Genomic DNA, 288,358 nt, shown 5'->3' on the forward strand with positions numbered 1-288,358 from the left:
ATTGAGAGGGGAATACAGATTCCATCAAAGGCTGATAGATACTCAGCCTTTTCTGTGGAGTAGCCACACGTATGCAACACTTCCATGTTGGTAACCTGAGGTCACAGTAGACCAGGGATCCTTCTCATCTTTAGCCACATGTTAGAATCACACGGGAGCATTTTAAAACTACAGATGCTCAGACCACACCCCAGGCCATGTAGGTGAGAATCTCGGAGTGTGAGTTCAAGGCATTCAGATTAATTGAAATCTCACCGGGTGCTTATTACATGGCAGCAGGATTTAGAGATACTAAATGGAACAGCCCAATTTCCCATGATTTTCTTTCCTTTCCCCATTTCTCCCATGATTGACTTTGTTCCCAGTGGTTCCATGGATTGTAGCCTTCTCCCTGACAATTTCAGTTCAGTCTCTCTCTTATCAATTGGGCTGGGCCAAAGCAAACATTGTCCTGTAGAAAGATTCTTGTTTGTCATCTTGTGTATGCATAAAGCTGGTCCTGGAGTCACTTTTCTCAATGTTAATTCATAAAATGCTCTCTCATATACACTGGCCTCAAGATGCATCTGACTTGCATTTTAGACCCTTCACTGGACTTGTAGAAGTGGAAATGGGAATAAAAAGGAGAGAGGTTGGAATGATGAACCTCGTGATGTATGCAGTTTCGAAGTCCTGCCCTCTGCATGTACTTTTGGAGTGATGTCCCTTTAGAATGTCATAAATGTTCTCCAGTTAACATCAGCTTAAGTAAGTCCATGAGATGAGAACACTGAGACCCTGGCAACTCCGTCCACGTTGCCACTAGGCTGCACATCTGGGGCTGAAGAAAAACCTGACTCCGGGCCATTGGGAACTCCCATCTGTGACCCCGGTTCTAATTTAGTTTCCTAAGTGGGGCTCTTTGTCCTTAGTTTTAACACTTCTCATTCAGAGGAACAAGTGATGATTAAGAGTTGACTTAGTTGGATTGCTCAAAAGAAGACTCAAGAGGAAAATCGATGTGTAAATGATGTATTAAAGCAATGATTTCTGCAGAAAGAGGAAATGGAGTTGGGGATGCAGGGAGGGAAGGTAAATTTCCCAAGAGAGTGTGTGATTCCAGGCAAATATTCCTGTGTTCAGCAGCTTAAACTGTGCACTTGGATGAGGACAAGGAGGCCTGGCTCTCCTGTGGCCATGAGAGGGACTGTCAAGACACTAGAAGAAGGAACAGAGCAGAGTTCAGAGAGCAAAGAGGACATGGGGTGAGAAAGGGCCTGTCAGGGTGGGAGCCCATGGGACACAGAGGTAAGACCAGACAGAGGTTATAGCTGCTGTTGGAGAGAACAAATGGAACAGAAAAAGCAGTGGGAAAATAAGCTGTCACCATAGACAGAGAAATAAGAAGTGAGTGCAGCTATCAGCCATAGATGTGATTACCTCTGCACCCTAAGCTTGCAGGCAAGGGAATCTGAATGCCAGTCTCCACTTGCTGAACGGGAGTTTTCTTTTGATGATCTTCGGTTTCAGGACACTGGAGGCATGAATCTGGCCAATGACTTGACAGCCTTGTGTGTTGTCTGCTGAGCCTTCAAGTGCATCATCTTCCAGCTGGGGAGGGTTCTTCATCCCCAGGGAGGGCTTACAAACAATCTCTGAAAATAAAACCACAGCCGATGGGATCCACTGGCACCCATGATCTTACTGTGACTTTCTCTTCCACCCAGAGGACATCAAATCAGAAAAGGGGCCTTGGACAAGAAAGTCCAAAGGGTGTGGGAAAGCTGATAGAGTCACTCTAATATTTTCTTTTTTGTTGATCTTTCTTATGTTACTCAGTAATGACAAGATTGCCAGGAGCCAAAGGTACTGCCAATTCACAAAAATATTCAAGAAACACAGGATTAAGAAACACAAATAGCTTCCAGGTAGCTAAGGCAAAGGCAAGGAAATAACACTGTATGTAGGCTATGCTTTTGGGAGAGAAGAGATTATGAAAATCAAAGTTAAATCAGAGCTGGGTTCAAACAGGAGATGGGAATGGACGGGCCCGGTAGGGTGGCAGCCCACGTGGCACAGAGGTGAAACTAGACACAGGTGACAGCATCTGATGAGAGAAAAGAACCAGGAAGACTAAACCCAGAGAATTTACAAAGGTTGCATCATTATATGATCTACTGCATATATATACACCCTATGTAGCATACACCCCAGATATACATAGTCACACATAATAGGACAATTGATATAAATGCATATATCTGTACACTTTAATTTAAAGAAAATATATAGGGATTTGGGAGAGATTGGATATCACAGTATCTTCACTATTCAGGTCCACTGAAATGGGAAAGAAATTAGAGACATGAGAAGAATGAGAAAGAAAAGGTATTGGAGAAACAAATGACCTTGTAGATAGCAGGGAGAAATCACCAGGTGAAGGAAAATACTAATGAAACAAAATGCATTCACTCTGTCCTCTTACCTGGTGCCTGGTTCAGGCTCTGGACTCCAGGGAAAGTGAGCAAGAGGGAGTGTGTCTGAGCCAGTGGGGTGAGTCTTGGCTGGGGGTATGAGAATCCACAGAGATGCAAAGGAGAGTCCAGTGGGAAGAAATCAGTTTAAATAAGTCATCCCGGCCCATGTCAGGGACTGCATATCCCCCAACACTCCCTGAGCACCTTCCATGTGTCCTTTCCTTGGACCCAGATGGTGCTCGTTATCTCACGCAACCCTCCCTCCTCCTGAGGACAGGGGTCCCCTCATTCCTCAGCTGAGGGCATCGCCTGACAGATGAGCACCAGGCAGCCCCAGGGGCTCCAGGAGGAGATACTGAGTGGGACGGAGAGTGAGAATGAACACGACCCAGGTTTTAAGGAAATCTGAGCGGAAGTGGATCCCTGGGAGACGGAAACTGAGGACATGGCCGTGGACATGAGTGGAGAATTTGAACTAAATGGAATTTCATAAAAGACACTGATGTGGACACTTTCCATGTGAAAGTTGCCCTTTTATTTCAACAAAAGCAGGAAAAAAAGCAGAGGAAGCTGGACATGTCAGGAGACTGAGTGTGGGCCCAGGATTTACACTGTTACTCCATGTGCCTCATAGGTTGTTACTGAAAGTGCTGATAGGGGAAAATTGGCTTCATGAGGGATGGGGAAGGACAGGAAGAAAACTGGCAGAGGAGTCTGTGTGAGAAAGAAAAGGAAGAGGGGCCCTAGAAAGCAGAGATCTTCATAACTGCTCTACCTCACAGGAGACATCATCCGTGAAGTCACTTTCTAAGTGTAAATTGAGCAGAAAGATAAAAAGATTAGATAACACCTATTCATAGGTTTATGGGGCAATTCTTCTGGAATCAAGCCCTTTGGAAATTATCATAATTAATATTCCCAACAAAGATTGCAGGTAGATATTATTTTTCAGCTATCTCAGATGAGGGAACAGAGATGTAAAAAGACAAAAAGCAAAAAGACAAAAACCTCGGCCAAAGTCAACAAGCAGAAAGTGGCAAACCCAGGACCCGAGAGCAGATTTGGTCCTAAGCCCCAGGCCTTTGCTCATCTCACTAGGTTGGAGAATCATGAATTTCAACTTGACCCTGAGGAAGCACAGAGTGGTCCCATTCTCTCCTCCACCCACAGCACTGTGACCACCAACACCTGGATTAGAGCTTCATGACACCGTTTCCTTCCCTACCTTGGAAGGGCTGTTGGTTCCCAGAATCAGCATTGGCTGCGAAGCTGCAGGTGGTGGAGGAAAGGCCCCGCCTGGCCAAGCCATTCCCACAGTAGAACCCTTGATCCAGCTGTAGTCGCAGACAACTGGGCACCAGGGTGCTTGGCTCCAGCTGTGCCTGTGAAGCCTGCACCTCTGAGAGGTGGTGGCTCAAGTCTCCACTCCAAGTCCCTTGGGGACAGGCCGTCTTGGTGGGAGCTGAAAGGAGAAGGGGCTTCAGTAGGAACAATCTGACTTTCCCTTTGTTAAGATGCCCAGAACACCCATCCCCGATGTCCCTGCTCTCAGTAAAGCCACCCAGTGACCCACGCCACACAGACAGACATCACGTGAATGCAGGCGACGTCACCTTTCCTGTCTGTGCCTGGGGACGCTGACAGGGGCCCAGGCTGGGATATCCCTGAAGTGAAAAACCTCTGCTGCAGCCCAGAGGGCTTTGGATCGCCTAACAAGACCATCCTGATTATTCTGTTATTATTCATCTCTTTCCTGTGCCTAGAGGGAAAGTTCTAGAGAGGCCTCAGAGCACAGGAGAAGAGGCGCTGTTTTTCTTCCCACACAGGGTTGTAAGAACAGGCCAAAAGTTAGAGCTGAGAGGCTTTGAGAAAGAACCATGAGAAACGGGGCTGGGAGGCTACAGACCAAACACTAAGTGAGGCAAAATTTCTGGGTTCTGGGACATTTTGAATTTCCCATTGCCCATAATGGTTGGACCCTCTGCCCACACATATCCATCCTATTGCCATATGGTGGGTGTCAGCAGACAGAGGCAATGTAGGAGAGGGACCAGTCCCTTCCTGGAAATTCAGGGGCCGCAAGAGCCACAGATCAGCACATGCGGTTCCTTAGGAAGGTAACAGAGGACACGATCCTCACATTATCCACTGCTCCAGTGGGGTTCAGGTGGCACCCCTTAAACAAATTCTTTCCATTTCCCCAGGGAGAGGAATAGCATTCTGAGTGGACTAAGAAAAGACTTCCAATGATCTTACGTCAGTCCAGGTTGGGCTTAGGATGGGGACGGGGCCTGCAGGGCCGGATCCACGTTGCTGTGGGGCTCCTCTCTCTCCTCCCCTCTCCGCATCCTCGTTCTCTGCAAGGTTTCCTAAGTTTTCTCAAAAATCCCTCAGTGACCTCAGCTCTAACATGGAGATGCCACTGCCCACTTGGCAGTGTCCCTTGAGCCCTGAATGGGTTATAGCAGGACACAGCTTGCTTGCAAAGGGGCAGGGCATACAGCAGGTGCAAGGTCAGTGTGTATTTTAATTGTTTCATGAATCACTGTGATCCTAGAAAAGTATTTGCTTTTTTGAAACTCAGGGAGAAATGCAAAATGGGAAAGGGGATGGTCCCAGTATGAAAGGTACTTACTGACCACAGTAGAATAGAGGCCAACATTTTTGTTGTTAGTTTCTTTCTTTGTGTATGTGTGTGTGTGTGTGTGTGTGTCAGTGAGTGTGACACAGGGTCTCACTTTGTTACTCAGTCCGGACTGCAGTGGTGCAGTCGTGGCTCACTGCAGCCTCAACTAACCAGGCTCAGGTGATCCTTCCCCCTCAGCCTCCCAAGAAGCTGGGACTACAGGTGTGTACCACCACACCCTGATAATTTTTTAGAAAGACAGGTTTTCACCACGTAACCCATACTGGTCTCAAACTCCTGAGCTCAGGCGATCCACCTCCTTGACCTCCCAAAGTGCTGGAATTACAGGTGTGAATCACCACACCTGGCATTTTTGCTAACTTCAGTACAACATAATCCAATATACTGGGGGACATCACAGAGTTACTTGCTCTTACTAGAAGATAATGTAATGGGTAAAAGCCCCAAAAATCAACATGGAATTCCCAGAATTGAAGTTTAGAAAAAAAAGAGAATGAGCAAGAAGAAATGAAAATTGGATTTTGTTTTTACACATCCTATGGAGCTGCTATCTCAAGGGGCGCTTGCTCAGAGGAAGGGTTTTCTGGACATCATGGGGACAGGAACCACTCTGCTTTGCTCATCGGTTACGCCAGAACCTCATGAGGCACACTAGCTGTCAATGGTTTTCATGAGAATATAGCACTGAGACCAAAACTTGATTGAAACTAAAAACCCACACATGGAGAAAACCACTGGAGCTCTGCAGAGGATACAAGCCTGGCCACGCATAAAGGAAGGGACGCTGGACTGAGTCAGTGGAGGGAAGACCCCTCAGAGGAAGTAGAGCCACAGTCCCCAACCTTTTTAGCACCAGGGTCTGGTTTCATGGAAGGCAATTTTTCAGGGACCAGTGTAGGGGGATGGTCTGGGGATGATTCAGGCACATTACATTTACTGGGTACTTTATTTCTATAAATATTACACTGTAATATATAATGAAACAATTATTCCACTCACCATAAGGTAGAATCAGCATGTGCGATTCGAGCCCTAAGCTCATTTTCCTGCAACTAGATGGTCTCATCTGGGGGTGACAGTCATTGGGAGACAGTGACAGATCATCAGGCATTAGATTCTCATAAGGAAAGCACGATCCAGATTCCTGGCACGCGCAATTCACAATAGGGTTCGAGCTCCTGTGAGAATCTAATGCCACTGCTGATCTGACAGGAGGTGGCATCCAGGCTGAAATGCTCTCCCACCGCTCACCTCCTGCTCTGCGGCCCAGTTCCTAACAGGTCATGGACCCATAATGGCCCATGGCCCCAGGGCTGGGGATCCCTGAAGAAGAGAATCTAGCCTGGGACACAGGAATCATAAAACAGGCCTCCAAATAATTGGGCAAAACTCCCAGCATAGGTGGATGGCCAGAGAAGAGATTTGGACATGTAGTTAGCAACATAATTTTAGAAAAGAGAGATTCTCTATCTTACAGAAGGAGGTCTGTTATATAAATTTCTCCAGCTGAGCTACTGTGGCCAAGAATTTGCAATAAGGCCTCACCACACCCCTCTCTGGCCTGTTTTGATAGCCACAGCTTGTTCTTGTGAGAAGGAGCCAGGTGACAGAGGAGGCACTTGGAGCAGGTGAAGAGGAAGCTCTACCTAGTGCTTAAAACTAGATCCAAGAGCCTGACTCAAAACAGGCTCAGTGGATACGGCCTGCCTACAGAGGTGATCTGTCTCAGCTGCACAATTTGTAGGAAATAAAACACATAGAGGCTGCCTGGGAGGATAGCGGAGCTTTGTGACCTCCAGGTTGGGGTACTCACAGGCTATATCCAGAGCAGAACAGGCAAGTTGATTCTCCAATGAGGACAAGGTGCTGCTATAAGGCTGGTGGCAGTCAGACAGGTCACAGTGAACTAAAGGAGTCAAGTAAACTTCATCCACAGAGTCCTCTGGGATTTTCTGCTCCTCCACCTCTGGCAGCTCCTGGATCAACCTGGGGTAAAGAAGACAGAAGATAAACACCAGAGAGAACCAACACCACCTGCGCCCAGCTGGTTCTATAGGGAGGCCCACAGGAAGACCCAGAGGAAGCAAAGTACTGTCCCCTCAGGGAGATACAACCATCCTTCCCTGTCTTGAGCAGGAGACAGAGAGTGACGGGTTCTCAGGGCACTGGGCAGGCAATGAGCTGTGGAGGAAGGAAATGGAGTGATCCCTGTGGGAAACTGCCAGTACACAGTACATTCGGCACTTTTGCATACATTTTGTTGAAATTAGCATCAGTAGCCAAATGAATACAGACTCTTGAGTCTTCCTAGACAGAGTTCCTGTATCCTCAGCATCTCTTGTTCTCAACATTGTAGCATGACAGAGTTATTTTCATTCACTTTCCTGCTGTCAAATACTTGTAAACATGGTAATGCCAAAGAGGCCGACATCAGGTGTTCAGCTCAACTTCACTTTAAGCAAAAAGGACAGAAAAGGGGACTGCAGAAAATGTCTGTGACTGATCAGTTCAACAGAGTCAACTGAATGCAGATTAGTAGAATTGAAAGGAATTTATAAGGAAGAAATACAGATACAGGTGTACAATGAAAAGAGTCAACCTTATGAATATGGCTATTTCGTGGTTGGCTGAACAGATGGAACAGGTATATTCTGCACACTCTGATTTTTCCCTGCATCTGAGACTCCAGATATCAACACTGAATTACTGTCCATGATTCCTCAGAGTTACCTGGGGCGCGGTGGGTCTTGGTCTTCTACCTCCTCTTGATCCTTTTCAATTTCTGTAAATAAATTGACAAAGGGACAGACACATGAAGCAGGTTCCCCTACACACACAAACCATCCACTGTGCAGTCCTAACATAGGAACATCAGTTTCCTCAGTGGGAGAACAGCACACTGTGAGAGAAATATTCCAGGAGGCCTGAGGTCCTGTCACGAGAGAGATGCCTTAGTTTTCTTCCCTGAGCCTAGGATTGAAATGTCCCTGTTCTGGTAGATCATTATTCCAACATCAACCGTCCTGATTTTGTGCAAATACTTATGCAAGTTTTTCACACCAATTCAAGGCAAACACCTCAACAGCTTTCTAGAAGGAAAACTGCAATATTCAGCCTTCAGTCATCAAATACCCACATTGTTCATGGTGGCAAGGAGTTTAGACACTGAAATTAGAATGAAGGAGAGAACATACAGACTCTCGAATCAAAATGAATCTTTGGTACTACAAAGAGATATTGGCTATTTGTTACAACTAGGAGTGACAAGTCCCAGTCTTGTTTCTGGACACATAACAAAAGCTAATGTACTGCTCACCTAAAACTGGCCAACATCAAAGACACAGAAAATGAGACTAGGTCTTTGAAACCTAGGTAATACCTTTAACGAAAAGTAGACAAAGATGCCACTGGACTTGGGCTGGCATAGAATCTCAAAGGACATGGTTGGGAAAGAAACTTGTAAGGAATACAATAGCTGGCAAGACAAATCTTATTCAGATTAAGAGGCCTGACAGACACCTATTGGGCATGTGCTGCGTAGGTTGGTGTGAATTTGTCAATATCGTGACAGTGTGCCCAGGGTGACACAGGCATGGTCTGAGATGAGGAAGAGAGCAAAGCTCACTGACCCACCCACCCCATGTCTGTGCCTCCAACTGGTTTTTCGATTCTGTTGAAAATCATCCTGTGTCTGTGAGTCCTGCTCACACTAATGACACGCCTCTGTGCAGCCAGGGATGCAAGGATTACGGAGTCTACCTGGGACACCAATTGGAGATTTATCATGGTCACAATGGAGTACTCACCGTCTACAAGAGTCAAGCTGCCTTGCTTGTCTTCAAAACAGTACGAAGTGCTCCAATAAGGGCGGTAGGAGTGAGGTAGTTCAGGAAGAATGGAAGGAGTCAAGTAACATCCATCCAGTGACTCCTGGGTGACTTCACGCTTGTCCCCCCTCAGCGGTCCCCTGCTGAGCCTATAAGGTAGGAAGGAGTAAGGATTAATCCAAGGAGTTTCAGAGCCCTGCTGGATGCATGTGAGGCAGGAGGGAGTGATGGCAGAAACAAATGGGGCAGCCCATTAAAGAGTTCAATATTCTCCTCTTCTTGGTGGGTCACAGTGTGGTTGCCCTGGGGTAGGTTGCAATACAGAGAGAGGGAAAGAGAGATGAGAGAGAGAGAGAAGCACCAGGAGCTCAGCGAAGTGGCCAGATCACGACTTTTGGAGGAAGGAGACTGAGTCTCTCTGTATGGTGCAGTCGTGACTTACTGAATATCCTGTTCCATAATGGAGGCTTCATTCCTTTCTTTTAAATGGTGTTAAATTTTATGTGTAGCAACCAAGTAAACATAGCTTTTGAGGCAAAATAATATCCCCAAAATCTCATGCCATCAAGTCCTATTTCTCTCATTACTATGTGTGGTATAACAGTAATTTTTTCTACCTAATTTCCTTGCCTTGAAATGCTTAGCACTGTGTTAATGCAAAACCAGCAGAAAGCAGATATGAATCTCAGGCTGGTTGAAAACATAAGAAGAGATAGCTGCTTTATGGAAATCTCTGGGACTGATTAGTTGTTCACAAGATCAACTGGTTTTATGTACTGAACCTGAGAAGTTAATACGAAATGGCCAACGGTGCAAGTATCACAATGAAAATGTAAAACATGGTTAGAAAGGATCATTTCTGGTTGGCTGAAGGGGTGAATTAGGTATATTCAGGACTTTCAAGTTTTCTGCGGATATGAGTTCCACAGGTATCACCCATGAATTGAGAGCCCCTGATTTTTTTTAGTTACCTGGGATCAACGGTTTCATTTCCTTTCACCTCTTCGAGATTATTTTGCTTTTCTGCAAGTAAATTAAGAGAAGACCAGTCACATGAACTTGATCCCATTCAAACATGCACAACCTTGTGTCCAAACCTACCTAGGGGTATAAATATACTCGGTGTGATAACAGGCTATTATGAGAGAAACTTTCCAGGAGGCCTCAGGGTGAGCCTTGTGAGAAGTCACTAGGTTTGCTTTCCTGAGCCATGGAGCAAATCTCCCTGATATGACAGGTCATCATCACAGTCCCTTCAGTCCTGAGTCACAGCAAAATGTTAACCATATCCTATTTACTAACAGATCCTGGGGATCTACTTAAATGCTGCCTAGCAGGTTGCTGCAGTATTCAGCATGTTTCCTTCAGATAAGCTGTTGTCGGTGTTTGTGTAGAATTTACATTTAGAGGGACAGATTAAATCAAAAGAATCTCTAATGCAACATGGATACATTGGCCTTTCATGTGGCAGGGAGTTCCAGGGCCCTGCGTCCTTTCAGAAACATACAAAATCTAATAGTGGTGTTATGTTCTGGTACTCAGAGCCTTCTTAGCTAAGACAAGCCTGCTAAAAGGGGAGGGAGTCTAGCCTGAGAGAAGTGAATGAGGGTAATGACAGCTCCAAGAATATAGATAAGACTGCCAGCGGCCTTGGACAGGCAGAGAAGCTCAGGTTGTTTGGGAGGGAAAATTAGAAGATTTCATGTGAGATGACAGATGAAATCTAAACCAGGAGGACTGCTGGATACATCCTGCACCCAGGCTGCAGAGGTGGGTATGAATTTGTCAGGTCAACCTTGGGTACAGTGATTTGCCAATGGGGCAAAGATAAAAGACAATGTGTGGTTTTGGAGGAGGATGGAGCACAACTCTGACTCCTAGGATGCCTTCCTCAAACTCAATCCTAGAGCCCGGTTCTAACCAGTATATAAGCATAGTGTCTTCCTGAAGGTATGACATCTCTCATTATGGACAGATTGTGTGGTGGAAAGAATAGGGAGCCTACCTAGGAAGCCAAGTGGAGTTTCATCCCATTTGGAATTGGAGTAATCCCTGGCAACACCCTGAGCGGAGCCAACTTTCTCTTCATCCAGTGCCAAGAAAGTGACTTCATGATGCAGGTAAGAGTTGGATATATCGTGGTGTCTAGAATGAGAAAAAACACATTCCTCTAGTAAGTCCTTCAGGACTCCCTTCTCTTCAGACTCCCGCAGCTTCCTGATGAGCCAGGTAGGATAGGAATGACAGCAGGTTAGATCATGACAGACTCAACACCACAGCATCTCATGTGATTTAATGAACACAAAGGGAGTGGTCACAAAAAGCAAAGGGGGAGTCTCTCCAAGAAAGAAAACCCATCCTTCTAAATGTGGGATGGATGTGACTGTCCTGGGAACAGAGCAACGCGAGCAGCTGGTGCTCAGCGCACTTGCCACAAACGAGCTGCTGCAGGAGACCCAGACTCACCCTGTAAATTAGCAGCATGACTTGCAGCAGAGAGATCTAACACGGGGCTTCACTTCCTTCACACAAATTGTGTTGACATTTACATGCAGTATCCAAGTGACCAGAGCTCTTGAGGAGTTCCAGACACACAGATGCTGTTTTTGTTTTTTTTGTTTTTGAGACGGAGTCTCGCTCTGTCGCCCAGGCTGGAGTGCAGTGGCGCGATCTCCGCTCACTGCAAGCTCCGCCTCCCGGGGTTTACGCCATTCTCCTGCCTCAGCCTCCCGAGTAGCTGGGACTACAGACGCCCGCCACCTCGCCTGGCTAGTTTTTTTGTATTTTTTAGTAGAGACGGGGTTTCACTGTGGTAGCCAGGATGGTCTCGATCTCCTGACCTCGTGATCCGCCCATCTCGGCCTACAGATGCTGTTTTTAAGGTCCCCCTTTTTCAATATTTTGACATCATATGAAATTTTTATTTTTAATTTTCTCTCTTGCAACTAAGTAGTTGCCAACATGCTAACACAAAACACACAGAAAGCATATATGCATCTCACTCTGGATTAACCAAATGGGAGACCACGGGTGAGATCAGGAAATCCCTGAGTTTGGTCAGTTCACCTGGCTCAACTGATTGTCGGTTCCCATGCTTGAAAGGGATTAAGAAATTGAAACCTATTTAAGTACCACAATAAAGAAGACAACATTGTTAAAGGGGTAATTTGCATTTGGATGAATGGATGAGACAATTCTATGCATCACTTCCTATTTTCCCTGGATCCGTGGTGTCCAGGTGTCACTACTGAACTAACAGTCCACAAATCCACAGTTACCTGGGGAGCACTGGCACTTTCCCCTCCTCTTCCTCATGATCATTCTGATTTTCTGTAAACAAATTCAGAAAAGCAGGTCACAGTAAGGAAATCACACTTCACACAAGCCGAAATCAGTGTCCAGTCATGGCACAAGACATAAATATCCTCTGTGTAAGAATGTGACATTTTGACAGGAAGGTTCTAAGGCACCGTAAATTAAGTCTTGTCAGAAGTAGATGAGCCTTCTTTCCAGATCCATGGAACAAAATCTCCCTTGTCTGGTAGATCATAATCACCTCTCCTCTGACCTAAGTCTGTGCCAACAGTTAAACAAACTTTTCTCACTAGAATTCAAAAATGGCCCTTACTACTCTCCAGAAGTGTTGTTGCAATACTGATTTATCTCATCATACATCATGGTCAATGAATGGTTAGAGAAATTTATATAGGAGACTGAACTGATGGATAAATTCTAACAACTCTTGCATAAAAAAGGATCTGCGGTGCTACACAGAAACATTGCCCACTCATGGGGTGAAGAACTCAGGGCCCAGCTTTGTTTAGGGAAACTTCTAAGCAAGATAAAGGTAGAAGTGTTTATGTCCTGCTTTCAAGGTGACTGCTTAGCTGGGGCAAGCCGACCTAAAGGAGACCAAGCCAGGGGCTGAGAACAGTGAATCCAGAGAAACAACATCTCCGACACATAGGCAAGACTGTCATTGGCCTGTGACAGGCATAGAAACTCCATGGACATTGTTCAGGGACACAAATCATTATTGCATGTGACAAGAGGCATAGGAACCGAGCCAGGAGGCCTGACAGCTACCTCCTGTACACAGATGGCTATGACTTTGTCACACCTGCCTGTGGTCCAATATGCTGACATTGGGGCCAGGAAGACAAAGTGATGCCGTGGGACAAGGAGGAGAGGAAATTTCTCTGACTCTTGGATTACTGTGTGCAATATTCCATCATAGTTTCTTTCCTTTCTGTGTGCAATATTCCATTATAGTTTCTTTCTTTCCTTTTCTTTCTTTCTTTCTCTTTCTTTCTTTCTTTCTTTCTTTCTTTCTTTCTTTCTTTCTTTCTTTCTTTCTTTCTTTCTTTCTTTCTTTCTTTCTTCCTCTCTCTCTCTCTCTCTCTCTCTCTCTCTCTCTGTCCCTTTCGTTCTCTCTCCCTCTTTCTTTCTTTTACTTTTTATTGAGACAGGGTCTCTGTCTGTCACTCAGGCTGGAGTGCAGTGGTACAATTATGGCTCACTGCAGCCTCTACCTCCTGGGTTCACGTGACTCCCCCATCAGTCACCCGGGTAGTTGAGATGACAGGAACGCACCACCATGCCTGGCTAATTTTTCATATTCTGTGTAAAGATTGGTTTCACCACATTTCCCAAGCTGGTCTTGAACTCCTGAACTTGAGTGACCCACCCACCTAGGCCTCCCAAAGTGCTGGGATTACAGGTATGAACCACTGCACCCAGCTCTGTCTTACTTTGTAAATCAAACCAATATGCATGTATGCAGCCTGTCCTCAGCCTAGACAGAGGCAGGAGGGACAAAGAATAGAGAGGCTACCTGGGAGAATGTTTAGAGCTTCTTCCCCTTCATCATGAGAGGGTTCATTCTCTACAACCAGAGCAGAGTCGACTTTGTCTTCCTCAGATGTGATTTTGGTGCTCCTGTGAGGCTGGCTGGAGTCAGATGGGTCGTGACTATTTGAATAAGTGACAGCACATTCCTCCAGTGAGTCCTGAGGGACTTCCTTTTCTTCAGCCATCTGCACGTCCCTGATGAGCCTGGTGGGATAGAAATGACAGAAGATTAAGCCAAAAGGCATTGGACCCCAGGAAGTCCTGCTGGTTTTGACAGGAGGCATAAGAGAGTGGTCTCAGAAAGCAAAGGGGAGTTTCCCATTAAGAAGGAACAGACAATCCTCTCCTCTCTGCAACAGAGCAGATAAAACCAGAGAGGAAACAGTGGCTGGTGATCATTGCACTGGGTAGATAGGAACTGAGGACAGAGACTCAGCTGTCTCTGTATGGTAGAGTCTTGAGAGCAGACACAGAGACTAAAAACAGCTGCCACACGGTGTGTCTAAACTGGGTTGTAGTTAACATACGGTGGCCATGGGAATACAGGCCTTTGAGCCATTGTAGACTCCAGAGACGGTGTGCCTTCTAAAATTTTTTTTTAAATTTTAATATTGTGCCGTGAAGTGTAAACTCTTTGTCTAGGTACTTTTCTTTGTGTTCAACTTTGCTAGGTACTTCCTAATTCCTCTGCTTGTTGCCTCTCTGCTATTTATCTTTCCTTAAAAGAACATTAAGACAACTGTGTAGAAAGCAGCTTTGCATCTCCTTCTGGCTTTCACTACAGGGGAGAACAGGTCTCTGTGTGTGCAGGAAGTCCCTTTGGCTGGTGACTTCATCTAGGGTCATGAAGACAATGGAAAAGCATGTTAACAGGGTTATTTCCTTGGTAGGTGAGTGCATGGAATCAGTGAACTCTGCAGCTTTCTTTATCCTGCATCTGGAATCTGTGACTACCTTCACTCCCTTGTGTTCTTTCTGAGACCCTTTGCATATTTTACCACCTATTACCTGCTCCTGATTATTCAGTGTTACCTGGGGGCAGATGATTCTTCTACTTTCTCAACCTCCTCATCTTTCTCATCTTCATCCTCACCTTCATCAGTTTCTGCAAATACAGAAGTGTCCATTCAGATATTTCCCACTTCACCTACGCAAGCACAGTGAGCCCTGTGTGCATGGAGACATGAACATCTGTACGTATGAGTCTGCATTGTACTGAAAGCTCTCATGTTTTATCTTTAAGAAAATGCCCTGGAATGGTTTCCTGATGCATGAGGCAATGCATTTCTGATCAGCAGGGTCACCATCAAGATGTGGCCAAATATTGAAAAGACCTTTCCTCTTCATATCACTGGAGGCTTGTCCAGCCTCTCTCTGAACTTCAGCAGCTGTCTCCCCAATCCTGCCACAGATCTGTTTCCACACACAGGCTCTGTGTCCTGTCACAGCTCGCATTTAGAACCTGTATCTTTCTCTTAGAACAGGACAAAGAGCCTTTTTTGTATTGTCCCACAATACTCCATACATCAGGGACTTCATGGGCCCTCCAGGTGGCTTACACTGTGTTATCCAGGGACACGGTCTCCATGGGGAGTGCTCCAGCCTCAACCACTTCCTACCACCAAATGCCAACACTTCAAGCGCCTTCTCCAACAGCACACAGCGAGGGGCTTTATCTCATGTGAAATATAGTCATAAGTGTTCCCACATTTGAATGCCAGAGACAATCTGTTTGCCTTTAAAGATTTAGAGACAGAAACCCAGGAAGGATAAATTAATCAGTTTCCCACAGTTGCTAAAGACATTGCTGAAGATACAGCCGGGGAACCTTCACTCTTAGGCCCAGGCTCTTTTCACTCTAACAAGCTGTCTCCTATCACAGCCTCTTTCCTGTCCTTTAAAACTGGACGAATGCTGCCTCTTGCTCCAAAGACCATGTTCCATCAAGAAAGGAGGAGACCTTTGCAATACTGTGACCTCCAGCCCCATGGGTTTCCTATCTCTGTTTTTACCCAGGAAGTTCTGGTCATGTCATGCCCACAGATGTTTACTGGAAAGATACACTACCCATAAAATTGTCATTGTGGAGGTGTGGAGGTCTGGGGACTTTCATAAGCCTAGAGCTGTGTGTCATCAGGGGCCGTGGCCACCTCACCTGGGCTGAGCTTCTGGAGAAGGCGCTCTGCCAGCCTGTACCCCTCAGCCAGCTGCTCTCGGAAGTCCTGACCCTGGGACTTATCAAGGTCATCAGGAGCGAGGAGGGCCTTGAAATGCTGATTCAGTGAACGGGAGGCATCTCTCCCTTCCTGTAACTTCTCCCGTAACTGGGTCAGCTCTCGTGCCTGAGAGTGAACCAGGGCTTTATATTCCCTACGGTGAGATAGTAAAGAACATTTAATAATGGAAAGGGATGAGTGATCAGTTCTAATACTGCAACAGAGGTTTCTGTGAAAATGTCCTCAAGGAGCCTTCCAAGCAGAAGGTCAGCACATATTTGGGGAAATGTCTTTGGCCAAGAGAATAATATAATAAAAAATATATATTTTTAAGTTATGCATATGTATATATTTTTAAAGGCTTCCTCTATATAAGAGAGTGCTCCCGTAAGATCCTCGAAGATGTTCCATTCATCTTTCTTTTCTGTAAACAAAAGCCGGTGTCTTCCTAGATCAGTTCCAAATGGATGTCCTTTCAGTTCCTCACTTTGGCCATGGACATTTCTGTGTGGAAATTCACACAGTGCATCTTGCAGTGACTCGAACTAAAGCTATGCACAGAAATGTGACCAGGTGCACATGGGGTAGAGATGAAAGATGCAGCAAGAAAAAAATGACAGGGTCAAGAAGGCAACATTGATTGAACGAATGGCATGCGGCAGTCAGTCAGGAGGTGATTCTAACTAAGAGTAAATGGGGTGGTGATCACACACCATTTTGAGTGTGCTAAATGCTGCTGGGTGGTTCATTTTCTTTTAATTAACTTTGGTTATGCAAATTTCACCTCAACAATTCCTTGTTTTAAAAAGAGAAAACAAGGTTCAAGAAACAACTGCAACCCATAATTTACTAAGATGACTGTTCTCTGTTTTATAAATATTTGTGTGACATGTGCCTGCCATGTAAATGCCTGCCCTTGTCCTGGCCCAGCTTAGCTCTTAGTTCTCCCAGCTGAGTTGCTGCACTTCAGAGATTCACACCCCTGCCCCTCTGCCTGCCCCCAACGGGGCCTTCTCACCCGAGCTCCTCAGCTTGTCTGAGCTTCTCTGCCAGCTTCTCCACAAACTGCAGTTCATCCTTCAGCACAGAGTCTATGATGTCTTTGTACTCTTCACACTCTGAGAAAATACAGACACACCTGCCTCAGTGCAAGGCTGGACATGCTGCTGGGATCACTGCCGACAGGGCAGGCAGCAGCATCCATCCCAAGGACGAAAGCAGCCTCAGTACCAGGCTCTAGGCAGGCATTTCCACATCTTTATTTATCAACCTCCCAACTTTCTGACATCTGATACTCTCCAACTTAGAAATGGGGATAAAAAACTCTAGGGCACAGCAAGTATCTTGACAAGATGACTCACCTGGAACAAGGCAGAGCCAGAATTCACAGCCCCTGAGGTCTGACTCTGAATCTTGGGACACTTTCCCAAGCCTTGCAGCCTCTCCTGTAAAACACTGCGCTGGGGCATGAAGTAATGATATCCTGCACAGTTGGAAAGACCCTTAGCACTATAGGACTCACAGTTTCCCTGGTACTGGAAATTTTAAGCACAAGGATGTCAAATATATAAAATATCATATCTGAATATAACTGCATAAAATATGAGCCATAACACCCTGAGGCTTTAGTAAAAATATGCCCAAATACTAATAAACTTTGAATTAAGTTAGACACAGTAGAATGAAGAACTAATGTATAGTGCTTTCTCTGTGCCAAGAGCTGTTCTAGGAGATTGAGAAGAAATGGATCACCTAAGTCATTGCAGCACTTTTCTGAGGTATGTATTATTATAGTACCCAATGAACAGATGAGGAAACCTAGGCACTGAGAAGATAGGCAACTTGGATGGAGCCCAGGAGACTGGCCCAGGGTCCCTGCTCTGCACACTACTCTACTACCTCCACAATGTCTTATGTGCCAGCTTTCTTCCCTTTTAGGAATAAGATCCTGTGCCCCAGGAAGCAGCACTTCCCTCGCACCATGGTACTCCCTGCTCTTGATGTTGTCATTTAATGGCTGCCACAGTTACTATTAGGAGCAATCTCCTCTTTAAACTCCTTAGTGTGTGTGCTGTGTACTGTCACTATGTTTCCCCCAGGGTGCCCAGAATAGAGCTTTGCCTACTGGGCCCCGAAGAAGTTTGAAGTGAATGGAAGTTCATTAGTCCCAGACATTTAGACCAACAGACTAGATGTTACCTGTCAGCAGCATCTTACATGGTACAGAGAGGATTCTCATACACATGATTTAGCCTCTTGCTGAGAAAAACAGGTGGTTCTGTGCCTGTGTCAGCAGTCAATATGATGGATTTTAACTCTACTCTCAGCTCATACCAGACTGCAAATGTGAAAAAGTTGCTAAATACTTTGTGCCTCTGTTTTCCATCCCTAACTTCATGAAGTTAAAAAACCCATTTCTATTTTCCTAGAAGTATGGGAAGGATGACATTAATTTTGATGAAGAGACCCTTCAGTTTCTCAGAGAGAAGACAGGTGATCGGTCATCACTTTCGTGATGGTGAATCTATAGAACTTACTGTATTTCTTCAGCTGGTTGGCCAGGGAGTAGGCAGTAGCTTGAGTTATAAGGAATTTCTCTTTGAGGTCTCGGAACTGCTGATTGCTCTCTGCCAGCTGGGAGCGCAATTCCTGGTTGATTTCTAGGATGTTCATCTCTGCCCTCTTGCCGGACAAAGGGTCGGCAGATACCACCATGCTGACGTTTGTGGCAGAAGAGGTAGAGCCAGGGACTGGGGAGAAGAAACCCAACACATGATGGGTCAAAAACTAGTGAAATCAGTTAGGTTTCATCAGGACTGAGAGATGACAATAACTGGAATTGTTAACTTACGGTTGAGAAAAACTTGATCAACACCCCACAACACTTTAGAGTCCTTAACCGCAAAAACAGGGTCCAGGATGCCTGAGCTCAGAGTTGAAGGCACTGCCTATAGCTCCGACTCCGACAAGAGTGAGGGAGGTCGCAGCCAGCGTGCCAGGTAACGGTCTGCAGTTGCAATAACAGAATTAGAAGGTTGGGGTGTCATGGAATCTTAGGAGCCCTGTATTCCAATCGCCCAGCCTGTGCTGAAACACTAGGCTCCCTGGTCTCACCTGAGGGTCACTGATGGGGACCATTTCTTCACCAGTCAGTCTCAGTATTAGTGCACCCTTGTGACAATGCTACAGGCCCACCTCTTTCCCAATACATCTAAGCATGTTCCTCATTGCTCATCTCTTGTGTGTATAAAATCATCAAGGTAGAGGTAGTTTCCCAAAAGCTTATATTTTCTTAGTGGTAGTCACAAAATCACTTCACCTTCTCTAAGTTAAATCAGATCCTAAGGCTTTTCCACAAGTGAAAAATATCAGACTTTTAGACTGCCGTGATATCCCCTGGGTCTTCTGCATTTTTTTCTGTAGCTACTGAAAAGTGAATGAATAATTCGTTTTTAAAAGTATTTTCTCTCTTGGATCATTATTCCTCTTGCTGCATCCCATTGTTATGTTCATTTATTTTCTCTTACTGGGGCAGCATCTTGGCTTTTCATTACACTTAAGACCAGTTTCACATCCCTGTGTCCATAGCTCTTCTTCTATGTATAGGTTGATTTGTTTTTTTAATGTCACTGAACACTCATTTCATACTTGTCACTTATGAATATCATTCTGGTCCCAAAAGAGCTCTTTTCAAGGTATCAGGTGATCAAAATCATTTGTATATATCCTCTGAAAACATGTATGACCATGTATCTCATGTATCTTGGGAAGTCTTGCAAACCTGATGCTATTTTGTTGTTTTTAGTTTTCCCATATATTGAAAAGAATAGGGCCTAGAACGCTTCTCAGAGAATATTGTTGAATATATCTCTATCTCTATCTCTATCTCTATCTCTATCTTTATCGATAGTTGCTCTAACACCGTTGATGTCTGGTTGCATTCCACTAGCAGAACCTGGCAAGATCAAGCTCACGGTCAGGTGTGGTTGGTGATCCTCAGTGTTCCTGTGCAGCAGAAAGTGAGTTTGAGATGAGAGGGTTGAGTAGGGGAGCGTGCTCCCCCGAACCACCTCCTCACTTTCTCAGCTTCCATCCTCAACTAGGTTTTGTGAGGCTAGGACTTGGGAGTTTGTCCTGTAGCCCAGGTCTCCTAAGTGTGGCTGCTGGACTTGCCTGAGTTCAGGGTATGATGAGTGTGACCACGGGCTACCCAACATTCATGTGGAAGTGAAGGGAGGAGGACTGGATCAATCCCATTGGAAAGCGCTCCTCTCAGTAGCCCGCACTATCCTCCAACTACACTGTGTAATGACAGTGCTTTGAGATGTATTAAAGGCTGTAAATTTATCTACTCTCTGATGTCTCAGAGACCTGACATTCTGTGCCAGAATGAAAATCTGTGTAGTTTCTTCATTTTAAAAATTATGAAACTGCAGATTCACAAAGTGATGTGGTTTACTTGAGGTCACACAGGGATGAGTTTTGAGCACTGCCAATAAAAGGAATCACAATAATTATTCAGTAATTATTTATAGAATCCATGTAATTCAGTAAATAGTCACAAAATTATTTATTGACCAATTCATACTAGGCATTTTGTTCAAAACTGTACACATGCTGGGATGTTATATTTTCATCATAATCCTTAAGGCAATGTTATTATCCATAAGAAACAGGTAAGAAACCTGAAGAAGAGGGATAGCAAATCATGTATTTGGCCATATTCCTATTTTTTGGTTTCTGTGATGTTGGAAGAATGACCAGAATGAGTCAGGAACGCTCAGGAAGAGCATTCATCCCTGTGTCATTTTCCAGGACAGAAGTGTGCCCTCCTTCAGCACTGGGACCAAAATTCAGAAGTGTCTGCAACCTCACTTTAACAGTGCAGGAAATAACCTCTATTACCTGGAATTTCACTGGAACTTTGGAATATACAAGAGAAGTATGACACCTGGGTCTTCCCTTGGCTGTATTTAATTCACTCTTCTATTGAGTACCAATGATTCTCTTTAAGACTTTACCTTTTCATAACCACAATAAATATTTTATGGAGAAGATTTTACTGTTAGCTCTATGTGGATGAAGAAATATAAGCTATGGTTTAGGTTTTATGCCCTGGAATTAATATTTTTTCTGATTTCTGTTTTGAGATTAAATTCTCATGTAAATAGAAAAATGCTTCTTACTACTTATAAGAGCAAATTAATTATTGGTTTGAGTTTCTGAAGTCAAAGCACAAACTTTTGTTCTTAATCTTTGCCCCCATCAGTGCCACTCATTGTCTCTCAGTATGACCTGGCCGTGCTTCTCCACTTACCCTCATCCTGCTGAACCATTTCCATCCACTGTCCAATTCCATCAGTGATACAAGCTCTTCCCAAAGCTCCCTGAGATGGGTCCAGGTCCCAGAATGTCAGACACCTTCCAGACACAAAAGCAACCCATTCTGTAGAGTGGGCAGCTGGGTTCCCACCTCCCTGAAGTTGGCAGGGATGTCCTAGGGCAGGAAGGAATGTTTTCCCTTTTTAGGCGGTCTTTTCTTCATGTCTCAGTGCCCCTGATCTAGTGAACACAACTGTCCTGAATGTGAAAGAATTGCTAAATTTCTGGTGTCTTTTTAGGTGGCTAGAACAGGTTTATAAGACTTCCTTACTTACCCATGTCTGCTGAAGTTTGAATTCTTAGTAGTATGATTTTTGTTGTTTTCCTTGTAAGGTGAGTGGCTTGCAGAAGACTGGTCTTGTTGCTGTACAAAAAGACGTAAACTTAACTTCTACTCAAAGCAAGCTTGAGTTTGAAACTAGGGCTTCCACTGTTCCAAAGTTGAACTGTCACTGCCTCAGGCATGTGTCCTGAAGGGCTCGTGTCTCTGCCGTACTCAGGATAAAGTTAAGATGGAGCCCAGCAAACCAGGTCTCCTTCAATTCTAGGTTCCCTCAAGAATTTTCTCCACTTTAAGAGACTGCATTGAATATATGTTGTTCTGCCTTCATGTTCTGGCTTTGGAATGATGTGATGCAGCTCAATGGTTCCCACCCCCAAGTTGGTCAGAGTAAGAAACACTTGGGAAGGTCGGTGCAAATACAAGTCCAGTGTCCTCCCAGGGATTCTGATTCAGTGCACTCAGGTGGGGCCTGGAATGTGTTTGTTAACATGACTCAGATGTGCAGTCTGTTTGGGGACCCCCTGATACCACGGACCTTACTGTTGATGGGATGATTCTGTTTTGCTGATGAAGAAACCAAGGCACAGAGAGTCTGTAACTCACCCACGTTCCCTTTGCTGTAAGTACTGGAGCCAGATCTCAGGTAGAGTCTCCCTCCCACAAGCCCCATTCCATGTTTTCCAATTCAGTTGTGTGGGTTCTTTCCAAGTAGGTGTTTCTCTCCCCTGTACTGCATTTCTGCTCCCTGCCTCAAAAAAATGTTTTGGATTTAATTTGTTTCATCTAATACATTTCCTCTCAACATGCTGTCAGCAACCTATCTGGCCACTTACTATGTGACATGCCTCTTTTTGAGACAGGGTCTCATTCTGTTACTCAGGCTGAAGTGCAATGGTCAGTATTGCTCACTGCTACCTCAGACTCTTGGGCTCAAGTGATCCTCCTGTCCGAACTTCCCAAGTAGCTGGAACTCTAGGCACACATCACCATTCTGGCTAATTTGTTTTTATTTTTTGTAGTGATGAGGTCTTGCTATGTTGCTCAGGCTGCTCTTGAACTTCTGGCCTCAAACAATCCTCTCACCTAGGCCTCCAAAAGTGCTGGGATTACAGGAGTGAACCATTGATCCTGGCCCTAAAAAGCTTTTTTTTTCAAAAAAAAAATGCAGGGCATGGAGATGTGGAAAGATACCTCTCTGTATTACTGTTGTTATTATTATTACTTCTAAAGTAAAATTCATATATCACAAAATTCACCATTTTTATGCATACCACTCAGCATCTTTTACTATATACCCAAGGTTTTGCAGCCATCACCACTACCTAATTTCAGAATACTTTCGTAATGCCGGAAAGCATGCCTGTACTTACTGACAGTCACTCTCCAATTCCCCCTTTTTGCAGTCCCTGTCAAACACTAATCTACCTTCTCTCTCTATATATATACTTGTTCTGGGCATTTCCTGTATATAGAGTAATGCAACATCACCTTTTGCATCTGCATCTCTTATTTATCACAATGTTCTCAAGGTTCATCCTTGCTGTAGCATGCATCAGTACTTCAATCCTTTTTGTGGCCAAATGATATTCCTTTTTATAGTTATACCACATTTTGTTTACCTGTTAATCAACTGATGGTGGTTTGGAACGTTTCCACTTTTTCACTATTATGAATAATGCTGCTATGAACATTTTTGTACATGTTTTTGAGTGAACATCTGATTTTAATTTTCTTGGTTATATACCTAGGAGTGCAACTGCTGTATCATATATGACTTTATGTTTAAGTTTTTGAGGAACTGACAGACTGTTTTCCAATCTCAGTGGCTACAGCATTTTACATTCCCACTAATAATATATGAGAATTCCATTTCCACTGTAACTTTCCAAACATATGTTGTGTTTTTTTAAAGTCACCCTTGTGGGTCTGATGTGGTATCTCATTTCGATTTAAGTTCACATTTTCCTAATGAGGAAAAACATTGAACATCTCTGCATGTGCTTGTTGGCCATTTGTATGTATCCTTTACAGAAATGTCTTTTGAAACATTTTTCCCATTTTTAAATTGGGTCATTTGTCTTTTTGCTCACTTATGTGAATTCTTTATATACTCTAGATACCAGACCCTTGTTAGGTATATGATTTGCAAATAGCTCTCCCATTATATGGATTATATTTTCACTTAGAAATGTGTAATCTAGAGTCACAAAGATTTGTACCTATGTTTTCTTCAAGACACCGCTTTTGGAATGAGAACTCTCCTGGGTTTTAGTGGAGGACGGACATTGTTTATTTATGCCTCTTGTCTGTTACAGATATTTCTCTTGATTGGTATTCATACGACCACCGCCCCTCCATGGAGCATCCAATGGCTTGGAATAGAGCTCTGGGGACTGGCATCCTTCCACTGACTTTGACGCTGATGAGAGCCCTGAACATGTGATTCTGCTGGCCTTAACCTGACCCACATGCATGTATTCCTCAGACATCTAGAGCTGAAGTCGAGAGCCTCTGTGGGAACGCTTGGCAGCCCATGCTGTTCTAAGGCTGGAGCAGACTTTCTTAGTCTATTCCAGGCAGACAGGACTGCAGGGGGTCCAGCCCCTATAAGACCCTGTGTCTGCAATAGACTGCGTTCATCTCTGGTGTTAGGAGGCAGACCTGTTTCACAGTTTGGGGAAGGTTGTTTGATATGAAGTGGGTCCTCTCTTAATTATTTTTACTTATGTGTGACTTCTTCCTAGAAAGAATGAAAGAATATTTATGTTAGAACATTTTATCTATTCTTTGTCAATTGTTGTTTGTCTGCAATTTTAGAGTAGATAAAGGACAGGTCAATGTAAATATACTCTTAATACTTAATTATGGTTGATGTCCACTGCCTGAGATCATATTTACTTCTATATACCATCTATTACTTAGGAATTGTCCTGCTCCTGATGAGAAAACAGACTCAGAAAGATCACAAAATTACTAGGCCACAAATGTTGTGAGGAGAAGAGTAAGAATTAGAAACTAGTTTCTTTTGGCCTTTGAAGCTAACCTTATACCGTTAGATCGAACTGAATGACAGTACTTTTGCTAAAGCAACTCCCAGAGTTTGTGGTTCTGCATTGTTTTTCCAAGGAAACAGTGTGTCGCTTTAACATTATTTCAAACTTTTAAATGTCAAATTCTGTTTTTTAATAAAACCTTTTTTGTGTTTGTTCTCTTTCATTGTTTTTGTTTGGTTTTGTTTTTTCTCAAGGGATCCCTATCATTTATCTGCTGAATATTTCTTACCTATCTTCTGTCAATTTTTACTTTTTTGAGTGTTTGTTATCTGTCACTTTGTTTTATGCTACCAGCTATTTGTTAAGGTGTAATTTGCATGGAGTAAACTATAAAAACCTAAGGGTACAGATTAATGACTTTAATATAATTGTACATTGTATAATAACATCCAGATCAAGAGAGGCAACACTTTTATTCTATGCCAGAGAGTTCTGACGTGCTCCTTGCCAGTCAATACTCATCCCCAAATGAAGAATATATTCTAAATCTTGTTACTATCTTAGTCCCTTTGTCCCTTTGTGTTGTTATAAAGGAATACCAGAGGCTGGGTCATTTATAAAGAAAAAAGAGGTATTTCGCTCGTAGTTCTGTAGGCTGCACAAGAAGAATGGCACCAACAACTGTTCTTCATGAGGGCCTGAGACTGCTTTCCCCCACAGCAGAAGATGAAAAGGAACCAGTGTGTGCAAGGATCATATGGTGAGAGAGGAAGCAAAGAGAGAGGAAAAGCACAAGGCTCTTTTTAATAACCAGCTCTTGCGGGAACTAACAGAGTGAGAATTCACTCACTACCTTCTCCCAGGGAGGGGGTTAATCTATTTATGGGGGATCCACTCCCACGACCCAAACACCTCCCATGAAGCCCCACCTCCAACATTGGGGATCAAATTTCAACATGAGATTGGGAGGGGACAAATATCGAAACTATAGCAGCCACAGCAGATTAATTTTGCTTCTTTTTTTGCTTCATAACAATGAAATCATTCAGTATCTGCCCTTGTTTTGACTTCTCTTAATCAGTTGGATATATATGCTACTAATTTGTTTGTGTTTTTCTTTCATTTCATTTTGTTTTGGCCTAGAAATATCCTATTTATCGTATAATTATCACACAGTTTGATATCCATTTTTGTGATGGTAGACAGGTTTACTTGTTGGCTACTATGCATAAGTAACTGAAAATATTCTTGTACACTTCTTTCTGTGAAGATACATACTCATTTTTCCTGGGTATTGATTGCTAGGGATGGAATTGCTTAGTGAAAGGCTGAAAATGGACACAGAGTTTTGCAAAAAGGTTATATTATTTTACATTTCTATGAAAAATATAGGCTATTTCCAGTTGCTTTACATTCCCACACACTTAATATTTTCAGCCTTTTAAATTTTAGCCATTCTACCAGGTGTGTATTGATATCATCTATTTTGGTTTTCACATGCCTATTGATCATTAAGACATCTTCTTATGTAAAGCACATTTTCAAATTTTTCCACTCATTGATATACTGGGCTGTTTGTCGTTTTCTTTGTGATCTATTGGAGTTATTTACACATTTTGAATGAGTCCATTGTTTCATATATGTACATGTGAAGCATTGAAGTTGAGAGCCTCTCTGAGAATGCTTGGCAGCCCATGCTGTTCTAAGGCCAGAATGGACTTCCTCAGCCCATGCCAGAGAGGGGACCATAGGGGTTGGACCTAGTCAAGACTAATTATATATATATATATATATATATATATATATATGAAATATATATTTATTTGCAACATGCATATAAGTTGCAAATCATTATTCTTGGCCGCCCGATAGCTTTTGTCTTATTAATCACTAACCTATAATAAGCAGAAGCTTTTCAAAAATGAAGTACATTTAATTGATTTATTATTGTGGTCAGTGCTACAGTTTAAGAAATATTTTCTTGTCTAAGAAATATTTTCCTATGTCAAGTTCATGAAAATATTTTGTATTTTTTCCTTTAGAAAGTTTCTAATTCTAACTTTCCCATCTTAGATTAATTTCAATGTATGGTAGAACGTGGTGGTTACTATTAACTTTTTAAAACAACAACTATTATTTCACTCAGAAACTTTCTATTGAAAAGTCTCTCATTTCCCCAGTGAAGGGCATTGGTGTCTTTGTTTCTAAAAAGTTTAAATAACTGTACATAGGGAGCATATTGTTTGAATCTGTACTCTTCTACTTTGATATATTTATGAACAGTTACACATTTCCCATAGCTTTTAAATTATTGTAGCTCTAAAATGAGTTCTGAAATCTAGCAGAGTAATTCTTCCAACTTTTTCAAGACCAACTTGCCTATTCCAGATTATTTCATTTTGAAATACATTTTAAAATTAGCATTTACATTTCTCTAAAACTTCTACTAGAATTCTCAATCAGAATTATGTTGATGTGATATATTCACAAAATTGAGTCTTCCAATCCATGAACATGATATATATTTCTCTATTTAGTCTTCTTTAATTTCTATCACTAATAGCTTTTAGGGGCTTTGTATCTGCTTCATTATATGTATTCTTAAGCATGTAATTATTTTCGATATTAATCTTTATTATGTTTTATTGAATTTCATTTTCTATCTGGTAATTGCTAGTATGGAGAAATTAAGATGATTACATCAATGTTATAAAGGTATAAATTAAGTACAATAGACTACAACACTTTAAAACATATAATTAAATGCATATTTACAAATGTATACACAAATGGGACAACTGCTATAATCATGATATGGGAATTTCCGTAAGTCCAAAGTTCCTTGTAACCCTTTGCAGTTCATCACTCTTTCAACCCTCAGCCCCAAGGAGCCAGTGTCACTTTAGGTCAGTTTGCGTTTTTAACCATTTTCTGTAAATGAAATTATACTTGTGTTGTTTTGTGTCTGCCTTCTTTCATGCCTCGCATTAATTTTAAAATCCATCCATATGAGTATTTTCATCAACAGTTAATACACTGTAATTGCTGAGTAGTATTCCTTTGTGTGGTTACACCATGTTTGTTTATACATTCACTTGTTATTTGACATTTGTGTCATTCCAGGTTTGGGCTATTATGAATAAAGTATCATAAGCATCCACATACAAATCATTGTGCAGACATAGTATGTAAATTCCTAGGAATGGAACTGAGAGACAGGACTAGCTGGATTTCCTAGGCCAACTAAGAACCCCGAAGCCTAGTTGGGAAGGTAACCACATCCACCTTTAAACAGGGGGCTTGCAACTTAGCTCACGCCCTGCCAATCAGGTAGTAGAGAGAGCTCACTAAAGTGCTAATTAGGCAAAAACAGGAGGTAAAGAAATAGCCAATCATCTATTGCCTGAGAGCACAGTGGGAGGGACAATGATCGGGATATAAACCCAGGCATTTGAGCCAGCAACAGCTACCCACTTTGGATCCCCTCTCTTTGTAGGGAGCTCTGTTTTCACTCTATTAAATCTTGCAACTGCACAATCTTCTGGGCCGTGTTTGTTACAGCTCGAGCTGAGCTTTCGCTTGCCATCCACCACTGATGTTTGCCACCATCACAGACCCACCGCCAACTTCCATCCCTCTGGATCTGGCAGGGTGTCCACTTTGCTCCTGATCCAGGGAGGAGCCCATTGCCGGTCCCTATCAGGCTAAAGGCTTGCCATTGTTCCTGCATGGCTAAGCGCCAGGGTTCATTCATCTTAATTGAGCTGAACACTAGTCACTGGGTTCCATAGTTCTCTTCCATGACCTACACTTCTAGTAGAGCTATAACACTCACCGCATCCATTCCTTGGAATCCATGAGGCCAAGAACCCCAGGTCAGAGAACACAAGGTTTGCCAGCATCTTAGAAGCAGCCCGCCACCATCTTGGGAGTTCTGGGAGCAAGGACCCCCCCAAACGCGCCACGTGCCATAACAGAAAGACTGTCCATCTGATTTGTATGTGTTTAAACTTAGAAGAAACTGTTAGCCACATTTTCAAAGGAGTCAGACCATTTTTCATTCCCACAAGTATAAGACTTCCAAGTGCTTTAGATCCTCACCAACATGTTGTATTTTCAGCCTTTTTATCGTTCTTGTGGATATGTAATGGTATCTCAGCACTGTATTGATTGATCTCCCAGATGACTAAAGAGTTCAGCATCTTTTCCTGTGCTAATTGACCATTCATGTATCTTCTTTTCTGAAGTATCTATTCAAGCCTTTTGCCAAATCGTTCCTTTGTGCTGTTTATCTTATCAGACTGCATTATATATATACCATTAAATAAATCCTTTGTGGCAGATAAATATAGTATCTCCTATATTGTGGCTTCTTTTTAAGTTCTCTTAATGTTCCCTATTTTGGAGGTAAAGATAATCATCAAAAAGGTGATTATATATACACATATAACTATATTTATGTCTAAGAATCATTAGTCTAACATATATGAAAGGATCTATTTCTGAATTCTCTCTTCTCTTCCATTGATATATGTTCTGTTTTTTTCAGTAATACACATGATCTTTATTTCCATAGCTGTATAGTAAATCTGGAAATAGGTAGTGAATTCATCCACCATTGTTCTTTAATAATGTTCCCTTTTTATTATACCTGATCATTGACATTTCCATATAAACAGTAGCATCAGATTGTAAATTTCTACCAAAATGCCTGTGGAATTTTTACTAGAATTGCATTGGATCCCAAAGATCAAATTTGGGAAAAATTGACTTTTTAACTACAACTCTTCTGATCCTTGACAACATTTACATCCCAACTAATTTAGTTCTTTTATAATTTCTTAAAGCAATGTTTTGTAGTTTTCAGCATACTGGCCTTACATCAATTTTGTTGCATTTATTTCTAAGTACATCCTGTATGTAGATGTTACTTTAAATGAAATTGTATTTTTATTTCACTTTCCAAATGCTCATTGGTAATATACAAAAATACAACAGACTATTTATATTGAACTTATATTCTGCAACACTGCAAACTCCCTTATTAATTTTTATAGATTTTTGTAGATTTCTAGGATTGTGTACATACACAATCATTATCTGTTAATACAGACAGATTCAGTTCTTCCTTTTCAATCTTTTCAATGTTTTATTTACTTTTTCTTACTTCATTGCATTGGTTAAGATCACTAATCTAATGCTGAAAAAGGAATGCCTGTAATCTCAGAACTTTGGCAGGTCAAGGGAGGCAGATTGCTTGAACTCAGGACTTCAAGACCAGCATGGGAAACATGGTGAAACCCCATCTCTAAAAACACAAAAAAATTAGCCATGCATGGCAACATGTGCCTGTAGTCTGTTACTTGGGAGGCTGAGTTACAAGGATGGTTTGAGCCCAGGAGACAGAGGTTGAAGTTAGCCGAGATTTTCCCTCTGCACTCCAGTCTGGGTGACAGGACTGGACCCTGTCTCAAAAAAAAAAAAAAAAAAAGATAGTGAATATATCTACCTACTTCCAAAGTGTCCTTGTGTACCTAGTAATTCCTCCCTCACCTTTCTCCCCCACCTCAGACAACCATTGGTTGACTTTCTGTTATAATAGATCAATTTAAATTTTCTCAAGTCTTCTCTAAATAGAATCATATACTATGTATACATATTTGGTTTATACATTATATATTTTGGTATTTTTGTATATCTTTTTCACTCAGAATGATTATTTTGATTTGTAGCCATGTTTTCATGTGTATTAATAGATCACTCCACTATACTGCTGAGTAATGTAATATTCCATGCGATGGATATATCACGATTTATTTTATTCATTCATCTGTTAACGGGTTTGGATGGCTTCTGGTTTTAAAACTAAAGCTTCTATCAACAAAGTTGTATGGAGATAGCTTTTCTTTTCATTTGGGTGAAACAGCAGTATCATATGGTAGGTACAGGTTGACTGTTTTAAGATGCTGCCACACTGCTTTATAATGTGCTTGTAACATTTCACAATCTCATCAGCAGTGCATGAGTGTTTTAGTTCCCGTACATCTTTGCCAACACTTGGAATGGTGATTCTTTCAACTTTAGCCATTTTACTTGGTTTACATTTGCATTTCCTAATGACTAATGATGATGAATACCTTGTCATGTTGTTATGTGCCTTCCATATATCTTCTTTACTGAAGTACCTTTACAAATCTTTTATTCATTGGAAAATCTGATTGTTTGTCTCTTTATTAATAAACTTTGAGAGTTCCCTTAGTGTTGTACACAGAGGTCCTTTATCAGATATGCGATTTCCAAATATGTTCTCCCTAAGTGTGGCTTGTCTTTTCATTCTCTTACCAACATCTTTGAAGAGCAAATTTTAAAAGTGTTGAAGTGTAATTTATTGTTTGTTCTTTTAGCAGTTCTCATCTAGTCGCCATCTCTTGCCTCATCCTTGAGTAATGGGGAGGTCCTATGCTTTTATAATTGCAGATTTACTGTTCTTATGCCTTCTGTTGGGATTACCTGAAGTGTGGTTCTTTGTCTTAGGTTTTCTCTGCATACATTGAAGAGCAGTTGTTGTTTTTTGAATTGTGTTTTTTTATAAAGTGATAATTATATATTGTTTTTATTCATAATATATATATTTTTTTTTTTTTTTTTTTTTTTTTTTTTTTTTTTTTTGAGACGGAGTCTTGCTCTGTCGCCCGGGCTGGAGTGCAGTGGCCAGATCTCAGCTCACTGCAAGCTCCGCCTCCCGGGTTCACGCCATTCTCCTGCCTCAGCCTCCCGAGTAGCTGGGACTACAGGCACCCGCCAGGTCGCCCGGCTAGTTTTTTGTATTTTTAGTAGAGACGGGGTTTCACCATGTTAGCCAGGATGGTCTTGATCTTCTGACCTCGTGATCCGCCCGTCTCGGCCTCCCAAAGTGCTGGGATTACAGGCTTGAGCCACCGCGCCCGGCCTAGTTCTCTTTATATAATGAATCACATAACATACGCTTTACCTTTTGCATCTAGTAACTCTCCATGTCTGCCCACTTTGTGGGAGGGGCCCTTTGGAGCAACAAACGAGGAGGATTCAATGTTAGAGACACGGAGACTCATGGACTGAAAGCCCTGGACCCCGAGAGTGAGCAGTGCCCTGGTGTAGACCAAGAACTCTCAGCACCAAGGCTCCAGATACTCATGAGGATGTAAGAGTCAATCTCTTGGTGAGCAGCTAGGTCCCTGGAACTTTCACCTAGGTCTCAATGGGCATATGGGAAGCTTTTCTTTGGACAGGCCCTAGCCAGGTGACCCAGGTGCTGGCTGCATCCTAGGTAATCCACTGAGGACCATAGGATTGCACCAATACTAATGCTGGTCTCTTTGATCATTTTAAGTGTTGCTTTTACTTCCCAATAGGCTGGCTTCAGTGGCAGAACCCTCATAGGAAGCAAAGACCAATGGAAAAGATGAAAAGGCCACAACGGAGTAGGTGAGTCTGGGGCCGCATTAACCTTCTACTCTGAACATTCAGCTAGGTCTAAATGGAGAAGCTGGGTAGTTTGCTTAGAACCTGCCCTGGCCTGAGCCCCCTACTACCCTCAGCTCCTAGGACGACGGGGATCCTTGTCCACTTGCCCCCTCCCCACCCCAAGGGGACACAAGAAAGTAGCATGGTCCTTCCCCTTGGAACTCCCTTGCAGAGGAGCAGGGCAACTGGAATATTCAAGTTCCTGGGAGACTGGGGGCCAGTTGTTAGCCAGAGACCAAAAGTACTGGTGGTTCCTTACTATTGGTCGCATCATATCTGAGCTTGGCCTAACGCTTGTGCTGCCCTGGCCTCAGGGTTTGTCTGTGGAGGCTCCACCCTACAGCTGGAACCATCTTGCTTGGTCTCCTCAAATCAGGTCGTGACAACACAGAAATGTAATTGTGATTCTCCTGCTGGCATAAAACATTCCTTCAGCTTCTGTGTGTGTGAAAGGAAGAGGAGGTGACAGGGCATGGAGGAGGGGGAGCAGAAAGAGGAGGGGTAGTGGTGACAAACAGCCTGAAGGACAGAATGAGGAGGAGGGGAGGAGTGGGGAGGCAGGATGAGGAAGACCAGGAGAGGAAGAGGACCAGAGCCTGAATACCAAGGAATCCATATTCTCAGCCCCAGAAAGGCAACCCTGTCTCTCTGGAACTCCACTAACCTCATCCTGGGCGCGCGCGCACACACACACATACACACATACACACACACATACACACAGAGTTCTCTGATCCTCCAGCCTCCTTTCTTCCTATAAGATCAGCCTCTCACCCTTCCTTCCCATTCCTCATCCTGGGGATTCTTCTTTTTGCCACTGGGTCTTCCAGGGCTCTTTCAGGTTCTTCACCTGCAGCCAAACCCTTGCCTTGTGGCTCTGGAGAGTCCAGAGCAGTGAAAGCTCTCAGGAAAAGAAAGGGCAGGGCATGTGAGGTCACAGGGTCACCCTGCAGAATCTGAGTGCCATTGTCCAAGGTCAGATGTCAAAATTTCCCAAAGAAAATCAAAGATCCTTGGGTCAGGTCATTTTTTCTTGTGGACAGTTAAGCTATGAAACCATTATGACCAATTCTCTTTCTAAAGCCAAAGGTCAGCCTTAACCAGGGTAGAGTAGGTGTGGATGAAGATTACAGAAACTGAGCACTGAGCAAACTTGGGCAGCTCCCACAAATGCCCAGGGAGGAGTTGCCTAGGCCACTGTCTAAGAAACCTTCTGTATTAGTGAGCTCAGGCCGTCATCACAAAATACCAAAAAGCAGAAATGCACTGTTTCACAGTTCTGTATTCAACGTTCAAGATCAAGATTGGATTCCAGTGAGAGCTCTCTTCCCAGCTTGCACACAGACTCTCTGTGTCCCCACATGGCCTTCTCTCGCTGTGTGTGATTTGTGGGAGGAGGAGTGGGGTGAACAAGCTCCCTGAATTTCCTCCTAGAAGGACACTAATCCTATCAGATCAATGCCCCATGTTTACGACCTCACTAATCTTAATCACTTCCTTAAAGGCCTTTTCACTATATAAGTCCCACTGAGGTTAGGGCTTCAACATGTACATTTTGGAAGGCTGTAAACCTTCAGTTCTGGCTCCTCCTCAATCTGCTCCCCACATTTAGATGTCAGCAGCTCCCAGCTCTGAGGGAGCCTCACAGGCACTGGATACTCAGGTCTTCTCCCTCAGAGTTTCTCCTCCTCTCTCTGATTCAGATCCCTCTGCAGTGGCACTTGCATGGTCTTTCTTTATGTTTTCCCTCTTCCTTGCATTCTCTTCTTTCTGTTTTCTTTCTAGGTAGTTCTATACATGTAACATTAGGCATTTGTCAAATGAAGAGACCACCTCATAATTTCTGCATTAATAAACACAAGTCTGAATTTATTGCTACTTAAAGGGAGAGAGCTATGCTGATCATTCAGTCTCTCTGAGCAGAGTAGACTTAGAATTTGTGGAAAGTGTGGGGTTCAGAGACTGGTTGAAGGCACAGACCTCAGTGAGCTGGTGTTGACTGGTTGGCACTCAGAGCTGCTCATTGGACAGAGTTGCTTTCAACTGGCTTACTTTCAGAAGTGAGGGGCAAGCACTGACTGAGGGGCTTACAGAAATATGTTCACTGAGGTGAGTGGCTGTGGTAGGCGGAATAAACTCCCCTAAATGGTTGCTGCAACCTCTATAATTAAGAGGAATTGGATTTCACTCTCCTACCTGGTAAAATAAAGAAAAAAATAAAACAGACAAAATACATGAAAAGAACATTTTCAAAATTGTGGACATCAGGCAAAACAGGACAGGACTGTAATCCCTAAAGAAGGGCCACAAACAAGTGAGCCCTATAATTGCTCTAACTTACTACCTTTAGAGGGTTTCCAAGTTAGGCACAGGAAGGGCAAAGTGAAGAGGAGCTCAGTGAGCCTTTTGAGTCGAGGACACTGAGCTGAGAGTCCAGGGAAGCCAAGATAGCATAAAGTCCATAGAGAGAGTAGCAGGGTGCAGCGAACCATGGAAAGTAAATCAGAAAGAACTGCAGAACGTGACCCAGCACGCAGCACAGTGCTGATCCATATGAGGATGCCACTCAGGTTCAGAGGAAAAATCATTTCAAAAGATTAGAGAGAACAGTGCCTGGAACTCATACAAAGCTAGAATCATGCCTATTTCCCAAAGATGACTGAAAAAAAAGGCCTCATAATTCACAAGGCATAGAGTAGAGATCTCAGGAAGGTTTTGTCTCAGTAGTAAGAACTAATTACCCCTAGACTGAGCACTGCTGTGGACCTCTTGAAACAAATCATAAAAGCAAGACCTGAAATGATCAAACTGTTTGACAGCAACTTGACTGCCTCCCTGAACAAAACTCAAAGTTATAGGGACACAAAAATATGCACCAACCAACAAAGTAAAATTCGCAGTGTTTGGTTTTCTCTCAAACTTCTGAGCCACACTAAAACAGGGAGATGACCACAATGAAGCGACAAATCAATCATATTAAACTGACTCGGAGCTGACACAGGTATTAGAATGATCAGAAAAGATCATTAAATCAGTTTTTATAACTGTATTCCATACATCCTCCAAATTAAATAGATGAAAAAAGGTATAAAAAGATTCAAGCTAACATTAAGAAATAAAAACTGGGGCTTGGTGCTGTGGCTCACTGCTTGCAATTCCATCACTTTGGGAGGCCTATGCAGGAGGATCACTTGAGCCCAGGAGTTCAAGAGCAGCCTGGGAAACAAAGTAAGACCCCATCTCTACAAAAACTAAAAAGAAATAAAGAAATAAAAACTGTGATATCTGAGAGGAAGTGTCCTGCCAGGGATTACCAGGAAATTAGAAAATGAAGAAAAAATATTGTAAATGTTAAGGCATAGCAAAGAAAAGTAACCAAAAAGAAATACTGAGAAAAAAAAAATTAAGGGAAAAGCATCAATGAATTGTGGAGCAATTCAGCTGACCTCATACACAGGTGACTAGAGTTCATCAAAGGCAAACACAGTGATGGCAGAAAAACTCTTGAAAGAAATAATAATCCAAAACTCACCAAGTGAGGTGAGGTGTGGTGGCACGGGCCTGTGGTCCCAGCTATTCAAAAGGTTGAGGCAGGAGGATCAGGTAAGCCCACGAGTTTGAGAACAGCCTGGGCAATGTAGCAAGATCCTGTCCCAAAGCGGGAGACAACCCCCCAAAAAACAAAAATCTAATCTTACCAAATGTAATAAGAACTATAAATCTACAGATCCAGAAAGTCAACATACTCAAGCACTAGAAATATGAAGAAATGACACCAAGGCATATCATAAATTGTTCAATGATGATTAAAAAAATCTTAAAAGAAGCCAGAGGAAAAACACACCTTATCTACACTGGAACAAAGATATTATAAGGATGACATCAGATCTGTCACCAGCAACAATGCACATAAGAACACAGAGGAGTCACAGCTTTAAACACTCAAAGACTAAAATTGCCCACATAGAATTCTATACACTGCAAAATTAGCTTTCAAAAAACAAAGGTGAAATAAAGGTACATTCAAAAATATAAAATGTGAAAGAATTCATCACCAGCAGACTTGTGCTCCAAAAATGTTAAAGGACATCTTTTCTACAGAAGGAAAAAGGTATGAGATGGAAACCTGGGTGTCCACAAAACAATGTCAAGCACTAAAAATGGTAACACGTGAACAAATATACACATTTCATTTTCTTATTAGTTGAAACTCTTTAAAAGAAAATTGAGGCCCTGTGCAGTGACTCATGCTGATAATCCCAGCACTTTGGGAGGCTGAAGCAGGTGGCTTGCTTGAGGACAGGAATTTGAGACCAGCCTGGGCAACATGGCAAAACCCTGTCTCTACTAAAAATGCAAACATTACACTGACATGGTGGTGTGCACCTGTAGTTCCAGATACTTCTTGGATGAGGTACAAGAATCATTTAAACCCAGGAGCCAGAGGTTGCAGTGAGTTGAGATTGCACCACTGCACTCTATTCTGGGAAACAGAGCAAGACTCATTAAAAAAAAAAAAAAAAAAAAAAAAAAAAGGAAAAGAAAAAGAAAATCAATAAACAATAATAGCAATAGATTGTGCAATTTTTTAATTTTTAAAAATTTTTTATTTTTTTATTTCAACAGGTTTTTGGGGAACAGATGACGTTTGGTTAAATGGACAAGTTCTTTAATAATTACTTCCAAGCTTGTGGTGCACCCATAAACTGAGCAGTGTACACTGTACCCAGTGTGCAATCTTTTATCCCTCACCACTTCTCATCCTTTCCTCCGAGTACCCAAAGTCCATTATATCATTATTTTGCCTTTCTGTCCTCATAGCGTAGCTCCCACTTATAAGTGGGAACATACTATATTTGGTTTTCCATTCCTGAGTTACTTCACTCAGAAAAAATGCCTCCAACCCCAAAAAATGCCTTTATTTCATTCCTTTTGTGGCTGAGTAGTATTCCATGGTATGTGTGTGTGTGTATCACATTTTCTTTATCCACTCATTGATTGATGGACATTTGGGCTGGTTCCATATCTTTGCAATAAGCAAATTGTGCCACTATAAACGTGCATGTGCAAGTGTCTTTTTCATATAATGACTTCTTTTCCTCTGGGCAGATACTCAGTAGTGGGATTCCTGGATCAAATGATAGATCTACTTTTAATTCATTAAGGAATCTCCATACTGTTTTCCATACTGGCTGAACTAGTTTACATTCCCACTAACAGTGTAAAAATGTTCCCTTTTCACCACATCCAGGCCAACATCCATTACTTTTTGACTTTTTATTTGTGGCCATGCTTGCAGGAGTAAAGTGGTATTGCATTGTGGTTTTTATTTGCATTTCCCTGATATTTAGTGATGTTGAGCAATTTTCACATTTGTTAGCTATTTGTACACATATTTTGAGAATTGTCTATTCATGTCCTTAGCCCACTTTTTGATGGGATTATTTATTTTTTCTTGCTGATTTGAGTTCCTTGTAGATTCCTAAAATTCATATGGAGCCATAAAGAGCCCACCTAGCCAAAGCAAGATGAAGCAAAACAAAAACAAATCAGGCATCACATTATCTGACTTCAAACTACACTAAAAGGTCTTAGTCACCAAAACAGCATGGTACTGGTATAAATATAGGCACATAGACCAATGAAACAGAATAAAGAACTCAGAAACAAAGCCAAATACTTACAGCAACTGACCTTTGACAAAACAAACAAAAACATAAAATGGGGAAAAGACACCGTATTCAACAAGTGGTGCTGACAAAATTGGCAAGCCACATGTAGAAGAATAAAACTGGATCCTCATCTCTCACCTTACACAAAAATCAGCTCAAGATGGATACAAGACTTAAATCTAAGACCTAAAACCATAAAAGTTCTATAAGATAATATCAGAAAAACCCTTCTAGACAATGGCTTAGGCAAAGACTTCATGACCAAGGACCCAAAAGCAAATGCAACAGAACCAAAGATAAATAGGTGGGATTTAATTAAACTAAAAAGCTTCTGCACAGCAAAATGAACAGCAGAGTAAAGAGACAACTCACAAAGTGGGAGAAAATCTTCACAAACTATGCATCTGACAAAGGACTGACAACCAGAATCTACAAGGAACTCAAACAAATCAGCAAGAAAAAACAAATAATTCCATCAGAAAGTGGGCTAAGCAACATCCAAATTCAGGAAATACAGATAACATCACTAAGATACTCCTCAAGAAGTGCAACCCCAAGACACATAATCATCAGATTCTCCAAGGTTGAAATGAAGGAAAAAATATCAAGTGGCCGGGCGCGGTGGCTCAAGCCTGTAATCCCAGCACTTTGGGAGGCCGAGAAGGGCGGATCACGAGGTCAGGAGATTGAGACCATCCTGGCGAACACGGTGAAACCCGTCTCTACTAAAAAATACAAAAAAAACTAGCCGGGCGAGATGGCGGGCACCTGTAGTCCCAGCTACTTGGGAGGCTGAGGCAGGAGAATGGCGTAAACCCGGGAGGCGGAGCTTGCAGTGAGCTGAGATCCGGCCACTGTACTCCAGCCCGGGCGACAGAGTGAGACTCCATCTCAAACAAAAAATAAAAATAAAAATAAAAATATCAAGTGCAGCCAGAGAGAAAGGTCGGGTTACCCACAAAGGAAAGCCCACCAGACTAACAGTGGATCTCTTTGCAGAAACCCTACAAGCCAGAAGAGAGTGGGGGCCAATACTCAACATTCTTAGAGAAAAGGATTTCAACCCAGAAGTTCATATCCACCCAAGCTAAGCTTCATAAGTGAAGAAATAAAATCCTTTCCCAACAAGCAAACGCTGAGGGATTTTGTCACCATCAGGCCTGCCTTACAAGAGCTCCTGAAGGAAGCACTAAATATGGAAAGGAGAAACCATTACCAGCCACTGTGAAAACACACCGAAATATAAAGACCAATGACACTATGAAGAAACTGCATCAACTAGTGTGCAAAATAACCAGCTAGCATCATGATGACAGAATCAAATTCACACATAACAATATTAACCTTAAATGTAAATGGGCTAAATGCCCCAATTAAAAGATGCAGATTGGCAAATCAGATAAAGAGTCAAGACCCATCGGTGTGCTGTATTCAGGAGACCCATTTCATATGCAAAGACACCCATAGGCTCAAAACAAAAAAAAAGGCGGTGGGGGGATGGAAGAATATTTACAAAGCAAATGAAAAGCAAAAGAAAGCAGGGGTTGCAATTCTAGTCTCTGATAAAACAGACTTTAAAGCGAACAAAGATCAAAAAAGACAAAGAAGGGCATTACATAATGGTAAAGGGATCAATGCAACAGGAAGAGCTAACTATCCTAAATATATATGCATCCAATACAGGAGCACCCAGATTCATAAAGCAAGTCCTTAGAGACCTACAAAGAGACTTAGGCTCCTACACAATAATAGTGAGAGAATTTAACATCCCACTGTCAATATTAGACAGATCAATGAGACAGAAAATGAATAAGGATATTCAGCACTTGAACTCAGCTCTGGACTAAGTGGACCCAATAGACATCTACAGAACTCTCCACCCCAAAACCACAGAATGTACATTCTTCTCAGCAGCACGTAGCACTTATTCTAAAATTGACCACATAATTGGAAGTAAAACACTCCTCAGCAAATGCAAAAGAACAGTAATCATAAAAGTCTCTGAGACCACAGTGCAATCAAATTAGAACTCAAGATTAAGAAGCCCACTCAAAACAGCAAAACCACATGGAAACTGAACAACCTGCTCCTGAACGACTACCAGGTAAATAACAAAATTTAAGACAAAAATAGTGTTCTTTGAAACCAATGAGAACAAAGAGACAATGTACCAGAATCTCTGAAACACAGTTAAAGCAGTGTTTAATGGGAAATTTATAGCACTAAATGCCCACACAAGACAGCAGAAAAGATCTAAAATCGATGCCCTAACATCACAATTAAAAGAACTTGAGAAGAGCAAACAAATTTAAAAGCTAGCAGAAGACAAGAAATAATTAAGACCAGAGCAGAACTGAAGAAGATAGAGACACGAAAAGCCCTCCAAAAAATCAGTGAATCCGGGAGCTGTTTTTCTGAGATGAACAAAATAGACTGCTAGCCAGATTAATAAAGAAAATAGAAAAGATTCAAATAGACACAATAAAAAATGATAAAGGGGATATCACCACCGATCCCACAGAAATACAAACTAGTATCAGAGAATACTATAAACACCTCTATGCAAATAAACCAGAAAGTCTAGAAGAAATGAATAAATTCCTGGATACATACACACCCCCCTCAAGACTAAACCAGGAAGAAGTCAAATCCCTGAATAGACCAATGACAAGTTCGCAAATTGAGGCATAATAGCCTACCAACAAAAAAAAGTCCAGGACCAGACAGACTCATGCCAAATACTACCAGAGGTACAAAGAGGAGCTGGTACCATTCCTTCTGAAACTATTCCATAAAATAGAAAAAGAGGGACTCCTCCCTAATGCATTTTATGAGACCAGCATCATCCTGATAGCAAAACCTGGCAGAGACACAACAAAAAAAGAAAATTTCAGACCAATATCCCTGATGAACATCCATGCAAAAATCCTCAATAAAATACTGGCAAACCAAATCCAGCAGCACATAAATAAGCTTATCCACCACGATCAAATCAGCTTCATCCTGGGGTGCAAGGCTGGTTCAACATAGGCAAATCAATAAATGTAATCCTTCACATAAACAGAACCAATGACAAAAGCTGCATTGCTACATTATTATCTCAATAGATGCAGAAAAGGCCTTCAATAAAATTCAACACCCCTTCATGCTAAAAACTCTCAATAAACTAGGTATTGATGGAACCTATCTCAAAATAATATCATACTGAGTGGGCAAAAGCTGGAAGCATTCCATTTGAAAACCAGCACAAGACAAGGGTACCTTCTCTCATCACTCCTATTCAACATAGTATTGGAAGTTCTGGCTAGGGCAATCAGGCAAGAGAAAGAAATAAAGAGTATTCAGATAGGAAGACAGGAAGTCAAGTTGTCTGTCTGCAGATGACATGATTGTATATTTAGAAAACTGCATCATCTCAGCCCCAAAACTCCTTAAGCTGATAAGCAACTTCAACAAAGTCTTGGGATAAAAAAATCAATGTGCAAAAATCACAAGCATTCCTATACATCAATAATAGACAAGCAGAGAGCCAAATCATGCATGAACTCTCATTCACAATTGCTACAAAGAAAATAAAATGTCTAGGAATACAACTTATAAGGGACTTGAAGGACTTCTTCAAGGAGAACTACAAACCACTGCTCAAGGAAATAAGAGAGGACACAAACAAATGGAAAAACATTCCAGGTTCATGGATAGGAAGAATCAATGTTATGAACATGGTCACACTGCCCAAAGTAATTTATAGATTCAATGCTATTCCCATCAAGCTACCATTGACTTTCTTCACATAATTAGAAAAAACAACTTTAAATTTTATATGGAACCAAAAAAAGAACCCATATAGCCAACACAATCCTAAACAAAAAGAACAAAGCTGGAGGTATCACGCTACGTGACTTCACACAAGGCTACAATAAGCAAAACAGCATGGTACTAGTACCAAAGCAGATATATAGACCAATGGAACAGCATAGAGGCCTCAGAAATAACACCACACATATACAACCATCTGATCTTCGACAAACCTGACAAAACAAGCAATGAGGAAAGGATTCACTATTTAACAAATGGTACTGGGAAAACTGGCTAGCCATATGCAGAAAACAGAAACTGGATCCTTTCCTTATATCTCATACAAAAATTAACTCAAGATTGATTAAATACTTCAACCTGAAACCTAAAACCATAAAGACCCTAAAAGAAAACCTATACAACACCATTTAGGACACTGGCATGGGCAAAGTCCTAATGACTAAAACACCAAAAGCAATGGCAACAAAAGCCAAAATTGACAAATGGGATATAATTAAAAGCTTCTGTTCAGCAAACAAACAAACAAACAAAAAAACTATCATCAGAGTGAATAGGCAACCTACAGAATGTGAGAAAATTTTTGCAATCTATCCATCTGACAAAGGTCTAATATCCAGAATCTACAAGGAACTTAAACAAATTTACAAGAAAAGAAACAAACAACCCCATCAAAAAGTGGCCGAAGGATATGAACAGACGCATGTCAAAAGAAGACATTTATATGGCCAACAAACATATGAAAAAAAGCTCATCATCACTGGTCATTAAAGAAATGCAAATCAGGCTGGAGGTGGTGGCTCATGCCTGTAATCCGAGCACTTTGGGAGGCCAAGGCGGGCAGATCACGAGGTCAAGAGATCGAGAGCATTCTGGCCAACATGGTGAAACCCCATCTCTACTAAAAAAAAATACAAAAAATTAGCCGGGCATGGTGGCGGGTGCCTGTAGTCCCAGCTACTCGGGAGGCTGAGGCATGAGAATGGTGTGAACCTGGGAGGCAGACCTTGCAGTGAGCTGAGATCACGCCACTGCACTCCAGCCTGGGTGACAGAGCGAGACTCCATCAAAAACAAAGAAAAGAAAAGAAAAAGAAATGCAAATCAAAGCTACAATGAGATACAATTTCATGTTAGTTAGAATGGCGATTATTAAAAAGTCAGGAAATAACAGATGCTGGCAAGGATGTGGAAAAATAGGAATGCTTTTACACTGTTGGTGGGAGTGTAAATTAGTTCAACCATTGTGCAAGACAGTGTGGCGATTCCTCAAGGATCTGGAATCAGAAATATCATTTGACCCAGCAATCCCATTACTGGGTATATACCCAAAAGATTATAAATCATTCTACTATAAAGACACATTGACATGTATGTTTATTGCAGCACTATTTACAATAGCAAAGACTTGGAACCCACCCAAATGTCCATCAATGATAGATTAGATAAAGAAAATGTGGCACATATACACCATGGAATACTATGCAGCCATAAAAAAGAATGAGTGCATGTTCTTTGCAGGGAGATGGATGAAGCTGGAAACCATCATTCTAAGCAAACTAATGCAGGAACAGAAAACCAAACACTGCATGTTCTCACTTGTAAGTAGGAGCTGAACAATGAGAATACATGGACACAGGGAGAGGAACATCACACACCAGGGCCTGACAGGGGGTTGGGGGCAAGTGGAGGGAGAGCATTAGGACAAATACCTAATGCATGCAGGGCTTAAAATCTAGATTATGTGTTGATAAGTGCAGCAAACCACCAGGGCACATGTATACCTATGTAACAAACCTGCTCGTTCAGCACATGCATCCCAGAACTTAAAAGTAAAATTTTTTAAAAAGTGGGCCAAGGACATGAATAGACAATTCTCAAAAGAAAATAAACAAATGACCAGGAAACATATGAAAAAATGCTCTCAACATCACTAATTATCAAGAAAATGCAAACCAAAACCACAATGTGATACAACCTTACTCCTGTAAGAATGGCCATAATTTAAAAAATCAAAAAACTATACACATTGGCTTGAATTTGGTGAAAAGTGATCACTTTTACACTGTTGATGGGAATGTAAACGAGTACAACCATTATGGAAAACAGTGTGGAGATCCCTTAAAGAACGAAAAGTAGATCTACCATTTGATCCAGCAACCCCACTACTGGGTGTTTAGCCAGAGGAAAAGAAGTCATTATATGAAAAAGATACTTTCACACTCATGTTTAGAGTAACACAATTTTCAATTGCAAAAATAGGGAACCAACTCAAATGCCCATCAATCAACAAGTGTATAAAGAAAATGTGGTTTATGTATACCATGGGATACTACTCAGCCATAAAAATGAACAAAATAATGGCATTTACAGCAACCTGGATGGAGTTGGAGACTATTATTCTAAGTGAAGTAACTCAGTAATGGAAAACCAAACATCATTACTTCTCACTCATAAGTTGGAGCTAAGCTATGAGGATGCAAAGGCATGCGAGTAATAAAATGAACTTTGGGGACTCCAGGGAAAGGGAAAGGAAGAGGGAGGGATAAAAGACTATACATTGGGTAAAATGCTCGGGTGATAGGTGCACCACAGTCCTGGAAATCACCACTAAATAACTTCTCCCTGTAACCAAACACCTCCTGTTCCCCAAAAGTTATTGAAATAAAATAATTTTAAAAAGGGGAAATTAGAAATTGTTTTGAACTGAAGGAAGGTGAAAACATATGAAAATGGAGAAGGGGATTTATAGCATTAAAAGTCTATACTTATAAAGCCTGTATTTATAAAAGCCCATAAAAATTTTAAAATGATTTCAAATCAGTGATTTCTGCTTCTACCACAAGAACCGGGAAGAGTAAATTAATCTTAAAGTAAGAAGAAAGTAAATTACAAAGATAAAGATGGAAATCAATGAAATAGTATTGTGGGTAGGGAGTATGTTCTTATTTTGTACTATTAGCATATAGCAAAAGTTCATAGCAGTTTTTCTCTCTGGTGCCTTCTGTTAACCAAAAGGTTGCCGGGTCAGACCATACAAGACACACATCTCCTCAAATCCCACCAAAGATTTTTGAGCAGCTTTTGCTTCAAGCAACCCCCTCATTCTGCAGCTCTCACTTCTTCCCCATGATTTTTTCCTTTTGTCACACAAAATGTCTGCAAAGCTTCTTCCAACAAACTGACTCTCCCCAGACCTTTATATGGTACAACTGGTCTCCTTGCACTACCTGAGAGGCAGAGGCTGTCTTCATTTATCACATCTATTATCTGGATTCTGCGGGAGCTTGCAGGGCCAGAGACTGAAGGCCCAGGAACCCCTTTCTCAAGCATGTGACATCAGAGTCACCATCTGCTCTAAGTAACCATCTGCTGTTGACTCAGATTGTTGCACCTCAACATGCAGTGATCGTCACAGGATCACAGGACACCCAACCCCTTGATTTAGCACTTTCCTGTCCTTAATTTCATATCAGATTTGTATATAATGAAATGGACCCATTGTAAATATGTGACTCAATTTATATAGAGTGTCTCAACCAGTACCATAATACACTTTTAGAACATTACCTTTACCTTCCCAATTTTTTCCAGTGCTGTTGTAGCGAATCCTACTCTCTTCTGCAGCCCCAACAAAACAATCCATTTTCTGCCTACAAATGTCATCTTTTCTGGACATATTACATAAATGGCATCAGACCATAGACAGTCTTTTGTGACTAGCATCTTTCATTTAGCATAGTGTTTTAAGATTCATCCATGCTGTAGCATGTATCAGATTTCTCTGCTTGTTAATTGCTGACTAGAATTCCATTGTGCAGATAATACCACATTTTATTTATTCATATAACAGTGACAGACATTTGTTTCCAGGTTTTGCTATCATGAATAACACTGCAATGAACATTTCAGCACAAGTTTTTGGTAGACCTATGTTCTTGTTTCTCTCAGATTTCTAAGTGTGAAATATCTGGGTTATATGGTAAACTTATGTTTAACTTTTTTTTTTTTTTTTTGAGATGGAATCTCACTCTGTCACCCAGGCAGGAGTGCAGTGGCACAATCTCGGCTCACTGCAAGCTCCGTCTCCCAGGTTCACGCCATTCTCCTGCCTCAGCCTCCCGAGTAGCTGGGACTACAGGTGCCTGCCACCATGCCCGGCTAATTTTTTGTATTTTTAATTTTTTTAGTACAGACAGGGTTTCACCGTGTTGGCCAGGATGGTCTCGATCTCCTGACCTCGTGATCTGCCCGTCTTGGCCTCCCAGAGTGCTGGGATTACAGGCCTGAGCCATGGTGCGCCGCCGATTAACTTCTTAAGAAGCTGCCAAAGTGGATTTCAAAGTAGTTCTATCATTTTACATTTTACCAGCAATATAGGAAGGTTCCAGTTCTCCGCCTTCTCAGCAAATTTGCTGTTCTCTTAATTTTTTTTTTATTATAGCTACACTAGTGAGTGTAAAGTGGTATCTTATGTTGTTTCTACTTGCATTTTCCACTGACTAATGATATTCAGCACCTTTATGGGCTTTTATAAATACAGCACCTTTTCATGTGGCAATTACGCATATATATGCCTTTAGAAAAACACAGCATTAGACTAATGGTTTTATTTTGTGTAGTCACTGCATTATTTCATTCTCTTCTTCATTTTTGTATTTTGTTTTTTATATTTGTTATGTATTACTTCTCAAAAGCTCTAAGGATCTTCCATTGCTGATTATGCTAAAATTTAAGAGTGATTAAGGGGAACTGATTAAAAAATAAAGTAAAATTTTCACATTCCTTTGATCATTCATCACTACATGTTATGGCTTAGTCTTTTTCTTATGTGGACTTATTTTTAATAGGCAACATATCTTCTTTTGAGTAACCTTTACTTTTCCAAATCAACATTATGCAAAATTATATATACATATACACCATATGTACACACATATATACTTTTGTGTGACTGTATTCATTTGAAGCAATGTTCTTTGAGCTCTGAGATTCTTTCCCCAGCTTCGTCTATTCTGTTATCAATGCTTCCAATTGTATTCTGAAATTCCTGTATTGAATTCTTCATTTCCATAAGTTCAGTTTGGTTCTCTTTTAAAATGGCTGTTTCATCTTTCAACTCTTCAACTGTTTTACTGGTTTCCTTGGATTGTGATTCAATCTTCTGTTGTATCTTGATGAGATTCCTTGTCTTCCAAATTCCAATCATATGTCTATCATTTCAGTTATTTCAGTCTGGTTAAGGACCACTGCTGATGAGCTAGTATGGATGCCTGGAGGTAAGAAGAAACTCTGGCTTTTAGAGTCGCCAGAGTTCTTCACTGGTTTTTTTCTCATCTGTGTGAGCAGATCTTCCTTTGATCTTTGAAAAAATTATTCAAGATATATTAAAGAGATATGCTATTTGTCAATAGCATTTTTTGCAGGTCATTCCCAGGATAACCACAGGAAATTCTCACTGACCAATGTTACCTGATGAAAACTGTATGACAGTTGGGTTTTAGAGAACTAATATTATGCAATTTTGGATAACATAGAGCTAAACTTGTTTTCATAGAGCTAAATTATCCAATTTTATTGTGTGTAATTTCTAGATGATATAAAGTCTTGCTCTCTTTAAAAGACAGTTTTCTTTTTTGGGGGGGAGTGGGGGGAAAGAGTCTTGCTCTGTCACCCAGGCTGGAGTGCAATGGCATGATCTTGGCTCAGTGCAACCTCTGCCTCCCGGGTTCAAGCAATTCTTCTGCCTCAGCCTCCCTAGTAGCTGAGACTACAGGCATGCACCACCATGCCTGGCTAACTTTTTTTATTACATGATCCTAGAGGCAGACACATATGTACAGCTTTTCTAAGTGCGTAAATAGACTCCTGTTTCTCTTCAGACCAGTGGAGTCGGCCAACTTTCATAGTTCTCAATATATTATCTCATTTTTTTCTTAGAGAATGGGTGATTTAACTATGTAATTAAAAAAAAAAAAAAAAAAAAAGACAAACAAAACCAGGGGGAAAATGCAGCTTTGAGCTCTATAATATTGAGGCTTATTCTTTGTGGTCAAAAATTCTGAGGTTATGGGGGATCCTATGAAGGTACATGACAGATGAGAGTTATCTTGAGACACTTTATCTCAAAGGTAAGATAGCAAACACAGCATAATTTTAGAACACCTTTGTTTTCAATAAATTTGCTCACTGTTTTTCTTCTTGCTTACTTTTGGGATCCTATACTTCCTTCTGATGGCTGTTTCTCTTCTTCTGCAGGTAGGACTGCTCCCACTCACAGCAATTTCCAGGGCCCATAGAGCTGAGGAAATAGTTGTCTGGTAGTGGGGCTGATTCATTTCATTTACGAGCTTCCCTACTGCTGCCATGTCCCACTGGGACCTCTTTGATCATCTGACCTCTTTAAATCATTATTTCACTTCAGCTCATCTGTGTGGATTGGGAGAAAGCTGGGTCATTGATAAGATGCATAATGCAACTCTTCCTCCTTTCTCCTAAAACAGGAGGCAGTATCTGCAATCTTCAGGAAAACCTTCTTCATCTGAGCTCTGAGAACCTCCAACATGGAAAGAAGAAGAAATAAACTTAGGCTGAACTGCAAGACCTGAAAGAAACAAACCTAGGCTGAACTGCAAGAGCTGAAAGAAACCTACTCTGGGCCCTCCAGGTAGGACCCCTTCCCTGGAAAAAGAAAGCTTCTAGTTAGGGGCCGCTAAGGACAAAGGTTAAAAAGTTTGACTCATTCTCTTGTGTTTGGTTTTTTGAGTATATCTTTACTATCACTACAAATAAGACTTTTGTAGTATCCAATTCACATTATGATGTTCCAAAACACTAGATACTAATACTTTTGCCTTGTTGGGCCCCCCCACCTATCAAAGAGTAAGATATATATCCCATTGTGCTGTTATAAAGAGAATGCATTATGACTGTATGTTAAAAGATTTTCTTTAATCCAAAACAAGATGATTTTTCTTCTGATTTTAGAATAAATGAAAACATTACTGTTTGAGCCTACTATGTGGGGTCCTGTGACCCCCAGTCTTAGCTGATCCAGGCTGAAACCACAAAACACCATGAACTCAGCAATTTATAAACAGTAGAAATTGTTCTCAGTTCTAGCGTCTGGAAAGAACACGATGGAGGCACTGACCAATTTGGTGTCCAGGGAGGGCTCTTTTCCTAAATCACAGATGTCACCTCTCTCTTACGATACAAGGCACAAGGTAGCTCTCTGGGGCCTGTTTTGTGAGGACCCTAATCCCATCTATGAGGACTGTTTTTATAATCTGTAACTCCCAAAACCTCCTACTTCCTAATACCATTACCTTTGGGGTTAAGATTTTGATATAAGTATGTGGGGGAGTGATATGGTTAGGCTTTGTGTCCCCACCCAAATCTCATCTTGAATTGTAATCCCCATAATCCCCAGGTGTCAAGGGAGAGACCAGGTAGAGGCAGTTGAATCATGGGGGCAGTTTCCCTTATGCTGTTCTTATGATAGTGAGTACTCATGAGATCTGATGGTTTTATAAGGGGCTCTTCCCCGTTGGCTTAGCACTTCTCCTTCCTGACACCTTGTGAAGAAGGTACATTGCTTCCCCTTCACCTTCTGCCTTGATGGTAGGTTTCCAGAGGCCTCTCCAGCCATGCTGAACTGTGAGTCAATTAAACCTCTTTCCTTTATAAATTATCCAGTCTTGGGCAGTTCTTTAGAGCAGTATGAAAATGAGCTCATAGAGAAAGACACAAACTTTCAGTCCATAACAGGCCCTGGCTGTCCTCCCAGGATGCAGAAGAAAGGGGAACAGAATGAGCAGACACAATAAGGGAGAAATACGAGGAGAGCTGAGGAGAGGGAGGAGGGAGAGCTGAATAATATGATTCTCTTCCCTGGCCCCAGAATGGCTGCCTCTTCCTCTGGAACACCTCCTGATCCTATTCTGTGCCCACATATCCTGCCCTGTTCTCTCATCCTCCATTGTCCGTACTTCCCCCTAAAATAGCGTCTCACCCCTCCTCCTTGTTCCCTGATACCAGGTCTTTCCAGGCTTAGGCTGTGAAGTTCCACATCAGGAGCAGGACTGTTCCCTCCCACTGCCCACCTCCCCAGGCCTTCATTTATCAACCCCTTATCTTGTGGTTCTGCGGAGTCTACAGTACAAGAATCTCCAAAATGAAATGGAAGTGCAAACCAGGCCTCCTCATGGAGGGGTGGAGTCTCTCTGCTGAATCTGAATCCAGCTGTCCCAGGTCATTCTAGATGACAATTTGGAAAATATCCTGCATAAGTGGAGCAGAGATGATGTACACAGAAAAGATAGTGATTAGGATTTTGGCATTTAACTCCAAATCGTGTATACTGATTTGTTTTACTTTGTTCATGTACATTATATAATCTGCATACTTTGCTTTATAAATGTTTTACCTAAAAAAGGCTTGTATTGTGGTTACTGTGACCCTAGAATTCCACTGCTTGTTTTATAACCCAGAGACAGGTGCGCTCCTGTACCCCAGGACACCTTTCAAGAACAACCATAGCCACATTGTGCCACAGACTGGAAACACCCACAAACTTGAAACAACCCAAAGGCCCATCATTGAGTGTGGGGATGAACAGATTGTGGTATATTTTGTTAGCAATGAAAATGCATAAATCTGTGATGACTGCTAAATCCATAGTTTTAATCATTTAAAAAAAAAAAAAAAAAAAAAAAAACAGGAACAAGAGGTGTGACAGATGTCTTAGGGAAGAATAGACAGCCCAGGAGTGGAAAATCTAAGACTCTATACAAAATATACTGCAGAAGAGGGCCTGACATAGAGAAGAAACTATTGTGAACAAGTTGAAAATTGAATACGACACCAGTGGAGAAAGGCAGAAACAATGCTCAGAAAACGCTGGGGGATGGAGCTCTGAGAGGGCAGATTCACAAAGTGCCCGTAATCTAATAATACTTCTAAAAGTGAATGTATCATCTTGGAAGGTGATTATTGTGTTTCTTAGTCATAGTAACCCATAAAAAAACCCGTGGAAGCCCACAGCTCCTAAGCGAGACTGAGTTCTGAGAACCAGACAAGATATGGCAATACAAAGGCAGCTGTTTTAAGCTGTTAACCTGAGCTATGAAGCTTGGAAAACTACCCTGCCTTCTCCCACTTACTCCACTGAAACTTTTAATTCTGATTCAGAAATTTCCATTTCATTCTTCTATGATTAACAAAAAGGAGTATGCTCAGCATTTAAATGAAGGTATTATGAGAAAAAATCACAATAGCACCAACTTTTTTATAATTGAAAACTTACCTGCACAAAAATACCTGCTACAGGTATATGAAAATTGTAACCTAACATTTCTGCATATATTTTTATTAATAATTTTTTATTTCAGTAGCTTTTGGGGTAAAAGTAATTTCTGATTACATGGATGAACTGTATAGTGGTGAAGTCTGAGGTTTTTGTGCACCCACCACCTGAGAAGTGTACATGGTGCCCAATACGTAGTTTGTTCTCTCTCAACCCCTCCCATCCTTCCCCATCTGAGTCTCCAAAGTCCATTATATCACTCTGTATGCCTTTGTGTACCCATAGCTTAGCTCCCATTTATAAGTGAGAACATACAGTATTTGGTTTTCCACATCAGGAGCACGACTGTTCCCTCCCACTGCCCACTTCCCCAGGCCTTCATTTATCAACCCCTTATCTTGTGGTTCTGCGAGTTCCTGAGTTACTTCACTTAGAATAATAGCCTCCAGCTCCATCCAAGTTCTTGCAAAGGACATTATTTCATTCTTATTTTATGGCTGAGTAGTATTCCATGGTGTATGTATACCATATTTTCTTTATCCATTCATTGGTTGATGGGCACTCAGGTTGGTCCTATACTTTGTGAATTGTGCTGTAATAAACATTCATATGCAGATGTCTTTTTGATAAATGGACTTCTTTTCCTTTGGGTGGATACCCAGTAGTGGGGTTGCTGGATGAAATGATAGATCTCCTTTTAGCTCTTTAAGAAATCTCCATACTGTTTTCCATTGAGGTTGCACTACTTTACATTCCCACCAGCAGTGTCTAAGCGTTCCCTTATTACCATATCCAGGCCAACATCTATTGTCTTTTGACTTTTTATAAAGCCCATTCTTGCAGGAGTAAGGTGGTATCTCATTGAGGTTTTAATTTGCATTTCCCTGATAATTAGTGATCTGGAACATTTTTAATATGTTTGTTAGCCATTTGCATATCTTCTTTTGAGAAATGCCTATTCATATAATTTGCCCATTTTTTGATGGGATTATTTGTTTTTTTCTCAATGATTTGAGTTCCTTGTAGATGCTAGATATTAGTCGTTTGTCAGATGCATAATCTGCAAATATTTTCTCCCATTCTGTAGGTTGTGTGTTTACTCTGCTGATTATTCCCTTTGCTGCACAGAAGTTTTCTAGTTTAATTAGGTTCCATTTATTTATTTAGGTCCCATTTACTTATTTCTGTTTTAATTGCATTTGCTTTTGGGGTCTTAGTCATGAATTTTTTGCCTACAGCAATGTCCAGAAGTTTTTTCCTAGGTTGTCTTCCATAATTTTTATCATTTCATATCTTAAAGTCTTTGTCCATCTTGAGTTGATTTTTATATAAGGTGAGAGATAGGCTCTGCCCTCATAAATGGATTAATGCTATTATCACAGGAGGGGGTCCTTATAAAAGAGGGTGTTTGGCTTGCTTCTTTCCCTCTCTCTCACCCACCAGTGTGATGCCTTTGCCATGTTATAACATAGCAAGATGACCCTCACCAGAGACAGTCCCTCAGCCTTGGACTTCCCAGCCTTCAGAATCATAAGCCAAGTAAATTTCTGTTCTTACAAATTACAAGTCCAGGCATGGGGGCTCATACCTGTAATCCCAACACTTTGTGAGGCCAAGGTGAGCGAATCACAAGGTCTGGAGTTTGAGACAAGCCTGGCCAATATGGTGAAACCTAGTCTCTACGAAAAATACAAAAATTAGCCAGGCGTAGTGGCATGCATCTGTAGTCCCAGCTACTGGGGAGGCTGAGACAGGAGAATCTCTTGAACCTGGGAGGCGGAGGTTACGGTGAGCCAAGATCGTACCACTGCACTCCAGCCTGGGTGGCATAGCAAGACTCCATCTCAAAAATAAATAAATAAATAAATAATAAATAAATAACACAGTCTGTGGTATTCTGCTACAACAGAAAAAAAAAAAGAAATATAAAAAAAAGACTAGGACAAGAACTCATGGTTGCTTTTTGAGTTCTGCAAAGGTTTATAACCCTCCATTAGCATGTTATGACTAATATGGTATGACTTTTTCAGTTGCTTTCTCTAAAATAAATGGGTTAATAAACTAACTTTTAAAATATGCAGTCTGAGCAGAGTGGGGGTATCAAAACATTCAGCAGTGCCTTCAGAAACACAGGCTCTGCCTGAAACTAGGCAAGTGAGGACTCTACTACAGCACTCTAGAGATCTGAGGGCTTACTGTTTTGCTTCTGTGGACTGCAAATAAATTCCTGAAAGGATTCTGTACTTGTCCAGAGAGTTTTTTACCTTTCTGGATGAGATGCAGAGATTCCTTGGAGTCAAAAATTTCAATAGGCATTTAATCCTAACCATCTCCCAGATGACATCTGCTATGGTCTTCTTTATGTTTAATTCCCAGCCAAAAATCTTAATCATATCCTATAACATTCTACTACACTCTTCTGGTGGTTTCTGGGTTAATTTAGCTCAAGTTCCACAATTCTTTCCACTCTCCTACTTTAGGTCTCAGGGCCTCTTCCCTTGTATACAAGGTTCCTAACTCTTCCCACCTTAATTGGGACGGGCCTGAGTGAAACAGAGTAACCCAGGGGCCATGAGACAGAATTTTTCTAATTTGTATCAGAGGCCTGCAAGGTAACCCATGGGGAGGCTGCTCTTTAAACTGTGCTATCTGAGAAACCATGCAGAAATGTGCCTCTGTGTTAAACTCAACTCCTGACACCACAGTCCTTAAAATATTATCCAGTTATTTTCTTCTCTGATGCTTAGAAAGAACTGCTGGTATTTCTTCATGATTCATTCTAGATTCAAATCTCAGTGTTCATGTTACATTGTGATAACCATTTTTATATAAAGGTTATCTCTCAAGCATTCTCAGTATTTAAGAGCAAGAAGAGTATCAGTCAGGCTTGGACTAAAAGAGTACTGAGAGGCTGCACACTAAGGACATGGGCTAAATCATAATTCTTAAAGTTTTTTACAAAATATCCAAGTCGCAGCCAAGATTATGGCTGACAGCAGGCTCTTATACAAAATGAAGGCCCTGAAGGTGAGAAATGAGCACAATCCTTCATAAAGGGGGAAATATTAGGAGATTTGCTTAGGGCACTTACCTCTCTGAACTTAGTTTCTTCATTTGAAAATCAGGATAATAATCTCAACCTTCTAGTAGTGTTGATAGAATTAAACAAGAGAACCTTTAAAAGTGCTTTGAAAGGGTACCTGGTACATATCAGCCACTTAATAAAATAAATTTTAATTTTCTAATTTTAAAAAAGACAGATTAGACTTCGATACAATAATCAAAAAGTCTAGACTTCTACCTACTCTAAACAGAAGTCTTTACTTAGAAGCCAGCATTTTCTAACTAGACCTATGGTAATAATGTCTGAATTGACCTCCTTGGCTCTACTATCTCCATTTTTTTTTTTTTTTTTTCCACTAGATGGATTCTTGCTCTGCTGCCCAGGCTGGAGTGTAGTAACACAATCATAGCTCGCTACAGCCTCTAACTATTGGGCTCAAGTGATTCTCCTGCCTCAGCCTCCCAGGTAGCTGGGACTCCACACATGTGCCACCATGCTAATTTTTTATATTTCTTTTGTAGAGGCAGAGTCTCACTTTGTTGGCCAGGCTGGTCATGAACTCCTAGCCTCATGTGATCCTCCCATCTCAGCCTCTTAAAGCATTTGGTTTACAGGTGTGAGCCACCACACTTGGCCCTATCTCTTCTTTCAATGGTCTCATTCTATTGCCAAAGTTATCTTTTTACACTAGAGAATGTTATTAGCATATATAATAGAAAGCCCCTGTTGCCAACCTACAGCAGTAGCCTTGTAGCTCACTATATCTTCCTATACACTATACATTTTCAAATGACCAGGTTACTTGCCATCTTCCCGATGTTCCATGAACTCCATTTTCATGTTACTGTTCAAGTTGTTTCATCAACTTGCAATGCTTTTTAAAAGTCTATCTGTACAACTACCGCCATTAGTCAAATTTCTTACACACCCATTCCCAGGGTTCACATGAGATTTGCCTTTCTCTCTTCTGTTGATTTGTGGCTTAATTTAGCTCAAGTTTCACAATTCTTTCCACTCTCCTACTTTAGTTCTCAGCTCCTCTCCCTTTGTATGCAAGTTTCCCAACTCTTCCCACCTTAACTGGGATGGGCCTGAGTAAAATATTCCTCAAAAGTATCTTCTTCTCTTTGTTCTAATTCCACATCACTCTTCCTATTAACTATTAGGTTTCCAAGGTAGTTTGACACTAGGAAACAGTGTGCCTTGGAGAAGGGATGAAAGTTCTCTGGTTAATGGAAAGTATTAAGCACTACTATAAATTAATGGGTTTGCTTTGTGATCTGTATCTCAATCCTGTGAGCAATTTTTGTTAATCTAGCACCAAAAAACTGATCATTTTAAGGAAATTAATAAGGTAAAACTTTTGGACCATCAAGGCTAAAAGTCAAAGCCTGGACTTCAGTCAGTTGAGCCAGGCATCCTTCATTTGAGGCCTGTTAGTGTCCAATAAACCCATTATCCACCCTCTCTCCACACAATTATTTAATCCCAGGAAAGAATATAATTTTCTAAAATAAAAGTAAAGAGAAGAGATTTAGGGTATCAAAGGGTTGACTTAATCAACTCTTAAGTTGAAGTAAGAATTGCTTCAACAACTATGAGATAATGGTTTTAATATATAAAATTCTTCCACTTGAATAGTTTTCAACCAGAAGATAAGTAAAATTTGTCCAGTGTTGGATTTGTTATCAATGCCAACTTCCTTATATAAGCTGACAATATCAAGAATCAAAATGAACCAACAGTATTCACATTTACAAATAAAAAGGCCCAGAGATGTAAGAAAGATGTTATCATTATTCCATCTAAAATGTGATAGAAGGAATTAGAGACTAATTTTCCATTTTGCTTAAGTAAAAGACACAGACTCCGAATTATTTGCTATAACATCAATTTTAAATGCACTGATTTTTCTTTTCATGTATAAAGCATTTTCAAACTCAGCTTTTTTAAAATAAGTTTTCAAATATAAAAACGTTTTCAAAGATAAACTCCTATTACTGACCAAATGTTTTATGTTACTCTATGGTGTATTCAAATCAAATCAAGAACAAATTTTAAGTTAGGATTCAAGGGAGAGTAGTAGAAAATGTAAATAGTATCCTTTGGATATTAAAGATTTTAAATTATTAAAGAATGTTATAAAAATTATTTAATTTATATATTTTGTAATAATGAAAAAATATTTTAACAATTATCTGACATTTCTTTCCTCTTAGGACAAGATAACATCTCTTTATAACCCAGGTATTATCTTACAATTAAGTGATTACGGCAATGACAACAATTTGATATATCACTTCTAGGTTAATCCAAAAAGTGACTTCACTTTTTCATAGGCCACACAGCCAATGCCTACTGCAGGAAGCACTTTTATGATGTTTGGGGTGAAACCCCTGTAAAATCCCAATTTTCCTTCTTTGGTATATATTTCTTGAATGAGCCGAATCATAGAAGTTGTTTTTCCTTTTTCCATTAGGGCTATAAATTGGGGGGAAAAAAGCATAATTCAATATTTAATATTTATAAATTAAGAAAATCCAATGATAAATAAGAATTTACAGAGACTGAAATTACTTCAGAATATACCTCTCTCCCTACCTGTAGAATGTCTTGTGCTGTTCAATATGGTACCCACTGGATACATGTGGCTATTTATATTTAAATTAATTAAAATTAAATAAAACTAAGAATTCATTGCCTCAGTTGCACTGGCAACAATCCCAAGTATTCACTTGGGAATAGTGACTATCATACTGAATAGCACAAATATAAAATATTTCCATCATCACAGAAAGTTCTATTAAACAACACTTGAAAGTCTTTCATGAGGGACCTCAAAGGAGTATTTGGAATTGGATTTGACACAAATAGAGAAAGGAAAGGATGGGCAATGGGATGGATGGAGAGATATTCCACCTGGAGAATATAAATCAAAACCAAAAATCTAACTAAAAAGACAAGAAGAAAGAGAATGTTAAAGAATATCACTTAACACATGAACTATAAACAGTTTAGTCAAGAAGATAACAATAGGATTGTGTGGGGTTGTTTTTCTTCTTGAAAAGTGATAAAGATATTTTCTTAAAAACTAAATTCCTAACATTTTACTGAGACAAACAATACAGATATCCTCCCTTTTCTTAATATCTCCTCCTTAAGTAAATTGGAAAAAAAATTGAGTTCAATTCCATAAATGTATTAAGTTCCAGTTGCAGAATATGATGATAATAGTGGAACTAAGGTAAAATTACACGATCATATGGAATAACTGTTTATTTGAAAAAAAGCATAATCTTTTCTATTGTTCTGCATGGTACTTTCTAATTGTAAACTCCTTAAAGAGATCATTAGCAACTGAAGAAAATGTGGAGAGTTCCAAACAATACTTTGAGAGGAAATAAAATCTAAAAAGCACAAAAAGCTAAAGCTGACTAAAGTCAGTAAAATAATAAATTCGGGATTCTTGCTTATCAATTCTACAGTTTTGTTTTTGAAGTCATTAATTTATCCTCATTTAAAACATAATTTTAAACTTATTATTCATTCATTAAAGAAAAGAAACTCACCTGAAGCCTGCATGTGAGTTCTAATAAGGTTCACAGGGAAACTGGCTAACTGACCGCAAGTATTAGACAACGTACTACATCCCACCAAAATCATTATCCCAGGATTCACAGAGTTTCCTGAATAATTTTCTAGCCAATAATTCTTCAAAACCTGGCAGAGAAGAGAGTAGTAAATATATTACTGTGCAACTACTATGCAATAGAAAACAAAACCTCCTACTATGCAACTCTAAGTGGAATCAAGTTTTAGTAAGGTGGGGGCTATCTCTGTAGTCTTTTTTTTTTTTTTTTTTTTTTTTTGAGACGGAGTCTTGCTCTGTCCCCCAGGTTGGAGTGCAGTGGCGCAATCTCACCTCATTGTGAGCTCTGCCTCCCGGGTTCACGCCTTTCTCCTGCCTCAGCCTCCTGAGTAACTGGGACTACAGGCGCCCGCCACCACACCTGGCTAAATTTGTTGTATTTTTAGTAGAGACGGGGTTTCACCATGTTAGCCAGGATGGTCTGTATCTTCTGACCTTGTTATCTGCCTTCCTCGGCCTCCCAAAGTGCTGGGATTACAGGCTTGAGCCACCGTACCTGGCCTCTATCCCTGTAGTCTTATCAGGGACAGGTTGCACTAATGTTTTCAAACCAACATATTCATACTGCCTCAGTTTGAGTTCCCCTGTGTTTTGTTTTGGGTTTTGGTGTTTTTTTTTGTTTGTTTGTTTGCTTTGCTTGTTCTTTGGTTTGTAATTATATTCAAACAAAAATCTGGAGATTCTCACAGGGATCAACAGAATATTGTAGAGAGGAAGACTGCACAATCCACTCTAGGTTAACAAAATCACATTTTCTCAACTTTTAAGAGTCCTCTGTCCCTATTTTCTTTTCCTTGAATAAAACTGACTGGAAGAAATTAAGAAATATTGAGTTTAAAACATCAGTAAGTGCTTCTAGAACTGTTCATTTATTAAAGGACAGCAACTTTACCATTATGCACTGCAGTGATTACTACAAAATGTGTAATTTGATGCTTTTGAAAAAATAAATTTTGAAATGTTTTTACTCAGTATGCACTTAATACAGTCATGTAACAATACAAAGAGAAATGTGTAATGGCATCTGGCAAATGTGTAAAGCAGAAGATACTGAACTATAGAAATCAAAGAATGACGACAGCGCAACACAAACAGCAGCAACAAATTTATTGTAATAGGATCATAGATGCAAGAAAACAAAAAGGAAAATAAATGCATGCTATAATATTCAATACTTTAAACACCTACAAAAATATAAGCGTACTTTTAAAAGTGCTAAAGGAAGTTATCTGTCTTTCACATGATGATGACACCACTTGCCAAAAATACCACTGGGCTTGTATCTAGAGAACTGCCCTTCTTGTGTTGAGAATGAATTTATTCTAATCACACACCTTCACTTGGTTCTTATGACAAAATGGTATATATACTGCTAAGATGCGCTTCCTGAAACAGATGTATGGCCATAGAAATAAAATGATCAGCTGAAAGGGGAGTAAGCTGGCATCTTGCCTATGCATTACACTATCAGCTTTTTTGTCCTATCTCCATCCTGCCTTTCTTCCTCAGGCCGCAATTACTCCTGTCCTCCATTCTCATTTTTACAACTGTGTGATGATATCTCAACTTTCACAATCTTACTTATACAACAGATTTTTCCGGGCAGTTAAAAAACCTGAATCCTAGGCCTCTCTTCAGGATAATTTTTAAAAATTTTTAAATCTATTTATTTATTTTGAGACCAAGTTATGAGACTGGACAATTTTTGTATTTTTGGTCAAGATGGGATTTCACTGTGTTACCAAGGCTGGTCTCAAACTCCTGGACTCAAGGGATCCAACCCCCTCAACCTCCCGAAGTGCTGGAATTATATGCCTGAGCCACCACACTCGGTCTCCTCGGGATAATTAAATGAGAATATCTCAGGATATGGCCCAAGAATCCTATTTTTTTGGCCAGGCACGGTGGCTCACGCCTGTAATCCCAGCACTTCAGGAGGCCAAGGCGGGTGGATCACAACGTCAGGAGATCGAGACCATCCTGGCTAACACAGTGAAACCCCGTCTCTACTAAAAATACAAAAAATTAGCCAGGCGTGGTGGCGGGCGCCTGTAGTCCCAGCTACTCGGGAGGCTGAGGCAGGCGAATGGTGTGAACCCGGGAGGTGGAGCTTGCAGTGAGCCGAGATCATGCCACTGCACTCCAGCCTGGGTGACAGAGCAAGACTCCATCTCAAAAAAAAAAAAAAAAAAAATTCATATTTTTTAAAGATCCATATGTAGGTGATTCTGATATGCACCCAGGATTGAGAACCACTGTTTTATCAGAACTTAAAATTATTACCAAAAACTGATTCACAAAAAAACACCAAATAAAAGTATTACTGGAATACCAGATATGTAACATATAAAATGAAAAATCAGATGAAACCATTCAATTCTCTCTTGGTCAGAAGCTGTTTTAATGAAAAGTCATTTATAACCATATTTCTACAATAAAAATTGTTGTGCCATATTTTCAAATCTAACATATAACGTCATATTATGAGAATAAACTCACCTCATAAACAGCAAGATCTATGCCTGCATAAGGTACAATGCCTAGCAAGTTAGGAGTATAACCTTTGAAAAAGGATCTGACACCTTCTTGTTTTAGAAGCTTCTTGCCACAATCAATAATCCCTGAATACTCTCCAGTTTTACCTATAGCCAGTCTGGTCTTTAGTACCTAAATGTAAAAGAATATAATAAAGATGTATTGATCAGATTCACCCATCTTATCTAGCAATCCAGGGATTTGCATTATCTCATGATGTTTATAAATCAGAGAAATCATAAAAGAAAGCAATCATAAACATGATTGTAACTTCTCAATAACTGGCTCTTACTTATGAACAACTGATACAGTACAGAGATATTTTAAAATTATTCAAGTAGGAAAATAAAATCAATCCCGGTGCCTTTGAGTGATATATCCATGCAAATTCCTTTAATGTGCTGAAAGGCAACATGTTCTGAAATAAATTCATTATTGCTTCAGAATAAAGAAAGTCAAATTTCAAGGGAAAACATATATGGTCACGTTAAACTAAAGAACCAGTGTGAATAAAACATTCTACATATGCTTAAAGTACATACTCTGGTAACTATTGTAACAGTGAGGCCCATAAACTGCAATTTTATATGACTTGGGCTCATTCTATGCTCATAAAGAATTGAAATCCCAGAAGCTATAAGGATAATAGTAGGCCCTGGTAGGCTGTATATGATCAATATTCCTACACACAATTTAATTCTCCTGATAGAGTCTCACTCCTTGTCATCTTAATTCCATTAATTTAAAGGTACTTTATACATGCTTGGAGAAATGGCTGTCTAAAACAGTCAAGACATGTACCCTTTGTATCTAAAATAAAAGTTAAATTTTTTTTAAGTATAAACTTTGTCTTGATTGAGAAAACTGTGTATCTTGATGGGGCTGCCTCTGAGTGGTCAGTAGGAAGCCTTTTGTTTTATGGACTTCTCTGTGGAACTAGACACTTTAGATAGTCCCATTTTTAAAACTCCTCTCCAGGGCAGTGCACTCTCCTCTTACTCAAGTAAATCTTTTCTGTCTGCTTCACTGGCATGGTTTTCTCCTCTCACTCCCTAAATTAAGGCCTTCTCAAAAGTCTTCTTCTCAGCATTTTTAAAATCATCACTTTTTTCAGAGGCAATCTCCTGGCCTCAAATAACACCTCTCTCAGGTGACACACCAACACCTGAAATCTTAAGTCTCAGTATCACATTTGCAATGGCCTACTGAAAATCATAACTTGGTGGTCCCATCAACAGCTCAATTTAAATATGTGTAAATCTGAACTCATCACCTCTCCTGAGTCTGGTTCACTTCCTCCCGTTCTCTACCTGTTTTCAAGATGTAACTCAGATGCAACTCTCCTAAACACTCAGACACAGGACCCAAATAGAACTTCGCCCTCTTCCTTTCACCTGCTTTCCACTTTTCGAGTTGACAGTTCTCAAGACAGCTCTATCATGAGTTAATTTCCCCTAGTCACTATCATAATTTGAACCCTCATTATCAGTTCCCTGAATGATGGCAATATCTTGCATCTGGTCTTCCCATCTTTCTAGTCTCTTTCGCTGTGTTGCCTAGGCTGGAGTGCAATGGTGTAATCATGGTTCACTGCAACATTCACCTCCTGATAGAGGAGTGATCCTCCTACTTCAGCCTCCCGAGTAGCTGATGCTACAAACACACTCCATCACACCTGATACACACAAAATAATTTTTGTATTTTTTGTAGAGATGAGGTTTCACCATGTTGCCCAGGCTGGTCTCGAACTCCTGGGCTCACACAGTCCACTTGCCTCACCCTCACAAAGTGCTGGGATTAGAGGCACGAGCCACCACACCCAGTCTTTATTCATGTCTTTCATGAAATCCCTAGCTTGAAATAATTTCTCCCCTTCTCAATTTCCATAGCACTTTATATTGATCTTTCTATAATTTATAATTTTTATTTTAGATTATTATTATTGATGTGCATATTTTATTTCCCCTTCTAGACTACAAGCTACATGGCCAAAAATCCCTGTATGACTCTTCTCTGGATCCTGCATAGCACCTAGCAAAATACCTTAAACTTAGTAGGTATACAATACAAATTTACCCAATGAATGAATATGTGATTCTATCAATCAATCAATCAACAAAATTGTTTATCTTCTTGGTTCATATACAATAATACCTTTGTCCTAAACAACAACAACAAAATCTATTGAGGCTAACTGACCTTTTTTTTTTTTTTTTTTTTTTTTTTTTTTTTTAACAGACGTGCACTACCATGCCCGGCTAATTTTTGTATTTTTAGTAGAGATGGGGTTTCACCATGTTTCCCAGGCTGGTCTCAAACTCCTGAATCAGGTGATCCTCCCACCTTGGCCTCCCAAAGTGCCGAGATTACAGGCATGAGCTACTGTGCTTGACCACCAACTCACTCTTGATATGAGATTTTAATCCTATACCTATAAAGCTGCTTATTGTACAAAATACTTATCTGAGATTCATTTATAAAAAGTTATAATTTGCATTAAAAGTATGACTTTAGTTAGAATTTTATAATACATACCTCCATGGGGTAAATACAGGTCTGGGCAGTTACACCAGCCAATGAGCCAGATATAAATCTTTCAAGAATTCCTAAATGAACACCATCAAAACTAAGCAATTTCTTATACTGCATAACAAATATTGAAATGTATAATATTAGTGAAACAAGATATATATTGTTTCTATATTTATAACATTAATTAGTAGTATAAAATTATATTTAAAAGTATACTAGATACCCAATATTAGCATCACCTAGAATTCCTTTCATTTTATGCAATTGATTATCTAAGATCATAAGTAAAGCCCTTTCATTTAGTCTCCCTTTTCCTTTTTTGCAGAATAAGTTGACAATATTAAATCACTTTATGCATATTTATGAATGTGCTATTTCATAAGAGGCATATAAATGACACAAAGGAGACAGAAATCATATCTTTTATCTCTTTTCAGCACCACACTTGACATATACAAGGCATTCAATATTGTTTGGTTACTGGATAGTCAGGAATAGTAACTTAATGTGAGAGACTTTTTTTTTTTTTTATTTTTACGAAAAGGATTTTATGCCTTAGCCTGAGTAATAGCTAGTATATCACAAGAACACATGTGGAAAAAAAAAGAAAATGTAAATCTAACCCTATAGATAGGGCTTCACAGGAACTAAAGTCAATTTTCATGGAGATTAAAACTGGAAAACCATTTAGAATCCAAGATAGCTCTAGTAAGCACATTCTTTATAATGAATACTATATCTAGTACTCATTACATATATATTCATTATATAGCTAGATATATATGGCTAAGTGTCTAATTTTGGTCAATGAGCTATGAGGGGAAGTTGCACATATAAATTCTGAGACATCACCTTAAAGACACTCGTCTTACCTCTACCTGGGAAATGGCAAAGACAGGTACAACCTTTGAAGACAATTGTATTGAAGTTGGCAGAGCTGTACTGTTAACCCTGGGCCACTTGCCTCTATCTTATCTAAGTTGCTGTATTTTGGAATCTCTTTGTTACAATAGCTTAGAATAAACCCTAACAAGTATAGAAATCTGTTCCTGGATATAGGGTGCTGCCATAACTAAAACCTAAAATATGTGGCACTTGCTTTATTGTTAGGACAGGACACAGATATTACAGGCTCAGAAGGTGATGGCCTTTTTGATGCTTTACGGAAATGCTTGACTGAACTGCCTCCTGTGATAGCTTTGAAGGTAGACTATGTGCTTTTTGAGCCTGAAGTTCTAGGAAAACTCCTTGCAAAATCTCAGAATGTTGATTAGTGTTGTTTGCTCCTTGCTGCTTTAAGGAAGATCTATGAGACAATGCTTAAGCACTGCTCTAATTTATGCCCCAAGGCCTTCTCCAAAGCCAATTTACAAGCAGAAATTGGGAGGAATAGAGCTCTGCTAAGGGAGCTTTCTTGGCTGGATTGAGAGTCAAGAAACATGGCACTTCATATTTGAAAGTCACCTGCTTCTGTATCCCAACAGAAGAAAATACGATTATACTAAAGAACTTGACTATCTGCAAAAATCAGATGTTGCTATAATAATCTCAAAGATCACTGATCACAGATCACTATAACAGACATAATACTAATAGACTCTTGCAGGACAAGTCCTTTGATGACCTTGACAACCAAGCTCTTTCCTTTCTTGCTTGTAGTTCTCAAGAATAACTGTAGAATGTGCTGGAAATGCAACATCCTGAGATGGGGAAACTGGCCAGATTAGCCTGGGCTCAGTCACCAAGCATCCTAAAACAGGATATCCTACAGCAGTAGCCCACATGCCAAGTTGCCCCTGAGTATGAAACCCAGAGCTGAGTGCCTTTCAGAGTCCCTCATCTGCAGTGTAACATGGGATACATGTAGACTAGACTCCATCCACCCTGGATGGCCTTCCTGAGCTTTGGGGGACTGGCTTGCCATGAATTCTAGGCTACTATCGGCCCTTGCTGCCTATCTATGAGTAGTAAAGTTCCTTCACTTAACTTATTGTGCGAGTGTTCTGTCTCACCAGAACCATGCAAGTGGAAGAGTAACCAATGCACAATGAACCTGCTTCACAACCTTGAGACAAGGCATTGGAGGTGATGCTAGAACATACTGGTAGGGGACTGAGGACGTGAGAAAGGGAATAGTGAAAGCTGATAAAGTATGTGTTATTAAGCAAGCTGCCATGATATGCAACTGGGGCTTAATCTTGTTAAGAACTTCTGGGAAATAATGTAGACCATAGACTTCAGAATTATCCTACCCAAGTGAACAAGGGCATTAGGGTATTTATCTACTAATGTCCACTTATTAGTGAAGGCTGCTCCCAGGGGTCTTAATTCCTTATCATTTCTAGCCTGCCATTTCCAGAAACAGAACAGGCTCCAGAGGCCAGAGGAAGACCCTAGGCAAATAGATCTTAGATGCTGGCAGGTAAAAATCAGGTCACCTTTCATTGATATGGTAAAGCCCAAGGATACACAGGTGAGCACTTATATATATGGTATTTTACTGCATAGTAGTAACAGTGAACAGGGTAATGATAACAAAGAAAAAGAGGAACAAAGCAACTAAAAGTTCAGATTCCTCAGGGATAAAAGCTCATGTTACCCACCAAACAAAAAACTAGCCAAAGTACTGGCCAAATGAGATAACAAATATCAAGTATAGCTTCGAGAACAGTTAACAATAGTATTGGTTGTAATTCCCTCCTGTTGGGTAGAGGAAACAGCATATGAGAAGGACCTGAAATAAAAAGAAGCATGGTGTACTAGAATAAGTGGGAAAAAAAAAGCCAGTTTGGCTGCAAAGAATAATGAAAGTGAAGAAGAGGGCAAGAGGCCAAGTCATTTTGCACCTTGCTAGTCAAAATAAGGATTTTAGATGTTGCAATTAAGAGAAGTGAGTGACCACTGGAGGGTTTTAAGGTAGAGAGATGACATAACCAGATTTATCTTTTTAAGGGACTACTCTGGTAGCAGTCTGAAAAATGGATTGGAGATATGAAGATACTAGTTGGGAATCCATGGCAGTAGTCCAGGCAAAAGATGACTGGCCAGCAATACTGATTAAGAGATAAGAAATAATAGATTTCTGGATGTTTAGCAAGATGGTGGACGAAAAGGTCTCAACATTAGTCCCCCACAAAAACAATGTTTACACAACTACCTACTGATGAAAATAGCTTTGAGAGAGCTCCAGGGTACAATGAAGGAGCAGCAACAACCCAATGGAACACAAAACTGAGACTGATCACAAAGGAAAACACAGGAAGCATTTTACTTGTGTCCCACCCTAGCTCTCAGTCCAGCCCAGCTCTGCACCAAGAGAGATCTCCTAGGTCATAACTGCCCTCTGGTGGGAGGAAACATGAGCAGAAAGACCCCAGCAGCCTTCACCACCAAGGACTATCACAGTCTTTGCCAGTGCTGGCCTCAGCTGACAGCTGCCTGAAGTACACACTTCTGTGCCCCACAACCAGAAAGTGCTGCCACTGTGCCCCGTCCAGGCCAGAGCCATATACTATCCAGCACCTCCACACACATACCTCCAGACCCCAGCTCTGCAACTGTTCCACTCATGCCTGCATTCCAAACATTAGCACCACCACTGCTCCACACATACTTGTGCCTCAGGCTCCGATAACACACAGACAGTTTGTGTGTTCTACACTTCAGATCTAGGCACCACTGCCACTCTATGTGTCCTGGACAATGGCACCACCACCACCACTATGAGTACCCCTGTATCCCAGACCCTAGTACAAAGAGGGATCCTGTCAACCACAACTTCTCCCAGTGAGTGAAAAGGAGAGAAGGGCATGCCAACAGCCTTCACCACAGAGGACCTAATCAGTCCTCACTGTCACTGCAGACTTTTAACTTTGGTCACCAGGGACCACTGCAGTCTTTGCTGATGTGGACCTAAGCTGATAGAGATACCTGCAGTCTATGCTACTCTACTTCCCCTTTAACCAGAGCTGCCACACTGCAGTCATCCACACCCTCACACCTACCTGCAGGTGATGGTTTTCCCCCACCAAAGCCAGTCTGTAAAGCCTAGAAGAGGTGACTCTTCCTTCAAATGTTTAAATGCAAACACAAAGTTATAAAGAACACAGGAAAACATCACAGAAACTTTTCATCACCAAAAGAATATAATAATTTTCTAGTACCTGGAACCAAAGAAATGGAGATATACAAATTGCCTGACAACCCAAAGTAACTGTTTTAAAGAAGTTCAGCAAGCTAGAGAAACATATGTCAACTTGAAGACAGGTCATTTGAAATTATTCAGAAGAGAAAAAAAGAAAAAAGAGTGAAAAAAGAAATCCTATGGAATTTATGGGACACCATCAAGCAAATCAATATATGCATTATGGAAGTTCCAGAAGGAGAAGAGAGATAAAAGAGAAGTAGAGAGTTTATTTAAAGAAACAACGGATGAAAACTTGCCAAACCTTGAAAGGGAAATGGACATCCAGGTTCACAAAACTCAAAGATTCCCCAAACAGGATCAACCCAAAGAGGACTATATTAAGACACTTTATGATCAAATTAAATTTCCAAGGTGAAAAACAAAGAGAATTCTGAAAGCAGCAAAAGAAAAGTGACTCATCATATATACAGTGACCCTTATAAAACTATTAGTTAATTTCTCCGCTAAAAGATGTATAACAGCAGAGTGTGAAATGATACAGTCAAAGCACTAAAGAAGAAAAACTCTGTCAACCAATAATACTATACCTGGAAAAATTACACTTTAAAACGAAAAAGAGATAAAATATTTCCCAGGCAAACAAAAACTGAGGGAGTTTGTCAACACTATACCTGTTGTACAGAAATGCTTAAGAGAATTTCTCAAAATGAAAAGAAAATATGCCAAACAGCAATGCAAAAACACGTATAACAATAAATCTCACTGGAAAAGGTAAACATATAGACAAATATATATGAACATAACATTGTAATGGGGATGCACAAATTAAGTATAATATGATAGTTAAAATATACAAATTTGTTAGCAAAATAAACTATCAACAGAGTAAACAACCTACAGAATGGGAAAAATTTTTGCAAACTACATATCTGACAAAGGTCTCAAAGGTTTCAAAAGAAGATATACATGTGGCCAGCAAGCATATAAAAAAAAAACAAAAACTCAACATTATTAATCATTAGAGAAATGATGAAAACACAATGAGATACCATCTCACACCGGTCAGAATGACTATTATTAAAAAGTCAAAAAACAACAGATGCTGGCAAGATTATGTAGAAAAAGGAACACTTATACACTGTTGGTGGGAGTGTAAATTAGTTCAAGCATTGTGGAGGACATCGTGGTGATTTCTCAAAGACCTAAAGACAGAAATGTCATTTGACCCAGCAATCTCATTACTGGGTATATACCTAAGGGAATATAAATCATTCTATTATGAAGACACATGCACACATATATTCATTGCAGCACTATTCACAATAGTAAAGACATGGAATCAACCTAAATCCCCATCAATGATAGACTGGATAAAGAAAATGGTATACATTTCTTTATAATGGTATATATATACATATACATCATGGAATACTGTGTAGCCATAAAAAATAATGAGATCATGTCCTTTGCAGGAACATGGATGGAGGTGGAGGACATTATCCTTAGGAAACTAATGCAGGAACAGAAAACCAAATACTACATGTTCTCACTTATAAGTTGGAGCTAAATGATGAGAACACATGGAAACATAGAGGGGAACCACACACACTGGGGCCTATTAGAAGGTAGAAGGTAGGAAGAGGGAGACAATCAGAAAAAATAACTAATGGACACTAGGATTAATACCTGGGTGATGAAATAATCTGCACAACAAGCCCCCAGGACACACATTTACCTATGTAACAAACCTGCACATGTGCCCCTGAAGGTAAATGTTCAAAAATAAAAATTAAAAATTAAAACTTTTTAAAAATTAAAAAAGTTGTTAATGAATGCACAATATAAAAACTATCAAACTCTGATTATTACACAAAATGAGAGAGGGAAATAAAGTGTAGAGTTTTTGTATATGACTGAAGTTAAGTTGTATCAACTTAAAATAGATTATTACAATTACAAATATTTTATGCAAGTCTCAAAGTAACCACAAAAGAAAAACTCTGATACACAAAAGATAAAGTGAAAAGAATCAAAGCAAATCATTGCAAAAAAATCATAAAATAACCAAGAAAGACAGGAAGAGAAGAAGAAAACAACTGCAAAACAGACAGAAAACAGTTAACAAGATGGCAATAGTAAGTGTTTACCTATTAAAAATCACTTTAAAGGTAAATGCATTAAACTCACCAATCAAGAAACATACAGTGGCTGAATGCATACAAGAGACTCACTTTATATATATACATATGTTGGGTTTTTTTTTTTTTTTCTTTTTTGAGATAAGGTCATCTTCCTCTGTCATACAGGCTGGAGTGCAATGGTATGATCATAGCTCACTGCAGCCTCGAACTCCTGGGCTCAAGTGATCCTCTTGCCTCAGCTTCCTGAGTAGCTAGGACTATAGGAAGGGCTATATGTTTTTCTTTTTGTAGAGATGGGGGTCTCACTATGTTATCCAAGATGGTCTTGAACTCTTAGCCTCAAGTGACCCTCCTGCCTCAGTCTCCAAAAGCACTGAGATTACAGGTGTGAGCCACCATGTCTGACCTCACTTTATATTTAAAGACACATATAGGGTGAAAGTGAAGGGATAGAAAAAGACAGTTCATGCAAATAGTAACCAAAAGAAAGCATGCACGGCTATACTTAGACAAAACAGACATCTCCAGAGACAAATAATGACATTATATAATGATAAAAGGAGTGATTGAACAGGAAGTTATAACAAGTATAAATATATGTGCACCCAACATCAGAGTTCCTAAATACATAAAGTAAATATTGACAAAACCGAAGGAAAAGATAGCAACACAATAATAGTTGGGAATTTAATACCCCACTTTCAGTCAAGGATAGAACCCCCAGACAGAATATCAATAAAGAAACAGGTGACTTAGCCAACAAATAAACCAAATGGACTAACAACCGTATATAGAACTTACCACCCAACAGCAGCAGCAGAATACTCATTCTTCTCAAGCATACATGAAACATTCTCCAGTACAGACCACGTGTTAGGTCACAAAACAAGTCTTAACATATTTAAGAAAACTAAAGTCATTCCAAGTATCTTTCATGACCACAATGGAACAAAACTGGAAAATAATAAGCAACAAGAAAATGAAAAAATTCACAAAAATAAATGCATATTAATCAACATACTCTTGAACAACTAATACGTTGTTTCAAAACCAATTTAAACTCCAATTTCTTTTTTTTTTCTTGAGATGGAGTTTCACTCTTGTCACCCAGGCTGGAATGCAGTGGCACGATCTTGGTTCACTGCAACCTCCACCTCCAGGGTTCAAGCAATTCTCCTGCCTCAGCCTCCCAAGTAGCTGGGATTATAGGCGCCCACCATCACGCCCGGCTAACTTTTTGTATTATTAGTAGAGACAGGGTTTCGCCATGTTGGGTAGGCTGATCTCGAACTCCTGACCTCAGGTGATCTGCCTGCCTCAGCCTCCCAAACTGCTGGGATTATAGGCAAGAGCCACCGCACCTGGCCAAACCCCAGTTTCTAAAAGGAAACCAAAAGGGAATTTTAAACATATCTTGAAACAAACAAACAAACTACAAGATATCAAACCTTACAGGATGCAGCAAAAGTAGTACTAAGAGGGAATTTTACAGCCTTACATGCCTGGATTAAAAATATATATATATATATATCTCAAGTAAGCAACCTAATATGAAGAAACTAGCAAAAGAAAAACAAACTAATCCCAAAATTAACATAAAGAAGGAACTCATAGAGATTAGAGAGTAGAAATAAATTAAATAGAGAATAGAAAGGCAATAAAAGATATCAATAAAGCTGCATTGCTGTTGTTGTAGTTGTTGGTTTTTTTGTTTGTTTGTTTTTGAAGATAAACAAAACTGACAAAACCATAGCTAGACTAAGGAAAAAAAGAGAGAAGTCTTAAATAACCAAAATTATAAATAGGCCGGGCTTGGTGGCTCACGCCTGTAATCCTAGCACTTTGGGAGGCCAAGGTGGGCGGATCACCTGAGGTCAGGAGTTCCAGACCAGTCTGGCCAACATGGTGAAACCCCATCTCTATTAAAAACACAAAAAATTAGCCAGGCATGGGGGCAGGCACCTGTAATCCCAGCTACTCAGAAGGCTGAGGCAGGAGATTTGCTTGAACTCGGGAGGTGGAGGTTGCAGTGAGCCAACACCGTGCATCACACTCCAGCCTGGGAGACAGAGCGAGACTCCATCTCAAAAAAAATAAAATAGTGGCTGGGCGCGGTGGCTCACGCCTGTAATCCCAGCACTTTGGGAGGCCAAGGCGGGTGAATCACGAGCTCAGGAGATCGAGACCATCCTGGCTAACACAGTGAAACCCTGTCTCTACTAAAAATACAAAAAAAATTAGCTGGGCGTGGTAGCACCAGCCTGTAGTCCCAGCTACTCGGGAGACTGAGGGAGGAGAATCACTTGAACTCAGGGGGCAGAGATAGCGGTGAGCCGAAATGGTGCCATTTGCACTCCGGTCTGGCAGACAGAGCGAGACTCCATCTCAAAAAATAATAATAAAAAGAAAAATAAAATACAAATAGAAATAAAAAGGAGCATTATGTTACAAAAATAAGGATTATAAGAGACTGATAAGGATTATAAGAATTATATGCCAACAGATTGAATAACTTGAGAGAAACTGATATATTCCTAGGAGAATACAATCTACCAAAACTGAATGAAGAAAAAATAGAAAGCCTGAACATACCAATTAAAAAAAGGAGATTGAATCAGTAATCAAAAACTTCGTAACAAAGAAAAGCCAAGGCCAGATGACTTCATGGACAGCTTCTACCAAACATTCAAAGAATTAATACCAATCCTTCTCAAACACTTCCAAATAGTGGAAGAACAGGGAACACTCCCAAATTTATTTCATGAGGACAGCATCAGGCTGATTCCAAACCAAACAAAGATAACACACAAAAAAGAAAACTACAGGCCAATATCCCTAATGAACACAGATATAAAAATCCTTCATAAAGTACTAGCAAACTGAATTCAATAGCACATTAAAAGGATCACACACGATGACCAAGTGGGATTTATCCCTGGGATGCAAAGATGGTTCACTATACTCAAATCAATCAAAGTGATACAACACAATAACAAAATGAAAGGAAAAAAACAAACACATAATCATCTCAATAGATGCAGAAACAGCATTATTTAACATTAATTTATAATTAAAATGCTCAGCAAAATAGGCATAGATGGAACTTACCTCAACACAATAAAGTCCATATATTAAAAGTCCACAGTTAACGTCATAATAAATGGGAAAAAATTGAAAGCTTTCCCTCTAACATCCAGTATAAGGCAAGGATGCCCACTCTTGCTACTTTGACATAGTACTGAAATCCTAGTTGAAGCAATTAGGCAAGAAAAAGTAAAGACATAACTAAAGAAAGAAGTAAAATTATCTCTGTTTTTGATGACATGGTCATACATATGGAAAATTCTAAAGACTCATCTCCCCAAAAATGTTATAATAAACAAATTCAGTAAATTTTTAGGATAGAAAAATCACCATACAAAATTCATTAGTGTTTCTGTACACAATGAACTATATGGAAAGGAAATTAAGAAAATAATAATCTTTAATCATTTTGCCATTCACAATAGCACAAAAGATTAAAATATGTAGGAATAAACTTAACCAAAGAGGTTAAAGACTTGTACACTGAAAATTATAAAACATTGATGAAGGAAATTAAAGACACAGATAAATAGAAAGACATCCACATCCATGCATTGAAGGAATTAACATTGTTCAAATGTCCATACTACCCAAAGCTATGTACAAATTCAATGCAATCCCCCAAAAAATTCAGTGTTATTTCTATAGAAATTTTTTAAAAATCCTAAAATTCATATGAAACCACAAAAGACCCTGAATAGACAAATCAGTCTTGAGCAAGAGGAACAAAGCTGGGAGCATAACCACTTTCCAATTTCAAAACAGATTAATTATAAAGCCATAATAACAAAAGGAGGATGGTAATAAAGACAGACAGCTAGATCAATGGAACAGAAGAGAAAGCCTAGAAACAAACCCATTTATCTACAGTCAACTGACCTTTGATAAGATGCCAAGAACACTCAATGGGGAAAAGATAGTCTCTTCAATAAATAGTGTTGGAAAAACTGGATATTCACAGGTAGAAGAAGACCCTTATGTCACACCATATACAAAAACCAACTAAAAATGGATTAAAAACTTAAACATCAGGCCTAAAGCAGTACAACTACTAGAAGGAAACGTAGGGGAGAAGCTTCTTAACATTCATCTGGGTGATGATTTTTCAAATATGATACCAAAGCACAGGTAGCAAAAGCAAAAATAAACAAGAGCAATTACATCCAACTAAATATCTTCTGCATAGAAAAGGAAATAACTGGCAGAGTGAAAAGGCAACCTACAGAATGGGAGAAAATATTTGCAAATAATATTTCTGGTAAGAGTTTAGTATGCAAAACAGATAAGGAACTCATGCAACTCAATAGCAAAAGAAACTGATTGTAAAATGAACAAAGAACTTGAGTAGACATTTCCTCAAAGAAGACATACAAATGGCCAGCAGGTATATGAAAAGCTGCTCAGCATCACTAATAAACAGGGAAATGCAAGCCAAAACCACAAAGAGAAATCAACTCACACCTTTTAGGAGGACTACTATCAGAAAGACAAGACATAACAAGTGTTATGAATGTGAATTTAAAAAAGAATTCTTATACACTCATGATAGGATATAAATTGCTATATCCACATAGAGAACAATATATAGGTTCCTCAAAAAATTAAAAACAGAACTACCTGATGATCCAGCAATCACACTTCTGGGTATATATCCAAAGGAAATGAAATCAGTATCTCAAAGGGATAATTGCACTCTGATGTTCATTTCACAGCATTATTCACAATAGCCAAGGTATGGAGGTAACCTAAATGTCCACTGATGAATAAATGGTTAAAGAAAATGTGGTATATAATGGAATATTACAACAGAATACGTACAATCCATACGATGGAATATTATTTAGTCTTTAAAAAGAAATAAATCCTGCCACTTACAACAGGGATGAACCTGGAGGACATTACGCTAAGTGAAATGAACCACATGCAGAAAGACAAATACTACACAATCTTACTTATATGTGGAATCGAAAATAGTCAAACTCACAGAAGCAGAAGGTAGAATGGTGATTGCAAGGGCCTGGGAGGAGGCAGAAATGGGGAGATGTTGGTCAAAGGGTACAAAGTTTCAGTTATTCAAAGTGTATCAATTCTGGAGATTTAATGTACAACACTGTGAATATGGTTAACAACAATGTATTGTACACTTGAAATTTGCTAAGAGAATAGATCTTAAAGGTTCTCATCACACATTTCCAAAAAGAAGCAGGTAACGATGTGAAACGATGGGTATGTTAATTGGCTTGATTTTGATTATTACCTCACAATGTACAGGTATATGATTTTGATTATTACCTCACAATGTACAGGTATATCAAATCATCAAGTTGTATACCTTAAATATACAACTTTTTAATTGTCAGTTATACCTCAATAAAGCTGTAGGGGGAAAGAACAGGCAAAAAAAAATATAAGAAATAATAATAAAAATAAATAAATAAAAGAAAGAAATAATAGCATCCCTTGATGCCAAAGAATTAGGTAGTATTTTTTTTTAAGCTAAAAGTTTACCAGGAAATTTTTTACCCTTCATGGTGACATTTCTAAAATGGTTTGTGTGAAGCGAAGAGTTAATATAGCAGGACTAAAACTGCTATCTTTAGAAAAGACTGCCTGCAAAGTTGGCCCTTGGCTGGTGTTTGGTAACTTGGATTTGGGAAGGGTTCCCATCATTCCCTGATAAGAATGGCTCGCTGTGCCTAAACTTTTTATGCAAGCAGTATTATTTGAGCTGAATATCTGCTTTCCTTGTGGGAGTCTGAAATATTGGAACATGCCATGCAGAGAGTACTTATGTGACCAACCCCAGTGAAACCTTGGGCACTAAGTCTCTGATGGGATAGACATTTCATGTGTTATTATAACTCATTGCTGGAGGATTTAAGCATGTGGAATGTGACTCTACGGGACACTTGAAAGCTTACATCTGGTTTCCTCCGGTCTTCACCCTATGCACCTTTTCTCTTTGGCAATTTTGCTTTGTATCCTTTCACTGTAATGAATTATAGCCACACGTGTGACTATACACTGAGTCCTGTGAGTACTCCTAGCAAATCACTGAACCTGGGGGTGGTTTTGCAGACCCTGACAGTCTAAAATATCTGTTAATTTTTTAGACATTTTTCCAGCTGAACACATGACAGTTGACATTCACATTTGCCACACATTTTCATGGGTTATGTTTTATGTACAATTCCACACATGCCAGTATAAGGCCCTCTTTTCTCTCCTAGCTGCAAGTAAGTAAAAGTGCCCATTATGTTAAAGATATAGCCTTGTCTATTACAAAAAAAAAAAAAAATAGAAAATGCATATAAATGCTTGTGTCAGATATTGTTCTAGGCACTTTATATACATGTTAATTCACTTAATTCCCACAACAACCCTAATCATTATTTCTTCTATTTTAAGTTAAGAAACATGTAAGAAAACTGAAGCACACAGGTTAAGAAGCTTGCTGTATTTTGCATAGCTAGCAAGTGGTAGAGCTAGGATTTGAACTTAGAAAGCCTGGTTCCAGTGCCAGACCTTAAGCATTACCCTATAAAATCTCCCTTTTGAGTAAATCACTCATAAACTTTGGTATTCAACTACTATTAATCATAATTTACAACAAATCTCAGTTAACCACCTAAGGCCACACTGATATGTCCTACCAGTCTGATTGAGGACCTGTACTCTAACATAGTATTAGAAACATTGTCCCAAAGTAGGAGAACTGGGACCAAGGACAGGATTCTGACACTGACTGTATTGCCAACTAAATGTGTCACTTCAAGTAATTTATCTTCTCTTGCCTCAATTTTTATATCTATAAAATGATGACACTAGGCTCTTAGTAATACTCAGTGATGTGCTGGCACTATTCTGGGAATGATGCTATGGTCCCTATTCTAAAGAAGCATACTATTTTTCTAGAAAGGACATGCCCTTCTTTGCTTCTTCCCCTAGTTGTTGCATAAAACTTATATGTCATTGCTGGAGTTCCAGCTCAGACTCATGGAGACAAGGATCATACCCTACAGATGGTAAACAGTGAGCTGGATGCAAGTGAGTTTCTTTTCGCCTTCAAAGCACTTCCATACCAGTCCTAAATTCCCTATCCTCAGACTTTGTGAGAAAGAAAGAAATTTCTATCTTATTTAAGTCACTATTGTTTGGAGTTTTCTGTCACATGCATCTAAATCTAATTCTAGTTTACATAAGTGGTACAAGCAATAAATATACTAGGGCAGAAAGAGCAGACACCGAAATAGGTTACTTCTCAGGAAGGGAAAGACTTTAGTTCTTGAAATAATTTAGATATGTTAGAAGGAGAAAAAGGGTAACTCAATTAGAAAGAAAGTGTGAGCAAAATCAAGGAGACAGGAAAAGCACAACTTGTTAAGGAATAACAAAAAAAATTCTTTTACTTGAAAAGCAATACTTGTCAAGCAGCAGTACTGGACATGTTAAGTATGGATAATGCTGGGATAAGAACTTTATATAGGGTCCAAGAAGTAAAATACAACCGATATTACAACTTATTTTACCTCACCCCATGCAACACTCCTCCCATGATAAGGTGCTCTGCTATGGGTTAAGGAAAAAAACTGAGTCCTCAGGAAAAATCTAGGGAAGTGAAAAGTGGGTTAACCAGAGAAGGTAGGGCTTCTAGACAGTGAGGAAACAAATGAGATTATATTAATAAATAAAATTGGGTAGCAGCAACGTCTAGTTTTTGCATCTTCTGTGGCATTCCTTTCATTCTCTTTTTCCCCCATAAGGTGGCGTGCCCTTGGAAAGCTATCAGGAAACAGGATGGGTCCTAAGGGAGCAGAAATATGAAATGGACTCCTTCAGTCTGCCTCTCGTCAAGCCTGGCACTAAATAGAGAAAAGGATGTCCTTTGTTGCAGATTTTGATCCACTCCAGTTCATCAGGGTTGAAGACAAGGAAGAAATTTGAAATCAAAGTCCTGTTAGGAATAAACAGTACATTTATCTGGAGTGTCCTTTATGCCACCTGTGTATCACTGAGGATGACATACTGATGAGTTACGGTCCAGGCCATTTTTTTCCATCTGTGCCTTACCTCACAAATAACAACACACATATTCCTAGTAATAGTCACGAATATAGACACTGGTATGCTTCTTTTATACTTTGCAACATAGTTTTCTTTTTTGTTTTTTAAAGAAACAGGGTCTCACTCTGTCACCCAGGATGAATTGCAGCTGCACAATCACATCTCACTGCAGCCTCAAACTCCTAGTCCCAAGCAATCCTCCCACCTCAGCCTCCCAGGTAGCTGGAATACAGGAGTGTGCCTCCACATCTGGCCAATTTTATTTTTATTTTTTGTAGAGACAGGATCTCACTATGTTGCCTAGGCTGGTCTCGAATTCCTGGGCCCAAGTGATCCTCTCATCTCAGCCTCCCAAAGTGCTGGGACTATAGATGTGAGCCACTGTGCCTGGCCTAAATTGATATTTGCATTTAAATAAACACTTCTTAAATTTTAACATCTAGTTTTGATAGAATGTAAGATCTAGAAGGCCAAAGGCAGTATCTATCTTGCTCTTTCATGTATTCCCAGACACGGGACCTAGCTAGCACATGGTAGGCACACAATAAATATTTAGATATATGAAACTGCCAGAGTTCAAAACCTACTGAAAACAAGATTTTGGAGATCTACATGCTGCCTGATATCACTTTATATTCATGACTACTGACTTCAACTGCACCTTTGCTGCCAGAAATCTTACTATGTTTCCTCAATCCATTTGCTCTTCCACTCTCCTAGAAGTCTATTTCCTACCCTCTGTTTCTTCAAACATCCACCATGTCCTTGCTTCCCATTTCATGGAAGAAACTGAAGCACTAGGAAAAATGCTTCCACAAACCTGCTATGACTGTGTCCACATAGTAGCACTTCTGTAACTATGGATAAAATGCTTCACCAAGGCCAAACCCGTCCATGACCATTAGCTCCCATCTCCTCTCACCCACTCAAAGATTTAAGGACAATCCCCTCCCAACACTCCTCTCCTTTCCTGTATTATCACTTGTACCCCCTCCCATGGATTATTCTCCTAAGCATACAAACGTTGCCTCTTCAATTTCTAGAAAAACATTCTCTTAATCCCATACCTCCTCCAGTTACCATTGCATTTCCCTTCTCTTCACAGCAAAAATCCTTGAAAGAGTTATCAATTTCTATTTCCAATTTCTGTCCTCTGTTCTCCCCATAGCCATTGTCACCACCTGGCATACAGTATATTTCACTTCTTTAGTTATTGTCTCCTCCTACCTATATTCTAATACAATTCTGACAAAGGAAGTCGGGTTTTTGTTGTTTGTTTGTTTGGTTGATTGGTTTCTTGTTTTATTTGCTATGACCCTTCCATCACCTAGAAAAGAAGCTGATCACACTAAGTATTCAAGAAAAATTAGTTAATAAAAGAAATACTTGCTGAATGAGTAAGCCAATCCCCACTTAAGTAAGAGATGTATGTTTTTAAGATTTGCATGCATTACAACTAAGTCCAGAGTCCTACTCATCCATCTACTTGCTTTTCAACTGTTAGGGTTGAAAAAGAATATGATCATTCTTTAATATTTTCTTAAAATGTTGAGGTTCTGGTGACCTTATAAACAAGAGTCTGCAAAATAAGCACTTTAATGCTATATGCTATAAAAATGTTTAAAGAAAGGAGAATGACTACAAGATTTTACAGTGAAGATAGAAAACTTGAGAGGCATCCAGAGCACTCTTAGACTCTTATGTGACACTAATATCTTATAATATTTGAAAATAGACATATCTCATCTCAAAGTGAATAATTTAAATGAGATTAACAAATTTTAAAATTCAATGCATTTTTTTCATCTCTTCATCACTTGGCTAAATTAAGATGTTGATCCTCTATTCATTAACAAATGAACTGAAATTTCTGTAAAATTTTCAAATTGTTCAAAGATAAAATCAATGATGAAATGTTTTGTGAAGACTTCCTACACTGACATTGAAATTAAAAGATCTACTAATAGACATCAGTTTTAATATAGAGTAATTTATGGAACTTCTCTTGTAAACCATAGCGATATGAAAACACGAAAAATTAAATGAGAATACACAGTCATTAATATTTACATTGAAAACTACTGCTTGTACACACTCCAGTTTTCTCTTTCATGAGAGTATGAATTTTTGAAAATTGAATTTAAAATCTGATTTTTGTTTAAAATTCCACAGACAAAAATGTTTTACCTGTTCATAGGCCCCAACCTTGAGTGCCGTCTCTGGTGCAATTTTTAAAACATTTACACCATTTCCTCGCCAAAGGGAAAAAATTCCTCCTTCTTTTACCAACTGCTCAAGGCCACTAATCAATCTCATTTTCCTTGACTTTAAACTATGAACCTATAAATAAATAGCACATTTATTTACTTTTCAATTCATTTTACTGGCTTTATGGTGTTGGTATTGCTATTGCTAATAAAAATAAATATACATATATGCATAAATTCATGATTTTCAACAGTTTTAATTTTCCCTCAGAGACATCTAAAACTGATATATTAATATTTTCTTGTGCCAAAATACATACTTTAATCTAATACATCAAAGAAAAAGGACAACTTAAAAAAAACAGAAATAACTTAATTACCAGAGAATTTTAGCACAAACAAGAAGTGTTGATGGTACAAATATACTACAAGATTATTAAAGAGTGCATTGATATATGCAATGAGAAAAGGATAAATGAAAAAACATCAAACTTTCAACAGTGGATATTCCTGGGTGGCAAGGTGTTATGGGTTAACATGTGTCTCCCAAAATTCGTATGTTCAAGTCCTAACCCTCATTCCCTCAGAATATGACCTAGAGACAGGGTCTTTAACAAGTTAAAGTGACATCATTAGTGTGTGCCCTACTCTGACTGGCATCCTTATGAAAGGAAATTTGGACACAGAGACATGACACACACAGAGAGGAAACAATGTGAAGAGATAGAGAAGACTGCCTTCTGCAAGCCAAGGAAAGAGACCTGGAACAGATTCTCTCTCACACCCCTCTAAAGGAACCAACCCTGCCGACACCTTGATTTTCGACTTCTAGCCTCCAGAACCAAGACAATAAGTTTCTGTTATTCAAGCCAGTCAGTTTACGGAACTTTGTTACAGCATCCCTAACAACCTCATACATGAGGAGTACAGGTCATTTTCATGTCTTCCTTTATCCTTTTCTGTGTTTTCCCATTTTTCTAGTGTGTTATAATAAGAAAAAATGCTATTTTTAAGAAAGTAAAATGTTAATAAAATGCTCTCCTGCCTATAAAGTAAGAGAAAAATCATGGGAGAACAAGGCAAAATGAACATTCTCTTCTGTGGGTAGAACAAATTTAGAAAAAAATTTGGTAAAATATGTATAGCCTTAAAAATGTTCATATTATTACTTAAACTAGGAATTTTTTAAACAAGTAATCTTAAATATGAAAAAGATTAATAAATAGTGGTGTTCATAAAATTATGAATAATTGCTTTAAAAAAGGAGGAGTAAAAACCACCTACATGTCTGTGGATCAGAAAAAGTGATTAAAGTATCAAAAATTCCAACTCATGGCTCTCTGACTGTAAAGTCTCTGTTCATGAACCATATTAAACTGCCTCTGACCACAACACATATGTCTTCCTCTATTTCACAGAATTCTTTTTCAGTTGTGTGAAGCTCACACAATAATACCTCTATCAATAGAGTGCACAAGTTCTAATGAACCCATTTCATTGTCAAATATAAGGATAAATGAAAGCCAAGAGATCCAACCCAGAATAGCATAAAAGGGCAGTGACTCCTTCCTGCTTTCCCTTCCTTCCTTTGCTTCTCATTATAGTACTCTCCTCACCCCACTTCTAACTTGCTTGTATCTATCATCTTCTCTCCTCTTTTTTCCCCTATTTTCCTTTTCTTTTTTATGTTTCTGTCTCCCATCCTCTTCCTACTCTTCTCTATCCACCTCCCTTACTCCTTTCTCTTTTTTCACTCTTTTCAGATCCCCCATTTGCTCCGTCCCTAATCCACTGACTCTTTTCCATGCCCTCAGAGAACTGATTACCCCTACCCTGTGTCCTTACAATAGCCATAAATATAATTTTCTATCTTGCACATGGTAATTATGTGCAATTAATTGACAATTACTGTTTTCAATATTATCATCATCATGTAGATATGTTGTTTGTATCTCTGTAAGGTCCTGGAGTATAAGAAATATGCTTTTTCATCTTTGTATTTTTAGCGCCTAGCATATGACGGGCGCAAGACAAATACATTGTCTTTATTTTTACTCTTGGTCCCCTTTCCATGTTTCTCATCTCCCTACATGTCTCTATCTCTGTGTAGCACTGTATCATGTCTGTATCTTTCTCCTTTAAATTTCATTATTTAATTTTCTGACAGGTAAAGTTATTGAGGAAGCTGTTTTATATTTCCATCTGCAATACAGAATTTTCAAATCCTGCTCTTACCTAAGGACTGACTGAACTGAGTCACCTATCTGAAAAGAACATAGATCACAGATGAAATCAAACATGCGGAAGGATGGTGGGTTGTGTGTCTTATCGTCTAATGCCGTTCAAAGTATGTTCCCTACACTTAGCCCACTGAATTAAAGGTTTATCTCCACGGGATGCATTAAGCAGAATCTCACCCTATATTTATGTAAGAAATATTAGGCATACGGGGAAATAGTATTTACTCCCCTTGGTACTCCCACAGTACTATGTGCATCATCTGTCTGGGTAGATAGCACTTACATCACATTTTATTATTACCTATCTAACTAACTATTGTCCAAGAAAGCTTGTAAATTCTCTAAGGACAAAAACTACATCTAACATTTTCCTATAGTCTCTAATGCCTATTAAAGCAGCTAGTACATAATTGACCCTAAATAAATATATGTGGAATTAATGAATGAAGTGTTTCCCCCGTAAAAGTTATCCTTCTAACAACCTATATTTTCCATAAATGATATATTTATGTAAGTTTAATTCTTAATTAAGATAAATCATTTTTCAGAATGAGGCAAGAGTATAAACTAAATAGTTCTTAAACCTGTGACATTAAACTTATTACACAATTAATTCACTTTATATAATAACTGTTCATAATCCATTACTAAAATATCACCATTACCAAAAAGCAAAAGATAGTAAAACACCCACTTATGTAAATTTAATTTGAAATTTAAGTTCATTAGGTTGTGGATTACTAATTTTTATACCCTTGCAGAGAAAGTATTCAGCAAATATCAAATTTTAATTGTGGATTCTACTTATGGTAATTAACACATTAAGCCATGTACTATTTTATAACTACTGTTGACAATCCATTTTCAATGAAGGAAATGTAATTAAACAAAATATAATAATAGACTGTAAACAACTTATTTTCTGCCTCTTGGAAATATTCTTAGTAATTAAATGGTAGAATAGAACCATGCTATTATGTTGGTGCCAGGGTTAGAGATAACCAATACAAAGTCTAATGATATCTTCTCGTTTCTTTCAAAAATTTAGCTAATTTTTTGAAAACATTCTAATAGAGTGGTTCTATTATTGTTTAAAATAAAAACTGATTTGAATACACAGTAGTTTATTTAAGAAAATTAAGAAATCTTTTAATATTGAAAATTAGCATTTACATTTTCAGGAAAATGTAAAATTTTAATGAGAAGTAGTATGTGCCAAAACACTTTTAAAACCTTTTTTGAAAGCTGCCAAAGACTTTTCAAGTTACTTTAACTCTTAAAGGGTAGGTAAGGTGAGCAAAAAACCTGCATCATGACTTTCAAGCGGTCTAAAGGTGCTGTGAATGTCCGTGCAACCGCGCTAGCTATTCCTGCTGACACCAAACGCTTCCACCAATCTCCAGACTGCTTTTCTTGTTCGGTAAATTCATCTGGAATAGCTATACTCTCTCCTATGTCAATTAACTGATAAATAGGAAGAATAATTAGACAATAAAGAAAAGTGTAAACACTTGATAAATTATAAGGATAGCTTTCTACAAGGACCAAGGATAACTTTTTACAACGACCAAAAATCCAAAGATTTTTTTATGCCACTTCCTGTTACTAAGATCAACAATTTTCTTAGCACCTGTACTATATCAAATGATTTTTAATAAGGCATTGACATATAGATTTAATGTAAAATCCATTAAATTAGAGCAATTGTTAATTTTAAATTTTCAAACTATTTAGTTAATCTGTTCTATGAAAAATGTAAACCATGAGTACAGGGATCACATCCAAGCCACTCACCACAGTGTCTGCCACATACTAGGCAAGGAGTAAATAATAAATATTCCCTCTTTTATTTCAAATTCTCTCAAACTCCTTTAATCACTTAAACCTAAGTCAAAATTCAAGAGTAGCATCTTATATGATTTGATTAAATTTCTTTATCATTTGCATTGACTCTTCAAATGTCAGTTTCCTTTTTAAAAGTCTACACTCCTACCACGTTTGCATTTTAGTTTCTTTTCAATGATCATACTTGCTTTTGCCAAGATGATCGATTTTTTCTCAATGCTGAGGCAATCTGGTTTAGTGCAGAAGTTAGTTTCTGCCCTCTAGGAATTAACAGAGTAATGAAAGAGACAGGAAAGGAAAAAAAACAATTATAATACAGAGAAAATAGGTACAATAAAAACAGCAGCAAATAAAGGTGTCTTCAGAAGACAGTATAGAGGCTCGAGGCAGAGCAAGAAGGCAGAAGACTCTACCCATCATCCGCCTGCAAGGACACCAATTTAACAACCATCTACCCAGATAAAACACCTTCGTAAGAACCAAAAATCAGATGAGCCCTCATAGTACCTGATTTTAGCTTCGTATCACTGAAAGAGGCACTGAAGAGATAGAAAACACAGCCTAAAATCACTGGCAAAATCCCTCCTACAGCCCCCCAACAGTGGTGGCAAGATATGGAGAGTGTCTCTGGGTACTGGGGGAGGGGGAGCACAGCAATTGTGAGGCATTAAACCCAGTGCTGTCCTGTTAAAGCAGAAAGGAAAAGCAGACTGAACTCAGCGGACATCCACTCGTGGAGGGAATAAGATGTGTGTGTGTGTGTGTGTGTGCGCGCATACATGTGTTTTTGAGACAGAGTCTCACTCTGTTGCCCAGGCTGGAGTGCAGTGGTGTGATCATGGCCCACTGCAGCTTCAACCTCCCTGGGCTCAGGTGAGCCTCCCACTTCAGCCTCCCAAGTAGCTAGGACCACAGGCATGCGCCACCATGTCTGGCTAATACTTGTATTTTAGTAGAGATGGAGTTTCACCATGTTGCCCAGACTGGTCTCAAACTCCTGGGCTCAAGCAATCCTCCCATCTTGGCCTCCCAAAGTGCTGGGATTACAGGTGTGAGCAACTATTCCCCTCCAGAGGGAGCATTTAAACCAGGCCTAGCCAGAGGAGAAGTGTTAATAACAGTGGTATACAAGAAATGGGGAAAGGATTCCCTATTTAATAAATGGTGCTGGGAAAATTGGCTAGCCATAAGTAGAAAGCTGAAACTGGATCCTTTCTTTACTCCTTATACGAAAATTAATTCAAGATGGATTAGAGACTTAAATGTTAGACCTAAAACCATAAAAACCCTAGAAGAAAACCTAGGCAATACCATTCAGGACATAGGCATGGGCAAGGACTTCATGTCTAAAACACCAAAAGCCACGGCAACAGAAGCCAAAATTGACAAATGGGATCTAATTAAACTAAAGAGCTTCTGCACAGCAAAAGAAACTACCATCAGAGTGAACAGGCAACCTACAGAACAGGACAAAATTTTTGCAATCTACTCACCTGACAAAGGGCTAATATCCAGAATCTACAAAGAACTCAAACAAATTTACAAGAAAAAACAAGCAACCCCATCAAAAAGTGGGCAAAGGATATGAACAGACACTTCTCAAAAGAAGACATTTATGCAGCCAACAGATACATGAAAAAATTCTCATCATCACTAGCCATCAGAGAAATGCAAATCAAAACCACAGTGAGATACCATCTCACACCAGTTAGAACGGAGATCATTAAAAAGTCAGGAAACAACAGGTGCTGGAGAGGATGTGGAGAAATAGGAACACTTTTACACTGTTGGTGGGACTGTAAACTAGTTCAACCATTGTGGAAAACAGTGTGGCGATTCCTCAAGGATCTAGAACTAGAAATACCATTTGACCCAGCCATCCCATTACTGGTTATATACCCAAAGGATTATAAATCATGCTGCTATAAAGACACATGCACACGTATGTTTATTGTAGCACTATTCACAACAGCAAAGACTTGGAACCAACCCAAATGTCCATCAATGACAGACTGGATTAAGAAAATGTGGCACATATACACCATGGAATACTATGCAGCCATAAAAAGGATGAGTTCATGTCCTTTGTAGGGACATGGATGCAGCTGGAAACCAGCATTCTCAGCAAACTATCTCAAGAACAGAAAACCAAACACCGCATGTTCTCACTCATAGGTGGGAGCTGAACAATGAGAACACTTGGACACAGGAAGGAGAACATCACACACAGGGGCCTGTTGTGGGGTGGGGAGACGGGGGAGGGATAGCATTAGGAGATATACCTAATGTAAATGACACGTTAATGGGTGCAGCACACCAACATAGCACATGTATATATATGTAACAAACCTGCAGGTTGTGCACATGTACCCTAGAACATAAAGTACAATAAAAAAGAGGGAAATTTATAGCATTAAATGCCCACACCAAAAAGTTACAAAGATCTCAAATTAACCACTTAACATCACAACTAGAAGCAATAAGAGAAGCAAGAGCAAACCAACCCCAAAGTTAGCAGAAGACAAGAAACAATCAAAATCAGAGCTGAACTCAAGGAGACTGAGACACAAAAAGCCATATAAAAGATCGACAAATTCAGGGGTTGGTTTTTTGAAAAAATTAATAAGATAAATAGGCCACTAGTCAGTCTAATAAAGCAGAAGAGAGAAGATCCAAATAAACACAATTAGAAATTACCAAGGGGATGTTACCACTGACTCCACAGAAATACAAACAACCATGAGAGACTACTACAAACACTTCTATCCACACAAACTAGAAAACCTAGAAGAGATGGATAAATTCCAGGACGGAGACACATACTCAGGACTGAACCAGGAAGAAATGGATTCCCTGAACAGGCCAATAACAAGCTCTGAAACTGAAACCAAAGCAGTAATAAATAGCTTACTAACCCCCAACCCCCCAAAAAAGCCTAGGACCAGAAGGATTCACAGTCAAATTCTACCAGATGTACAAAGAAGAGCTGGTACCATTCTTACTGAAACTTTTCCAAAAAATTGAGAAAGAGGGATTCCTCCTGAACTCATTCTAGGAAGCCAGCATCTTCCCAATACTAAAACCTGGCAGAGACACAATATAAAAGAAAACATCAGGCCAATATCCTTGATGAAAATTGATGCAAAAATCCTTAACAAAATACTTGCAAATGGCCAGGCACAGTGGTTCATGCCTGTAATTCCAGCATCTGGGGAGGCCAATGTAAGCAGATCACTTGAGCTCAAGGATTTGAAACCAACCTGGACAACATGGTAAAATCGCATCTCTACCCACTGACCCCCCTCCACCAAAAAAAAAAAAAAAAAAAATAGCCAGGTAAAGTGACACACACCTGTGTTCCAAGGTACTGAGGAGGCTGAGGTAGGAAAATTGCTTGAGCCCGGGAGGACGAGGCTGCAGGAAGCCAAGATCACACCACTGCACTCCAGCCTGGGTGACAGAGTGAGATTCTGTCTCTAAAACTATATATATATTTGCAAATTGAATCCAGCAGCACATCAAAAAGTTAATCCGCCATGATCAAGTAGGCTTTATCCCAGGGATGCAAGGTTGGTTCAATATATGCAAATCAATAAATATGATTCATCATATAAACAGAACTAAACACAAAAACCACACGATTATCTCAATAGATACAGCAAAGGCATTTGACAAAATCCAACATCATTTCATATTAAAAACTCTCAATAAACTAGGAATATAAGAAACATACTTTAAAATACAAATTATCGCACTTATACAAAGAAAAGCTGGTACTATTCCTGCTAAAATTATAAGAGCCACCTACGACAAACCTACAGCCAACACCATACTGTTTGGGCAAAATCTGGAACCATACCCCTTGAAAACTGACACAAGACAAAGATACCCTCTCTCACCACTCCTATTCAACATAGTATTGGAAATCCTAGCCAGAGCAATGAGACAAGAGAAAGAAATCAAGGACTTCCAAATAGGAAGAGGGGAAGTCAAACTATCCCTGTTTGCAGATGACATGATTCTATATATAGAAAACCCCAAAGTCTCAGCCTAAAAGCTCCTTGAGCCAATAAACAACTTTGGCAAAGTCTTAGGATATAGAATAAATGTACAAAAATCACTAGCATTCCTATAAACCAACAGCATCCAATGCAAGAGTGGGATCAGTAATACAATAACGTTCTCAATTGCCACAAAAAGAACAAAATACCTAGGAATATAGCTAACCAGGGAGGTGAAAGATCTCTACAATTAGAATTACAAAACACTGCTCAAAGAAATGAGACAACACAAACAATAGAAAAACATTCATGGTCATGGATAGGAAGAATCAATCTTGTTAAAATGGCTATACTGCCCAAAAGAATTTATAGATTCAAAGCTATTAATATCAAACTACCAATGACATTCTTCACAGAACTAGAGAAAAACCATTTTAAAATTCATATGGAACCAAAAAAGAGCCTACATAGTCAAGACAATCCTAAGCAAAAAGAACAAAGATGGAGGCATCACGTTACCCAACTTCAAACTATACTACTGGGCTCTAGTAATCAAACAGCAAGGCACTGCTACATAAACAGACATATAGACCAAGGGAACAGAATAGAGAGCCCAGAAATAAGGATACACACCTACAACCATCCTGATCTTTGAAAAAGTTGACAAAAACAAGCAATGAGGAAAGGACTCCCTATTCAATAAATGGTTCTGGGATAACTGACTAGCCATGTGCAGAAGATTGAAATCCCTTCTTTATACCATACACAAAAATCAACTTGAGATGAATTAAAGATTTTAAATGTAAATCATAAAACTATAAAAATCCTCGAAGATAACCTAAGAAATACCATTCTGGACATAGGAACGGGCAAAGATTTCATGACAAATACACCAAAAGCAATTGCAACAAAAGCAAACATTGACAAATGGGATCTAATTAAACTAAAGAGCTTCGGCACAGCAAAAGAAACTATCAAGTAAACAGACAACCTACAGAATGGGAAAAGTATTTGCAAACTACACATCTGACAAAGGTCTAATATCCAGCATCTATGAGGAACTTAAACAAATTTACAAGAAAAAAAACCTTTTAACCTCATTAAAAAGTGGACAAAGGACAAGAACAGGCACTTTTCAGAAGACATACATGCAGCCAACAAGCATATGAAAAAAATGTTCAATATCAGTGATATGGTTTGGCAGTGTCCCTACCCAAATGTCAACTTGAATTGTATCTCCCGGAATTCCCATGTGTTCTGGGAGGGACCCAAGGGGAGGTAGTTGAATCATGGGGGCTAGTTTTTCCCATGCTATTCTTGTGATATTGAATAAGTCTCACAAGATCTGATGGGTTTATCAGGGGTTTCCACTTTTGCTTCTTCATTTTCTCTTGCCACTGCCATTTAAGAAGTGCCTTTCACGTCCCACAATGATTCTGAGGCCTCTCCAGCCATGCGGAACTGTAAATCCATTAAACCTCTTTTTCTTCCCAGTCTCAGGTATTTCTTTATCAGCAGTGTGAAAAAGCACTAATACAGTAAATTGGTAGCAGTAGAGTGAGGCATTGCTGAAGATACCCAAAAATGTGGAAGCAACTTTGGAACTGGGTAACAGGCAGAGATTGGAACAGTTTGGAGGGCTCAGAAGAAGACAAGAAAATGTGGGAAAGCTGGGAACTTCCTATAGACTTGCTGAATGGCTTTGCCCAAAATGCTGACAGTGATATGGACAATAAAGTCCAGGCTGAGGTGATCTCAGATGGAGATGAAGAACTTGTTGAGAACTGGAGTAAAGATGACTCTTGTTATGTATTAGCAAAGAGACTGGAGGCATTTTGGCCCTGCTCTAGAGATTTCTGGAACTTTGAACTTGAGCAAGATGATTTAGGGTATCTGGTGAAAGAAATTTCTAAGCAGCAAAGCATTCAAGAGGTGACTTGGGTGCTACTAAAGGCATTCAGTTTTATAAGGGAAGCAGCACATAAAAGTTTGAAAAATTTGCAGCCTGACTATGTGACAGAAAAGAAAACCCATTTTCCGGGGAGAAATTCAAGCCAGGTGCAGAAATTTGCATAAGTAGCAAGGAGCCTAATGTTAATCCCTAAGACCATGGGAAAAATGTCTGCAGGCCATGGCAGAGACATTCACGGCAGCCCCTCCCATCACAGGCCTGGAGGCCCAGAAGGAAAAAGTGGCTTCCTGGGCCAGACCCAGGGTCCCCATGCTGTGTGCAGCCTAGTACCCTGTGTCCCAGCTGCTCCAGCTATGATTGAAATGCGCCATTATACAGTTCAGGCTGTGGCTTCAGAAGGTGGAAACCCCAAGCCTATATGAAAACAAGTTCATCCTCACTGATCATTAGAGAAATGCAAATCAAAACCACAATGAGATAGCATCTCACGCCAGTTAGAATGGCGATCATTAAAAAGTTGAAAAACAACATGCTGGAGAGGATGTGGAGAAACAGGAACACTTTTACACTGTGGGTGGGAGTGTAAATTAGTTCAACCATTGCAGAAGACAGTGTGGAGATTCCTCAAGGATCTAGAACCAGAAATACCATTTGACACATCAATCTCATTACTGGGTATATATCCACGCACACATATGTTTATTGCAGCACTATTCACAATAGCAAAGACTTGGAACCAACCCAAATGCCCATCAATTATACACTGGATAAAGTAAATGTGGCACATATACACCATGGAATACTATGCAGCCATAAAAAGTAATGAGTTCATGTCCTTTGCAGGAACATAGATGGAGCTGGAACCCATCATTCTCAGCAAACTAACACAGGAACAGAAAACCAATCGCCACATGTTCTTACTCATAAGTGGAAGTTGAACAATGAGAACACATGGACACAGGGAGGGAAACATCACACACCAGGGCCTGTCAGGGGGTGAGGGGTAAATGGAGGGAGAGCATTAGGGCCAATACCTAATGCATGCAGGGCTTAAAACCCAGGTAATGGGTTGATGGGTGCAGCAAACCACCATGGCACATGTATACCTATGTAACAAACCTGCACATTCTGCACATATATCCCAGAAATTTAAGTATAATAAATAAATAAATAAATAAATAAATAAATAAATAAAAGAAAAAAATAAATAAAATGAATAATTATTTTAAGATAAGAAAAATCAATGAGTGAAGGAAGACAAAGAGGAAGTATTTACCAGGTCAGTATTATACTACACAACCATAGTCATAAAGACAGTTCAATACTGGCATAAAAAACAAAATAATGGAACAGAAAAGAGAGTTCAAGAAAATATCCAAGTATTTATGGAAGCTTGATGTGTGAGAAAATTCCCTCTACATATAAAAACAACAAAATCAGAGCCCTGCTTTTAATCGTATAGAAATGTGAAATAACAGATGCATTAAAGGCCTAAATGTAAAAGCAGAAACCATAGAATTAACAGAAGATATAGAACATCTTTGTAACCAAGAGGTATGAAAGTACTTCTTAAATAAGATACCAAAATTGTAAACCATTACATATTTTGTAGATTTACCGACCAAAAATTAAAGATTTCTGTTCAACCAGGAATATCATGGACAAAACAAAGAAACAACAGACAAATGGCATACTAGAAAAAATATGTGCAAGTCTGAGTACACCAAAGATTACTATCTAGGATAAATATGTAACTCTTATGAAACGTTAGGGACATGATAGAAAATCCATAAAAAACTAGATAAAGCATATAAACAGACAATTCATAGAAAAGAACATGTGAATATCATCTTCCTATGAAGAGATGTTCAGATGTACCAGGAATCAAGGAGATGCATGTTAAAACAATGAAATTCAACTTTATGCCCAACAGAACAGCAAATACTATAAAACTGAATAATACCAAGTAATAAACAACACATAAAGAAATGGGAACCTTCATACATTCTGGCAAGAGTGTGAATTGCTACAGCTAGCCATTCTGGAAAAAAAATATGGCAATATTTCATGAAATTAAAACAAAATTGAAACTGGATACCTTAGCAGTTGTAAAATGTATTCCCTATGACTTACAAAACTGTGTGAAATTCTCTAAAGTACATAAAAGGAAAGCATTTTTTTATGGGTGAAGTTGGAGAAAAAATAGATGTCCATTTCTTGGGGAATAGACAAGAAAGAAGAAATAAGTTCATGCTATGAGTATGTTAGAAGCAATAAATTAGATGAGCATATAACGTCAAGGACAAATGATAAAGTAAGAAATCAGATGTGGCCTCTAACACAACACTAGCTATACAAATCAAAAACACATGCGTGAAACAATACTACATGCGTCCTAAGAATATGTAAATATATAAATATCCAAGAACACAAATGAAACATATTAGATAGAATAAGTGCCTATCATAACAACTAACATGTATTGAACACTTACATGCTCAGCCCTGTTTTAAATATACTAACTAATGTCCTAATTTAATTCTCAAAACGTTTATCATTTTTATCTCTACTATATAACTGAGGAAAATGATGCACAGAGAGGTTGATATAGCAAGTGGGTGGCAGATGTGGAATTCATCTGCCAGAGCCTGTACTCTTTGCTTCCCCTATGTTCTCTGTGGAGAGGAGGCAAAAACTCAGGAGGGTGAATGAGAATAGTAAGCCATGAAAAAATAATTAACTTAACCCCCACACCTGAGATCTGCAAAAGGAAACAAAGTCTTCAATTACAAGATCTCCTTGTTAAAACTCCAAGTCAAGTGCTTATATAACATGAGCAGGTAGATTATTAAATATTTGACCCTTTCTGGTTCTAAAATTTTCAAATCCTAATATTTGACTTTACGTTTTCTAAGACAGAAGACCCAATCAGATACAGCATATCTGTGAAAAAAGAAAAATATATTATTTTTCACTTTTCTAGGACATTCTAAATACTATGTCATGGAAATTAATTCTTAACACAAAGTAGGCACTTTCAACAGGTAGATTATGATGTTAAGTTCTAGATTTTGGCAAACAAAGAAACTGGTTGCTATGTTTATACACGTAATACTAATACCCCTTGTTAAATTAGCAGAACATTATTGGGGGGAAATATTGTAAGTTTAGCCCCTGAGGCTGCAAGGATTGTAGGGATTATATTATCATAGCAGCTATGACATTGAGAACAAAATAAAAACAAAGTAAAATACAAAGTAATCTTACAGTAGAACGCTTCCAGAAATGAATAATTTCAGTGACATTTTTTGCAGGATGCAGTAAAAAGTAGTACTTCCATTCATCCCAGTCTACTGTCATTGACCCATCAGTATCCATGCTGAAATTTTTAAAAAGAGAAAATAGTGCTTGCAACATTTATATCAAAGTTAGCACCACTATAAAAATAAATACTTCTTAAATATTTATTGTTGGAGCCACTCCTTTGGACTTCATCAAATTACTGTATTTTCATATTGTTATTTAAATGGATTTTAATTTTTAAGCAATTTTAGATTTTCAGAAAAATTGAGGTGATAATACAGAGAGTCCCATATATCCCCACACTCAGTTTCCCCTATTGGTAACATTTCACATTATTATGGCACATTTGTTATAATTAATGAACCAATATTGCTACATTATTATTCACTAAAGTCCATGCTTTATTCAGAGTCTCTTAGTTTTTAACTAATGTTCTCTCTTTGTTTCAGGATCCCAGCTGAAATGGCACATTCTATTTAGTCATCACGTCTCCTTAGGCTCTCTTGGCTATGATAGTTTCTCTTTCCTTGTTTTTGATAGCCTTGATAGTTTCAAGGAGTGCTGATCAGGTAATTGGCAGAATGCCCCTCTAGTGGATTTTATTCCACATTGCTTTTTAATTATTTACTTGAATGTATTTCTCCCATATTTTCCTATGATATTTTGAAGGGAAAGACCAAGTCTTCTGTGTATCTTCAATACTTAGCCTTCAATAAATATCTGTTGAATCAATGAATAAATGGATGAAAAGTGAATAAAACTGATTGAAGGGTAATTTTATATCTTTTGGCTCTTCAAGTATTATTTTTACTTCTGATCCTTTTCTCCCTATTTATAGCTTTTTAATCAACTTTAAAACAACCTTTTATTAATTTAAAAACTCACTTTTTACCATGGAAAATTTAGGATTTACTCAATTTTTAAGCATCTCAATTTTTTTAAGTTGTTTCATTGTCTGACTAAAAGGTGGAATTAGTGAAATGCTTTTTAGGTAGCATTATTGTAAATACAAATTCTAAAAAACAAATTCCATTCTGCCAACAAAAAGATTAGTACAATTTCCAGTTCTAGCCAAGACAAAACAGTGGCTATAGAACTTAGATTGCCACTGTAAACCAATCTGAAACTGGACACAATATATGAAACAACTGTTTTCAGGCATTGAACAGGACAGGGTTGTGATACTTGACAGAAGGAAACCGAGAAGTTGAGCTCTCCATTGATTCTCATTTTTGACCTGGGACACTTCAAATAGTAGCATAGATAAGCAGGAGCCTAAATAAAGAACAGGTGGGTAGAATAAACAAAGACTGGAGCTCAGGGCTGCTGAGAGGGCAGGAATTTTCAGGTCAAATTTTGGACGGTGTTCCAGAAACTATACAGGTAACCTTGAAACTTTGGCCGAATACTAAGCTACACTTGACTCCATCGGCCTGACAAAAATAGCTACTGAAGGACTGTGAGTTTGTAGAAATTCAGTAGCTGAGCAATACTGGAGTTCAAAAAAGAAAGCAAAGACGGAAGTGAGGGCAAGAAACATTACATACAGGGGGAACTAAAAAAAGCAACCACTGACATCAGAGTCAGCTCTTGATAGCAGACATCTTTTTTGTTGTTGTTGTTGTTTGATTTTTGAGATGGAGTTTGGCTCTTGTCGCCAAGCACAAGCTGGAGTGCAGTGGCACGATCTAGGCTCACTGTAACCTCCGCCTCACAGGTTCAAGTAATTATCCTGCCTCAGCCTCCTGAGTAGCTGAGATTACAGGCGCCTGCCATCACACCCAGCTAATTTTTGTGTTTTTAGTAGAGACAGGGTTTCACCATGTTGGCCAGGCTGGTTTCGAACTCCTGACCTCAGGTGATCCACCTGCCTCGGCTTCCCAAAGTGCTGGGATTACAGGCATGAGCCACTGCGCCTGGCCAATAGTAGACATCTTTAGTGATAACTTCAAAGTGCTGAAAAAAAAAAAACTGTCAACCTAGAATGCAACTGCAATAAAAATAATCTTCAAAAATGAAGGTTATATAAAGACATTTTCAGGTAAACTAAGCATTCCCTACAAAATTCACCTGTGGGCAATGTGTACCGCTTCAATCTGCTTTGCCTTATGACACTACATTATAATCATCTGGATTTATCTACTAGCCTGAAACCCTCAAGTGGGGACTTTGGCTTGTTCACAACTGCATCTTTTGTAGCTACAGCTATGACTGATATTTATAGAAGTTCTATAAATAAATTTTGAATAAATCATTGCTATCAGTAGTTCATAATTAATTAGAGTACGATTCAGCAGTGTATTTCAAATTTTCCAAAAACAGTATAGCAACATATAATTTTGTGAGTAATGGCTTATAAAACACCATTTGTCATATCAATGAAAAAAATCCATAGATTGACAAAACTCCCAAGTTTCTATCAAACTTGTCCTATCTGTTACTTCTTTTTTAAAAAAATCTTATTTTTTATTTTCAGAAAGCTTATTTCTAGTTTAATTACTTATGAATAGAAAACATATTCTGTATGATTCCAGTTCTTTATTAAAATATTTCACATTTCCTTTATGACCCAATGTATGGCCAATTCTTATCAATGTCCTACGTGTGCTTTAAGAGAAACATATTCTTCAGTTTTCGAGTGCAATATTCTATGAATGTTTTCTAGGTAACGGTTTGTGATGGTATTGCTATATTTAATCTTTAATGGCATTTTCCATCCACTTGTTCTATTAAATGCTGAGAAATCTGAGTTAAATCTCTTACTATAATCATTGACTACTTATCTATTCTTCCTTGTACGTTTATTAATTCTTGATTTATAAATTTGGGCTATATTATTAAACTTATACAAATTTAGAATTCTATCTTCTGGGTAAATAAAATCCCTAATCATTATAAAATGCCCCTGTTTATTTTTGTAATGTTTTGCTTTCTCCATCCTTTTCTTCTAACACTTCCATTTACTTAAAAATATACCTCTTGTAACAGTATGTAATTAGATTTTGTCCACAGCAACAGCCAAAATATTCTGTCAGATATAAGATACAGATTAACAGGATATATTTCATGTTAAGACATAAAAGATAGAATCATAAAACAATCAAGAAATTATAAACTATAAGAAATTATCAAACATATCTGAAAAAGAACCAAATGACAAAAACTTCTATAAAAAATTGTTAATAAACTCAGTAGAACAGTTAAGTGAAGAAAAGAGATAGATGAAGAGGGGAATTGAAGATATATTTGAAGGACTTACCCAGAATGCTGCACAGAAAAAGAAGAAAGTAGAAAAGATGAAAAAAAGACAAAGAAAATGAAGAGGAAACTGTATTTGAAATATAAAGATTGAGAATTGTTTTAAACTGTCATAAGACATAAACACATAGTTTCAAGAAGTACAACATTAACACTGAGGAAGTAAAATTAATAAAAAGAAAGCAAGACAGGCCTATTCACTAGATAAAAAGCTACAGAACCCAAAAGACAAAAAGAAGATCATAAGAGAACACAGAGAGAAGAGACAAATCCCTTACCAAGGATCAATATAAAGACTAGCCCCATCTTCCATCTAATAGTGCAATCTGAAATCAGTAGAATAATATCTCAAAGTTCTGAGTAAAAATAATTGTCAAACTAAAACTGTGTATCTAGCAAAACTCTCTTTCCAGAACAAAAGTGAAATACACATGCTTTCAGATGCTCGACAACTAAGAGTTAAGTACCAATATATTTCTACTAAAAGAATTTCCAAAGGATGCAGTTCATGAAGAAAAATTATCCTGGATGAGTAGTGTGGGATGCAAGGAAGAATCGTGAGTAAATAAGATGCTAAATATAAAAACATCAATCAAATTTTCTCTATAAAATAACAATTACAATACCTATTTGTTCAGTTTAAAAAGAGAATAAAACAGCATATAAATTAGGAGAGGGGTAACTGGAGCTAAAAGTGTTCTAAACTCTATTGTTTGAAGAGGGTATAAAGATTTTGTTTAACTTCAGCCTTTAAATTAAACTTGTATAGTAAAATTTCAAGCCTAACTACTAACAAGAAACAAAGTATATAAATCCAAACCACTAAAAAAAATAAGAAAAAAGATGAGAAAAATTTATAGAAAAGAAAGGAAAAAGAAAACCCTATAAATACTGTAAATCGTATTACAATCAATCCAATTACATTCAATCTCTTACAGAGACTATAAAAAGAGAGACTACTCCACAACTCGCTCCATGAGGTCATTGTAATCTAAGAAACAAAATCAGATTAGGACAGTAGAGAAAGAAAAGAACAAGACAATTTCAGCCATAAACATAAATGTAAAAGCTATGAATGAAATTTTAGCAAATCGAATCCACCACAATATTTTTAAGTTGTGTTTATCCTAAGAATATAAGGATGAATCAACAAAGAGAAAAATCTGTAAGTTAATTCACCACATTAACAGATTAAAGAAAGATATATACGATCACCTCACAAATCTAAACCCATTTATAATTTTTAAAAGTCTCTTGACAAAATAGAAGAGAACTTTCTTAATATGATGAAGATGATAAACCACTTTTAATGGTAAAATATTAGAAGTTTTCCCTTTAAGATCAGGAAAGAGAATGCCCATCACTACCAACAGCATTCCAGCAAGAATAGAAAAACTCATTAATCAAAGGTCTAAGGGTTGGAAAGACAGAAATAAAACCACCAGAATTCACAGTATTATCCTTCGAGTAGAATCTTACATGGCAATTCAGCTTCTGTCTCCTTCACTTCCCACACCACAATTTATCTGGTTCTTCTCAAGGTATAAACACATCTTGCATCCTTGTTAAAAACTAGAATATCACAGCTTGAGGCTGTTTAAAGTCACAGATATCATTAAACATGTCATTCTAACCCAGTCAGAATCTATTCTATGCAGAGGGCATATGAAGCACTGGACACTTGGCAGCATTATGGGCAAATCCAAACTGTTGTAACTTCAGGGATGAGCTAGCTGAAAGAAGGTTTGAAAACCCATATACCACCTCCAGAGGATCCTACAGTTAACCAAAGTGCTCACTTCACAGTTCTTACTCTCAAGCCCAAGGAAGTTTGAGAACCAGTATACTACTTTCAAGCTTTTGTGCTTTGCAGGTACAAGAGACAATGGCAGATTAAGCATGAGTAAAAGCGTCCAGAAAACATAAGGTTTTCTTTTCAACTCCACCTTCCTCTACTTCCCCCTCCCTCATGCTCTTTTAAAATTTCTCCTTAGGATAAATTGTCTCTGTCCCTTTATATAAGAGCTTAATGGTTTCAACCATGGAATCCCTTCTTCAAAAGAAATCTTCCTGAAAGTTTAAGACATAAAACAAATGAAGACAGAACTGTTTGGTTCAAGCAATAGTTGGAAGCCAGAAACTCATTCTGATCTGTCTCTCCTTCCCTCCTCCCACAAATACACAGAAGCCCCTGTTAAGAACAGTTTGAAAAATCATTACACTGGTAGTATGTGTAATTTCATTTGGTTTCTGCGGCTTAAATGGTCAACCTAGGGAATGACATTGCAGGCTGCTCTGAAAGGGATAGATTTCAAGTAAGATAGAATTGAGCAAACACACAAGCGGGTTTGTTTACCAAGTTATAGAAGAAGGGGTGAAATGCCTGCATTTATAGCAATTAGTTCCTAACATCAAGTATAAAACACAAGAAAAAGTTATTAAAAATAAAGACAAGGACTGACCTGCTCAGAATTGTTTTTGCCTGGACTTCAGAAATATGCATACCCAGAGATTTCAAAGCAGCAATTATTTCTGAAGCATCTATTACTCCTTGAAAAAAGAAAAAATGTCAAGTTAAAGTATCTGAAAAGACAATAAGGCAAATATACTTACAATGTCAAGGGCTTTAAAGGCCCATATGTTTTCGACCTATAAGGCCCATATGTTTTGACCTATAATCCCATATCCACAGGTCAAAGTCTAACAAACGTTTTGGAAAATTGGTACCAAAGTTCATTTGGTGGCAAAATCTACCTTAAACGGATATTAGGTTAATTTTAGTCAATTACTTATCTAATGTAGTGTGAATATTCACGTTTCACTGCAGAAGCATTCATACTTATAACTACATGGTGGTGCCCCATAGTCCCCATATCATATATGTACTGCATTACTTTTCTAAAATCCAAATTTTAAATTTCAAACCACATTTGGCCCCAGGCATTTCCAATGGAATTGTAGGTCTATAAGATATTCTTGACTTGGAAAGAACTGAAAAAGTCAATTCTGAAGATTTGATCCATGGGCCTGAAAATAAGGCCAGTCAATGTTTTATAAGGTAAGCTTTCAAAGAAACAATTGACTTAAAATACAACACCAAACTCATGATTTAACACATAATATGATGTATATATTATGATATATGATATGTTATGATATATTATGATAATATATAAATCAAATCTATATGATTTATATATTAAATCATAGTATATGTTTTACCACATCATATACTATGTTAAATAACTCAAATCAATGAATATATTTAATATAAGCTTACTATGCATTTCACTCACAATGTTGGAGGTTGTGAAGGGAAAATTAAGTATTGCATATTCTCCTCAAATTCTAAAACACAGATCTAATCCTATCACTCTCCAAGTCCAAAGAAACTTTGATTCCTCTCTTGCATAAAGCAAGCAGTTGAGGATATCCAATATTTTTAAATATAAGGACAATGTTTTAATGTAAAAATAAATTACCTTTAGTGTCTCCTAGTTGAAAAATACATAATGTCAAAAAGTTACTATAAATTTAGTCACACGTTATTTGTATTTATGAACTACAGCTGCCTATGCATACCTTTATACACACATATATGTGTGAGATGTTACTTATTTGGTCAATAGACAAAGCCCATTAATCATCTGTAGAATCTCAGACTCTTTGCAATGACTCAAGGGCCTCCAGTATTTCAAGCTCCATAGAATGTAGTTTACTGGTCTATTACTCAACCTAGAAATCAAAGTTTCTTCAATAGGGGAGGCAGGATCCTCTGCCTTATATACCATTATAATCTTCAAATACTATACTCTTCAATTCAATTTAATAATTTTTAAAATTTGAAAACCTACTATGCAAATCACTATGCTAAATGTGAAGGAATCCAAAAATTAATAAACACCCCAAAGGAGTTTACCAATTTGTATAGATGCACCAATTACTTTAAAAATAATTACTGCTAAATGTTTGTTAATAGAAGAGCCAGGAATAAAAGGCAATGGAAGGGTAAATTAAGGAGTAAATAAGAGTCACAAATGAGGTCCTATAAAAGATAAACAAGAGACCACCAAAGAAACAAAAAGCATTTTAATAATAGGTACAGTATGAGCAAGGTACACATATTTATTTAACTAAGATGTATTGAAAACTTACATATGGTATCAGAAATCAGGACAGTAGGTACCTGCAGAGGAGGAGTAGTGATTTGGAGTGGGTAAAAAAGGAATGTTTCTGAGATGCTTGTAATAATCTACTTCTTAGTCTAGATGCTATTTTCATGCTGCAAGTTTGCCTTGTGAAAATTCATGGAGCTTACATTTATAATTTATGTATTTTGCAGTATATGTTATATATCAATGAAATGTTCCAAAAAATAGTAAGGCAGGGCCAAACTGGAAATGTCATTTAATCAGCTCTGACCTTCTCTGGTAATTTCCCAACTATGCCTTTGTTCACGCTATTGTCTCCGCTCAAGAAATCGTTTCTTTTCATTTCTGTTTATATATTAACCCAGTACAAATCTTAATTGTGCCTGGACACAATTAAGTTCTTCTTGTATCACTTTTATAGCAATGATCATAGTCTACTTTGTGTATAGCTATATATGTCTTTTATTACTCCACCCAAAACTGTGATTCTGAAGACTTTCGTTAACACAGTTCCTAGTGCACTAGCTCATATATAATGGTTGAATACTGTTTGCTTAATTGACTAAAATATATGAAGTAATCTTTACTTAAAAGAACCTAGAATTCAGGCAAATATGTAGAAAAAAAAAATAGGTAATCCAATCCAGAACATAATCAAGGTCTACGGGCTTAAAGGGACATTCAGTGTTGTCTTTAATTATATGCAGTAAGCTTTCACTGAGAAGGTGGAACTGAAATGAATTGAATGGGATAAGAGTATTTAGAGAGATGGAGGGGAGGACTGCAACCATTCTAACAATGTAATTCCAGGGAGAAATGTAAAATATTCCATTCCCGTACCAGTGATCTCTTGCTAAGTTCAAACCACCCCAAAATTTAGTGGCTTACAAAGACCATACTTAGTTATGAATATGCAATCTGAGTTTGGTTAAACTTGTTGGTTCAGTTGATTGGTTCTTTTTCTGATCTTGTCTTGGTCATTCATGTAAATTTAATCAACTATTGGTTCAACTGCAGCTGGCCAAGATTACTTCAATCACATGTCTGTCACCTCAGATGAGAATATAGAACAGTTAAGGACTAACTGGGTAGCTGTCTCCATGTGATCTCTCCCCCTGGGTACCTATGATAGCAGCAGGAGGCAGACGAATTTCCAGGCAGAAACGAGCAAGTCCCCGCTGAAACCCAACCATCAAACCAAAGACAGCCCAAAGTCTGAAAAGTGAGCTACCAGAGTCCACGACTAATGCCAGAACTTCCTCAATGCCTTGTAGCCAATGAAATGGTGCTTTTTCCAGCCCTGCCCATGGACCAATCAGCATGCACTCCCCCATTCGGAGCTCATTAAAAACCCCAGACTCAGTCACACATTGTACTACCCACTTTCAGGCCCACTCCCACACAGAGGGCCACCCACCCTCAAGTCCCCTCTCTGCTGAGAGCTTTCCTCCTTTCACTCAATAAAATTCTGCCCTGCCTTGCTGACTCTCCAGTGTCCATGTAAACTCATACTTCTTGGTTATAGGACAAGAACCCAGAGCCTGCCAAACAGCAGGAGCAAAAAGGGCTATAACACATTCCTGGCCAGCTCTCTGAGCAACAGGCAGTGACATGCTCCCATTTGCCAGACTATGGGAATGAAGAGCAACAACCCTTCTGGGGGTCCAGACCTCAGAATTCCCCAAGTCAGAGCTATAACACAGTAACCCTTCTCCCCAGCAATGGGCTGCCACCCTATGTGATGGGAAGCTGCAGCAGCAGGGCTGGGCCAGCCCAGGAGCCGTGACTGGAGCAGGGTGGTGGGACCAAACAAGCTGTGACAGGCCCCCATTTGCCAAAGTGGGTGGATGGCAGGAACAAATGAGCTGTAACACAAACAAGCTGTAACGTTTCCTGGGGGCTCAGTGCTCAGGACTCCCCGAGCAAAAGGCTGTAACACATCTTGAGGCTCTGCAATTGCTGTCATCGCTGAGTTGCCAAGTGCTATTGCATCCCCCTTATCTAGACACTGGTGCCCAAGGTGGAAGGCATTCAAGGCAGCATGCCTGGCCTAGTCATGGGCTGACTGTAGAGCCAGCAGGTGAGGGATCCAGGCCAGCAGCACGAGCTGAATGTAGCCTGCCAGCCCAAGTGGGCAGACCAAGCCCAGTGGGCACAAGCAAAACTTGGGCAAAGGCGCCAACAGCCACAAAGGCTTCCAGCTGGTGAAGAAGCACCAAAAGAATCCTATGTCAGCTAGGCTTTTTTTCTGGTGGTTTACAGTGTTCAAGAGACAGCACTCAAGAAGACAAGCCCCAATGTACAAGTACTTGTATCAAGATTTGCTTATGTTCCAAGGGCTAAAGTAAGCTAAATGGCCAAGCTCAGGTCAGTGTGGCACATGGCAACAAAAGGGCATGAATCCTGAGAGGTGTGGTTCATTGGGATACCCAATGTAAGCAAAATTATTGAGCCTTCCTAAGCTTTAGAGTTCTCAACTATAAAACGTAGCTGCTGTGATGATTGTGTGAGATGAAAATAAGATGTAGAAGGTAAAATAGGTAGAACAAATATGGCAAGTAGGAGAGTTCAGTAAATGTTGGTTCCTTTCCCTCCATTTCCTCAATCCCCAAAAAGCTCTATCCAAAAAAAGAATTTTAATGATGAAATTCACATATTTGCAACAGCATTCCATGGACATTTTGGCTGAACAGACAGGAGTTTAGATGCTTTCCTGGTGATTAACATGGTTTGGCTTGTGTCCCCACCCAAATCTCACCTTGAATTGTAATAATCCCCACGTGTCAGGGGCAGGGCCAGGTGGTGATAATTGAATCATGAGGGCAGTTTCCCCGATACTGTTCTCATGGTAGTGAATAAGTCTCATGAGATCTGATGGTTTTATAAATGGGAGTTCCCCGCACAAGCTCTCCTGCCTGCCACCATGTAAGAAGTGACTTGGCCCCTCATTCGCCTTCAGCCATGATTGTGAGGCCTCCTCAGCCATGTGGAACTGTGAGTCCATTAAACCTCTTTCCTTTACAAATTACCCACTCTCAAGTATGTCATTATTAGCAGCATGAGAACGGACTAATACAGTGAGAGAAGTTAACCAGGTCAGTTCACATGGGGCCTTGCATCCTTCTAACTAGTGAATTTGATAGTAGACCAGCCCACATGCATCCACTTGCCTCCATTATTGGCATAAGGCCTGGAAATCCTTCTAGGCAAGTGGGCAGGGGTCATTAAAAATGAATCTTCTCCCATCCTGGCTACCAGGGTGAAACCCCGTCTCTACTAAAAATACAAAAAATTACCCAGGCATGGTGGTGGGCACCTGTAGTCCCAGCTACTCGGGAGGCTGAGGCAGGAGAATGGCACAAACCCAGGAGGCAGAGCTTGCAGTGCGCCAAGATCGCGCCACTGCACTCTAGCCTGAGCAACAGAGCGAGACTCCATCTCAAAAAAAAAAAAAAAAGAAGAAAAAGAATCTTCTCTACTACTAATGTTTAACACATATAAACATAGTGATGAACCGGGAGAGTCCCAAGAGGAAGAATAATGCCTGAAAGGACCAGAGGGAAGAATATTAAATAAAGTGAAAATGCTTACAATATAGCATTAAAAGAAAAAAGGAAGATACCAAACTATACATACAGTTTGACTGCAATTTCATTTAAAGAGAAAGGGAGGCAGAAAGAAACAGAGAAAAAATTCTAGAAGGAAACATTAAAATGTATCAAAATGTTAAAATTGGTCTCTAGATAGCAGGGTTACAAGTAACCTTTACTTTCTTTCCGGACCTTTTTGTGTTTTCTAACTTTCCTGCAACCAACATATTTTTATAATCATCACAAAAATAACAAATGTCATTTTTTAATTATCATAATACTTTTAGCTCATATATTGCAAAAAAATGGAAAACACTACTCACTAAGCAAAGAAATTTTAAATTTAGAAGTCACAGGCTTCTCAAAAATTATTTTATTAAAAAGATGGTAACCACATAGAAATTATACTACTAATAAATATAGTTTATGTATTATTCTTAGTAATTTAACAATTAGTTCCGAACAACTAGTAGAAATAACCAAATCTTTGATAGTAAGAGTAAATTAAAGGCTATTAAAAGTGCCCTTTGGACTGACAGTTATATTCACATTAAGTTAACTGTAGTTTAAAAAACACACATACCATCATTATTTTTGTCCAGACTATTAAATGCCAGCCTCATTTTCTTCTCATGGTCTTGAAGATACTGCATAAATTCTCCAAAGTCCAATCCTAAATCATCGTTGGTATCTCCAGACTTAAAAATTATCTACAAAAAAAGAAGAAACTCATTGCACAGATGTATCATAAGTAAAGTCACTATACCATGTTAACATGTACACATTTCACTCATACTAATTATGATTTCCATCAGCATCCATTATCCTAGCTTTTCAGTCACAGCTACAGGCTATGTATATTAAGTGAATTTTTAATTTGTGCAATAGTAGATTAAGCAGCCACAATGCCATTTCAAATAATTATGAATCTTATTAGTAAGTATTTACCTGAGATAAACTATTAATGCCAAGTACCTGAAAGGGATAAGACACTCAGATACACAGCCTTTGCCATTGGAGACCTAAAAAATCTGTTAACTGAGAAAAAAATTATGTAGAATTCTAGTATGTCTAGTATGTCTCTCACATAATGGTCTGAGACTTAGCCTTATAACGTGAGAGTGTATGTTCAAGTCCCACTGGAGCCTTATGCTTTTTTAAATAAAAAATTAATAATATTTGTAATGCATATCAATTTTCAGTAAACTTCTACCTCTAGACCATGTCTTTTTCATCTTTGGACCATCAATATCCAGCATAAAGTATGGCATATATAAGCCCTTAATACATTTTAATTGAATTTAAAAAATAAATACTGTAAGCAACTGCCACTGTCTGACTAGGTGAGGTGCTAGGAATTAAAAGACAAAAAGATACAGTCTCTGCCATGAAGGAAGTTACAGACCAGTAGAAACCATGCATATAACCAAAGACAAAGTGTTAGCTGACATAAGGGAATGTATTCAAGGTACAGTGAGGTTTGTGGAGATTCAGGAGAGCCTTCACAGAGGAAGAGTGCTTGAGCTGAGACTTATAGAGAAAAATAGCTATACAAATAAATGGGACAGGATGTTCCAGGAATAGGTGACAGTGTTTGCAAAGAGGCAGAATATATGCTAATTAGAAAAACATAATAATAATAGTGATGATAGTAACAGCTAATATTTATTGAGCACTTCTAAGCGTTTTATCTGAATGAACTCATTTAATCATCATAATAATCCTTTATCCAATTTGCTAAGGAGAAAATGCAAGGGAAAAATGTAGAAGATAAGGCAGGCAAGGGAGAGATCATGAAAGGATTTACATGCCACAAAAAGGATTTCAATTTAATTCTGCAGGAATTTTCCAGTGAGTGGAGTATATATGGTGCATATGTGAAAATAGTTAAATAATACTAAATTACAGTGTGAGGAAATTATTCCTGTTCCAATTTTCTTTCAATCCTCTGATTATATCATGGATAACATATCAATTTTGTGCTAAAATGCCTCAATACTGGCAACTTCTTACAGAAAAAAATCAGAATATAAGCCTCAGGCTCACCTTCATCAGACAATATAGACAATCCCCAACTTAAAACAGTTTTACAATTTCTCAACTTTACAATGGGTTTCTTAGAGTATTAAATGCATTTTAACTTACGATATTTTTAACTTATGATGGGTTTATCAGGACATAACCCCACTGTAAATTGAGGAGTATCTGTATAATAATTAGCCAGAATTTAATAATACTCATTTGTTTTCAATTTGCTTATTTTATGCTTACTTGTAATCTACTCATTTTCCATTTATGGCAATTATAAAATATCAAACAATAAAGGGAGATAGCAAGAGAGGGAGAGAAAAACAAAGTATCTACAAAACAAGCAGAAAACAATTAACACAATGGCAGTATTAAATCCTTACCTATCAAAAATTACCTTGAATGTAAATGTATTAAATAACCTAATAGAAAGCTATAGAGTGATAAACGAATTTTAAAAGTCTTGTTTTTTAAAAAACAGTTTCATTGTATGCTGCCTACAAAAGACTCTTCTTATTTTTAAGGACACGCATAATTGAAACTATTTTGGAAAACAAAAGAGAGCAGGGATAGCTAAACTTATTTAAGACAAAATAGACTTTAAGTCACAAACTTCTAAAAAGAGACAAAGACACTATATAATGATAAAGGACTCAATTCATCAAGAGAACAGAAGAGCTATAAATATGTACTCACCTAACACCAGACCATGATTTATAAATTATAGGATCTGGAGGGAGAGAGAGATTGCAATATGGTAATACTCAGGAGCTTCAATACCCCAGTTTCAACAATGGGTATCACATCTAGACAGAAAATTAGTAAGGAAAGATTGGATTTGATCAACATTTTCAACCAAATGAACCTAACAGACAAATATGAAACCTTTCATCTAACAAAAACAGAATACACATTCTTCTCAAGGGCACACAGAACATTTTCCAAGACAGATCATGTTAGGCCACCAAACAAGCCTCAGCAAATGTAAGAAGACTGAAATAGTATCGAATCTCTTTTGACCACAATGCCATGAAACCAGAAATAAATAGCAACAGGAATTTTGGAAAATTCACAGATACACAGAAATTAAAAAACATGCCCTGAACAACAAATGAGTCAATGAAGAAATTAAAAGGGAAATTTAAAAAATATCTTGAAACAAACTAAAATGGAAATACAACATATCAAAACTTGTGGGATACAACAAAAGCAGTTCTAAAGTAAAATTTACAGCAATAAATTCCTAGATAAAAAAAGAAGAAACATCTAAAATAATTAACCTAATGTTACACCTAAAGGAAGTAGAAAAAGAACAAATTAAGTGCAAAGTTAGCAAAAACAAAAAGGAAATATTAAAAATCAAAGCAGAAATAAATGAAAGGCCAGGCATGGTGGCACATGCCTATAATCCTAGCACTTTGGGAGGCTGAAGCAGGCAGATCACTTGAGGTAAGGAGTGCAAGATCAGCCTGGCCAACATTGTGAAGCCCTGTCTCTACTAAAAAGACAAAAGTTACCTGGTGTGGTGGCACACGCCTGTCATCCCAGCTACTCCGGAGGCAGTGCAGGAGAATCCCTTGAATCTGCGAGGTGGAGGTTGCAGTGAGCCGAGGTCACACCACTATCCACCACTTTCCCTCTAATGCATCACTAATTACTCTAAACCTAAGTGGATTAAACTCTCCAATCAAAAGATAGAGATTAGCAGAAAAATGAGAAAACATAATCCAACTATCTGCTGTTTATAAGAAATTCACTTAAGACCCAAAGACACAAATACATTGAAAGTAAAAGGATGAAAAAGATATTCCATGCAAATGGTAACCAAAAGAGACCAGCCATAGCTATATTAATATGAGATAAAACAGACTTTAAACTAAAAAAAAAAAAAATTATGAGATAAAGGACATTATATAATGATAAAAGCTTCAATACATCAAGAAGATACAATAATTACAAATTTTTTTTGCATATAGCAGGTCATCAAAACATATGAAGCAAAAATTGGCAGAATAGAAGGGAGAAATAGTTAGTTCTACAATATTAGTTGAAGAATTCAATACCCCACATTGAATAATGAACAGAATAACCAAACAGAAGATAAGGAAGGAAACAGAGAATTTGAACAACACAATAAACCATCTAGATCTAACAGGCTTATACAGAATATACTATACAACAGGAAAAAAAGTACACACTCTTCTCAGGGACACACAGGACATTCTCCAGAAAAGATCATACTCTGGGTCACAAAACAAGTCTTAATAAATTTTAAAAGACTGAAATCATGCCAAGTATCTTCTCTTACCACAGTGGAATGAAACCGGAAATCAATGACAAAATGAAAACTGGAAAATTCATTAATGGATAGAAATTAAATAACACACTCTTGAAAAACTAATGGCTCAAAGAAAAAAATAACAAGGAAAATTAAAAAATATCTTTAGACAAATGAAATCAAAAGTACAAGACACCAAAACTTATGAGATATGGCAAAAAGTTGTACTGAGAGAAGTTTACAGAGATAAATGCTTACATTAAAAAAAGAAGAAGAAGAAGAAGAACGATCTCAAATAAGCAACCTAACTTTACAACTTAATGAACTAAAAAAAGAGCAAATTAAATCCAAAACTAGCAGGCAGAAAAAAATAAAGATTAGAACAGATATAGAGGAAATGAGAAAAGAAATACCATAGAGAAAAACAACGAAATCACAAGTTAGTTCTTCAAAAAGATCAACAAAACTGGCAAACCTTTAGGTAGATGCACTAAGAGAAAAGAAAGAAACAAGACCCAAATTACTAACGTCAGAAATGAAAGTGGGGACATAACTACTGATTCTATGGATATAAAAAGGATTATAAGAAAGTACTGTATACTACATGCCAACAAATTGGATACCCTAGATGAAATAGAAAATTCCTAGAAACACAAAACCTACCAATACTAAATTATGAAGAAATAGAAAATCTGAATAGGTCTATAACTAATGAGGAGGTTGAATCAGTAATCAAGAATCTCCCAATTAAAAAAAAAAAAAAAAAAAAAAAAGCCCAGGATCTGATAGCTTTGCTGCTAAATTCTACCATTTAAAAACTAACCCCACTACTTCTCAAACATTTCCAAATAAAATTTTAAAATCTGATTCCTCCTATGAGGCCAGCATTACCCCCAATACCAAAGCCACACAAAGACACTACAAGAAAAGAAAATTACAGACCAGTATCTCTCATGAACACTGATACAAGAATCCTCCAAAAAAATCATAACGAACTGAATTTATTACATTAAAAAGGTTATACACCATCCTCAAGTGATATTTATTCCTGGAATACAAGGAGGAATTTTAAAAAATCAATCAGTGTAATACATGACATTAACAGAGTGATGGCAAAAAACACAAACATTGCAATTGATGAAGTAAAAGCACTTGACAAAAGTCAATGTCCTTTCATGATAAAAGCACTCAACAAACTAGGAATACAAGAAAACTATCCTCAATATGATAAAAATCGTATGTGAAAAACCTACAATGAACATCATACACAATAGTGAAAGGCTAAAAGCTTTTCTCTAAGATTACAAATAGGCAAGTATGCCCACTTTCACCACTTCATTCAACGTAGTACTGGAAGTTCTAGTCAGAGCAATTAGGTTAGAAAAAGAAATAAAAGGCATCCAGTTTGGAAAGCAAGAAGTAAAACTATCCCTTTTTCAGATTATATGACTTTATATGTAGAAAATCCTAAAGACTCCACTCCCCACCACCACACACACACACACAAATGTTAGAATAAACAAATTCAGCAAAGTGGCAAGCAAGATGCAAAGTCAACATAAAAAAATCAGTTGCATTTCTATACCTATACTGTAACAACATTTAATCCAAAAAGGAAATTAAGGAAATGACCCCATTAAAGCATCAAAAGAATAAAGCACTTAGCAATTAACATAACCAAGAATGTAGAAGACTTATGCAATGAAAACTATAACACATTTCTGAAACAAATTAAAGAAAACATAAATAAATGGAAAGATGTCCCACGTTCATGGGCTGGAAGACTTAATATTGTTAAGATGTCTATACTACCCCAAACAATTTACAGATTCAGTGCAATCCCTACCGAAATCCCAATGATGAATTTGCAGAAGTAGAAAAACCCGTACTAAAATTCACATGGAATCTCAAGGGACCCCAAATAGCCAAAACAATTCTGAAAAAGAACAAAGCAGGAGGACTCACTTTTTGATTTCAAAACTTACTACAAAACAAGAGTGATTAAAACAGTGTGCTACTGACATAAAGACAGACATATACACCAATGGAATACAATAGAGTAGGATAGAATAGAATACAGAGCCAAGAAATGAACTCTTATGTGGTCAAATAATTTTTGACAACAGTGCAAAGACCATTCAATAGGGAAAAGACAGTTTTTTCAACAAATGGAGCTGGGAAAACTGAATATCCACATGCAAAAGAATGACACTGGACCCTATTAAAAATTAATTCAAAATGGATCTATGGCCTATATGCAATTCTTAAAATTATAAAACTCTTAGAGAAGACAGCATAGGGCAAAAGCTTCTCGACAATGGATTTGGCATTGATTTCTTAGATATGACATCAAAGGTACAGGCAACCAAAACATGACAAATTGGACTTCATGAAAATTTAAAACTTTGTGCATCAAAAGTAAAAAGGAGACTCATAAAATGGAAGTAAATATTTGCAAATCATATATATAATAAGGGGTTCATACACAAACTATATAGAAAACTAAAACTCAACAACAACAAAAAATCACCTAATTTGAAAATGAGCAAAGAACTTGGACATTTCTCCAAAGAAGTTATACAAACTTCTTTTCATGGCTACTAAGCACATGAAAAGATGCCCAGCATCACTAAAGAGGAGTCCAGATGGTTTGGACTTCTAGCAACAACCAAAAAAAAAAAAAAAAAAAAAACACTCAAACATTCACCGATAAAAAAGCTTTACAGTCTTCAGACATAACTCCTAAAATTCAACAGGAGTTACATGTGAAGACTGCTAACCATTGAAGAAGAAATAAAATAATTTTTTTCTTGATATCCTGAAACTTCCATCTAAATAGTTTAAAAATAATCAAGACTGGCCTAGAAAGGAAGGCATTCCTAATTTAGGTGAGGTTCTACAACAATCAGCTGAAGTGTAAACCCACCCATGGATCAAGGTCTGACTTCCCGTAGACCTTGCTGTAGATGTCAGAAAGAGAATAGCTCTGGGGCTCTTATCTGTGCCTGTCCTTTGGAGACGACCCTGAAGCACACTGCCCTGGGCAGAGAAACCCCTAAGAAAAGAGATGGTCCTTTACTTCTGCACAAAGGCTAACAAGGCCCCTGACGTTGTGTGCTGATTCCATAAATGTTGAACGAGTCACCAGAAACCGCATCTCCCCAAAAGCCCCCTGGAGCTCTTTGTCACCAAGGAAAGTGGCTCTTTTTCTTTATCTTCTTTTCTTCTTCTTTTTTTTTTTTTTGAGACGGAATCTCGCAATGGTGCGATCTCGGCTCACTGCAACTTCCGCCTTCCGGGTTCAAGCCATTCCCCTGCCTCAGCCTCCGGAGTAGCTGGGATTACAGGTGCGCGCCACCACGCCCGGCTAATTTTTGTATTTGTTTAGCAAAGACGGGGTTTCAATATGTTGGCCAGGCTGGTCTCGAACTCCTGACCTCAGACGATACACCCGCCTGGGCCTCCCAAAATGCTGGGATTACAGGCCTGAGACACCGCGCCTGGCCGGAAAGTGGCTATTTTAAGAAGACAGAGAACATGTTTCGCCGGGTGGCATTATTCTGCATGACGAAGCTCACAGAGGAGAACCCCACCCTTACTCCAAAGGCCTTTGAAAGCAGCTCTGGAAAGGGCAGGGTTTGCTTCACCCTCTGCCCTCACGTCTCCCCAGGCTGCCGGTGCCACCTTCCGGTCTCACCTCCTCGGAGTTCGGGTCAAACGCAGAGCTCCAGTTTCTCAGCCCCTCCTGGAGCTCAATGATGTCCACCACGCCGTCCCCATTGCGGTCCAGGTCTTCGAAGAGGATCCCATAGCGTAAGTAGTCATCGTCATCCTGGCAGGCCACCGCCTCCAGCGGGAAGCCCTGCATCCAGAGCAGCATGGCTGGGTCCAGAGGCTGCGGGGACCACTAGGCCACCCCGCCCGCACTGCGGCACTCGCCGCCGCCTCCTCGACGCCTGGCTGCGCAAAGCAGGGGGTCCCGGCCGTCAGCCAGCTTCTGCAACTGTCTGGCGGAGCCGCTGCAGTTCGGAGCCCACGCGGGCCAAGCCACCCGCGCCTGCGGGCTCTCGGGCGCCACGGAGAGGCGGCGCCACCTTGTGGGACCTCTGGCCGAGGCGCCACGCGACACCTGAGGCGCCAGGTGTGAGGTGAGGTGCCAGACGTGAGTTGAGTAGCCAGACGTGTCGCGTTGGGTACCCAGAACGCTTGGACAGGTGGTCGACAGGGGAGCCGAGGGACGTTTGGGGAAAAGGAGCACGTTCCCCAGCAGGCTCGAAAGGGCACTCGCGGGTGTGAGATTCTCGCGGTGCAGACTCAGTGCCTGCCGGAAGTCACTGCCGCGGGAGATGTGGCAAGGAGTGAGCTGCTCAGACGCGCTCTTATGCCAGCATCCAGTACTGCGGTGCCACCCTTCCTCCCAGGAGGACCTGCACCTAGAGGTCAGGACCCCGGCGACCCCGCAAAAGAGGTCTAAAGAGGAAAGGCCTCCTGAGGCGCCTCTGCCCTGTCCCTTCTCTCTCTTCCCTCCTTGCCGGCCGAGCCCATGTTGGCAAACCTATTTTGGCCATAGTGGGATTAGACTTTTCATGTTTTCATGTAACCTTTCTCTAGTTAATTGGGTTGTGTGCAGAAGTACTTCTATCTCTATTAATAAATGAAAGATAAAAATAAATAATAAATAAAGGTAAGATACATACGATTAAAATTAGAACATTTCTCCAAATCCAGAAATATGAAACACACATCATAACAGTTCCAATTTGTATGCCACATTTCTATTCATAAATTTTATTCTAAAATATAGAGAAAAAGTAACTAGCAAAATACTTTCAAGTAGATCTGAAGCATTCAAAGTATTTTTGGTATGCATTTCTTTTAAATCAATCTCTGATTTTTATTATCTATAGGGCTATTACGGGATCCAGTTGCCATTTATTTTTCCTCTATATTTTAGAATAGAAGTTCAAATAAATTTAATTTCTAATTGCTTGTTAATTATGAGGCATGCTAACACATACTAATTTATCAAGACGTGCTTTATATTAGTCACATTTATGTAAACTGTATGAGTTGATTATATATGTTTCAAATCTTTCTATTAATCCTATTAAGAAAAAAACGGATAATCTGTCTAAAAATTGACTTTGGTTACTCAAATTTATGTTAATTGTGCGCTTATATTCATTTCAATTTTTAGAAAATTTAACAACTTAATTCCATCATTAATCATTTATTCAGTACCCTATCCCAACCTGAGAAAGTTAAATTTCTCTAATTTCGCAGCAAATTCAAACATGGCATTTAACAAGAGGGAAAAAAATTATATCAAATATTCTTCTGAATTTTAACCCTTTACAGTGAGAGCAGATTTTAACTACATTTTAATAACCTTGAGAAGTATGATACAACCCCAAATATTAAAGTAACTCAAAATCTTTAATTTATAAAATGGCAGAAATATCTGTGTCCTGAAAAACTGGAAAAATTGACTGATCTAATGTATTACTGGTTGTTTGGTATATTATAAATTATATAATTACAGTTAAATTTATTAAATCACAATTTTAGAACGCATCTAATCTTTATAATGTAGCTATATATAGACATCTTAAAATATCTTTGGCCTAGTCTCTTTCAACATAAATTGAAAAGATAGAGGCAAAAAAGGAGGGATAGAGAAGAATACTATTCATATAAGTTTAAGGCTGTAAAGGGAAGTTCCAGTCAGCCTTTCTTTATTCTAGTAGATCAGAGCTTGAAAGTAAAGTATAAAGTACATAGAGAAAAAAAGAAAAACTCAGTCTTTTTAAGCACAAATTTAAGTATAAGAGCTCACACATTTTTCTGAATTACTTTGGTTACATTGCTGACTCTCTTGTAATTATTCCATTCACAACACTGGTAGGAGACTGAGGTATTCTGATGTCATGAAATTGTATTTAGGACTTTCTATTTGGTTTTGTTTATTTTAGAGAAGGAAAAGGAACCCGAACTCGACTGTTTTGCTATGAATTATAGTTTTAAATGCATGAGTTTTCTATTAATACTTTCAAATATTTTAAATATGCACATATGACAAGGAGAGGTGAAAAAATAAAAATAAATTTAAAATGCACATAAAGCACTAAAATATTAGCTTTTAAAATACAAAGTAGAGAATTCAGAAAAGCTTCAAAATATTCTAACTCTTTAATATGAAATTATACTAGGTTAATTATATAATTAGGTTGTATTCTGTATTATAAATTGCATTTTAATCCACTTAAATGCAAATTTCTATGACTGTTCATTAACATTTGGAAGAATATAAATAGATTTTATGAATATTGCAGATTTTAATTCACCAAGAAATTAATAAACTATATTTCTGTTTTACTTAAAATTCAATATTTAAGTCTAATATGTATGTTTACCTTTTGGGAAAATGGATATAGCATCTTTTCATACAGACCTTGTGCAAATTAAGGAAAAAGCCAAGACATTTTCATATTTATAAACAAGTGTCCAGATAATGACTGTTCAAGATTTCATTTCTATTTTTTATTTTTGAGACGCAGTTTCACTCTTGTTGCCCAGACTGGAGTGCAATAGCACAATCTTGGCTCACCACAACCTCTGCCTCCTGGGTTCAAGTGATTCTCCTGCCTCAGCCTCCTGAGTAGCTGAGATTACAGGCGTGCGCCACCACACCGGTTAATTTTGTATTTTTAGTAGAGACAGAGTTTCTCCATGTTGGTCAGGCTGATCTCGAACTCCTGACTTCAGATAATCCGCCCACCTCGGCCTTCCAAAGTGCTGAGATTACAGGTGTGGGCCACCGCGCCCAGCCTCAAGATTTCATTTCTAAAATATTCCCAAGAGCAGTTTTGCTGATTCATAAACCACACAGTTTACAACACACTGACATAAGAAACTTTAAGAAACTTGGAATCACGCCTCTGGAATATCCTGTCAGTCCACTCCTTTTATAAATTTGAGAAAATAAGCTGATCATATTTAGCTGTGGGACTCATATCACGGCTAGAGAATGCAAAGGAAGGGAAAAGGCCAATTAATTTGATATTTTAGCTTTCTTAAATATTAAGTTAAAACATGCTAAAACAGATAATAAAGTAAAATTAATTAAATTACTGCACAGGGATCCCCAAGGGAAAATCTCTAGTTAAATATAGTTTATAGTCAGAGGCTCTCATGGAACTATTTGATGATCATCACTATTTAATTTTCCTTCCTTTTAGGGACAAAGTCTGTCCACTAGTGGTGAAATCTACTTATGATTATTGTGGAGTTACAATTTAAAAAATTCTCTAGACATACACAGGTACCTTCATTCAACCTCTCATGTCTTAAGAACGTCTCAAATTCAGAAACAACAAAATATATATATATATATATATGTTTCTCATTCTGTGTTTCACTTTTCAGGGAATGACTGCACCATTCATATAGCTTCTGAAACTGAAAACCTAGAAGGTATCCATGACATTTCCCTTTTAATCACAGTTTATAACTATATATTTGTATACATTTTTAATTAATTTCTATCTTCCCTACTAGACTGTCAATTCTATAAGAGCAGGGTCTCTTTTTGCTCACCCAAACACCATGTGCTTGGCTTGTTGCACAGTACCTGGCTACCTTAAATTCTCAAATTACAATAGCTAATACTTTTCTCTCTAATCTTTATATTATCCTAGCATTTTTCTCTCTAATCTTTATATTATGTTCCCAAAATTGATGTAGCTAAATAGAGTAAAATCAACAGACAATTGAAAAGTAAGTCTTTCACTGTTTGTTTTAGTCTAAACATTCTCTTTCCCCCTCCCATCCACCCTTACAAGAAATTAAATAACTCCTCTAAAATGTAGAGAAGATCCCTTGAAAATTTAGAAAATATTGACTTGCCATGGAATTTCTTGGAAAATGTTCTGTTGCTATATGCATCTTTTCATTTTCTTAATCAGAAACTAATAACATCCCCTCCAGTTTTTGTAGTTTTGTAATGAAATTGGAAACTTTCTTACTTTTTTCTAATGTTGAACTTACTTTGCCCATTGATTTTCTCCCAACTTATTATGAAAACTGTAAACTCTAGAAAGGATAGCACAATGAACACTTATATATTCACCACCTATAAAATGCAACATTTTGCCATAATTACATTTTGTCTCTCTCCATTCTACTTAAACATGTATATAAATGTGTGTGCGTCTATCTGAGCCATTTGAAAGTAAGTTACAGATATGATGACACTTAACCATAAAATACTAGGAAATATCCTAAAAACAAGGACATTAGCTTACGTAACCACAATGCCATGATTATATTTTAGAAATTTAAAAATAATTCTCTATGACTTGAGATGCTAAGGCAGGAGGATCACTTGAGCTCAGGAGTTTGAAGCCAGCCTGGGCAACATAGCAAGGTCCTGTCTCTTTAAAAATAAATGAATAAGTAAACAAACAAACAAACAAATAACCTCTATACCATCAATACTTATTCTATATTCAAATTTTCCCAATTGTCCCCAAAAATGCCATTTACAGATTTTTTCAAACTAATATCCAAATAAATTTACCCATTGCCCTTATTATGTTTATTCTCTTAATCAAGACTAGTACCAGTCCACCACCAATATTGTTTTTCCCACAACAATGGCTTTTTGAAGAACCCAGCCCAACTGTCTTATAGAATACTCCACAATCATGATTTGTTTGATTGTTTCTTAATGGTATTATTTAAAGTGTTCCTCCATCGCCTGTATTTTCTACAGTTCTAAAGACATGGTCAGATTCTAGTAAAAAAAAAATTGGGCAAAAATACTTCATAGGAGAGGCTGTGCAATTTACTGTCTCCTCAGTTTAATAACATCTTTGTTTTCTTTCTCAAATATTTACCATATGTCCAGTAACTTGGACCCTATTCACCTAAGCTGAAATTTGTTAAACATCTAAGGAAAAAAACAGGGTGAATGAAGTTCTTATGTCAGTGTACTTTTCTTCTCTTTGTTTTGCTTGCATTGTTTGCTGTCCCATTGTTTGCCCTCCCATAACTTGAAGCAGTGACTTTCTTTCTTATTACAAGCAATAAGGAAGGACATCTTATAATAATAAAAGGGTCAATCCTAAATTTGTGTCTACATAATAATACAGCTTCAAAATATATAAAGCTAAAGTGGCAAATGTAGAGGAGTGATAGGGAAATCTGCAATCATGGTTAGAGATACAAACATGGTTAGAGATTTACCTTTTTCAGTAGCCAGTAAGAATAGCAGACAAAAAAATTAATAATAATCCAAAACATTTGAATAACACATTTAACTAATTGATCTTATAGAACACATATATAGAACACAAAATACAATTTCAAAATTCATTTATTTCAAAGAACAGAAATCATACAGAGCACATTCTGATGGCAGTGCAATTAAAACATGAGTTCACCATCAGGAAGATAATTGGAAAAATCCCCAAATGTTTGTAAATTAAGCAAGATATTTCTACATAACTGATGGGTCAAAAAGAAATCACGATGGAAACTGGACATTTTGAAATGAACAATAATGAAAACATTACATATCAAAATTTATTGAGTGTAGGGAAAGCAGTACTTAGAGGGAAATTAAAACTTTAAATTAATATACTAGAAAAGAAAAAAAAAAGTCAATTATTTAAGCCAGGAATTAGCAACATTTTTCTGTAACTGTCCAGAGAGTGAATATTTTAGGCTCCGCAGACCATGTGATCTCTCGCAGTTACTCAATTCTGCCCTTGTAGCCATAGATAATATATAAACAAATGGAAGTGGCTGTGTTAAATTAAATTCAATTTACAGAAATAGGTGGCAGGTCAGATTGGGCCCTCAGGCCAAAGTTTGCCAACCCATGACCTAAACTTCAAACCCAGGAGACTAAACAGGAAAATAAACAGAAAGAAAGGAGCATGAAAATAGTAAAGACAGGAGTAGAAACTAATGAAACAGGCCAGGTACGGTGGCTCACACCTGTAGTCCCAGCAATTTGGGAGGCTGGGCAGGCAGATCACTTGAGGTCAGGAGTTCGAGACCAGCCTGGTCAACAGGGTAAAAAATGAGCCAGGCATGGTAGTGCATGCCTGTAGTCCCAGCTACTTGGGAGGCTGAGGCACATGAATCCCCTGTATCATTTCTGATTGTGTTTATTGGAATTTTCTCTCTTTTCTTCTTTATGAGTCTTGCTAGTGGTCTATTTTATTGACTTTTTTTTTTTTTTTTTTTCAAAATCCAACTCCTGGATTTGTTGATTTTTTTGAGGGATTTTTCATGTCTGTCTCCTTCAGTTTCACATTGAGCTTGGCTATTTCTTGTCTTCTGCTAGCTGTGGGGTTTGTTTCCTCTTGGTTCTCTAGTTCTTTTAGTTGTAATGTTAGGGTGTTGATTTGAGATCTTTCTAGCTTTTTGATGGGGCATTTAGTGCTATAAATTTCTCTCTTTTTTTTTTTTTTTTTTTTTTTTTTTTTTTTTTTTTTTTTTTTTTTTCTCCAAATTCCTGGTTTAATAAGGACTTGTTTATTTTGAGGAAAAAAGGTCCCAAACATCAGGCTGTTCACAAAAATAACCCACAGTATCAACTTTAGAAAACAAATCTTAAGACTATAACACTAATTATTTTTCTAGCGGATGCATTTGACATGCCAACTCTCATTCACAAAAATACATTGTTACATTTGTGTTGAACTGCCCCACACAGCACACTAATGTGGGGGTGTAACACACATACTTTAACTCAAAGCTGCTTTCAGGAGCTACTCAACTAAATGAGATTGCCTTTGCAGTTAGGGAAGCAACTACTGAACTTATGTATGAATGAATAGAACTGTACTCCCTGCATAACAAGAGATTATTTTGGAGACAGTTGATAAAAACCATACATCCTTTTTATTGTTAAGTCATAAAGAGGTATCAAAATTAAAAGCAAAAATTACAGGGTAAGACTTAACAAAACTACTAGGAGCGTCAAAGGAAGTGAAAATGGGACTAGGCGCGGGGCAATATGAATTAATGAACATGGGAAGGACAAGGATGGGGAGAACAGTGAGCATGTGCTGAAGATACTAGGGGAGAGGATCTGGTGAAAAATTTGATCTTAGACAAGCGCCTAGGTAAAGAAATAATGGGATAAGATTTCTAAACCCCACTATGTGCTTAAGAGTCATCCTCGCCATTGGCGCTGTCTCTGTCATCCTCTCCTTCCTCAGCCTCTTTTTCATCATCCTTGATCAACTCCAGCTGGTCATCCCCCCGATCTTCATTATCATCATCATCCAGTAGGTCCCCCTCCTCAGCAGAGTCATCTGCACCCCCCTCAGACTCCATCTTCACATTAGTCTCATCTTTCTTCACGGAGCTGCTGCTCTGCTCCTCTTCTGACTTATCGTTCTTCATCTCTACTGCTTGTTTGCTCTGTTCCTTTTCAATTTTTTCCAGGTTTTCCAGGAGAGAATCCACTTTTTGTTTTATCTGGGTCAACTCCTTCTTAATGGCCTGAAGGTCATCTCCTTTCAACTTTCCAGACTTGGAAGATCCCCGCTGTCCACTCTTAGAATTGAAGCCACTTTTGCCCCTTCGTGAGGTGTTTCCTGATACACGCTGGCGTTTCGAGGGCACTACAGCGCGAGCAATAGGAGGAGGAGGAGGTACACGTGCTGGGTAACTGTACATCCTATCATAATAGTCCCGTTGAAAGTCATAGTCCAAGTCAAAAGAGGAGCCGTACATCTCCGCTGCAGATCGTTTCACACCTGCTTTTCCTCGGTTCACTTTTGGCTCTGCAGCCAGGTTAATATCTAGAACCTGGCCAGCAATCATTCTGCCATCCTCTCCTGCTACAGCAGCCCGGGCATTTCTCTCATTAACATATTGAACGAAGGCAAAGCCCTTATGAACAGAGCAGCCCACAATTTTGCCGTACTTCGAAAAGATTGCCTCCACATCAGATTTCTTGACCACAAGAGTGTTGAGATTCCCAATGAACACACGGGAGTTCATGGAGCGAGGATCTGTCTTGTTGGTAACGTTGCTGGCCATTGTGTTTGATGATAAGGTTTCTCACAAAGCTGAAAACAGGAGGGGGGAGGGAGAAGAGATTCGATTCTGAGTCTCCTACTCCCGGATTCTGCGTGGAGAAACCGACTGCTGGTCGAGGTCGGCAACGCGGACACAACCGCTCAGTCTTCGTCTCTTCACAAAATGGCCATAAATTTCTCTCTTAACACTGGTTTTGCTGCACCCCAGAGATTCTGGTACATTGTCTCTTTGTTCCTATTGGTTTCAAAGAACTTCCTGATTTCTGATTTAATTTCATTATACACACAGGAGTCATTCAGGAGCAGGTTGTTCAATTTCCATGTAGTCGTGTGGTTTTGAGTGGGCTTCTTAATCTTGAGTTCTAATTTGATTGCACTGTGGTCTGAGAGACTGTTATTATTTCAGTTCTTTTTGCATTTGATGAGGAGTGTTTTACTTCCAATTATGTGACCAATTTGAGATTAAGTGCCATGTGACACCAAAAAAAAAAAAAAATGTATATTCTGTTGTTTTGGGGTGGAGAGTTCTGTAGATGTCTATCAGGTCCACTTGGTCTAGAGCTGAGTTCAAGTCTTGAATATGTTTGTAAATTTTCTGTCTTGACAATCTGTCTAATACTGACAGTGGGGTATTAAAGTTTCCCACTATAATTGTGTGGGGGTGTAAGTCTCTTGTAGGTCTTTAAGAACTTGTTTTATGAATCCGGGTGCTCCTGTATTGGGTGCATGTATATTTCGGGTAGTTAGCTCTTCCTGTTGAATAGATCCCTTTACCATTATGTAATGCCCTTCTTTGTCTTTTTTGACCTTCGTTGATTTAAAGTTTATTTTGTCAGAAACTACGATTGCAACCACTGTCTTTTTTTTTCTGCTTTCCATTTGCTTCGTAAATTTTCCTCCATCCCTCAACTTTGAGTCTACGTGCATCTTTGCACATGAGATATATCTCTTGAATACAGCATACCGAATGGCTCTTGGCTTTGTATTCAGCTTGCCATTCTGTGTCTTTTAATTGGGGCATTTAGCTCATTTACATTTAAGGTTAATGTTGTTATGTGTGAATTTGAACCTGTCATCATGATACTGGCTGGTTAATTTTGGAGACTTGTCAATGTAGTTGTTTCATCATGTCACTGGTCTGTGTACTTCAGTGTGTTTTTGCAGGTGATTTTCCGATCCATGTTTAGTGCTTCCTTCAGGAGCTCTTGCAAGGCAGACCGGGTGGTGACGAAATCCCTTAGCATTTTCTTGTCTAAAAAAGATTTTATTTCTCCTTTGCTTATGAAGATTAGTTTGGTCTGATATGAAATTCTGGGTTGGCATTTCTTTTCTTTAAGAATGTTGAATATTGGCCCCCAGTCTTGTCTGGCTTGTAAAGTTTATGCTGAGAGGTCCGCTGTTAGTCTGATGGGCTTCCCTTTGTACGTGACCTGGCCTTTCTCTCTGGCTGCCCTTAACACTTTTTCCTTCATTTCAACCTTGGAGAACCTGATTATTATGTGCCTTGGGGTAGATCTTTTTGTGGAGTATCTTATTGGGGTTCTCTGGATTTCCTGATTTTGAATATTGGCTTGTCTTTCCAGGTTGGGGAAGTTCTCCTGGATGATATCCTGAAGTGTGTTTTCCAACTTGGTTCCATTGTCCCCAACTCTTTCAGGTACTCCAGTCATAGGTTCAGTCTTTTTACATAGGACCATAGTTCTCATAGGTTTTGCTTGTTTCTTTTCATTCCTTATTCTCTAATTTTGTCTGCCTCCCTTATTTCAGCAAGATAGTCTTCAAGGTCTGATATCTTCTCTTCCACTTGGTTGCTTTGGCTACTGATACTTGTGTTTGCATCATGAAGTTCTTGTGCTGTATTTTTCAGCTTCATCAGGTCGTTTATGTTCATTTCTATACTGGTTATTTTAGTTAATACCTCCTGTAATCTTTTATGATGGTTCTTAACTTCTTGTATTGGGTTAGAACATAATCCTTTGGCTCAGTGAAATTAATTATTACCCACTTTCAGGAACCTACTTCTGTCAGTTAATCAGTCTCAGCTTCAGCCCTGTTCTGTGCCCTTACTGGAGAAGGGTTGAGATCATTTGGAACAAAAGAGGCATTCTGGCTTTTTAAATTTTCAGTGTTTTTGCATTGTTTTTTCCTCATCTTCATGGTTTTGTCTACCTGTGATCTTTGAGGCTGTTGACCTTTGGATGTGGTTTTTGTGGGGTCTTTTGTGTTGATGTTGTTGTTGTTGTTACTTTCTGTTTGTTTATCTTCTAACAGTCAGGCCTCTCTTCTGCAGGTCTGCTGCAGTTTGCTGGGGGTCCACTCCAGACCCTGTTTACCTGGGTATCAGCAGTGGAGGCTGCAGAACAGCAAAGATTGCTGTCTGCTCCTTCCTCCAGAAGCTTCTTCCCAGAGTGGCCTTGACCTGATTGCTGTCAGCTAGAACTCTCCTGCATGAGGTGTCTGGAGACCCCTAATGGGAGGTCTAACCCAGTCAAGAAGCACGGGATTGGATCGGGGACCTGCTTAGGGAGGCAGACTGACTGTGTCTTAGCAGAGCTGGTGTGCTGTACTGGAGGAGTAGCCCTCATTGGGATCAGGTGGTCTCTTCAGAACCAGTAGGCAGGAAAGATTAAGTCTGCTGAACCTGAGACCATGGCTGCCCCTCCCACCAGGTGCTCTGTCCCAGGGAGATAAGAGTTCTGTCTGTAAACCCCTGACTGTAGCTGCTGGAATTCCTGCAGGGATGCCCTGCCCGGTGAGGAGGGATGGCTTTGGGTCCCACCTAGGAAGCAGTCTGGCCATGATCTGCAACAGCCACTTTGCTGCGTTGTGGGGGAATTCCACCCAGTCCAAACCTCCTAGTCTCCTTAGCACTGTGAGGGGAAAACCTCCAACTAAAGCCTTAGTAATGATGGTCACCCCTCCCCTGGGAATTGAGTTGTCCCAGGCGGACTCCAGACTGCTCTGACGTCAGCGAGGATTTCAAGCCAGTGGATCTTAGCCTGTGGGGCTCTGTGGGAGTGGGACCCTCTGAGCGAGACCACTTGACTCCCTGGCTACAGCCCCCTTTCCACAAAAGTGGACATTTCTTCTGCCTCACTGGAGTTCTGGGTGCTGCTGGAGTGTGTAAGAACTCCTGGGCTGAGCGCCGTGACTCACGCTTGTAATCAAAGCACTTTGGGAGGCCGAGGCGGGTGGATCACGAGGTCAGGAGATCCAGACCATCCTGGCTAACACGGTGAAACCCCGTCTCTACTAAAAATACAAAAATTAGCCAGGCGTGGTGGCGGGCACTTGTAGTCCCAGCTATTTGGGAGACTGAGGCAGGAGAATGGTGTGAACCTGGGAGGCAGACTTGCAGTGAGCCAAGATTGCACCACTGCACTCCAGCCTGGGCAACAGAGCGAGACTCCATCTCAAAAAAAAACACAAACAAACAAACAAACAAAAAACTCCTGCAGCTCAGCACCTGCCCAAACAGCCACCAACAAAAGCAGCTGTCATTGGTCTGCCCAGTTTTGTGTTTGAGACCCAGTTTTGTGTTTGAGGCCCTGGTGATGTAGGCTCCCGAGGGCATCTCCTGATCTGCGGATTGCAAAAATCTGTGGGAAAAGCTTAGTACCCTTGGTGGGTAGCACTGTCCCTCACTACTTCCCTTGGCTGGAGAGGGAGGTCCCCCTGCCCTGTGCAGTTCCTGGGTGAAGCAATACCCTGCTTCTTCTCACTCTCTGTGGGTCATGCCAACCATCTAGTCAGTCCCAATGAGAAGAACTGGGTATCTCAGTTGGAAATGCAGAAATCACCCACCTTCCTCCTTCCTCTCACCAGCAGCTGCAGACCAGAGCTGCTTCTAGTCGGCCATCTTGGCCCCTCCTCACAGAGGTAAGTTTAATAAGTCTGCTAAATTTTTCCTTGCCATAATGATCAGTGATGATCTTTTTTTTTTTAATTACACTTTAAGTTCTAGGGTACATGTCTACAACGTACAGGTTTGTTACATATATATACATGTGCCATGATGGTGTGCTGCACCCATTAACTCATCATTTACATTAGGTATATCACCTAATGCTATCTCTCCCCTCTACCCTCTCCCCACAATAGGACCCAGTGTGTGATGCTCCCCTTCCTGTGTCCAAGTGATCTCATTGTTCAATTCCCACCTATGAGTGAGAACATGCGGTATTTGGTTTTCTGTTCTTGCGATAGTTTGCTGAGAATGATGGGTTCAAGCTGTATCCATGTCCCTACAAAGGACACAAACTCATCCTTTTTTAGGGCTGCACAGTATTCCATGGTGTATATGTGCCACATTTTCTTAATCCAGTCTGTCACTGATGGACATTTGGGTTGATTCCAAGTCTTTGCTATTGTGAATAGTGCCACAATAAACATACGTGTGCATGTGTCTTTATAGCAACATGACTTATAATCCTTTGGGTGTATCCCCAGTAATGGGATGTCTGGGTCAAATGGTATTTCTAGTTCTAGATCCTTGAGGAATCACCACACTGTTTTCCACAATGGTTGAATTAGTTTACAGTCCTACCAACAGTGTAAAAGTGTTTCTATTTCTCCACATCCTCTCCAGCACCTGTTGTTTCCTGATTTTTTTTAATGATTGCCATTCTAACTGGTGTGACATGGTATCTCATTGTGGTTTTGATTTGCATTTCTCTAATGGCGAGTGATGATGATGATCTGTCTTTTAATAACTTAAATGTTTTCCAGACTTCAAGACTCTCACCCACATCAAAAACAGAATTATATGTCTGCCGTATTACCAGCATTTTAGAATGTTGTACTTTATCCTCTAATTATAGGTCAAATAACTAAGGTAGAAAGGAGTAAAGCAACTTCCATGTATGTAGGGAGGATGTTGGGGGATCTGGAAATAAAATTCTGCCTTGGGATTCCCAAGAGGTTGGTGATTATGATTTTTGTACTCTTAGAAACAAACTAAAATGACATTCTGTTTTGTTCCTCTGCTTACCGTATTCAATTCTCTAAACTGCAAAATCTGTGCTTATCGAGATAACTTGGATTGTCAATTTGTTGAGCTCAGCAAATGCATTTCCTGAGCCCTTGTGAGTAAAGCTCTGTGCTGGTTACACTGGGTATCTGTGCCCAGCTCAGCCTGGGTTGTGAGAAAATCAATAGCCAACACCCACAGGCTTATTCTGGTAAAAGGGAGATGATAATAAATGGTGGGGTGTTTTTCTTTTTCTTTTCTTTTCTTTTTTTTTTTGAGATGGTGTCTTGCCATGTTGCCCAGGCTGGTCTCGAACTCCTGGGCTCAAGCAGTCTTCCCTCCTTGGCCTCCCACAGTGCTGGGATTACAGCGTGAGCCACCACACCTGGCCTTGTGATGGTGGTTCTGATAGGGCTGGGCTTTCAACCTCCCAAGGATTCTGATCAATCAGCCTCAGGAGAATCTTCTGCAGAGAGTGCCCAGCTGCCAACTGTCATAGTTGAGTGTCACAGAGTGGCATGGGTCTCCTCCCTCTGTTTCATTTCACAGATTACATGTTGTTAGTAGGAACATCAGCAGAAGGAGTGTGAGGATGTTCATTCTAAGAACTAGAAAAGATGTAATAATGCTACTGGGTGGGCTGTCGATTTTAAAAAAGTGATCAAGGGCCTTCTCAGAAAGTGATTTTAGGAACTATAATGCATAGATGGGATCAATTGTAGTGTAAGAAGTGAAAAATTATTGCACTGAACAGCATCTAACAGCTTCTGGAGAAAACATATTTCCCAACTGACCCTAATGATGGACTTAAATACCAAAAAAACAGAGAGAACCACTAACTTCTGTTATCTTGCAGAAACAAGAGAACCTTAATACACTTAAAACTGGAAAAATGTCTGTGCCTCTAGGGCCATGCAGTGAAACAGATTGCATGGTAGGTGACATAGGCAGGAGCAGAATGGAGTTTATGACAATGGCCATAAGATGATGAAAAAATGATTTGGGGCCTTTGAAGCAGCAGACGAACTGGCTCAGAGGAACATTGCACAGCTGTAGAAAAACAACTTTTGCAAAATTTTCCTCCACTCAGTGGGCACTACATATTTATTCTAGGATCTGCATTCATTCTTTCTCAGACTGTCTACTTATTGGCTTGGGCCTACAATGACTTTTCTGAGAGAGGTGAGGGATTAGCACAATAGCACACACACACCTGAAAGAAATAGTGAATTTCTAATTTTCAGATTTTAGTCTCTGACCTAACCAAATAATTGACCATTATAGATTTTAACTATTAATAATATTAATGATGCTCACAAATATGAAGATTTAAGCACATCTTATGATAATAAGATATGCTTTCTAAAAAAAGAAATGGTAGAATTGTAGTCCAGGGATGTTAATAAAAGTGGCAAATAACATTACATCATCTTTTTTTTTTTTTTTTTTTTTTTTTTTTTTTTTTTTTTTTTTGAGGCGGAGTCTCGCTCTGTCGCCCGGACTGGAGTGCAGTGGCCAGATCTCAGCTCACTGCAAGCTCCGCCTCCCAGGTTTACGCCATTCTCCTGCCTCAGCCTCCCGAGTAGCTGGGACTACAGGCGCCCGCCACCTCGCCCAGCTAGTTTTTTGTATTTTTAGTAGAGATGGGGTTTCACCGTGTTAGCCAGGATGGTCTCGATCTCCTGACCTCGTGATCCGCCCGTCTTGGCCTCCCAAAGTGCTGGGATTACAGGCTTGAGCCACCGCGCCCGGCCTACATCATCTTTAAAAAAAAAAAAAAAAGATGAGGTCTCACTATGTTGCCCAAGGCTTGTCTCAAACTCCTGAACTCCAGTGATCCTCCCACCTCAGCCTCCCAAAGTACTGGAATCACAAGCTTGAGCCATCACCTTCGGCCCATATCATCTTAACATCCAACAGGAAACAGGTAAAAGAAGGAAGAAGGCTGACAACCCAGTGTACAGATTCATATGTAATATACGTTGATTGGTTATAAATCAGCGGAATTAAATCTAGGTTTGTACTGGCTCTTGGGTTCTGTCATAGAGGCAGAACATTGAGAAATAAAAAACTGGAGTATAAGATAAATTCATTTAAGTAACTAGATTTTAGTAAACCATAGACAATCATTTAAGAAACCACCTTTAAAGCTGTTTGTGAGCCATGTTTTAGCCTATCAAGGTTGAACTTTAGGAGAGATACATAATGACCAATGAATGCTTTTGTTTTTTGTGACACAGTCAACTGACCCACTGGGAATGTGACCTTGTGAGTCACCCAGGCAAGCAAACTTGACATGATTGGATATAAACCTAGGTCAATAACTAAAGAGGTACTCAAATGTGCTACATATGTCAACTGTGACATAACAAACTGAAAGGCCATTCATTCTCCCTTGAGGGAATGAAGCTGATAGAGCAGGGGACTGCAGAATCAGGGTCCTAATGCTCACATACTGAAGTGAGTGGGCTCCTACTTCAGAAGTGTGATAGGATCTACTGTCTCCTAAGTATTTCTTTGAGTATCCCACAAAGAAATCCCCTCAGCCCAACATTATTAGTTATTTAAAAGCTTTTGGTCTCATTTTATAATAGATCACACCAGAAATAAGAATAGTCAGCATCCAGTACAAACTCATGATAACTTGATAGATATATCATTGAAGACCATCGCAAAGTCCCTGATACTACATAATGCTGGGATAAATTATTGAATACTAAATTTAAAAATAAGAGATAACATTGCAGATAAACAGACATGCACATGGGAAACCTCATCAACTGCATGAGCACTCAAGGAAAACCTATTGATGAACATAACAGAATATTACACATGCATTGGTCCACAAGGTACACACTCTGCCCAGCCTCAAAACTTAATATAGATTGGGACGTTCCTCTTCCTTGGGCTGATGATAAAGCTCCAAGTAAAATGAAAAAGATTCTTTTCACCTGGTAAATACGCAGGACCCCCACCCCCACCCACCCCCCCACACACACACAAAGATGTTGTCACTGCCAAATGTGACTTCAATCTGAAAAGCATTTGTTTCTAGCAGGATACAAGATCAATATACATAAATCAATTCTATTTTATGTAATTCCAATGCACAATTGAAATGTAAAAAGCAATACCACTTACAATAGTGTCAAATATATAAAATACATAGGGATAAATCTGACTGAAAATTACAAAATATTTCACAGAGAACATAATGAATACCTAAAAACTAGAGAGAAATTCTTTGTTCGTGGGTCAAGAGACTTAAATATTGTTACGTTAATTTTCCCCAATTTGATCTATAAATTCAATGTAATTCCGCTCAAAATCTCAGTGAGCATCGTTGATAGAAAGTGATCAGCTGACTCGAAAATTAATATGAACTAGCATAATCAAAATGCTAGTAAAATGAAGAACAAACTTGGAGGACTAGCTCTACCTGATTTGAAGAATTATTATAAAGTTATAGTAATCAAAACAGAATGGTACTGGGATATGATCTCACGCCTGTAGTCCTAGCACTTTGGGAGGCTGAGGCAATCCCTCTATGTGGATTGCCTGAACTCAGGAGTTCGAGACCAGCCTGGGCAACGTGGCGAAACCTCATCTCTACTAAAAGTGCAAAAAGCCGGGCAGGGCATGGTGATACACTCCTGTAATCCCAGTTACTGGGGAGGCTGACGCATGAGAATCGCTTGAACCCGGGAGGTGGAGATCACACCACTTCACTCCAGCCTGAGTGACAGAATGAGACTGTGTCTTAAAAAAAGAAAAGAAAAAAAATTGATAAAATAGGAACAAAATACACAGTCCAAAAATAAACCGATGCATATATGGAGAAAAAGATATTTGACAAACATGAAAAAGAAAAATATTTAAAAATGTATAAACTTTCAACAAATGGTAGAGGATTTTCTTTTAAACAAATGGACATGACATCTATGTGCATATAAAAATAAGTAAAAATCAGATTCACGTGTCATGCCATATATAAAAATTAGAGTGTATCAGAGGCTGGGAACAAGAGTGGGGAGAGGGTAGAAGTTGGTTAATGGGTACATTAGGTTAGGTTAGGTTGTGCCATACAGTTAGGTTGAAGAAATAAGTTCTAGTGTTCAATAGTGCAGTAGGGAGACTACTGTTAACAATAATTTATTGTATATTTTTAAAAATAGCTATAAGAAAAGAATTGGAATGTGTGTAACACAAAAGATAAAAGTTTGAGGTGATAGATATCCTAATTACCCTAATTTGGTCATTACACATTATATACATTTATCAAATTACCACACATACCCCCAAAATATGTACAACTACTATACATCAATTAAAACATTAATGAAAAGTAGATCATAAACACATTTATGATGATTGAAATCACATCAAGTATTTTTCTGGACCACAATAGTATGAAACCAAAAATCTACAGAAGGAAAACTGGAAAATTTCACATATAAGTGGAAATTAAATAACATGCTTTTGAACAGCTGATGGGTCAAAGAACAAATCAAAAGGGAATTTAAAAATATCTTGAGACAAACAAAAATGAAAACAAACATAATGGAACCTTTGGAAACAGCAAAAGCAGCTTTAAGAGGCAAGTTTATAATGATAAATGCCTACCTTGGCTGGGCACAATGGCTCATGCATGTAATCCCAGCACTTTGGGGAGGCCAAGGTAGGCAGATCACTTGAGGTCAGGAGTTCGAGACCACCCTGACCAACATGGTGAAACCCCATCTCTACCAAAATGTACAAAAATTAGCCCAGCATGGTGGCATGCACGTGTAATCCCAGCTACTCAGGGAGGCTGAGGCAGGAGAATTTCTTGAACCAAGGAGGTAGAAGTTGCAGTGAGCCAAGATCATGCCACTGCACTCCAGCCTGTGCAATGGAGTGAGATCCTGTGAAGGAAAGAAGGAAGGAAAGAAGGAAGGAAGGAAAGGAGGGAGGGAGGGAGGGAGGGAGGGAGGAAGGAAGGAAGGAAGGAAGGAAGGAAGGAAGGAAGGAAGGAAGAAAGGAAGGGAGAAAGGAAGGGCAGGAAGGACGAAGGCAGGGAGGGAGGGAGGGGAGGGAAGGGGGGAGAGAGAGAGAGAAGAAAGAGAGAAAGAAAAAGAAAAGAAAGAGAAAGAAAGAAAGAAAAAGAAAGAAAGAGAGAGAGAGAGAAAGGAAGAAAGAAAGAGAAAGCCACATTAAGAAAGAGGGTCTCTAATAAGTAACCTAACATTATACCTCAAATAACTAGGAAAATAGTGAAATACAGTTAGCAAAAGGAAGGAAATAATAAAAATCAAAGCAGGAACAAATCAACCAAAGAATAGAAAAACTAGAAAAATTGACAAAACTGAGTTAATTTTTTGAAAAAATAAAATTGACAAACTTTTCACTAGACTAAGAAAAAAAGAGAAGAGCCAAATAAATAGCATCAGAAATGAAGTGGAGGTATTTCAGCAGATGTGTCATAAATAAAAAGTATCATAAGGAACTATTATAAACAATAGCAACAAATTGGATAACCTAGAGAAAATGGATACATTCCTAGACACATACAACCTACACAGATTCAATCAAGAAATAATAGAAAGCCTGAACAGACCAATAACAAATACAAAGATTGAAGTAGTAACTATAAACCACCCAAAAAACAAAAGCCAGGACCAGGACTCAGTACCAAATGGCTTCACAGTTGAACTCTACTAAACATTCAAAAAAGAATTAATGCCATTTATTCTTAAGCTCGTCTCAAAAATAGAGGTAGAGAGAATACTTCCAAAATCATTTTATGAAGCCAGCATCACTCTGATAGCAAAGCCAAAGACACCAGAAGAAAAGAAAACTACAGGTCAATATCTCTGATGAACATAGATGCAAAATTCCTCAATAAAATACTACCAACCCAAATTCAATAACACGTCAAAAAGAATATATGTCTTAACCAAGTGGAATTTATCCCTGGGGTGTAAGTTTGGTGTAGTATATGCAAATCAATGTGGTACAGAATGAAAGATGAAAACCACATGATCACCTCAGTAGATCCAGAGAAAGCAGTTGACAAACCTCAACATCCTTTCATGAGAAAAGCACTCAACAAATAAGGCATAGATGAAAATTTCTTCAACATCGTAAAGGCCACTTATGAGAAGCCCACAGCTAACATGATACTCAATCAAGAAAAACTGAAAGCTTTTCCTCTAAGATCCAGTCCAAGTCAAAAGATGCCCAGACTCACCACTTCTATTAGACATAGTACTAGAAGTACTAACAAAAGCAACCAAGAAAGAAAAAGAAATTAAAAGGCATTCAAATTGGAAAGGAAGAAATGAAGTTATCCCTGTTTGCAGATAATATGATCCTATATGTAGAAACCTCTAAAGACTCTGCAAGAAAGCCCTGTTAGAACTAATAAATGAATTCAGTAAAGTTGTAGGATATAAAATCAACTAATAAAAATCAGTTGCATTTCTGTACACCAATAGTGACCTATTCAATAAAAAATTTTAAATCCTATTTATGATAATATCAAAAAGAGCAAAATCATCAATAAGTTTAACCGGCCGGGCTCGGTGGATCAAGCCTATAATCCCAGCACTTTGGGAGGCTGAGACGGGCGGATCACGAGGTCAGGAGATCCAGACCATCCTGGCTAACACGGTGAAACCCCGTCTCTACTAAAAAAATACAAAAAACTAGCCGGGCGAGGTGGCAGGCGCCTGTAATCCCAGCTCCTCGGGAGACTGAGGCAGGAGAATGGCGTAAACCCGGGAGGAGGAGCTTGCAGTGAGCTGAGATCGGGCCACTGCACTCCAGCCTGGGCGACAGAGCGAGACTCCATCTCAAAAAAATAAAAAATAAGTTTCACCAAGGAGGCAAAGATCTATCCACTGAAAATTATAAAACATTGTTAAAAGAAATTGAAGGTACAAGTAAATGGAAAGATACCCCATGTTTATGGCATGGAAGAATAAATATTGTTAAAATGTTCATACTGCCCTAAAGTGATCTACAAATTCAAGACAATCTGTATCAAAATTCCAATAGCACTTTTCACAGAAATAGAAAAAAACAAACTCTAAATTTGTATGGAACCACCAAAAAACCAGAATAGACACAGCAGTCCTGAGAAAGAAAAGCAGAGTTGAAGGGATCATACCAGCTAGTTTCAAATTATATTACAAAGCTATAGTAATCAAGACTGTATGGGACGGGCATTAAAATAGACACATCGACCAGGAACAGAATAGATAGCCCAGAAATAAACTCAAGTACATAAAGTCAACTACTTTTTGACCGTGCCCCCAATAACACACAATGAGGAAAAGATAGTCTCTTCAATAAACGGTGTTAGGAAAATTGGGTATCCACATGCAAAAGAATGAAATTGGACTCGCATACAAAACACACAAAAATCAACTCAAAATGGATTAAATACTTATGTGTAAGACTTAAAATCATGAAACTCCAAGAAGAAAACAAAGGGGAAAGGCTCCTTGACATTGGTCTTGGTGATGCCTTTGTTTTGCGGGGTGGGGTGGGGGTTGCAGGGGATAGGCCACCAAAAGCAAAAACAAACAAATGGGACCAGCTGGGCGCGGTGGCTCACACCTGTAATCCCAGCACTTTGGGAGACCGAGGCAGGCAGATCACCTGAGGTCAGAAGTATGAGACCAGCCTGGCCAATATGACAAAACCCCATCTCTACTGAAAATACAAAAAATTAGCCAGGCGTGGTGGCGGAAGCCTGTAATCCCAGCTACTCAGGAGGCTGAGGCAGGAGAATCGCTTGAACCCAGAAAGTGGAGGTAGCAGCAAGCCAAGATCGCGCCATTGCACCCCAGCCTGGGCAACAAGAATGAAACTCCACCAAAAAAAAAGGGACCACATCAAACCAAATAGCTTCTGCACAGCAAAGGAAACAATCAACAACATAAAAAGGCAGCCTGTGGATTTGGAGAAAATATTTGCAAGCCATGTATCTGTTAAGGAGGTTAAATCCAAAATATAAGGAATTCGTAGAACTCAATCACCGAATAAATAAAAAATGGGCAAAGGACCTGAATAGATATTTCTCCAAAGAGAGCAAACAGATGGGCATCACGTATATGAAAAGTTGCTCAATATCACTAATCATCAGGGAAATACAAGTCAAAATCATGATATCACCTCACACTTGTTAGGTTGGCAACTGTATAAAAGACAAAGGAGAAATGTTGGCAAGGGTGTGTAGAAAAGGAAACACTTGTACACTGGTGGTAGAAATGTAAACTGGTACAGTCCTTATGGAGAAGAGCATGGAGTTTTCTCAAAAATTTAAAAATATGACCCAGCAATCCCTCTTCTGAGTATATATCCAAAAGAAATGAGATCAGCACCTACTAGAGATATCTGCGCTCCCATATCCATTGCAGCATTATTCACAATAGCCAAGATATGGAAACAACTTAAATGTGCATCACAAGTGATGTTTTTACTTATATGTGAGAACGTGCAGTATTTGGTTTTCTGTTTCTGCATTAATTCGCCTAGGAGCATGGTATGTTTTTCTATATGTTTGTCTTGTCTCTGATTTCCTTCCACAGTGTTTTACAATTCTTGTTGTAGAGATTTTTCACCTCCCTGGTTAGCTGTATTCCTAGGCATTTTATTCTCTTTGTGGCTATTTTGAATGGGATTGCATCCTTGATTTGGCTCCCAGCTTGGCTGTTACTGGTGTATAGAAATGCTACTACTTTTGTACATTGATTTTATATCCTGAAACTTTACTGAAGTTGCTTAGCATTTCTAGGAGCCTTTGAGCAAAGACATTCAGTCAACTACATTTGACCGTGACCCCAGTAACACCCAATGAGGAAAGGATAGTCTTGGGCAAAAAAATGGGGTGTTCTTGGTATAGAATTAAATCATCAACAAAGAGAGATAGTTTGACTTTCTCTGTTTGTATTTCAATGCCTTTTATTTCATTCATTTGCCTGATTGCTCTGGCTAGGACTCCCAGTACCATGTTGAATAGGAATGGTAAAAGTGGGCATTCTTGTAGAAGTTAGAAAGAGCTCAAATGAAAAATCTATGAATCAACAACTCTGTGCTGAAAAAAATCAAAGAAAAAAATTAACAACCTAACATTAGACCAAGGGGAACTAGAAAAAGAAAAGCAAACCAACCCCAAAGCTAGCACAAGAAAGGAAAACCAAAATCAGAGCTGAACTGAATAAAATTGAGATGTGAAAGTACATACAAAAGCTCAACAAATCCAGAAAACAAAACTAGAAGAAATGAGTAAATTCCTGGAAACATACATTCTCCCAAGATTGAACTAGGAGAAAACTGAAATCCTGGAACAGACCATAAGGAGTTTTGAAATTGAATTGGTAATAAAAAGTCAACCAACCAGAAAAAGGCCTGGAACAGGTGGATTCATTGCTAAATTCTTCTATAATGAAGAGCTGGTAATAATTCTACTGAAATTATTGCAAAAACTTGAGGAGGAAGGACTCCACCCTAACTCATATTAGGAGGCCAGCATCATTCTGATTCAAAAACCTGGCAGAGACATACAACATAAAAAGAAAACTTCAGGCCAATATGCCTGATGAACATAGACACAAAACTCCTCAACAAAATACTAGCAAATCCAACCCGGCAGCACATCAAAAAGCCAATGCACCATGAGCATGTAGGCTTCATTCCTGGGATGCAAGATGTTTCAACATACATTACACGATTCATCACACAAATTGAACTAAAACTGATAACATGATTATCTCAATAGTTGCAGAAAAGGCTTTTGATAAAATTCAACATCACTTCATGTTTAAAAAAACTCCCAACAAACTACACACCAAAGGAACATACTTCAAAATAATAAGAGCTATCTATGACAAACCCACAGCCAGCATCATATGGAATGGGCAAAAGCTGGAAGCATTCCCCCTAAGAACTGGTAAAAGAACAAAACAATGAATTACACTTCAATAACACTTTAAAAAATTGCTCCTCAAAGACATTGGTAAGAGAAAGAAAAGACAAGCCATATTTAAGGAGAAAATATTTGGAAAATATAGATCAGATAAAGGACCTCTGTCTGCAACACTAAGGGAACTCTCAAATTTTATTAATAAAGAGACAATCAAGTTTTCAAGTGAATAAAAGATTTGTAGAGATATTCAGCAAAGAAGATATATGGAAGGCACGTAACAATATGACAAGGTATTCAATATCATTAGTCATTAGGCAAGTGCAAATTTAAACCACTATATACCAAGTAAAATGACTAAAGTTGAACGAATCACCATTCCACATATTGACAAAGATGTATGGAAACAAAAACTCTCATACACTGCTGATGGGAATGTGAAATTTTACAAGCACGTTATAAACAGTTTGGCAGCTTCTTAAAATAGTAAATCTGTACCTACCACACGATACTGCTATTTCACCCAAATGAAAGGAAAGGATATGTCCATACAGATTCATTGATAAAAGCTTTAGTTTTATAACCAGAAGCCATCCAAATCCATGAACAGATGAATAAATAAAATAAATTGTGATATATTCATCACATGGAATATTAGTATAGCAGAGTGATCTATTAATACACGTGACAACATGGCTACATCTCAAAATAATTATTCTGAATTAACAAATCAAACCAAAATAATTTACATAGTGTATAATTCTATTTATAGAAAACTTAATCTATTATGATAGAAAGCCAACCAGTAGTTGTCTGAGGTGGGGTAGAAAAGTGAGGGAGGAATTATTAGTGATGCAAGGACACTTTGGAAGTGGTAGATATATATCCACTATCTTTTTTTTTTTTTGAGATAGGGTCTGGTTCTGTCACTCAGACTGGAGTGCAGTGGCACATTCTTGGCTCACTGCAACCTCTGTCTCCTGGGCTCAAGTCTTCATCCAAACTCAGCCTCCCAAGTAGCTGGGACTACAAGCACATACCACCATGCCTGCCCAATTTTTGTATATTTTTTAGAAATGGGGTTTCACCACGTTTCCCATGCTGGTCTTGAACTCCTGAGCTCAATCTATCCACCTGCCTTGGCCTCCCAAAGTGCTGGGATTACAAGCATGAGCCACCATGCCTGTATATATTTACTATCCTGATTGCAGATGTATACTATCTTCAAACTTTTTAAATTATACACTTTAATTATGTGCAGTTTTTTGCATGTAAGTTATATCTCAATATAATTGCTAAAAGTTTAAAATATTATTTTAAAACTGCCATAGCTTGATTTAATAAATCTTTTTATATTTAAAAAACTGATATAATTCTGTATATTATCAGGACAAAAGAGAAAAACCATGTGATTACCTTGACATACACAGAAAAAGAATTTGGCAAATTGAAAACTTTTTTCAGGATTTAAAAAAAACAAACTCTCAGCTTGATAAGAACAGAAGGCAACACTTCCAACCCTGCTAAGGGCAGATTTGAAAAACCCACAGGTAACATTAATAAGATTGAATGCTTTCTATTAAATAGAGAAAAACGTGGAATATCTGCTGTTACTCTTCAATCCAGCATTATACTAGAGATATTATGCAATGCGATAAAGTAAGAACAGTAAATAAATAGAAACATTGCAAAGATTGAAAAGAAAGAATTGAAGCTATCTTTCTTCACAGATCATGATTATGTATGTAAACAATTCCAGAAATCTACAAAAATCTACCAAAACTATTAAGTGAATTTGGCAATGTTGCAGAATGAAAGTTTAATATAAATAGTCTGTTGTATTTCTGTATATTAGCAATGAGTGTTTGGAAAATAAAATAAAAATACAATTTGGGACATGGATGCAGCTGGAAACCATCATTCTTAGCAAACTATCACAAGAAGAGAAAACCAAACACCGCATGTTCTCACTCATAGGTGGGAACTGAACAATGAGATCACTTGGACTCGGGAAGGGGAACATCACACACTGGGGTCTATCATGGGGAGGGGGGAGGGGGGAGGAGGGAGGGATTGCATTGGGGAGTTATACATGATATAAATGATGAATTGATGGGTGCTGACGAGTTGATGGGTGCAGCACACCAACATGGCATAAGTTTACATATGTAACAAACCTGCACGTTATGCACATGTACCCTAGAACTTAAAGTATAATAATAAAAAAAAAAAAAATAAAAAAGATCAATGAAATGAAAATAAAAAAAATAAAAATAAAAAAAAAAAAAAATAAAAATAAAAATAAAAATACAATTTCATTTAAAGTAACATCTGAATACATGATGTGCTTAGAAACAAATTCAACAAAATTTATGTAAGGCCACTACACTGAAAACTACAAAACACTGCTTTGAGAAATTATATATATATATATATAAACTAAATTAGTGGGGAGATAAACCTTGTCATGAATCAGAAGAGCTGTTATAGTTAAAAAGTCAGTTCTACCCAAATTGATCTCCAGATGCAATGCAATTCTAACAAAAATTCCAACAGGCAATTAGGTAGAAATTTATAAGCTGATTTGTATGAAAATGTCAATGATCAATAATAATAAGAGAGCAATATTATAAAAGAACAATGGTGAAGGTATTCACTCCCTATTTCCAGATTTACTATACAGCTATGGAAATCAAGATAATGTGTATTGTTGAAAAAATAGAACATATATCAATATAAGACAAAAGAGAATTCAGAAATAGATCCTTACATATATGTGTAATAAATGATTCTTAGACAAGAACATAGTTATATGTATATATACATAATCACCTTTTGATGATTATCTATCTTTATCTTCAAAACAGGTAACATTCAGAGAACATAAAAAGAAGCCACAGGCTGGGCACGGTGGCTCACGCCTGTAATCCCAGCACTTTGGGAGGCCGAGACTGGCGGATCACAAGGTCAGGAGATTGAGACCATCCTGGCTAACACGGTGAAACCCCGTCTCTACTAAAAAAAATACAAAAAATCTAGCTGGGCGAGGTGTCGGGCGCCTGTAGTCCCAGCTACTGGGGAGGCTGAGGCAGGAGAATGGCTTAAACCTGGGAAGCGGAGCTTGCAGTGAGCTGAGATCAGGCCACTGCACTCCAGCCTGGGCGACAGAGCCAGACTCCGTCTCAAAAAAAAAAAAAAAAAAAAAAGAAGAAGCCACAATATAGGAGAAATTATATTTATCTCCAACAAAGGATTTTTTAGTAGTATGTATATATAATGCAGTCTGATAAGATAAACAGCACAATGAAACCATTTCTGAAAAGACTTGAGTAGATACTTCAGAAAATAAGATACATAAAGGTCAATTTGCAAATGAAAAGATGCTCAACTCTTTAGTTATCAAGGAGATCAATCAATACAACAATGAGATACCATTACTTATCCATGAGAATGGCTAAAATTAAAAAGATGGAAAATACCACATATAAAGCAAGTTTTATACTTGTGAGAATAAAAAATGGTACAACTCCTTTGAAAATCTGGCTAACAGTTTCCTGTAAGACTAAACATGTACAGATCAGATGGACAGTCCTTCCACTCCTAGGAATTTACACACTATATCCACACAATGATCTGTATGTGGATGCTCATGATGCTTTATTCAAAATAGCTCAAACCTAGAATGACACAAATGTCCAGCAACAAGTGAATGTATAAACAGACATGGTATAGCCACACAAAGGAATACTACTCAGCAATTACAAGGCATTAACTGTTGATGAAAATACTCACATGGATGGATTTTAAAATTAATACAACACATGAAAGAAGGCAGACACAAAAGAACACAGGTATAATTTCATTTATAGAAAATGGTTAAAAATGCACTGCCAGAAAGTGACAGTGGCTCCTCAGACCTGAGGGTTGAAAGATTGATTAACTGCAAAGGGTTACAAGAAACTTTGGGCTTATGGAAATTCCTATATCTTGATTGTAGCAGTAGTTCCATTAGTGTATACATTTGTAAACATGCATTGGATTACTCATTTTAAAGTGGTGCAGTCTATTGTACCTAATAAATATCCTTATAACATTGATTTAGTCATCTTAATTTCTCCATACTAGCAATTAGCAGCTAGAAAATGAAATTCAATAAAAATAATAGAAATTAATATCCAAAATCATTACATGCTTAAGAATACATATAATGAAGCAGGTACAAAGCCCCTGAAAACTTTTGGTGAGAGAAATTAAAGAAGACTAAATAGAGAAATATATTACATTCATGGATGGGAAGATTCAATTTTGTTAGGATATTACATCAACATAGTTCTGATTAATGTTTCTAGGAGGAATTTTTAGAGAAATGTAAAACCTAATTTCAAGATATATTTGAAAATCAAAGAACCTAGAATAGGCAAGTCAGTCTTGAAGAAGCAGTAAGTTGTAGGGGTTATTCTCCTGGATTTCAAAACTCATTTTAGAGCTACAATAATTTAAAAACTATGGTACTAGTGTAAGTATATAGAAGTATACCAACATACAAAGAATACAGACTCAAACATTATGCTCACATATATACAGTTTTTTAAAGTTTTTAAAAACAAAGACACCAGTGCTTCTCATTGGGGAAATGAAAGACTTTTCAATAAAAAGTTCTTCAGTGAAAGAAGTTTAAGACCAGCCTGAGCAACATAGCAAACCCCGTCTCTACAAAAAATTTAAAAACAAAAAATTAGCCAGAAATGGTGATGCGTGCCTAGAGTTCCAGATACTTGGAAAGCTGAGGCAGGAGGATCGCTTGTGCCCAAGAGTTGGAGGTTGCAGTGAGCTCTAATAACAACTGCACTCCAGCCTGGATGACAGAATGAGAATCTGTCTCAAAAAAAAACAAAAACAAAAAAACAAGCATCTCACATTAATAGTAAGTGGCCAGAATATAATGCTGACTGCAAGTTGTGAGGAAATATATTAAATGAAACAAATTGAATTCAAGAATTTTTTTGTTTTGTTTTTTGTTTGTTTGTTTTAATGTGTGTTTGCTTGTTTTGCAGAAATGAGGTACAGGGGAGAGAAACACTGACTTGGAAAGCACCTACACAACTGAATTGGAAAATGTGGAAAGGGGATTGGGGAAGGGGGACTCTTCCTGAGATCGGGCTCCAGGAATTACAGCAAAGAGAACTTGGGCAAGTTACAGATTCTCTGTGCCTTGGTTTCTTCATCAGCAAAACAGAATCATCCCATAAACTGTAAGGTCTGTGGTATCAGAAGGTCCCCAAACTGACTGCACATCTGAGTCATGTTAACAAACACATTCCAGGCCCCACCTGAGGGCACTGAATCAGAATCCCTGCAAGGAGGACACTGGGCTTGTATTTGCACTGACCTTCCAGGTGTTTCTTACTCTGGTCAGCTTGGGGGTAGGAATCATTGAGCTCCATCACATCATTCCAAAGCCAAAACACAAAAGCAGAACAAGAATGTATTCAATGCAGCCTCTAAAGAGGATAAAACTATTAGGGGAACCTAGAAGTGAAGGAGACATGCCTTGCTGGGCTCCATCTTAACTTTATCCTGAGTATGGCAGAGACACGAGCCCTTCGGGACACATGCCTGAGGCAGTGACAGTCCAACCTTGGAAGAGTGGAAGCCCTAGTTTCAAATTCAAGCTTGCTTTGAGTAGATGTTAAGTTTACATCTTTTTGCATAGCAACAGGGCCAATTTTTTCCAAGCTGCTCAACTTACAAGAAAAGGAATCATACTGGTAAGAATTCAAACTTCAGCAGACTTGGGTAAGTAAGTCTTATAAATCTGTTCTAGCCACCTAACAAGAAACCAGAAATTTAGCAAGTTCTTTTGCATTCAGGACAATTGTGTTCACTACATCAGAGGCACTGAGACATGAAGAAAAGTCCCTCTAAAAAGGGAAAGCATTCCTTCCTGCTCTAGGACATCACTGCCAACTTCAAGGAGTTTGGAACACAGCTGCCCACTCTACAGTATGGTTTGCTTTTGTATCTGGAAAGTGTCTGACATCCTGAGACCTGGACCCATTTCAGAGACCTTTGAGAAGAGCCCAAATCACTGATGGAATTGGACAGTGCATGGAAATGGTTCAGCAGGATGAGGGTAAGTGCAGGATACGGCCAGGTCATACTGAAAGACAATGAGTGGCGCTGATGGGGACAGACAAAGATTAAAAACAAAAGTTTGTGCTTCGGCTTCAGAAACTCAAACCAATAACTAATTTGCTCTTATAAGCAATAACGAGTATTTTTCTACTTACATGAGAATTTAACCTCAAAACAGAAATCAGAAAAATATTAAGTCCAGGGCATAAAACCTAAGCCATAGCTTATATTTATTCTTTTCAAATAGAGTTAAGAGTAAAATCTTCTCCATAAAAAATATATATCATGGTTACAAAAAGACAAAAATCTTAATGAGAATCATTGGTATTCTATAGAAGAGTGAATTAAATACAGCCAAGGGAAGACCCAAGTGTCATACTTCTCTTGTATATTAGGAAGTTCCATTGAAATTCCAGGTAATAGAGGTTATTTCCCATACTGTTAAAGCGAGGTTGCAGACACTTCTAAACTTTGACCCCAAATACTCTAGTAAGGCACATCTCTGTTCTGGAAAATGATACAGTAGTGAATACTATTCCCTTGACTCAATATGGTCATTCTGCCAGAATCACAGAAACAAAAAAATGGAAATATGACCAAATACATAATTTGCTATCCTCTTCTTCAGGTTTCATACCTGTTTCTTATGGATAATAACATTACCTTAAGGATTATGATGAAAATACAAAGTCTAAATATGTGCAGTTTTGGGGAAAATGCCTGGTACAAATTGGTCGATTAATATTATTCATAATTATATGAATATTCACTGAATTATATGGATTCTGTGAATAATCACTGAATAAATGTGATTGCTTTTATTGACAATGCTCAAGACTCATCCCTGTGTGACCTCAAGTAAACCATATAACTTTCTGATCTTTCTGATCTGCAGTTTCACCATTTTTAAAATGAAGAAATTTTGCAAATTTTTCTTCCTCCCATATAATATCAGGTCTCACACGCACCAGAAAATATATTTATTTACAGCCTTTGCTACATCTCAAAGAACTGTCATTACACAGTGTAGTTGGAGGATGGTGCAGGCTGCTGAAAGGCATGCTTTACAATGGGATTGATCCAGTCCTCCTTCCTTCACTTCCACATGAATGCTGAGTAGCCCGTGGTCACACTTACCACACCTCAACTTAGGCAAGTCCAGCAGCCAAACTTAGGAGACTTGGGCTACAGGACAATCCCCCAAGTTCTAGCTTCACAAAATCTAGGTGGGGATGAAAGCTGAGAAAGTGAGAAGGTGGTTCAGGGGATCACGCTCCCCTACTCATCCCTCTCATCTCAAACTCACCTTCTACTGCACAGGAACACTGAGGATCACCAACAACCCCTGACCATGAGCTTGATCTTGCCAGGTTCTGTTACTGGAATGCAACCACATATCAGTGGTTTAGAGCAACTCAAAATGTATATATATCCAACAGTATTCCATAAGAAGTGTTCATGGCCCTGTTCTTTTCAATATATGGGAAAACTGAATGAAAATAGTTACAGGTTTACAAGACTTCCCAAGATACATGGTCACACATGCTTTCAGGGGATATATACAAATGATTTTCATCACTTGACACCTTGAAAAGAACTCTTGTGGGACCAGAATGACCTTTGTAAGTGATAAGTATGAAACGAGTGTTCAGTGACATTAAAAAAGCAAACCAATCCACGCATAGAGGTGGAGCGATGGACGTAGGGATGTGAAACAGGTCTTAAGTGTAGTGAAAAGACGAGATGCTTCCCCAGTAAGAGAAAAGAAACCAACGTAACAATGGGATGCAACAAGACTACTGAGAAAGGATAGAAAATATTTTTTAAAAATGAATTATTCATTCATTTTCAGTAGACACAGAAAAAAACTACAGAAGACCCAAAGGATATCATAGCAGTCTAAAATTTGATACCTTTGACTTGTGGAAAAGCACTGAGATCATTTTACCTTAAAAAGAAGGTGGGGTGACTTTGTGACTACCACTAAGAAAACAACCTTAGGGGAAACTATCTCTACCTTGATGATTTTATACACACATGAGATGAGCAATGAGGAACATGCTTAGATGTATTAGGAAAGAGGTGGGCCTGTAGCATTGTCACAAGGGTGCACTAATACTGAGAGTGACTGCTGAAGAAATGGTCCCCATCAGTGACCCTCAGGTGAGACCAGGGAGCCTAGTGTTTCAGCACAGGCTGGGCGATTGGAATACAGGGCTCCTAAGATTCCATGACACCCCCACCTTCTAATTCTGTTATTGCAACTGCGGACCGTTACCTGGCACGCTGGCTGCGACCTCCCTCACTCTTGTCAGAGTCGGAGCTATAGGCAGTGCCTTCAACTCTGAGCTCAGGCATCCTGGACCCTGTTTTTGCGGTTAAGGACTCTAAAGTGTTGTGGGGTGTTGATCAAATTTTTCTTAACCGTAAGTTAACAATTCCAGTTATTGTCATCTCTCAGTCCTGATGAAACCTAACTGATTTCACTAGTTTTTGACCCATCATGTGTTTGGGTTTCTTCTCCCCAGTCCCTGGCTCTACCTCTTCTGCCACAAACGTCAGCATGGTGGTATCTGCCGACCCTTTGTCCGGCAAGAGGGCAGAGATGAACATCCTAGAAATCAACCAGGAATTGCGCTCCCAGCTGGCAGAGAGCAATCAGCAGTTCCGAGACCTCAAAGAGAAATTCCTTATAACTCAAGCTACTGCCTACTCCCTGGCCAACCAGCTGAAGAAATACAGTAAGTTCTATAGATTTACCATCACGAAAGTGATGACCGATCACCTGTCTTCTCTCTGAGAAACTGAACGGTCTCTTCATCAAAATTAATGTCATCCTTCCCATACTTCTAGGAAAATAGAAATGGGTTTTTTAACTTCATGGTGTTAGGGATGGAAAGCAGAGGCACAAAGTATTTAGAGTGAAAGTTATGTATTAGTTCTTCATTCTACTGTTTCTAACTTAATTCAAACTTTATTAGTATTTGGGCATATTTCTATTGTTGCCTCACAGTCTTATGCCTCATATTTTATGCAATTATATCCAGATATGATTTTTTAAATGTTTGATATATTTGCACTTGAAATTCCCGGTACAAGGGAAACCATAAGTCCCATAGTGCTAAGGGTCTTTCCAACTGTGCAGGATATCATTACTTCATGCCCCAGTGCAGTGTTTTACAGGAGAGGCTGCAAGGCTTAGGAAAGTGACCCAAGATTCTGAGTCAGACCTCGGGGGCTGTGAATTCTGACTCTGCCTTGTTCCATGTGAATCATCTTGTCAAGCTACTTGATGGGCCCTTGAGTTTCTTTCTTCTCATCTCTAAGTTGGAGAGTATCAGATAACAGAAAGTTGGGAGGTTGATAAATAAAGATGTGGAAAAGCCTGCTTGGAGTCTGGTACTGGGGCTGCTTTCATCCTTGGGATGGATGCTGCCACCTGCCCTGTAGGCAGTGATCCCAGCAGCATGTCCAGCCTTCCACTGAGGCAGGTGTGTCTGTCTTTTCTCAGAGTGTGAAGACTACAAAGACATCATAGAGTCTGTGCTGAGGAATGAACAGCAATTTTCGGAGAAGCTGGCAGAGAAGCTCAGACAAGCTGAGGAGCTCATGTGAGAAGGCCCCGTTGGGGGCAGGCAGAGGGGCAGGGGTGTGAATCTCTGAAGTGCAGCAACTCAGCTGGGAGAACTAAGAGCTAAGCTGGGCCAGGACAAGGGCAGGCATTTACATGGCAGGCACATGTCACACAAATATTTATAAAACAGAGAACAGTCATCTTAGTAAGTTATTGATTGCAGTTGTTTCTTAAGCCTTGTTTTCTCTTCTTAAAACCACTAATTGTTTAGGTAAAATTTGCATAACACAAAATAAACCAAAAACAAGTGAACCACTCAGAAGCATTTAGGATACTCAAAATGGTGTGCGATCACCACCACCTTTACTCTTAGTCAGAATCACCTCGTGACTGACCGCGGCGTTTCATTCATTCAATCAGTGTTGCCTTCTTGACCCTGTCATTCTTTTCTTCTTTAATCTTTTCAATTCACCCCATCTGCACCTGGCCACATTTCTGTGCATGGCTTGTGTCTAGTCACTGCAAGATGCGCTAAGTGAATTTTCACATAAAGATGCCCATGGCCAAAGTGAAGAACTCAAAAGACATCCTTGTGGAACTGATTTAGGAAGACACCGACTTTTGTTTACAGAAGAAAATGATGAATGGAACATTATCGAGGATCTTACAGAAGCACTCTCTGATATATCAGAAGGCTGTGTGTGTGTGTGTGTGTATATATATGTACATGTATGTGCATATATATATGTGTGTGTGTGTATACGTGTGTGTATGTATACACATACACACACAAATATTTTTCTTTCCCTTGGCCACAGACATTTCCCCAAACATGTTCTGACCTTCTGCTTGGAGGTCTCCTTGAGGACACTCTGAAAGAAACCTTTGTTGCAGTATTAGAACTGATCACTCATCCCTTTCCATTATTAAATGTTCTCTACTATCTCACCGTAGGGAATATAAAACCCTGGTTCACTCTCAGGCACGAGAGCTGACCCAGTTACGGGAGAAGTTACAGGAAGGGAGAGATGCCTCCCGCTCACTGAATCAGCATTTCAAGGCCCTCCTCACTCCTCATGACCTTGAAAAGTCCCAGGGTCAGGACCTCCGAGAGCAGCTGGCTGAGGGGCGCCGGCTGGCAGAGTGCCTTGTTCACAAGCTGAGCCCAGGTAAGCTGGCCATGGGCCCTGATGACACACAGCTCCAGGCTTATGGAATTCCCCAGACCTCCACACCTCCACAATGACAACTTTATGGGTATTGCATCTTTCCAGTAAACATTTGTGGCCATGACATGACCAGGACTTCCTGGGTAGGAATAGAGATGGGAAACCCATGGGGTTGGAGGTCACAGTTTTGCAGATGTCTCCTCCTTTCTTGATGGAACATGGTCTTTGGAGCAAGAGGCAGCATTCGTCCAGTTTTAAAGGACAAGAAGGAGGCTGTGACAGGAGCAGCTTGTTAGAGTGAAAGGAGCCTGGGCCTAAGAGTGAAGGTTCCCAGGCTCTATCTTCAGCAATGTCTTTAGCAACTGTGGGCAACAGATTAATTTATACTTCCTGGGTTTCTGTCTCTAAATCTGTAAAGGGAAACAGATTGTCTCTGGCATTCAAATGTAGGAACACTTATGACTATATTTCACAATGAGATAAAGCCCCTCACTGTGTCGTGTTGGAGAAGGCACTTGATGTAGTGGCATTTGGTGGTAGGAAGTGGTTTAGACTGGAGCACTCCCCATGGACAGATTGTCACTGGATAACACAATGGAAGCCCCTTGGAGGCCCATGAAGTCCGTAATGTATGGATTATTGTGGGACAAGGTTGTTTGTCCTGTTCTAAAAGAAAGATACAGGTTCTAAATGCGAGTTGTGACAGGACCCAGAGTCTGTGCGTAGGAATCAGATCTGTGGCAGGATTGGGGAGACAGCTGCTGAAGTTCAGAGAAGCTGGACAAGCCTCCAGTGATATGAAGAGCAGAAGGTCTTTTTAATATTTGCCCACATCTTGGTGGTGACCCTCCAGATCAGAAACGCATTGCCTCATGGATCAGGAAAACATGCCAGGGCATTTTTTTAGAGATAAAACATGAGACCTTTCAGTACGGTGTGGACTCATACACATAGATCTTCATGTCTCTGTACACAACGGCTCACTGTACTTACATAGATGAAGTGGGACATATCTGAATGGACACTTCTGTATTTGCAGAAAATGATGAAGATGAGGATGAAGATGAGATGGATGAGGAGATTGAGAAAGTACAGGAATCACCTGCCCCCAGGTAACACTGAATAATCAGGAGCAGGTAATGGGTGGTAAAATATGAAAAGGGTCTCAGAAAGAACACAAGGCAGGTGAAGGTAGTCACAGATTCCAGATGCAGGATAAGAAAGCTGCAGAGTCCACTGATTTCATGCACTTACCCAGCAAGGAAGTAGCCCTGTTAACATGCTTGTCCATTGTCTTCATGGTACCCGTAGGCATGACCCTAGATGAACTCACAGCCCTAGGAACTTCCTGCAGACACAGAGGAAAACTTTTCTTCTCTGTAGTGAAAGTCAGGAGGAGATGCAAAGCTGCTTTATACTGGTTGTCTTTAGGTTTCTTTTAGTAAAGATAAATAACAGAGAGGCAACAAGCAGAGGAAATAGGAAGCACCTAGCAAAGTTGAACACGAAGAAAAGTATTTAGACAAAAAAAATTTACATTTCATGTCACAATATTAAAATTAAAAAAAAAATCTAGAAGGCACACCATCTCTAGAGTCCACAATGGCTTAAACGCCGGTATTCCTGTGGCCACAGTGAACTACAAGCCAGCTTAGACACACAGTGTGGCAGCTGTTTTTGGATCTCTGTGTGTGCTGTCAAGACTGTACCATACAGAGACAGCTGAGTCTCTGTCCTCCTCAGCTCCTATCTACCCAATGCAATGATCACTAGCTGCTCACCTCCTCTCTGGTTCCCATGGCAGCCATGCTCTGTTGCAGACAGAAAAGGATTGCCTGTTCCCTCTTAAAAGGAACCTCTCCGTTGCATTCTGGGACCATTCCCTTAAGCCTCCTTTCAAAACCAGCTAGGACTTCTTGGGCTCCAATCACTTTTGGATTAATCTTTTGTCATCTCTATCCCACTGGGCTCATCAGGGAGGTGCAGAAGGCTGAAGAAAAGGAAGTCCCTCAGAATTCACTGGAGGAATGTGCTGTCACTTGTTCAAATAGTCACAACCCTTCTAACTCCAACCAGCCTTACAGGAGCACCAAACTCACATTTGAGGAAAACAAAGTTGATTCTGCTCTGGTTGTAGAGAGTGAACGCTTTCATGGTGAAGAGGAGGAAGCTCTAAACATTCTCCCAGGTAGCCTCCCTATTCTTTGTCCCTCCCACCTCTGTCTAGGCTGAGGAAGATCAATTCTGAGGACAGGCTGTACACATATGTATTGGTTTGAGTCACAAACTATAATGGAGCCGGGTGCAGTGGCTCACACTTATAATCCCAGCACTTTGGGAGGCCCAGGTGGGTGGATCACTTGAGTTCAGGATTTCAAGACCAGCTTGGGAAACATGGTTAAACCCACCTTTACAAAGAATATGAAAAAGTAGACAGGCATGGTGGTGCGTGCTTGTCATCCCAATTACCCAGGCAGCTGAAGGGGGAGAATCACCTGAGCCCAGAAAGTAGAGGCTGCAGTGAGGCATAATTATACCACTGCACTCCAGCCTGAGTGACAGAGTGAGGCTCTGTCTCAAAAAAAGAAAAAGAAAGAAAGAGAGAGAGAGAGAGAAGAGAGAAGAGAGAGAGAGACAGAGAGAGAGAAAGAAAGGGAAGGGAAGGGAAGGGAACAGAAAAGAAAAGAAAAAAGAAGAAAAGGAAAGAAAGAAAGAAAGGCACTCTGATGGAATAATAAACACAGTTACTTGAGGGTCAGAGAACTTTAATCTCCTCCTTGGCCCATGGCATGGACTTTGTCTTCCTGGCCCCAATATTAGCATATTGGACCACAGGCAGATGTGACAAAGTCATAGCCACCTGTATACAGGAGGTAGCTGTCAGGCCTCCTGACTCGGTTCGTATGTCTCTTGTCACATGCAATAATAATGTCCATGGAGTGTCTATGCCTGTCACAGGCCGCTGACAGTCTTGCCTATGTATTTGGACATGTTTCTCTGGATTCACTGTTCGCAGCCCCAGGCTTGGTCTCCTTTAGGTCAGCTTGTCCCAGCTAAGCAGTCACCTTGAAAGCAGGACATAAACACTTCTACCTTTATCTTGCTTAGAAGTTTTCCTAAACAAGGCTGGGCCCTGAGTTCCTCACACTGTGAGTGACCAATGTTTCTGTGTAGCACCGCAGATCCTTTTTTATGCAAGGGTTGTTACAATTTATCCATCAGTTCAGTCTCCTGTATAAATTTCTCTAACCATTCATTGACCATGATATAGGATGAGATAAATCAGTACCGCAACAACACTTCTGGAGAGTAGTTAGGGCAATTTTTGAAGATCTTGTGGAAAAAGTTTTGTTTAATTGTTGACACAGACTTAGGTCAGAGGATAGGTGATTATGATCTACCAGATGAGGGAGATTTTATCCCATGGGTCTGGAAAGAAGGCTCATTTACTTCTGAAAATAAGTCAGAATGGTCCTGTCAAAATGTCACATTCTTACACTGAGGATATTTATGTCTTGCGCCATGACTGGACACTGATTTGGTCTTGTGTGAAGTGTGATTTCCTTACTGTGACCTGCTTTTCTGAATTTGTTTACAGAAAACGAAAATGATCATGAGGAAGAGGAGGGGAAAGCGCCAGTGCTCCCCAGGTAACTGGATTTGTGGACTGTTAGTTCAGTAGTGACACCTGGACACCACAGATCCAGGGAAAATAGGAAGTGACGAATAGAATTGTCTCATCCACTCATCCAACTGCAAATTACCCCATTCACAATGTTGTCTTCTTTATTGTGGTACTTGAATAGGTTTCAATTTCTTATTCCCTTTCAAGCATAGGAACTGAAAATCAGTTGAGCCAGGTGAACAGACCAAACTCAGGGATTTCCTGATCTCACCTGTGGTTTCCCGTGTGGTTAATCCAGAGTGAGATGCATATCTGCTTTCTGTATATTTTGTGTCAGCATGTTGGCAAGTACTTGAATGCAATCAAGAAAATTAAAAACAAAAATTTCATATGTCAAAATATTGAAAAAGACAGGACTTTAAAAATGCAGGATCTGTGTGTCTGGAATGCCTAAACATCTCTGTTCAATTGGATGCTGCATGTAAATGTCAACGCAATTTGTGTAAAGGAAATGAAGACCTGTGTTAGTTCTCTCTGCTGCAAGTCATGCAGCTAGTTTACAGGGAGAGTCTGGGTCTCTTGCAGCAGCTCATTTGTGGCAAGTGCACTGAGCACCTGCTGCTCGTGTTTGCTCTGTCTCCAGGGCAGTCATATCCACCCCACATTTAGAAGGATGGGTTTTCTCTCTTGGAGGAGACTCCACCTTCGCTTTCTGTGACCACTCCCTTTGTGTCCCATCAAATCACATGACATGCTGTGGTGTTGAATCACTCTTGGTCTAATCTTCTGTCAATCCTATCCTACCTGGCTCATCAGGAAGCTGCAGGATGTTGAAGAGAAGGGAGTCCTGTAGGACTTAACAGAGGAATGTGTTTTGTCTCATTCTAGACAGCATGACATGTCCAACCATTACCTGCATAGTGAAGTCTCTTTCTTGGCACTGGATGGAGAGGAAGTTTGCTCCGCTCAAGATGTTGCCAGGGATTACTCCAATTCCAAATGGGATGAAACTCCACTTGGCTTCCTAGGTAGGCTCCCTATTCTTTCCACCACACAATCTGTCCATAATGAGAGATGTCATACCTTCAGGAAGACACTATGCGTATATACTGGTTAGAACCGGGCTTTAGGATTTTGAAGGAAGGCATCCTAGGAGTCAGAGTTGTGCTCCATCCTCCTCCAAAACCACACATTGTCTTTCATCTTTGCCCCATTGGCAAATCACTGTACCCAAGGTTGACCTGACAAATTCATACCCACCTCTGCAGCCTGGGTGCAGGATGTATCCAGCAGTCCTCCTGATTTAGATTTCATCTGTCGTCTCACATGAAATCTTCTAATTTTCCCTCCCAAACAACCTGAGCTTCTCTGCCTGTCCAAGGCCGCTGGCAGCCTTATCTATATTCTTGGAGCTGTCATTACCCTCGTTCACTTCTCTCAGGCTAGACTCCCTCCCCTTTTAGCAGGCTTGTCTTAGCTAAGAAGTCTCTGAGTACCAGAACATAACACCACTATTAGATTTTGTATGTTTCTGAAAGGACGCTGGGCCCTGGAACTCCCTGCCACATGAAAGGCCAATGTATCCATGTTGCATTAGAGATGCCTTTGATTTAATCTGTCCCTCTAAATGTACCTTCTACAAAAACACCGAAACCAGCTTATCGGAAGGAAACATACTGAATACTGCAGGAAACTGCTAGGCAGCATTTAAGTAGATTTCCAGGATCTGTCAGTAAATAGAATATGGTTAATATTTTGCTGTGACTCAGGACTGAAGGGACTGTGATGATGACCTGTCATATCAGGGAGATTTGCTCCATGGCTCAGGAAAGCAAACCTAGTGACTTCTCACAAGGCTCACCCTGAGGCCTCCTGGAAAATTTCTCTCACAATAGCCTGTTATCACACCAAATATATTTATGCCCCTAGGTAGGTTTGGACACAAGGTTGTGAATGTATAAATGTGATCAAGTTCATCTGGCTGGTCTTCTCTTAATTTATTTACAGAAAAGCGAAATGATCTTGAAGAGGTGAAAGGACAAGAAACAATTGATCCCAGGTAATTGAGAAAAATCAGGGGCTGTCTATTCAGGGGTGACACCTGTGGAACTCATATCCACAGAAAACCAGAGAGTCCTGAATATACTTACTTCATCCCTTCAGCTAACCAGAAATGATCCTTTCTAACCATGTTTTACATTTTTCACTGTGATACTTGTAATGTTTGCCATTTCTTATTAACTTCTCAAGTTCAGTACATAAAACCAATTGATCTTGTGAACAACTAATCAGTCACACAGATTTCCTTAAAGTAAGTATCTTCTTCTTATGGTGTCAATCAGCCTGAGATGCATATTTGTTTTCTGCTGATTTTGCATTAGCACAGTGGTGAGCATTTCAAGGCAAGGAAATTAGGTAGAAAAAATTATTGTTATACCATGAGGGATATTATAATGCCACAAAACCTATGTTTACTTGGCCACTGCACATAAAATTTAATACAATTTAAAAGAAAGGAATGAAGCCTCCATTATGGAACAGGATATTCAGTAAGTCACGACTGCACCATACAGAGAGACTCAGTCTCCTTCCTCAGAAAATCGTGATCTGGCCACTTGATTGAGCTCCTTATGCTTCTCTCTCTCTCTCTCATCTCTCTTTCCCTCTCTCTGTATTGCAACCTACCCCATGGTAACCACACTGTGACCCACCAAGAAGAGGAGAATATTGAACTCTTTAATGGGCTGCCCCATTTGTTTCTGCCATCACTCCCTCCTGCCTCATGTGCATCCAGCAGGGGCTCTGAAACTCCTTGGATTAATCCTTACTCCTTCCTACCTTACAGGCTCAGCAGGGAACCACTGACGGTGGCCAAGCATGAAGTCCCCCAGGAGTCACTGGATGGATGTTGCTTGACTCCTTCAATCCTTCCTGAACTACCTCACTCCTACCGTCCTTATGGGAGCACTTCGTACTATTTTGAAGAAAAGCAAGTCACCTTGGCTCTTGTAGACAGTGAGTACTCCATTGTGAACACGATAAATCTCCAGTTGGTGTCCCAGGTAGACTCCGTAATCCTTGCACCTCACATCCCTGGCTGGACTGAAACGTGGCATTGGTGTGGGCAGGACTTACAGACAAAGGATAGTTTGCATCAGCATCAAAAATCAAGTTGGAAGCACAGACATGGGGTGGGTCAGTGAGCTCTGCTCTCTTCCTCATCTCAGATCAGGCCTGTGTCACCCTGACCCACTGTCACGACATTGACAAAATCACACCAACCTACGCAGCACGTGCCCAAGAGGTGTCAGTCAGGCCTTTTAATCTGAATCAGATTTGTCTTGCCAGCTATTGTGTTCCTTACAGGTTTCTTTCCCCAACCATGTGCTATGAGATTCTATGCCTGCCCAAGGCCAGCGGCATCTTTGTCTACTTTTTGTTAAAGATATTACCCAGGTTTCAAAGAATCTAGCCTCATTCTCTATGTCTTTAGTGTTACCCTGTTTTAGCTGAGCTGTCCATTACCTTCTGTTATGTTTCTAGAAACAAGATTGGGCCTTGTCACTCCTAGTTGTCACAAATACCCAATGTCTCTGTGTAGTACCAAAGATTCATTTTGATTGGAGGGTGTGTAGATTCCCTCCTGCATTCTAATTTCAGTGTCTAAACTCCTTGCAACCATGAACAACGTGAGTATTTGATGATAGAAGACTGAATATTGCAGTTTTCCTTCTAGAAAGCAGCCTTCAATTGGTGTGAAAAATTTGCATAACTGTTGGCACAAAATCAGAGCAGATGATGTTGGGATAATGATCTACTAGAACATGGAGATTTCAAGACAGGACCTCACGCCTCCTGGAATGTTTCTCTCACAGTGTCCTGTTCTCCCACTGAGGAAACTGATGTTCCTATGTTAGGATTGCACAGTAGATTGTTTGTGTATGTAGGGGAACCTGCTTCATGTGTCTGTCCCTTTGTCAATTTATTTACAGAAATTCAAAAGGATCAAGAGGAGGTAGAAGATCAAGACCCACCGTGCCCCAGGTAACTCTGAGGAATCGTGGACAATTAATTCAGTGTTGATATCCGGAGTCTCAGATGCAGGGAAAATAAGAGTGTGCAGAATATACCTGTTCCATCTGTTCAGCAACCACGAAATAGCCGTATTCATTATGTTGGCTCTTTTCATTGTACACCTGTATTTATATTTCTTCCTTATTAATTCCTTTCAATTCTACTAATCTGCATTCAGTTGACTCTGTTGAACGGATCAGTCACAGACATTTTCTGCAGTCCCCTTTTCTGTCCTTTTTGCTTAAAGTGAAGTTGAGCTGAACACCTGATGTCGGCCTCTTTGGCATTACCATGTTTACAAGTATTCGATACCAGGGAAGTGATTTAAAATAACTCATGTCATGCTCACAAAGTTGAGAACAAGAGATTTTAAGGATACAGGAACTCTGTCTGTGAAGACTGAAGAGCCTGCATTCATTTGACTACTGATGCTAATTTCAACAAAATGTATGCAAAAGTGCCGAATGCACTGTGTCCTGGCAGTTTTCCACAGGGATCACATCATTACCTTCCTCCCCAGATCATTGCCTGCCCAGTGCACCGAGAGCCTGTCATGATGTGTCTCCTGCTTGAGACAGGGAAGGATGGTTGTATCTCTCTGAGGGGACTGTACTTTGCTTCCTCTGGGCCTCCCTGAGGCCCTCCCTATAGAACCAGCTGGGCGCATTGGTATTGATTCTCTCTGGTGTTTATCTTCTGTCTTCTTTACCCCAGGCTCAGCCAGGAGCTGCCAGAGGTGGAGGAGCAGGAAATCCCAGAGGACTCCGTGGATGAAGTTTACTTGACTCCCTCAGTTCACCATGATCTGTCTGACTGCCACCAGCCTTATAGCAACACATTGTACTCATTGGAGGATCAGTTTGCATGCTCTGCTCTGGATATAGCCTGTGAGTACTCCAGCCTGGAGGTCACAAAGATCCACTGTCATCCCAGGCAGCCTCTATATGTTTTGTTTCCTGCAACTTGTGCGGCTGAGACAGACCATCTCTGCAGCAGGCCCTACACACTGAGCTTGTTCTGAATCTGGCTCTTGGATGCAGTTTTAAGCACAGACATCCACTTTGTAGAACTTCCTCTTCTCCTGTCCCAAGTGACTCCTCTGTCACCTGGCTCCTTCTGACAAGAGCAGGCTGTGGCTATCAAAACAGTCCAGAGAGGGAAGTGGTGAGGGCTTATTGCAAATTCTTGGCCACAGTAGCTCAGCTGGAGAAATTTATATAACAGACCTCCTTCTTTAAGATAGGGCATCTGTCTTTTCGGAAATTATGTTGCTAATTACATGTCCAAATCTCTTCTCTGGCCATCCACCTATGCTGGGAGTTTTGCCCAATTAATTGGAGGCCTGTTTCATGATTCCTGTGTTCCAAGCTAGTTTCTCTTCTTCAGGGTTCCCCAGCCCTGGGGCCATGGGCCGTTATGGGTCCATGACCTGTTAGGAACTGGGCCACAGAGCAGGAGGTGAGTGATGGGAGAGCATTTCAGCCTGGATGCCACCTCCTGTCAGATCAGCAGTGGCATTAGATTCTCACAGGAGCTCGAACCCTATTGAGAAGTGCACATGCCAGGAATCTGGATTGTGCTTTCCTTATGAGAATCTAATGCCTGATGATCTGTCACTGGCTTCCAGTGACTGTCACCCCAGATGAGACCATCTAGTTGCAGGAAAACGAGTTTAGGGCTCCCACTGATTCTACATTATGGTGAGTTGTGTAACTGTTTCATTATATATTACAATGTAATATTTATAGAACTAAAGTGCACAGTAAATGTAATGTGCCTGAATCATCCCAAAACCATCCCCTCTACCCTGGTCCCTGAAAAACTGTCTTCCATGAAACCAGACCCTGGTGCCAAAAAGGTTGGGGACTGCGGCTCTACTTCCTCTGAGGGGTCTTCCCTCCACTGACGCAGTCCAGCGTCCCTTCCTTTATGCGTGGCCAGGCTTGCATCCTCTGCAGAGCTCCAGTGGTTTTCTCCATGTGTGGGTTTCTAGTTTCAATCAAGTTTTGGGCTCAGTGCTATATTCTCATGAAAACCATTGACAACTAGTGTCCCTCATGAGGTTCTGGCGTAACTGATGAGCAAAGCAGAGTGGTTCCTGTCCCCATGACGTCCAGAAAACCCTTCCTCTGAGCAAGTGCCCCTTGAGATAGCAGCTCCACAGGATGTGTAAAAACAAAATCCAATTTTCATTTCTTCTTGCTCATTTTCTTTTTTTTTTAACCTCTATTCTGGGAATTTGATGTGCATTGTTGGGGCCTTTACCCATTACTTTTTTTTTTTTTTTTTTTTTTGAGACGGAGTCTCGCTCTGTCGCCCAGGCTGGAGTGCAGCGGCCAGATCTCAGCTCACTGCAAGCTCCGCCTCCTGGGTTTACGGCTTTCTCCTGCCTCAGCCTCCCGAGTAGCTGGGACTACAGGCGCCCGCCATCTCGCCCGGCTAGTTTTTTGTATTTTTTAGTAGAGACGGGGTTTCACGGTGTAGGCCAGGATGGTCTCGAGCTCCTGACCTCGTGATCCACCCGTCTCAGCCTCCCAAAGTGCTGGGATTACAGGCTTGAGCCACCGTGCCCGGCCTTACCCGTTACTTTATCTTCTTGTAAGAGCAAGTAACTCTGTGATGTCCCTCAGTATATTGGATTATGTTGTAATGAAATTAGCAAAAATGCCAGGTGTGGTGATTCACGCCTGTAATTCCAGCACTTTGGGAGGCCAAGGACATGGATCACCTGAGCTCAGGAGTTTGAGACCAGTGTGGGTAACATGGTGAAATCCTGTCTCCACAAAAAAAAAATTAGCAGGGCATGGTGGTACACACCTGTAGTCCCAACTTCTCAGGAGGTTGAGGTTAAAGGATCACCTGAGCCTGGTTAGTTGAGGCTGCAGTGAGCCACGATTGCACCACTGCACTCCAGCCTGAGCAACGAAGTGAGACCCTGTGTCTCACACACACTGACACACACACACACACACACATACACACATACACAAAGAAAAAAACTAGCAACAAAGATGTTGGCCTCTATTCTAGTTTGATCAGTAAGTGCCTTTCATACTGGGACCATCCCCTTTCCCATGTTGCATTTCTTCCTGAGTTTCAAAAAAGCAAATGCTTTTCTAGGATCACAGTGATTCATGAAACAATTAAAATTTGTTTTTTGCACCTTGCACCTTTGCAAGCAAGCTGTATACCTTGCCAGCAAGCTCTGTCCTGCTATAACCCATTCAGGGCCCAAGGGACACTCTCAAGTGGGCAGTGGCATCTTCATGTTAGAGCTGAGGACACTGAGGCATTTTTAAGAAAACGTAGAAAACCTTGCAGAGAATGACGATGTGGAGAGGGGAGGAGAGAGAGGAGCCCCACAGCCACGTGGATCCGGCCCTGCAGGCCTCATCCCTGCGGGCCCCATCCCTGCAGACCCCGTCCCCATCCTGAACCCGACCTGGACTGGCGTGAGGTCATTGGAAGTCTTTTCTTAGTCCACTCAGAATGTGTGTTTCTCTCCCTGTGGAAATGGAAAGAATTTGTTTAAGGGGTGCCACCTGAAACCCACCAGAGCAGTGGGTAATGTGAGGATCGTGTCCTCTGTTACCTTCCTAAGGAACCGCATGTGCTGATCTGTGGCTCTTGCAGCCCCTGAATTTCCAGGAAGGGACTGGTCCCTCTCCTGTGTTGCCTCTGTCTGCTGACACCCACTATATGGCAATAGGATGGATATGTGTGGGCAGGGGGTCCAACCATAATAGGCAATGGGAAATTCAAAATGTCCCAGAACCCAGAAATTTTGCCTCACTTAGTGTTTGGTCTGCAGCATCCCAGCTCCCTTTCTCATGGTTCTTTCTCAACACCTCACAGCTCTAACTCTTGGTCTGTTCTTACAACCCTGAGTGGGGAGAAAAACAGCTCTGCCTCTCCTGTGCTCTGAGGGCTCTCTAGAACTTTCCCTCTAGACACAGGAAAGAGATGAACAATAACCGAATAATCGGGATGTTCTTGTTAGATGATCCAAAGCCCTCTGGGCTGCAGCAGAGGATTTTCATTCAGGACACCCCAGCCTGGGCCCCTGCCCTGTCAGCATCCCCAGGCACAGACAGAAAAGGTGACGTTGCTTACATTCAGGCACAGACAGGAAATGTGACGTCGCCTGCATTCACATGATGTCTGTCTGTGTGGCGTGGGTCACTGGGTGGCTTTACTGAGAGCAGGGACATCGGGGATGGGTGTTCTGGGCATTTTAACAAAGGGAAAGTCAGATTGTTCCTACTGAAGCCCCTTCTCCTTTCAGCTCCCACCAAGACGGCCTGTCCCCAAGGGACTTGGAGTGGAGACTTGAGCCACCACCTGTCAGAGGTGCAGTCTTCACAGGCACAGCTGGAGCCAAGCACCCTGGTGCCCAAATGTCTGCAACTACAGCTAGATCAAGGGAATGGCTTGGCCAGGCAGGGCCTTTCCTCTACCACTTGCAGCTTCTCAGCCAATGCTGATTCTGGGAAACAATGGCCCTTCCAAGGTAGGGAAGGAAATGGTGTCATGAAGCTCTAATCCGGGTGTTGGTGGTCACGGTGCTGAGGGTGGAGGAGAGAATGGGACCACTCTGTGCTTCCTCAGGGTCAAGTTGAAATTCATGATGCTCCAACCCAGTGAGGTAAGCAAAGGCCTGGAGCTTAGAACCAAATCTGCTGTCAGGTCCTGGGTTTGCCACTTTCTGCTTGTTGACTTTAGCCAACTTTTTTGTCTTTTTGCTATTTACATCTCTGTTCCCTCATCTGAGATAGCTGAAAAATAATATCTACCTGCAATGGGAATATTATTATAATTTCCAAATGGTCTGATTCCATAAGAATTGCCCAATAAACCTATGAATAGGTGTTATCTAATCCTTTCATCTTTCTGCTCAATTTACACTTAGAAAGTGACTTCACGGATGATGTCTCCTGTGAGGTAGAGCAGTTATGAAGATCTCTGCTTTCTAGGGCCCCTCTTCCTTTCCTTTCTCACACAGACTCCTCTGCCAGTTTTCTTCCTCTCCTTCCCCATCCCTCATGAAGCCACAATTCCCCTATCAGGCACTTTCAGTAACAACCTATGAGGCACACTGAGTAACAGTGTAAATCCTGGGCCCACACTCAGTCTCCTGACATGTCCAGCTTCCTCTGCTTTTGTTGAAATAAAAGGGCAACTTTCACATGGAAAGTGTTCACATCAGTGTCTTTTATGAAATTCCATTTAGTTCAAATTCTCCACTCATGTCCACGGCCATGTCCTCAGTTTCCGTCTCCCAGGGATCCACTTCTGCTCAGATTTCCTTAAAACCTGGGTCGTGTTCATTCTCACTCTCCGTCCCACTCAGTATCTCCTCCTGGAGCCCCTGGGGCTGCCTGGTGCTCATCTGTCAGGCGATGCCCTCAGCTGAGGAATGAGGGGACCCCCGTCCTCAGGAGGAGGGAGGGTTGCGTGAGATAACGAGCACCATCTGGGTCCAAGGAGAGGACACATGGAAGGTGCTCAGGGAGTGTCGGGGGATACGCAGTCCCTGACACGTGCTGGGATGACTTATTTAAACTGATTTCTTCCCCCTGGACTCTCCTTTGCATCTCTGTGGATTCTCACACCTCCAGCCAAGACTCACCCCACTGGCTCAGACACACTCCCTCTTGCTCACTTTCCCTGGAGTCCAGAGCCTGAACCAGGCACCAGGTAAGAGGACAGAGTGAATGCATTTTGTTTCATTAATATTTTCCTTCACCTGGTGGTTTCTCCCTGCTGTCTACCAGGTCATTTGTTTCTCCCACACCGTTTCTTTCTCATTCTTCTCATGTCTCTAATTTTTTTTCCCATTTCAATGGACCAGAATAGTGATAACACTGTTACATTCAATCTCTCCCAAATCCCTATATGATATTTTTCCTTTAAATTAACATGTACAGATATTGCATTTATATCATTTGTCCTATTATGTGTGACTATGTATATCTGGTGTGTATACTACATAGGGTGTATATATATGCAGTAGATCATATAATGATGCAACTTTTGTAAATTCTCTAGGTTTAGTCTTCCTGATTCTTTCCTCTCATCAGCTGCTGTCACCTCTGTCTGGTCTCACCTCTGTGCCACATGGGCTGCCACCCTGCCAGACCCTTCCATTCCCATCTCCTCTTTGAACCCAGATCTGATTTAACTTTGGTTTTTGTAATCTCTGCTCTCCCCAAAGCATAGCCTACATACAGTGATATTTCCTTGCCTTTGCCTTATCTACCCGGAAGCTATTTGTGTTTCTTAATCCTGTGTTTCATTAATATTGTTGTGAATTGGCAGTGCCTTTGACTCCTGGCAACCTTACCGTTGCTCAGTAATGTAGGAAAGATCAAGAAAAAAGAAAATATTAAAGTGACTCTATTAGCTTCCCCTCACCCTTTGGACTTTCTTCTCCAAGGCCACTTTCCTGATTTGTCATCCTCTGGGTGGAAGAGAAAGTTACCGTAAGATCATGGATGCCAGTGGATCCCATTGGCTGTGGTTTTAATTTCAGAGCTGGTTTTACAGCCCTCCCTGGGGATGAAGAACCCTCCCCAGCTGGGAGGTGATGCACTTGAAGGCTCAGCAGACAACACACAAGGGCATCAAGTCATTGGCCAGATTCATGCCTTCAGTGTCCTGGAACCGAAGATCATCAAAAGAAAACTCCCGCTCAGCAAGTGGAGACTGGCATGCAGATTCCCTGGCCTGCAAGCTTCGGGTGCAGAGGTAATCACATCTATGGCTGATAACTGCACTCCTTATTTCTCTGTCTATAGTGACAGCTCATTCTCCCACTGCTTTTTCTCTCCCGTTTGTTCTCTCCAACAGCTGCTCTAACCTCTGTCTGGTGTTACCTCTGTGTCCCACGGGCTCCCACCCTGACATGCCCTTTCTGTCCTCATGTCCTCTTTGCTCTCAGAACTCTGCTCTACTCCTTCTTCTAGTGTCTTGACAGTCCCTCTCGTGGCCACGGGAGAGCCAGGCCTCCTTGTCCTCATCCAAGTGCATAGTTTAAGCTGCTGAACACAGGGTCGTTTGCCTGGAATCACACACTCTTGGGAAATTTACCTTTCCTCCCTTCATCCCCAACTCCATTGCCTCTTTCTGCAGAAATCATTGCTTTAATACACCATTTACACATAGATTTTCCTTTTGAGTCCTCTTTTGAGAAATCCAACTAAGTCAACTCTTAATCATCACTTGTTCATCTGAATGAGAAGTGTCAAAACTACGCACAAAGAGCCCCACATAGGTAACTAAATTAGAACCAGAGTCACAGGTGGGGGTTCCCTACTGGCCTGGAGTCAGGTTTGTCTTTAGCCCCAGATGTGCAGCCTAGTGTCAATGTGGATCGAGTTGCAGGGTCTCAGTGTTCTCACCTCATGGACTCACTTGAACTGACATTAACTGAGGAACATTTATGACATTGTAAAGGGACATCAGTTCTAAAGTGCATGCAGAGGGCAGGACTTCCAAACTGCATATGTCCATGAGGTTCATCATTGCAACCTCTCTCCTTTTTATTCTCATTTCCACTTCTACAAGTCCAGTGAAGGGTCTAAAATGCAAGTCAGATGCATCTTGAGGCCAGTGTATATGAGAGAGCATTTTATGAATTGACATTGAGAAAAGTGACTCCAGGACCAGCTTTATGCATACACAAGATGACAGACAAGAATCTGTCTACATGACAATCTTTACTTTGGCCCAGCCCAATTGATAAGAGAGAGATTGAACTGAAATTGTCAGGGAGAAGGCTACAATCCATGGAACCACTGGGAACAAAGCCAATTATGAGATAAATGGGGAAAGGAAAGAAAATGATGGGAAATTGGGCTGATCTACTTAGTATGTCTACATTCCTGCTGCCACGTAATAAGCACCTGGTGAGATTTCAATTAAGATGAATGCCTTGAACTCAAACCTGGAGATTCTCACTTACATGGCCTGGGGTGTGGTTTGAGCATTTGTAGTTTCAAAATGCTCCTGTGTGATTCTAATATGTGGCTAAAGATGACAAGGACCCTGGTCTACTATGACCTCAGGTTACCAACATGGAAGTGCCCCATATGTGTGGCTACTCCACAGAAAAGGCTGAGTATCCATCAGCCTTTGATGGGATCTGTATTCCCCTCTCAATAGTACTGTTTCTATAACATAGAAAAAAATCAAGAAGGAAAAACAAGAAAATTAACAGATTAGACTTTTAGCCTCTGCTTGAAGCACACTTCCTCAATTTTGAATAAAAGATAAGAAATAGTCATTATATTAATACCTAATGCACAGAAATAATGCCTCCCACATTACATATAGTGGAATTTAGTATTTTCTTTTGCATGTTAAAAGAAAACTTCCACTTTACATTTCCCCACACCGATTTTATAGCCCACTCATGGACTCACCACTGCCATGTGAAAACTTTACTTTTGGTCAATTATTGCCCTTCCACAAAATCCCTAAAGAGAACTCATCGGTCTCACTTTCCTGAAGAGAATACATACTGTAAGAATACATACATGTAACACAGTAAGACTGAAATTCTGCAGGAGATTGTGTATGAATACTTCTTCATGCCTCTCTTCACATTGGCATAAAATATTAAACACAAACCTTTCCCAAAATGTACTTGGGGAAAACAGTAAGTGGGAGGGGAGAAACTAATGCCTTCCACTTTGTACTTCAGAGTTTCCTTGCTCTAGATATTGAGAATGTTTCTAGAAATGCCTTAAGGTGGAACCAGATGTGGAACAACTTCAGGGCATTAGGGAGAATAAGTGGGGCCGTGGTTACAGCCCCCGCTCTGTCTTTCCTAACTCCATTTGGAATCTCTTTTTTTTAAATTCTGTTTCTTTCCTGATTCCCTTTGGACAAATACTTATAATTATATTTGTTTCATTTAATTTTTTTAACCAACCAAAGAAGCAGAAACAACTTCATATTTATTTGTAAAACCATATTCTTGTCCTAGCCAAAGTCACCCAACCGCTTCTTGTGACTGTTGAGACCTGCAGATTGCAGCCTTTCCTCTCGCTTTCTCTAATCTTTATTGAAACGGCGTTAGGGGGTGGATTCTAATTCCGGGGTCATCAATAGCAAGTCATGTGCCCTTAGTTCAATCTTACCCCGGTGGCATCACTACTCCTCTGTTGTAACAGAGGGAACTGGACGTGGAGCTCAGACGTTGTCTGAGGTCCCTGCTGCTTCTCACATCCGGGGTTCTTCCCATGGCCCTCCCGTTCCTCCCTAGAAAACTAGGATATGGAGTCGTAAGGGGGTGGGTTTCTCTGCAAAGGGTCCTCTCCTTCTGTTCCCCTCTGTTTCTTAGCAGACATGATGGATGCTGAGCACATCCTCACTGGGAGGAAAAGCCATTACTCTGCTCCAGACAGAGGGGATCAGGAGGAAAGGGACTGATGTTCCCCGCTGCTGGTTGGGCATAGGTGGGGTCCTTATATCCTGCACCCCAGAATGAATGGAAGTTCAGGAGTGTTTTCTTCTCACTTGTGGATGGCACTTCCTCCTTCAGCCATCCCGCGGCTCACCCTTCAGTTCATCCTCCCAGCGGGAGATCAGTTTGCCCCTGACATATCACTACTTAGCAATCCCTCCAGACACAGCCATCAGGAGGACCTGACACAAATGCTCATTTGATTTTTTCTCTCTCTCCCCTACAGATACTAAATACTGCTGGAAGTATGCAAAGGATGAAAGGATATCACAAAAAGTAGCTTTTCCACTTGATGAAAAGAACTAAAACAGCAAAGCAAGTTCAAGTCCAAACACAACCCTGCAGGGATCCTTCACTGAGGATTGAAGTTTAGACACAGAATACTCTTGATGATTTCAACCCACTACAATCCTTTGATTTGAGAAGCCACAGTCCATCCCCCTCCAATTGTGATCAATGCCTAGGGAGACCAATGCCCAGATGGACAAACAACATTGACAGGCCTTAGCCCTGCTCCTCTCAATTCCCATCGTGTAGAGAACAGGAGTCAGGAGCTGCTGGCAGGAGACTGCATGTCAGCCGGGACTCTGCCAGGGCAGAATATGAACAATGCCATGTTCTTGCTGAAAATGCTTAGCCTGAGTTTCATAGGAGATAACCCTCAGACAACTGCAGAATGTAGAACATTGAACAGGACAACTGACCTGTCTCCTTCAAACAGCTCTTCAAACACCACCAAGAACACAACAAAAAGGAGAAGAGACATTTGGGGTTCAAAAAGACTAAAAAGACTATGTAGCTTATGCTTTTTTAGTCATTTTGAACCCAAAACATCTCCTCATCTTCTTGTTGTTGTCATTGATGGTGGTGACATGGACTTGTTTATAGAGGACAGCTCAGCTGTCTGGTTCGATGGTCTACATTCTGAAGTTATCTGAAAGTGTCCTCATGATTAAATTCAGTGTAACCATTTTGCCAGGAACACTGCAGAGTCCATGCTGTGAGCTTCCTACCTCAGTCCATCTACAGGCAGAGAAGGCCTGGTGTGTCCATCCCCATTGTTGTGATACTAGGATGGTCACTTGCTAAAGGAGAGGTCTAGGAGCTCTGTCCCTTGTAAAGACACCTTGTTTATAATTAATTTGGAAAGTGGTTTGAAATAGTATCACTATCCTGTATTCTAACGATCTTCCTCTGAGTATTTTATCATCAATTAATCACCCCTGCCTGTGTCAGTTACTATATTTATGTTTGTACATTGAAAATTTTCTATCTCAGAATCTTACTTTATACTTGCCTTTGCTGGCATTCTTCATAAAAAACAATATTCCCTGCCCAAATTTTAACTTTCATCCAAAATTAATTTTAATTTCTTTTTGCTGGCATTCTGTTGTGTAAAAGAATATTCTCTGCCCCAATTTTAACTTGCATCCAAAATTAATTTTAGTCCATCAGTTAAAATGTTTAAGTTTTAAATCTGTTTCATTAAAACATTTTTTGCCTCTCACTCTGGACTATTGGATTTTTTACATATAATGTTTTAAGCTTTTATTATTATGATTGATTGTGGCAGATGAGAATTTAGATTGATAAAACCATTCTTATTTCCCTGTTTATATTCTAAACTCTTCCATGTTTTAGTCTATGTTTACCATATGTGGTCGATTGTATTTACTGTATTTCTTTGTTGATGTTATTTGTTTCCTTTTTTGTTTGTGTACGTGTGTGTGCTTTTTGTTTGTTATTTAGGAAGAGTTGTATAGCTCCCATTTAACATTGCACTGAAAAGGTTTAGATGTCACTAATCCCATTTTAAGTTGACACATTTCTACTATTTGGTTTATAAATTTTAAATTCTTTCTTTCAACTTCAACTTTTTACCACTATGACAATCAAAGACAATATTTTCCTCTTCTCTAACCCCTGTACCTGCAATTTTTATTTGTTATTTTAACCCAAACATTAAGTGACAGCCTATGTGACAGCTTAGTTTTTGGTTGAGATCTACATTTAAATATGTTGATGCACATGAGCTATTCAAAAGTGTGTCCTAAGCATCACTCGTTGAGTGGAATTTATCCTTAACAGGGTCCTCATGACGGAATCAGATCTCGCTGACTTTAACATACTTAATAATAAACTTTTCCCAATGTCTTGATACATGGATTGCATCACTGGATATAAGGCACTTGCCAAAAATGATTTTTTATTGGGATTTTAGGAAATATTGTCTGACTTTGGGAAACAGGCATGTGTGCTCTCATTCTGGGATTGTATTTTGTTCAAGCAGGAACTTTAATTTCTGCCAGTTACTTCATTCATTCTCTTCACCACAAGTCTCCAGAGGATGCTTCCTTTGTCCAGGCCTCCCCGCCTCTCAGCAATTCTGCCCTTCGAAAACTGGCCCCTCTGGTCCTCTGCACTGTGAAGCCCCTGCCTTTCAATACCCCAGTAGCAGGCTTCTGATCCACCAGGTCTCAGGCCTCATCTGTGTTTCTCCACACTCACTTTCTGAGGAAGGTTTTACCTGTGCTTTGTCATTAACAGGCTCTCGTTGCTGTGCTGGACTCTATTTGCCTGGTGTTTCCTCTCCCTCTGCTGTTATGTGGCTACAGACCTGGCTAAATAAAATCACCTGGGGTCCCCAGTGCTCCCTAGCCCTGGTTGGGGGCAGGATTATGGGTGGTATTTTCGACTCTGTGTTAATCCCTAGGGCTTTGAAGTGTCTGTGGAGAAATTCAGCTATTATTCTATCCTACTTCTTCAAATGCAGAACTTCAACAGTCTAAAAAAGGAGACAGAATCCCATAATAGAACATCCCCATAATCACTGGCCAGCTTCAAGAATTATCATCAAATGGCTGAGCTTTACAAAATGCAATCCTTCCTACTTACCTAGGAAGTGTGTGTGTGTGTGTGTATGTATATATTAATATATATGTATGTATATGTATATGGCATATATGTGTGTGTGCTTGTGTGTGTGTGTGTGTGTGTGTGTGTGTATACACACAGTTTGGATATGAGATTCTGGAGGCTGAAATTCTCAAGAGGGAAAGGCGGATACCCAGGAAAGTGTTTCCTTCTTCTTAGGCCTTTTACTTCTCCTCTGGCTTTAGGTTGTTTGGATGAGGCGCACTCACCTTAGGGAGGGCAATCTGCTTCACATAGACTGCCCATTCCAGTGTTAATGTCATCCAGATACCCCCTCCAGTACACACACAGAATAACATAGGAACAAATGTCCTGGTACCCTGGGGCTCGTTCACAGTGACACACACAATTAACCATCACACAAGTTCTTTGTCATATTAGTGATTTTCATATTTTTCTCCCAATCTGTAGCATGTCTTTTTATTCTATGAATAGTGTCTTGTGCTGACCAAGAATTTTTAATTTGTGTAAAGTTGAATTGATCAATGTTTTCTTTAATCATTTTGTTGATGTGATAACTAAGAATACTTAGCCTAACTCCACATCATGGAGATTTTCTCTTATGTTTTCTACTGTAAGTTCTCTGGTTTTGCAGTTTACGTTCAGTTCTGTAATTAATTTTGATTTAATTGTGATGCAAGTATGGAGGTTTAAGTGGATTTTTTAAATCTTTATTTAGTTTTTCCTTTCATCTTTTATTTTAAGTTGCGGGGTACATGTGCAGGAGATGCAGGTTTGTTACATAGGTAAACATGTGCCATGTGGTTTGCTGCACAGATCATCTCATCACCTAGTTATTATGCACAACATCTATTAGCTACTCTTCCTGATGCTCTCCCTCCCGCCAACCCAACCCCTCACTTCTGACAGTCCCTAGTGTGTGTTGTTTCCCCCATGTGTCTATGTGTTCTCGTCATTCTGCTACAACTTATAAGTAAGAACATGTGGTGCTTGGTTTTCTGTTCCTGCATTCGTTTGCTGAGAATAATGGTTTCTAACTTCAACCATGTCCCCGCAAAAGACATTGTCTCATTCTTTTTCATGGCTGCTTAGTATTCCATGGTCTATATGTACCATATTTTCTTTATTCAGTCTATCATTGATGGGCAATGAAAGCTATAAACCCCAAATATCTGAGAAGCATAGTGTATACTAAGGACAACAAATATGAAGAAAACTACACCAAGGAGCACCATACTCAAATTGATCAAAACCAGTGATAAACAGAAAAATTCTAGGAGGAATAAAAGGAGAAAAAGCACATTACATACAGAGGACTAAATGTAAGGAGGGCATTCGATTTCTTATCAGAACCACTACAAACTAGAGGTTTGCAGTAGTTTTAAACACTGAAAAAAAAAAAAACATGAGCAATCAAAACTGACATCCGAATAGACTTCTAAAACTGAAGAGATTGAATTAGCAATCAAAAAAACTACATGCCAAGAAAAGCCTGGGCCCAGACGGGTTCACAGCTAAATCCTACCAAACATCTAAAGGAGAGTTGATATCAATTTTTCACAAACTCTTCCAAAAATAGAGGACAGAACACTTCCCAGCTTATTCTATGAGGCCAGTATTACTCCAAGACATCACAAGAAAATACAAATGAGTATCGTCTTTAAATACAGACACAAATCCTCAACAAAATATAGCAAACTGAATCCAGTAACATCAGCATAAATGATACGCGATGACCAAGTGGGATTTATCCCAGGGATAGAAGGTAAGTTTAACATCTGAAAACCAATTTATGTAGTATCAGTAGAAAATAAACCAAAACTAATGTGATCATCTCAATAGATGTGGAAAAGGCATATGACAAAATTCAGTATTCTTTCAACAAACAAGGAATAGAAGGGAACTTCCTCAACCTGATAGAGGGCATCTGTCAGAAGGCTTCAGCTAACATCATGTTTAGTGGGACAGACCGTATGCTTTCACCTTTAGATTAGGAATAATACAAAGATGTCCACTCTCACCACTTCCATTCAATGTTGTACTGGAGATAGTATAGCCAGGACAATTAGGCAAGAGAATGAAACAAAAGGTATCCAGATAGGAACAGAAGAATTTAGACCACCTTTATTTGCCAATGATATGTTCTTCATGTAGAAAACCTCAAGGAATGTACTAAAATACTACTAGAATTAAGTTCATCGGGGTTACAGGACATGAGATCAGCACTTAACAATAAATTGTATTTCAGATTTTCAGATTAGGGATACCGAATGTACATACTCTAATCTCTGGACAGTGAAATGATGAGTATTTTTTCCTCTGTGATCTCCTGTATTTTCTATATGGTAAATATGTGCCAGTTTCATAATCAGAAATGAAATTACAAAGATCAGTTAAAAGTAGCAAAAGAAATTGGTATGAAGGAGATAATTTTAAGGTTGCTGAAAAAAAATCATTCTAATATGACCTAGTTAGCTAATGTAGTTTCTTTGTTTTTAAGATACATTGCTTAGACAGCATATAATGAGAATAAAACAAGTGTATTTTAATCTATTTTTAAAACTTAGTAATTTTATAAAAGTTGATTTTCTTAGTCACCACTGCTTTCATAAATAAGCTTTGTTCTTCTAAGGGGAGCACGGTAATATTTCAATGCAAGCAAAATGTTGTGTATAATGCTGTTCATTGATTCATCCTGTCAGGTCGCAAAAGGCTACCAGGAAGTTTCTGAAAGATGTTTGGTGGGTAACAGGAAGTTGTGAGGTTTAACACATAAATTTGGCTAAATAAAATTCTGATGGGTGCACATAGTAGCCAGTACTCCAGTTCATGCATGTGCAATCTGGATTACTGTAGCCAAGTCATCATTAGGTTGGTAATGATTCAATAAACCAAATAGGTGACCGGGCCGGTGGCTCACACCTGTACCCCAGTACTTTGGGAAGCCGAGGCGGGCAGATCACTTGAGGACAGGAGTTCGAGACCAGCCTGGCCAAAAAGGTGAAATGCAGTCTCTATTAAAAATACACAAATTAACTGGGTGGGGTGATGCATACCTGTAATTCCCACTACTCGGGAGGCTGAGGCACGAGAATCACTTGAGCCCAGGAGGCGGAGGTTGCAATGAGCCGAGATTGTGTCATCGCACTCCAGCCTGGACAACAGAGCAAGATGGTATCTCAAAATAACAATAATAATAATCCAAATCATTATTTACATTTAGTGATACAAATGAAGAACAATGATCTTCATTTCTCTACTTATATTTTTGGTAGCACTGTTATTGTTTTTAGACCAATATACATTTTTGTAAATTAAAAATATAATTGTTTTGGAGTCCGTGTCTCACTCTGTTGTCCAGCCTGGAATGCAGAAGTGTGATCATGACTTACTGCAGCCTCAAACTCCTGGGCTGAAGTGATCCTGTCACCTTTGCTTCCTGAGTATCTGGGACTACCAGGTATATGCCACAAAATCTGGCCAACTTATGCTTATTTTTAAACATTTTTTCTTAAGAGAAGAATGGCCTTTAGTGTGATAGCATATTCTAAACAATTTATGATTAGTATTCTTCATCCCCAAACACATGTTATTGCTTCCAGTATAATTCTTCTGTCTGCAGAAGAGTGAGGACATAAGGTATCACTCTCTTCCGCCAATAGTAACATTCTTGAGTTCATGTAGTGCTTTAGAGTGTACTGTGTGGATCTCAGGATTCTTTCAATACTCCTTCCAGGATGGCGGAGCCGGCATTATGATTTTGGTCTTGTACATAAGGAAACTGGAACTTAGAGATTTTCAGTTAATTTGGTAGAAGTTGAAGATGTCTAAGAGAAGGAAATGTGAACTAAGATGATATTTAGAAAGGACAAGGTGGTTGGAACCAGACAAGCATGGGTATGAGTCATGATTCTGTCATTTGGGAGAGTCACTCAATCTCACTGATAATCAGTTTTCACATATGTAAAAAAAGGTATTCAGTCCAACTTTGCTGAAATATTATAAGACTTAAATAAGAATAATATATGTTAAACATCCATCTCCATTCATTTCTTTTAAATATCTTCACGTTGAGGAGACAGTTGTAGCTGCATATTTTAAGCATGGAAACAAGCATGACTGAGGGATGCAATTACAGACTATTTTAACTGTGATTCCCTGGGTCACCTTGAATTTCTCCTGTGGGATTAATTCTTCCCTTGCTCTAGATGAAAGGGCAACTCCTACAACTTATCACTTCCAGTTAATGAAAGGTTCTTCAAAAAGGAATTCATATGTGAGACCCAGGGTGGTCATCAAAACTGCAACCTCAATTTCAAGCTAAAACTTCTCCCTCCACTCAGGCCAGCTGCAGACCAAAAGACTGCAGTGGAGAAAGTGGATGTGTTGGCCTTTTTCTTTTTTCTCCTTCCAGGATTGTTCCTTCTGTGGCTCTCTAACCACATCAGACTCACAGCAGGGTAGAGAGGAGAGGAAGCGGGCAGTCAGCAGGTTCCTACTTGACTCATACAGTTGTGAGTCGCACTACGGTCTCTGCCCTGAGAGCTTTTAAAACCCTCTCTTTCTCTTATGGCTCCTTTTTGTGAGTTACATGGAGACTCCCTACCCCACCCCATTACTATGGATCTCTCATGTAGTTTCTTAGTGGGGATCAGGTTCTCTCCTCCCTGGCTGGTCACTTATGTCTCCTTTTTCAGGTCCTAGACATCTGATGGTGCCTCAACATTTTTTTCCCCTGCTGAAATCTGTATTTCTTCCAGAAATCCCTTTCAGAAAAAAATCTAAGACAATCCCACCCTGACTGTCTTGCACAGCCAACATCTGGTACAGGAGAAAAATTCATATATTCTTTCTTTCAACAAACTGAGCGAGAAACTTGCCCAAGTCAGCAGCTTCTCTTTCACTCTATTGTAAGAACTGTTAGCTTAGCTTTCTTAATTATATTCGCTGTGTCCTCAAAACTCATGACACTTGCATCAAACTTTCTGTCTGTCATGAAGAGGGGATAAGAAATGCGGTGTATACATGCAATAGAATATGATTCTACTTTTAAAAAGAAAGGAATTCTGACATGTTACAATATGAATGAATCTTGAGGACATTTTGCTAAATGAAATATGCCCACGACGAATGGACCAATACTATATAATTTACTTAGAATAGAGAAATTCATAAATAGAGTAGAATGATGGATGCCAGGGGCTTCCAGGAGGGAGGAATAAGGAGTTAGTGTTAATGATTACAAAGTTTCCAATTTGTAAGATGAAGAGTTTTAGAATTTGGTTGCACTAGTGTGAATGTACTTAATGCCACTGAACTGTACGCTTAAAAATAGTTAGGATGGTAAATGTTATGTTATGTGTGTTTTACCACAATTAAGAAATAAGGCCAGGCATGGTGGCTCATGCCTGTAATCCAGGCAGTTTGGAAAGCCAAGGTGGGAGGATTCCTGGAACCCAGGAGTTTGAGATCAGACAGGGCAAAATAGTGAGACCCAGTGTTTACAAAAAAAAAATTAAAACTTAGCTGAGCATCGTGGTGCACGTCTGTAGTCCTGGCTACATGGGAGGCTGAGGCAGGAGGAACACTTGAGCCCAGAAGTTTGAGGCTGCAGTGAGCCATGATTATGCCATTGCACTTCAACCTGGGCAACCCTGTCTCAATAAAATAAAGGAAGAAAAGAAAAGAAAACTAACTTTAGCCATCTCATGCCATTTTAGCAGCATAAAGTTACATTATACACTTCAGGCTTAAATAGATGACTGAGTCATGCATAAATAATTCACAGGAATTACAAAAGTCCTGACTCAATATGAACCTTTTATTTTATTATTCATGGAAGGATGCTGATGTAAGCATTTTTGTAATATATAATAATTTTAAAAGCTAAATGTATTACATTTCTTTTTTTTAAATAATATTGTAATGCACAGTGAGTGAATATGGACAGAGAATATTTTTAAAACAAAAAAAAGTGTTACGCTCAGGTTTTAAATCATATTTTAGCTCTGTATTGTTTGTTGCTGTATTTTAAGGCTCTGTAACTCTAGCGATGCGTAGAAAAGTAAAGATCCACTTAGTTTTCTTTCCTCTTACTCCCTCCTGCCTGTATTCAGCCTCCAGCTTTTATAGACCAGAGCCATTCTTCAACTTTAAGTTACAGCACCCTCTGCTGAACCGTTAGCAACATTACATTGTGGCCGGTTTTCCATTAGTGGGTACCTTTCTTTCAGAAGTAAAATATAATTTTCAAAATAATATTTTGAAAATGCACTACAGAGATGAACTCTCTGCAAATTCAATTGCTCTCACACCATTTGAAACTTATTACAATTATACATTTACAGCCACATTACTGCAAAGAAACAAGTAGTCATGAGTTTGAAGATACAATCAGACTTTAGTGTAAGGGACATTCTGTTTTCGAGTATATTTGGCAAAATGCATGAAAAAAATAGCAAAAAGTTATACTTTAAAAATGAGTAATAGATACTTTAAAATAAGAAATGTGCATTTAAAATTTTTCTCTGCAGCGTGTGTTAGCTGTTAAAATGAATGTCAGGCAAGCAATTTTTATAGATTCTTAGGTTAATTGTTATTTATATGACCCAAATTTCTTCCAGTTATAAAACCCTTTAAGTGTGATAAAATTATTTCCTGTATCCCCTGACTAGATTATATGCTGTAGGAAGACCGATAATTTTGTTGGTTTTCTTCACTGCTGCATCACCTATATGAAGATCTCTGTATGGCACAGAGTAGACACTCAATAAATATTTAATATTTGAATGAACAATGTGGGAAGAAATGTCTACTCACACCTGCTTTGCACTTTGAAAAGCACAAAAGAGTTTATTATGGAACCACTTGAGATTAGTCCTTTTATTTTCATCTTACTTAGAGCCTTTTTCTTCTTAGAACTTTGATCGCCATTGTTATAATATGGTACCTACCTCTTCAGTGTTTGGATCTCTTCTTGTATAACTTTATACATCTAAGATGATTGGCGGGAAGTAGTTTATATAAGAGAATTTATGTAACTGAACTTCTCTTTAAATAATCCTATGTAAACTTTTAATTAATGGAGTAGCAATTCCCCTGTCTCATGCGAAGAACGTAGATAATAATTAGACTTTTTTGGAGTTATGCTTTCTTTCTGTTTTAATATTTATGATTGCCTTGTGTTGTAATGAAATTCTAGCTTGGATGTTAGATCTTCCTCCACCCACTACTCTCTTCTGTCATTGTGCCTGACTCAGACATTCCTTACCTCTCCCCAGCTACCCTTGAGGCTTTCCTGCTATGAATCTGCTCTTCTGCTGGAAAGCAATTAAGCAAATATGACAAGAGCCAGATATTAAATAAAATTGAATTATGTCTCCGAATAAGGACCAAAAATCAGGGTTTCAGTGCACAGGCTCTGTGCCGAGTTGAGAATTCCATCTTCATATGAATGAGGTGTTATCTCCATGTATCACATAACAAATAGAACACATTTTTCTCCTGGTACATGATATCTTCAAATGAAAGCTGGGAAAGTTTGGAGTCTTTATGAACTTTTTCCATAGAATATATTCTCAAAGCACGTAAGAAACAACATCAATTATACTCAGTGTCCATTACATACATGGCATCTTGCCAGTGCTTATTTGAAATGTCTCCTACACAAATAGGAAGAAATGTGGGTATTAGGGGCGTTTGGTTTATTCTTCTTTCACACTTTATTTTACACATTTGGCCCCAAAATAAGCAGAAGGAAGGTATTCCAGAGGGAATTGTTTGAACCAATGCCAGTGTAATCTTACCTTGTGATTCTCTCGGGTTAAAGATGGATCATGCGCTATGCACCTAGTATGCAATTCCCTTTTTCCTTAGCGACCTTTGTGGGTATGGAATAATCACTGCTTCCACTCACCTTTGTGGCCCTCTTCATGCCAGCTTTCTAAGCCCTTCTCCGTGATGCTAGCAGCATCAGAGACAGGATCACAAGTGGAGAGATTGCAGGAAGGTAAATTATCTGCTATAACTTCACTCATGACCATGAAACTAGGCAACAACGGTGGGTATTCCATCAGTCTCGCATCACTTTGGCCACTTCTGCTATACTGCACTGCTGATCGGATACAGTAGTATAGGTTGGTTTTGTTTAGATCACACAGAGGCAGTTTGCAGGGGAAAATATATCACAGACAAACCTGAGGATTGGTACAATCTGAGGAAGTTAGGGAGGGCTTTTTAAAGGGCATTGGAAGTTTGTACGTTAAAAAAAATTAATGTACAAAAAAGTTGCAAGCACACTTTAAGGAATGCCTATATATGTTCACCCAGAGATTCCATCCACGTTTCACACCAAATGTCCCAACAACATCCTTTGGACTCACATATTACACTTACTTGTCAGATTTCTTTAGTTTCCTCAACTTAGAACAACACAGTCATTCCTGATCTTTGTGGACTTCACATATTTGAAAGTTACAGGCTGGTTATTCTGTAGAATATCCTCAAGTTTGTTTTCTCTGATGTTTCCTCATGATTAGATTCACGTTATGCATTTTGTTGGGACTATCCCAGAAGTGATGTTCTATCACGTGACCCAGGATCTTCTTTCCTGTTACTGGTGACGTTAAATTTGGTCATTGGAGTAAGCTAGTATTTGCTAAGCTTCTTCACTATACATTCTTTGTTCCATTTGTAATGTATAATATTTTATTGAGACACAGTTTGAAACAAGGTAAATATCACATTTCTTATCCAACTCTTACCCACTGAGTGTTAGCGTTTTCTGATTTTTTTTTTTTGCCTGAATTAATTACTTTTACCATGATAATCACCAGATGGTGATATCCTAATTCCATCATTCCGCTAACATTTATTAGTTGGCATTCAACTTTAAAGAAATTTCTTTTATCTTATTTGTATGACATCCATGTGGATTGATGGATTCCTGTTTCATCTGATGTGATATAATCTGCTAACACTGTTTATTCTGATGCCCAAACTGTCTTAGGGTTTTCCAGGGAGAGCCCCTTCGAGCTGACTCTGTGTCCTTTTGACACTACTCCATTCTTTGAGCACTTACTATCTGGTGAAACAGATGTTCTGGGCTTATTTTGTACCTTTGTTGTCCCTGCCCTGGAATCAGCTATTTCTCCAAGGTCCCCTAGTTTCTTTCAGAGAGTGATATTTAGAAAGAAAGATCTGGGTACTGGACGTGCTCATTGCTACTAGGCCCTGTCAGTGGACATAGGTAGAAAATATATGTATGTCGGTGTGTTCATACATACATACATACACACACATTACACACATACACACACATATCCCTTTTTATTTCCGTATCTAAAAATATTTAAAACCATGAACTCACACCAATACTACTAATTAGAATCCAACACTATAGGGTTCATTCTAGCTTAATTCTTTTCACATTTGTAACTCACTTCTGTGACTTAGCTCTCAGTATCCTCAACATATTTATTTTCTCAGTCCCCTTGTGTATAACCAATCCCTCAGTCTCATTAGGCTGTTACCCTTCTCAGCGACCTTCCTTCCTGAGTTCTGGCTCTGGTTGGGCAGCTTTTGTCATTTAAGCCTGTCTAATGTGTTAAATCTGATGAGCAAGGAAGGAAGGAAGGAAGGAAGGAAGGAAGGAAGGAAGGAGAAAGGAAACCAAAAGGAAGGAAGGAAGGAAGGAGAAAGGAAACCGAAAGGAAGGAAAGAAGAAGAAAGGAAACTGAAAGGAAGGAAGGAAGAAGGAGAAAGGAAGGAAGGAAGAAGAAGGGAGGAAGGAAGAAAGCAAGGAAGGAAGAAGGAAGGAAGGAAGAAGGAAGAAGAGAGGAAGGAAGGAAAGAAGGAAGGAAGGAAGAAAAGAAGGAAGGAAGGGAGGGAGGTGGCACTTTATATATAAAAAATAAGTGTAAAATATCAATTCAAGTTCCGTGATTACTGATTCTTGGAAGTACAAAGTATTTTTTAAATTTTAGATAAATCAGTCTTTAGGATATAATTTAAATAAATTCTGAAAATCTAGAAACAGTCTTAATATAGTCTTTTTAAGCATTTCAAAATGCTGAGGTATGTGGTTTTTAAGGCAGTTTGAATTTAACACAACTATTTAGAAAAGAGAAGTATTTACATATTTTAGTGATGATGGCTATTTTCCGGTAACTAAGAGCCATATTTTTATGGTTGAGAATTGTTTGCATTTATTTAGGAGGACGGAATGGGGTTAGTAGATAGGCAGAGCAAGAGATGGAATGTGCTTTACCCGGAATTCTATCTCCTAAATGAATTGGAAAACCTGATGAAATTTCCAATTAGCTTAATGTGATGTAAGTGAGCCAAAACTTAAAATGATTGTTTCACTAAAGACTACCAGGAAACCCAAATTCAAAATGTATTGCACAATAAAATTATCCTCCCAGAGATCTTTTGTGGGGCAAGATGGCTGAATAGAAACAGCTCTGGTCTGTAGCTCCCAGAGAGACCAGTGCAGATGGCAGGTGATTTCTGAATTACCAACTGAGGTACCCGGCTCATCTCACTGGGACTGGTTAGACAGAGGGTGCAGCACAGGGAGGGCTAGCAGAAGCAGGGTGGGTGTCACCTCACCTGGGAAGTGCAAGGGGCGGGAGAACCTGCCTGAAGTTCGAAAAGGCTTGCAAGCCACCCGTTAGTGAGACAGAGTTTGCATGGGTTTAAGTGTATTTGCAGGAGGGGAGCACAGATGTCTACATGTGTTAGAGTAGGGTGTGGATAGTGGTTATGGAAACATTAAAAGCAACCACAAAAGTTGAGCAAATCATTTCCACGAGATGTTTCAGAGTGGATTGAAAGAAATGCGTACCATGTGGGAAAAAAGTGATTGCTAGGGGAGAGAAGGAATTCAACCCACAAACGTAAGTCCTTCTGTTGCATGTCAAGTTATTGTCACATCGCATCATTCTGACATGGACTCTCCTTCCTCCCTCTCTCATTTACATGCACCCTTGTGATTGCGCTGGGCTCTTCAGGATAATCTGCCTGTCTCAACATCCTTAACACCTCTCCAAAGTCTCTTCTGCCATGTAAAGTAACATATTCACAGGTCCCAGGGATTAGGATTGGACACCTTTAGGGGAGTTTATTCTGCCTACCACAGCCACTCACCTCAGTGAACACATTTCTACAAGCCCCTCAGTCAGTGCTTGGCCCTCACTCCTGAAAGTAAGTCAGTTGAAAGCAACTCTGTCTAATGAGCAGCTCTGAGTGCCAACCAATCAACACCACCTCACTAATGTCTGTGCCCTTAACCAGTCTCTGAACCCCACACTTTCCACAAATTCTAAGTCCAGTCTGCTCAGAGAGACTGAATGATCAGCAGAGCTCTCTCCCTTTAAGAAGCAATAAATTCAGGCTTGTGTTTATTAATGCAGAAATTATGAGGTGGTCTCTTCATTTGACAAATGCCTTAATGTTGCATGTATAGAATTACCTAGAAAGAAAACAGAAAGAAGAAGAGAATGGTAGGAAGGAAGGGGGAAAATATAAAGAAAGATCATGCAAGTGCCCTGCAGAGGGATCTGAATCAGAGAGAGGAGAAACTCTGGGGGAGAAGCACCTGAGGATCCAGTGCCTGTGAGGCTCCCACAGAGCTGGGAGCTGCTGACATCTGAATGTGGGGAGCAGGCTGAGGAGGAGTCAGAACTGAAGGTTTACAGCCTTCCAAAATGTACATGTTGAAGCCCTAACCTCAGTGGGACTTGCATAGTGATCAGGCCTTTAAGGATGTGACTAAGATTAGTGAGGTCATAAACATGTGGCATTGATCTGACGGGATTAGTTTCCTTCTAGGAGGAAACTCAGGGAGCTTGTTAACCCCACTCCTCCCACAAATCACATACAGCGAGTGAAGGCCAAGTGGGGACACAGAGAGTCTGTGTGCATCTCCAAGGTGGGAAGAGAGCTCTCACTGGAATCGAATCTTGATCTTCAACATTTAGAATCCAGAACTGTGAAACAGTACATTTCTGCTTTTTGAACCACCCTGTTGATGGTATTTTGTGATGGCGGCCTGAGCTCACTAATACAGAAGATTTCTTAGACCCTGGCCTAGGCAGCTCCTCCCTGGGCCTTTGGGGGAGGTGCCCAAGTTTTGCACAGTGCTGAGTTTCTGTAATCTGCATCCACACCTACTCTTACTCTGGTTAAGGCTGACCTTTGGCTTTAGAAAGAAAACTGGTCACAATGGTTTCATAGCTTAATAGTCCACAAGAAAGAATGACCTGGACCAAGGATCTTCTTTGATTTTCTTTGGGAAAAGTTTGACATCTGACCTTGGACAACTGCACTCAGATTCTGCAGGGTGACCCTATGACCTCACGTGCCCCGCACTTCCTTTTCCTGAGAGCTTTCACTGCTCTGGACTCTCCAGAACCACAAGGCAAGGGTTTGGCTGCAGGTAAAGGACCTGAATCAGCCGTGGAAGACCCAGTGGAAAAAGAAAGAATCCCCAGGATGAGGAATGGGAGGAAGGGTGAGAGGCTCTTCTTATAGGAAGAAAGGAGGCTGGAGGATCAGAGAACCGTGTGTGTGTGTGTGTGTCTGTATGTATGTGTAGAGGATGAGGTTAGTGGAGTTCCGGAGAGACAGGGTTGTCCTTCTGGGGCTGAGAATATGGATTCCTTGGTATTCAGGCTCTGGTCCTCTTCCTCTCCTGGTCCTCTTCATCCTGCCTCTCCACTCCTCCCCTCCTCCTCATTCTGTCCTTCAGCCTTTTCATCACCACTCCCCCTGCTCCTTTTGCTCTCCCTCCTCCATGCCCTGTCACCTCCTCTTCCTTTCACACACACAGGATACAGGTCAACACTGGAAAGTGTTGCCGCAGTCTGAGACGCTGAAGGAATGTTTTACGCCAGCAAGAGAAGCACAATTGCATTTCTGTGTTATCAGTACCTGTTTTTGAGGAGACCAAGCAAGACGGCTCCAGCTGTAGGGTGGAGCCTCCAAAGACAAACCCTGAGGCCAGGACAGCACAGGAGTTAGGCCAAGCTTGGACATGGTGTGACCAATAGTAAGGAAGCACCAGTACTTTGGTCCCTGGCTCACAACTGTACCCCAGTCTCCCAGGAACTTGAATATTCCAGGTGCTCTGCTCCTCTGCAAGGGACTTTCAAGGGGAGGGACCATGCTGCTTTCTTGTGTCCCCTCGGGGGTGGAGGGGCAAGTGTACAAGCATCCCCATGGTCCTAGGAGCTGGGGGCAGCAGGGAGGTCAGGCCAGGGCAGGTTCTAAGCAAACTACCCAGCTTCTCCATTTATACCTAGCTGAATGTTAGGAGTGGAAGGTTAGTGCGGCCCCAGGCTCACCTACCCTGTTGTGGCCTTTTCCTCCTTTCCATGTGGTCTTTGCTTCCTATGAGGGTTCTGCCACTGAAGTCAGCCTATTGGGAAGTAAAAGCAACACTTAAAATGACCAAAGAGACCAGCATTAGTATTGGTGCAATCCTATGGTCCTCAGTGGATTACCTAGGATGCAGCCAGCACCTGGGTCACCTGGCTAGGGCCTGTCCAAAGAAAAGCTACCCATATGCCCATTGAGACCTAGGTGAGAGTTCCAGGGACCTAGCTGCTCACCAAGAGATTGATCCTTACCATCCTCCTGAGTGTCTGGAGCCTCAGTGCTGAGAGTTCTTGGTCTACACCAGGGCACTGCTCACTCTCGGGGTCCAGGGCTTTCAGTGGAGTCTCTGTGTCTCTAACATCGAATCCTCCTTGTTCGTTGCACCAAGGGCCCCTCCCACAAAGTGGGCAGACATGGAGAGTTACCAGATGCAAAAGGTAAAGTGTATGTTACGTGATTCATTGTATAAAGAGAACTATAACCAAAAACAACGTGATTCTCTCAATAGATGCAGAAAAGACTTTTGATAAAATTCAACATCACTTCACGTGAAAACTCCCAACAAAGTAGGCACTAAAGGAACATATCTCAAAGTAATAAGAGCTATCTGTGACCAACCCACTGTCAACATCATGCTGAATGGGCAAAAGCTGGAAGCATTCCGCCTAAGAACTGGTAAAAGAACAAAACAATAATTTACACTTCAACAACACTTTTTAAAAATTGCTCTTCAAAGACATTGGTAAGCGAATGAAAGGACAAGCCACACTTAGGGAGAAAATACTTGGAAATCGCATATCTGATAAAGGACCTCTGTGTACAACACTCAGGGAACTCTCAAAGTTTATTAATAAAGAGCTAACAATCAAATTTTCAAATGCCACCCAAATTTTCAGAAGCCATCCAAACCCATTAACAGATGAATGAATAAAATAAATCGTGATATATCCATCACATGGAATATTACATTACTCAGCAGTATAGCGGAGTGATCTATTAATACACATGAAAACATGGCTACAAATCAAAATAATGATTCTGAGTGAGAAAGATATACAAAAATACCAAAATATATAAATGTATAAACCAAAAATGTATACATAGTGTATGATTCTATTTATATAAAACCTGAGAAAATTTAAATTAATATATTATGACAGAAAGCCAAGCAGTGTTTGTCTCAGATTGGGGGAGAAAGGTGAGGGAGGAATTACTAGGACACAAGGACACTTTCAAAGTGGTAGCTATATCCACTATTTTTTTTTGAGACAGGGTCTGGTCCTGTCACCCAGACTGGAGAGCAGAGGCACAATCTCGGCTAATTGCAACCTCTGTCTCCTGGGTTCAAACCATCCTCATAACTCAGCCTCCCAAGTAGCTGAGACTACAGGCACATGCTGCCATGCCTAGCTAATTTTTTGGTTTTTTAGAGATGGAGTTTCACCATGTTTCCTGTGTTGGTCTTGAGCTCCTGAGCGCAAGCAATCTGCCTGCCTTGACCTCCCAAAGTTCTAAGATTACAGGCACAAGCCACAGTGTCCAGCCTATATCCACTATCTGGATTACAGAGGTATACATATATTCAAACTTTTAAATTTATACAGTTTAATTATGTTCATTTTTGCATGTAAGTTATATCTCAATATGGTTGTTAAAACAATTTAAAATATTAGAAAACTGTCATAGCTTGATTTAATAAATCTTTTTTATATTTGCAGAAAACCCAGTGTAATTCTCTACATTATCAGGACAAAAGCAAAAGACTGTGATTACCTTGACATACACAGAAAAAAAGCATTTGGTAAAATTGAAAACTTTTTTTCATGACTATAAAAAACAAACCCCACAAAACTCTCAGCTTGAGAAGAACAGAAGGCAACACTTCCAACCCCACTAAGGGCAGATTTGAGAAACCCACAGGTAACATTATATTGAATGGCATAAGATCAAATGCTTTTCTATTAAATCACACAAAAGGGTAGAATATCTACTTTTGCTTTTTCAATCCAGCATTAGATTAGCGGTCTTAACCAATGCAATGAAGTAAGAAAAAGTAAATGAAGCATTGAAAAGATTGAAAAGGAAGAATTGAATCTGTTTTTATTAACAGATAATGATTGTGTATGTACACATTCCTAGAAATCTACAAAAATCTATAAAAATTAATAAGTGAGTTTGCAATTTTGCAGAATATAAGATCAATATAAATAGTCTGCTGTATTTTTGTATATTACCAATGAGCATTTGGAAAGTGAAATAAAAATACAATTTCATTTAAACTAACATCTAAATACATGATGTGCTCAGTAATAAATTCAACAAAATTGATGTAAGGCCAGTATGATGAAAACTACAAAACATTGCTTTAAGAAATTATAAAAGAACTAAATTAGTGGGGAGATAAATGCTGTCACAGATCAGAAGAGTTGTGGTAGTTAAAAAGTCAATTCTTCCCAAATTGATCCCCAGATCCAATGCAATTCTGGCAAAAACTCCAACAGGCATTTTGGTAGAAATTTACAATCTGATGCTACCATTTATATGGAAATGTCAATGATCAAGAATAATAAAAAAGCAACATTATAAAAGAACAATGGTGAATGAATTCACTACCTATTTCCAGATTTACTGTACAGCTATGGAAATCAAAATCATGTGTATTGTTGAAAAAAACAGAACATATATCAATGGAAGAGAAGAGAGAAGTCAGAAATAGATCCTTACCTATATGCTTGACTAATGGTTCTTAGACATGAATACAGTTATATGTGTATATATAAGCACCTTTTTGATGATCATCTATCTTTATCTCCAAAATAGGGAACATTAAGAGAAGCCACAATATAGGAGATACTATATTTATCTCCCCAAAAGGATTTTTTAATTAGTATATATATAATGCAGTCTGATATGATAAACAACACAATGAAACAAATTGGCAAAATACTTGAATAGCTACTTCAGAAGAGAAGGTACATGAATGGTCAATTAGAACATGAAAAGATGCTCACTTCTTTAGTCATCAGGGACATCAATCAATACAACGATGAGATACCATTACATATCCATGAGAACGTTAAAATTCAAAAGACTGAAAATACCACATGTTGGTGAGGATATAAAGCACTTGGAAGTCTTATACTTGTGGGAATGAAAAATGGTACAACTCCTTTGAAAATCTCGCTAACAGTTTCTTCTAGGTTTAAACATATACAAATCAGATGGACAATCATTCCATTCCTAGGAATTTACATACTATGTCTACACAATGGTTTGTATGTGGATGCTTATGATACTTTATTCGTAATAGCCCAAACCTGGAATGACATTAATGTCCAGTAACAAGTGGATGTATAAACAAACATGGTGTAATCACACAAAAGAATACTACTCAGCAGTTACGAGGTATTAACTGTTGATGAAAATACTCATATGGATGGATTTTAAAATTAATGTGATGCATGAAAGAAGGCAGACACAAAAGAACACAGGTATAATTTCATTTACAGAAAATGGTTAAACAGGCAAACTGACCTAAAGTGACACTGGCTCCTTGGGGCTGAGGGTTGAAAGAGTGATGAACTGCAAAGGGTTAAAAGAAACTTTGGGCTTATGGAAATTCTCATACTTGATGATAGCAGTTGTTCCATTTGTGTATATATTGGTAGACATGCATTTAATTATACGTTTTAAAGTGTTGCAGTCTATTGTACTTAATCTATAGCTTTATAACATTGATGTAATCATCTTAATTTCTCCATACTAGCAATTAGCAGCTAGTAAATGAAATTCAATAAAACATAATAAAGATTAATATCCAAAATCATTACATGCTTAAGAATACATAAAATGAAGCACATACAAAGCACATGAAAGCTATTGGTGAGAGAAATTAAAGAAGACTAAATATAGAAACATATATCATGTTCATGGATTGGATGACTCAATTTTGTGAGGATATCACATCAACATAATTTCGATTAAGAATTCTAGTAGGAATTTTTAGAGAAATGTAGATGCCAATTTAAAAATGTATTTGAAAAAGAAATAATCCAGGATAGGCAATTTGGTCTTGAAAAAGTCGGAGGACTTACTCTGCTAGAATTCAAAACTCATTTTAGAGCCACAATAAGGTAAAAGCTATGGTATAGTTGTAAGTATACATAAATATATCAAAGTAAAAGAGTACAGATTCAAACAATATGCCAGGTATGTACAGTTATTTAAATTTTTTTAAAACAAAGACATCAATGCCCTTCATTGGGGAAATGAGAGATTTTTCTATAGAAAGTTTCTGAGTGAAATAATATTTGTTGTTTTAAAAACTTAATGGTAACAACCACTTTCTACCATACATTGAAATTAACTTAAGATGTGAAAGTTAGATTAGAAACCTTGTAAAGGAAAAAATACAAAATATTTTCATGAACTTGACATAGGAAAATATTTCTTAGACCAGGTTCTGTAGCACTGACCACAATAAGAAATCAATTACATTGTACTTCATCTTTAAAAAGCTTCTTCTGATTATCGGTTAGTGTTTAACAAGGCAAAAGCTATCTGGAGACCAAGAATAATTATTTGCAACATATATTCATGTTAGAAATAATTATATAATACATATATATATATATATACACACACACACACACACACACACACATGTCTAGATTGGGTCCAATACGTGTGATCCCCTCTGTCTGGTATGGACTGAGGAAGTCCACTCTGGCCTTAGAACAGCATGGGCTGCCAAGCATTCTCAGAGAGGCTGTCAACTTCAATGTTTCACATATACATATATGAAAAAATAGACTCATTCAAAATATATAAATAACTCCAACAGATCACAAAGAAAATGACAAACAACCCAGTATATCAATGAGTGGGAAAATTTGAAAAGGTGCTTTATAAAAGAAGATATCTAAATGACCAATAGGCATGTGAAAAACAAAATAGATGATATCACTACACACCTGGTAGAAAGGCTAAAACTTAAAAGAGAATAATAAGTGTGTGGGAATGTAGAGCAACTGGAAACAGCCTACATTTTTCATAGAAATGCAAAATAATACAAACTTTTTGCAAAACTCTGTGTCCATTTTCAGCTTTTCACCAAGCCATTCCATCCCTAGCTATAGATACTCAGGAAAAGTGAGTACGTATTTTCACAGAAAAAAGTTTACAAGAATATTTTCAGTTACTTATACATAATAACAAGTAAACCTGTCTACCACCACAAAAGTGGATATCAAACTGTGTGATAATTATACAATAAATAGGATATTTCTAGGCCAAAACAAAATGAAATGAAAGAAAAACACAAACAAATTAGTAGCATAGATAGCCAACTGATTAAGAAAAGTCAAAACAAGAGAAGATACTGAATGATTTCATTGTTATGAAGCACAAAATTAAGCAAAATTAATCTGCTGTGGCTGCTATAGTTTCGATATTTGTCCCCTCCCAATCTCATGTTGAAATTTGATCCCCAATGTTGGAGGTGGGGCTTCATGGGAGGTGTTTGGGTCGTGGGAGCGGATCCCCCATGAATAGATTAACCCCCTCCCTGGGAGAAGGTAGTGAGTGAATTCTCACTCTATTAGTTCCTGCAAGAGCTGGTTATTAAAACGAGCCTTGCGCTTTTCCTCTCTCCTTTGCTTCCTCTCTCACCATATGATCTTTGCACACACTGGTTCCCTTTCATCTTCTGCCCCGTGGGGGAAGCAGACTCAGGCCCTCATGAAGAACAGTTGTTGGTGCCATTCTTCTTGTGCAGCCTACAGAACTATGAGTGAAATATACCTCTTTTCTTTATAAATGACCCAGCCTCTGGTATTCCTTCATAGCATTGCAAAGGGACAAAAGGACTAACATAGTGACAAAATTTAGAATATTTTCTTCATTTGAGGGATGAGTGTTGACTGGCACGGAGCACTTCAGAACCTTTTGGCATAGAATAACATGTTCCATCTCTTGATCTGGGTGTTATTATATAAGGTATAATTATATTAAAAGTCATTAATCTATACCCTTAGGTTTTTTTGTAGTTTCCTCCATGCAAATTATATCTTTGTGAAGAGCTGGTAGCATAAAACAAAGTGACAGACAACAAACACTCAAAAAAGTAAAAATTGACAGAAGATAGGTAACAAATATTCAGCAGATAAATAATAGGGATCCCTCGAGAAAAAAACAAAAACAAAAACAATGGAGTAGAACGAACACAAAAAAGTTTTATTTAAGAAAACGAGAGTTCGACATTTAAAAGTTTGAAATAATGTTAAAGTGACACACAGTTTCCTTGGAAAAACAATGCAGAACCACAAACTCTGAGACTTATTCTAGCAAAAGTACTGTCATTCAGTTCCATCTACTGGTATAAGGTTAGCTTTGAAGGCCAAAAGAAACTGGTTCCTAATTCTTATTCTTCTCCTCACAAGATTTGCGACCGAGGGTTATTTGGTAATCTTTCTGAGTCTGTTTTCCCATCAGGGGCAGGACAATACCTAAGTAACTAGATGGTATATAGAAGTAAATATGATCTCATGGCAGTGGACATCAATCGTAATTAAGTATTAAGAATATATTTATATTGAGCTTTCCCTTATCTACTTTAAAATCGTAGACAAACAACAATCGACAAAGAATAGATAAAATGTTCTAACATAAATATTCTTCCGTTCTTTCTAAGAAGAAGTCACACTATACAGTAAAAACAATTAAGAGAGGACCCACTTCACATCAAACAACCTTCCCCAAACCGTGAAACAGGCCTGCTTTCTAACACCAGAGATGAAAGCAGTCTATTCCAGACAGAGGGGCTTGTAGGGGTTGGACCCCCTGCAGTCCTATCTGCCTGGAATAGACTAAGAAAGTCTGCTCCAGCCTTAGAACAGCATGGGCTGCCAAGCATTCCCACAGAGGCTCTGGGGACTTCGGCTCTAGATGTCCCGAGGAATACGTGCATGTGGGTTGGGTTAAGGCCAGCTGAATCACATGATCAGGGCTCTCATCAGCATCAAAGTCAGTGGAAGGATGCCAGTCCCCAGAGCTCTGTTCCAAGCCATGGGATGCTCCATGGAGGGGCAGTGGACATATGAATACCAATCAAGAGAAATATCGGTAACAGACAAGAGGCATAAATAAATAATGCCCATCCTCCACTAAAACCCAGGAAAGGTCTCATTCCAAAAGTGATGTCTTGAAGAAAACACAGGTACAAATCTTTGTGACTCTGGATTAGACATTTCTTAAGTAGGCACAAGCAATCCCAAAATAGAAGGATAAATGTTCTTCATTGAAATAAAAAATCACTCATGTTTCCAAGGACTCTGTCAAGGAAGTGAAAAGATAATCCATGTAACGAGAGAACTATTTGCAAATCATATGCCTAACAAGTGTCTGGTATCTAGAGTATATAAAGAATTCATATAAGTGAGCAAAAAAGACAATTTAAAAATGGGGAAAAAGTTTGAATAGACATTTCTGTAAAGGATACATACAAATGGACAACAAGCACATGCGGAGATGTTCAATGTTTTTCCTCATTAGGAAAATGTAAACTTAAATCACAATGAGATACCACTTCAGACCCACAAGGGTGACGTTAACAAAAACACAACATATGTTTGGAAAGTTATGGGGAAAATGGAATTCTCATATATTACTAGTGGGAATGTAAAATGCTGTAGCCACTGAGATTGGAAAACAGTCTGTCAGTTAATCAAAAACTTAAACATAAAGTCATATACGATGCAGCAATTGCACTCTTAGGTATATAACCAAGAAAATTAAAATCAGATGTTCACTCAAAAACATGTATAAAAATGTTCATAGCTGCATTATTCATAATAGTGAAAAAGTGGAAACGTTCCAAACCGCCATCAGTTGATGAACAGGTAAACAAAATGTGGTATAACTATAAAATGGAATATCATTTGGCCACAAAAAGGATTAAAGTACTGATACATGCTGTAGCAAGGATGGCCCTTGAGAACATTGTGCTAAGTAAGAGATGCAGATGCAAAGGGCGATGTTGCATTATTCCATAGACAGGAAATGCCCAGAACAAGTACATCTATACATAGAGAAGGTAGATTAGTGTTTGTCAGGGGCTGCAAAAACAGGGGAATTGGAGAGTGGCTGCCAGGAAGTACGGGCTTCCTTTCTGGCATTACGAAAGTATTCTGAAATGAGGTAGTGGTGATGGCTGCAAAACCTTTGGAATAGAGTAAAAGATGCTGAATGGTATGCATAAAAGTGGAGAATTTTGTGATATATGAATTATACTTTAGAAGTAATAACAAAAGTAATACAGAGAGGAGGAATCTTTCCACAGCTCCATGCCCTATATTTTTATTTAAAAAAAAAAAAAAAAAAAAAAAAAAAAAAAAAGCTTTTTTGGGCCAGGTTCAGTGGCTCACTCCTGTAATCCCAGCACTTTTGGAGGCCTAGGTGAGAGGATTGTTTGAGGCCAGAAGTTCGAGAGCAGCCTGAGCAACATAGCAAGACCTCATCTCTACAAAAAAATAAAAACATTAGCCAGAATGATGATGTGTGCCTAGAGTTCCAGCTACTTGGGAAGTTCGGACAGGAGGATCACTTGAGCCCAAGAGTCTGAGGTAGCAGTGAGCAGTACTGACCATTGCACTTCAGCCTGAGTAACAGAATGAGACCCTGTCTCAAAAATAGGCATGTCACATAGTAAGTGGCCAGATAGGTTGCTGACAGCATGTTGAGAGGAAATGTATTAGATGAAACAAATTAAATCCAAAACATTTTTTTGAGGCAGGGAGCAGAAATGCGGTACAGGGGAGAGAAACACCTACTTGGAAAGAACCCACACAACTGAATTGGAAAACATGGAATGGGGCTTGTGGGAGGGAGACTCTACCTGAGATCTGGCTCCAGTACTTACAGCAAAGGGAACCTGGGTGAGTTACAGACTCTCTGTGCCTTGGTTTCTTCATCAGCAAAACAGAATCATCCCATCAACAGTAAGGTCCGTGGTATCAGGGGGTCCCCAAACGGACTGCACATCTGAGTCATGTTAACAAACACATTCCAGGCCCCACCTGAGCGCACTGAATCAGAATCCCTGAGAGGAGGACACTGGACTTGTATTTGCACCGACCTTCCCAAGTGTTTCTTACTCTGACCAACTTGGGGGTGGGAACCATTGAGCTGCATCACATCATTCCAAAGCCAGAACATGAAGGCAGAAAAACATATATTCAATGCAGTCTCTTAAAGTGGAGAAAATTCTTGAGGGAACCTAGAATTGAAGGAGACCTGGTTTGCTGGGCTCCATCTTAACTTTATCCTGAGTATGGCAGAGACACGAGCCCTTCAGGACACATGCCTGAGGCAGTGACAGTTCAACTTTGGAACAGTGGAAGCCCTAGTTTCAAATTCAAGCTTGCTTTGAGTAGAAATTAAGTTTACATCTTTTTGTACAGCAACAAGGCCAGTCTTCTGCAAGCCGCTCACCTTACAAGGAAAACAACAAAAATCATACTACTAAGAATTCAAACTTCAGCAGACATGGGTAAGTAAGGAAGTCTTATAAACCTGTTCTAGCCACCTAAAAAGACACCAGAAATTTAGTAATTCTTTCACATTCAGGACAGTTGTGTTCACTAGATCAGGGGCACTGAGACATGAAGAAAAGACCGCCTAAAAAGGGAAAACATTCCTTCCTGCCCTAGGACATTCCTGCCAACTTCAGGGAGGTGGGAACCCAGCTGCCCACTCTACAGAATGGGTTGCTTTTGTGTCTGGAAGGTGTCTGACATTCTGGGACCTGGACCCATCTCAGGGAGCTTTGGGAAGAGCCCGTATCACTGATGGAATTGGACAGTGGATGGAAATGGTTCAGCAGGATGAGGGTAAGTGGAGAAGCACGGCCAGGTCATACTGAGAGACAATGAGTGGCACTGATGGGGACAAAGATTAAGAACAAAAGTTTGTGCTTTGACTTCAGAAACTCAAACCAATAATTAATTTGCTCTTATAAGTAGTAAGAAGCATTTTTCTATTTACATGAGAATTTAATCTCAAAACAGAAATCAGAAAAAATATTAATTCCAGGGCATAAAACCTAAACCATAGCTTATATTTCTTCATCCACATAGAGCTAACAGTAAAATCTTCTCCATAAAATATTTATTGTGGTTATGAAAAGGTAAAGTCTTAAAGAGAATCATTGGTACTCAATAGAAGAGTGAATTAAATACAGCCAAGGGAAGACCCAGGTGTCATACTTCTCTTGTATATTCCAAAGTTCCAGTGAAATTCCAGGTAATAGAGGTTATTTCCTGCACTGTTAAAGTGAGGTTGCAGACACTTCTGAATTTTGGTCCCAGTGCTGAAGGAGGGCACACTTCTGTCCTGGAAAATGACACAGGGATGAATGCTCTTCCTGAGCGTTCCTGACTCATTCTGGTCATTCTTCCAACATCACAGAAACCAAAAAATAGGAATATGGCCAAATACATGATTTGCTATCCCTCTTCTTCAGGTTTCTTACCTGTTTCTTATGGATAATAACATTGCCTTAAGGATTATGATGAAAATATAACATCCAAGCATGTGTACAGTTTTGAACAAAATGCCTAGTATGAATTGGTCAATAAATAATTTTGTGACTATTTACTGAATTACATGGATTCTATAAATAATTACTGAATAATTATTGTGATTCCTTTTATTGGCAGTGCTCAAAACTCATCCCTGTGTGACCTCAAGTAAACCACGTCACTTTGTTAATCTGTAGTTTCTTCATTTTTAAAATGAAGAAACTACACAGATTTTCATTCTGACACAGAATGTCAGGTCTCTGAGACATCAGAGAGTAGATAAATTTACAGCCTTTAATACATCTCAAAGCACTGTCATTACACAGTGTAGCTGGAGGATAGTGCGGGCTACTGAGAGGAGCGCTTTCCAATGGGATTGATCCAGTCCTCCTCCCTTCACTTCCACATGAATGTTGGGTAGCCCGTGGTCACACTCATCACACCCTCAACTCAGGCAAGTCCAACAGCCACACTTAGGAGACCTGGGCTACAGGACAAACTCCCAAGTCCTAGCCTCACAAAACCTAGTTGAGGATGGAAGCTGAGAAAGTTAGGAGGTGGGTCGGGGGAGCACGCTCCCCTACTTAACCCTCTCATCTCAAACTCACCTTCTGCTGCACAGGAACACTGAGGATCACCAACCACACCTGACCGTGAGCTTGATCTTGCCAGGTTCTGCTAGTGGAATGCAACCAGACATCAACGGTGTTAGAGCAACTATCAATAAAGATATAGATAGAGATAGAGATAGAGATAGAGATATATTCAACAATATTCTCTGAGAAGCGTTCTAGGCCCTATTCTTTTCAATATATGGGAAAATAAAAACAACAAAATAGCATGAGGTTTGCAACACTTCCCAAGATACATAGTCACACATGTTTTCAGGGGATATATACAAATGATTTTGATCACCTGATACCTTGAAAAGAGCTCTTGTGGGACCAGAATGATATTCGTAAGTGACAAGTATGAAATGAGTGTTCAGTGACATTAAAAAAACAAATCAACCTACACATAGAGGAAGAGCTATGGACACAGGGATGTGAAACTGGTCTTAAGTGTAATGAAAAGCCAAGATGCTGCCCCAGTAAGAGAAAATAAATGAACATAACAATGGGATGCAGCAAGAGGAATAATGATGCAAGAGAGAAAATATTTTTAAAAATGAATTATTCATTCACTTTTCAGTAGCTACAGAAAAAAATGCAGAAGACCCAGGGGATATCATGGCAGTCTAAAAGTCTGATATTTTTCACTTGTGGAAAAGCCTTAGGATCTGATTTAACTTAGAGAAGGTGAAGTGATTTTGTGACTACCACTAAGAAAATATAAGCTTTTGGGAAACTACCTCTACCTTGGTGATTTTATACACACAAGAGATGAGCAATGAGGAACATGCTTAGATGTATTGGGAAAGAGGTGGGCCTGTAGCATTGTCACAAGGGTGCACTAATACTGAGACTGACTGCTGAAGAAATGGTCCCCATCAGTGACCCTCAGGTGAGACTAGGGAGCCTAGTGTTTCAGCACAGGCTGGGCAATTGGAATACAGGGCTCCTAAGATTCCATGACACCCCCACCTTCTAATTCTGTTATTGCAACTGCGGACCGTTACCTGGCACGCTGGCTGCTACCTCCCTCACTCTTGTCAGGAGTCGGAGCTATAGGCAGTGCCTTCAACTCTGAGCTCAGGCATCCTGGACCCTGTTTTTGCGGTTAAGGACTCTAAAGTGTTGTGGGGTGTTGATCACGTTTTTCTCAACGGTAAGTTAACAATTCCAGTTATTGTCATCTCTCAGTCCTGATGAAACCTAACTGATTTCACTAGTTTTTGACCCATCATGTGTTTGGGTTTCTTCTCCCTAGTCCCTGGCTCTACCTTTTCTGCCACAAACGTCAGCATGGTGGTATCTGCTGACCCTTTGTCTGGCAAGAGGGCAGAGACGAACATCCTAGAAATCAACCAGGAATTGCGCTCCCAGCTGGCAGAGAGCAATCAGCAGTTCCGAGACCTCAAAGAGAAATTCCTTATAACTCAAGCTACTGCCTACTCCCTGGCCAACCAGCTGAAGAAATACAGTAAGTTCTATAGATTCACCATCATGAAAGTGATTACCGATCACCTGTCTTCTCTCTGGGAAACTGAATGCTTTCTTCATCAAAATTAATGTCATCCTTCCCATACTTCTAGGAAAATAGAAATGGGTTTTTTAACTTCATGATGTTAGGGATGGAAAACAGAGGCACAAAGTATTTAGCAACTTTTTCACATTTGCAGTCTGGTATGAGCTGAGAGTAGAGTTAAAATCCATCATATTGACTGCTGACACAGGCACAGAACCACCTGTTTTTCTCAGCAAGAGGCTAAATCATGTGTATGAGAATCCTCTCTGTACCATGTAAGATGCTGCTGACAGGTAACATCTAATCTGTTGGTCTAAATGTCTGGGACTAATGAACTTCCATTCACTTCAAAATTCTTTGGGGCCCAGTAGGCAAAGCTCTATTCTGGGCACCCTGGGGAAAACATAGTGACAGTACACAGCACACACACTAAGGAGTTTATAGAAGAGATTGCTCCTAATAGTAACTGTGACAGCCATTAAATGACAACATCAAGAGCAGGGAGTACCATGGTGCGAGGGAAGTCCTGCTTCCTGGGGCACAGGATCTTATTCCTAAAAGGGAAGAAAGCTGGCACATAAGACATTGTGGAGGTAGTAGAGTAGTGTGCAGAGCAGGGACCTTGGGCCAGTCTCCTGGGCTCCATCCAAGTTGCCTATCTTCTCAGTGCCCAGGTTTCCTCATCTGTTCATTGGGTTGTATAATAATACGTACCTCAGAAAAGTGCTGCAATGACTTAGGTGATCCATTTCTTCTCAATCTGCTAGAACAGCTCTTGGCACAGAGAAAGCACTATACATTAGTTCTTCATTCTACTGGGTCTAACTTAATTCAAAGTTTATTAGTATTTGGGCATATTTTTACTAAAGCCTTAGGGTGTTATGCCTCATACTTTACTGCAGTTATATTCAGATATGATATTTTATATATTTGACATACTTGTGCTTAAAATTTCCAGTACCAGGGAAACCGTGAGTCCTATAGTGCTAAGGGTCTTTCCGACTGTGCAGGATATCATTACTTCATGCCCCAGCGCAGTGTTTTACAGGAGAGGCTGCAAGGCTTGGGAAAGTGTCCCAAGATTCAGAGTCAGACCTCAGGGGCTGTGAATTCTGGCTCTGCCTTGTTCCAGGTGAGTCATCTTGTCAAGATACTTGATGTGCCCTTGAGTTTTTTTGTCCCCATCTCTAAGTTGGAGAGTATCAGATGCCAGAAAGTTGGGAGGTTGATAAATAAAGATGTGGAAATGCCTGCCTAGAGCCTGGTACAGAGGCTGCTTTCGTCCTTGGGATGGATGCTGCTGCCTGCCCTTTCGGCAGTGATCCCAGCAGCATGTCCAGCCTTGCACTGAGGCAGGTGTGTCTGTCTTTTCTCAGAGTGTGAAGAGTACAAAGACATCATAGACTCTGTGCTGAAGGATGAACTGCAGTTTGTGGAGAAGCTGGCAGAGAAGCTCAGACAAGCTGAGCAGCTCGGGTGAGAAGGCCCCGTTGGGGGCAGGCAGAGGGGCAGGGGTGTGAATCTCTGAAGTGCAGCAACTCAGCTGGGAGAACTAAGAGCTAAGCTGGGCCAGGACAAGGGCAGGCATTTACATGGCAGGCACATGTCACACAAATATTTATAAAACAGAGAACAGTCATCTTAGTAAATTATGGGTTGCAGTTGTTTCTTGAACCTTGTTTTCTCTTTTTAAAACAAGGAATTGTTGAGGTGAAATTTGCATAACCAAAGTTAATTAAAAGAAAGTGAACCACCCAGCAGCATTTAGCACACTCAAAATGGTGTGTGATCACCACCCCATTTACTCTTAGTTAGAATCACCTCCTGACTAACTGCCGCATGCCATTCGTTCAAGCAATGTTGCCTTCTTGACCCTGTCATTTTTTTCTTGCTACATCTTTCATATCTACCCCATTTGCACCTGGTCACATTTCTGTGCATAGCTTTAGTTTGAATCACTGCAAGATGCACTGTGTGAATTTCCACACAGAAATGTCCATGGCCAAAGTGAGGAATTGAAAGGACATCCATTTGGAACTAATCTAGGAAGACACCGGCTTTGGTTTACAGAAAAGAAAGATGAATGGAACATCTTCGAGGATCTTACAGGAGCACTCTCATATAGAGGAAGCCTTTAAAAATATATACATATGCATAACTTAAAAATATATATATTTTATTATATTTTTCTCTTGGCCAAAGACATTTCCCCAAATATGTGCTGACCTTCTGCTTGGAAGGCTCCTTGAGGACATTTTCACAGAAACCTCTGTTGCAGTATTAGAACTGATCACTCATCCCTTTCCATTATTAAATGTTCTCTACTATCTCACCGTAGGGAATATAAAGCCCTGGTTCACTCTCAGGCACGAGAGCTGACCCAGTTACGGGAGAAGTTACAGGAAGGGAGAGATGCCTCCCGTTCACTGAATCAGCATTTCAAGGCCCTCCTCGCTCCTGATGACCTTGATAAGTCCCAGGGTCAGGACTTCCGAGAGCAGCTGGCTGAGGGGTACAGGCTGGCAGAGCGCCTTCTCCAGAAGCTCAGCCCAGGTGAGGTGGCCACGGGCCCTGATGACACACAGCTCTAGGCTTATGAAAGTCCCCAGACCTCCACACCTCCACAATGACAATTTTATGGGTAGTGTATCTTTCCAGTAAACATCTGTGGGCATGACATGACCAGAACTTCCTGGGTAAAAACAGACATAGGAAACCCATGGGGCTGGAGGTCACAGTATTGCAAAGTTCTCCTCCTTTCTTGATGGAGCATGGTCTTTGGAGCAAGAGGCAGCATTCGTCCAGTTTTAAAGGACAGGAAAGAGGCTGTGACAGGAGGCAGCTTGTTAGAGTGAAAAGAGCCTGGGCCTAAGAGTGAAGGTTCCCTGGCTGTATCTTCAGCAATGTCTTTAGCAACTGTGGGAAACTGATTAATTTATCCTTCCTGGGTTTCTGTCTCTAAATCTTTAAAGGCAAACAGATTGTCTCTGGCATTCAAATGTGGGAACACTTATGACTATATTTCACATGAGATAAAGCCCCTCGCTGTGTGCTGTTGGAGAAGGCGCTTGAAGTGTTGGTATTTGGTGGTAGGAAGTGGTTGAGGCTGGAGCACTCCCCATGGAGACCGTGTCCCTGGATAACACAGTGTAAGCCACCTGGAGGGCCCATGAAGTCCCTGATGTATGGAGTATTGTGGGACAATACAAAAAAGGCTGTTTGTCCTATTCTAAGAGAAAGATACAGGTTCTAAATGCGAGCTGTGACAGGACACAGAGCCTGTGCGTGGGAACAGATCTGTGGCAGGATTGGGGAGACAGCTGCTGAAGTTCAGAGAGAGGCTGGACAAGCCTCCAGTGATATGAAGAGGAAAGGTCTTTTCAATATTTGGCCACATCTTGATGGTGATCCTGCAGATCAGAAACGCATTGCCTCATGCATCAGGAAACCATTCCAGGGCATTTTCTTAAAGATAAAACATGAGAGGTTTCAGTACAATGCAGATTCATACGTATAGATGTTCATGTCTCCATGCACACAGGGCTCACTGTGCTTGCGTAGGTGAAGTGGGAAATATCTGAATGGACACTTCTGTATTTGCAGAAACTGATGAAGGTGAGGATGAAGATGAGAAAGATGAGGAGGTTGAGAAAGTAGAAGAATCATCTGCCCCCAGGTAACACTGAATAATCAGGAGCAGGTAATAGGTGGTAAAATATGCAAAGCGTCTCAGAAAGAACACAAGGGAGTGAAGGTAGTCACAGATTCCAGATGCAGGATAAAGAAAACTGCAGAGTCCACTGATTCCATGCACTCACCAACCAAGGAAATAACCCTGTTAACATGCTTTTCCATTGTCTACATGACCCTAGATGAAGTCACCAGCCAAAGGGACTTCCTGCACACACAGAAGAGACCTGTTCTCCCCTGTAGTGAAAGCCAGAAGGAGATGCAAAGCTGCTTTCTACACAGTTGTCTTAATGTTCTTTTAAGGAAAGATAAATAGCAGAGAGGCAACAAGCAGAGGAATTAGGAAGTACCTAGCAAAGTTGAACACAAAGAAAAGTACCTAGACAAAGAGTTTACACTTCACGGCACAATATTAAAATTTAAAAAAAAAATTTAGAAGGCACACCGTCTCTGGAGTCTACAATGGCTCAAAGGCCTGTATTCCCATGGCCACCGTATGTTAACTACAACCCAGTTTAGACACACCGTGTGGCAGCTGTTTTTAGTCTCTGTGTCTGCTCTCAAGACTGTACCATACAGAGACAGCTGAGTCTCTGTCCTCAGTTCCTATCTACCCAGTGCAATGATCACCAGTCACTGTTTCCTCTCTGGTTTTATCTGCTCTGTTGCATGAGAGGAGAGGATTGTCTGTTCCTTCTTTTTTTTTTTTTTTTTTTTTTTTTTATTATACTTTAAGTTCTAGGGTACATGTGCATAACGTGCAGGTTTGTTACATATGTATATTTGTGCCATGTTGGTGTGCTGCACCCATCAACTCGTCAGCACCCATCAATTCATCATTTATATCATGTATAACTCCCCAATGCAATCCCTCCCCCCTTCCCCCTCCCCATGATAGGCCCCAGTGTGTGATGTTCCCCTTCCCGAGTCCAAGTGATCTCATTGTTCAGTTCCCACCTATGAGTGAGAACATGCGGTGTTTGGTTTTCTGTTCTTGTGATAGTTTGCTAAGAATGATGGTTTCCAGCTGCATCCATGTCCCTACAAAGGACGCAAACTCATCCTTTTTTATGGCTGCATAGTATTCCATGGTGTATATGTGCCACATTTTCTTAATCCAGTCTGTCACAGATGGACATTTGGGTTGATTCCAAGTCATTGCTATTGTGAATAGTGCCGCAATAAACATACGTGTGCATGTGTCTTTGTAGTAGAATAATTTATAATCCTTTGGGTATATACCCAGTAGTGGGATGGCTGGGTCATATGGTACATCTAGTTCTAGATCCTTGAGGAATTGCCATACTGTTTTCCATAATGGTTGAACTAGTTTACAATCCCACCAACAGTGTAAAAGTGTTCCTATTTCTCCACATCCTCTCCAACAACTGTTGTTTCCTGATTTTTTAATGATTGCCATTCTAACTGGTGTGAGATGGTATCTCATTGTGGTTTTGATTTGCATTTCTCTGATGGCGAGTGATGATGAGCATTTTTTCATGTGTCTGTTGGCTGTATGAATGTCTTCTTTTGAGAAATGTCTGTTCATATCCTTTGTCCACTTTTTGATGGGGTTGTTTGTTTTGTTTTCCTGTATATTTGTTTGAGTTCTTTGTAGATTCTGGATATTAGCCCTTTGTCAGATGAGTAGATTGCAAAAATTTTCTCCCATTCTGTAGGTTGCCTGTTCACTCTGATGGTAGTTTCTTTTGCTGTGCAGAAGCTCTTTAGTTTAATTAGATCCCATTTGTCAATTTTGGCTTTTGCTCCTGTTGCGTTTGGTGTTTTAGACATGAAGTCCTTGCCCATGCCTATGTCCTGAATGGTACTACCTAGATTTTCTTCTAGGGTTTTTATGGTATTAGGTCTAACATTTAAGTCTCTAATGCATCTTGAATTAATCTTCGTATAAGGAGTAAGGAAAGGATCCAGTTTCAGCTTTCTACTTATGGCTAGCCAATTTTCCCAGCACCATTTATTAAATAGGGAATCCTTTCCCCATTTCTTGTTTCTCTCAGGTTTGTCAAAGATCAGATGGCTGTAGATGTGTGGTATTCTTTCTGAGGACTCTGTTCTGTTCCATTGGTCTATATCTCTGTTTTGGTACCAGTACCATGCTGTTTTGGTTACTGTAGCCTTGTAGTATAGTTTGAAGTCAGGTAGCGTGACGCCTCCAGCTTTGTCCTTTTGACTTAGGATTGTCTTGGCAATGCGGGCTCTTTTTTGGTTCCACATGAACTTTAAAGCAGTTTTTTCCAATTCTGTGAAGAAAGTCATTGGTAGCTTGATGGGGATGGCATTGAATCTATAAATAACCTTGGGCAGTATGGCCATTTTCACGACACTGATTCTTCCTATCCATGAGCATGGTATGTTCTTCCATTTGTTTGTGTCCTCTTTGATTTCACTGAGCAGTGGTTTGTAGTTCTCCTTGAAGAGGTCCTTTACATCCCTTGTAAGTTGGATTCCTAGGTATTTTATTCTCTTTGAAGCAATTGTGAATGGAAGTTCATTCATGATTTGGCTCTCTGCTTGTCTGTTACTGGTGTATAAGAATGCTTGTGATTTTTGCACATTAATTTTGTATCCTGAGACTTTGCTGAAGTTGCTTATCAGCTTAAGGAGATTTTGGGCTGAGATGATGGGGTTTTCTAAATATACAATCATGTCATCTGCAAACAGGGACAATTTGACTTCTTCTTTTCCTAACTGAATACCCTTGATTTCTTTCTCTTGCCTGATTGCCCTAGCCAGAACTTCCAACACTATGTTGAATAGGAGTGGTGAGAGAGGGCATCCCTGTCTTGTACCAGTTTTCAAAGGGAATTTTTCCAGTTTTTGCCCATTCAGTATGATATTAGCTGTGGGTTTGTCATAAATAGCTCTTATTATTTTGAGGTACGTTCCATCAGTACCGAATTTATTGAGCGTTTTTAGCATGAAGGGCTGTTGAATTTTGTCAAAAGCCTTTTCTGCATCTATTGAGATAATCATGTGGTTCTTGACTTTGGTTCTGTTTATATGCTGGATTATGTTTATTGATTTGTGAATGTTGAACCAGCCTTGCATCCCAGGGGTGAAGCCCACTTGATCATGGTGGATAAGCTTTTGGATGTGCTGCTGAATCCGGTTTGCCAGTATTTTATTGAGGATTTTTGCATCGATGTTCATCAGGGATATTGGTCTAAAATTCTCTTTTTTTGTTGTGTCTCTGCCAGGCTTTGGTATCAGGGTGATGTTGGCCTCATAAAATGAGTTAGGGAGGATTCCCTCTTTTTCTATTGATTGGAATAGTTTCAGAAGGAATGGTACCAGCTCCTCCCTGTACCTCTGGTAGAATTCACCTGTGAATCCATCTGGTCCTGGACTTTTTTTGGTGGGTAGGCTATTAATTGTTGCCTCAATTTCAGAGCCTGCTATTGGTCTATTCAGGGATTCAACTTCTTCCTGGTTTAGTCTTGGGAGAGTGTAAGTGTCCAGGAAATTATCCATTTCTTCTAGCTTTTCTAGTTGATTTGCGTAGAGGTGTTTATGGTATTCTCTGATGGTAGTTTGTATTTCTGTGGGGTCGGTGGTGATATCCCCTTTATCATTTTTTATTGCATCTATTTGATTCCTCTCTCTTTTCTTCTTAATAGTCTTGCTAGCGGTCTGTCAATTTTGTTGATCTTTTCAAAAAACCAACTCCTGGATTCATTGATTTTTTGGAGGGTTTTTTGTGTCTCTATCTCCTTCAGTTCTGCTCTGATCTTAGTTATTTCTTGCCTTCTGCTAGCTTTTGAATGTGTTTGCTCTTGCCTCTCTAGTTCTTTTAATTGTGATGTTAGAGTGTCAATTTTAGATCTTTCCTGCTTTCTCTTGTGGGCATTTAGTGCTATAAATTTCCTTCTACACACTGCTTTAAATGTGTCCCAGAGATTCTGGTATGTTGTATCTTTGTTCTCATTGGTTTCAAAGAACATCTTTATTTCTGCCTTCATTTCGTTATGTACCCAGTAGTCATTCAGGAGCAGGTTGTTCAGTTTCCATGTAGTTGAGCGGTTTTGATTGTGTTTCTTAGTCCTGAGTTCTAGTTTGATTGCACTGTGGTCTGAGAGACAGTTTGTTATAATTTCTGTTCTTTTACATTTGCTGAGGAGTGCTTTACTTCCAATTATGTGGTCAATTTTGGAATAAGTGTGATGTGGTGCTGAGAAGAATGTATATTCTGTTGATTTGGGGTGGAGAGTTCTATAGATGTCTATTAGGTCCGCTTGGTGCAGAGATGAGTTCAATTCCTGGATATCCTAGTTAACTTTCTGTCTCGTTGATCTGTCTAATGTTGACAGTGGAGTGTTGAAGTCTCCCATTATTATTGTATGGGAGTCTAAGTCTCTTTGTAAGTCTCTAAGGACTTGCTTTATGAATCTGGGTGCTCCTGTATTGGGTGCATATATATTTAGGATAGTTAGATCTTCCTGTTGAATTGATCCCTTTACCATTATGTAATGGCCTTCTTTGTCTCTTTTGATCTTTGATGGTTTAAAGTCTGTTTTATCAGAGACTAGGATTGCAACCCCTGCTTTTTTTTGTTCTCCATTTGCTTGGTAGATCTTCCTCCATCCCTTTATTTTGAGCCTATGTATGTCTCTGCATGTGAGATGGGTCTCCTGAATACAGCAGACTGATGGGTCTTGACTCTTTATCCAGTTTGCCAGTCTGTGTCTTTTAATTGGAGCATTTAGTCCATTACATTTAAGGTTAATATTGTTATGTGTGAACTTGATCCTGCCATTATGATATTAACTGGTTATTTTGCTCGTTAGTTGATGCAGTTTCTTCCTAGCCTCGATGGTCTTTACATTTTGGCATGTTTTTGCAATGGCTGGTACCGGTTGTTCCTTTCCATGTTTAGGGCTTCCTTCAGGGTCTCTTGTAAGGCAGGCCTGGTGGTGACAAAATCTCTAAGCATTTGCTTATCTGTAAAGGATTTTATTTCTCCTTCACTTATGAAACTTAGTTTGGCTGGATATGAAATTCTGGGTTTAAAATTCTTTTCTTTAAGAACGTTGAATATTGGCCCCCACTCTCTTCTGGCTTGTAGAGTTTCTGCCGAGAGATCTGCTGTTAGTCTGATGGGCTTCCCTTTGTGGGTAACCCGACCTTTCTCTCTGGCTGCCCTTAAGATTTTTTCCTTCATTTCAACTTTGGTGAATCTGGCAATTATGTGTCTTGGAGTTGCTCTTCTGGAGGAGTATCTTTGTGGCGTTCTCTGTATTTCCTGAATTTGAATGTTGGCCTGCCCTACTAGGTTGGGGAAGTTCTCCTGGATGATATCCTGAAGAGTGTTTTCCAACTTGGTTCCATTTTCCCCCTCACTTTCAGGCACCCCAATCAGACGTAGATTTGGTCTTTTTACATAATCCCATACTTCTTGTAGGTTTTGTTCATTTCTTTTTCTTCTTTTTTCTTTTGGTTTCTCTTCTCGCTTCATTTCATTCATTTGATCCTCAATCGCTGATACTCTTTCTTCCAGTTGATCGAGTCAGTTACTGAAGCTTGTGCATTTGTCACGTATTTCTCGTGTCATGGTTTTCATCTCTGTCATTTCGTTTATGACCTTCTCTGCATTAATTAGTCTAGCTGTCAATTCTTCCACTCTTTTTTCAAGATTTTTAGTTTCTTTGCGCTGGGTACGTAATTCCTCCTTTAGCTCTGAGAAGTTTGATGGACTGAAGCCTTCTTCTCTCATCTCGTCAAAGTCATTCTCTGACCAGCTTCGATCTGTTGCTGGCGATGGGCTGCGCTCCTTTGCAGGGGGAGATGCGCTCTTATTTTTTGAATTTCCAGCTTTTCTGCCCTGCTTGTTCCCCATCTTTGTGGTTTTATCTGTCTCTGGTCTTTGATGATGGTGACGTACTGATGGGGTTTTGGTATAGGTCTCCTTCCTGTTTGATAGTTCTCCTTCTGACAGTCAGGACCCTCAGCTATAGGTCTGTTGGAGATTGCTTGAGGTCCACTCCAGACCCTGTTTGCCTGGGTATCAGCAGCAGAGGTTGCAGAAGATAGAATATTGCTGAACAGCGAGTGTACCTGTCTGATTCTTACTTTGGAAGCTTCCTCTCATGGGTGTACTCCACCCCGTGAGGTGTGGGGTGTCAGACTGCCCCTCGTGGGGGATGTCTCCCAGTTAGGCTACTCAGGGGTCAGTGACCCACTTGAGCAGGCAGTCTGTTCGTTCTCAGATCTCAACCTCCGTGTTGGGAGATCCACTGCTCTCTTCAAAGCTGTCAGACGGTGTCGTTCGCGTCTGCTCAGGCCTCTCCTGCTTCCCCTGTTGCTTTTTTAGCTGAGCCCTGCCCCCAGAGGTGGAGTCTATAGAGACAGGCAGGTTTCCTTGAGCTGCTGTGAGCTCCACCCAGTTCGAGCTTCCCAGCGGCTTTGTTTACCTACTTAAGCCTCAGCAATGGCGGGCGCCCCTCCCCCAGCCTCGCTGCTGCCTTGCTGCTGCCCCAGCCTTGCTGCAGCCTCGCTGCTGCCTCGCAGACTGCTGTATTAACAATGAGGGAGGCTCCGTGGGCATGGGACCCTACCGGCCAGGTGAGGGATATATTCTTCTGGTGTGCCCCTTTGCTTAAAGCGTGGTATTGGGATGGGAGTTACCCGATTTTCCAGGTGTTGTGTGTCTCAGTTCCCCTGGCTAGGAAAAGGGATTCCCTTCCCCCTTGCGCTTTCCAGGTGAGGCGATGCCTCGCCCTGCTTCAGCTCTCGCTGGTCAGGCTGCAGCAGCTGACCAGCACCGATTGTCCAGCACTCCCTAGTGAGATGACCCCAGTACCTCAGTTGAAAATGCAGAAATCACCGGTCTTCTGTGTCGCTCGCGCTGGGAGTTGGAGACTGGAGCTGTTCCTATTCGGCCATCTTGCTCCGCCCCCCGTCTGTTCCTTCTTAATGGGAAACTCCCCTTTGCTTTCTGAGACCACTCTCTTATGCCTCCTGTCAAAACCAGTAGGACTTCCTGGGGTCCAATGCCTTTTGGTTTAATCTTCTGTCATTTCTATCCCACCGGACTCATCAGGGACGTGCAGATGGCTGAAGAAAAGGAAGTCCCTCAGGACTCACTGGAGGAATGTGCTGTCACTTATTCAAATAGTCACGACCCATCTGACTCCAGCCAGCCTCACAGGAGCACCAAAATCACATCTGAGGAAGACAAAGTCGACTCTGCTCTGGTTGTAGAGAATGAACCCTCTCATGATGAAGGGGAAGAAGCTCTAAACATTCTCCCAGGTAGCCTCTCTATTCTTTGTCCCTCCTGCCTCTGTCTAGGCTGAGGACAGGCTGCATACATGCATATTGGTTTGATTTACAAAGTAAGACAGAGCTGGGTGCAGTGGTTCATACCTGTAATCCCAGCACTTTGGGAGGCCTAGGTGGGTGGGTCACTCAAGTTCAGGAGTTCAAGACCAGCTTGGGAAACGTGGTGAAACCAATCTTTACACAGAATATGAAAAATTGGCCAGGCATGGTGGTGCATTCCTGTCATCTCAACTACCCGGGCGACTGATGGGGCGGGGAGTCACGTGAACCCAGGAGGTAGAGGCTGCAGTGAGCCATAATTGTACCACTGCACTCCAGCCTGAGTGACAGACAGAGACCCTGTCTCAATAAAAAGTAAAAGAAAGAAAGAGGGAGAGAGAAGGAAAGGGACAAAGAGAGAGAGAGAGACAGAGAGAGAGAGAGAGGGAGAGAGAAAGAAAGAAAGGAAAGAAAGAAAGAAAGAAAGAAAGAAAGAAAGAAAGAAAGAAAGAAAGAAAGAAAGAAAGAAAGAAAGAAAGAAAGAAAGAAAGAAAGAAAGAAAGAGAAAGAAAGAAAGAGGAAAGAAAGAAACTATAATGGAATATTGCACACAGAAAGGAAAGAAACTATGATGGAATATTGCACACAGTAATCCGAGAGTCAGAGAAATTTCCTCTCCTCCTTGTCCCATGGCATCAGTTTGTCTTCCTGGCCCCAATGTCAGCATATTGGACCACAGGCAGGTGTGACAAAGTCATAGCCATCTGTGTACAGGAGGTAGCTGTCAGGCCTCCTGGCTCGGTTCCTATGCCTCTTGTCACATGCAATAATGATTTGTGTCCCTGAACAATGTCCATGGAGTTTCTATGCCTGTCACAGGCCAATGGCACTCTTGCCTATGTGTCGGAGATGTTGTTTCTCTGGATTCACTGTTCTCAGCCCCTGGCTTGGTCTCCTTTAGGTCAGCTTGCCCCAGCTAAGCAGTCACCTTGAAAGCAGGACATAAACACCTCTACCTTTATCTTGCTTAGAAGTTTCCCTAAACAAAGCTGGGCCCTGAGTTCTTCACCCCATGAGTGGGCAATGTTTCTGTGTAGCACCGCAGATCCTTTTTTATGCAAGAGTTGTTAGAATTTATCCATCAGTTCAGTCTCCTATATAAATTTCTCTAATTGACCATGATGTATGATGAGATAAATCAGTATTGCAACAACACTTCTGGAGAGTAGTAAGGGCCATTTTTGAATTCTAGTGAGAAAAGTTTGTTTAACTGTTGGCACAGACTTAGGTCAGAGGAGAGGTGATTATGATCTACCAGACGAGGGAGATTTTGTTCCATGGATCTGGAAAGAAGGCTCATCTACTTCTGACAAGACTTAATTTACGGTGCCTTAGAACCTTCCTGTCAAAATGTCACATTCTTACACAGAGGATATTTATGTCTTGTGCCATGACTGGACACTGATTTCGGCTTGTGTGAAGTGTGATTTCCTTACTGTGACCTGCTTTTTCTGAATTTGTTTACAGAAAATCAGAATGATCATGAGGAAGAGGAGGGGAAAGCGCCAGTGCTCCCCAGGTAACTGTGGATTTGTGGACTGTTAGTTCAGTAGTGACACCTGGACACCACGGATCCAGGGAAAATAGGAAGTGATGCATAGAATTGTCTCATCCATTCATCCAAATGCAAATTATCCCTTTAACAATGTTGTCTTCTTTATTGTGGTACTTAAATAGGTTTCAATTTCTTAATCCCTTTCAAGCATGGGAACCGACAATCAGTTGAGCCAGGTGAACTGACCAAACTCAGGGATTTCCTGATCTCACCCGTGGTCTCCCATTTGGTTAATCCAGAGTGAGATGCATATATGCTTTCTGTGTGTTTTGTGTTAGCATGTTGGCAACTACTTAGTTGCAAGAGAGAAAATTAAAAATAAAAATTTCATATGATGTCAAAATATTGAAAAAGGGGAACCTTAAAAACAGCATCTGTAGGCCGAGATGGGCGGATCACGAGGTCAGGAGATCGAGACCATCCTGGCTACCAGAGTGAAACCCCGTCTCTATTAAAAAATACAAAAAAACTAGCCAGGCGAGGTGGCGGGCGTCTGTAGTCCCAGCTACTCGGGAGGCTGAGGCAGGAGAATGGCCTAAACCCCGGGAGGCGGAGCTTGCAGTGAGCGGAGATCTCGCCACTGCACTCCAGCCTGGGCGACAGAGCGAGACTCCATCTCAAAAACAAAAAAAACAAAAACAGCATCTGTGTGCCTGGAACGCCTCAAGAGCTCTGGTCACTTGGATACTGCATGTAAATGTCAACACAATTTGTGTGAAGGAAGTGAAGCCCCGTGTTAGATCTCTCTGCTGCAAGTCATGCTGCTAATTTACAGGGTGAGTCTGGGTCTCCTGCAGCAGCTCATTTGTGGCAAGTGCGCTGAGCACCAGCTGTTCGCGTTGCTCTGTTCCCAGGACAGTCACATCCATCCCACATTTAGAAGGATGGGTTTTCTTTCTTGGAGAGACTCCCCCTTTGCTTTTTGTGACCACTCCCTTTGTGTTCATTAAATCACATGAGATGCTGTGGTGTTGAGTCTGTCATGATCTAACCTGCTGTCATTCCTATCCTACCTGGCTCATCAGGAAGCTGCGGGAGTCTGAAGAGAAGGGAGTCCTGAAGGACTTACTAGAGGAATGTGTTTTTTCTCATTCTAGACACCACGATATATCCAACTCTTACCTGCATCATGAAGTCACTTTCTTGGCACTGGATGAAGAGAAAGTTGGCTCCGCTCAAGGTGTTGCCAGGGATTACTCCAATTCCAAATGGGATGAAACTCCACTTGGCTTCCTAGGTAGGCTCCCTATTCTTTCCACCACACAATCTGTCCATAATGAGAGATGTCATACCTTCAGGAAGACACTATGCTTATATACTGGTTAGAACCGGGCTCTAGGATTGAGTTTGAAGGAAGGCATCCTAGGAGTCAGAGTTGTGCTCCATCCTCCTCCAAAACCACACATTGTCTTTCATCTTTGCCCCATTGGCAAATCACTGTACCCAAGGTTGACCTGACAAATTCATACCCACCTCTGCAGCCTGGGTGCAGGATGTATCCAGCAGTCCTCCTGGTTTAGATTTCATCTGTCATCTCACATGAAATCTTCTAATTTTCCCTCCCAAACAACCTGAGCTTCTCTGCCCGTCCAAGGCCGCTGGCAGCCTTATCTATATTCTTGGAGCTGTCATTACCCTCGTTCACTTCTCTCAGGCTAGACTCCCTCCCCTTTTAGCAGGCTTGTCTTAGCTAAGAAGTCTCTGAGTACCAGAACATAACACCACTATTAGATTTTGTATGTTTCTGAAAGGACGCAAGGCCCTGGAACTCCCTGCCACATGAAAGGCCAATGTATCCATGTTGCATTAGAGATTCTTTTGATTTAATCTGTCCCTCTAAATGTAAATTCTACACAAACACCGACAACAGCTTATCTGAAGGAAACATGCTGAATACTGCAGTAACCTGCTAGGAAGCATTTAAGTAGATCCCCAGGATCTGTTAGTAAATAGGATATGGTTAACATTTTGCTGTGACTCAGGACTGAAGGGACTGTGATGATGACCTGTCATATCAGGGAGATTTGCTCCATGGCTCAGGAAAGCAAACCTAGTGACTTCTCACAAGGCTCACCCTGAGGCCTCCTGGAAAGTTTATCTCACAATAGCCTGTTATCACACCAAATATTTTTATGCCCCTAGGTAGGTTTGGACACAAGGTTGTGCATGTATGAATGGAATCCAGTTCATGTGACTGGTCTTCTCTTAATTTACTTGCAGAAAAGCAAAATAATCTCGAAGAGGTGAAAGGAAAAGAAACTGTTGATCCCAGGTAACTAAAAAAAATCAGGGGCTCTCAATTCGTGGGTGATACCTGTGGAACTCATATCCGCAGAAAACTTGAAAGTCCTGAATATACCTAATTCACCCCTTCAGCCAACCAGAAATGATTCTTTCTAACCATGTTTTACATTTTCATTGTGATACTTGCACCATTGGCCATTTCGTGTTAACTTCTCAGGTTCAGTACATAAAACCAGTTGATCTTGTGAACAACTAATCAGTCCCAGAGATTTCCGTAAAGCAGCTATCTCTTCTTATGTTTTCAACCAGCCTGAGACGCATATCTGCTTTCTGCTGGCTTTGCATTAACACAGTGCTAAGCATTTCAAGGCAAGGAAATTAGGTAGAAAAAATTATTGTTATACCACACATAGTAATGAGAGAAATAGGACTTGATGGCATGAGATTTTGGGGATGTTATTTTGCCTCAAAAGCTATGTTTAATTGGTCGCTACACATAAAATTTAACACCATTTAAAAGAAAGGAATGAAGCCTCCATTATGGAACAGGATATTCAGTAAGTCACGACTGCACCATACAGAGAGACTTAGTCTCCTTCCTCCGAAAGTCGTGATCTGGCCACTTCGCTGAGCTCCTGGTGCTTCTCTCTCTCTCTCTCATCTCTCTTTCCCTCTCTCTGTATTGCAACCTACCCCAGGGCAACCACACGGTGACCCACCAAGAAGAGGAGAATATTGAACTCTTTAATGGGCTGCCCCATTTGTTTCTGCCATCACTCCCTCCTGCCTCATGTGAATCCAGCAGGGGCTCTGAAACTCCTTGGATTAATCCTTACTCCTTCCTACCTTACAGGCTCAGCAGGGGACCGCTGAGGGGGGACAAGCGTGAAGAACCCCAGGAGTCACTGGATGGATGTTACTTGACTCCTTCCATTCTTCCTGAACTACCTCACTCCTACCGCCCTTATGGGCGCACTTCGTACTGTTTTGAAGACAAGCAAGTCAGCTTGGCTCTTGTAGACAGTGAGTACTCCATTGTGACCATGATAAATCTCCAATTGGTGTCCCAGGTAGACTCCGTAATCCTTGCACCCCTGGCTGGACAGAGACGTGTCATTCGGGTGGGCATGACTCACAGACACAGGATGATTTGCATCAGAATCGAAAATCGAGTTGGAAGCACAGACATGGGGTGGGTCAGTGAGCTTTGCTCTCTTCCTCATCTCAGACCAGGCCTGTGTCACCCTGGGCCACTGTCACGACATTGACAAATTCAAACCAACCTACGCAGCACGTGCCCAACAGGTGTCGGTCAGGCCTCTTAATCTGAATAAGATTTGTCTTGCCAGCTATTGTGTTCCTTACAAGTTCCTTTCTGAAACCATGTCCTTTGAGATTCTATGCCTGCCCAAGGCCTGTGGCATCTTTGTCTACTTTTCCTTAAAGATATTACCCAGGTTTCAAAGAACCTAGCCTGATTCTCTGTGTCTCTGATGTTGGCCTATTTTAGGTGAGCAGTACATTTGCTTTTGTTATGTGTCTAGAAACAAGACTGGGCCTTGTCACTCCTAGATGTCACGAACAGCCAATGTGTCTTGGCAGTACCAAAGATTCATTTTGATTCGAGGGTCTCTATGTTCTCTCCTTCATTCTAATTTCAGTGTCTAAAATCCTTGCCACCATGAACAATGTGGGTATTTGATGACTGAAGGCTGAATATTGCAGTTTTCCTTCTAGAAAGCTGTTGAGGTGTTTGCCTTGAATTGGTGTGAAAAATTTGCATAGCTATTTGCACAAAATCAGGACTGTTGATGTTGTGATAACGATCTACAAGAACAGGGAGATTTCATTCCTAGGCTCACGGAAGAAAGCCAAGGCATCTCTCTCGACAGGACCTCAGGCCTCCTGGAATATTTCTCTCACACTGTCCTGTTCTCCTACTGAGGAAACTGATGTTCCTATGTTAGGACTGCACAGTGGATTGTTTGTGTGTGTAGGAGAACCTGCTTAATGTGTCTGTCTCTGTCTGAATTTATTTGCAGAAATAGAAAAGGATCAAGAGGAGGTAGAAGATCAAGACCCACCGTGCCCCAGGTAACTCTGAGGAATCATGGACAGTTAATTCAGTGTTGATATCTGGAGTCTCAGATGCAGGGAAGATCAGAGTGTGCAGAATATACCTGTTCTGTCTGTTCAGCCAACCATGAAATAGCCATATTCATAAGGTTGACTCTTTTCATTGTACAAATACACCTGTATTTGTATTTCTTCCTTATTAATTCATTTGAATTCTACTAATCTGCATTCAGTTAACTCTGTTGAACTGATCAGTCACAGACATTTTCTGCAGTCCCCTTTTCTGTCCTTTTTGCTTAAGTGAAGTTGAGCTGCACATCTGATGTCTGCCCCTTTGGCATTACCATGTTTGCAAGTATTTGACAGCAGAAAAGTGAATGAAAATAACTCTGTCATGCTACAATGTTGAGAGCAAGAGATGTTGAGGATATAGGAACGCTGTCTGGGAAGACTCAAGAGCATGTATTAATTTGGCTACTGATACTAATTTCAACAAAATGTATGCAAAAGTGCCCAATGCACTGTGTACTGGCAGTTTCCCACAGGGATCACTCCATCTCCTTCCTCCACAGCTCATTGCCAGCCCAGTGCACTGATAGCCTGTCACACTCTGTCTCCTGCTCAAGACAGGGAAGGATGGTTGTATCTCCCTGAGGGGACTGTACTTTGCTTCCTCTGGGCCTTCCTGAGGGCCTCCCTATAGAACCAGCTGGGCGCAGTGGTGTTCGTTCTCTCTGTTGTTTATCTTTTGTCATCTTTACCCCAGGTTGATCCAGGAGCTGCCAGAGGTGGAGGAGCAGGAAATCCCAGAGGACTCCGTGGATGAAGTTTACTTGACTCCTTTAGTTCACCATGACCTGTCTGACTGCCACCAGCCTTATAGCAGCACCTTGTCCTCATTGGAGGATCAACTTGTCTGCTCTGCTCTGGATATAGCCTGTGAGTACTCCAGCCTGGAGGTCACAAAGCTCCACTGTCCTCCAAGGCAGCCTCTGTATGTTTTGTTTCTGCAACTCGTGCAGCTGAGACAGACCACCTCTGCCGGCAGACCGTATACACTGAGCCTGTTTTGAATTTCGCTCTTGGATGCAGTTTTCAGCACAGACATCCACTGGGTAGAACTTCCTCTTCTCCTGTTCCAAGTGCCTCCTGTCACCTGGCTCCTTCTCACAAGAGCAGGCTGTGACTGTCAAAACAGGCCAGACAGGGGTGTGGTGAGGGCTTCTTGCAAATTCTTGGCCACAGTATATTTATATAACAGACCTCCTTCTTTAAGATACAGCATCTCTATTTTCTGAAATTATGTTGCTAACTACATGTTCTTATCTCTTCTCTGGCCATCCACCTATGCTGGGAGTTTTTCCCGATTATTTAGAGGCCTGTTTCATGATTCCTGTGTCCCAGGCTAGATTCTCTTCTTCAGGGTTCCCCAGCCCTGGGGCCATGGGCCATTATGGGTCCATGACCTGTTAGGAACTGGGCTGCAGAGCAGCAGGTGAGCAGAGGGAGAGCTTTTCAGCCTGGATTCCACCTCCTGTCAGATCAGCAGGGGCATTAGATTCTCACAGGAGCTCGAACCCTATTGTGAAGTGCACATGCCAGGAATCTAGATTGTGCTTTCCTTATGAGAATCTAATGCTTATTGATTTGTCACTGTCTCCCAGTGACTGTCACCCCAGATGAGACCACCTAGTAGCAGGAAAACGAGTTTAGGGCTCCCACTGATTCTACATTATGGTGAGTTGTATAATTGTTTCATTATATATTACAATGTAATATTAAAGTGCACCATAGATGTAATGTGCCTGAATCATCCCAAAACCATCCCCCCTAACCTGGTCCCTGAAAAACTGTCTTCCATGAAACCAGACCCTGGTGCCAAAAAGGTTGGGGACTGCGGCTCTACTTCCTCTGAGGGGTCTTCCCTCCACTGACGCAGTCCAGTGTCCCTTCCTTTATGCGTGGCCAGGCTTGCATCCTCTGCAGAGCTCCAGTGGTTTTCTCCATGTGTGGGTTTCTAGTTTCAATCAAGTTTTGGTCTCAGTGCTACATTCTCATGAAAACCATCGACAACTAGTGTCCCTCATGAGGTTCTGGCGTAACCGATGAGCAAAGCAGGGTGGTTCCTGTCCCCATGACGTCCAGAAAACCCTTCCTCTGAGCAAGTGCCCCATGAGATAGCAGCTCCACAGGATGTGTAAAAACAAAATCCAGTTTTCATTTCTTCTTGCTCATTCTCTCTCTTTTTTTAAACTTCTATTCTGGGAATTTCATGTAGATTTTGGGGGGTTTTACCCATTACATTGTCTTCTAGTAAGAGCAAGTAACTCTGTGCTGCCCCTCAGTATACTGAATTATGTTGTAATGAAATTAGCAAAAATGCCAGGTGTCGTGATTCATGCCTGTAATTCCAGCACTTTGGGATACCAAGGAGATGGATCTCCTGAGCTCAGGAGTTGAAACCAGCATGGGTAACATGGTGAAATTCTGTCTCTACAAAAAAAATTAGCGGGGCATGATGGTACACACCTGTAGTCCCAGCTTCTTGGGAGGCTGAGGTTGAAGGATCACCTGAGCCTGGTTAGTTGAGGCTGCAGTGAGCCACGATTGCACCACTGCACTCCAGCCTGAGCAACAAAGTGAGACCCTGTGTCACACTCACACACGCACACACACACACACAGAAAGAAACTAGCAACAAAAATGTTGGCCTCTATTCTATTTTGGTCAGTAAGTGCCTTTCATACTGGGACCATCCCCGTTTCCATTTTGCATTTCTCCCTGAGTTTCAAAAAAGCAAATACTTTTCTAGGATTACAGTGATTCATGAAACAATTAAAATACACACTGTCCTTGCACCTACTGTATGCCCTGACCCTTCCAAGCAAGCTCTGTCCTGCTATAACCCATTCAGGGCTCAAGGGACACTGCCAAGTGGGCAGTGGCATCTCCATGTTGGAGCTGAGGTCACTGAGGCATATTTAAGAAAACTTAGAAAACCTTTCAGAGAAGGAGGATGTGGAGAGGGGAGGAGAGAGAGGAGCCCCATAGCAACGTGGATCCAGTCCTGCAGGCCCCGTCCGTATCCTGAGCCCAACCTGGACTGGCGTAAGATCACTGGAAGTCTTTTCTTAGTCCACTCAGAATGTGTGTTCCTCTCCCTGTGTAAATGGAAATAATTTGTTTAAGGGGTGCCACCCGAACGCCACTGGAGCAGTGGGTAATGTGAGGATCGTGTCCTCTGTTACCTTCCTAAGGAACCGCACGTGCTGATCTGTGGCTCTTGTGGCCCCTGAATTTCCAGGAAGGGACTGGTCCCTCTCCTACAGTTGCCTCTGTCTGCTGACACCCACTATATGGCAATAGGATGGATATATGTGGGCAGGGGGTCCAACCATTATGGGCAATGGGAAATTCAAAATGTCCCAGAACCCAGAAATTTTGCCTCACTTAGTGTTTGGTCTGTTGCCTCCCAGCTCCCTTTCTCATGGTTCTTTCTCAAAGCCTCGCAGCTCTAACTCTTGGCCTGTTCTTACAACCCTGAGTGGGGAGAAAAACAGCTCTGCCTCTCCTGTGCTCTGAGGGCTCTCTAGAACTTTCCCTCTAGACACAGGAAAGAGATGAACAATAACCGAATAATCGGGATGTTCTTGTTAGATGATCCAAAGCCCTCTGGGCTGCAGCAGAGGTTTTTCATTCAGGACACCCCAGCCTGGGCCCCTGCCCTGTCAGCATCCCCAGGCACAGACAGAAAAGGTGACGTTGCTTACATTCAGGCACAGACAGGAAATGTGACGTCGCCTGCATTCACATGATGTCTGTCTGTGTGGCGTGGGTCACTGGGTGGCTTTACTGAGAGCAGGGACATCGGGGATGGGTGTTCTGGGCATCTTAACAAAGGGAAAGTCAGATTGTTCCTACTGAAGCCCCTTCTCCTTTCAGCTCCCACCAAGACGGCCTGTCCCCAAGGGACTTGGAGTGGAGACTTGAGCCACCACCTGTCAGAGGTGCAGTCTTCACAGGCACAGCTGGAGCCAAGCACCCTGGTGCCCAAATGTCTGCAACTACAGCTAGATCAAGGGAATGGCTTGGCCAGGCAGGGCCTTTCCTCTACCACTTGCAGCTTCTCAGCCAATGCTGATTCTGGGAAACAATGGCCCTTCCAAGGTAGGGAAGGAAATGGTGTCATGAAGCTCTAATCCGGGTGTTGGTGGTCACGGTGCTGAGGGTGGAGGAGAGAATGGGACCACTCTGTGCTTCCTCAGGGTCAAGTTGAAATTCATGATGCTCCAACCCAGTGAGGTAAGCAAAGGCCTGGAGCTTAGAACCAAATCTGCTGTCAGGTCCTGGGTTTGCCACTTTCTGCTTGTTGACTTTAGCCAACTTTTTTGTCTTTTTGCTATTTACATCTCTGTTCCCTCATCTGAGATAGCTGAAAAATAATATCTACCTGCAATGGGAATATTATTATAATTTCCAAATGGTCTGATTCCATAAGAATTGCCCAATAAACCTATGAATAGGTGTTATCTAATCCTTTTCATCTTTCTGCTCAATTTACACTTAGAAAGTGACTTCACGGATGATGTCTCCTGTGAGGTAGAGCAGTTATGAAGATCTCTGCTTTCTAGGGCCCCTCTTCCTTTCCTTTCTCACACAGACTCCTCTGCCGGTTTTCTTCCTCTCCTTCCCCATCCCTCATGAAGCCAATTTTCCCCTATTAGGCACTTTCAGTAACAACCTATGAGGCACATGGAGTAACAGTGTAAATCCTGGGCCCACACTCAGTCTCCTGACATGTCCAGCTTCCTCTGCTTTTTTTCCTGCTTTTGTTGAAATAAAAGGGCAACTTTCACATGGAAAGTGTCCACATCAGTGTCTTTTATGAAATTCCATTTAGTTCAAATTCTCCACTCATGTCCACGGCCACGTCCTCAGTTTCCGTCTCCCAGGGATCCACTTCCGCTCAGATTTCCTTAAAACCTGGGTCGTGTTCATTCTCACTCTCCGTCCCACTCAGTATCTCCTCCTGGAGCCCCTGAGGCTGCCTGGTGCTCATCTGCCAGGCAATGCCCTCAGCTGAGGAATGAGGGGACCCCCGTCCTCAGGAGGAGGGAGGGTTGCGTGAGATAACGAGCACCATCTGGGTCCAAGGAGAGGACACATGGAAGGCGCTCAGGGAGTGTTGGGGGATACGCAGTCCCTGACACGTGCTGGGATGACTTATTTAAACTGATTTCTTCCCCCTGGACTCTCCTTTGCTTCTCTATGGATTCTCACACCCCCAGCCATGACTCACTCCACTGGCTCAGACACACTCCCTCTTGCTCACTTTCCCTGGAGTCCAGAGCCTGAACCAGGCACCAGGTAAGAGGACAGAGTGAATGCATTTTGTTTCATCAATATTTTCCTTCACCTGGTGATTTCTCCCTGCTGTCTACCAGGTCATTTGTTTCTCCCACATCTTTTCTTTCTCATTCTTCTCATGTCTCTAACTTTTTTCCCATTTCATTGGACCAGAATAGTGATGATACTGTTACATTCAATATCTCCAAAATCCCTATATAATATTTTTCCTTTAAAATAACATGTACAAGCCGGGCGTGGTGGCTCATGCCTGTAATCCTAGCACTTTGGGAGGCCGAGGCGGGCAGATCACGAGGTAAGGAGATCCAGACCATCCTGGCAAACACTGTGAAACCCTGTTTCTACTAAAAATACAAAAAGAAAAAAAATTAGCTGGGCGTGGTGGCGGGCGCCTGTAGTCCCAGCCTCTCGGGAGGCTGAGGCAGGAGAATGGCATGAACCCAGGAGGCAGCGGAGTTTGCAGTGAGCGGAGATCACGCCACTACACTCCAGTCTGGGTGACAGAGCGAGACTCTGTCTCAAAAAAAAAAAAAAATTAAATAAAAATATAAAACAAAATAACATGTACAGATATATGCATTTATATCATTTGTCCTATTATGTGTAACTATGTATATCTGGTGTGTATACTACATAGGGTGTATATATATGCAGTAGATCATATAATGATGCAACTTTTGTAAATTCTCTAGGTTTAGTCTTCCTGATTCTTTCCTCTCATCAGCTGCTGTCACCTCTGTCTAGTCTCATCTCTGTCCCACATGGGCTGCCACCCTGCCAGGCCCTTCCATTCCCATCTCCTCTTTGAACCCAGCTCTGCTTTAACTTTGATTTTTGTAATCTCTGCTCTCCCCAAAGCATAGCCTACATAGAGTGTTATTTCCTTGCCTTTGCCTTATCTACCTGGAAGCTATTTGTGTTTCTTAATCCTGTGTTTCTTGAGTATTGATGTGAATTGGCAGTGCCTTTGGCTCCTGGCAATCTTGTCATTACTGAGTAATGTAGGAAAGAGCAACAGAAAAGAAAATATTAAAGTGACTCTATTGGCTTCCTCTCGCCCTTTGGACGTTCTTGTCCAAGGCCCCCTTCTTGATTTGATGTCCTCTGGGTGGAAGAGAAAGTCACAGTAAGGTCATGGATGTCAGTGGATCCCATTGACTGTGTTTTTATTTTCAGAGCTGGTTTTAGAGCCCTCCCTGGGGATGAAGAACCCTCCCCAGCTGGAAGATGATGCACTTAAAGGCTCAGCAGACAACACACAAGGGCATCAAGTCATTGGCCAGATTCATGCCTCCAGTGTCCTGAAACCAAAGATCATCAAAAGAAAATTCTCATTCAGCAAGTGGAGACTGGCATGCAGATTCCCTGGCCTACAAGCTTAGGGTGCAGAGGTAATCACATCTATGGCTGATAGCTGCACTCACTTCTTATTTCTCTGTCTATTATTGACAGCTCATTCTCCCACTGCTTTTTCTCTTCCCTTTGTTCTAACAGCTGCTGTAACCTCTGTCTGGTGTTAATTCTGTGTCCCATGGGCTCCCACCCTGACAGGCCCTTTCCGTCCCCATGTCCTCTTTGCTCTCTGAACTCTGCTCTGTTCCTTCTTCTAGTGTCTTGACAGTCCCTCTCATAGCCACAGGAGAGCCAGGCCTCCTTGTCCACATCCAAGAGCATAGTTTAAGTTGCTGAACACAGGAATATTTGCCTGGAATCACACACTCTCTTGGGAAATTTACCTTCCCTCCCTGCATCCCCAACTCCATTTCCTCTTTCTGCAGAAATCATTGCTTTAATACATCATTTACACATCGATTTTCCTCTTGAGTCTTCTTAGCAACCCAACTGAGTCAACTCTTAATCATCACTTGTTCTTCTGAATGAACAGTGTTAAAACTAAGCACAAAGAGCCCCACTTAGGAAACTAAATTAGAACCGGGGTCACAGGTGGGAGTTCCCCACATGCCTGGAGTCAGGTTTGTCTTCAGCCCCAGATGTGCAGCCTAGTGCCAACGTGGATGGAGTTGCCAGGGTCTCAGTGTTCTCACTTCATGGACTCATTTGAGCTGATGTTAACCGGAGAACATTTATGGCATTCTAAAGGGACATCACTCCAAAAGTATATGCAGAGGGCAGGACTTCAAAACTGCATACATCATGAGGTTCATCATTCCAACCTCTCTCCTTTTTATTCTCATCTCCACTTATACAAGTCCAGTGAAAGGTCTAAAATGCAAGTCAGATGAATCTTGAGGCCAGTGTATATGAGAGAGCATTTTATGAATTAACTTTGAGAAAAGTGACTCCAGGACCAGCTTAATGCATACACAAGATGACAGACAAGAATCTGTCTACAGGACAATCTTTGCTTTGGCCCAGCCCAGTTGGTAAGAGAGAGATTGAACTGAAATTGTCAGGGAGAAGGCTTACAATCCATGGAACCACTAGGAACAAAGCCAATCATGAGAGAAATGGGGAAAGGAAAGCACATGATGGGAAATTTGGCTGGTCCATTTCATATCTCTAAATCCTGCTTCCATGTAATAAGCACCTGCTGAGATTTCCATTAAGATGAATGCCTTGAACTCACACCTCGAGATTCTCACCTACATGGCCTGGGGTGTGGTTTGAGCATCTGTAGTTTTAAAATGCTCCCATGTGATTCTAATATGTGGCTAAAGGTGACAAGGACCCCTGGCCTACTGTGACCTCAGCTTACCAACATGGAAGTGTCTCATACGTGTGGCTACTCCACAGAAAATCCATCAGTCTTTGATGGAATCTGTATTCCCCTCTCAATAGTACTGTTTGTATAGCATAGAAAAAATCAATAAGAACAAGAAAATTAATAGATTAGCCTTTTAGCCTCTGCTTGAAGCACACTTGCTCAGTTTTGAATAAAAGATAAGAAATAGTCATTATATTAACACCCAACGTATTGAAATAATACCTCCCATATTACATATAGTGGAATTTAGCTTTTTTTTTTTTTTTTTTTTTTTTTTTTTTACATTTTAAAAGAAAACTTCCAGTTTACATTTCCCCACACCCATTTTATAGCCCACTCATGGGCTCACCACTGCCATGTGAAAATTTTACTTTTGGTCAATTATTGTCCTTCTGCAAAATCTCCAAAGAGAACTCATCGGTCTCACTATCCTGAAGAGAATACAGTAACACAGTAAGACTGAAATTCTTCAAGAGATTGTGTATGAATACTTCTTCATGCCTCTCTTCACACTGGCATAAAATATTAAAAAGAAACCTTTCCCAAAATGTACTAGGGGAAAACAGTAAGTGGGAGGGGAGAATGTAGTAAAACAAAAACTAATCCATTTCACTTTGTACTTCAGAGTTTTCTTGCTCTAGATATTGAGAATATTTCTAGAAATGCCTTAAGGTGGAACCAGATGTGAAATCAATTTCAGGACATTAGGAAAAATATGTTGGGCCGTGGTTACAGTCCCCGCTTTCTCTTTGCTAACACCATTTTGAGTCTCTTTTTTAAAATTCCCTTTCTTTCCTGATCCCCTTTGGACAAATACTTATAATTATCTTTTTTTTTTTTTTTTAACCAGCCAAAGCAGCAGCAGCAACATCATATTTATTTGTAAAACCTTAATGCTGTCCTAACCAAGGTGACCAACCGCCTCTCATGACTGTTGAGACCTCCAGACCCTCGCTTTCTCCAATCTTTATTGAAAGGGCCTTAGTGGGTGGATTCTGATTCCTGGGTTGTCAATAGCAAGTCATGTGGCCTTAGTTCAATCTTACCGCTGTGGCATCACTATTCCTCTGTTGTAAAAGGTGGACCTGGACGTGCATGTTGTCTGAGGTTCCTGCTGCTTCTCACATCCCATGGACCTCCCATTCCGCCCTAGAAGACTAGAACATGGAGTTGTAAGGGGGTGGGGTTCTCTGCAAAGGATCCTCTCCTCCTGCTTCCCTCTGTTTCTGGGCAGGCATGATGGATGCTGAGCACATCCTCACAGGGAGGAAAAGCCATCACTCTGCTCCAGACAGAGGGGATCAGGAGGAAAAGGATTGATGTTCCCCGCTGCTTGTTGTGCATAGGCACGGTCCCTATATCCTGCACCCCAGGCTGACTGAAAGTTCATGGAAGTTCAGGAGTGTTTTCTTCTCGCTTGTGGATGGTGCTTCCCCCTTCAGTCAACACACAGCCCACCCTTCAGCTCATCCTCCTAGCAGGAGATGCTATTGCCCCTGATATATCACTACTTAGCAATCCCTCCAGACTCAGCCATCAGGAGGACCTGACAAAAATGCTCATTTGTTTTTTTCTTTCTCTCTCTCCCCTACAGATACCAAATACTGCTAGAAGGATGCAAAGGATGAAAGGATGTCACAAAAAGTAGCTTTTCCACTTGATGAAAACAACTAAAACAGCAAAGCAAGTTCAAATCCAAACACAATACTGCAAGGGTCCTTCACTGAGGATTGAAGTTTAGACACAGAATACTCTTCATTATTTCAACCCACTATGCTCCTTTGATTTGAGAAGCCACAGTCCATCCCCCTCCAAATGTAATCAATGCCTAGGGAGACCAATGCCCAGATGGACAAACAACATTGACAGGCCTTAGCCCTGCTCCTCTCAATTCCCATCGTGTAGAGAACAGGAGTCAGGAGTTGCTGGCAGGAGACTGCATGTCAGCCGGGACTCTGCCAGGGCAGAGTATGAACTATATGCCTTGTTCTTGATGAAAACGCTTAGCCAGAATTTCATAGGAGATAACCCTCAGACAACTGCAGAATGTAGAACATTGAACAGGACAACTGACCTGTCTCCTTCAAACAGTCCGTGTCACCACCAAGAACACAACAAAAAGGAGAAGAGACATTTTGGGTTCAAAAAGACTAAAAAGACTATGTAGCTTGTGCTTTTTTAGTCATTTTGAACCCAAAACATCTCCTCATCTTTTTGTTGTTGTCATTGATGGTGGTGACATGGACTTGTTTGTAGAGGACAGGTCAACTGTCTGGCTCAATGATCTACATTCTGAAGTTATCTGAAAATGTCCTCATGATTAAATTCAGCCTAAACATTTTGCCAGGAACTCTGCAGAGTCCATGCTATGAGCTTCCTACCTCAGTCCATCTGCAGGTAGAGAAGACTCAGTGTGTCCATCCCCATTGTTGTGATACTAGGATATTCACTTGGTAAAGGAGGCGTCTAGGAGCTCTGTCCCTTGTAAAGACATCTTGTTTATAATTAATTTGGAAAGTGGTTTGAAATAGTATCAATATCCTGTATTCTAACAGTCTTCCTCTGAGTATTTTATCATCAATTATCACCTCTGCCTGTGTCAGTTATTATATTTATGTTTGTACTTTGAAAATTTTCTATCTCAAAATCTTACTTTATACTTGCTTTTGCTGGCATTCTTCATAAGAAACAATATTCCCTCCCCAAATTTTAACTTTCATACAAAATTAATTTTAATTCTTTTTGCTGACATTCTGTTGTGAAAAAGAATATTCTCTGCCCCAATTTTAACTTGCATCCAAAATTAATTTTAGTCCATCAGTTAAAATGTTTAAATTTTAAATCTCTTCATTTAAAACATTTTTTGCTTCTCACTCTGGACTATTGGATTTTTTATGTATAATGTTTTAAGCTTTATTATTATGATTGATTTTGGTGGATAAGAATTTAGATTAATAAAAACAGTCTTATTTCCCTGTTTATATTCTAAATTCTTCCATGTTTTAGTCTATGTTTACCATACGTGGTAGAATGTATTTACTGTATTTCTATGTTGATGTTGTTTTCTTTTTGTGTTTGTGTATGTGTGTGTGCTTTTTGTTTTATAGGAAGAGTTGTATAGCTCCCGTTTAACATTGCACTGAAAAGGTTTTCAATTGCCCAGTAGCAGGGTTCTGATCCACCAGGTCTCAGGCCTCATCTGTGTTTCTCCACACTCGCTTTCTGAGGAAGGCTTTACATGTGTTTTGTCATTAACAGGCCCTCGCTGCTGTGCTGGCCTCTATTTGCCTGGTGTTTCCTCTCCCTCTGCTGTTATGTGGCTCCCAGACCTGGCTAAATAAAATCACTTGGGGTCCCCAGTGCTCCCTAGCCCTGGTTGGGGGCAGGATTATGGGTGGTATTTCTGACTCTGTGTTAATCCCCAGGGCTTTGAAGTGTCTGTGGAGAAATTCAGCTATTATTCTATACTACTTCTTCAAATGCAGAACTTCAACAGTCTAAAAAAGGAGACAGAATCCCATAATAGAACATCCCCATAATCACTGGCCGACTTGAACAATTATCATCGAATGGCTAAGCTTTACAAAATGCAATCCTTCCTACTTACCTAGGAAGTGTGTGTGTGTGTGTGTGTGTGTGTGTGTGTGTGTGTGTGTATACGCACAGTTTGGACATGAGATTCTGGAGGCTGAAATTCCCAAGACAGAAAGGCAGATCCCAGGAAAGTATTTCCTTCTTAGGCCTTTTACTTCTCCTCTGGCCTTTGGTTGATTGGATGAGGCCCACTCACTTTATGGAGGGCAATCTGCTTCACATAGACTGCCTATTCCAGTGTTAATGTCATCCAGATCCCGCCTCCAGTACACACACAGAACAACATAGGAACAAATGTCCTGGCACCATGGGGCTCGGTCACAGTGACACACAGAATTAACCATCACACAAGTTCTTTGTCATATTAGTGATTTTCATATTTTTCTCCCAGTCTGTAGCATGTCTTTTTATTCTATGAATAGTGTCTTGTGCTGACCAAGAATTTTTAATTTGTATAAAGTTGAATTGATCAATGGTTTCTTTAATCGTTTTGTTGATGTGATAACTAAGAATACTTAGCCTAACTCCACATCATGAAGAGTTTCTCTTATGTTTTCTAGTGTAATTTCTCTAGTTTTGCAGCTTACATTTAGTTCTGTAATTAATTTTGATTTAACTGTGATGCCAGTATGGAGGTTTAAGTGGATTTTTAAAACTTTATTTAGTTTTTTCCTTCAACTTGTATTTTAAACTGTGGGGTACATGTGCAGGATGTGCAGGTTTGTCGCACAGGTAAACATGTGCCATGTGGTTTGCTGCACAGATCATCTCGTCACCTAGCTATTAAGCACAACATCTGTTAGCTACTCTTCCTGATGCTCTCCCTCCCCGCAACCCCCACCCCTCACTTCTGACAGGCCCCAGTGTGTGTTGTTTTCCCATGTGTCTATGTGTTCTCATCATTCAGCTACCACTTATAATTAAGACCGTGTGGCGCTTGGTTTTCTGTTCTTGCCTTAGTTTGCTGAGGATAATGGCTTCTAACTTCAACCATGTCCCTGCAAAGACATGATTTCATTCCCTTTTATGGCTGCATAGTATTCCATGGTATACATATACCATATTTTCTTTATTCAGTCTATCATTGATGTTCAATGAAAGTCATAAATCCCAAATATCCCAGAAACATAGTGTATCCTAAGGACAAGATACAGGAATAAACCTACACCAAGGAACACTGTACTCACATTAATCAAAACCAGTGATGAACAGAAAATCCTAAGAGGAATAAAAGGAGAAAAAGCACATTACATACAGAGGACTAAATGAAATGATGACATTCTATTTCTTATCACAAACATTACAAAGTAGAAGTTTGCAATAGCTTTAAATACAGAAAAAAAACACAAGCAATCAAAACTGAATATCTGAATAGACTTCTAAAACTAAAGAGATTGAATTGGCAATCAAAAAAAAAAACTACATGCCAAGAAAAGCCTGGGCCCAGATGGGTTCACAGCTAAATCCTACCAAACATCTAAAGGAGAGTTGATATCAGTTTTTCACAAACTCTTCCAAAATTAGAGGAGAGAACACTTCCCAGCTTATTCTAAGAGAGCAGTATTACTCCAACACTCCAAGACGTCACAAGAAAACTACAAATGAATGTCATCTTTAAATACAGACATAAAATCCTCAACAAAATATTAGGAAACTGAATCCAGTAGCATCTGTATAAATTATACATGATGACCAAGTGGGATTTATCCCAGGGATAGAAGGTTAGTTTAACATCTGGAAATCAATTAATGTAGTATCAGTAGAAAATAAACCAAAACTAATGTGATCATCTCAATAGACGTGGGAAAGGCATATGACAAAATTCAGTATTCTTTCAACAAACAAGGAATAGAAGGGAACTTCCTCAACCTGATAGAGGACATCTGTCAGAAAGCTTCAGTTAACATCATGTTTAGTGGGACAGACCGAATGCTTTCACCTTGAATTAGGAATACTACAAAGATGTCCACTCTCACCACTTCTATTCAATGTTGTACTGGAGATAGTAGCCAGGACAATTAGGTAAGACAATGAAAAAAAAAAAAAAAAGGTATCCAGATTGGAACAGAAGAAGTTAAACTACCTTTATTTGAGGATGATATGTTCTTATATGAAGAAAACCTCAAGGAGTATACTAAAATACTACTAGAATTAATAAGTTCATCAGGGTTACAGAAAATGAGATGAGTACTTAACAATAAATTGTATTTCAGATTTTCAGATTAGGGATACTCAACTTACACACTTAAATCTCTGGACAGTGAAATCATGAGTATTTTTCCCTCCGTGATCTCCTATATTTTCTATATGGTATATATGTGCCAGTTTCATAATCAGAAATGAAATTACTGAGATCATTTAAAAATAGCAAAGAAATCTGTATGAAGGAGATAATTTTAAGGTTGCTGAAAAAAAATTTCTAATATAACCCAGTTAGCTAATGTAGTTTCTTTGTTTTTAAGATTAATTGCTTAGACTGCACATAATCAGAATAAAACAAGTGTATTTCAATCTATTTTTAAAACTTAGTAACTTTATAAGAGTTGATTTTCTTAGTCACCACTGCTTTCATAAATAACCTTTGTTCTTCTAGGGGAACACAGTAATATTTCAACACAAGCAAAATGTTGTTTACAATGCTGTTCATTGATTCATCCTGTCAGGTCGCAAAAGGCTACCAGGAAGTTTGTGAAAGATGTTTGGTGGGTAGCAGGAAGTTATGAGGTTTAACAGATAAATTTGGCTAAATAATATTCTGATGGGTGCACATAGTAGCCAGAACTCCAATTCATGCATGTGCAATCTGGATTACCGCAGCCCAGTCATCATTGGGTTGATAATGATTTAATCAACCAAATAGGTGACCCGGCTGGTGGCTCACACCTGTAATCCCAGCATGTTGGGGACCCGAGGCAGGTAGATCACTTGAGGACAGGAGTTCGAGACCAGCCTGGCCAACATGGTGAAACCGAGTCTCTACTAAAAATACACAAATTAACAGGGCGTGGTGACCCATACCTGTAACTCCCACTACTCGGGAGGCACGAGAATTCCTTGAGCCCCGGAGGCAGAGGTTGCAATGAGCCGAGATTGTGCCACTGCACTCCAGCCTGGGCGACAGAGCAAGATTCTGTCTCAAAAAAATAATAATAATCCAAATAGTTTTTTAGATTCAGTGACACAAATGAAGAGCAATGGTCTTCATTTCTCTACTTTTATTTTTGGTAGCACTGTTACTGTTTTTAGACCAATATACCTTTTTTAAAATAAAAGAAAAAATGTTTTAGAGTCAGTGTCTCACTCTGTCGCCCAGCCTGGAATGCAGAAGTGTGATCATGACTCACTGTAGCCTCAAACTCCTGGGCTGAAGTGATCCTGTCACCTCTGCCTCCTGAGTAGCTGGGACTACCAGGCATATACCACAAAATCTGGCCAACTTATGCTCATTTTAAAACATTTTTTCTTAAGAGAAGACATAATGGCCTTTAGTGTGATAGTATATTCTAAACAATTTATGATTATGAATTTCGGTACCTAAACACATGTTATAGCTTCCAGTATAATTCTTCTGTCTGCAGAAGAGTGAGGACATGCTCTTCCGCCAAAAATAACATTCTTGAGTTCATGTAGTACTTGAGTGTACTGTGTGGATCTCAGGATTCTTTCAATACTCCTTGCAGGATGGTGGAGCCGGCATTATGATTTTGGTCTTGTACATAAGGAAACTGGAACTTAGAGATTTTCAGTTAATTTGGTAGAAGTTGAAGACGTCTAAGAGAAGGAAATGTGAACTAAGATGATATTCAGAAAGGACAAGGTGGTTGGAACCAGACAAGCATGGATATGAGTCATGATTCTGTCATTTGGGAAAGTCACTCAATCTCACTGATAATCACTTTTCCCATATGTAAAAAAAGGTATTAAGTCTAACTTTGCTGAAATGTTATAAGACCTAAATAAGAATAATATATGTTAAGCATCTAGAATTTAGGATGTTTCTTTAACAGCCATCTCCATTCATTTCTCTTAAATATCTTCATGTTGAGGAGACAATTGTAGCTGCATATTTTAAGCATGGAAACAAGCATGACTGGGGGATGCAATTATAGGCAATTTTAACTGTGATTCCCTGGGTCACCTTGAATTTCTCCTGTGGGATTAATTCTTCCCTTGCTCTAGATGAAAGGGCAACTCCTACAACTTATCATTTTCAGTTAATGAAAGGTTCTTCAAAAAGGAATTCATATGTTAGACCCAGGGTGGTCATCAAAACTGCAACCTCAATTTCAAGCTAAAACTTCTTCTCCCTCCACTCAGGCCAGCTGCAGACCAAAAGACTGCAGTGGAGAAAGTGGACGTGTCTGCCTTTTTTTCTCCGTCCAGGATTCTTCCTTCTCTAGCTCGCTAACCACATCAGAGTCACAACAGGGTAGAGAGGAGAGGAAGCGGGCAGTCAGCAGGTTGCTACTTGACTCATACAGTTGTGAGCTGCACTACGTTCTCTGCCCTGAGAGCTATTAAAACCCTCTCTTTCTCTTATGGCTCTTTTTTGGGAGTTATATGGAGACTCCCTACCCCACCCATTACTATGGATCTCTCATGTAGTTTCTTAGTGGGGATCAGGTTCTCTCCTCCCTGGCTGGTCACTTATGTCTCCTTTTTTAGGTCCTAGACATCTGATGGTGCCTCAACATTTTTTCCCCTGCTGAAATCTGTATTTCTCCCAGAAGATTCTCTTCAGAAAAAATTCCAAGACAACCCCACCATGGCTGTCTTGCACAGTCCACCTCTGGTACAGGAGAAAAATTCATATATTCTTTCTTTCAACAAACTGAGTGAGAAACTTACCCAAGGCAGCAGTTTCTCTTTCACTTTATTGTGAGAACTGTTAGCTGACCTTTCTTAATTATTTCACTGTGTCCTCAAAACCCGTGACAATTGCATCAAGCTTTGTGTCTGTCATGAAGAGGGGATAAGAAATGCAGTGTATACATGCAATAGAATATTATTCCACTTAAAAAAAGAAAGGAATTCTGACATGTTACAATATGAATGAACCTTGAGGACAATATGTTAAATGAAATATGCCCCTCACAAAAGGAACAATACCGTATGATTTACTTATATGAATACTCAGAGTAGTGAAATTCATAAATAGAGTAGCATGGTGGTTGCCAGGGGCTTCCAGGAGGAAGGAATAAGGAGTTAGTGTTAATGGGTACAACGTTTCCATTTGGTAAGATGAAGAGTTCTGGAGTTTGGTTGCACTAGTGTGAACGTACTTAATGCCACTGAACTGTACACTTAAAAATTGTTAAGATGGTTAACGTTACGTTATGTGCATTTTACCACAATTAAGAAATAAGGCCAGGCATGGTAGCTCATGCCTGTAATCCAGGCAGTTTGGAAAGGCCAGGGTGGGAGGATTCCTTGAACCCAGGAATTTGAGATCAGATGGGGGAAAATAGTGAGACTCAGTGTTTACAAAAAAATTTAAAAATTAGCTGAGCATCGTGGTGCACGTCTGTAGTCCTGGCTACATGGGAGGCTGCGGCAGGAGGATCACTTGAGCCCAGGAGTTTGAGGCTGCAGTGAGCCATGATTATGCCATTGCACTTCAACCTCGGCAACCCTGTCTCAATAAAATAAAACAAGAAAGAAAAGAAAAGAAAAGAAAAGAAAAGAAAAGAAAAGAAAACTAACTTTAACCATCTCATGCCATCTTTGCAGCATAAAGCTACATTATACACTTTAGGCTTAAATAGATGACTGAATCATGGATAAATCATTCACAGGAATTGCAAAAGTCCTGACTCAATATGAACCTTTAATTTTATTATTGTTGGAGGGATGCTGATGTAACCGTTTTTGTAATGTATAATATAATTTTAAAATATAAATGTATTGCATTTCTTTTGTTTTCTTTTTTAGTAAGATTGTAGTACACAGTGAGTGAATATGGACAGAGAATATTTTTTAAAACAAAAAAAGTGTTACACTCAGGTTTTAAATCATAATATTTTAGCTCTGTATCGTTTGTTGGTGTATTTTAAGGCTCTTTAACTGTAGCGATGAATAAAAAAGGAAAGATCCACTTAGTTTTCTCTCCTCTTACCCCCTCAGCCTGCATTCGCCTTTCAGCTTTAATAATCTAGCCCAGAGCCATTCTTCTGCTTTAAGTTACAGCACCCTCTGCTGAACTGTTAGCAACGTTACATTGTGGCCGTTTCTCCATTAGTGGGTGCCTTTCTTTCAGAAGTAAAATATAATTTTCAAAACAATATTTTGAAAATGCACTAGAAAGATGAACTCTCTGCAAATCCAATTGCTCTCAAACTATTTGAAACTTATTACAATTATACATTTATAGCCACATTACTGCAAAGAAACAAGTAGTCATGAGCTTGAAGATACAATCAGACTTTAATGCAAAGGACATTCAGCTTTTGAGTATATTTAGCAGAAAGACATGAAACAAAATAACAAAAAGTTCTACTTTAAAAATGAGTAATAGATACTTTAAGAAATGTACATTTAAAATTTTTCTCTGCAGTGTGTGTTAGCTATTAAAATGAATGTTAGGGGAGCAATTTTTATGGATTTTTAGGTTAATTGTTATTTATATGAGCCAAATTTCTTCTAGCTATAAAACCCTTTAAGTGTGATAAACTTATTTCCTGTATCCCCTGACTAGATTATATGCTGTAGGAAGACTGAGAATTTTGTTGGTTTTCTTTACTGCTGCATTGCCTACATGAAGATCTGCGTATGGCACATAGTAGACACTCAATAAATATTTAATAGTTGAAGGAACAAAGTATGTGGGAAGAAATGTCTACTACACACCTGCTTTGCACGTTGAAAAGCACAAAAGAGTTTACTATGGAACCACTTTTGTTTTGTCCTTTCATTTTCATCTTACTTAGAGCCCTTTTCTTCTTAGAACTTTGATCACCATTGTTATAATATGGTACCCAACCCTTCAGTGTTTGGATCTCTTCTTGTAAAACTTTATACATCTAAGATGATTGGCGGGAAGTAGATTATATAAGAGAATTTATGTAACTGTACTTCTCTTTAAATAATCCTATGTAAACTTTTAATTAATGTAGTAGCAATTCCCCTGTCCTCTCAAGTGAAGAATGCAGATAAGAATCAGCCTTTTTTGGAGTTACCCTTTCTTTCTGTTTGTGCTAATATTTATGATTGTCTTGTGTTGTAATGAAATTCTAGCTTGGATGTTAGCTCTTCCTCCACCCACTAGTCTCTTCTGTCATTGTGCCTGGCTCAGACATTCCTGACCTCTCCCTAGTTACCCTCGAGGCTTTCCTGCTATGAATCTTCTCTTCTGCTGGAAAGCAATTAAGCAAACATGACAAGAGCCAGATATTAAATAAAATTGAATACGTCTTCGAATAAGGACCAAAAATCAGGGTTTCAGTGCACAGTCTTTGTGTGGAGCTGAGAATTCCGTCTTCATATGAATGAGGTGTTATCCCTATGTATCACCTAACAAATAGAACACATTTTTCTCCTGGCACATGATATCTTCAAATGAAAGCTGGGAAAGTTTGGAGTCTTTATGAATTTTTTCCATAGAATATATTCTCAAAGTATGTAAGAAACAACATCAAATAAGCTCAGTGTCCATTACATACATGGCATCTTGCCAGTGCTTATTTGAAATGTCTCCTACACAAATAGAAACAAATGTGGGTATTAGGGGCATTTGGTTTATTCTTCATTCACCCTTTCTTTTAGACATTTGGCCCCAAAATAAGCAGAAGGAAGGTATTCTAGAGAGAATTTTTGGAACAAATGCCAGCGTAATCTTACCTTATGATTCTCTCAGGGTAAGGATGGATAATATGCTGTGCACCTAGTAGGCAATTCCCTTTTTCCTTAGCGACCTTTGTGGGTATGGAATAATCACTGCTTCCACTCACCTTTGCAGCCCTCTTCATGCCAGCTTTCTAAGCCCTTCCTCTTGATGCTAGCAGCATTAGAGACAGCATCACAAGTGGAGAGATTGCAGGAAGGGAGATTATCTGCTGTAACTTCATTCATGACCATGAAACTAGGCAACAAAGGTGGGTATTCCATCAGTCTAGCATCACTGTGACCTCTTTAGCTATACTGCACTGCTGATCTGATACAGTAGTATAGGTTGGTTTTGTTTAGATCACACAGAGGCAATTAGCAAGGGAAAATATATCACAGGCAAACCTAAGGAGTGGTACAATCTGAGGAAGTTAAGGAAGGCTTTTTAAAGGGCCTTAGGAGTTTGTATGTTAAGAAAAATTAATTGACAAAAAAGTTGCAAGTACACTTTAAGTAATGCCTATATATGTTCACCCAGAGATTCCATCCATGTTTCACACCAAATGTCCCAACAACAGCCTTTGGACCCACATATTACACTTACTTATCAGATTTCTTTAGTTTCCTCAACTCAAAACAACACAGTCATTCCTGATCTTTGTGGAATTCATATATCTGAAAGTTCAGGCTGGTTGTTCTGTAGAATATCCTCAAGTTTGTTTTCTCTCATGTTTCCTCATGATTAGATTTATGTTACGCATTTTGTTGGGATTATCCCAGAAGTGATGTTCTCTCTATCACGTGACCCAGGATCTTCTTTCCTGTTACTGGTGACGTTAAATTTGGTCATTAGAGTAAGCTAGTATTTGCTAAGCTTCTTCACTAAAAATTCTACGTTCCCTTTGTAATGTGTAATAATTTACTGAGAAACAGTTTGAAACAAGGTAAATATCACATTTCTTATCCAACTCTTATATACTGAGTGTTAGCCTTTTTTGATATTCTTTGCCTGAATTAATTACTTTTACCATGATGATCACCAGATGGTGATATCCTAATTCCATCATTCCGCTAACATTTATTAGTTGGCATTCAACTTTAGAGAAGAAATTCCTTTTATCTCTTTTGTATGACATCCATGTGGATTAATGGATTCCTGTTTCATCTAACGTGATATAATCTGCTAACACTGTTTATTTTGATGTGCAAATTGTCTTAGGATTTTCCAGGGAGAGCCCCTTCGAGCTGACTCTGTGTCCTTTTGACACTACTCCATTCTTTGAGCACTTACTATCTGGTGAAACAGATGTTCTGGGCTTATTTTGTGACTTTGTTGTCCCTGCCCTGGAATCAGCTATTTCTCCAAGGTCCCCTAATTTCTTTTGGAGAGTGATATTTACAAAGAAAGATCTGGGTACTGGATGCGCTCATGCTACTAGGCCCCGTTAGTGGACAGAGTTAGAAAATATGTGTATGTAACTGTGTACATACATACATCCACACACATTAGACACATATATACACACACATCTGTTTATATTTATATATCTAAAACTATTTAAAACCATGAACTCACACCAATACTACTAATTAGAATCCAACACTATAGGGTTCATTCCAGCTTAACTCTTTTCATATTTGTAACTCACTTCTCTGACTTAGCTCTCATTATCCTCAACATACTTATTTGCTCAATCCCCTTGTGTATAACCAATCCCTCGGCCTCATTAGGCTGTTGTCCTTCTCAGCGACCTTCCTTTCTGAGGTCTGACTCTGGTTGGGCAGGTTTCCTCATTCGAGCCTGCCTAATGACTTTAATCTGATGAGGAAGGAAGGAAGGAAGGAGGAAGGAAGGAAGGAAGGAAGGAAGGAAGGAAGGAAGGAAGGAAGGAAGGAAGGAAGGAAGGAAGGAAGGAAGGAAAGAGGGAAGGAGAGAGGGAGGGTGGGAGGGAGGGAAGGAGGTGGGGCTTTACATATAAAAAAGTGGGCCAGGCGCGGTGGCTCAAGCCTGTAATTCCAGCACTTTGGGAGGCCGAGACGGCCAGATCACGAGGTCAGGAGATCGAGACCATCCTGGCGAACACGGTGAAACCCCGTCTCTACTAAAAAATACAAAAAAACTAGCAGGGCGAGATGGCGGGCGCCTGTAGTCCCAGCTACTCGGGAGGCTGAGGCAGGAGAATGGCCTAAACCCGGGAGGCGGAGCTTGCAGTGAGCTGAGATCCGACCACTGCACTCCAGCCTGGGCGACAGAGTAAGACTCCGTCTCAAAAAAAAAAAAAAAAGTGTAAAACATCAATTCAAATTCCATGATTATTGATTCTTGGAACTACAAAGTATTTTTTTAATTTTGCATAAATCAGTCTTGAGGACATACTTTAAATAAATTCTGAAAATCTAGAAACAGTCTTAATATAGTCTTTTTAAGCATTTCAAAATGCTGAGGTATGGGGTTTTTAAGGCAGTTTGAATTTAACACAACTATGTTGAAATGAGAAGTATTTACATATTTTAGTGATGATGGCTATTTTCCGGTAACTAAGAGTCATATTTTTATGGTTCACAATTGTTTGCATTTATTTAGGAGGATGAAATGGGATTAGCAGATAGGCAGAGCAAGAGATGGAATTTGTTTCCCCTGGAATTCCATCTCCTAAATGACTTGGAAAACCTGATGAAATTTCCAATTAGCTTAATGTGATGTAAGTGAGCTAAACATTAAAATGATTGCTTCCCTGAAGACTACTAGGACACCCAAATTCAAAATGTATTGCACAATAAAATTATCCTCCCAGAGATCTTTTGTGGGGCAAGATGGCTGAATAGGAACAGCTCTGGCCTGTAGCTCTCAGCAAGACCAACGCAGAAGGCGGGTGATTTCTGAATTACCAACTGAGGTACCTGGCTCATCTCACTGGGACTGGTTAGACAGGGGGTGCAGCACAGGAAGGGCTAGCAGAAGCAGGGTGGGGTGTCGCCTCACCTGGGAAGTGCAAGGGGCGGGAGAACCTGGCTGAAGTTTGCAAAGGTTTGCAAGCCAGCTGTTAGTGAGACAGAGTTTGCAGGAGTTCAGGTGTATTTGCAGGAGGGGAGCACAGATGTCTACATGTGTTAGAGTAGGGTGTGGACAATGGTTATAGAAACGTTAAAAGTAACCACAAAAGTTGAGCAAATCATTTCCACGAGACGTTACAGAGTGGATTGAAAGAAATGTGTACCATGTGAAAAAAACAGTGATTGCTAGGGGAGAGAAGGAATTCAACCCCCAAACATAAGTCCTTCCGTTGCATGTCAAGTTATTGTCACATTGCACCTTTCCGACATGGACTCTCCTTCCTCCCTCTCTCATTTATATGCACCCTTGTGATTGCGCTGGGCTCTCCAGGATAATTTGCCTTTCTCAACATACTTAACACCTCTCCAAAGTCTCTTCTGTCATGTAAAGTAACATATTCACAGGTCCCAGGGATTAGGATTAGACACTTTTAGGGGAGTTTATTCTGCCTACCACAGCCACTCACCTCAGTGAATATATTTCTGCAAGCCCCTCAGTCAGTGCTTGCCCCTCACTTCTGAAAGTAAGCCAGATGAAAGCAACTTTGTCCAATGAGCAGCTCTGAGTGCCAACGAATCAACACCAGCTCACTGATGTCTGTGCCCTTAGCCAGTCTCTGAACCCCACTTTCCACAAATTCTAAGTCCAGTCTGCTCAGAGAGACTGAATGATCAGCAGAGGTCTCTCCCTTTAAGAAGCAATAAATTCAGGCTGTTTATTAATGCAGAAATTATGAGGTGGTCTCTTCATTTGACAAATGCCTAATGTTACATGTATAGAACTACCTGGAAAGAAAACAGAAAGAAAAGAATGCAAGGAAGGGGGAAACTATAAAGAAAGACCATGCAAGTGCCACTGCAGAGGGATCTGAATCAGAGAGAGGAGGAGAAACTCTGGGGGAGAAGACCTGAGTACCCAGTGCCTGTGAGGTTCTCACAGAGCTGGGAGCTGCTGACATCTGAATGTGGGGAGCAGGCTGAGGAGGAGCCAGAACTGAAGGTTTACAGCCTTCCAAAATGTACATGTTGAAGCCCTAACCTCAGTGGGACTTAATATAGTGAAAAGGCCTTTAAGGAAGTGATTAAGATTAGTGAGGTCGTAAACATGGGGCATTGATCTGATAGGATTAGTGTCCTTCTAAGAGGAATCTCAGGGAGCTTTTTCACCCCACTCCTTCTCCCAAAAATCACACACAGCGAGGAAAGGCCATGTGGGGACACAGAGAGTCTGTGTGCATCTCCAAAGTGGGAAGAGAGCTTTCACTGGAATTCAATCTTGATCTTCAACATTTAGAATCTAGAACTGTGAAACAGTACATTTCTGCTTTTCAAACCACCCTGTTGATGGTATTTTGTGATGGCAGCCTGAGCTCACTAATACAGAAGGTTTCTTAGACCCTGGCCTAGGCAGCTCCTCCCTGGGCCTCTGTGGGGAGCTGCCCAAGTTTTGCTCACTGCGCAGTTTGCAATCTTCATCCACACCTACTCTTACCCTTGTTAAGGCTGACCTTTGGCTTTAGAAAGAGAATTGGTCATAATGGTCTCATAGCTTAACTGTCCACAAGAAAGAATGACCTGGACCAAGGATCTTCTTTGATTTTCTTTGGGAAAAGTTTGACATCTGAACTTGGACAACGGCGCTCAGATTCTGCAGGGTGACCCTGTGACCTCATCTGCCCTGCACTTACTTTTCCTGAGAGTTTTCACTGCTCTGAAGTCTCCAGAACCACAAAGGCAAGGGTTTGAGTGCAGGTGAGGACCTGAACCAGCCCTGGAAGACCCAGTGGAAAAAGAAACAATCCCCAGGATGAGGAATGGGAGGAAGGGTGAGAGGCTCTTTTTAAAGGAAGAAAGGAGGCTGGAGGATCAGAGAACTCTGTGCGTGTGTGTGTAGGTGTGTGTGTGCCCAGTATGAGGTCAGTGGAGTTCTAGAGAGACAGGGTTGCCCTTCTGGGGCTGAGAATACAGATTCCTTGGTATTCACGCTCTGGTCCTCTTCCTCTCCTGGTCCTCTTCATCCTGCCTCTCCACTCCTCCCCTCCTCCTCATTCTGTCCTTCAACCTTTTTGTCACCACTCCCCCTCCTCTTCCTGCTCCCCATCCCCCATGCCCTGTCACCTTCTCTTCGTTTCATACACACAGGATGCAGGTCAACACCGGAAAGGGTTGCTGCAGTCTGAGAAGCCGAAGGAATGTTTTACGCCAGCAGGAGAAGCACAATTACATTTCTGTGTGGTCAGGACCTGTTTTTGAAGAGACAAAGCAAGATGGCTCCAGCTGTAGGGTGGAGCCTCCAAAGACAAACCTTAAGGCCAGGGCAGCACAGGAGTTAGGCCAAGCTTGGACATGGTGTGACCAATAGTAAGGAAGCACCAGTACTTTGGTTCCTGGCTAACAACTGGACCCATCTCCCAGGAACTCGAATATTCCAGGTGCTCTGCTCTTCTGCAAGGGATTTCCAAGGGGAAGGACCATGTTGCTTTCTTGTGTCCCCTTGGGGGTGGGGGAGCAAGTGTACAAGGATCCCCATGGTCCTAGGAGCTGGGGGCAGTAGGGAGGTCAGGCCAGGGCAGGTTCTAAGGAAACTACCCAGCTTCTCCATTTAGACCTAGCTGAATGTTCAGAGTGGAAGGTTAGTGCGGCCCCAGGCTCACCTACTCTGTTGTGGTCTTTTCTTCCTTTCCATGTGGTCTTGGCTTCCTATGAGGGTTCTGCACTAAAGCCAGCCTATTAGGAAGTCAAAGCAACACTTAAAATGACCAAAGAGACCAGCATTAGTATTGGTGCAATTCTATAGTCCTCAGTGGATTACCTAGGATGTAGCCAGCACCTGGGTCACCTGGCTAGGGCCTGTCCAAAGAAAAGCTGCTCATATTACAGGCATAAGACACTGTGCCCAGCCTATATCCACTATCTTGATTACAGATGTATACATATGTTCAAACTTTTAAATTTATACAGTTTAATTATGTTCAGTTTTGCATGTAAGTTATATCTCAGTATAGTTAAAACAGTTTAAAATATTAAAAAACTGTCATAACTTGATTCAATAAATCTTTTGTATATTTGCAGAAAACCCAGTGTAATTCTCTACATTATCAGGACAAAAGTGAAAGACTCTATGATTACCTCGACATACACAGAAAAAATGTTTTCAGTAAAATTGAAAACTTTTTTTCATGATTATAAAATTCAAACCCCACAAAACTCTCAGCTTGAGAAGAATAGAAGGCAATACTTCCAACCCCACTAAGGGCAGATTTGAGAAACCCACAGGTAACATTATATTGAATGGCATAAGATCGAATGCTTTTCTATTAAATCAAACAAAAGGGTAGAATATGCACTTTTACTGTTTCAATCCAGCATTAGATTAGCGATCTTAACCAACGCAACGAAGCAAGAAAAAGTAAATAAAGCACTGAAAAGACTGAAAAGGAAGAACTGACTCTGCCTTTATTCACAGATAATGATTGTGTATATACACAATCCTAGAAATCTACAAAAATCTATAAAAATCAATAAGTGAGTTTCCAATGCTGCAGAATATAAGTTCAATATAAATAGTCTGTTGTATGTTTGTATATTACCAATGAGCTTTTGGAAAGTGAAATAAAAATACAATTTTAATTAAAGTAACATCTAAATACATGATGTGCTTAGAAATAAATTCAACAAAATTGATGTAAGACCAGTATGCTGAAAACTACAAAACATTGCTTTAAGAAATTATAAAAGAACTGAATTACTGGGGAGATAAACGTTGTCATGGATCACAAGAGTTGTTGCCGCTAAAAAGTCAATTCTTCCCAAATTGATCTCCAGATCCAGTGCAATTCTAGTAAAAATTCCAACAGGCATTTTGGTAGAAATTTATAATCTGATGCTACCATTTATATGGAAATGTCAATGATCAAGAATAATAAAAAAGCAACATTACACAAGAACAATGGTGAATGAATTCACTACCTATTTCCAGATTTCCTGTACAGCTATGGAAATCAAGATCACTTGTATTGTTGAAAAAAACAGAACATATATCAACGGAAGAGAGAATTCAGAAATAGATCCTTACATATATGTTTGACTAATGATTCTTAGGCATGAATATAGTTATATGTATATAATCAACTTTTTGGTGATTATCTATCTTTATCTCCAAAATAGTGAACATTAAGAGAACTTAAAAAGAAGCCACAATATAGGAGATACTATATTTATCTCCAACAATGGATTTTTTAAATAGGATATACATAATGTAGTCTGATAAGATAAACAGTACAATGAAACCATTTGGCAAAAGACTTGAGTAGATACTTCAAAAAAGAAGGTATATGGATGGTCATTTAGCACAGAAAAAGATACTCAACTCTTTAGTCATCTGGGAGATCAATCAACACAACGATGAGATACCATTACATATCCATGAGAATGACTAAAATTAAAAAGATTGAAAATACAACATGTTGGTGAGAATATAAAGCACTTGGAAGTCTTATGCCTGTGGGAATGAAAAACAGTACAGCTCCTTTGAAAATCTGATTCACAGTTTCTTGTAAGTTTAAACAAATACAAATCAGATGGACAGTCCTTCCATTCCTAGGAATTTACATACTATGCCTGCACAATGATTTGTATGTGGATGCATATGATACTTTATTCATAATAGCCCAAACCTAGAATGACACAAACGTCCAATAACAAGTGAATGTATAAACAAACATGCACACAAAGGAATACTACTCAGCAATTATGAGGTATTAACTGTTGATGAAAATACTCATATGGATGGATTTTAAAATTATTGCGAGGCATGAAAGAAGGCAGACACAAAACAACACAGGTCTAATTTTATTTACAGAAAATGGTTAAAAACGCAAACTGACCTAAAGTAACTAGCTCCTTGGGGCTGAGGGTTGAAAGAGTGATGAACTGCAAAGGGTTACAAGAAACTTTGGTCTTATGGAAATTCCCATACTTGATTATAGCGGTTGCTACATTTGTGTATGCGTTTGTAAACCTGCATTTAATTATACGTTTTAAAGTGTTGCAGTCTATTGTACTTAATCTATACCTTTATAACATTGATTTAATCATCTTAATTTCTCCATACTAACAATTAGCAGCTAGAAAATGAAATTTAATAAAACATATTAGAGAATAATATTCAAAATAATTACATGATTGAAAATACATACAATGAAGCAAGTGCAAAGCCCCTGAAAGCTATTGGTGAGAAAAATTAAAGAAGACTAAATAGAGAAATATATATCATGTTCATGTATTGGAATACTCAATTTTGTGAGGCTATCACGTCAACATAATTCTGGTTAAGAATTCTAGTAGGAGTTTTTAGAGAAATATAGATGCTAACTTAAAAATGTATTTGAAAATCAAATAATCTAGAATAGGCAAGTTGGTCTTGAAAAAGTTGGAGGACTTACTCTGTTAGATTTCAAAACTCATTTTAGAGCTACAATAATGTAAAAGCTATGGTACAGTCATACGTATACATAAATATATCAAAGTAAAAGAATACAGATTCAAACAGTATGCCTCCTATGTACAGTCATTTAATTTTTTTAAAAACAAAGACATCAATGCCCTTCATTGGGGAAATGAGAGATTTTTCAATTGAAAGTTTCTGAGTGAAATAATAATTGTTGTTTTAAAAAGTTAATTGTAACAACCACTTTCTACCATACGTTGAAATTAACTTAAGATGTGAAAGTTAGAATTAGAAACCTTGTAAAGGAAAAAATACAAAATATTTTCATGAACTTGATGTAGGAAACTATTTCTTAGACCAGGTACTGTAGCACTGACAACAGTAAGAAATCAATTAAATGGTACCTCATCTTTAAAAAGCTTCTTCTTATTATAGGTTAGTGTTTAACAAGGCAAAAGCTATCTGGAGACCAAGAATAATGATTTGCAACATATATGCATGTTGCAAATAATTATATATTTTATATATAATTTATATATATATATATATATATATATGTCTTGACTGGGTCCAATCCCTATAGTACCCTCTGTTTGGTATGGACTGAGGAAATCTACTCTGGCCTTAGAACAGCATGGGCTGCCAAGCATTCTCAGAGAGGCTGTCAACTTCAATGCTTCACATGTACATATATGAAACAATGGACTCATTCAGAATATATAAAGAACTCCAATAGATCACAAAGAAAATGACAAACAACCCAGTACATCAATGGTGGAAAAATTTGAAAAGGGGCTTTACATAAGAAGATATCTAAATGACTAATAGTCATGTGAAAACCAAAATAGTTGATATCACTACACACCTGGGAGAACGGCTAAAACTTAAAAGACTCAAAAGACTAAATGCATGGGAATGTAGAGCAACTGCAAATAGCCTACATTTTTCATAAAAATGTAAAATAATACAAACTTTTCAAAATACAAAAATACAAACTTTGCAAAACTCTGTGTCCGTTTCAGCCTTTCACCAAGCAATTCCATCCCTAGCTACAGATACTCAGGAAAAATGAGTATGTATCTTAACAGAAAGAAGTGTACAAGAATGTTCAGTTACTTATGCATAATAGCCAACAAGTAAACCTGTCTACCATCACAAAAATGGATATCAAACTGTGTGATAATGATACAATAAATAGGATATTTCAAGGCCAAAACAAAATGAAATGAAAGAAAAAAACAAAGTAGTAGCATATATATCCAACTGGTTAAGTAAGAGAAGTCAAAACAAAAGCAGATACTGAATGATTTCATTGTTATGAAGGACAAAATTAAGCAAAATTAATCTGCTGTGGCTGCTATAGTTTCAATATTTGTCCCCACCCAATCTCATGTTGAAATTTGATCCCCAATGTTGGAGGTGGGGCTTAATGAGAGGTGTTTGGGTCATGGGAGTGGAACCCCATGAATAGATTAACCCCCTCCCTGGGAGAAGGTAGTGAGTGAATTCTCTCTCACTCTATTAGTTCCCACAAGAGCTGGTTATTAAAAAGAGCCTTGTGCTTTTCCTCTCTCTTTTGCTTCCTCTCCCACTATCTGATCTTTGCAACACACTGGTCCCCTTTCATCTTCTGCTGCGGGGGAAAGCAGCCTCAGGTCCTCATGAAGAGCAGTTGTTGGTGCCATTATTCTCGTGCAGCCCACAGAACTATGAGCAAAATACCTCTTTTTTCTTTATAAATGACCCAGCCTCTGGTATTCCTTTATAGCAACACAAAGGGACAAAGGTACTAAGATAGTGACAAAATTTAGAATATATTCTTCATTTGGGGGATGAGTATTGATTGGCAAGGAGCACTTCAGAACTTTTTGGCATAGAGGAAAATGTTCCCTCTCTTAATCAGGGTGTTATTATACAATGTATAATTATATTAAAAGTCATTAATCTGTATGCTTAGGTTTTTTGTAGTTTACTCCATGAAAATTATATCTTAGTGAATAGCTGGTGCATAAAACAAAGTCACAGAGGACAAACATTCAAAACGTAAAAATTGACAGAAGATAGGTAACAAATATTCAGCAGATAAATAATACGGATCCCTTGAGGAAAAAAAAAAAACAATAACAATGGAATAAAACAAACACAAAAGAAGCTTTAGTTTTAAAAAAAAAAAGGGTGTTGACATTTAAAAGCTTGAAATAATATTAAAGGGGAACACTGTTTCCTTGGGAAAACAACGCAGAACCACAAACTCCGAGACCGATTATAGCAAAAGTACTGTCATTCAGTTCAATCTAATGGTATAAGGTTAACTTTGAAGGCCCAAAGAAACTCGTTTCTAATTGTTATTCTTCTCACTAGATTTGTAGCCTAGGGTAATTTTGTGATCTTTCTGAGTCTGTTTTCTCATCAGGAGCAGGACAATACCTAAGTAATATATGGTATATAGAAGTAAATATGATCTCATGGCAGTGGACATCAACCATAATTAAGTATTAAGAACATATTTACATTGAGCTGTCCTTTATCTACTTTAAAATTGCAGACAAACAACAATTGACAAAGAATAGATAAAATGTTCTAACATAAATATTCTTCCATTCTTTCTAGGAAGAAGTCACACATACAGTAAAAATAATTAGAGAGGACCCACTTCACACTGAACAACCTTCCCCAACCCCTGAAACAGGTCTGCTTTCTAACACCAGAGATGAAAGCAGTCTATTCCAGACAGAGGCGCTTGTAGGGGCTGGACCCCCTGCAGTCCTGTCTGCCTGGAATAGACTAAGAAAGTCTGCTCTAGCCTTAGAACAGCATGGGCTGCCAGGCGTTCTCACAGAGGCTTTCAACTTCAGCTCTAGATGTCCCAAGGAATAAGTGCATGTGGGTTGGGTTAAGGCCAGCAGAATCACATGTTCAGGGCTCTCATCAGCGTCAAAGTCAGTGGAAGGATGCCAGTCCCAAGAGCTCTGTTCCAAGCCATTGGATGCTCCATGGAGGGGTGGTGGGCATATGAATACGATCAGGAGAAATATCGGTAACAGGCAAGAGGCATAAATAAACAATGTCCTTCCTCCCCTAAAAACCAGGAGAGTTCTCCTTCCAAAAGCGATGTCTTGAAGAAATCATAGGTGCAAATCTTTGTGACTCTGGATTAGACATTTCTGAGGCAGGCACAAGCAATCCCCAAATAGAAAGATAAATGTTCTTCATTAAAATAAAAAATCTTTCATGCTTCCAAGGACTCTGTCAAGGAACTGAAAAGATAATCCATGTAATGAGAGAACTATCTGCAAATCATATACCTAACAAGGGTCTGGTATCAGAGTATACAAAGAATTCATATAAGTGAGCAAAAAAGGCAATTTAAAAATGGGGAAAAAAGCTTGAATAGACATTTATGTAAAGCATACATACAAATGGCCAACAAGCACATGCAGAGATGTTCAATGTTTTTTCTCATTAGGAAAATGTAAATGTAAATCAAAATGAGATACCACTTCAGACTGACAAGGGTGACTTTAATAAAAACACAACATATGTTTGGAAAGTTATGGGGAAAATGGAATTCTCATATATTACTAGTGGGAATGTAAAATGCTGTAGCCACTGAGATCAGAAAACAGTCTGTCAGTTAGTCAAAAACTTAAACATAAAGTCATATATGATGCAGCAATTGCACTCCTAGGTATATAAACAAGAAAATTAAAATCAGATGTTCACTCAAAAACACGTACAAAAATGCTCATAGCAGCATTATTCATAATAGTGAAAAAGTGTAAACATCCCAAACAGCCCTCAGTTGTTGAACGGGTAAACAAAATGTGGTATAGCTATAAAATGGAATACCATTTGGCCACAAAAAGGATTGAAGTACTGATGCATGCTATAGCAAGGATGACCCTTGAGAATACTGTGCTAAGTAAGAGATACAGATGCAAAGGGCATTATTCCATATACAGGAAATGCCCAGAACAAGTACATCTATTTATAGAGAAGGTAGATTAGTGTTTGTCAGGGATTGCAAAAACAGTGGAATTGGAGAGTGGCTGCCAGGAAGTACAGGCTTCCTTTCTGGCATTACAAAAGTATTCTGAAATTAGGTAGTGGTGATGGCTGCAAAACCTTTGGAATATAGTAAAAGATGCTGAATGGTATGCATAAAAGTGGAGAATTTTGTGATATATGAATTATACTTTAGAAGTAATAATAACAAAAGTAATACAGAGAGGTATATTTCCACATCTCCATGCCCTATATTTTTATTTAAATACATTTATATGGACAATAAGGTCCAGGCTGAGGTGATCTCAGATGGAGATGAAGAACTTGTTGGGAACTGGAGTAAAGATGACTCTTGTTATGTATTAGCAAAGAGACTGGAGACATTTTGGCCCTGCTCTAGAGATTTCTGGACTTTGAACTTGAGCAAGATGATTTAGGGTATCTGGTGAAAGAAATATCTAAGCAGCAAAGCATTCAAGAGGTGACTTGGGTGCTACTAAAGGCATTCAGTTTTATAAGGGAAGCAGCACATAAAAGTTTGAAAAACTTGCAGCCTGACTATGTGATAGAAAAGAAAACCCATTTTCTGGGGAGAAATTCAAGCCAGGTGCAGAAATTTGCATAAGTAGCAAGGAGCCTAATGTTAATCCCTAAGACCATGGGAAAAATGTCTGCAGGCCATGGCAGAGACATTCATGGCAGCCCCTCCCATCACAGGCCTGGAGGCCTAGAAGGAAAAAGTGGCTTCCTGGGCCAGACCCAGGGTCCCCATGCTGTGCGCAGCCTAGAGACTTGGTACCCTGTGTCCCAGCTGCTCCAGCTATTATTGAAATGGGCCAATATACAGCTCAGGCTGTGGCTTCAGAAGGTGGAAACCCCAAGCCTTGGCAGCTTCCATGTGGTGTTGAGCCTGCAGGTGCACTGAAGTCAAGAACTGAGGTTTGGGAACTTCTGCCTAGATTTCAGAAGATGTATGGAAACATCTGGATGCCCAGGCAAAAGTTTGCTGCAGGGGCAGAGCCCTCATGGAGAACCTCTGCTAGGGCACTGTGGAAGGAAAATGTGGGGTCAGAGCCCCCAAACAGAGTCCCTACTGAAGCACTGCCTAGTGGAGTTGTAAGAAGAGAGCCACTGTCCTCCAGAACCCAGAATGGTGGATGCACTGACAGCTTGCACTGTGTGCCTGCAAAAGCCACAGATACTCAATGCCAGCCCATGAAAGCAGCTGGGAAGGAAGTTGTACCCTGCAAAGCCACAGGTGCAGAGCTGCCCAAGACCATGGGAACCCACCTCTTACATCAGCATGACCTGGATGTGAGACCTGGAGTCAAAGAAGATCATTTTGGAGTTTTAAAATTTGACTGTCTCACTGGATTTTGGACTTACATGGGCCCTGTAACCCATTTGTTTTGGTCAATTTCTCTGATTTAGAATAGCCATATTTAACCAATACCTGTACCGCCACTGTATCCAGGAAGTAATTAGTTTGCTTTTGATGTTAAAGGCTTAGAGGTGGAAGGGACTTGCCTTTTCTCAGATGAGACTGTGGACTGTGGACTTGTAGGTTAATGCTAAAATGTTAAGATTTTGGGGGACTGTTGAGAATGCACGATTGGTTTTGAAATGTGAGGACATGAGATTTGGAGGCACTAGGGGTAGAATGATATGGTTTGGCTGTGTCTCTACCCAAATCTCAATTTGAATTGTATCTCCCAGAATTTCCATGTGTTGTGGGAGGGACCTAAGGGGAGGTAATTGAATCATGGGGGCCGGTCTTTTCCGTGCTGTTCTCATGATAGTGAATAAGTCTCACAAGATCTGATGGGTTTATTAAGGGTTTCTGATTTTGCTTCTTCCTCATTTTCTCTTGCCACCACCATGTAAGAAGTGTCTTTCACCTCCTGCCATGATTCTGAGGTCTCCTCAGCCATGTAGAACTGCAAGTCCAATTAAACCTTTTTCTTCCCAATCTCGGGTATGTCTTTATCAGCAGTGTGAAAATGGACTAATATAATCACTGATCATTAGAGAAATGAAAATCAAAACCATAATGAGATGCCATCTCACACCAGTCAGAATGGCTATTATTAAAAACTCAAAAAATAACAGATGCTGGTGAGGTTGTGGAGAAGAAGGAATGCTTATACACTGCTGGTGGGAATGTAAATTAGTTCAACCCTTGTGAAAAGCAGTGTGGCAATTCCTCAAAGAACTTAAAACAGAACTACCATTCAACCCAGCAATCCCATTACTGGGCATATATCCAAAAGAAAATAAATCATTCTACCATAAAGATACATGCACATGTATGTTCACTGCAGAACTATGCACAATAGCAAAGACATAGAAACAACTTAAATGCCCATCAATGGCAGATTGGATAAAGAAAATGTGGTACATATATATCATGGAATACTATGCAGCCTTAAAAAACAACAAAATCATATTCTTTGCAGGAATATGGATGGAGCTGGAGGCCAACCTCCTTAGCTAACTAATGCAGGAACAGAAAATCAAATACCTCATGTTCACACTTATAAGTGGGAGCTAAATAATAAGAACCAATGGGCACAAAGAGGACAACAACAGATACTGGAGCCTACTTGAGGAAGGAGAGTGGGAGAAGGAAGAGGTTCAGGAAAAATAACTATTGGGTTCTATCTTAGTACCTGGGTGAAAATATGGTCTCCACAACATACCCCCATGACACGAGTTTGCCTATATTAAAAAAACCTGCACATGTACACCTGAACCTAAAATAAAATTTACAAAAAAGAAATCCATAACTCCTATAAAAAGAAAGAATACAAATTGAACCTCTACTACATTATCTATTAGGATACATTATCTATTAGGATTAATAGATAGACAAATCAATAATTTAAACATACATAATAAATATAATAATAAATATTCTCCAAAATATTGGAGCTATATTGCATATTATTCACCAAATGCGGGCATTGAGGTATAAAGAAGAACGAAGTAGAAATATTAGACATGAAATATATAACTTTACCCACCGATGGAATAAATAACCAAATGGCTACAGCCAAACAATGATCAAGTAAAGGAACTCTCCCAGAAAACATCAGGCAGGAAGAAAGGCACAGAGACTAGAAATGAAAAGGTAAGAGACTGTGAAGATAGAACAAGAAAGGAGTCTTTAAAAAGTAGAAAAAATAAATGTCAAGAAAATATAAGAATAACCAACAATTTTCCAAAATCGGAGAGAGATGAAGCACCTCATATTGGAAGGGCTCAGAGAAGATATTTGAGAAAAGCTTACCTAAATGTATTATATACTATATATGTATAGAAACTGTATATAGATATACATAGATATATATTATATATAGAATATATAGATATACATAGATATATATTATATATAGAATATATAGATATACATAGATATATATTATATATAGAATATATAGATATACATAGATATATATTTATATATATATATATAGGTTTTGGTTTTTGTATTGTTTTGTTTTGTTTTTGTTTTTTTTGAGACAAGGTCTCACTCCCATCACCCAGGCTGGAGTGCAGTGGCACTATCATCACTTACTTCAGCATTAACTTCCCTGGCTCAGATGATTCTCCCACTTCACCTTTCTGACCCTCCTGACCACCATGTCTGGCTAATTTTTGTATTTTTTTGATAGAGGTGGGGTTTTGACATGCTGCCCAGACTGACCTCAAACTCCTAAGCCCAAGAGATCTGCCCACCTTGGCCTCCCAAAGTGCTGGTATTACAGGCATGAGCCACCACTCCTGGCCATCCAAATGCATTATAATAAATTTTAAAACATCAAAGACAAGGAGAGAAAAAGTTTTCTAAGTGTTCTGAGATAAAGAACAAATCAGCTGATCCTTGAACAACACAGGTTTGAACTGTGTAGGTCCACTTATACACAGATTTTTTGCAATAAATACAGTTGACCCTCTGTATCTGTTCATGTCTACAACCAAACAGATTGAAAATACAGTATTCATAAGATGTGCAATCTGCTGATATCAAAGACTGACTTTTCATATAACAGGTTCTACCAAGGCAACTTCGGGACTAGAGTATGCATGGATTTTGGTATTGACAGCAGGCGTTGAGGGGGAGAGTGGGATCCTGGAACCAATGCCTGTGGATACCTAGGGATAACGTACAAACAAGAATCCAACTGAGGTCATATGGTGTAAGAAAGTAATGCAGTAATATTTTCAAACCAATCAATGAAAGAAACTTTTAATCTAGAATTTTAAACAAAAATATCACTTAAAAGCAATATCACTTAAAATACAAGAACAATATTCTCAACTATTGAACATCTCAGCAGACTTAGCACACAAAGACCCTCTTTGAAAACACTCTTGGAAGAGGCACTCCAGCAAACAGAGAAATAAACCCAGGAGAACATTAAAAGATAAATGAGAAGCAAGGATAAATAAATAAAGTAAGCTAAAATATATTATTTTTTAGAAAAGGCAAAGATACACACTGTACACATACAACTATATCCAATAAAATCCACTAAAATTCTAGATAGTACCAAGAAAATATGGGTTATGGCAAAAAACAAATGGAAGTAAGAGTATTCTGAAGTATACCTATATTGTTTAGGAGAAGATACAGATTGAACTTGAGAAGAAAAACACTATGAGAGACTGTTAAAAGGAACAACTAATCAAAAAGATATAAAAATCATGAACATATATACACGTTAACCACATAGCCTCAAAATATTTTCAGCAACAACCAATGGAACTACAGGAAGAAATAAATTAACAACTATACCTGCTAATTTTAAAATATTCTTCTCAGAATTTTATAGATCAAACAGAATAAAAATTATAATGCATATAAAATAATAAGCTTTAGCTTAATTGATTTATATAGAAATTTACATCCAACAAGCAAAAAAATATGTATTATTTTTTAGGACACATGCATAGAATATATTTTTTTAAATCGACCATTTAATAGGCTACAAAGGAAGCCACAATAAATTCCCAGGAATCTATATCATACCCTCTATAATCCCTGACTATATTTCAATATCATACATAACAAAAGGATGTCTTTAAAAGGAAACCTTTGGCCAGAAAATTATGCACACACATAAAATAAAGATATATCTAATTAATTCTAGGATTAAAGAGGAAATCTCAGAGAGAAATTGTAAAATGAATGGTGCCCGAACGACAATACAAACACCATATATCAAAACATATATGGTATCAGTTGGAGCCTAGGAAAGAAAAACTCATAGAATACAGGTACCAGTAGTTTGAAAAACACATAAAATACATCCTTCAGTAAACATGAAATGGTGAAAACATGGTAGCACTCTGTGTTAGTCAGGGCTCTCCAGAAAGACAGAACCAATAGGATGGATGGATATAGATAGATAGACAGACAGACAGACAGACAGACAGACAGACAGACAGACAGATAGATAGATAGATAGATAGATAGATAGATAGATAGATAAACAGATAGATCGATAGTTTATTATAGGAATTCATTCACTGGGCTCATGCAATTATGGAGGCTGAGAAGTCCAAGGGTGAGGGGCCACATCTGTGAGAACCTGCTCACTGATGTGGACTTTCTGCAAATTACCATTCTTGTAGGTCAAAAATAGTTGGATATCAGAAATTCCATATAGTTCATATCATTATTCCCATTTTACTGATGAAATTGAAGCACAGAGGGATTCAATAACTTGCCTAAGTTACACAGCCAATTAGTCATTGTCAACATTATAATTTGAGCCTAGGAAGTGTAGTTTCAGAGTCTGTCTCTTAACCAGTATGCTATACTGCACTGCTTCTTGGAAATTATCTCCATGGATGCAAAAAAGGCATTTAATAAATCTCATCACCGATTTGTCATTAAAAAATATATATCTGACTGAAAGTAAAGAGCAGTTGCCCAGGGATAGGTAGAAGAGTAGAGATTAACTGTAAACAAGTACCAGGAATTTTTGGAATAATGGAAATGTTCTAAAAATAGATTATGGTGATTGTTGTACTGTTCTCCTAATTTACTAAAATAATTGAATTTATTTGCACTCTTACAATGGGTGAATTTTATGTTATATAAATATATCTAAATAATTCTATTTTTAAAATTCTGAAAACTTCCTTAGTTTGCTGATAATTATAAGAACAACATAGCAAGCATTATATTTAATACAAGAAATTTTAGAAGCATTTAAAAAAATGCTTCATGAATAAGAAACAATGATTGCCAACCCTGCTACCATCTAACATAGTACTGAAGATTCTAGCCAAAGATATAAGCTAAAAAGATTTTCATGTGGGAACTCAAATAAAAGAAATAAAATCATTAAGAAAATATAGTTATAAACAAGGCAAAACAAAAGCATTAGGAGGCAAACTGTTATAATAAGTAAGAGAGTTCCGCAAAGCACCACATAGAAGATCAAATTACAAAAAGGAGTTTCTCAAAGCAGAAATAATCAAGTGGAAAATTTAATAGGAAAGAAGATACATTCACAGTAGTGGCAAAATCTATACAGCATCTAAGATTTAACCTAACAAAGAGTACAGAAGACCATTTCAGGGAAACAAATGTAACACTCTGTTAAATAATATAACAAGAGATCTCCATAGAGAGAATTTGATCATGTTTGTGGATAGAGTAACTTAAAATTATGAAGATACCTATTTTACCCAAATTATTCTATAAATCCAATGCTGCAATGGATTGAATGTTTGTATCCCCCTCCACTGTCAATTCAAATGTTGAAACCCTCATCCCAGTGTGATGCTATTTGGAGGTGGGGACTTTGAAAAATAATTACATCAGGAGCCTCATAAGAAGTCAGACAGCTAGCTAGCTCCCTTTCCATACTGTATGAGGATGGCAAGAAGATGGCCCTCTGTCAACCAGGAAGAGGACATTCCCCAAGAACCCAACCATGCTGGCAACCTGATCTACGACTTCCAGCTTTCAGAACTCTGAAAAATAAATGCCTGCAGTTTAAGTAGCCCAGTATATATAGCATCATGAACAGGCTAAGACAGAAATTGCTGTTGAGAAATGAGGCATCGCAATAACAAGTACATGAAAATGTGGAAGCAGTCTTGGAAGTGGGTAACGGGTAGAGGCTGCAAGAATTGTGAAGTACGTGCTAGAAAATGTCAATGCTGCCATGATGGGATTTTAAAGGCAATTATGATTATGGCTCAGAAATAAAAGAGGACAGCTGTACAGAAAGCTTCTGTCTTCTTAAGACAGTACATAATTATGAATAATGTTAGATGGTAGAGGCCATTCTGATAAAACCTCAAATGGAAATGACGAAACATGTTATTGGAAACCAGAGGAAAGCCCATCCTTGTTACAAAGTGGTAAAAAACTTGGTTGAATTGTATTTATGTTCTAGTGTTTTGTGGAACGTGGAACGTGTAAGTGATGAAACTGGATAGTTAGCGGAGGAAATTTCTAGGCAAAGTGTTAAAGGAGTGGCTTACTTCTTCCTGATCACTTATAGAAAAAGGTAAGAAGAGAGAAATAAGTTGAAGATGGAATCATTAAGCAAAAAGGAACCAAAACTTAAATATTTGAAAAATTCTGAACTGTTAATGTTACAAAAAAATTTTTAAAAAGCATGTTCAGAAGAGAACACTAAGGGCATGGTGAACTAACCACTTGAAAAGGAGATTCGTGTAAGTGTGAACCATGGACTTAATCAGCCATCTCAACAGAAACCAGGAACAGAGATAGGGCAATTCTAGCAGAAATTAGCAAGAGGAAATCTCTAGCAAGCCGAGACTAAAAGAAAGAGAAAATAGGATACAATTAAGGAAGACCATCAGACTTCTTAGAACTTCAGGACTACAGGACTCAACCACTGAACAGCAAACATATACTATCCAAAACAAGGGAAGAAGGACTCCAAAGAAGATTCAGAAATCCACAGAGCTGCCACTCCCACCATCGGCCCAGAGTGCCATGGGCTGAGCCTGAGAATGGGGATGCCTCCACCTCAGTTTCAAAGGGTGGGACCTACACCCAGCAGAGCCATGGGGCAGGGCTGTTGGGACCCACTGGGACACCACCCCGACTGGGCAAGAGTCATAAAAGAGGAACCACTGCCACCATGAGTCCAGAGGGTAGAACATCAAAATGATTATTCTTGAGCCTTAAGATCTCACAGAGCTTGCCTTGCTATTAACTTGCCTAGGACCCATCTTTCCTTTCCTTCTTTCCTCTGTCTCCCTTTTGAAATGGGAATGTCTCTCCTATGCCTATAGATTTTGGAAGCACGTAACTTGCTTACTTTCACAGGTTCGCGGCTGGAGAGAAATTTGCCTCAGGATGAATTGTTCTTCAAATCTTACCCACATCCAATTTACATGATAGTTAGATGAGACTTTGGACTTCAGACTTTTAAAGTTAATGCTGCAACCAGTTAAGTATTTGGGGGCTGTTGGAATAGAATGGATTTATTTTGCATGTGAGAAGAACATGAATTTGGGGGAGCCAGGGACAGAATGCAATGAATGAAATGTATGTCTCCAAATTCATATATTGAAATCCTAATCGAAATGTGATGATATTTGGAGTTGGGGGCCTTTGGGACACAATTAGGTCATGAGAGTGGATCCATCATAATTGGAATTAGTGCCCTTACAAGATGACACCAGAGGGCTAGCTAGCTCTCTTTCCACTATGTGAGGGAATAGAAAGAACACAGCCCTCTGTACACCAGGAAAAGTGCACTTACCAAGAACCTGACTATATCAGCACCCTGATCTCAAATTTCTAACCTCCAGAACTCTGAGAAATCAAGGTTTGTTGTTTGAATCACCTGGCACATGGTAATTTCTTATAGCAGCCCAAACCAAGACAAATGTAATCACAATCAAGTTTCTGAAAATATACAGTTGAAATTAAGAAAATCAAAAATTCAGTTGAAATTAAGAAAATCTAAAAAAGAGATTCTTCTTTAAAAAAAAAAAAAAAACTAGGCTAATTTGATAAGAAAGATCCTTTCCCCATTGCTTGTTTTTGTCAGTTTTGTTAAAGATCAGATGGTTGTAGATATGTGGTGTTATTTCTGAGGCCTCTGTTCTGTTCCGTTGATCTATATATCTGTTTTGGTATCAGTACCATACTGTTTTGATTAGTGTAGCCTTGTAGTACAGTTTGAAGTCATGTAGTGTGATGCCTCCAGTTTTGTTCTTTTTGCTTAGAATTGTCTTGGCTATACAGGCTCTTTTTTGGTTCCCTATGAACTTTAAAGTAGTTTTTTCTAGTTCTGTGAAGAAATCAATGGTAGCTTGATGGAAATAGCATTGAATCTATAAGTTACTTTGGACATTATGGCCATTTTCATGATACTGATTCTTCCTATCCATGAGCATGGAATGTTTTTCCATTTGTTTGTGTCCTCTCTTATTCCCTTTAGCAGTGGTTTATAGTTCTCCTTGAAGAGGCCCTTCACGTTCCTTATAGGTTGTATTCCTAGGCATTTTATTTTATTTGCAGCAATTGTGAATTGGAGTTCACTCATGATTTGGCCCTCTGTTTATCTATAATTGGTGTATAGGAATGCTTGTGATTTTTGCACATTGAATTTGTATCCTGAGACTTTGCTTATCAGCTGAAGGAGTTTTGGGGCTGAGATGATGGAGTTTTCTAAATATACAATCATGTTATCTGCAAATAGAGACAATTTGACTTCCTCTCTTCCTATTTGAATACCCCTTATTTCTTTCTCTTGCCTGATTGCCCTGGCCAGAACTTCCAACAGTATGTTGAATAGAAGTGGTGAGAGAGGGCATCCTTGTCTTGTGCTGCTTTTCAAAGGGAATGCTTCCAGCTTATGCCCATTGAGTATAATACTGGCTATGGGTTTGTCATAAATAGCTCTTATTATTTTGAGATATGTTGCGTCAATACCTAGTTTATTAAGAGGTATTAGCATGAAGGGGTGTTGAATTTTATCAAAGGCCATTTCTGCATCCTTTGAGATAATCATGTGGTTTTTGTCACTGGTTCTGTTTATGTGATGGATTACATTTTGATTTCTGTATGTTAAACCAGCTTGCATCCCAAAGATGAAGCCAACTTGATCGTGGTGGGTAAGCTTTTTGATGTGCTGCTGGATTTGGTTTGCCAGTATTTTATTGAGGATTTTCACATCAATGTTCATCAAAGATACTGGCCTGAAATTTTCTTTTTTTGTGGTGTGTCTGCCAGGTTTTGGTATCAGGATGATGCTGGTCTCATAAAATGAGCTAGGGAGGAGTCCATCTTTTTCTATTGTTTGGAATAGTTTCAGAAGGAATGGTACCAGCTCCTTTTTGTACCTCTGATAGAATTTGTCTGTGAATCCATCTGGTCCTAGGCTTTTTTTGGTTGGTAGGCTACTAATGACTGCCTCAATTTCAGAACTCGTTATTGGTCTATTCAGGGATTCGACTTCTTCCTGGCTTAGTCTTGGGAGGGTGTATGTGTCCAGGAATTTATCCATTTCTTCTAGATTTTCTAGTTCATTTGCATAGAGATGTTTATAGTATTCTCTGATGGCAGTTTGTATTTCTGTGGGGTCAGTGGTGATATCCCCTTTATCTTTATTGTGTCTATTTGATTGTTCTCTCTTTTCTTCTTTATTAGTCTGGCTACTGTTCTATTTTGTTAATCTTTTCAAAAAACCAGCTTCTGGATTCAATGATCTTTAGAAGAATTTTTTGTATCTCTATCTCCTTCAGTTCTGCTCTCATCTTAGTTATTTCTTCTCTTCTGCTAGCTTTTGAATTTGTTTGCTCTTGCTTCTTTAGGTTCCCCTATTCAATAAATGGTGCTGGAAAAACTGACTAGCCATATGCAGAAAACTCAAACTGGACCCCTTCCTTACACCTTGTACAAAAATTAACTCAAGATGGATTAAAGACTTAAACATAAAACCTAAAATCATAAAAACCCTAGAAGAAAACCTAGGCAATAGCATTCAGGACATAGGCATGGACAAAGAATTCATGACTAAAACACTAAAAGCAATTGCAACAAAAGCCTAACTTGACAAATAGGATCTAATTAAAGATCTTCTGCTCAGCAAAAGAAACTATCATCAGAGTGAAGAGGCAACCTACAGAATGGGAGAAAACTTTTGAAATCTATCCATCTGATGAAGGTCTAATATCCAGAATCTACAAGGAACTTAAACAAATTTACAAGAAAAAAACAACCACATCAAAAAGTGGGCAAAGGATACGAACAGACATTTCTCTAAATAAGACATTTATGCAGCCAACAAACATGTGAAAACAAGTTCATCCTCACTGATCATTAGAGAAATGCAAATCAAAACCACAATGAGATAGCATCTCACGCCAGTTAGAATGGCGATAATTAAAAAGTTAGAAAACAACATGCTGGAGAGGATGTGGAGAAACAGGAACACTTTTACACTGTTGGTGGGAGTGTAAATTAGTTCAACCATTGCAGAAGACAGTGTGGAGATTCCTCAAGGATCTAGAACCAGAAATACCATTTGACACATCAATCTCATTACTGGGTATATATCCACGCACACATATGTTTATTGCAGCACTATTCACAATAGCAAAAACTTGGAACCAACCCAAATGCCCATCAATTATAGACTGGATAAAGTAAATGTGGCACATACACACCATGGAATACTATGCAGCCATAAAAAGTAATGAGTTCATGTCCTTTGCAGGAACATAGATGAAGCTGGAAACCATCATTCTCAGCAAACTAACACAGGAACAGAAAACCAATCACCACATGTTCTTACTCATAAGTGGAAGTTGAACAATGAGAACACATGGACACAGGGAGGGAAACATCACACACCAGGGCCTGTCAGGGGGTGAGGGGGAAAGGGAGGGAGAGCATTAGGACTAATACCTTACCCATGCAGGGCTTAAAACCCAGGTAATTGGTTGATGGGTGCAGCAAACCACCATGGCACATGTATACCTATGTACAAACCTGCACATTCTGCACATATATCCTAGAAATTTAAGTATAATAAATAAATAAATAAAATAAATAAATAAATAAAATGAATAATTATTTTAAGATAAGAAAAATCAATGAGGGAAGGAAGACAAAGAGGAAGTATTTACCAGGTCAGTATTATACTACACAACCATAGTCATAAAGACAGTTCAACACTGGCATTAAAAAAAAAACAATGGAACAGAAAAGAGAGTTCAAGAAAATATCCAAGTATTTATGGAAGCTTGATGTGTGAGAAAATTCCCTCTACATATAAAAACAATAAAATCAGAGCCCTGCTTTTAATCATATAGAAATGTGAACTAACAGATGCATTAAAGGCCTAAGTGTAAAAGCAGAAACCATAGAAATAATAGAAGATATAGAACATCTTTGTGACCAAGAGGTATGAAAGTACTTCTTAAATAAGATACCAAAACTGTAAACCATTACATATTTGGTGGATTTACTTACCAAAAATCAAAGATTTCTGTTTAACCAGGAATATCATGGACAAAACAAAGAAACAACAGACAAATGGCATACTAGAAAAAATATGTGCAAGTCTGAGTACACCAAAGATTACTATCTAGGATAAATATGTAACTCTTATGAAACGTTAGGGACATGATAGAAAATCCATAAAAAACTAGATAAAGCATATAAACAGACAATTCATAGAAAAGAACACATGAATATCATCTTCCTATGAAGAGATGTTCAGAATGTACTAGGAATCAAGGAGATGCATGTTAAAACAATGAAATTCAACTTTATGCCCAACAGAACAGCAAATACTATAAAACTGAATAATACCAAGTAATAAACAACACATAAAGAAATGGGAACCTTCATACATTCTGGCAAGAGTGTGAATTGCTACAGCTAGCCATTCTGGAAAAAAAATATGGCAATATTTCATGAAATTAAAACAAAATTGAAACTGGATACCTTAGCAGTTGTAAAATGTATTCCCTATGACTTACAAAACTGTGTGAAATTCTCTAAAGTACATAAAAGGAAAGCATTTTTTTATGGGTGAAGTTGGGGAAAAAAATAGATGTCCATTTCTTGGAAATAGACAAGAAAGAAGTAATAAGTTCATGCTATGAGTATGTTAGAAGCAATAAATTAGATGAGCATATAACGTCAAGGACAAATGATAAAGTAAGAAATCAGATGTGGCCTCTAACACAACACTAGCTATACAAATCAAAAACACATGTGTGCAACAATACTACATGCGTCCTAAGAATATGTAAATATATAAATATCCAAGAACACAAATGAAACATATTAGATAGAATAAGTGCCTATCATAACAACTAACATGTATTGAACACTTACGTGCTCAGCCGTTTTAAATATACTAACTAATGTACTAATTTAATTCTCAAAACGTTTATCATTTTTATCTCTACTATCTAACTGAGGAAAATGATGCACAGAGAGGTTGATATAGCAAGTGGGTGGCAGATGTGGAATTCAAGGCCAGGCAGTCCAGAGCCTGTACTCTTTGCTTCCCCTATGTTCTCTGTGGAGAGGAGGCAAAAACTCAGGAGGGTGAATGAGAATAGTAAGCCATGAAAAAATAATTAACTTAACCCCCACACCTGAGATCTGCAAAAGGAAACAAAGTCTTCAATTACAAGATCTCCTTGTTAAAACTCCAAGTCAAGTGCTTATATAACATGAGCAGGTAGATTAATATTTGACCCTTTCTGGTTCTAAAATTTTCAAATCCTAATATTTGACTTTACGTTTTCTAAGACAGAAGACCCAATCAGATACAGCATATCTGTGAAAAAAGAAAAATATATTATTTTTTACTTTTCTAGGACGATCTAAATACTATGTCATGGAAATTAATTCTTAACACAAAGTAGGCACTTTCAACAGGTAGATTATGATGTTAAGTTCTACATTTTGGCAAACAAAGAAACTGGTTGCTATGTTTATACACGTAATACTAATACCCCTCGTTAAATCAGCAGAACATTATTGGGGGGAAACATTGTAAGTTTAGCCCCTGAGGCTGCAAGGATTGTAGGGATTATATTATCATAGCAGCTATGACATTGAGAACAAAATAAAAACAAAGTAAAATACAAAGGAATCTTACAGTAGAACGCTTCCAGAAATGAATAATTTCAGTGACATTTTTTGCAGGATGCAGTAAAAAGTAGTACTTCCATTCATCCCAGTCTACTGTCATTGACCCATCAGTATTCATGCTGAAATTTTTTAAAAGAGAAAATAGTGCTTGCAACATTTATATCAAAGTTAGCACCACTATAAAAATAAATACTTCTTAAATATTTATTGTTGGAGCCACTCCTTTGGACTTCATGAAATTACTGTATTTTCATATTGTTATTTAAATGGACTTTATATTTTAAGCAATTTTAGATTTTCAGAAAAATTGAGATGATAATACAGAGAGTCCCATATATCCCCACACTCAGCTTCCCCATTGGTAACATTTCACATTATTATGGCACATTTGTTATAATTAATGAACCAATATTATTAATTGCTACATTATTATTCACTAAAGTCCATGCTTTATTCAGAGTTTCTTCGTTTTTAACTAATGTCCTCTCTTTGTTTCAGGATCCCAGCTGAAATGGCACATTCTATTTAGTCATCACGTCTCCTTAGGCTCTCTTGGCTATGATAGTTTCTCTTTCCTTGTTTTAGATAGCCTTGATAGCTTCAAGGAGTGCTGATCAGGTAATTGGCAGAATGCCCCTCTAGTGGATTTTATTCCACATTGCTTTTTAATTATTTACTTGTATGTATTTCTCCCATATTTTCCTATGCTATTTGGAAGGGAAAGACCAAGTCGTGTATCTCCAACACTTAGCCTTCCATAAATACCTGTTGAATCAATGAATACATGGATGAAAAGTGAATAAAACTTATTGAAGGGTAATTTTATATCTTTTGGCTCTTCAAATATTATTTTTACTTCTGATCCTTTTCTCCCTATTTATAGCTATTTAATCAACTTTAAAACAACCTTTTATTAATTTAAAAACTCACTTTTTACCATGGAAAATTTAGGATTTACTCAATTTTTAAGCATCTCAATTTTTTTAAGTTGTTTCATTGTCTGACTAAAAGATGGAATTAGTGAAATGCTTTTTAGGTAGCATTATTGTAAATACAAATTCTAAAAAACAAATTCCATTCTGCCAACAAAAAGATTAGTACAATTTCCAGTTCTAGCCAAGACAAAATAGTGGCTATAGAACTTAGATTGCCACTGTAAACCAATCTGAAACTGGACACAATATATGAAACAACTGTTTTCAGGCATTAGTCTACAAACAGGACAGGGTTGTGATACTTGACAGAAGGAAACCGAGAAGTTGAGCTCTCCATTGATTCTCGTTTGTGGCTGGGGACACTTCAAATAGTAGCATAGACAAGTAGGAGCCTAAATAAAGAACAGGTGGGTAGAATAAACAAAGATTGGAGCTCAGGGCTGCTGAGAGGGCAGGAATTTTCAGGTCAAATTTTGGACGGTGTTCCAGAAACTATACAGATAACCTTGAATCTTTGGCCGAATACTAAGCTACACTTGACTCCATTGGCCTGACAAAAATAGCTACTGAAGGACTGTGAGTTTGTAGAAATTCAGTAGCTGAGCAACACTGGAGTTCAAAAAAGAAAGCAAAGACGGAAGTAAGGGCAAGAAACATTACATACAGGAGGAACTAATAAAAGCAACCACTGACATCAGAGTCAGCTCTTGATAGCAGACATCTTTTTTGTTGTTGTTGTTGTTGTTGTTGTTTGTTTGTTTGTTTGTTTGTTTTTTGATACAGAGTTTGGCTCTTGTCGCCAAGCCCAAGCTGGAGTGCAGTGGCACGATCTAGGCTCACTGTAACCTCCGCCTCACAGGTTCAAGTAATTATCCTGCCTCAGCCTCCTAAGTAGCTGAGATTACAGGCGCCTGCCACCACACCCAGCTAATTTTTGTGTTTTTAGTAGAGACAGGGTTTCACCATGTTGGCCAGGCTGGTTTCGAACTCCTGACCTCAGGTGATCCACCTGCCTCGGCTTCCCAAAGTGCTGGGATTACAGGCGTGAGCCACTGCACCTAGCCAATAGTAGACAACTTTAGTGATAACTTCAAAGTGCTAGAAAAAAAAAATTCAACTTAGAATGTAACTGCAATAAAAATAACCTTCAAAAATGAAGGTTATATAAAGACATTTTCAGGTAAACTAAATATTCCCTACAAAATTCACCTGTGGGCAATGTGTACCGCTTCAATCTGCTTTGCCTTATGACACTACATTGTAATCATCTGGAACTATCTACTAGCCTGAAACCCTCAAGTGGGGACTTTGGCCTGTTCACAACTGCATCTTTTGTAGCTACAGCTATGACTGATGTTTATAGAAGTTCTATAAATAAATTTTGAATAAATCATTGCTATCAGTAGTTCATAATTAATTAGAGTACGATTCAGCAGTGTATTTCAAATTTTCCAAAAACAGTATAGCAACATATAATTTTGTGAGTAATGGCTTATAAAATACCATTTGTCATATCAATGAAAAAAATCCATAGATTGACAAAACTCCCAAGTTTCTATCAAACTTGTCCTATCTGTTACTTCTTTTTTAAAAAAATATCCTATTTTTTATTTTAAGAAAGCTTATTTCTTGTTTAATTACTTACGAATAGAGAACATATTCTGTATGATTCCAATTCTTTATTAAAATATTTCACATTTCCTTTATGACCCAATGTATGGGCAATTCTTATCAATGTCCTACGTGTGCTTTAAGAGAAACATATTCTTCAGTTTTCGAGTGCAATATTCTATGAATGTTTTCTAGGTAACGGTTTGTGATGGTACTGCTATATTTAATCTTTAATGGCATTTTCCATCCACTTGTTCTATTAAATGCTGAGAAATCTGAGTTAAATCTCTTACTATAATCATTGACTACTTATCTATTCTTCCTTGTACGTTTGTTAACTCTTGATTTATAAATTTGGGCTATATTATTAAACCTATACAAATTTAGAATTCTATCTTCTGGGTAAATAAAATCCCTAATCATTACAAAATGCCCCTTTTTATTTTTGTAATGTTTTGCTTTCTCCATCCTTTTCTTCTAACACTTCCATTTACTTAAAAATATACTCTTGTAATAGTATGTAATTAGATTTTGTCCACAGCAACAGCCAAAATATTCTGTCAGATATAAGATACAGATTAACAGGATATATTTCATGTTAAGACATAAAAGATAGAATCATAAAACAATCAAGAAATAATAAACTGTAAGGAATTATCAAACATATCTGAAAAAGAACCAAATGACATAAACTTCTATAAATAAAAAATTGTTAATAAACTCAATAGAATGGTTAAGTGAAGAAAAGAGATAGATGAAGAGGGGAATTGAAGATATATTTGAAGGACTTACCCAGAATGCTGCACAGAAAAAGAAGAAAGTAGAAAAGATGAAAAAAAGACAAAGAAAATGAAGAGGAAACTGTATTTTTAAATATAAAGATTGAGAATTGTTTTAAACTGTCATAAGACATAAACACATAGTTTCAAGAAGTACATTAACACCGAGGAAGTAAAATTAATAAAAAGAAAGCAAGACAGGCCTATTCACTAGATAAAAAGCTACAGAACCCAAAAGACAAAAAGAAGATCATAAGAGAACACAGAGAGAAGAGACAAATCCCCTACCAAGGATCAATATAAAGACTAGCCCCATCTTCCATCTAATAGTGTAATCTCAAAGCAGTAGAATAACATCTCAAAGTTCTGAGTAAATATAATTGTCAAACTAAAACTGTGTATCTAGCAGAACTCTCTTTCCAGAACAAAAGTGAAATACACATGCTTTCAGATGCTCGACAACTAAGAGTTAAGTACCAATATATTTCCACTAAAAGAATTTCCAAAGGATGCAGTTCATGAAGAAAAATTATCCTGGACGAGTAGTGTGGGATGCAAGGAAGAATCGTGAGTAAATAAGATGCTAAATATAAAAACATCAATCAAATTTTCTCTATAAAATAACAATTACAATACCTATTTGTTCAGTTTAAAAAGAGAATAAAACAGCATATAAATTAGGAGAGGGGTAACTGGAGCTAAAAGTGTTCTAAACTCTATTGTTTGAAGAGGGTATAAAGATTTTGTTTAACTTCAGCCTTTAAATTAAACTTGTATAGTAAAATTTCAAGCCTAACTAATAACAAGAAACAAAGTATATAAATCCAAACCACTAAAAAAAAAAATAAGAAAAAATATGAGAAAAATTTATAGAAAAGAAAGGAAAAAGAAAACCCTATAAATACTGTAAATCGTATTACAATCAATCCAATTACATTCAATCTCTTACAGAGAAAATAAAAAGAGAGACTACTCCACAACTCACTCCATGAGGTCATTGCAATCTAAGAAACAAAATCAGATTAGGACAGTAGAGAAAGAAAAGAACAAGACAATTTCAGCCATGAACATAAATGTAAAAGCTATGAATGAAATTTTAGCAAATCGAATCCACCACAATATTTTTTTTTTTTTTTTTTTTTTTTTTTGAGACGGAGTCTTGCTCTGCCACCCAGGCTGGAGTGCAGTGGCCGGATCTCAGCTCACTGCAAGCTCCGCCTCCCGGGTTTACGCCATTCTCCTGCCTCAGCCTCCCAAGTAGCTGGGACTATAGGCACCCGCCTGGTCGCCCGGCTAGTTTTTTGTATTTTTAAGTAGAGACAGGGTTTCACCGTATTAGCCAGGATGGTCTCGATCTCCTGACCTCGTGATCCGCCCGTCTCGGCCTCCCAGAGTGCTAGGATTACAGGCTTGAGCCACTGCGCCCGGCCCCCCACAATATTTTTAAGTTGTGTTTATCTAAAGAATATAAGGATGAATCAACAAAGAGAAAAGTCTGTAAGTTAACTCACCACATTAACAGATTAAAGAAAGACATATATGATCACCTCACAAATCTAAACCCATGTGTAATTTTTAAAGTCTCTTGACAAAAGACATATGCACACGTATGTTTATTGCGGCACTATTCACAATAGCAAAGACTTGGAATGAACCCAAATGTCCATCAGTGACAGACTGGATTAAGAAAACGTGGCGCATATACACCATGGAATACTATGCAGCCATAAAAAAAGGATGAGTTTGTGTCCTTTGTAGGGACATGGATGCAGCTGGAAACCATCATTCTCAGCAAACTATCGCAAGAATAGAAAACCAAACACCGCATGTTCTCACCCATAGGAGGGAAGTGAACAATGAGATCACTTGGACTCGGAAAGGGGAACATCACACACCGGGGCCTATTATGGGGAGGGGGGAGGGGGGAGGGATTGCATGGGGAGTTATACCTGATGTAAATGATGAGTTGATGGGTGCTGACGAGTTGATGGGTGCAGCACACCAACATGGCACAAGTATACATATGTAACAAACCTGCAGGTTATGCACATTATGCACATATGCAGGTTATGCAGGTTATACCCTAGAACTTAAAGTATAATAATAATAATAATAAATAGAAGGCAACTTTCTTAACATGACAAAGATGATAAACCACTTTTAATGGTAAAATATTAGAAGTATTCCCTTTAAGATCAGGAAAGAGAATGCCCATCACTACCAACAGCATTCCAGCAAGAATAGAAAAACTCATTAATCAAAGGTCTAAGGGTTGGAAAGACAGAAATAAAACCACCAGAATTCACAGTATTATCTTTCGAGTAGTATCTTACATGGCAATTATAGCTTTTGACTCCTCCACTTCCCACACCACAATTTATCTGGTTCTTCTCAAGGTATAAACACATCTTGCATCCTTGTTAAAAACTAGAATATCACAGCTTGAGGCTGTTTAAAGTCACAGATATTATTAAACATGTCATTCTAACCCAGTCAGAATCTATTCTATGCAGAGGGCATATGAAGCACTGGACACTTGGCAGCATTATGGGCAAATCCAAACTGTTGTAACTTCAGGGATGAGCTAGCTGAAAGAGGGTTTGAAAACCCATATACCACCTCCAGAGGATCCTACAGTTAACCTAAGTGCTCACTTCACAGTTCTTACTCTCAAGCCCAAAGAAGTTTGAGAACCAGCATACTACTATCAAGCTTTTGTGCTTTGCAGGTACAAGAGACAATGGCAGATTAAGCATGAGTAAAAGCATCCAGAAAACATAAGGTTTTCTTTTCAACTCCACCTTCCTCTACTTCCCCCTCCCTCATGCTCTTTTAAAATTTCTCCTTAGAATAAATTGTCTCTGTCCCTTTACATAAAAGCCTAATGGTTTCAACCATGGAATCCCTTCTTCAAAAGAAATCTTCCTGAAAGTTTTAAGACATAAAACAAATGAAGACAGAACTGTTTGGTTCAAGCAATAGTTGGAAGCCAGAAACTCATTCTGATCTGTCTCTCCTTCCCTCCTCCCACAAATACACAGAAGCCCCTGTTAAGAACAGTTTGAAAAATCATTACACTGGTAGTATGTGTAATTTCATTTGGTTTCTGCGGCTTAAATGGTCAACCTAGGGAATGACATTGCAGGCTGCTCTGAAAGGGATAGATTTCAAGTAAGATAGAATTGAGCAAACACACAAGCGGGTTTGTTTACCAAGTTATAGAAGAAGGGGTGAAATGCCGCATTTATAGCAATTAGTTCCTAACATCAAGTATAAAACACAAGAAAAAGTTATTAAAAATAAAGACAAGGACTGACCTGCTCAGAATTGTTTTTGCCTGGACTTCAGAAATATGCATACCCAGAGATTTCAAAGCAGCAATTATTTCTGAAGCATCTATTACTCCTTGAAAAAAGAAAAAATGTCAAGTTAAAGTATCTGAAAAGACAATAAGGCAAATATACTTACAATGTCAAGGGCTTTAAAGGCCCATATGTTTTCGACCTATAAGGCCCATATGTTTTGACCTATAATCCCATATCCACAGGTCAAAGTCTAACAAACGTTTTGGAAAATTGGTACCAAAGTTCATTTGGTGGCAAAATCTACCTTAAACGGATATTAGGTTAATTTTAGTCAATTACTTATCTAATGTAGTGTGAATATTCACGTTTCACTGCAGAAGCATTCATACTTATAACTACATGGTGGTGCCCCATAGTCCCCATATCATATATGTACTGCATTACTTTTCTAAAATCCAAATTTTAAATTTCAAACCACATTTGGCCCCAGGCATTTCCAATGGAATTGTAGGTCTATAAGATATTCTTGACTTGGAAAGAACGAAAAAGTCAATTCTGAAGATTTGATCCATGGGCCTGAAAATAAGGCCAGTCAATGTTTTATAAGGTACGCTTTCAAAGAAACAACTGACTTAAAATACAACACCAAACTCATGATTTAACACATAATATGATGTATATGATGTATATATTATGATATATGATATGTTATGATATATTATGATAATATATAAATCAAATCTATAGGATTTATATATTAAATCATAGTATATGTTTTAACACATCATATACTATGTTAAATAACTCAAATCAATGAATATATTTAATATAAGCTTACTATGCATTTCACTCACAATGTTGGAGGTTGTGAAGGGAAAATTAAGTATTGCATATTCTCCTCAAATTCTAAAACACAGATCTAATCCTATCACTCTCCAAGTCCAAAGAAACTTTGATTCCTCCCTTGCATAAGGCAAGTAGTTGAGGATATCCAATATTTTTAAATATAAGGACAATGTTTTAATGTAAAAATAAATTACCTTTAGTGTCTCCTAGTTGAAAATTACATGTCAAAAAGTTACTATACATTTAGTCACACTTTTAATTTGTATTTATGAACTACAGCTGCCTATGCATACCTTTATACACACATATGTGTATGAGATGTTACTTATTTGGTCAATAGACAAAGCCCATTAATCATCTATAGAATCTCAGACTCTTTGCAATGACTCAAGGGCCTCCAGTATTTCAAGCTCCATAGAATGTAGTTTACTGGTCTATTACTCAACCTAGAAATCAAAATTTCTTCAATAGGGGAGGCAGGATCCTCTGCCTTATATACCATTATAATCTTCAAATACTATACTCTTCAATTCAATTTAATAATTTTTAAAATTTGAAAACCTACTATGCAAATCACTATGCTAAATGTGAGGGAATCCAAAAATTAATAAACACCCAAATGAGTTTCCCAATTTGTATAGATGCACCAATTACTTTAAAAATAATTACTGCTAAATGTTTGTTAATAGAAGAGCTAGGAATAAAATGCAATGGAAGGGTAAATTAAGGAGTAAATAAGAGTCACAAATGAGGTCCTATAAAGGATAAACAAGAGACCACCAAAGAAACAAAACATTTTAATAATAGGTACAGTATGAGCAAGGTACACATATTTATGTAACTAAGATGTATTGAAAACTTATATATGGTATCAGAAATCAGGACAGTAGGTACCTGCAGAGGAGGGGTAGTGATTTGGAGTGGGTAAAAAAGGAATGTTTCTGAGATGCTTGTAATAATACTTCTTAGTCTAGATGCTATTTTCATTCTGCAAGTTTGCCTTGTGAAAATTCATGGAGCTTACATTTATAATTTATGTATTTTGCAGTATATGTTATATATCAATGAAATGTTCCAAAAAATAGTAAGGCAGGGCCAAACTGGAAATGTCATTTAATAAGCTCTGACCTTCTCTGGTAATTTCCCAACTATGCCTTTGTTCAAGCTATTGTCTCTGCTCAAGAAACCGTTTCTTTTCATTTCTGTTTATATATTAACCCAGTACAAATCTTAATTGTGCCTGGACACAATTAAGTTCTTCTTGTATCACTTTTATAGCAATGATCATAGTCTACTTTGTGTATAGCTATATACGTCTTTTATTACTCCACCCAAAACTGTGTTTCTGAAGACTTTTGTTAACACAGTTCCTAGTGCACTAGCTCATATATAACGCTCGAATACTGTTTGCTTAATTGACTAAAATATATGAAGTAATCCTCACCTAAAAGAACCTAGAATTCAGGCAAATATGTAGAAAAAAAAATAGGTAATCCAATCCAGAACATAATCAAGGTCTACGGGCTTAAAGGGACATTCAGTGTTGTCTTTAATTATATGCAGTAAGCTTTCACTGAGAAGGTGGAACTGAAATGAATTGAATGGGATAAGAGTATTTAGAGAGATGGAGGGGAGGACTGCAACCATTCTAACAATGTAATTCCAGGGAGAAATGTAAAATATTCCATTCCCGTACCAGTGATCTCTTGCTAAGTTACAAATCACCCCAAAATTTAGTGGCTTACAAAGACTATACTTAGTTATGAATATGCAATCTGAGTTTGGTTAAACTTGTTCGTTCAGTTGGTTGGGTCTTTTTCCTGATCTTGTCTTGGTCATTCATGTAAATTTAATCAACTATTGGTTCAACTGCAGCTGGCCAAGATTACTTCAATCACATGTCTGTCACCTCAGATGAGAATATAGAACAGTTAAGGACTAACTGGATAGCTGTCTCCATGTGATCTCTCCTCCTGAGTACCTATGATAGCAGCAGAAGGCAGACGAATTCCCAAGCAGAAATGAGCAAGTCCCCGCTGAAACCCAACGGTCAAACCAAAGACAGCCCAAAGTCTGAAAAGTGAGCTACCAGAGTCCACGACTAATGCCAGAACTTCCTCAATGCCTTGTAGCCAGTGAAATGGTGCGTTTTCCAGCCCTGCCCATGGACCAATCAGCATGCACTCCCCCATTCGGAGCTCATTAAAAACCCCAGACTCAGTCACACATTGTACTACCCACTTTCAGGCCCACTCCCACACAGAGGGCCACCCACCCTCAAGTCCCCTCTCTGCTGAGAGCTTTCCTCCTTTCACTCAATAAAATTCTGCCCTGCCTTGCTGACTCTCCAGTGTCCATGTAAACTCATACTTCTTGGTTATAAGACAAGAACCCAGAGCCTGCCAAACAGCAGGAGCAAAAAGGGCTATCACGTATTCCTGGCCAGCTCACTGAGCAACAGGCAGTGACATGCTCCCATTTGCCAGACTATGGGAATGAAGAGCAATAAGCCTTCTGGGGGTCCAGATCTCAGAATTCCCCAAGTCAGAGCTATAATACAGTAACCCTTCTCCCCAGCAATGGGCTGCCACCTTATGTGATGGGAAGCCGCAGCAGCAGGGCTGGGTCAGCCCAGGAGCCATGACTGGAGCAGGGTGGTGGGACCAAACAAGCTGTGACAGGCCCCCATTTGCCAAAGTGGGTGGATGGCAGGAACAAATGAGCTGTAACACAAACAAGCTGTAACATTTCCTGGGGGCTCAGTGCTCAGGACTCCCCAAGCAAAAGGCTGTAACACATCTTGGGGCTCTGCAATTGCTGTCATCTCTGAGTTGCCAAGTGCTACTGCATCCCCCTTATCTAGACACTGGTGCCCAAGGTGGAAGGCATTCAAGGCAGCATGCCTGGACTAGTCATGGGCTGACTGTAGAGCCAGCAGGTGAGGGATCCAGGCCAGCAGCACGAGCTGAATGTAGCCTGCCAGCCCAAGTGGGCAGAGCAAGCCCAGTGGGCACAAGCAAAACTTGGGCAAAGGCGCCATCAGCCACAAAGGTTTCCAGCTGGTGAAGAAGCACCAAAAGAATCCTATGTCAGCTAGGCTTTTTTTCTGGTGGTTTACAGTGTTCAAGAGACAGCACTCAAGAAGACAAGCCCCAATGTACAAGTACTTGTATCAAGATTTGCTTATGTTCCAAGGGCTAAAGTAAGCTAAATGGCCAAGCCCAGGTCAGTGTGGCACATGGCAACAAAAGGGCATGAATCCTGAGAGGTGTGGTTCATTGGGATACCCAATGTAAGCAAAATTATTGAGCCTTCCTAAGCTTTAGAGTTCTCAACTATAAAACGTAGCTGCTGTGATGATTGTGTGAGATGAAAATAAGATGTAGAAGGTAAAATAGGTAGAACAAATATGGCAAGTAGGAGAGTTCAGTAAATGTTGGTTCCTTTCCCTCCATTTCCTCAATCCCCTAAAAGCTCTATCCAAAAAAAGAACCTTAATGATGAAATTACATTTAATAATTACTTCATTCACATATTTGCAACAGCATTCCATGGACATTTTGCCTGAACAGAGCAGGGGCTTAAGATGCTTTCTTGGTGATTAACATGGTTTGGCTTGTGTCCCCACCCAAATCTCACCTTGAATTGTAATAATACCCACGTGTCAGGGGCAGGGGCAGGTGGTGATAACTGAATTATGAGGGCAGTTTCCCCCATACTGTTCTCATGGTAGTGAATAAGTCTCATGAGATCTGATGGTTTTATAAATGGGAGTTCCCCGCACAAGCTCTCCTGCCTGCCACCATGTAAGATGTGACTTGGCCCCTCATTCGCCTACAGCCATGATTGTGAGGCCTCCTCAGCCATGTGGAACTGTGAGTCCATTAAACCTCTTTCCTTTAAAAATTACCTACTCTCAAGTATGTCATTATTAGCAGCATGAGAACGGACTAATACAGTGAGAGAAGTTAACCAGGTCAGTTCACATGGGGCCTTGCATCCTTCTAACTAGTGAATTTGATAGTAGACCAGCCCACATGCATCCACTTGCCTCCATTATTGGCATAAGGCCTGGAAATCCTTCTAGGCAAGTGGGCAGGGGTCATTAAAAATGAATCTTCTCCCATCCTGGCTACCAGGGTGAAACCCCGTCTCTACTAAAAATACAAAAAATTACCCGGGCGTGGTGGTGGGCACCTATAGTCCCAGCTACTCGGGAGGCTGAGGCAGGAGAACGGCACAAACCCAGGAGGCAGAGCTTGCAGTGAGCCGAGATGGCGCCACTGCACTCTAGCCTGAGCAACGGAGCGAGACTCCATCTCAAAAAAAAAAAAAAAAAAAGAAGAAAAAGAATCTTCTCTACTACTAATGTTTAACACATATAAACATGTGATGAACGGGGAGAGTCCCAAGAGGAAGAATAATGCCTGAAAGGACCAGAGGGAAGAATATTAAATAAAGTGAAAATGCTTACAATATAGCATTAAAAGAAAAAAGGAAGATACCAAACTATACATACAGTTTGACTGCAATTTCATTTAAAGAGAAAGGGAGGCAGAAAGAAACAGAGAAAAAAGTCTAGAAGGAAACATTAAAATGTATCAAAATGTTAAAATTGGTCTCTAGATAGCAGGGTTACAAGTAACCTTTACTTTCTTTCTGGACCTTTTTGTGTTTTCTAACTTTCCTGCAACCAACATATTTTTATAATCATCACAAAAATAACAAATGTCATTTTTTAATTATCATAATACTTTTAGCTCATATATTGCAAAAAAATGGAAAACACTACTCACTAAGCAAAGAAATTTTAAATTTAGAAGTCACAGGCTTCTCAAAAATTATTTTATTAAAAAGATGGTACCACATAGGAATTACAGTACTAATAAATAGAGCTTATGTATTATTCTTAGAAACTTAAAAATTAGTGCCGAACAAATAGTAGAAATAACCAAATCTTTGATAGTAAGAGTAAATTAAAGGCTATTAAAAGTGCCCTTTAGACTGACAGTTATATTAAGTTAGCTGTAGTTTAAAAAACACACATACCATCATTATTTTTGTCCAGACTATTAAATGCCAGCCTCATTTTCTTCTCATGGTCTTGAAGATACCGCATAAATTCCCCAAAGTCCAATCCTAAATCATCGATGGTATCTCCAGACTTAAAAATTATCTACAAAAAAAGAAGAAACTCATTGCACAGATGTATCATAAGTAAAGCCACTATACCATGTTAACATGTACACATTTCACTCATACTAATTATGATTTCCATCAGCATCCATTATCCTAGCTTTTCAGTCACAGCTACAGGCTATGTATATTAAGTGAATTTCTAATTTGTGCAATAGTAGATTAAGCAGCCACAATGCCATTTCAAATAATTATGAATCTTATTAGTAAGTATTTACCTGAGATAAACTATTAATGCCAAGTACCTGAAAGGGATAAGACACTCAGATACACAGCCTTTGCCATTGGAGACCTAAAAAATCTGTTAACTGAGAAAAAAATTATGTAGAATTCTAGTATGTCTCTCACATAATGGTCTGAGACTTAGCCTTATAAAGTGAGAGTGTATGTTCAAGTCCCACTGGAGCCTTATGCTTTTTTAAATAAAAAAATTAATAATATTTGTAATGCATATCAATTTTCAGTAAACTTCTACCTCTAGACCATGTCTTTTTCATCTTTGGACCATCAATATCCAGCATAAAGTATGGCATATATAAGCCCTTAATACATTTTAATTGAATTAAAAAAATAAATACTGTAAGCAACTGCCACTGTCTGACTAGGTGAGGTGCTAGGGATTAAAAGACAAGAAGATATAGTCTCTTCCCTGAAGGAAGTTACAGACCAGTAGAAACCATGCATATAACCAAAGAAAATGTGTTAGCTGACATAAGGGAATGTATTCAAGGTACAGTGAGGTTTGTGGAGATTCAGGAGAGCCTTCACAGAGGAAGAGCGCTTGAGCTGAGACTTATAGAGAAAAATAGCTATACAAATAAATGGGACAGGATGTTGCAGGAATAGGTGACAGTGTTTGCAAAGAGGCAGAATATATGCTAATTAGAAAAAATAATAATAGTGATGATAGTAACAGCTAATATTTATTGAGCACTTCTAAGCATTTTATATGAATGAACTCATTTAATCATCGTAATAATCCTTTATCCAATTTGCTAAGGAGAAAATGCAAGGGAAAAATGTAGAAGATAAGGCAGGCAAGGGAGAGATCATGAAAGGATTTACATGCCACAAAAAGGATTTCAAATTAATTCTGCAGGAATTTCCCAATGAGTGGAGTATATATGGTGCATATGTGAAAATAGTTAAATAACACTAAATTACAGTGTGAGGAAATTATTCCTGTTCCAATTTTCTTTCAATCCTCTGATTATATCATGGATAACATATCAATTTTGTGCTAAAATGCCTCAATACTGGCAACTTCTTACAAAAAAAAATCAGAGTATAAGCCTCAGGCTCACCTTCATCAGACAATATAGACAATCCCCAACTTAAAACAGTTTGCTTACAATTTCTCAACTTTACAATGGGTTTCTTAGAGTATTAAATGCACTTTAACTTATGATATTTTTAACTTATGATGGGTTTATCAGGACATAACCCCACTGTAAATTGAGGAGTATCTGTATAATAATTAGCCAGAATTTAATAATACTCATTTGTTTTCAATTTGTTTATTTTATGCTTACTTGTAATCTACTCATTTTCCATTTATGGCAATTATAAGTTTTTATTTTAAAATAAATTTCTTAAGCATGACATCAGCAAGATGGTGGAAAAGGAAACCCCATGCTCCAGTTCCCCTCCAAGAAAGTTCAACTAGGAACTATACACAGACCAGAACATCTTTTTGTAAACTCCAATACTTACAAACAAGCCTGAGATGTCTGTGTGATCCAAAGAACTGAATGAAAACTGAATAGAAGAATAAGAAGACTTGACTTACTTTGATCACACCACCAGCCTCTCCCCAAGTCAACACAACACTAGACAAATGATTTTCCTAGGCCCAGGGTTTCTACCAGGGAAAAGATGACCAGAAATAGTCATCCAGCTTCCCTAGCATTTTGAGATTCTTCTCAGGAAGCCCACTCTAGTCTCATCTCACAGAAAACAATAAGGAAAATGGCATGGTTTGACCACTGGAGTCAGGTAGAAACAAAGAAAGGAGGCAGTGGTCATAGTACCAGCACCATGAATCTTGGTGATACCTCTGTGTTCCTGCCAGCTGTGGCACCCAATCAAAGATACCAGCGAACTTCAGAGCCCACGGTGCTAAGCTAGTCACCTTCAGAAACACAGGGGGACCTAGCTTGGGTCCCAAGACAACTAGTCTTCATGCCCAGCCTCAGAGGCTCCCGGTGACCCCAACCAGGCAGGGAGATGCCTACCTCTACCCATTTCAAAGAAGCAAAGGGACAAAACCAGCTTGACTACGTAAGTCAAGCAGCAGCCATACCCTACCAAAAGCCCATCCCATGGATTCACCCTTACAGGGAAACAATCCTCAATCATGCATTTCTAAGGAGCATTGCCCCTACTCCCACCTATCATGAGCAGCAACTCTGCTTAAACTCACAGCCCAGCTTATGGTCCTGTCCAACTAAAGAACCCAAATAGTGAAACTGTTCATTAAAAGAATACACTGTGACTGGCCTGACCACAAGCCATCACAGTACTGCCTGACAGCAGAGCCCAGCCAGTGGTCTCATTAGATAGTGCAAGCCAGCCAGTATCTGATACCAGATGTTGATATCAGATGATATCAGAGCAAAGGCAACATCTCAGCCAACTAGAGAACCCACAACAACCTCTGCCTGCCAGGGGTCATCACCGGCTGGTCCTTCCAGAATCACAGGCTGGACTAAATAGTGAAGATTTATCCCTGCCTCAAAACAACTTTAAAGGAAGAAGAGGGGCTGTCTTGCAAATGTGCAGATAACAATACAAGAACACAAGGATTACAAAAAAATCAAGGAATCATAACACCTCCAAAAGAAACTAATAAAGTGCCAATGATAGACCCCAAAGAAAAGAAGATCTGTAAAATTACTGACAAAGAATTCAAAATAATCCTCTAAAAGATCAACACAAGAGTATACAAATATAACATTTAATGACATTTGGCAAAACAATACACAAAGTAAGAAGCTCAACAATAAAATAAAAACATTAAAAAGAATCAAGTAGAAATCCTAGAGATGAAGAATACAATCACTGGACTGAAAAATTCAGTAAAAATTATTAACAACAGACTCGATCTTTCTTCTGATGAAAGCAATGGGCCAACAAATAGAAAATTTGAAATTATCCAGTCAGAGGACCAAGAAGACAAAAGACTGAAAAAGAATGAAGAAAACCTACAGGAACTATGGGACACCATCAAAAGATCAAACCTTGTCGGGTACAGTGGCTCACACCTGTAATGCCAGCACTTTGGGAGGCCAAGGCGGGTGGATCATGAGGTCAGGAGATCGAGACCATCCTGGCTAACGTGGTGAAACCCTGTCTCTACTAAAAATACAAAAAAATTACTGGGGCATGGTGGTGGGTGCCTATAGTTCCAGCTACTTGGGAGGGTGAGGAGAACGGTGTGAACCTGGAAGGTGGGGCTTGCAGTGAGCCAAGATTGTACCACTGCACTCGGGTCTGGGCGACAGAGCGAGACTGTCTAAAAAAACAAACAAAAACAAACAAACAAAAAACCCTTTGCATAATAGGATAAAGGGCAAGAACACGTATTTAAAGATACATTGGCTAAAGACTTCCCTAATCGGGGATAGATGCCAATATCCAGGTATAGGAAACACAGAGATATTCAATCAAATTCAACTCAAAGAAGAGTTCAGCAAGACACATAATAATCAAACCACCAAAAATCAAAGACAAAAAATTCTGAGAGCAGCAAAAAATAAGAAACACATCACATAAAAAGGAGTGCCAATACAACTATCAGTGGATTTCTCAGCAGAAACCCTACAGGCTAGGAGACATATATTCAAAGTGCTAAAGATGATATATTCAAAGTGCTAAAGAAAAAAAACTGACAACCAAGAATACTTCATCCACAAAACTGTAATTCAGAAATGAGGCATAAAAACTTTCCCAGAAAAAACGCTAAGGGAGTTCATTACCATGAGACCTGCTTTGCAAGGATGGCTAAAGAGAGTTCTTTAAGCTGAAACAAAGGCTGGTAATTAATGACATGAAACAAATGAAAGCACTAAGTTAAATGGTATAAGTAAAACAGATCCATATTTAGAATATTCTGGGAATGCAATGGTGACAAAGCAATTTTATTCCTGGTGCAAGGGTTAAAAGAAAACTATTAATAACTATAGCTAAAATAAATTGTCAAAAGAAACATATTATAAAATGACATAAATTCTGACATCAAAAGCATAAAATATGGGGAAGGGGCCATAAAAGTACTTTGCTATGTGCAAAGTTAAGTTGTTATCAGCTTGAAATAGGCTATTACAAATACGAGATGCTCTGTGTAGGCCTCCTGGTAACCACAAATCAGAAATCTTTAGCAGAAGGACAAAACAAAAATAGAAAGCATTCCAGTACAGAAAAATATCAAACAATAAAGGGAGATAGCAAGACAGGGAGAGAAAAACAAAATATCTACAAAACAAGCAGAAAACAATTAACACAATGGCAGTATTAAATCCTTACCTATCAAAAATTACCTTGAATGTAAATGTATTAAATAACCTAATAGAAAGCTATAGAGTGATAAATGGATTTTAAAAGTCTTGTTTTTTAAAAAACAATTTAATTGTATGCTGCCTACAAAAGATTCTTCTTATTTTTAAGGACACACATAATTGAAACTATTTTGGAAAACAAAAGAGAGCAGGGATAGCTGAACTTACTTAAGACAAAATAGACTTTAAGTCAAAACTTCTAAAAAGAGACAAAGTAAGACACTATATAATGATAAAGGACTCAATTCATCAAGAGAACAGAAGAGCTATAAATATGAACTCACCCAACACCAGACCATGATTTATAAATTATAGAATCTGGAGGGAGAGAGAGATTGCAATATGGTAATACTCAGGAGCTTCAATACCCCAGTTTCAACAATGGGTATCTCATCTAGACAGAAAATTAGTAAGGAAAGATTGGACTTGACCAACATTTTCAACCAAATGAACCTAACAGACAAATATGAAACCTTTTATTCAACAAAAACAGAATACACATTCTTCTCAAGGGCACACAGAACATTTTCCAAGACAGATCATGTTAGGCCACAAAACAAGCCTCAGCAAATGTAAGAAGACTGAAATAGTATCGAATCTCTTTTGACCACAATGCCATGAAACCAGAAATAAATAGCAACAGGAATTTTGGAAAATTCACAGATACATAGAAATTAAACAACATGCCCTGAACAACAAATGAGTCAATGAAGAAATTAAAAGGGAAATTTAAAAAATATCTTGAAACAAACTAAAATGGAAATACAACATATCAAAACTTGTGGGATACAACAAAAGCAGTTCTAAAGTAAAATTTACAGCAATAAATTCCTAGATAAAAAAGAAGAAACATCTCAAATAATTAACCTAATGTTACACCTAAAGGAAGTAGGAAAAGAACAAACTAAGTGCAAAGTTAGCAAAAAAAAAAAAAAAGGAAATACTAAAAATCAAAGCAGAAATAAATGAAAGGCCAGGCATGGTGGCACATGCCTATAATCCTAGCACTTTGGGAGGCTGAAGCAGGCAGACCACTTGAAGTAAGGAGTGCAAGACCGGCCTGGCCAACATTGTGAAACCCTGTCTCTACTAAAAAGACAAAAGTTACCTGGTGTGGTGGCACACACCTGTCATCCCAGCTACTCCGGAGGCAGAGGCAGGAGAATTGCTTGAATCTGCGAGGTGGAGGTTGCAGTGAGCCGAGGGTCACACCACTATCCACCACTTTCCCTCTGATGCATCACTAATTACTTTAAACCTAAATGGATTAAACTCTCCAATCAATAGATAGAGATTAGCAGAAAAATGAGAAAACATAATTCAACTATCTGCTGTTTATAAGAAATTCACTTAAGACCCAAAGACAAATACATTGAAAGTAAAAGAATGAAAATGATATTCCATGCAAATGGTAACCAAAAGAGACCAGCCATAGCTATATTAATATGAGATAAAACAGACTTTAAACTAAAAAAAAAATTATGAGATAAAGGACATTATATAATGATAAAAGCTTCAATACATCAAGAAGATACAATAATTGCAAACTTTTTTTGCATATAACAGGTCATCAAAACATATGAAGCAAAAATTGGCAGAATAGAAGGGAGAAATAGTTAGTTCTACAATATTAGTTGAAGAATACCCCCACATTGAATAATGAATAGAATAACCAAACGGAAGATAAGTAAGGAAACAGAGAATTTGAACAACACAATAAACCATCTAGATCTAACAGGCTTATACAGAATATACCATACAACAGGAATAAAAGTACACATTCTTCTCAGGGACACACAGGACGTTCTCCAGAAAAGATCATACTCTGGGTTACAAAACAAGTCTTAATAAATTTTAAAAGACTGAAATCATGCCAAGTATCTTCTCTTACCACAGTGGAATGAAACCGGAAATCAATGACAAAATGAAAACTGGAAAATTCATTAATGGATAGAAATTAAATAACACACTCTTGAAAAACTAATGGCTCAAAGAAAAAAATAACAAGGAAAATTTAAAAATATCTTTAGACAAATGAAATCAAAAGTACAAGACACCAAAACTTATGAGATATGGCAAAAAGTTGTACTAAGAGAGAAGTTTACACAGATAAATGCGTACATTAAAAAAAAAAAAAAGAAGAAGAAGAACAAGAACGAGCTCAAATCAGCAACCTAACTTTACAACTTAAGGAACTAAAAAAAAGAGCAAATTAAATCCAAAACTAGCAGGCAGAAAAAATAAAGATTAGAACAGATATAGAGGAAATGAGAAAAGAAATACAATAGAGAAAAACAATGAAATCACAAGTTAGTTCTTCAAAAAGATCAACAAAATTGGCAAACCTTTAGGTGGATGGACTAAGAAAAAAGAAAGAAACAAGACTCAAATTACTAACATCAGAAATGAAAGTGGGGACATAACTACTGATTCTATGGATATAAAAAGGATTATAAGAAAGTACTGTATACTACATGCCAACAAATTGGATACCCTAGATGAAATAGAAAATTCCTAGAAACACAAAACCTACCAATACTAAATTATGAAGAAACAGAAAATCTGAATAGGTCTATAACTAATGAGGAAGTTGAATCAGTAATCAAGAATCTCCCAATTTAAAAAAAAAAAAAAAAAGCCCAGGATCTGATAGCTTCACTGCTAAATTCTACCATTTAAAAACTAACCCCACTACTTCTCAAACATTTCCAAATAAAATTTTAAAATCTGATTCCTCCTATGAGGCCAGCATTACCCCCAACACCAAAGACATACAAAGACACTACAAGAAAAGAAAATTACAGACCAGTATCTCTCATGAACACTGATACAAGAATCCTCCAAAAAAATGATAACAAACTGAATTTATTAGATTAAAAAGGTTATACACCATCCTCAAGTGATATTTATTCCTGGAATACAAGGAGGAATTTTACAAAATCAATCAGTATAATACATGACATTAACAGAATGATGGCAAAAAACACAAACATTGCAATTGATGAAGTAAACGCATTTGATAAAAGTCAATATCCTTTCATGATAAAAGCACTCAACAAACTAGGAATACAAGAAAACTATCCTCAATATGATAAAAACTGAATGTGAAAAACCTACAATGAACATCATACACAATAGTGAAAGGCTAAAAGCTTTTCTCTAAGATTACAAATAGGCAAGTATGCCCGCTTTCACCACTTCATTCAACGTAGTACTGGAAGTTCTAGTCAGAGCAATTAGGTTAGAAAAAGAAATAAAAGGCATCCAATTTGGAAAGCAAGAAGTAAAACTATCCCTTTTTCAGATTATATGACTTTATATGTAGAAAATCCTAAAGACTCCACTCCCCACCACCACACACACACACACGAATGTTAGAATAAACAAATTCAGCAAAGTGGCAAGATGCAAAGTCAACACAAAAAAATCAGTTGCATTTCTATACTTATAACATAACAACATTTAATCCAAAAAGGAAATTAAGGAAACGACGCCATTAAAGCATCAAAAGAATAAAGCACTTAGGAATTAACGTAACCAAGAATGTAGAAGACTTATGCAATGAAAACTATAACACATTTCTGAAACAAATTAAAGAAAACATAAATAAATGGAAAGAGTCCCACGTTTATGGGCTGGAAGACTTAATATTCTTAAGATGTCTATACTACCCCAAACAATTTACAGATTCAGTGCAATCCCTACCGAAATCCCAATGATGAATTTGCAGAAGTAGAAAAACCCATACTAAAATTCACATGGAATCTCAAGGGACCCCAAATAGCCAAAACAATTCTGAAAAAGAAGAACAAAGCAGGAGGACTCACTTTCTGATTTCAAAACTTACTACAAAACAAGAGTGATTATAACAGTCTGCTACTGACATAAAGACAGACATACACACCAATGGAATAGAATAGAGTAAAATAAAATAGAATAGAGAGCCAAGAAATGAACTCTTATGTGGTCAAATAATTTTTGACAACAGTGCAAAGACCATTCAATAGGGAAAAGACAGTTTTTTCAACAAGTCGAGCTGGGAAAACTGAATATTCGCATGCAAAAGAATGACACTGGACCCTATTAAAAATTAATTCAAAATGGATCTATGGCCTATATGCAATTCTTAAAATTATAAAACTCTTAGAGAAGACAACATAGGGCAAAAGCTTCTCGACAATGGATTTGGCATTGATTTCTTAGATATGACATCAAAGGTACAGGCAACCAAAACATGACAAATTGGACTTCATGAAAATTTAAAACTTTGTGCATCAAAAGTAAAAAGGAGACTCATAAAATGGAAGTAAATATTTGCAAATCATATATATAATAAGGGGTTCATACGCAAACTATATAGAAAACTCCTAAAAACAACAACAAATAACCTAATTTGAAAATGAGCAAAGAACTTGGACATTTCTCCAAAGAAGTTATACAAACTTCTTTTCATGGCTACTAAGCACATGAAAAGATGCCCAGCATCACTAACAGGAGTCCAGATGGTTTGGACTTCTAGCAACAACCAAAAAAAAAAACCACTCAAACACTCACCGACAAAAAAGCTTTACAGTCTTCAGACATAACTCCTAAAATTCAACAGGAGTTCATATGAAGACTGCTAACCATTGACAGAGAAGAAATAAAATAATTTTTTTCTTGATATCCTGAAACTTCCATGTAAATAGTTTAAAAATAACCAAGTCAAGACTGGCCTAGAAAGGAAGGTATTCCTAATTTAGGTGAGGTTCTACAACAATCAGCTGAAGTGTAAAACCAAGGATCAAGGTCTGACTTCCCCTAGACCTTGGTGTGCATGTCAGAAAGAGAATAGCTCTGGGGCTCTTATCTGTGCCTGTTGTTTGGAGACGACCCCGAAGCACACTGCCCTGGGCAGAGAAACCCCTAAGAAAAGAGATGGTCCTTTACTTCTGCACAAAGGCTAACATGGCCCCTGACGTTGTGTGCTGATTCCATAAATGTTGAACGAGTCACCAGAAACCGCAACTCCCAAAAAGGCCCCTGGAGGTCTTTGTCACCAAGGAAAATTCTTCTTCCCCTTCTTCTTCCCCTTCCCCTTCCCCTTCCCCTTTTTTTTGAGACGGAATCTCGCAATGGTGCGATCTCGGCTCACTGCAACTTCCGCCTTCCGGGTTCAAGCCATTCCCTGCCTCAGCCTCCGGAGTAGCTGGGATTACAGGTGCGCGCCACCAAGCCCGGCTAATTTTTGTATTTGTTAAGTAGAGATAGGGTTTCAACATGTTGGCCAGGCTGGTCTCGAACTCCTGACCTCAGACGATACACCCGCCTGGGCCTCCCAAAATGCTGGGATTACAGGCCTGAGACACCGCGCCTGGCCAGAAAGTGGCTATTTTAAGAAGACAGAGAACATGTTTCGCCGGGTGGCATTATTCTGCATGACGAAGCTCACAGAGGAGAACCCCACCCTTACTCCAAAGGCCTTTGAAAGCAGCTCTGGAAAGGGCAGGGTTTGCTTCACCCTCTGCCCCACGTCTCCCCTGGCTGCCCGTGCCACCTTCCGGTCTCACCTCCTCGGAGTTCGGGTCAAACGCAGAGCTCCAGTTTCTCAGCCCCTCCTGGAGCTCAATGATGTCCACCACGCCGTCCCCATTGCGGTCCAGGTCTTCGAAGAGGATCCCCTAGCGTAAGTAGTCATCCTCATCCTGGCAGGCCACCGCCTCCAGCGGGAAGCCCTGCATCCAGAGCAGCATGGCTGGGTCCAGAGGCTGCGGGGACCACTAGGCCACCCCGCCCGCACCGCGGCACTCGCCGCCGCCTCCTCGACGCCTGACTGCGCAAAGCAGGGGGTCCCCGCCTTCAGCCAGCTTCTGCAACTGTCTGGCGGAGCCGCTGCAGTTCGGAGCCCACGCTTGCCCAGCCACCCGCGCCTGCGGGCTCTCGGGCGCCACGGAGAGGCGGCGCCACCTTGTGGGACCTCTGGCCGAGGCGCCACGCGACACCTGAGGCGCCAGGTGTGAGGTGAGGTGCCAGACGTGAGTTGAGTAGCCAGACGTGGTCGCGTTGGGTACCCCGGACCGTTGGACGGGTGGTCGACAAGGGGAGCCGAGGGACGTTTGGGGAAAGGGAGCACATTCCCCAGCAGGCTTGAAAGGGCACTCGCGGGTGTGAGATTCTCGCGGTGCAGACTCACTGCCTGCCGGAAGTCACTGCCGCGGGAGATGTGGCAAGGAGTGAGCTGCTCAGACGCGCTCTTATGCCAGCATCCAGTACTGTGGTGCCACCCTTCCTCCCAGGAGGACCTGCACCTAGAGGTCAGGACCCCGGCGACCCCGCAAAAGAGGTCTAAAGAGGAAAGGCCTCCTGAGGCGCCTCTGCCCTGTCCCTTCTCTCTCTTCCCTCCTTGCCGGCCGAGCCCATGTTGGCAAACCTATTTTGGCCATAGTGGGATTAGACATTTCATGTTTTTATGTAACCTTTTTCCAGTTAATTGTGTTGTGTGCAGAAATACTTCTATCTCTATTAATAAACGAAAGATAAAAATAAATAATAAATAAAGGTAAGATACATACGATTAAAACTAGAACATTTCTCCAAATCCAGAAATATGAAACACACATCATAACAGTTCCAATTTGTATGCCACATTTCTATTCATAAATTTTGTTCTAAAATATAGAGAAAAAGTAAATAGCAAAATACTTTCAAGTAGATCTGAAGCATTCAAAGTATTTTTGGTATGCATTTCTTTTAAATCAATCTCTGATTTTTATTATCTATAGGACTATTAGGGGATCCAGTTGCCATTTATTTTTCCTCTATATTTTAGAATAGAAGTTCAAATAAATTTAATTTCTAATTGCTTGTTAATTATGAGGTATGATAACACATACTAATTTATCAAGATGTGCTTTATATAAGTCACATTTATGTAAACTGTATGAGTTGATTATATATGTTTCATATCTTTCTATTAATCCTATTAAGAAAAAAACGAATAATCTGTCTAAAAATTGACTTTGGTTACTTAAATTTATGTTAATTGTGCATTTATATTCATTTCAATTTTTAGAAAATTTAACAACTTAATTCCATCATTAATCGTTTATTAAGTACCCTATCCCAACGTGAGAAAGTTAAATTTCTCTAATGTCACAGCAAATTCAAACGTGGCATTTAACAAGAGGGAAAAAGATTATATCAAATATTCTTCTGAATTTTAACACTTTACAGTGAGAGCACATTTTAACTACATTTTAATAACCTTGAGAAGTATGATACAACCCCAAATATTAAAGTAACTCAAAATCTTTAATTTATAAAATGGCAGAAATATCTGTGTCCTGAAAAACTGGAAAAATTGACTGATCTAATGTATTACTGGTTGTTTGGTATATTATAAATTATATCATTATAGTTAAATTTATTAAATCACAATTTTAGAACGCATCTAATCTTTATAATGTAGCTATACATAGACATCTTAAAATATCTTTGGCCTAGTCTCTTTCAACATAAATTGAAAAGATAGAGGCAAAAAAAGGAGGGATGGAGAAGAATACTATTCATATAAGTTTAAGGCTGTAAAGGGAAGTTCCAGTCAGCCTTTCTTTATTCTAGTAGATCGGAGCTTGAAAGTAAAGTATAAAGTACATAGAGAAAAAAAGAAAAACTCAGTCTTTTTAAACACAAATTTAAGTATAAGAGCTCACACATTTTTCTGAATTACTTTGGTTACATTGCTTTCTTGTAATTATTCCATTCACAACACTGGTAGGAGACTGAGGTATTCTGATGCCATGAAATTGTATTTAGGACTTTCTATTTTGTTTTGTTTATTTTAGAGAAGGAAAAGGAGCCCCAACTCGACTGTTTTGCTATGAATTATAGTTTTAAATGTTTGAGTTTTCTATTAGTACTTTCAAACATTTTAAATATGCACATATGGCAGGCAGAGGTGAAAAAATAAAAATAAATTTAAAATGCACATAAAGCACTAAAATATTAGCTTTTAAAATACAAAGTAGAGAATTCAGAAAAGCTTCAAAATATTCTAACTCTTTAATATGAAATTATACTAGGTTAATTATATAATTAGGTTATATTCTGTATTATAAATTGCATTTTAATCCACTTAAATGCAAATTTCTATGACTGTTCATTAACATTTGGAAAAATATAAATAGATTTTATGAATATTGCAGATTTTAATTCACCAAGAAATTAATAAACTGTATTTCTAGTTTACTTAAAATTAAATATCTAAGTCTAATTTGTATGTTTACCTTTTGGGAAAATGGATATAGCATCTTTTCATACAGACCTTGTGCAAATTAAGGAAAAAGCCAAGACATTTTCATATTTATAAACAAGTGTCCAGATAATGACTGTTCAAGATTTCATTTCTATTTTTTAGTTTTGAGACGCAGTTTCACTCTTGTTGCCCAGACTGGAGTGCAATGGCACAATCTTGGCTTACCGCAACCTCTGCCTCCTGGGTTCAAGTGATTCTCCTGCCTCAGCCTCCTGAGTAGCTGAGATTACAGGCGTGCACCACCACACCGGTTAATTTTGTATTTTTAGTAGAGACAGAGTTTCTCCATGTTGGTCAGGCTGGTCTCGAACTCCTGACCTCAGGTAATCTGCCCACCTCGGCCTTCCAAAGTGCTGAGATTACAGGTGTGAGCCACCATGCCCAGTCTCAAGATTTCATTTCTAAAATATTCCCAAGAGCAGTTTTGCTGATTCATAAACCACACAGTTTACAACACACTGACATAAGAAACTTTAAGAAACCTGGAGTCACGCCTCTGGAAAATCCTGTCACTCCACTCCTTTTATAAATTTGAGAAAATAAGCTGATCATATTTAGCTGTGGGACTCATATCACGGCCAGAGAATGCAAAGGAAGGGAAAAGGCCAATTAATTTGATATTTTAGCTTTCTTAAATATTAAGTTAAAACATGCTAAAACAGATAATAAAATAAAATTAAATTACTGCACAAGGATCCCCAAGGGAAAATTTCTAGTTAATTATAGTTTATAGTCAGAGGCTCTCATGGAGCTATTTGATGATCATCACTATTTAATTTTCCTTCCTTTTAGGGACAAAGTCTGTCCACTAATGGTGAAATCTACTTATGATTATTGTGGAGTTACAATTTAAAAAATTCTCTAGACATACACAGGTACCTTCATTCAACCTCTCATGTCTTAAGAACGTCTCAAATTCAGAAACAACAAAATATATATATATATATACATATATATATATGTATATATATATATATATATGTTTCTCATTCTGTGTTTCACTTTTCAGGGAATGACTGCACCATTCATATAGCTTCTGAAACTGAAAACCTAGAAGGTATCCATGACATTTCCCTTTTAATCGCAGTTTATAACTATATATTTGTATACATTTTTAATTAATTTCTATCTTCCCTACTAGACTATCAATTCTGTAACAGCAGGGTCTCTTTTTGCTCACCCAAACACCATGTGCTTGGCTTGTTGCACAGTACCTGGCGACCTTAAATTGTCAAATTACAATAGCTAGTATTTTTCTCTCTAATCTTTATATTATCCTAGCATTTTTCTCTCTAATCTTTATATTATGTTCCCAAAATTGATGTAGCTAAATAGAGTAAAATCAATAGACAATTGAAAAGTAAGTCTTTCACTGTTCGTTTTACTCTAAACATTCTATATCCCCCTCCCACCCACCCTTACAAGAAATTAAATAACTCCTCTAAAATGTAGAGAAGATCCCTTGAAAATTTAGAAAATATTGACTTGCCATGGAATTTCTTGGAAAATATTCTGTTGCTATATGGATCTTTTTGTTTTTTTAATCAGAAACTAATAACATCCCCTCCAGTTTTTATAGTTTTGTAATGAAATTGGAAACTTTCTTACTTTTTTCTAATGTTGAACTTACTTTGCCCATTGATTTTCTCCCAACTTATTATGAAAACTGTAAACTCTAGAAAGGATAGCACAATGAACACTTATATATTCACCACCTATAAAATGCAACATTTTGCCATAATTACATTTTGTCTCTCTTCATTCTACTTAAACATGTATATAAATGTGTGTGCGTCTATCTGAGCCATTTGAAAGTAAGTTACAGATATGATGACACTTAACCATGAAGTACTTGGACATATCCTAAAAACAAGGACATTAGCTTACGTAACCACAATGCCATGATTATATTTTAGAAATTTAAAAATAATTCTCTATGACTTGAGATGCTAAGGCAGGAGGATCACTTGAGCTCAGGAGTTTGAAGCCAGCCTGGGCAACATAGCAAGGTCCTGTCTCTTTAAAAATAAATGAATAAATAAACAAACAAATAAATAACCTCTATACCATCAATACTTATTCTATATTCAAATTTTCCCAATTGTCCCCAAAAATGCCATTTACAGATTTTTTCAAACTAATATCCAAATAAATTTACCCGTTGCCCTTATTATGTTTATTCGCTTAATCAAGACTAGTACCAGTCACCACCAATACTGTTTTTCCCACAACAATGACTTTTTGAAGAACCCAGCCCAACTGTCTTATAGAATACTCCACAATCATGATTTGTTTGATTCTTTCTTAATGGTATTATTTAAAGTGTTCCTCCATCGCCTGTATTTTCTACAGTTCTAAAGACATGGTCAGATTCTAGTAAAAAAAAAAAATTGGGGCAAAAATGCTTCATAGGAGAGGCTATGCAATTTACTGTGTCCTCAGTTTAATAACATCTTTGTTTTCTTTCTCAAATATTTACCATATGTCCAGTAACTTGGACCCTATTCACCTAAGCTGAAATTTGTTAAACATCTAAGGAAAAAAACAGGGTGAATGAAGTTCTTATGTCAGTGTACTTTTCTTCTCTTTGTTTTGCTTGCATTGTTTGCTGTCCCATTGTTTGCCCTCCCATAACTTGAAGCAGTGACTTTCTTTCTTATTACAAGCAATAAGGAAGGACATCTTATAATAATAAAAGGGTCAATCCTAAATTTGTGTCTACATAATAATACAGCTTCAAAATATATAAAGCTAAAGTGGCAAATGTAGAGGAGTGATAGGGAAATCTGCAATCATGGTTAGAGATACAAACATGGTTAGAGATTTACCTTTTTCAGTAGCCAGTAAGAATAGCAGACAAAAAAATTAATAATAATCCAAAACATTTGAATAACACATTTAACTAATTGATCTTATAGAACACATATATAGAACACAAAATACAATTTCAAAATTCATTTATTTCAAAGAACAGAAATCATACAGAGCACATTCTGATGGCAGTGCAATTAAAACATGAGTTCACCATCAGGAAGATAATTGGAAAAATCCCCAAATGTTTGTAAATTAAGCAAGATATTTCTACATAACTGATGGGTCAAAAAGAAATCACAATGGAAACTGGACATTTTGAAATGAACAATAATGAAAACATTACATATCAAAATTTATTGAGTGTAGGGAAAGCAGTACTTAGAGGGAAATTAAAACTTTAATATACTAGAAAAGAAAAAAAAAAGTCAATTATTTAAGCCACGAATTAGCAACCTTTTTCTGTAACTGTCCAGAGAGTGAATATTTTAGGCTCCGCAGACCATGTGATCTCTCGCAGTTACTCAATTCTACCCTTGTAGCCATAGATAATATATAAACAAATGGAAGTGGCTGTGTTAAATTAAATTCAATTTACAGAAATAGGTGGCAGGTCAGATTGGGCCCTCAGGCCAAAGTTTGCCAACCCATGACCTAAACTTCAAACCCAGGAGACTAAACAGGAAAATAAACAGAAAGAAAGGAGCATGAAAATAGTAAAGACAGGAGTAGAAACTAATGAAACAGGCCAGGTACGGTGGCTCACACCTGTAGTCCCAGCAATTTGGGAGGCTGGGCAGGCAGATCACTTGAGGTCAGGAGTTCGAGACCAGCCTGGTCAACAGGGTAAAAAATGAGCCAGGCATGGTAGTGCATGCCTGTAGTCCCAGCTACTTGGGAGGCTGAGGCACATGAATCCCCTGTATCATTTCTGATTGTGTTTATTGGAATTTTCTCTCTTTTCTTCTTTATGAGTCTTGCTAGTGGTCTATTTTATTGACTTTTTTTTTTTTTTTTTTTTTTTTCAAAATCCAACTCCTGGATTTGTTGATTTTTTTGAGGGATTTTTCATGTCTGTCTCCTTCAGTTTCACATTGAGCTTGGCTATTTCTTGTCTTCTGCTAGCTGTGGGGTTTGTTTCCTCTTGGTTCTCTAGTTCTTTTAGTTGTAATGTTAGGGTGTTGATTTGAGATCTTTCTAGCTTTTTGATGGGGCATTTAGTGCTATAAATTTCTCTCTTAACACTGGTTTTGCTGCACCCCAGAGATTCTGGTACATTGTCTCTTTGTTCCTATTGGTTTCAAAGAACTTCCTGATTTCTGATTTAATTTCGTTATACATGCAGGAGTCATTCAGGAGCAGGTTGTTCAATTTCCATGTAGTCGTGTGGTTTTGAATGGGCTTCTTAATCTTGAGTTCTAATTTGATTGCACTGTGGTCTGAGAGACTGTTATTATTTCAGTTCTTTTTGCATTTGATGAGGAGTGTTTTACTTCCAATTATGTGACCAATTTGAGATTAAGTGCCATGTGACACCAAAAAAAAAAAAAAAGTATATTCTGTTGTTTTGGGGTGGAGAGTTCTGTAGATGTCTATCAGGTCCACTTGGTCTAGAGCTGAGTTCAAGTCTTTAATATGTTTGTAAATTTTCTGTCTTGACAAGCTGTCTAATACTGACAGTGGGGTATTAAAGTTTCCCACTATAATTGTGTGGGGGTGTAAGTCTCTTTGTAGGTCTTTAAGAACTTGTTTTATGAATCCGGGTGCTCCTGTATTGGGTGCATGTATATTTCGGGTAGTTAGCTCTTCCTGTTGAATAGATCCCTTTACCATTATGTAATGCCCTTCTTTGTCTTTTTTGACCTTCGTTGGTTTAAAGTTTATTTTGTCAGAAACTACGGTTGCAACCCCTGTCTTTTTTTTTTTTCTGCTTTCCATTTGCTTTGTAAATTTTCCTCCATCCCTCAACTTTGAGTCTACGTGCATCTTTGCACATAAGATATGTCTCTTGAATACAGCATACCGAATGGCTCTTGGCTTTGTATTCAGCTTGCCATTCTGTGACTTTTAATTGGGGCATTTAGCTCATTTACATTTAAAGTTAATGTTGTTATGTGTGAATTTGAACCTGTCATCATGATACTGGCTGGTTAATTTTGCAGACTTGTCAATGTAGTTGTTTCATCATGTCACTGGTCTGTGTACTTCAGTGTGTTTTTGCAGGTGATTTTCCGATCCATGTTTAGTGCTTCCTTCAGGAGCTCTTGCAAGGCAGACCGGGTGGTGACGAAATCCCTTAGCATTTTCTTGTCTCAAAAAGATTTTATTTCTCCTTTGCTTATGAAGATTAGTTTGGTCTGATATGAAATTCTGGGTTGGCATTTCTTTTCTTTAAGAATGTTGAATATTGGCCCCCAGTCTTGTCTGGCTTGTAAAGTTTATGCTGAGAGGTCCGCTGTTAGTCTGATGGGCTTCCTTTGTACGTGACCTGGCCTTTCTCTCTGGCTGCCCTTAACACTTTTTCCTTCATTTCAACCTTGGAGAACCTGATTATTATGTGCCTTGGGGTAGATCTTTTTGTGGAGTATCTTATTGGGGTTCTCTGGATTTCCTGATTTTGAATATTGGCTTGTCTTTCCAGGTTGGGGAAGTTCTCCTGGATGATATCCTGAAGTGTGTTTTCCAACTTGGTTCCATTGTCCCCAACTCTTTCAGGTACTCCAGTCATAGGTTCAGTCTTTTTACATAGGACCATAGTTCTCATAGGTTTTGCTTGTTCCTTTTCATTCTTTATTCTCTAATTTTGTCTCCCTCCCTTATTTCAGCCAAATAGTCTTCAAGGTCTGATATCTTCTCTTCCACTTGGTTGCTTTGGCTACTGATACTTGTGTTTGCATCATGAAGTTCTTGTGCTGTGTTTTTCAGCTTCATCAGGTCGCTTATGTTCCTTTCTATACTGGTTATTTTAGTTAATACCTCCTGTAATCTTTTATGATGGTTCTTAACTTCTTGTATTGGGTTAGAACATAATCCTTTGGCTCAGTGAAATTAATTATTACCCACTTTCAGAAACCTACTTCTGTTAGTTAATCAGTCTCAGCTTCAGCCCTGTTCTGTGCCCTTACTGGAGAAGGGTTGAGATCGTTTGGAACAAAAGAGGCATTCTGGCTTTTTAAATTTTCAGTGTTTTTGCATTGTTTTTTCCTCATCTTCATGGTTTTGTCTACCTGTGATCTTTGAGGCTGTTGACCTTTGGATGTGGTTTTTGTGGGGTCTTTTGTGTTGATGTTGTTGTTGTTGTTGTTACTTTCTGTTTGTTTATCTTCTAACAGTCAGGCCTCTCTTCTGCAGGTCTGCTGCAGTTTGCTGGGGGTCCACTCCAGACCCTGTTCACCTGGGTATCACCAGTGGAGGCTGCAGAATAGCAAAGATTGCTGTCTGCTCCTTTCTCCAGAAGCTTCTACCCAGAGTGGCATCGACCTGATTGCTGTCAGCTAGAACTCTCCTGCATGAGGTGTCTGGAGACCCCTGATGGGAGGTCTAACCCAGTCAAGAAGCACGGGATTGGATCAGGGACCTGCTTAGGGAGGCAGACTGACTGTGTCTTAGCAGAGCTGGTGTGCTGTACTGGAGGAGTAGCCCTCATTGGGATCAGATGGTCTCTTCAGAACCAGTAGGCAGGAAAGATTAATTCTGCTGAACCTGAGACCATAGCTGCCCCTCCCACCAAGTGCTCTGTCCCAGGGAGATAAGAGTTCTGTCTGTAAACCCCTGACTGTAGCTGCTGGAATTCCTGCAGGGATCCCCTGCCCGGTGAGGAGGGATGGCTTTGGGTCTCACCTAGGAAGCAGTCTGGCCATGATCTGCAACAGCCACTTTGCTGCGTTGTGGGGGAATTCCACCCAGTCCAAACCTCCTAGTCTCCTTAGCACTGTCAGGGTAAAACCTCCAACTAAAGCCTCAGTAATAACGGTCGCCCATTCCCTGGGAACTGAGTTGTCCCAGGCAGACTCCAGATTGCTCTGACGTCAGCAAGGATTTCAAACCAGTGGATCTTAGTTTGTGGGGCTCCGTGGGAGTGGGACCCTCTGAGCAAGACCACTTGACTCCCTCGCTACAGCCCCCTTTCCACAGAAGTGGACATTTATCCTGCCTCACTGGAGTTCTGGGTGCTGCTGGAGTGTGTAAAAACTCCTGGGCTGAGCGCCGTGACTCACGCCTGTAATCAAAGCACTTTGGGAGGCTGAGGCGAGTGGATCACGAGGTCAGGAGATCCAGACCATCCTGGCTAACAAGGTGAAACCCCGTCTCTACTAAAAATACAAAAATTAGCCAGGCGTGGTGGTGGGCACCTATAGTCCCAGCTATTCGGGAGACTGAGGCAGGAGAATGGTGTGAACCCGGGAGGCAGACTTGCAGTGAGCCAAGATTGCACCACTGCACTCCAGCCTGGGCAACAGAGCAAGACTCTATCTCAAAAAAAAAAAGAACTCCTGCAGCTCAGCACCTGCCCAAACAGCTGCTAACAAAAGCAGCTGTCATTGGTCTGCCCAATTTTGTGTTTGAGACCCAGTTTTGTGTTTGAGGCCCTGGTGATGTAGGCTCCCAAGGGCATCTCCTGATCTGCGGATTGCAAAAATCTGTGGGAAAAGCTTAGTACCCTTGGTGGGTAGCACTGTCCCTCACCACTTCCCTTGGCTGGAGAGGGAGGTCCCCCTGCCCTGTGCAGTTCCTGGGTGAAGCAATACCCTGCTTCTCGCTCTCTGTGGGTCATGCCAACCATCTAGTCAGTCCCAATGAGATGAACTGGGTATCTCAGTTTGAAATGCAGATATCACCCACCTTCCTCCTTCCTCTCACCAGCAGCTGCAGACCAGAGCTGCTTCTAGTCGGCCATCTTGGCCCCTCCCCACAGAAGTAAGTTTAATAAGTCTTCTAAATTTGTCCTTGCCATAATGATCAGTGATGATCTTTTTTTTTTTTTAATTATACTTTAAGTTCTAGGGTACATGTGCACAACGTGCAGGTTTGTTACATA

At 39.5% G+C, this 288,358-nt stretch overlaps 4 protein-coding genes and 1 pseudogene across 6 annotated transcripts in view; 2 read left to right on the forward strand and 3 right to left on the reverse strand.

Annotated features, from left to right (window-relative positions):
- The window catches only part of LOC104668607 (neuroblastoma breakpoint family member 4-like), a 21,246-nt gene extending 2,534 nt beyond the window's left edge, over nucleotides 1–18,712 (reverse strand). Inside the window, exons 1-14 of the mRNA XM_030936377.1 lie at nucleotides 18,535–18,712; nucleotides 17,016–17,115; nucleotides 15,937–16,151; nucleotides 14,814–14,886; nucleotides 13,765–13,976; nucleotides 12,210–12,260; nucleotides 11,933–12,020; nucleotides 10,936–11,075; nucleotides 9,902–9,953; nucleotides 8,910–9,079; nucleotides 7,834–7,885; nucleotides 6,917–7,089; nucleotides 3,682–3,918; nucleotides 1,420–1,634 (exon numbers count right to left, since the gene is read on the reverse strand). Of these exons, the coding sequence (XP_030792237.1) occupies nucleotides 1,429–1,634; nucleotides 3,682–3,918; nucleotides 6,917–7,089; nucleotides 7,834–7,885; nucleotides 8,910–9,079; nucleotides 9,902–9,953; nucleotides 10,936–11,075; nucleotides 11,933–12,020; nucleotides 12,210–12,260; nucleotides 13,765–13,976; nucleotides 14,814–14,886; nucleotides 15,937–16,151; nucleotides 17,016–17,115; nucleotides 18,535–18,712 (1,947 nt within the window). The 3' untranslated portion in view covers nucleotides 1,420–1,428. The remainder of the gene's footprint in view (nucleotides 1–1,419; nucleotides 1,635–3,681; nucleotides 3,919–6,916; nucleotides 7,090–7,833; nucleotides 7,886–8,909; nucleotides 9,080–9,901; nucleotides 9,954–10,935; nucleotides 11,076–11,932; nucleotides 12,021–12,209; nucleotides 12,261–13,764; nucleotides 13,977–14,813; nucleotides 14,887–15,936; nucleotides 16,152–17,015; nucleotides 17,116–18,534) is intronic.
- A 37,603-nt stretch (nucleotides 18,713–56,315) lies between these two features.
- Nucleotides 56,316–111,859, reverse strand: LOC104668606 (calcium-binding mitochondrial carrier protein SCaMC-1-like). The gene is made up of 10 exons (XM_030936378.1): nucleotides 111,677–111,859; nucleotides 104,257–104,383; nucleotides 98,395–98,482; nucleotides 92,639–92,750; nucleotides 82,919–83,077; nucleotides 79,354–79,506; nucleotides 62,734–62,841; nucleotides 60,162–60,329; nucleotides 57,583–57,733; nucleotides 56,316–56,494 (listed from the first exon to the last, which is right to left on the reverse strand). Exons 1-10 carry the CDS (start codon nucleotides 111,857–111,859, stop codon nucleotides 56,316–56,318), a joined length of 1,428 nt encoding a protein of 475 aa, XP_030792238.1.
- Nucleotides 111,860–118,870: 7,011 nt separating this feature from the next.
- On the reverse strand, nucleotides 118,871–120,204 carry LOC115899173 (annotated as a pseudogene). The gene has a single exon (XR_004058865.1). The product of XR_004058865.1 is annotated as a heterogeneous nuclear ribonucleoprotein C pseudogene (transcript).
- Nucleotides 120,205–143,296: 23,092 nt separating this feature from the next.
- Nucleotides 143,297–164,473, forward strand: LOC104663106 (neuroblastoma breakpoint family member 4-like). The gene is made up of 8 exons (XM_030937064.1): nucleotides 143,297–143,796; nucleotides 151,431–151,482; nucleotides 152,269–152,438; nucleotides 153,416–153,467; nucleotides 154,212–154,384; nucleotides 157,783–158,007; nucleotides 160,030–160,244; nucleotides 163,193–164,473. Exons 1-8 carry the CDS (start codon nucleotides 143,559–143,561, stop codon nucleotides 163,244–163,246), a joined length of 1,179 nt encoding a protein of 392 aa, XP_030792924.1. The 5' UTR covers nucleotides 143,297–143,558; the 3' UTR covers nucleotides 163,247–164,473.
- A 27,234-nt stretch (nucleotides 164,474–191,707) lies between these two features.
- Nucleotides 191,708–215,597, forward strand: LOC104673584 (neuroblastoma breakpoint family member 6-like). Of its 2 annotated transcripts, XM_030937060.1 has the most exons (14): nucleotides 191,723–191,900; nucleotides 193,322–193,421; nucleotides 194,284–194,498; nucleotides 195,549–195,621; nucleotides 202,693–202,904; nucleotides 204,441–204,491; nucleotides 204,681–204,768; nucleotides 205,626–205,765; nucleotides 206,749–206,800; nucleotides 207,626–207,795; nucleotides 208,815–208,866; nucleotides 209,615–209,787; nucleotides 212,791–213,015; nucleotides 215,392–215,597. In XM_030937060.1, the coding sequence occupies exons 1-14, from the start codon at nucleotides 191,723–191,725 to the stop codon at nucleotides 215,595–215,597; spliced, it is 1,935 nt and encodes a 644-aa protein (XP_030792920.1). The 2 variants fall into 2 exon arrangements, with proteins under 2 accessions (XP_030792922.1, XP_030792920.1); XM_030937062.1 differs by lacking the exon at nucleotides 204,681–204,768 and having other exon boundaries at nucleotides 191,708–191,900; nucleotides 204,441–204,492.
- The last annotated feature ends 72,761 nt before the right edge of the window (nucleotides 215,598–288,358 follow it).

The sequence above is a fragment of the Rhinopithecus roxellana genome, chromosome 8 (assembly GCF_007565055.1).
Source record: "Rhinopithecus roxellana isolate Shanxi Qingling chromosome 8, ASM756505v1, whole genome shotgun sequence".
Taxonomy (NCBI): Eukaryota; Metazoa; Chordata; class Mammalia; order Primates; family Cercopithecidae; genus Rhinopithecus; species Rhinopithecus roxellana.

Coding starts and splice junctions, on each gene's coding strand:
- LOC104673584 (XM_030937060.1), top strand. CDS start 191,723: ATGGTGGTATCTGCTGACCCTTTGTCTGGCAAGAGGGCAGAGACGAAC. Junction 194,499..195,548: donor TCTCCAGAAGCTCAGCCCAG/GTGAGGTGGCCA, acceptor CTGTATTTGCAG/AAACTGATGAAGGTGAGGAT. Junction 207,796..208,814: donor CAGCTTGGCTCTTGTAGACA/GTGAGTACTCCA, acceptor ATTTATTTGCAG/AAATAGAAAAGGATCAAGAG.
- LOC104668606 (XM_030936378.1), bottom strand. CDS start 111,859: ATGCTGCTCTGGATGCAGGGCTTCCCGCTGGAGGCGGTGGCCTGCCAG. Junction 62,842..79,353: donor AGGTTGGGGCCTATGAACAG/GTAAAACATTTT, acceptor TTTGTTATGCAG/TATAAGAAATTGCTTAGTTT. Junction 57,734..60,161: donor TAGATCTTGCTGTTTATGAG/GTGAGTTTATTC, acceptor CTTCTCTGCCAG/GTTTTGAAGAATTATTGGCT.
- LOC104663106 (XM_030937064.1), top strand. CDS start 143,559: ATGTGTTTGGGTTTCTTCTCCCCAGTCCCTGGCTCTACCTCTTCTGCC. Junction 143,797..151,430: donor CAACCAGCTGAAGAAATACA/GTAAGTTCTATA, acceptor ATTTATTTACAG/AAAAGCGAAATGATCTTGAA. Junction 153,468..154,211: donor CAAGACCCACCGTGCCCCAG/GTAACTCTGAGG, acceptor TCTTTACCCCAG/GCTCAGCCAGGAGCTGCCAG.